Source organism: Petromyzon marinus, chromosome 42 (assembly GCF_048934315.1).
Source record: "Petromyzon marinus isolate PM22_M1 ecotype Great Lakes invasive population chromosome 42, UKy_Petmar_22M1.pri1.0, whole genome shotgun sequence".
Lineage (NCBI taxonomy): Eukaryota > Metazoa > Chordata > Hyperoartia > Petromyzontiformes > Petromyzontidae > Petromyzon > Petromyzon marinus.
The window spans coordinates 8528746-8774577 of record NC_133708.1 but is presented as its reverse complement, the minus strand read 5'-3'; the positions used below and the strand labels follow the sequence as shown (position 1 = coordinate 8774577).

The following is a 245832-nucleotide window of genomic DNA, read 5'->3' as shown; positions in this document are numbered from 1 at the left end:
AATCATTACCAACTTGACGTTACGCTTAACAAGGCACGGCGCTTGTGGTCTGCGCAAGACGACATAGTGAAAGATCGCCCATTTGGTCGAGGCGTCGCTTATATTAATACACGTGTGCGTGTGTGTGTGTCACTATTATGGCTGTGTCGTTCACGAATGTGTTTAGCAATAATACTTTGTGATTACGACGTAAGTTTTGCTGGCTGGCTGGAGGGAAGGACGAAGGTTGGGGAGATTGCCACGCCCATAGAACATTGTATTTAAATGAATAAACAAAGCAACATTCGTTTACAGTATAGCACTGACAAAAAAATACACAATCTGCGACGTTTTTGCCAATGGCTCTTCCATTAAACATTCAACGTTGGCCCAACGTTGCATGAGGTTGAATCCGCTGGGCCAAAGTTGACCCAACGTTCCACATTTAGTGGGTTCTTCGTTGCACGTTAAACAGATGATTTACTTTTTATTTAAAGCTTTCGTGACTGCAGTGATTCATCTTCTTGGTTCTTTCGGTAAAGTCACGTTGAAGGGAAACAATAAAATAATAAAATATATATAAAACTAAATTCTCACGACGGTCCTCTTGAGGAGCCTTTCAAAACCATCACTTTACCTTACATTGCGGGAATCACAAAAAAGATCTCCAAAATCTTGAATAAACACAAGATCCAGGTCCGTTTCAACACATTACATAACATCCGTGATCTGGTTCCGTCTGTAAAAGATGTGATTCCGGACATACAGTACCCTGGTGTCTACACACTAAGTTGCCTCTGTGGTAGTAGTTACATTGGAGAAACCAAACGACATGTCTCGGACCGTATTCGTGAACACAAAGCAGACCTTAAACACAGTAGGACCAATACCTCGGCCGTGGCAGATCATTGTTATAATTCAGTAGGCTCACATGACATTGACTTCTCCAAGACAGAGGTTCTTTGTAAGCCATCTGGCTACCATGAGAGATACGTTCATGAGGCTATCCACATATACAAACAGAGACAATGTCAACTGAGAAGATGGATTCTGGCTTAGCAATCATTGGAAGGATTTGATAAACCATTTCGGGTCTTAATTGATTGTTCACGCTTACGGTGGCTTTCAGACAGCATACATTAATTTTTCGTCTCCCCCTCCTCTTTTCAGAACATAGATGGACTAGTCCTTCTAAACAAACTGCCAAATCGCTATCCGTGATGCTAATGGTTTAAAAAAACAAACACCTTAAAAAGTAAATAAATAAATAAAGGCAAACCGCCACTTCTTTCAAATGTTTCTTGCCGTTGGTTTTCATACCTGAAGACGACTGTTTGTGTTATGGTCGAAACGTCGTGAGAATTTTATTGTTTTATATATATTTTATTATTTTATTGTTTACCTTCAACGTGACTTTACCGAAAGAACCAAGAAGATGATTTACTCTTGAATTGAAGCTTTCGTGACTGTAGAAATCCATACTCTTTGGTTCTTTCGGTAAAGCCACGTGGGTATTTTATTTTATACCTACGTGGCTTTACCGAAAGAACCAAAGAGTACAGATGATTTACTTCTGTTCAGAATCTGTTGACGTGCAATGAAGAACCCAGTAAACGTGGAACGTTGGTCACAACCTACCCAGATGATTTACGTGCCGCGAAGAAAGGGCCAATTTATACACGGGGCTTCCGTTTCAGGCGGTGTTTATTGACGAGAGTGCTTTGCAAATTATCATTTGCGCTTGCGCGCAGCCAAGCAAGCCAGACGCAGTAGGTGTAACTTCGCCAAAATAACAAAAAAGTTTACGCTTAAAAAATAAATAAAACAATATGCGGGTCGGCTTTGGGGTGGGGGTGGTCGCTCGTGCTGAGGCGTACGTCGCCGTGCCCCCTCGTAACCCCCCACCACGTCATCGCCCCCCCCTCCCATCACGCGTCACCACCCCCGCACCCGCCCCCATCCCGAGTCACCGCCCCCACCCCCGACTCGCGTCACCTCCCCCGCATCACAAGCGAGCACGCACGTCTCCCCCCCCCCCATTTCTCCCCCCACCTCGCGTCCCACCCCTTCACCCCCTCCCACTTTCGTGCCAACCTCTTCCCCCCCCCCTCTCACACCTCCCCGAATAACCCCTCCCCCTCGCGTGCCCCCTCCCCCTCGCGTGCCCCCCTCCCCCTCGCGTGCCCCCCTCGCGTGTCCCCCTCCCCCTCGCTTGTCCCCCTCCCCCTTGCGTGCCTCCCTCCTTTTACCCCCTCCCCCCCCTTAACGCCTCTCCTCCTTCCCCCCCACCTCACCCCTCGCCCCTCCCGCAATCCCTCACCGTCCCCCCCGCGCGCCCCCTCCCACCACCGTCAGCACTCAGCATCATGGCGCCCTTCCCGGAGGAGGTGGACGTCTTCTCGGCGCCTCACTGGCGCATGAAGCAGCTCGTTCAGCTCTACTGCGACAAGGTACGGGGCGCCTCGCCACACCGGCACGCCGTTCGCTTGTCAAGTCGTGCAAATTAAGACGTTCGTACGTCGGCAAACATTTACGTGCGAGGGACGCTTGTGTGTGTGTGTTTTTTTTATTTAACGAGGCCTGGTGAATCGCGTCATCTTTCCAAAGCCTCGGGCCCTGTCCGTCACCTACGTCGCGCGTGTAGTTTTTATTGTATTCGATCGCTAGTTTTTTTTTGTTTTCCCCTCTCCCCGCAACGTTCCTTCTTGAAGTTATTCTTTGAGTGACGGGGAGGGGGGGAGGAGGGGTCGAAGTTGCGCGATTTGTGAGCGTGAAGTTGATGGCTTTTGAAGGTGAAGAGAATGTGTTCGGTTTTTTTTTAGTTGGCTTTTTTGAGGCCTTGCGGAAAGCGGAAGCCTACGGTCTTGTTTAGTCGATGGCCCTGGAATGAGTGGCGTAGGCAGGGCGGGGCGGGTGCGCTGCGGGGCGAGCCCCCGTGGCTGCCGGATTAAGTCGAGTTGGATGTTTTTGTGTGTGTGTGTTATTTTATAGTGTCAATAGAATGTCTATTCGAAGGCTTGCGTCTCCGAATGTGTGTTTGTAAAGGACGTTGCGACCCCTTACTCCACCCACACAAATGGTAAATTTTGGTTTGTAGACACGCAATACGAGCTTACGGCCAAATCGCGCGAAATGCCCTGTATCCCGGGACATTGGAAGTTAAAACAATAACACAACATTGCGTCAACACTGCTTTAAAATACAACTAATTATATACACATTCGGCGACGTTCCGGGCAATGACCCTTCAAAGCGAATAGAGAGCCCAAATATATAGCGTTGATAAGGGTTGAAGATTGCATTTAACACCATGGGGACTTCGAATTCTATTTTAAAATGTTTTCATCAATACCGGTTTTTAAATAGCGTCAACTAATTTGTTTAATTTAGAAGCTGGACAGCATGGAGTCTGGATAGTCATTAAAGAAGCTACCACCTTGGACAAACATGTCAACAGGACTGCCGTTCGTTACGTGGTGCGCAATGCAGACAAAAACATTGTATTTTATGCTCTCACGTCAATGATTCCCACCTTCAACCCGCACTGACTAGTGTGTTTATAGCTAATCGGATTCCTCCAGTATCAATAAATATTCTCATTCTGAAAAAAAGTACGTATGCTTCAAAAACGTTGAATACTTACGGTGTGTCCCGAGCTCTCTGGCACGAGTTTTAATTTTCGTTCATGTCATTAAAACTCACCGTCAGGAGGTAGTGATCTCATGACCTCACAGTAAACATTAAAATGAATAATGCTACAGTGACGTCGCTTTACAGAAGAAAAACAAACACGAACTTAAATTTAAAACCGTTTTCGTGCTTAAATAAGCCTCAATCGTGCCCGAGAGTCTGACGTACACATCCTGGATACCCGTCGACAACGTACACGTTATTTGTGTTCTCTTGCTTGTTTATCTCGCTCCTGTCATGGTATCGTGGAGTATCCACCGCCGACTCACGGTTTTGGGCAGACGATGAGCACCGCATCACTGGGTTTATTTAGAAAACACTTTCATTTATGTTGAGCTATTTTCACCTTCAGGAAAATAAACCAGATTAGTGCAAACAATCTAGATTTCAAGTTTTCGTGACTGCAAGGATCCATACTCTGGTTCTTTCGGTAAGTCAAGTAGGTATAAAATTAAATACATTATTCATTATTTCTTTATACCTACGTGACTTTACCGAAAGAACCAAAGGGTTTAGTGCGACCAATTTAAGAGAAGTAAACAATGTCGAAGACTGTCCCTGCAGATGTGGGACAAGAAAATCATACTTCAGCACTTGTCTATAAACTCACCCCTAATGAAATATCCTAACCCCTAAAGCATAACACTCAAAATGCATTTCCCCAGGTCCTAACCCCAAAATCATAACCCTAAAACCGAAGCTTATACTTATCCCAAACCACAACCCCTTGTATGTATGTTGATCTTATTTCGAACCGTACGTAGCAAATCGTACTAATCCTGCATGAAAGCGAAAGTGGCATTCTATATTTCAACTGAACCCTTAGGAATATCTTTGATTAGATGAAAAACCTCTTTTGTGATTGTATATAAAAAAGTTACTCAGTAGTGCCAGAGACTGTTTCTTTCTCAGCACCTGCATTGACAATAGTCGCCTTGAAGTAAAGCGTCAACGATATAACATAAATTTGGATATCAGCATATGGGCCTTGTGGACTGATGTTTTCCAGCAAACTGGTGCTGGTTTTAACTTTGATATGTTAAGAAAATTATCTTGAATTGTCTGATGTCTTAGGCAACAGCCCTCGACAGAAACTGTGGGTGACTGATGAGACCCTTCGTCAATGTCTATACAAAACGGTGTTGGTTTATAAATCACCTATAGATTAAATAATTTACAGCCCTTTGTCAATCCACTGCTTAATGAAGATCTCCGCACACCATGTTGATCATGTGCCTTTGACCATAATTCACACTGGTCAATGTATCTTGGTGGTGTTGCCTATGCAATTCCATCTCAAGACACATTGTTGGGGTGGGGGGAATATGTACAGGTACTACAAGGGCAGAGAGAAAGGAGATCAAAGTATAAGGTATATTCATATTCTTAGCTCTTTCGGTAAAGTCACGTTGAAGGGAAACAATAAAATAATAAAATATATAAAACAATAAAAATTCTCACGAGGTTTCGACCATAACGCAAACGGTCGTCATCAGGTGTTATGGTCGAAACGTCGTGACAATTTTTATTGTTTTATATATATATTTTATTCTTTTATTGTTTCCCTTCAACGTGACTTTACCGAAAGAGCTAAGAATATGAATTACTGCAGTCACGAAAGCTTTAAATCAAAAGTATAAGGTGTTGATGAACCCAATAGAAAAGACGGCAAGTCGTATGAAGAGGAGAGAGAGTCTTGAGCTTGCATTTTACAACCCATTCCTCAGTCTAAAGTCATATTAAACCAGTATTCAAATACTGTCCCGAAAATGATAATTCACTTAAAAGTTAGTTCCACATTTGTACTTTTTGGTCGAGTTCGTTTAAAAGTGTTATATTAGCGCACATGGCGCACGTCAAAAGGCCTTGGTGGCATAACGAGAGCTGCATGTTTTGATGTTTAGCCTCATGCCAAGAACTCCACTGTTCTTGTTGCGCAACTCTGCTTGTGCTTGGTCATGGCAGTGTAGTGCAGTGCGCAACGCTTGAGATAAAATGCAGTTCTGTATTTACAGAATGCTCCGTGTGTTCTGATGGAAAGTGGCGAATTCAATTGCTGTTGCAACCTTATTGTTTTAAACTTCGATTCAAAGCTTTCGTGACTGCAGGGATTCATATTCTTGTGGAAAAAAAAACGCCACTTTTTTCACATTTTCTTGCTGTGGTTTTCACACCTGATGATGATTGCTTGTGTTGCAATCGAAACGTCGTGAAAATGTTATTGTTTTTATTTGTATTATTGTATTACTTCCCTTCTACGTGACTTATTGTTTTAGTTTTCATTTTCACCAGAGCAGTTTGACATGGTTCAAATCAACCTAAAGAAAAGTGGACCACCAGCTATATCCCCCGAAGAACATTATACAGCATCTCATGCACTTTAATTAGTAATTCCTTTGCACAATGCACATACAACTTTAGAAAACATGAAGTGAAATCTGGTTATGAGGTACATCAGATACTTTTGGCATGAGATTTTTTTTAAATAAAAACCTCGAAGATTTCCGAGAAAATTTAAACTTCCAAAAGCGTTAATATTCGCGTTGACATAAAATGTACATAATCCAAAAATGTTTGCTTATTTTGCTTAATGCTACAACATATAACCCACGTTGGGCACTGGAATGTAATGGGTCAATGGAGTGTGGTATCTTCTTTATGATTGGCTATGACAATGCCATCCAAACTGCGTCAGACAAGCCAGCATACACAACATTGTGTGCTGGCGATAAGGAATATTAGTATTTGTTTGCTTGTGTTGTATGTGCACGTTTTCCTGGAGAATTGGCATGCCTTAGTGGACTCTGTAATGTGCTGCAGGTGAGAGGTATTGGGAGTGACTGTATTATGTTTACATTGTATGTTGTTGGGAGCGTTTGCACAGTGGTTAGCATCCTGCGTGACGAACCCAGCAACCCAAGTTCGATTCCCTCTCATGGTCAAACTAGTGACGAAAATGGGTCTCGACTCGGCCTCATTCAAGTACCTTTTGCGATGTGTAAACATCAGCAAAGGAGAGACAAAGGTGGTTGGGCGTGGTACTGGCCACCTACCTCCTCGTTTGTCGCGGCAGCCTGCATAGGTGCTCGCTATCAGCACGTGCTGACGGTATGTTGAAGGCTATATGTAGGATGATGGTTAATTGTATATATTTAGTGATGTATACTGATATGTTTCAGTATGTATCTTATATGTATGTGTATGTTTATAATTTGTTTTAATATTAAAATTGGAAAATACAGGTTTCCTGCATATATGTTGCAACTATATTTCACGAAATTGACACGCTCTTGTTTAGCCTCTTAGACTTGAGAAATTCCTGTTAGCCAACACCTCTTGAGGCTGGCACTGCACACAAATGAGGTGATGCGTTTATCATCACACGCAGCTGCATTTTTCATCTGTGCTCTTGACCAGGCATTAGACATTTGTTTTGCGGCTGAGTGAAGTTTGGAGGTTTAGAACATGTTTTTATATATTTTGGCATGGCCACCATTCACCATTATGCCTTATAATCATATTTTAGCCTTAGACTGCTGGGAAATCTGCTGTGAATGAGCATGTATTAAGACGAGAATGGCAAATTGTCTCCGTACTCATTCAAGTCTTACTCATTTAAGGCTTAGTTGACCTCGAAAGTCCAGGCCAGTTCAGATATAGTTGTTTCATACTGCGCTATATGTAGTGGGTTCCCCTTGCGGGGTTTTTTTCCATTCACAAAACATTCCTGCATTGAATTGGATGAACATCTTTAAATACGGGAAGGCATTTTAGGATGATTAAAATACAATAGTTTTAATTAAAAATGTAAACATGTTATACTGTTATGGCCAGGAATCGTACCCAGGATGGTGGGTGGGTTCTTAGAATGGCACTAAATATGGCCCCACTACTCCTCATAATTGCCTTTACAGACTTGGCTACCACCTATAAATGCCGGGATGGCGCACGCAGTAATGTGGCCAGAACCACGACTGGCCATTTTCGTCTCCCAGTGCTGGTGTTTAAGATAATCAACATGGGTGAGGTTCAACACTGGTTCAGATATTCGTCACTCATGTTGGTCATTATTGATAAGCAAACCCAGATCACTGGGTTTGTAGGCTAGTATGAGAACCACAATGCCACCACTCTGCCATGCATGTACAAAAATATCAATGCCACTGCGGGCTAAAGCTGTCGATGCCAACACACCTCGCCAATACTTTGTATCTAGCCAAATATCACAGCTGTACAGTAGATATGCAACTTCTATGATCTACACTATATACATGCGAAAGATAAAGATCCCCTGTATCGCCATACCGACTGTTGGGGTAAGTGCTGTTGGCGAGCACCTATTAAGGCCGGCATGGCACACGAGGGGGTGGGTGGCCAGGACCACACCTGCCTGCCTTCGTATCGCTAATGCATCATCTATGGTGGTCATATGCGGAAATCGAACTGCGATGCCGGATTTGCAACGCAGTTTGTTAACCACTAGATTACTGCTGCTGTGAGCTATGTACACACACACACACATGCTCAATGTTCGTTTTGTGTCCATTGTCCCCTGCAGTTGTCAACAACCAACTTCTCCAATGACAATGACTTCCAAACGCTCCTCCGCTCGCTGTGCGCGACCTTCCGCGAATTCAAGACGCACGAGCAGATTGAAAACGAGTGCATCATGGCCCAGCTGAAGTACCGCCTCGAGCGGTGTGCTGTCACCAACAACCTCGTTTATAAAGTGCACTCGGACAACAAGCTCACGGAGATGCTGACCCTCTTCGAGAAGGGGCTGAGGAATGCCAAGGTACCAGCCTGAAGTATTTTTTGCCTTTTAAGCACCATTTTATGTATGTATGTATGTTGAACTTCTTTCGCTCTCTATGTAGCCAACAGTGCTAATCGGAGATAGTGGGGAGGGGGAGGGAGACGACGATACTATCCGACCATCAACATCCGACCATCAACATTGCCATGGCCAGTTGTAACTGCCTGCACTTGGTGCAGTGTTTGTGAATGGTGTTGCTCGTTTTCTGTAGATCCTCACAACTCTGAACTTTTCACACACAGTCGTGTATTTTGGTCTCGTGTACACTCACCTTAGGTACATTAAAAACACTTTCCCAGGTTTAAAGCAGTAAGCGCTTACATTTTTCCGAAAACCTATTTTGTGTTGTGCGACTGTAATCTTCTACACAAGTTCACTTGGCTAACATTTTCACATATCCACCTGTACTTCAGTCCCCAGTGAGTTGGATATAGTTCTGAACCAGCTTCATGAAATATTCATCATTGATTTATATATATTACATTTAAAATATTATTTCAATGGCTATTAGTGAGCAGATTTAAAGTTCTTAAATTGGTGCTTATATAATATTGTATTGTTTCATTTGCTAGTATTAGTCTTAGTGTATTTTAAATCTCAACCACTGCATATATTATGTGTGCAAACAACACTTTGCAACTTTAAGATTACAGTGACTTGAGTGCTCAAATTTGCATTATGGCAGTGCTTAGCTCCTGTTTACAGTCGTAACCAGTGGTGGAAACCCCATATTCATAGTATCTTCACAGGACAACCAATTTTGATGTCTGCACAGTAATACTTCTGCATCACCCAAGAGGGCTGGTTGGAATTGAACTGATAATCTTCCCATTGCTAGCCGCTCACTCTGCAGCTTAGCTATTTGTAACTACTTTTCAGTTACTAGTTGGCTAAAAAGTACATTGGACTCTGTACCACATATTGCACGATTATACAATTCCATTGACATAAAGTTGAGAAATATATTATTTTGTTAATAAATAACCACAGTGAAGTGCTTTTTTGGAGCTGCCTCTGGTGTAGTACAAGCCTCCCAGGAATAATGTTAATTTCCTCTTTCTGTGTCTCTGTCACAGGCAAGGGTAGAGCTGCACCAAGTAAATGGCTGCAATCTGTAAATGTGCATTGCTTGAGATTACATTTACTAAGAGCCCCTTATACATCTATAGGATGCCACATTTAATGAACATGTGACTTGATTGTATATTCTATTGCTTCATTGGCTGTCGCCTGATGAAGCTAGTTGTAATTACTGGTGAAACGTCGTACTCGGATTGTAATTGGTGTAGCTTTGCTCTACAACACACCGGTGTGCTGTACTAGTAACGAATTGGCATGATCTGTTTACTTGAGAAACCTTACTAATTGTCTGTGTCGGGTGGTGGTGGGTTTAGCGACACATTTATATATTTACGTGCTCTAACCCAAAAAAAACTGTATTATGGTTGATTATATAGTTTGTTTTTAAAATATAGCTCTGGTTAAGAAGTTTAAGGAAAACAAATGTACTTAATCCATAGTCTGTAGGCTATGAATTATTAATGAAGTAGCCACAGCTAAATGCAGTTATCTTATTAAATATTGTTTTTCGTTATTTGCATCAAATGCCTATGGTAAAGTTGCAATACTATACAGTTGTGCAAGTTTCTGTAATAAAAACTATGCATCCTCTTAAATGTGTAACTGCATTTACATCTAAAGAACATTTATATTGTCATTTTATTACGATATGCTTTTTATGATTTTATTGATTTAAACATGTTCATTAAAATATGGCTGTACAGTAGTTTTGAATATTTCATAGTTAAACAATAAGCAGTGGAAGAGTTGTGTTTACAGACTTTCAACATAATTTCCTGCAAAACAAATTGTCTATCATTGCATCATTGTTTAACCTGGCATTGGCCACTTTCATGGTCATTTCTGGGAAAGTGGAAATTGCCCGCAATGAACACAGCAGTGTTGGGTCTGCGAGAATTTCTTAAGTTTATCTTTAAGAAACTTTTGTAAACCATTCGATTGGCAAGACTTGAAGAATATTTAATTGTGCAGTAAATATAGTGTTGGTAAGAATGTTTTTAAGTGCTGTGTTTATGAACTCATTACTGTGATTTCAGCTCTGGAGCTGTGGCTTCCAGTCTAAAGATAATTGTAATGCACATATCTTAAATGGGTCAAACATGATACTGTTTATTTTTCCATACATACTTTAGTTATCTTGACGATAATGAAAGCTGGTATTGTGTTTTTTTTCTCAGCAGCCATAGGAACCATGTGATGTTTTGCCATTGCCGGTTGGTTTGCCAATTTTCGAAATCTGCCTTGTGCAACGTTTACAAAAATATGTTTTTTTTTCCTTTCAGAATGAATACGAACGAGTCAACTATGGCATGCAGCTCAAGGAACAACTGGAGGAATTCACAAGGGATTTTATTCCTCACATGAAAGAAGAGGAGGAGGTGAATCTCACCAACTTGTATTGAGCCTGCCAGATTCATGCCCCCGTAGACTAAGCCACTTGGACAATCTTTAAAGTACAAGAACTGTACAGGTTGCCCACTTTATTTTTTTATTATAGATTTAGTGGGTGTGCCCAGTGACTGTACCACGTAATGGCCCCGACGCTTAGTAACATGGCCGGATGAGTAAATTATATGGTTGCTGGGCTGAGGTCCAATTGAACACTGGGTAGACACGTTTCGCAGTGTATTAAAGGTTAACCTTCATAGTTATTTACCAATTGAAACTGGCTAGTCCGCCTGTGGAAAGAGTCTGCTGATTGAATCCCATTATCATGAGAAGTGGTGATGAAAAAAAATTGAAAACTAGAGGAAAAAATAACAAGCAGTTGCTTCCTCATATTGCTCATGCTTTGTTGCCAAAGATTGTTACTGAAAACGTAATTTAAACCACATGGCTGACAACATTAAAAGATTAACAAAACTCATATCCGCATTTGAACATTATCTATTGCCTTTGGCGTTTCGAAACAAAATGATTAACTTGGCATTAGTCTCGTAATAGAGCGTATAATCTGCTAATTAATCTATTGAACAATTAATTATGTTAATTACCGCAAGCAGACGTGTGATGCGGTTTCATTATACTTAGTATGTTTTAACTGCTAGTGGCCCGTTTCCATTTTATTGAGAAATGTAGCCAGCGTTCATCTTCATGTAATGGATGCCGCTTGCCCACACTCAATTTTGGCTGTGCCTGATTGGCAGGTTTTTCAGCCGCTGCTCATGGAATACTTCACCTACGAGGAGCTCAAAGTGATCAAGTCGACTGTGATAGCACAGCATTGCTCCAACGGATCGCAGTTTGCGCAGCTGCTGAATGAGCTGAGGCAGGCTCGCGGGCGGGAGAAACTAGAGCTGGACAGCAAGGAGGAAGAAAAGAGCAAGAGTGAGTAGACTAACATGACAGAGCAACCCACCACATTCGTCATTACCCCACCCCCCAATAACACAACATATGCTCAACTTAATAGGCTAGCATTATAGGCAGTGGCTCTTTTTGCTCTGAAGGAAGGCCAATGCCTGTTTGGTTGGCGTGTTCTATATTGGTATATTTTATTTTACATTGTGATTGTCAGGGCTGCATTGACAACACGGGGGCTTTGAGGCTTCAGCCTGGCACCTCACATTTTGGGGGCACCCCAAAAATGGATGTACTTCTTTATAATGGTTAAAATACAATTGCATTTGCAAGATGAAATATCCCCTTGGTAATTTGGTAAAGCATGAATCTTTTTTTATTCTTACCAGTTATGTGCAATATTTGAAATCGTTTCGTTTTAACTTTGACGTAGCTTTACAGTTTTTATATCACAAAAAAAACTAGAACTAACATAACGTAGGTGAATAACAAGGGTGTTTTTGGCATTGGCCATAGGTGGTGGTGAAGCAATAAAGAGGGAATTGAATACAGTAAAACCTTGGATTGCGAGCATAATTCGTTCCGGAAACGTGTTTGTAATCCAAAGCACTTGTATATCAAAGCACTCGTATATCAGTTGTGACGCTCGGCAGACAAAGCTTATACGTACTACTCGTATTGCAAGACCTCGTTCGTTTATCAAATTAATATTTATTTAAAAATTTTGCTCTTCTTGCAAAACACTCGCAGACCAACTTACTCGCAATCCAAGGTTTCACTGTATAAATATAAAGAGGGCCCCCAAAAACTCGACTTCCTTGGGCTCCCTCGGACTTAATCTAGCACAGGTGATTTTGTACCACTGACAATTGTGTAACTGGCAATGCATTCCTTTATTTTCAATTTTTTTTTATCAGAGATACTACTATGGCGTTCTTTGTTGACATACCCTTGCTTTTGTTGAATTTTCATGTGTCTCTTGTTGCTGGTTGCATATGCAAAAGCACTATGAAATTGAGTGCTCTGTTAGCAAGTATTTATTTTTCGCTAAGTGCATTCAAAGAGTCCATACTGCCAGCACTGAGTACTCTTATAATGGGCGTTAGATAAACCACGAGTGGCCATTTGCTCAATCGGGAAACCAGTTGGTGCCTGTGACGGTGGTGGGTTGTCATTCTCAGTGAGAAAAGTCCTACAATGGGCATATTTTGTCTTGTTTCCACCGTTTGAACTAAGGTGGCTTCCCAAATGTTCTGCATTGTAACATATAAATAGACAAAAGCCCGTTTCCATTTAACAATAATCATGCATTAGTCCGTCAGCCTATATGCCTTCTAAACTTAATATTTAACAGCAAAATGTTCTTAATAAGCCAATTGTGGACAACTTTCAGAGTTTTATAAGCAGCCAGCCCTGGTAAATAAATACCACTTGGTTGTTCAATTCTATTGGCATCATACACCCATCTAAGACATGATGTTCATTCAGTACAAATCGGCAACAATGGAAGGACATGTTTATGCCATTGTGGATATATTGTGGGAAACATAAATAAATTGACCAAAGGCTGACTTTTTGTGTAAAAAAAATAAACAAAAAGATGTTACCCATAAGCTGTGGGGGTCTTCCAGACCAATGGTAGTTGTATATTGTACGTTTTTTTGGTAAATTTAACCAAATAAGCTTGGTCATCTGTTAAAAAGATATGTATCTGGCCCCATGGTTACACATTTGTAGGCAAGTAGACCCGCCGCAGTCTAAACATTAATATAATCGTATAGGAAGGGGTGTTAAAGTGGAAACCGTGCTGCATAGTTAAATAAAATAACCCCCCATGATTCAGCCACCACAACCCATGTGTATTGATTTACATTTATTCATAGTCGGAGTATTATTGAAATGCCAATTATTGTTCAAAGTACTTGCAGTGAAAACTGCACCATTTTGTAAATGAGACAGGATGTAAACATCCTCGTAACTGCTTTAAAATAGCCAACATCACATTGCCCACTTGACAAAAGTATACAAAATAATTGAAAACCACTGGTACGTGACAATTTAAACGTATTTGGCATGAAATAGCACCCTCAGGCAGTCTTTTATTGGCAGAGCATATGTAACTTTCCAATTGCAAACTAGTGGGGATTTTTGGTGGAATGGCACTTTTCGCCGATGCTTAGATAATATAACTTTATAACTCGTTACGCAAACACACTTCCTATTATGTTTTTTTTTATCTTGCCGTGACACCCGTGTGTAATACGTTGTTGTTATCCATGTGCTTTCCAAAAGGTGCCTCGGTGTCCAGCTCGCCCATAGGTCTCCTGCCACCAGAGGTTCTGCTGCAGGTGTTTGGTTACCTCGGAGTTCAGGATCTGTGCCGCTGCAGCCAGGTTTGCACCGATTGGGCTCTGGTGTGCAAGGACGGCTCACTGTGGAAACACCTCTACCCGACACGCTGGGCAAATGGTGGGTTTTTTCTCCCTCTCATCTTACTATGCTAGTCATACATTGGTGTTTTGCACGCATGGAATTTACCAAAAATATATATATATCTATTAGATTATAACTCCCCAAAAGTTTGGCTCTGTTTTACATTACAATAATAATGCTCAAAAGGGAATCTTCAGTCTCAAGATTTCTGTTCAGAAGGGTCTTGATTTGGGACATTTCACATTTCAGTTAAGATTGGTTTGTTCGTGGGCGTAAACCAGGGTACCCCCAGAAGAAAGCCTATGCATATGAAGGCAGAGCACTCAATGGTCCTTAACTATGAGTTCACAAACCTACTTGCAATACTGATATCTCTCAGCCACCTCACACTCCATGAAGTTTGGAAGTTTACATAACTGTTGCCTCCAAAGCGCTGCATTACAAGCATGCGCCACTATGGTCAGATTTTATTTGTACCATCATATCCAGTGAAGATGTAAAATTCATAGGAGGTTTTTGGGTTAGATCGCGTAAATATATAAATGTGTCGTTAAAACTCGCCACCACCCGACACAGCCAACTAGTAAGGGTTGTCACGTAAACGGAACATTCCAATTCGTCACGAGTACAGCACACCGTGTGTTGGAGAGCCAAGCCACAACATTTACAATCTGAGTACGACGTTTCGCCAGTAATTACAACTAGCTTCATCAGGCGACAGCCAGATTTGTAGAGGAGTCTTACTGTTTCGTTCCTTACATAGAGGCGTAGATGTGTTGACCACCCTTCTGCGCTCTTGCACAATGTGGGGGAGGGGGGATTACTGAGGCAACGTACATTATGCATGAGTATTATGCAAGCCCTTTGAACTTGTCCTTACTGTCTATTGTGTTTATTAGAATATCCCTACCAATGGCAATCCCTATTGAAGTACGCTGCCCTTTGTAGGCATGCATTTAAATAATGTATTAGTTGATTATTCGCTTCCACGCAGCACTAAGACGGTAGCTATCCGAACGGTTAAAGTTATCTTGATTTCTTTCAATTTCGATAGTCTCTAATTAATCTTGGCCAGTAGTAGCTAGTTTTTCACAAAACTTCAACATCACCAAAATCAAGTGAGTGTCTCGTACAGGTCATTCGTCCTATTTGCCCAACATAACATTTACCACACGTGTAGTTAATCCTGCACACACCTTCTGTTGATAGCTTCGGTAATACATCTTTTGTACCAGATATGAATGTTTCTGTATTTTATGTACCGTGCCAAATCTGACTCGGATGTTTTGTTTTTCCAAACATCTGGCTAGTTTATCAGTTACTCCCGCAATGTACGGTATTTTGATCGTTTTAATCACTTGGGCAGTTTCAATGCTCTTGTTATTTAATTTGGTTTTGGTATTCAATGCCCTGTTGATTTATGCGTCATTTTAACCGTTCGTTTGCAGCGCTTTTTTACATGTTGATGATGTAAAATTGTATGGTGTGGTCACTGTGGAGAGATTACACCTGGACATTGATGCACAATAAAGTTTAACCCAAGAAGGCAGCTCGCTGCCTCGTAGCCATTGACGAAGGGTAGAATGTTGAGAGTGAGGGTGGACATCCTGTGTGGCCATGACGTTGGTTCTCTCGGACACAGGGGACTGGTACACTGGACCTCCTGAGCCGGTTGATGAGCAGGTGTCCGAAGACGAATCGTGCGACAGCGGATGGGGAGGCGAGACCACCATGCCGTACACTTTCCGTGATGAAGATGCAGACATCGATGAGTCCGGTGAGGGTTTGCGCAAAGTGTGTTGTGTGTCATTCGAATAGCCCACAGTGTGACTTTTGTCACATTTCAAACTGTGTACCACAGTACATCACGGCCACCTTAATTATTCCCGTATCAGCATTTCAGATATTCATTAGGCTACTACTGCAGCTGTCCACCGGCTCACCAACCTCAACATGAACATATAAACATTGCTGATCAACTCTCCACTATACCAAAGAATTTAAATTCAGGCATTAATCAATATTTTCTCCTTTTATTATTTTTTCCTATGTATCTCCTGTCCAATGTTCAGAAAACAGCTTCCATCATTGATATGAATAACTTTGTCGAAAGTGTCTCCTCCGACTGCCTTTCTAATATGTAATTTGGTCCTTCATAATTTTAGTGTACCTTTTGGCTTTGCTAATTATTTATATTCTTTATAGAATGCTTTTATACCATTCATAGTCATGTTAAATATATGTAAAAAAATACAGCTGAACTAAATATTTTACGTACAGAGCTGGGGACTGTCTCATGCTGTCTGACTTGAATTTGAAGATAACTACATTGACTTTTTCAGTTATGCCATAAGAATTCATTAAAATATACGCTACATTGATTTTTAAATGTTCCTATTTAAGGAAACCCCACAAACTTGTGTCAGGGAGAGCCTTTGACACAGCTTAGGTATATATCTCAAAGATTAGGAAGATGTTTTTTTGCTAGCTGCTATACCAGCACATGATAGAGAAAGAACATTGTTTAAGAGCATCAGCTTTCAGATGTAATCAAAGTGCTGTCATTATAAACTTTATGACTGTCTTTTCCTCGACTTAGTTTCACTACTTTTTTATTGTTATGTTGACCCAGGAAAACCTTAATGAGTGTCAAGACTTTCGAGATGGTCCTGCCAATGTCGTCAAATGTAATCCCAATCGAGAAAAGTGTATGATATTTGGCCGATACCAGTTACAATGTATGTTTTTTGTAGCTATGAGAGGAAACCAAAGAATCCGGAGGAAACCCGTGCAGAACAGGGGGAGAACGTACAAACTCCACACAAAAAGGCGCCTGAGTCGGGAATCCAACCCAGGCATTTCTTACTGTGAGGCATAAATGTGGTTGCCAAAAAATATATAACAAAGCTGTATGATGTAACACTTTAAAACATTAACAGCTTAAAATTATCGCACCTCAATATGCAAACTAAAGGTTTCAGTTAAGGGGTTTTTGTTTTGTTGAACGTGTTACGTCATAATGTACCAATACATGCACATTGTCTTTAAAGTCTTATGTCTTTGCTCTAAAAGCATTTTAGATCACGTGGGTATTAAAATTCCTGTTTTATCACGAAAAAAATGCTGTGTTTAAAACATTTCATTTTTCAGGGAGTGATTGTGATAAAGATGATGATTTGGAGCAGAACCAGCTTCAGCAGGAGTTGGGCTGTCTGAAAACTCTGGTTCAGTCCATCCTCCCTGTGGCTGGCCCATCCGTGAAGTCTCTCGTGCTGTCAAAGAGCAAGGCCGCCAACAACTCGCTGGTATGTGTCAATTTTATTCCTGTCCTGGGAATCATTTGATTATTATTAAGACCTTTTTAGGCAGGTCTTATGTATAGGGGGGTGTGTGTGTGTGGACAATTTTATATTAATGAGTGTGTGCTTGTCGAAGTAAGCTGGATTACCAAGAAAAAAAAACGATACCACAACCGATTTGCTGTAACTGGCATTGTTTGATAGCCTTGCAGCTCTGCAGCAGGCTTTTTGAATTCACAAACCTTTGCCTCTAAAGTATTTAATTATATGCGAGTGGCAACGCCCAGCTTAATATATTAATGCATTTTGTTTCTCATTGTAGAACTATGGATAGGGTTTTGCCACTTAGTAATACGTAATGACTGAAAATGTTAAAATGTGCAATCTGTAATGTGTTTTGTAGTTTAGGGACACACAAATGCCTCAGAAGCCAAGGGAAACTGCTGGGTTGACATTCGCGGGCACGTTGATCGTTTTTATAGCTTACATGTGAAAGGGGGAAGATAAACTTCTACGCCAAGATAGACTACTATGGTGGGTCACAAAGGATTTCCTTTTTTGTTGGGACATGATGAAAATTGATGGTGCAGAACCAAGCCTTAAATCCAGATGCACACTGATGGTCACAGTTATGGTTCAGGATTTGCATGAACCCGAGTGCGATACAATGCTTTGTTTTTCTTGTTGCAGGTTCAGCGAATTTTAAGCCTCTGCCCAAACCTGGAATATCTGGACCTGACGCATACGAAGATATCGGATTCAGCATTTAAAAGGTTGTTCATTTGCAAAACTTATTGTTTTATTTCTACTGTCGGACTGTTTAAAAAACGATGTTAATTGAGAGTTAAAAACAGCAGGCTAATGTGATGATATAAGCCACACCAGAAAATGCCAACATCACCATCAACTCGATTGTATGGCAATAACTATAAAAGCCCAAAAGGCATTTAGTATAACTGGTCACAATATGCTCACGAGACTCGGAATGTTGAAATCAACTTGTTTGCTCATCCATAATGGAGGTTTTTGGGTTAGATCGCGTAAATATATAGATGTCGTTAAAACCCGACACAGGCAACTAGTAAGGGTTGTCACGTAAACAGAACGTGACAATTCGTCACTAGTACAGCACACCGGTGTGTTGGAGAGCCAAGCCACAACATTTACAATCTGAGTACGACGTTTCGCCAGTAATTACAACTAGCTGCATCAGGTGACAGCCAGATTTGTGGAGGAGTCTTACTGTTTCGTTCCTTATATAGAGGCGTAGATGTGGTGACCACCCTTCTGCGCTCTTGCACAATGTGGGGGGGGGGGGATTACTGAGGCAACGTACATTATGCATGTCCTTTGAGCTTGTCCTTCCTGTCTATTGTGTTTATTAACATAGCCCTACCAACGGTAATCCCTATTGAAGTACGCTGCCCTTTGTAGGCATGCATTGAAGTAATTTATTATTTTATTATTCGTTTCCATGCAGCACTAAGGCGGTAGCTATCCAAACAGTTAAAGTTATTTTGATTTCTTTAAATTACGATATATTATCTAATTAGTCTTGGCCAGTAGTAGCTAGTTTAGCACAAAACTTCAACATGATCAAAATCAATTGAGTCCTTGTTGGCACGCGTGTACTGCTACTGCTGACAGTTGCATTTGGGAGAATTTAATATTTCTCTGTTGTTCTTTTAGTCTCGTGCTGGTCATTCGCCCTGTTTGCCCAACATAACATTTACCACATGTGCAGTTAATCCTGTATGCACCTTCTGTTGATAGCTTCGGTAATACATCTTTTGTACCAGATATTAAATTCTGTATTTTATGTACCGTGCCAAATCTGACTCGGATGTTTTGTTTTTCCAAACATCTGGCTAGGTTATCAGTTACTCCCGCAATGTACGGTATTTTTATCATTTTAATTACTTGGGCAGTTTCAATGCTCTTGTTATTTGATTTGGTTTTGGTATTCAATGCTCTGTTGATTTGTGCACCATTGTAACTATTAATTTGCAGCGCTTTAACATGTTGAATATCACTTCTCAGACTGTCACCATCTGACATTTTCTTAGCTCGATGAATGAGCGTCTTGATAAGAGCAGATTTCTGCGTGGGGTGATGGTGTGACTGCATTCAGATAGGCGTCAGTATGCGTTTTCTTTCAGTAAACACTGCGTGTTATTTTGCCATATATACCCCGTCCGAGCAGAATATCCAGAAATGGTAGCGTTCTGTCAGCTTCCACTTCCATGGTGAACTGGATGGATGGGTTTTGCGAGTTGAGATTATTTAGAAATGCGTTTAGTGTATCTTTGCCGTGTGGCCAGACCACCAATGTGTCATCCACATATCTAAACCAAGCAGAGGGTTTTAGTGTGCTTGAAGCTATTGCTTTTGTTTCAAAATCTTCCATGTACAAATTCGCTATCACAGGAGACAAAGGAGAGGCCATTGCTGCTCCTTCCTTTTGTTTATAGAAGTTACCTTGCCACCAGAAGTAGGTGTTCTTTAGACAGTGTTCAGCTAGTCTTGGGATGTCTTTGGCTTAACCTTTGTTCGTTACCAGAGTGTGGAGTAATTTAATTGACTCGTTGACCGGAACCCTGGTGAACAGGGAGGTCACATCAAAACTTACGAGAATATTATTAGGATTAAGCTTAATATCTTTAATCATTTACGAGAGTTTTTGATGAACGAAGAGGTCCTACCGATGTAAGGCTGTATTTGTTTCGTTACGTATTGTGCTAATTTGTACGTGGTAGAGCATATTGTACTAATTATGGGTCTTAAGGGGACATCAGGTTTGTTCATTTTTTGTAGCCCATAAAGTCTTGGTGGTTTAGATGCCCTTGGTTTGATCAGGTATTGCTCTTCCTTGGGAATTGATGACTTGGCAATGATTGCCGTTGTTTTACGTTCCAAGGTGCTGTTTGGGTCTCATTTAATTTTAAGGTAGGTACCTTCGAGTAAATCTTTGATTTTATTATCATAGTCCTCACGGGGCATCACAACAGTTTGAACATCTCTACGCCTCTAAGGAACGAAACAGTAAGACTCCTCCACATATCTGGCTGTCGCCTGATGAAGCTAGTTGTAATTACTGGTGAAACGTCGTACTCAGTTTGTAAATGTTGTGGCTTGGCTCTCCAACACACCGGTGTGCTGTACTAGTGACGAATTGGCCACGTTCTGTTTACGTGACAACCCTTACTAGTTCGCTGTGTCGGGTGGTGGCGGGCTTTAACGACACATTTATATATTTAGGCGATCTAACCCAAAAACCTCTTATGGATATTGGTTGCGAAAGCCTACGTGTTAAATTGTTTGCTCGTTATCAAATGCTATTGAATGGATAACAATAGGTTAGAAGGCCTAGTGGTTGATGATTTTTTTATATATAATAGGTGAAAATCACTTGCCAATATTTTTGTTCGATTGGATAACACTGCAAATTTGTGTTATCTCTACCTTGGTGTCTAGTTAAAAGAAAAGCTAACATTACATTTTCTCAGTGCAGTTTTATTACGGATGGAGCCATGGTGCAGTGGTTTAGACGTATTGGCCAACAAATATGATGACCTTAGTTCAATTCCTGGCCACGGTTAGCTTCAGTGGGGAGTGATATCTGAACCAGTCCTGGGCATTCTCCATTCCATGCACATCAGTGTGGTGCAGCATGGTCATACAATCCACATGGCTGACAAGGTGTGGGAAGGCCTTCATCCAGCAGTGGATTGACAAAGGGGGGCAACAATGGATTTAATGACATTTTTTGTTGGGATTCTGCCAGCAGTCTGACCGCTGGTGCCACACTGAAGCACCTGAAGCACCTGGACCTGTCGGGCTGCGACATGATAACGGATGTGGCCCTGCACCGCATCTCGATGGCCATGGGCACCCTGAGTCCCTCCAAGCCGTTCGGCAGCGACCCTGGGCCCCGCAAGGTCATGGTGGAGCTGGAGGAGGTCAACAACAGCTGCCCTCTCCCACCCAACAACGAGGGGGAGAAGGAGATCAGCAACTGCACGTCCTTCACCAGCCAAAGCTCCACCTTACCACTGTGGGCATTGACGGCCGTCAATCTACTGGACATTGAGGAGATGGCCATGGGGATGAAGGGCATGCCACTCGGATGCGTGCAGCTGTGCACTTTGTGTGACCAAAGGACAGAGCAGTGCCCGCTGAGGCCTGCTGGACAATCTTCGGGACATTGTGGTCACGTTACGTGCAAAGCCTCAAAAATCTGCCGCTCCGCAACAGTGGTGCAGTCCCTCGCAGGCCTTGTGCTGAAAGCCACCTCGGGGGAAACTAAGGACATTTTCACGAGTGACGCCGAGACATCTGGCAGGGTTCTCGAGTTCCTGAGCTTGTCTGGATGTCGCCGCGTAACGGATGAAGGGCTAAGGTCCGTACCATTTATGGATGTAATGTATCCCCACTCGTGAGCAGTGATTCGATTGACACAATTTAGGGTCGCGATTTAATTCCCGATTTAAATTTTGGCTTGTATTTATGGTCTCGTTTGTATTTACAGTAAAACCTTGGATTGCGAGTAACTTGGTCTGCGAGTGTTTTGCAAGACGAGCAAAAATTTTAAATAATTATTAATTTGATAAACGAGCGAGGTCTTGCAATGCGAGTAGTACGTATATACGCTTTGCCGAGCGTCACGTGATCACAACTGATATACGAGTGCTTTGGATTACAAACACGTTTCCGGAACGAATTATGCACGCAATCCAAGCTTTTACTGTATAGTTTTCCCCATCATAATTGCATAATAATAGACTCCGTACAATGTACTTGCTTCATTGGTTACCCATGTGTATGGTTACAAAAAACGGTTAGGTCTATCTCTTAAGTGTAGTCTTGTTTGAGGTGCAGCTTTTCTCCATTTGCCTAAATGACGTTTGCATACAAGTAATTTGAGGTTTTGCAATGGTTAGCGTAATACACTATTTACCCAGTAACCTGAATTTGATGCCTGGTCACAGCTCAACATCGGTGATTAATGTTATCTGAACTGGTTCTGGATGACCCCCTTTTTTTGGATCAACTTTGAACTGACCAGTGTGGTTAAGTTTGGTCAAACAACCAAAATGGCATATTCATGCATGTATCGTGAACATATGAATCGGATTGTAATGCGAACCGATTCAAGCATTGCTTTAAAAGCGTTCCTCATTCATGTTTGTGTGCGCCTCTGTATGGGGACAATAACCAGACACGTTTAATTCCCAGTGTGACCAGCATCAAACCCTCTAGCCTTCATCAGGAGTATGGCCTCAGAAATGCCCAGATACCCTAAGAAACAATATTTTAAAGGTTCTGCTGCTGTCAGAGGAGCTTACCACACTTTGTGCTAAGCTACCCAAACCTGTAACAACCAGCCCGAAGGAAAACAAATAATTTTCCATTGGCGAAGCGATGCATCCGTTACACACACACCTCTAGTCTCTTTGCTCTTGGCAATCGTCGTATTTGCCGTTGCCCGGTACCTACAAAAGCGGTGTGCACGCCCCGCAGGTCGCTGGCGATGCGTGGGGGACTGCCGCTGTTGGAGCACCTGGACCTATCTGGGTGCCGCCACCTGACAGGCCCAGGGCTGCAGGAGCTCGTTTCCATGTGTCCCATGCTTAATGATGAGCACTTCTACTACTGTGACTTCATCACAGGTGAGGATTATAAGTTTGCATACCCATGTCGTGCAGAGAGAGGGGGGTGTGGAGGGCAGGGGGCAGGGCAGCATTAGCTATAACCCCAGTTTGAGATGGAGAACAGGAACATTGACAATGTGTTTACAAATTAGTGCAAGTATTATCTTTTGTTTAAATAAAGAGGCTTTTTTATAGTCATCAGAAGGGAGATCTGCTGACTGGCCTTCAGGAAAGAGTTAAGTATGTAAGCTAATCATGTATGTATACTTTATATACTTTAAAAGATGGGCAAACTTTGAGTGACATCAATTACTATGTTTTACCACAAGAATGTGTGGTTAATGCAGGCGTGATGCCTTCTAAAAGGTGTCTGGAGTTTGAACATCTTTACACCTGTATTTTTGCCAGATAGGGTAAAGCCATTGAAAATTATATTAATACTGCCGAATATAGTTAACGGGTGTTGTGCACTCCCCCTCTCCATTCACAACACCTTTCCACATGAGTACAACATGCAAACCACCTTGTAAAGATGCATTGCAGATCAAAGTAATAACATTGCAAAATAATAGGATTAACATAGGAACTCGTGAAAAAAACTGCCTTTTCGTAATCGTTCGCCTTAATCATTGGGCTTCCTTTAGCAATGCTTACTTTTGCATAGCATTGCACTGATGCAATGGTTGGGGCATTTCCCAGCTTAGTGCATCTGTGAAATGCAAACTCCACGGATGCTGGGAAATGGCACCAAGTTGCCAGCGTCTGTGGTCAAGCTCAAAGGGAGACCGAGAGCTGTTTGGTTTTCAACTTAACAGCAATGTGGAGCATTCCCAACTTGCGTAACGCTTAATAATTTAATAATCTAAGCTCGTGCGGTTGATGTTAAACATCTGTACTCCAGAGTATGACTTGCGTTTATTTGAACAGATCTGCAGTGACCTCATAATTTGTGCTTGTTTAAACGTACGAGTGTTTTGAAACTCGGGTCTTATTCTGCAATTCTGTTGGTGTGGTGCTTTTTGACCCCATTAGTCTACAAAGGGTTTCACTAAACTTATGTTTTATTTCAGGGTTGTGCAGAAACAAATTGCGTTGGCAGCGCTGGAAGTGCTCAAGTCAATAATGACAAGCTCTGTCGATACTTTTAAAACGCGACTGCATTATTACTGTGCTACGGAAACCATCTCAATAATATTCGTCTGGAGAAGTGCGCGTGGATACATATTCTCTCTCGTAAATGTTGGGAGGGGTTTTTTTTATTTCTAATGTTTTTTTGTTTTCTAGGCCCGCGAGCAGAGACGGCCAACGGATGTCAGAACCTGCAGTGCAGCACTCGCTCTTGCTGCCGCTCCGGGGAGTAGTTGCCTCCCCCCTCTTGTACTTGGCAACTCCCTCCTGCTGCATTCCCCCACCCCCCTGGCTGTGTATCCTTTAAAGGCTCATTTTGGCTTTCTGCACTTTAACGCATTTTGTTGTTTTGGTTGTAGACAAACCACCGTCATCGCAAGAGCTCCGTTGATACTGTACAGTCGGGAGAGAAAGATGTCTTGTGGAAGCGTCGATACTGTAAAATGTAATTGTTTTCTTTATTAGCTGGTTTGAAGTTTTAATTAAAACACCCCGTGTGGGTTTGATCCAAAGGGACATGGCACCTCTAAAGAAAGCAAATAATTTAGCTAGTCAAATTTAATTGCAACCAAGTGTTTTGTCAATCTTCACATGGATGCATTCAGATTTTCTGTATTGTTATTCTTTACTATGATGAATGTTGCTTAAACGAGACAAAATCCAAAGGGATGGGACGCTTATTCATTCGGCCACCTTTTCACTATAAAACCCTTTATTCACTATACAAACTCTTGTTCTGCATTTTTTTATTAGTTAATTGTATTGCTACATAAGAATGCATAATTTGAATGTAGAATCATTGCTGCATTTACCTTCAAATGAAAACATTGCTTTGTAGATAACTTGCTGTGCAACTGTCATTGCTTATGGCATCCAGTAAATAAAGTTCAATGTAATAAAGGCTGAAAGTTGTGCAATACATTTTTTTATTAAACTTTTTCACAATATATTGAACACAAGCACACACACACCATCACATCTTTTCAGCAATTGTGGAAATGAATTAGGTGTACAAGGGCCTGTACAGCTGATAATTTCACATTCGTCTCCCCAAATGTTTAATCTGTGATGGAATAGGGGGGGGGGGGGGAATTATCTTTACACCTTTACACTGCCTATGGCAATCTGGGACAAACAGGTGGGGAAGAGGCCTTCTGAATCACCACGCCAGACCCTTGGAGTGCTTGCTGGCAATGCCTTTACACTTGCCATTTTTTCGAAGCCTCTTTGCCCTTATGCGCTTACACTGCCGTGGGTTCATCCACTTGGGGTATTGTCCATGCTCGTTTAGGTAGGTGGACTTCTTCCTCTTGCTGTCCAAATCCATACTTTGGGTCTCTTCAGCTGCGAAAACAATGTTAACATTGTTAACTTGCAAGTTGCTCCATGTGTACCATCAAGCAGTTTGTCGATTTGTTTTGCAAAACGAAAGTTTTTGTTTTAGCAATGTGTTAACCTCGCACGGCTCCAGTGAAGGCAATATGACCTTGCATGTTCTAGAATTTCTAATTTTAAAACTATGTACAGCCATATTCACATCTTGATAACTGCCATATCATGATGACTTGGAAATTTGCCCATTGTTGGTTATGTAGACATTTAATATCGACCCCCCCCCAAAACATACAACTTTGAACATGCATAGTCACTGGGTTGAGTTTTAGGATATTTTACACAACACATTACCCTCAGTTTAAGTATGGTTTTACTCATTCCTAGTAATCAATACTGTTTCATTGTATGCAACACTAGATTTGGCCACACACCTACTCTAATCATTTAGGAATGTCCTTAACGCTCGTGACGTCACTCCACATCGACCAGCCCGCCTCATTAATATTCAAGAGCAGGTGACATCCTCCAAATGGGATTATAACCTTAAAATTAAATAGGTGTCACCACGCCCTTACAAATTATACACGGATATATGCAACGAATATCACGTCGCGGTCTGCTTTTCGCTTGCAAGTTTCAGATTTACTGCAATACACCCGTCCTTGGACGGGCAAAAGGCTAGTAATAAGATACCAGTGTACAATCATGTACTGATCATAAATATATATAAACACCCAGGTCTGTCATTCTGTCAGTGTGATTAACGCGGCACGGATTGGTTTAAGTACGTCGCGTGACCGCGAGCAAGCAGCCAACCAGGGGTGCGCCCCTCACACACATGTACACCACCCCCAGGTGATGTTGCGCCGTAATACAGCGCTGTGGGTAGCTGATCTGCCACCACGCTCACGGGCCGATGGGTGGGGGCTGAGGGGGACCTCCCCCTCCATAAGACCCCTTAAGGTAAGAGCCTTCCACCCCCCCACCCCCGTGACCGGAGGTTGACACCCCAGAGCCCCCAGGGGAGGGTCCCCACCACTTCCTAAGACCCCTTAAGATAAGACCTTCCAAATAATCCTAACAGTTCTTTCAGTGATTAATAAGTCATAGCTCTTAGAAGTGAATGTAAATATCACAACTAAAGTTTAAATACACTTTCATTCATTCACATTAACGTTACATCGCGGGATCGTCAAAAAAGGTATGTAGAGTGAAAGTTTTAAGTGAAAGCCGCGTAAAGCCGCTCTTATTCGACTTATTGAAAGTCCTCAAGTACAGCAAAGCCGTTCTTCTTTTTACAGTACTATACAATACTTTCAATAATACTTTTGACGGTAAAACACGTGCACTACACACATCTATTACGTACGGACATATACACACGGTTCTAATTACATTAGTACTGTAGTTTTTTAGTGCTTAAATCGACTGCTGTGCGAGTGGATCTTAAGGATTTACTTGACCAGTCTGTTGGGGGCCCACCCCCCACCCAGCCCCATCCTGCAGGTTGCATGGGCCCCAGTCAGACTGGTCAATATTTACGGCAGTGTTCACAGGACTTTAGACGAGCTTTTAGTGAACGTCACATGCCTTATTGCATAAAATGTGTCCATAACACCACAGAGCTTTAAGTTAGTGCCATGTTGTTTCACTTGGGTGTGTGTGTGTGTTCCGAATTAGACCCAAACTAAGCATTGGCCAATTCCAGTTATTGGCACGATCGGAAAATGTAAACCCACACAGGCCAAGAGTTATTTCAGGATATCAAGAATACATTTCTGTATTCGCAAATGGCCACCTCCAGTATCACAAAGGCATATTCATTAAATGTGATATATTTTCCAGGAAAAAAAATTGCCGAGTCTCGGGACATTTCATGAAATTTGGAGTACCCAAATAAAACACTTGCCTAAAAGGATAACTTTTAAAAACGCAGATGGGATTCTGAACACGTGCCATCTACTACCCATATCACACCCCAGCAGGTTTAGAACGTTCACATCTGCATATTCCCCCAAGTACTGCCTTCAAAGCACGAGACAGATTTGATGCATGCACAAGGACACCCAAGCTGATTGTAGAATGGTTATAAAACATTGTAACCTGGCCCAAATATCCCTGTTATCCTTTTTACATGTTATGACTGAATACACATAAATTTAACTAGCCATATAATAATTCAACTTTTCCCAAAGTTATTTGGTCAATGTTTGGGTGCTTGTTTCAGGGACTTATTGGTCCAGTTTTTACCCATCGTATTTGTATTTTCTATTTGTCCGTCCTATTATCCTAAATACAGCAGCATTATCAGTTGTAACAATTTCTTCACGTGATTCAGTGTTTTACCATGGTACGAGTCGTTATTCAAATGAGTACAAAATTTTGTAAAATGTCAGGGTGTAGCGCCCCCAGGCGGCTGCGGGTCATGCGAACCAAATTGGTTCTAACTGAACCCAACGATCCCCGGCAACAAGTGGCTTCCTCACCATTGTCCCCCTTAATCTCCACGTCTGCCTTTGTGGTCGACGCGGTCGACGTGGTCGATGTGGTGGTCGACGTGGTCGTCGCCGCCCTCTTGAGCTTCTCCACGGGCACCATCGTCACCACGTCCTTCACCTCATCCATGCGAGTGTCGCCGCTAGCGTCCGTGCCCAGGATCGCCTTGAGCCGCGCCATCTCCTTGGGGGCGTTCTTCTTGCGTTTTTCGGCACGCATCTTGCGCCTCCACTTGCTGCGGATGCTCTTGGCCATGGTGTGCGTGTGCGGGCCTTGGTGATGGGGGAGGGCGAATAGAATAGGGGTTTTTTTTTTACACACTTTTATTTCAGTTGGCGAAGTCGGAAGGCCTAAAACACCAACAATCTAGTAGACCCCGAGTCCTCAACATGGATGAATCAACGAGTGAAGTTCACGGGAACAGTAACCATGGTCGTAGCAATGTAAAAGTGATAAGCTGAATAGTACGTAATCGTTCAATGCTTGTGATTAAAGCCTTCATCCAGCAGTGGATTATGATTTGGCCAGTAGATGCGGTGGTGAAGAGGCAAGTAACTATCCGTTGATTTATAGGTTCTTTTTTTTTATGGGCTCTGGTGTTTCGACGATGTGCTGTTTGCTCCCTGAGGACATCAGAATCTTTAGAACTGGAAGAGGAATCCAATGAGCTACGAAGCTCTTTCACAGATGTCCAGTAGGGAGAGCTGTTACAACAAACTCACAGAGTAAACTAAACTTGGGGCCATCCATTTAGTACCGACGCAAAAATCTGTCAAAACTTGACCCCCCTGTACGCACGCGGACTTTTCACACCCCCCCCCCTCCCGAATCCTATAGAACGACCGATATTTAATCCACGCAGAAACGATCATGGATTAATAATATTAACGTGTTTAAGCAAACAGATAGTCCACCGCCGGACTAACTCATTTGAAGGCCAATGTAGACAAATTATTATCGAGGCTTCACCCCCCCCCCCCCGTTTCCTATGTGGACATTGTCAGTAGACCCCCCCCCCATGCGCAAGCGTACGCATTTGGGTTAACCCCCCTCCGTGCGTACTAAATGGATGGTCCCCTATTGTATTTACTCGGTAAAGCCTACTAAGCTATTAACTCTTTTTCAGAAGCGACCTGGCCACAAATGATAGCTCTACGAAGTGGCTTATGTGGACATTTACAGCAACCAAAATGAAGATACACAGAGATAGGCACGTGGTTCACAAACAGCTCGTGACTTCATATTTGGTGATCACCTCTGTGTGACCCAACAGTTAAATGTACACGAAATACTCTTTGGTTCTATTCGGTAAAGTCACGTAGGTAAAAAATAAAACAAAAATCACGACGTTTCGGCCACAACACAAGCGGCCTTCATCAGGTGAAGGGATCAGGCTGTCTCGAGGACAGCGCTGGAGTGAAACACAGCCACGCTCAGACCACGGACCTTTAAGCTGTGTGCGAGGAAACAAGGTGCCTTGACAAAGGAATTAGCATAAAAATTAGCATTTGATTGGCCGACTTAGCATAGAGGTGCGGGTGGACTTGCCGTTTGGCGCGGGGGGGGGGGGAAGTTTCCCTATTGATGGTGTGAAAAGGGAATTTTTAAGAGTTTGGGGTACCACTACTTGAAAAATATACTGTACCATTGAAAATTTATGTTTAGTTCGATTTAGAACATCTTTCCAATGGTTGCTTAATTTGAAACCATCTTCTCGGTTGAAATTGTGTCTGTGTTTGTATATCTGAATTGCCTCGTGAACAAATCTCTGATAAAAACCCGTGGGTTTGCAAAGAACCTTGGTATCGGAGAAAATTATATCGTGATCACCCACAGCGTTGTAACATTGATCAGCCACTGTTACAACAGAATGCGTACGTGGGTGATCACGATATAATTTTCTCCGATACCAAGGTTCTTTACAAACCCACGTGTTCACGAGGCAATTCAGATCTACAAACACAATTTCAACCGAGAAGATGGTTTCAAATTAAGCAACCATTGGAAAGATGTTCTAAATCGAACTAAACATTAATTTTCAATGGTACAGTATATTTTTCAAGCAGTGGTGCCCCAAACTCTTAAAAATTCCCTTTTCACACCATCAATAGGGAAACTCCCCCCCCCCCCCGCGCCAAACGGCAAGTCCACCCGCACGTACACCACCTCTATGCTAAGTCGGCCAATCAAATGCTAATTTTTATGCTAATTCCTTTGTCAAGGCACCTTGTTTCCTCGCACACAGCTTAAAGGTCCGCGGTCTGAGCGTGGCTGTGTTTTACTCCAGCGCTGTCCTCTAGACAAGCCTGATCACTTCACCTGATGAAGGCCGCTTGTGTTGTGGCCGAAACGTCGTGATTTTTGTTGTTTTATTTTTTACCTACGTGACTTTACCGAATAGAACCAAAGAGTATGGATCCTTGCAGTCACGAAAGCTTTAAATCTAGAATGTACGCGAAATATTTTAACGACGTGTGCAAAAGATACCATGTATCATGCCGATAACGCAAGAGAACTGTCTATGTACATTACGTTGAACTTCTTTCGCAAAGCACGTAGTCAACCGTGGTAATCGGAGGTGCGAAACTAGAGAAACTTGAGACAGTGAAAATTAAGACAACCGATTCCCGAATCAAATGGCAAACTCAAATCACTGGTTGACTCAATCGTTGCACGCCAACACTTCATACCTGTAAACCCATACGGTTTACATCGCATTCTTGCCCAGGGAAATTTAGTTTTCAGGTCCATACAGCGTACAGCCGTTTCAACACGAGCCACATTTGTTTTGTGTCTATTTGTGTTTCTCCCTTGTGGCGATAGGACTTTGTAAAATGAACGTTGAGATTTATACGGACACGGGGTGACCAATACGGTCTGAATTGGTCCTGTAATAAGGTAGGCACTGATAAGGGGTTGACAGGTATGATACTTGTCGGTCACAATGTACAGGAACATCTTTTTGTCTTAATCCACTGCTGGATGCGGGCCTCGCCGTGCGGGTCGTGTGGGTTATTTGATTATTTACTTCACCACGCCGGCCACCACGTGTCGAAAGGAGTGGGAGCATAGAAACACCGCACGATGAAAGTTTATCCGCTTGCCCGATTCTCCACAACGTAAACCCGCACTACCGGTATATGCTTGCCGTTCGCACGTGCAAGCACTGTCCAGGCTGAAGAATTTTGCTTCGTTTCCGAGATCTTGGCGCATGCCGTGTTGTGTCAGACCGGTATTTAACATTGACCGATTGTCTGGATAGATCCGTACGGCCATCGAGATGCATTCAAGTCGAGCGACGAGATTGTGCGATTGTCGTCATGGAATCCAACAATATGGACCGTACAGTACAGTTAACCACTGTACTGTACAGGGTGGTCCATGTGTCTTGTGACCCCCCCCCTCCCCCAATAAATTGACCGCAAACTTATTGTATTCATTTGCATCTCCATATCTGTTTTAAATAAACCTTACTTTAAACAAATTGTTTTAGATAATTAAAGGGCGGTCACAAGACATCTGGACCGCCGTGCAGTGTGCGCTCCTTCAGCGGAGGAAAACCAAAACTACACGAATTATCTCTACGTAGACAAAACACATCTCTGAACATATTGCCATACGGGAGAATAGAACAGTCCGGTACCAACAATCAAATATATAGTAACTTTGCCAAATAAAGCACACAAATAAAGGTCAGGCCCAAACCCATCCTGAACGTCGCCTAGCACGGGTTGTACCAGCTAAAAGCCACACGGACCGCTCAACGCCAAGGCGAACAAAACGAGAGCTCGACGCATTCTGCGCACATACATACGTGCGAGGAGCAGTTAAGATCGTTTATCCCGGGGGATATCTCTGATTTGTCTTGTTGATGTCAGCGGTAGCTCGCACCTTCAACGCGACGAGCGAAGACGGAGGATGATCCACGTGCAGGTGACGCCACCGGAAATGAGTGTCCCCTCCCCCCCTCCTCCCTCATGCAACCATATGAGCCCACGACTTAAGTTCCGACCAACACAAAAACCGCCCGGCGAACGTCTTAGACGTTAATCATATCACAACCAGAATTGTCATTTGTATTCCCCTAACATTTTATTTGGCGGCACGCACCTGTTACTGACGAATAAATCAAAGTCGGTTTTTACCAAGAACTGGAATGAAAATGCCCGGAACCATTTTTTTTTTTACCCGGACCGGGAAACCGACCGTACATTTGGCTGTGCCGATGGGGCCCTGATAGGCTAGTGTGTGCTACGTTCGCTCACTTTAGTTTTTTTAACTTCTACCACTTTCATCATAATAACGACAACGCTGTTATTGTCACTACACTCGTAACTATTTCGTACACAGTGGCCGAAGCTCGTCATGTTCGCCAAACCCCTAAGAATAAAGTCTAACACGGCCATCAAGGGCTCTGATCGGTGAGTGAATGAATGGGTTTGCGACTTTACGTGGCCTTGCAATTAGGTTAATACTTTTAATTACAACTCCAATGTTTTGTTGCAATGTTGACACTGTTATAATTCGTGAGCCTGCCTCGTCCTGAACTCCCTTGAACGAGTCCTCGCCCCCCCCCCCACCCCACGTGGTTTATTTCTCCAAAGTGATGCACCTAGCCTGGCACAGACACCAAATGTTGGTATTTCTGCAGGGCTGGATACTTCTGCTTGAGCAACCAACAGGGACGGTTCTTAATAACCAACGACACACTCTTTTACAAGAGGGGGCATGACGCGAAAACTCACCGTGTCTACATTGTGTGCAAGTGCACCTAGCTTGGCACGGGATCTATTGTTGGCAGCGTTGGTCGTGAGCCATGACAGGTCAGGGCATCTATTCTTGCAGCGCTGACCAGAGTCAATTTGCGTATTGGGAGAATAGTAAACGTTGCGTAACTTACACACACTGTGATTGAATAAAGTTGAGTTATTTATTTCACTTGCTCCTGGAAACCCAGTGAATTGCAAACGCATATCGTAGAACATTGGCATCCAAAACAGACAATCTGCCCGTTGAGCTTAACCGAAATGGGGAATATTTTTCAGATCCCCAAAAAATAGTTGTCAATTTTAACCTTCATTTTTCTGAAGCTGGTAGTCTTTTTGATTATGTATTGGGAGTCACCCCTGCTCCTGCAAATTCCAACACCCCTGTCCAAACATTAAACGAATTTAGTTTCCAACCAATCCACGAAAGTAATGTTCTGAAACAACTGTCCTACCTCAGAGGGTCCTCCTCTACCGGAGCAGATAGTATTCCCGTCTTTGCTCTACTAACTGTTGGTCACCTAATATACCAACCTATAGCCCATATTTTCAACCTGTCCATCAAATAAGCATCAGTTCCTCTAGAATGGAAACATTCCTATGTCCGTCCACTTCACAAAGGGGGCCCTAAAGATGATCCCAATAACTACCGACCTATCTCAATTTTGTCCCCATTGATGAAAATTTTAGGAAAAAAATTTAACTACCAAATTAGCAGTTTCCTGTCCACCAACAATTTACTACATCTAAAACAATCTGGGTTCCGAATAAAATACAGCACCACATCTGCTGCATTAGACTCTTTGAATCAAATTTACAATAGCCTTGATAATAAGAAGTACTGTGCCTGTCTTTTTCTTGACCTGTCCAAAGCTTTTGATACAGTAGACCACAACACCCTGCTTAGTAAACTAAGTTGCCTCGGTTTTTCCGAAAACAGTACAATGGTTAAAAAAAATACCTCTTTTCTCGCACCATAACTGTATTCACAGATGGTTGGAGGTCAAACAGTGTTAAGATAACAAAAGGGGTTCCACAGGGTTCCATCCTCGGCCCCCTCTTGTTCTCTCTTTATGTCAATGACTTGGGCACTGACCTGGATCATTCCAGGGTAAATCTTTTTGCAGATGACACGATACTGATTACTGCTGGCCGCTCTCTGGATGACGTGATTGCTAAGCTCCAGGGTGATTTCAACAAACTACAACATCAGCTAGTTTCTCTTAAACTAGTCCTGAATACCTCCAAAACCAAGGTGCTATGCTTCTCACCGGGACTAAAGCAGGAAGTTATTTTTCCCCAATTACATTCCTTGAATAATTATCAAATAGAGCAAGTCAAGATCTATAAGTATCTTGGGGTCATCCTGGATTCAAAACTTAATTTTGAAGATCACATTGATTATATTGGTAAAAAGACAAAAATAAAAATTGTTTTTCTGTATCGACACAAGCACTGCTTTCCCCCAATGTTCCGTTTGGAATTGACTACTGTGACATCGTGTATAAATCAGCCCCAAGTACTGTACTGAAGAAGCTTGATTCCATCTATCATTCGGCCTTAAGATTTGCATTGAACTGCCTATATAGGACTCACCACTGTGATCTCTACATTGGGTCAAACTTAACATCTCTTAATGTTCGACGGCTTGTGCACCAGATCTTATTTATTCACGATGTACTTACAAAAAAATCCGCAGACTACCTACTGGATCCCCTCTCTGTTTCAAAGAATAAATTTGACCTCAGGTCTTCGCTCATTTACCAGCTTCACATTCCCTATTGCCGTACAAAAACCGTAGGAAGGGCCTTTGCTATTGATGCCCCCAGGGTCTGGAATGCTATTGCCAATAAACTGCAACTTGAATCACTACCTATGAGATCTTCACTCAAAACTGCTCTAGAGGAGTTGTACACCCCTAGCTGCCACGGCTATTCAGTGGCCTAAAATATGGATCTAGATTTTGGTGTTATAATTTATTTATGTAGTTTATTGTTAAAAATTCGGTCACAGTCCCTATGTTCACTGTTACATTGCATTTATGGCTTTTATTTTGGTGATTTCGAAAATGTTTTTTTTGGTTTTGGCCATGTTTTTTTTATTGTAGTACGGAGTTAGACTGATGGCCTTAATCTTAGTTGTCTTGTGGTTGTTGTTGTTTGACTTGCATCCCACTGGGATTTTTGCATACACCGTTGGTGTACGGTGCTATTTCAGGAATATTTTGATGTTTTTTTTCCTGGATTTTCTGTTTGCACAGTCACATAATCACTTTGAGATGTTTTCTTGTTCATGTTTTTGTTTGTTGCGGTTGCACCCGATTCAAGAGTCGAATGGCTCACAGGGCTATACCAAATAAATGAACTAAATGAACTATTTCATTAAACGTCTTTTAATGCAACCCAGCGGGGTGGAAACGCTAAGTGTGCAGCCCAGAAATTGATTGCTCACGCCCCTGCTAGCGGAACGGCGCCCGAGGGGTGGCTGGGCATCTTTGGAAGATGTGCGAGTACCCACACTTTACCCCACCACCACCACCACGTCGACGGACTGCGGTGTAACGCATTTAAACTGCTGGTTCGACAAAGGCGGCGGTGGCGGGGGGCAAATTCAGGAAACTTGCACCATTATTTAACTACTATACCGAGAGATTTCAGTTTCCATTTATTAGGTATAACCCCGTGAGCCATGTGGCTCTTGACTCGGCTGGAACCGCAACAAAACAAAGACATGAACAAGAAACATCTTAAAGTTAATTTTTCGATTTAAAGCTTTCGTTACTGCAAGGATTCATCTTCTTGGTTCTTTCGGTAAAGTCACGTAGAATGAGAATAAAACAAGGAAGGAACAGAACTGTCGGGACGACAGCGCTTACATTGAAGCACTGTCGTCCCGACAGTTCTGTTCCTTCACCTGAAGAAGGCTACTTGTGTTGTGGCCGAAACGTCGTGAGAATTTTATTGTCTTATTTTGTTTTATTCTCATTCTACGTGACTTTACCGAAAGAACCAAGAAGATCTTAAAGTGACTACACGCAACAGAAAAATCCTGGAGAAAAAAAACAGCAAAAGTCTTCCAGAAAAAAACACCGTATTTCAACGCTGTGTACAAAAATCCTAGTGGGATGCAAGTCAAACAATAACAACCATAAGACAATTTAGGTGAAATTTATCAGGTTAACTCTGTACTACAACAGAGATGGAATCGAACCGGTAACCTCGGGGTTCCAGATCCAATGCGCGAACCATTACGCCACGGCATCATCATTGAATTGGAGAGCGGCGCCTGTAGACTTGGCTGACTTAAGTGTTGGCTAACGGAGCCTTTGCTATGATGAAGCTCCCACGAAATGTTATGAGAGTGAACATATTCCAATGCAGGACCCTCCCGATAAACAAGATTGAACTCACAGATGCTTTCCTAGATTAGTTTGGGATTATTTTACGCAATGTAACATTATTTTAAATTTTCACGTTAAATTGAGGATTGTGTCGGATTGCAAAACGCAATTGTAGTGTAAAATTAAAATGGTATTGGTCATAATGACTTTGGTATTTGCGCCATCTTCATAGGGCAAGGCCATTGCAAAGGCGCTTTGTTCACAGACAATTATAGTCAGCAGTGGTTTCAGAATCGGAGGGGACGTTGTTACGTGGATTTAGCCGGTTAGGTGATTTGCGAGTCATTTAAACATTTGGCAAGGGGGGTCTACAAGCCACTTCCTAGCCTATCATCTGTTTTATGTCCCCTCGTCCTCTTCGTTCACAATCTTCTCTGTCTCTCGCTGTCCCTCCTTCTCCCTCATGCCCCCAAATATTGTGTTCAATCCTTCCTCCTTTCACCCCTCCACTGGAATACACTTTCTCCTGTACATTCAGCAGTCCCCCTCCTTCACCTCTTTTCTTTCCTCTCTCAAAGCCTCACCTCTTCTCCATTTCCTTCCTCTTCCCTCCCCTCGACCCTCTACTCCTTCCCATCCCTCCCGTACCCTTTCGTGACTCCCGTGTGCCCTCTGTTACGGCCACTGATTCCCCGGCCCTTTGCGCGTCCCTACCATCTAAATAACAATGCATTTGTTACCGCTTTTTAAACTACGTAAAGCGCCTTGAGCTAAGGCGCTCTGTAAATATGAAATAATATGTTTGTCTTGACCGTGGAGCCCTCTTTGGTGTGGCGAGCAGGCGAAAGCTGCGTGCCGATGTGGGCCGCGCACTTCCATCGCTGTCGGCCGAGGAGCTAAGTGCTCTCGTGCCACAGAAGGAGGACATGAGTGTGGTGCGGGCGTACGCGCACAAGGGCGACATTGTCACCATCTACCTGCTCAACTCCAACCCCGTCTTCTTTGAATGGGAGAAGCGCCTCATTCCCACGGGTACATGGAGAAGTTTCCATCCGATTGGTCACCGGATAGCTGTGTGTTACTACTTGGCGTGTAACGATGCACCGATCCGGCAATTGAAATGGATTCTGTTAGTCTTATTTTTATGGGGTTTTTTTAGTTTTATTCTAATTGTGCTGGCTGTGTCGTGTCATTAGACAAAGTATCTCTCGCAGAGCAGTGTAACCCTTCGTGTTAGAGAACAACACACAGAAGCGGATATCGCAGAGCTACCTCGTGAGATCCATTCAAGTGACCTCTGGTTTACTTGGTAGAGGGCAGCACAGAGTAATATACATCGCTGATAGTCAAATTGGTATTATACTGGTAGGAACCTCCTGGTTACACCAGCCCACAGGGGATTATTGTGTCCGTCTGTCCGTCGTGCATCCAAAAATACGAGGGGTGGGGCTGGGTGGAGAGGGGAGGGTGGGGAGGGGCTGGGTGGGGAGGGAGAGGCTGGGGAGGGGAGGGTGGGGAGGGGCTGGGTGGGGAGGGGAGAGGGGAGGGTGGGGAGGGTGGGGCTGGGTGGGGAGGGTGGGGAGGGGCTGGGTGGGGAGGGTGGGGAGGGGCTGGGTGGGGAGGGTGGGGCTGGGTGTGGGTGGGAGGGGTGGGGCTGGGTGGGGAGGGGCTGGTCACCCCGTGGTGCCCTTATAAAACTCAACGTTTAACCCTTCTCACGCCGGCTTGTGCCCGCCCTCACAGTCGGGCATATTTGCGGAATGCACCACGTGGTGCCGCCGTGTGACCCTGGCCATTGACCGAGCAACCCAACGTTCTTACCAGCTCCCTCCGCAGGAATGTATTTAATGCTCTGAGCTGGAATTTATAAAAAATTAAGTGCAGAACAAAATTCCACGTGATCTTTTTTCGTGTGAAGTCATTGTTCACCAGGCTGAGACCATCAGCTCGACACACGTGAGAAGCCAATTTAATAAAGGATGGCTGCCCTGGATCCTAACCCATGATCTCAGTCGTGCCAGCACAGCACTCTCATCTCTTTAGCCACCCGGCCACCTTCACTCAATTCAGACGTAAAAGAGTACAGTACTGGGGAGACGAAGGCTGTGTGTTACTGGCCACACCACCAACTTGTGTCCCTTTACGGCCTTGGTAGGTGCTCGCTCACGACAGTTTCTCCAACATTCTACGATGCTAAATGGGGATATTTGCCTTTGCTTGGTGTTTTTACAGTTTACACTCTGTGGAATCTCCCAGACATGATGCCAGTCTTCACTACATGGCCTCCTGTGTTGGAGAGGCTGCTTGGTGGAGCAGGTATGGAACCTTGACCATGCTTACATCAGGATTGTTCATATATTTCTTGGTGCATGACATATGTATTGACATATGTATTAACATATGTGACACTATGTGTCACGCTTCCCAGCGTTATGACTTCTACTCTTTGTTTTGTTCAGTAAAGTCACGTAGGTAAAAAAATATAAAATAAAATTTAAAAAAATAAAAGATATAAAATGAATGAAAAATAATATATATTTTTTTATGTTTTACCTGTGTGACTTTACCGAAAAAACCAAAGAGTATGATTCCTTGCAGTCACGAAAACTTCAAATCTAGAATGTTATGACTTCTCCTTTCCTCTGATATTTTCCTCTAGTCAATATTTCACCTATCTATTATTAATCTCTTGCCGACAGTTCCCTCGTTTCTCTCTGTTATTTACCATCTCTTTCATCTCACTAATCCATGCAACTTTTTGTCTCTGTCAGCCATATCTCTCTGCCGGCCTTTATTCAACGGGCCACTCTCAGAACCTTTGCGGGCCAGATGTGGCCCACCAGCCGCCTCTTGAAGAGTCACGCTTTACGTGACACACAGATGCCAGACATTTAATTAGGATCCACATAATTCAGCAGGGAAATCCTGAGACTCAATAAAGCAACTGCGGAAATTGGAAACAAACCAAAAAAATGTGTTCCGTGCACATCAATAACTCTACCTTGTAAGAAAAAAATACATACATTATGCTGACATTTTAAGCATTGGACCTATAGACGGAGCAGTAAATTGCCATCTTTTCTCTATTTTAAATGCATGTTCCTTAGTTTTCTTGGTAATTATGTTACGGGAGAAGCAGTCCCATAATTTATTCAAATGTTAAACAAATAACATTTAAAACGGGGGATGTACCAGCTCGTACAGTCTGTTTCTCCTTAACTAAGAAGCACTCACTCACATTGAGTCATTAAAAGTGGATCCTCAAAAGGTACTTTAATCACTCAGCCCCCGTATTGCTCCCCTGCACATGTTATAGATCCTAAATATGTTGCGCAAGAGGCGGTGGCTTGGAGAGGCCTACATCCAGCTGTAGATGGTTGGCGATGATGATTCATACAAACGATACACCTTTAATATTAGACTGTTCAAATTTGGGAATCAAATTGTGACCTCAAATAGAAACAATTCATACACTAGTAGCATACCTGTCAACCCCTTATCAGTGCCCTACCTTATTACAGACCAATACAGACCTTAATTGGTCACCCCGTGCCTCTTATAGATCTCAACGTTCATCCTACAAAGTCACATCACAAGGGAGAAACAGAAACAGACAATGTTTTTTTTTCCCGTATTGAAACGGCTGTACGCCGCATGGACCTGGAAACTCAATTTCCCTGTACAAGAATACGGCGAAACCGTATGGGTCGATAGGTATGATAGTAGTGGCGGGTGAGAGTGAATCGTTTCATGTCGTTAACCCCGGCATCGTTTTGTACTTTGCAGTGTTCACATTTCCCACTGGAGGGCGTAAGAGCCTCCTGCTGTACACAGCTCGTTGTGTATGAATGCATTCAATAAATAAAGCAACAGACACGTGATTATCTAAGCACACAATCATGTTACCTGCACAGCCGAGCACATCGCTCCATCGTAAATGTGTTCAATTACATTTCACCTTCCGTTCAGTGCTAATGAGAACATTCTCATTGGACGTATTGTACAAATGCGATTGACCTTCATTGGTGCCCTGTTAAAGGAGTGGCATAGGAAAGTGGCTAGCTGGTAAATATACAGAGGCTGGCGTTGAGTCATGCCCTTTTCCTGTGAGCCATATGCTGCAGTGAAATCTTATTTTGACTCCCCCATGCTGGAGTTTTATGTGGAAACTGGCACCGTGGTATCGTATTTCCCCCCACTGCGTTGTACAATTCACGAAGGCCTGTCTCAACTGGCCGTTGGCTCGCAGAGACGTGAGACGCAGCCGCTGTGCCGTCCCCGTGTCTCGGAGTCGTGCGCTTGCCTCATTAAAACGATGGCCGGCGCGATGGAAGAAGCGTGGCCCAAATAAAACCCAGCGGGCGCCACTGTGCAGAGGCAGCCGGGGCGTGTAAAAGGAGCTGTGAGGACATCGCGCCTATGTGTGCGCTGCTTTGAGGCAAGCGACTGCCGTTTGATTGAGGAGTCATTACACGCCGAGTGTGTCAAAGGGCAAAAAAAACCCCAACAAAACAGACCACTGACTCTCATGCAGGTTTTATGCTATGCACATTCCCCGTTTTTAAATGCAAAATTGTATCCATGTGCTCCCTAGCTTTCATGAATAACCTATAGTGGGCTCTGCACGTTTTCTAGCCCCTTTAGCATGGCATTCCGCCGGAGGCGATTTCCTCCGTTCATTGTTTGTAGGGATCGTATGTGTGTAATCATTTAGCACAGGATTGAAAGAAATGTAGAGGGTTAGGCCAACCCTGCCCTATGAATAAAACCAATCAACCTCCGTGCCATAATTTTTGGGTGCGCCAACTTGATGTTTGTTTTCAGAGAACTCTCTACAAAAGCATTGACTCTTCTATACATATATATAATTTGTGATGTGTTCACGATTGTCGGTTTAATCCAAATAATGTAGCCTAGATGAGACACTGTGGACAATTCTAGATTTGAAGCTTTCGTGACTGCAAGGATCTATACTCTTTGGTTCTATTCGGTAAAGTCACGTAGGTAAAAAATTATAACAACAAAAATCACGACGTTTCGTGATGTATTGTGGCCGAAACGTCGTGATTTTTGTTGTTTAAATTTTTTACCTACGTGACTTTACCGAATAGAACCAAAGAGTACATTGTGGACAATGTGAATGTTATTCTTGTTTCGGGTTGATACAAAAACACGCCACCGGAAGTGATGTCACTTCTATGACATCACTTCACGATGTCACTCATTTCCTTTTCAGGGCAAAACGATGTCACGTGGCGTGGTGTGACGTAGCTGTTAGCACAGAGACTATTTCATGTAGTACATAATGTAAACGATGCGAAAATCCCCAAAAAAAGATCCATAGTTTTTATTAAAAATCTGAAACTTTGGAATCTGATTTTTGTTCTGACACTTATGCCAAATATATTTTAGTAATTTAAAGCTACGAAAAAATGATTGAAATTTTTATCAGAAAGTCGGTCATTATTCTCTATCACGAATAAGCAAAAACTCTTTTTTAGAACTGATTTTTTTTGTTAAGTTTGTTGTCCTTCCCCCACACGTCTGATCAGCACAGTTGGTTACGTACGGTGCGAAAGAACTTCAACATACATGCAAACAACACATTCGTCACCGAATAATGAATATATTGCTTTGTTTAGCTATTGACATCTCACTGCATTGGCATCCCATCATCGGTCCACATGAAGGATAGTGTAAAAATGTAAACTAAAGTGTTACCATTCTATTCCTCACCATTGTCATTGCCATAAAGATAAAAGGTGCCTTAACATGTATTACATTGCGAACATACCCTGCTTTTAGTGCACTTAAAACATTCCTGGAAATATTTGTACACGTGCAGGTCTGTTTTAACAAGGTGTATGATCTCAGTTGGTTGTCACCTTGTTTTAAATTAAGGATGATGTCAATCCATTGGCTTTCTGTGGGATCAACGGCAAGCGCCACCAAACGCATCGTCCGCTCTTGGCACTGGGCAATAGGACACCGGTGTGCGCATTGTGCGACACTGCGAGATGCAAATCCCCAATTAGGCCGTGCATGGGTAAATTTAATCCAAATGCCATTCGGGCTCGTCTATAGTTTCCAAATCTTATTACGCAGCAGGTCGGCGCACACACCGAGGGACGAGCCCGTTTCATTTGCCGTGACTCATAAGCCTGCATTGCATTCATAATCCCATTGCTGCATTTCTGTAGAATAGCCCATAGACCCACACTGTGCACACACTGTGCGCATGCGTTTATAATAACAATGCAATGACTATACACGGCTCGTGTGTAAATAATCATCATTCAGATTTATAATGCGTATTCCATCCTAGGATCCCAATGCGCAATGCATGGAAAGCAGGAAACAAAAACATAATCAGGGGCAGCCTACCAAACTTATGAGGGAAGGCCACTTTAAAGAGATGGGTTTTCAAAGCAGACTTAAATATATCTGCCGACTCTGATTTCCTGATTTCAAGTGGCTAGACGTTCCGAACATAGCTTGGGTGCCACGCTAACAAAAGCATGATCGCCCAACGAGAGCAACCTAGACCTGGGAGAACTGAACAGTTGGAAATCAGGAGATCTTAAGGACTTTGAAGGAATATATAAATGCATTAGTTCCTGCAAGTAATGTGGGCTGAGCGCTCTTAAAACCTTATAGGTTAATAGCAGTATCTTAAAATCCACTCGGAATTTGACCGGTAGCCAATGAAGGGATAAGAGGACTTGGTGTCATGTGCTCACGGAATGGTGCACGTGGTGGTGTAAGCACTCTCGCAGCTGCATTCTGAAGAAGCTGGAGACTGGCCACTACTTTGCTCGGTATCCTAAGAAGTGAGGCGTTGCAGTAGTCGGGATAATACAAAAGCATGGGTCAGTTTGTCCCAAGTCAGCAGGTGACAGGAAGCGATGCATATATGTGCCTCAATGGACAATGACTGGTAAAACTGAACACCAAGGTTTCTGACCTCCCTTGTGAGACTCACATCGTGACCATAAGTCAACAAACGAGGCGAAACCAATTTTATGAAGATGCAGAGGGGAGCCGACGAATATGCCTGTGGCCCCATGGGTGTGCGCCTTTGCTGTGTTCCATTTACTTGAAGAGAGAAAACATTTCAAGGGCAATGGACAATGGAGTTTTCTAGTAAATGTGTGGATTAATATAACGACTACCATCACATTTTTTTATTTAAAGCTTTCGTGACTGCAGGGATTCATATTCTTGGTTCTTTCGGTAAAGTCACATAGAAGGGAAACAATAAAATAGTAAAAATATAAAACAATAAAATTCTCACGACGTTTCGACTGGAACACAAGCAATCATCAGCAGGTGTGAAAACCACCTGATATTTTATTGTTTCCCTTCTACGTGACTTTACCGAAAGAACCAAGAATATGACTACCATCACCTTTGTTTTTAGCCAGTGCTTCATTGTGCCCTTGCGTGAGTCACACCAACGCATGGTCTCGTTCGCATTTGATACAAAAATAGCGGGCCATTTATCGCTCACCCGCGTTGACAATCCCCCTCACCCCTTCGATCTGATGGGAGCTCCCACGCTCGCTCTTGCAACGAAGCAGCAGCAGCAGCAACAACAACAACAACAAAAAAACGAACCTCGCCAATTCGGGCGCCTGAAATCCACGTGCAAAGACGGGCGGGCGGGCGTGCGCGCGGATGGACGGACAGAAGCCGCGATTTCGACGTCTCGATTATTCCTCCTGATGCCGCGGGCGTAAAAATACAATTGCACTTTTTTTTTTACGATGGGGGGGGGGGGCGGTAGGGGAGCGGGTCGGGTGGGTTGGTTTGGGACGTGCATTCGCATCGCCAACACGAGTACCAGCAATTACGGACCACCCCTGTCACCCGCTGCTGTACCGCCTAGGCCCCTCCTGTCAATGCGCGGCATCATAGTAGGTGGAAAGGAATGGGGATTAGCGACTCGGTGGAGCGGCGGGGACGGGCGGGGAGGGTGGTGCAGTTAGGGTTGAGAGTGCCTCTTGTGAAAAGATATGGGGGATTTGACGGGGAGTCGGAGGAGGAGGAGGAGGCGTTTGTGGTGAGCGAGTGGCTTTGTAGTGTTGGTGGGGGGGGGGAGTGGGTAGGAGGCAAGGCAGCGGTCGTGGGGAGGGGAGAGCGAGGAGGTGGGAGGGGGAAGCAGTGCTGATATGTTTCACTGGCTGTGCACCCGGTTGCTCTAGGCATGAACCCGTTTCACCCCGACAGCGAACCCAGTCAACCCACCAAGCACTCGGCCCCGTCCCCCTGGGCGCGCCACCTCGGTGGGTCACGCGGGTTTGCCTTGCCGCCTATCTGTGTCGACGCGGGGTCGAGCGAGGGCGTTGAGGACACGCCTGTGCGATGCAGTCGCCTGCACCCAGGTCTGTTGTTATCAGGCACCCAGTGTGGACACCTATAACGTGCACAAGGGGCAGGCAGGCGGGGAAGGGGGGTAAAGGGGTTTGTGGCTCGTTCATGTAAGGACCCCCGAATATTTAATCCCAGCTTAGTCTGCAAGGAGTTGCTCCCCATAAAGACAGAGACATTTGTTGATTTGTGCGTGGAGACCTGTGTGCGGTGTTGACGTCTTCGCTAAATCCGTCCAGCGATCTAGCTTCAGTTTGCAATTCCCGTCGTTGTTTTTGTCACGACGCAACGAGGATGCAGATTTATTTTTTCGTCCGTCGTTTGGTTGATTTAGCTTTTGTTAGATTCCGTTCGACGCGTTGACAACGCCGCGCTAATTGTTTATTTGTGCCGTCGCCTAACGCTCGGCGTTGCGGTGGTACGTAAGTGCGGCAGAGCAATTGAGGCACCCAGTTCAAATTGACTTGCTCTAAATGTCCAATTTAAATTATATTAGAAACTGATGATAAATTGTAAGCCTGGATGAGCACGTTGCCTGTGCATGCGTGCGTCCCGCATCCAGAGGTTGGCTCCTGGCCCTGCAAGAGCCCCGATTAGCACGGTTGGCTACGTACGGTGCGAAAGAAGTTCAACATACGTACAAGAGGAGGCGCTGATTCCATAGAGGTGCATCTGTCTTAGCTAATACGGCCCACCAGTGCAGCTTTTAACTGTTGGGCAAATCCACACCTTTACTAAAGCTATTGCCTCATTGAGTTAAAATAAATAGCAAATTCCCTTTTTGCACGAATAAATATAACCTTTTACACGTGATAATCAAAACGCTGTCCGCATTGATGTGGGAGATGATTGACGTGGATTCTATTATCCGCGATGTTATCCGTAAATTTACTCCACTCCATGCAATAAAAATATACGGAAAATAGGAAAAAATTTCTGATGAATTCAACATGTCTATGTAAATTTACCCATAACAGGAGTTCAAGTGCATGCCAGAAAAAATTGCTTAGCAAGATCCCCGGATAAACCGCGGATAACAAAATGACTTTGACGTGCGACTTAACCTCAAGGCAATTTTTTTTTTCGCAAATAATAGGAAAGGTGTCCACTGCCCATCCAATAAGAGGCGGTTTTGAAGGGAGGAGTAAATGTCAAGCGTAATGAGTGGACATTTACTCCTCCGTTCACTGCCCGTGCGATGCATATTACCTACTAGGGATGTCCTTGACGTGCGTGACGTCACTCCTCGTTGACCAGCCCCCCTCATTAACAATCATGAACAGTCTTGATTTGAAGCTTTCGTGAATGCAGGAATCCATATACTCTTTGGTTCTTTCGGTAAAGTCAAGTAGGTAGAAATAAAATAAAATAAATCACAACGTTTCGATCGCAACACAAGCAATCTTCATCAGGTGGAACAACCGCAGCAAGAACAAATGCTGTGGTTCCACCTGACAAAGATTACTTGTGTTGCGATCAAAACGTCGTGATTTGTTTTATTTTACGTTAATCATGAACAGGTTACGTCCTCCACATGGACCCGTCCCTCATTAACAAACATGCGCGGGTGACATCACTCCGCATGGAGAACCCCCTCATCAATAATCATGAGCAGGTGACGTCAATCCACTTCGAACAGCCCCGCTCATTATGTTTGAGAAAGCAAGATGAGGTTTAAAGTTTTTATGTTTTTTTACTCATCGTTATTCGTGTTTATGTTGAACTTTTTTCTCGTCTGTTGACCGTGTTGTGTCGCTCAGCACGTTGTGCGCTGTGTATGTGGGGAACGGTAGTGCCGCTGTTAGTGCCCTGCGCTACGAACCGAGTTTAGTTCCTTCTGACGGCCTCCACCGGTGATCATTATCTGAACCGCTCTTGGGCCTCCCCTAGGTCGACAGCCTCAAATGAGTATCAGGCGAGGTTTGTAAACATCGCCAATGGGGGGACAAAGGCGGTCGGCCGTGGTGCTGGCCACCCACCCTCTCGTGTGCCGTGCCGGCCTTCATAGGTGCTGCTAATCGCTAACAGCACTTGTCCCTACAGTCTCTCAAGACTATTGGGGCAAGTCTATATATTTCTTTAAAAGGGAAATTTGTGAATATGTGTGTCTGTTCGAAATGTTTAGCATACATCCCGACATGCAACAAACTTGAAATTTGGCATGTGGGTAGTTTCCAGACTGTAAAAAGTATAAAAATAGACTTTTGTAATTTTTTTTGCAGGGGGGCGCAATAATGGATATATTTTGCGCGGCAAGCGAGTAGTGACGTCACACCTGTGATGTCACCCGCATGCGGCAGCGTTACGCAGTGTGCCTGCAGACGTCACGCCCCCCCCCCAACCCTCTGCGTAGGCCGTGTGTTAATAAAAGACAAGAATCCAAGTCTCGGGCGAAGCCGGGTAGTATAAAGCTAGTCCATTATAAAAGGCCGCTGTTCCGTTTGTCCGTCAACTAGATTAAAGGAGCCTTTCAGAAGGCCTGAAGCTAAAAAGTGTGGACCCCCCCCACCTTCAGATTTGTGGGTAAAAAGTTGACCCAACAGCTTTCCAAAAATTGTCAACCCCCCCCCCGAAAAAAGAAATATATTTTGTAAGCATGAATGCCTACAACAACAACAACCGCCATTCGTCACTAAGTGGAGGTGTCGTCACCACGACGCTTGTGCCAGGCTATGTGCACCTTGAGCCCACGTAAAGTGTTGAACGCCCACTGGCAGGAGGTCACGGGGCAGACCCAGGTGCCACGGGTCGACTGACTGAGATGACCGAGATGACTGGCTGATGCACCACCTGTGCCCCCTACTGTGCCAACTTGCTGTGCGTTAGCCACCCGGCGCTCCGCTCATTGTTGTGAGCGTCGCTCCTCCGCCCTCCGTTGTTGTCGGAGGGCGACTGCCTCCAACTGGCCAGTAGCGTCCTTCACGAGCCTCCTCCACAGAGGCCGATCTTGACACCGCTGATACCAATCATTGGCAAGTCCACTCAGCTCCACATCCTCCTGTACCACATCACTCCATCTCTTCTCCAGCCCGTGCCACGCCCGTTTCTCCCCCTTGATCCGGCCGAACAAAAGCTGTTTCGGCATGCGGTGGCTGGGCATGCGGGCTACATGGCCCAGCCAACGCAGCCTGAATGCCTACACACCCAGTAGTACAGGAATACGTTGCACTTTCGTCTGGTTAGGGACCAGAGCATGGACGAATTTCAAAAATGGACGAATGTCAAAGCAGAGCCTTTATTTAGCTTGCAAATTTATTTTGGACGGCGAAAAACGTACATGCAAATAACTACAGTAACTATATAACACAACCTAAGTAAACAGAAATAAAATAAACATGAGAATACATAAAAATTGTACTAAATCTTGTGCGAGGTACGCCTAGCTTGCTACTTATATCACCATGGGACATGCCTTGCTCATTAAGTTATGTCAAGCTTTTCTTGCAAATTGAGAACCTTATTGGTTATTTTAGCTTTACTATCACCACACTTAGGACCCATTATGAATATATTAAAAGCACAAATATGAGTCTTTTACAGGGACCACAAAAATAAGCACAGTATGAATACTGTACACGTGTTTTATAATCACAAAAATAACTATGAACACTGTAGTATTATACTATTATCACAAACATTACTGAATTGTTTACAGTATAATCACAGAAATAAGTACAGTATACCTACTATAATCACCCACGAATGTCCTTAACGCTCGTGACGTCACTCCACATCGAACAGGCCCCCTCATTAATAATCATGAACAGGTGAAGTCCTCCAATTGGACCCCCCCACCATCATTAATTATAATTAGTGGCTGACGTCACTCCACATGGGGGGGGCGAGGCGCCTCCTCCCCCCTCCTCGGCGTCAACTCACAACCCTCACTACAAAGGCAGAACCCTCACGTCACGTGATCTCCGTCACGCTGTTGTTGAGACATCAAAGTAAAAAGGACGTCATGATGAACAAGGGATTATATCCTTAACATGAAATAAGTCTGTGTCACCGCGCCCTTACTAATTGTACACGAATGGATGCAACGAATATCACGTAGCGGTCTGCATTTCGCTTGCAAGTTTCAGATGTACTGCAATACACCCGTCCTTGGACGGGCAAAAGGCTAGTACACAGAGGCTATGCGTCAGCTACAATATAGCAGTGGTGTCACACGAGCTCTAACGAGATACGATTATAACAACCGTAGCAACGTACTTACGTAAGTGCAACAATGAATCTATCGCACGACCGTGAGCCCAGGTGGGTTCATCGGGAGAGTGAGCGGCTTACAATCAGGATTCGAGTTCAAATCCCGGTTGGGGTTTGAACTCAGCCCATCATCCTTCCCGGGTGTTTGTGAAATTAACACCGAGTTGTGGGGGAAAGTCAACAGTGCTTGTGTAGTGGGTTCGAATTAGGTGCGCACACACACAGCTTGGAGGCAACACTATTAGAACGGTAAGTAATATAACACCGTACATAAGGTGGTGACCACCTTCCTCAACTCACTAACACTCTGGAACACTCTGGAACACTATACAGCGTGACCCAGGCAGGCAACGGGCTGCCTGGCCACGGACAATGACACGGGACTTGAGGACCGATGATGTCGTCTTCACTTGGGGTTGAACAACCTCGCTCTGCCTTCACACCCCGCTTATTACCGCTCCGGCGTGGCCGGCTCTGCCCAGGCCACGCCTCCCTTCCCCCACCTCTGGGAAAGTCCGAGTCCTCCACCACGTGACCCCCCAGGCACCCCCTTGGGGCCCCTAGCCCTCGTACGGGCCGACACAGTAGTGACGTCCTATGTCACTACACTAGTCCTATGGAAAAATTCGATCCTTGTACCGGTAATAAGAACGAGGACATTTTACGCCCGCTTGCTCAGGGTTGTAAACTCGAGATGAGCACCTGCGATTGCCGCGGTTGGCTACACACGGCGCGAAAGATGTTCAGCACACGTATATACCAATTGGCTGTGTCGGGTGGTGGCGGGTTTAACGACACATCTATATTCACGTGATCTAACCCGAAAAACCTCTCGTGGATAATATTGGTCGCGAAAGCCCACGTGTTAAACATGCATACAACGTCTCGATGCTCATTTGCGCAGTATTCACCACAAGCCTACGGAGGGCGAGGTAGGTGTTGGTTCTGGACATCTGTGAAAAAGAGCTTCACAGCTCACCGGATTCCTCCGGTATAAATAAAGATTCTGATTCTGGTTCGTGACATCATCGTCGTCGACACTCAGTCACGCTGGCCCGTGGGCTGCTGTGAGTTTTCCAGGGCATTTGAGGATAGATGCCCCACGTTCGCACATTTAAAATTGTTCCATATTTAAAAAATATACATATATCAATGACAGTACTGTCCCGGATTATAAGACACGCTTGGAAGTAAAACACACCCTCAACTTGAGGCCGAGTGTCGGTACATTTATACTAATCTCGTCACACAGACAAAGATCCCCCGTATAACCTCAACAGAAATTTGGGGTAATTGCTGTTAGCGAGTTGCAGCTATGAAGGTAAGCACGGCACACGAGGGGGTGGGTAACCAATACCACTCCTGGCCGCCTTTGTCTCCCTAGTGGCGATGTTTTACACACCGCACCACGTGCTCATTTGGGACCAAGTCGACCTAGGGGAGCTCCAGGACCGGTTCAGATAATCGCCACCTGTGGTGGCCATGAGTGGGAATCGAACTCGGGAATGTCGGTGCGTAGCGCAGCACTCATGAGTGTTGCACTTGCCGCTCCACCCGCACACAGACGTAGTCATTGGAATGAAGCTGGAAAAACCCTCGGGAATTGTGGAAGCTCTCTTTCACAGGTGTCCAGTCTAAACTAGGGTCAGCAATGATGGAATATTACAGAGGAAATTACATACAACGTACGTATGTTGAAATTATTTCACACCTTACGTAGTCCACTGTGCTAATCGGAGGTGTGGGGGAAGGATAACAAACTAAACACAAAAAGCAGTTCTAAAGAAATTAGTTTTCAATCTAGATTTCAAAAGTGCATAGCTCCAGTGGCTTCCTAATATCGAAAGGAAGAGTGTTCCATGACACGTGCTAAAGCATGCTGTGCACTTTGCAGCTTGGGTAATGTTTTTGCCAGACGTCCCATAGAGTCGTGAGTTGCAATGGTAAAAAATCCTCCGTACATGCAACAGTCGTTCAGAAAATTGGAGAAAGCAGCAAAGTAATACAGGGGGGAAAAACAGCAATAATAAACATTCTACAAAGATAAATTACACTTGCAAATTCACAGTTGTCAAATCACATTTTCAAATCAGAGTTGAAAATGTGGCACGCGCACACACCTGGATTAATTGATAAACCCCCAACTTTTGCTTTAAAACCGCATGTTTATAATGTATTAACGTCTCCAACGCTATCATTACTCCCACTGTTAGTGATCCTTACTGTGGATAAATACATTGGCAGACATCGTGGCCTACTGGCTGGGAATCCAACTTCCCAGCTCACTGGGTGCAACGCTGCATTGCACTAAAACACTGCGTCACCACTCCACCCCTCAAATATTTTGTCGAACATGTATTGCTTTTTTTCACTTCTGTCTGCACACTTGTATTTGTGAATGAAATCTAACATTGTAAAACGTATGAATGGGAGAGCGTAAGTCGCACCCCGATTCCCCTAAACCTGCATGCGCTCGCAAGTGTTTTTCTTCTCATCTTAGAAAACACTGCATCCAGCCACTCTTCCATCATTACCACAGCAAGCAATGTCTGCCGTAGAGAATGAATAAGTCACTATTCCCGGTCTCTTTGCACTGGGCCGAAATGGCGTGCAAGAATGGCCGTAGAGAGAGCGATAAACAGGGGAAGGAGAGAATGCGTTAGTATGCAGCCATATGGTTGTGCGTGACCTTAAAGTGCACGTAGCCTGGCACAAGCGCCGTGGTGGCATCACCGCCACTTCCTGGCAAATGGCGATTGTTGCCATGTGTAAACATCGACCACTCGGGAGACAAAGGCGGCCAGGCGTAGTGCTGGCCACCCACCCCCTCTTGTTTCATACCGGCCTTCATAGGTGCTCGCTAACAGCACTTTCCCCAAAACTATGTTAAAGCTATACGGGGTGGGAGGGGGGGGTCTCTGTGTATGTGTATGTGCGTAGCGTTGGCATAGTGGGAAGTCCTACGCTATGAATCAGGCTACTCCAGTTTAATTCCCCGCCATGGCTAACATCAGTGGAGAGTTTATCTCCATATGGCCTTGGTTCCTCCCCTAGGTTGACTCAGCCTCAAGTTATTCCTGTTGCAGCGTGTAAACAGCACTCTGAGGAGACAAATGCGGCCGGGCGTGGCGATGACCACACCACCGGCTCGTGCGCCGTGCCGCTCTTCATAGGTACTCGCTAACAGCACTTGCCCCATGATCCTGAGTAGGCGGCACGGGGGCTCTTAGTCTTAGGGCATGCGGATTCGTGTAGTTGTCTGTGCGGAATGCTGCCATTCTGGATGGAATGTAAAATTGGCCAAAGTGGACAGGCTCGGTCCGTTAATCTCAGTTTATATCTTCCTGGCAGCACACAGCCGGACGCATTTGAATGATTTCTCGAAAAAACATTCTCCTTGACAGTTGAAATGGCCACCCCCAACTCCGCGGGGGCCCCCTTTACCCGTAAGAGTTTCGCTCATTTTAAGTTTGTTTTATTCTCACGGATGAAAACAATAAGTATGATTTGGCATTACTGTAAGTTATTTTTGCAAAGGGGGAAGTCGAGAGTAAGGTTCTCCCGCAGTGAAACGGATAAATCCACAGCAAGGTGCATGTGTGTGTGTGTGTATATATACTCTGCTCATAATCATCATCATCATCAGTCATGATCTATCCACTGCTAGCTGCCCTTAACAGTATATGTATAAAGGAAAAGCTGCTGGACCCGATGATATAACTGGATATCGTCAAAGAAGCGGGGACCATGTGATGTGCCTCATGTGCAAGTCTATGCATAGTTATTAAATGTTGATATGTTTATTTGCTCATACATGTGTTTGGTAGGTTATGATTGTCTGAATTCACTTTTTTTTATCACATTACATGGCATAGCAAGAAAGAAAAGGCATACATATGCCTGGATTCTGTCACGCTTTCACCACTACCCTGTGATGCTCAAAGCAGTCTGAGCAAAAACGTCACATATTGATGGGTAATTCAGTCATAGAAAATTCTTAAGCCATCAGTGAAGTCACGTAGAAGGGAAACAATAAAATAATAAAAACGTATATCATCATGATGATTGCTTGTGTTGCAGTCGAAACATCGTGAGAATTTTATTGTTTTATATTTCCCTGCAGTCACGAAAGCTTTAAATCAAAATATAAATATATTCTTTGTAAGCGTGGCAATCTTGTCGGGTGGTGGAGGGTTATTACGATCATTTTTGCAACAACAAAAAAACCTACAACGTGACCTAACTCAAAAACATATATAGATCCTAGTATTAGCTCCAAAAGCTTACGTTTTACGTTGTACAAAATTGCAGATCTTACAGATAGATGGACAGAGCTGACGCATTAATTATTTTAACTTTGGGTAAAAACGTAACATTTTGAAGAGCTAATTTAAAAACTCATGGTCGGTGTTTGCTGACATGATCGAAACGCACGTTTATAATGCACAAAATCAGCTTTGATGTGGCCGTGTGAGAAAATTATACAAGGATTTACTCGTATAGACAATTCATTTTGTGACCCTCTGAAAAAAAACATCCGCTTGAAGCTAGTTTCTACAGAATAGCAGAGAGAAATGCAGCAAATGCACAGCGAAGTCGTAGGCATACAATAAAGCAGACATGATGTATGTGTACGTGGGTAGGCATAAAATAAAGCAGACATGATGTATGTGTACGTGGGTAGCGTTGGCATTGTGGGAAGCAGCTACGCTGTGAACCCGGCTACTCGAGTTCGATCCCCCGCCATGGCTAGCGTCAGTGGAGAGTTTATCTCCATTTGGCATTGGACCTCCCCTAGGTTGAGTCAGCCTCAAATGATCCCTCTTGCAGCGTGTCAACGGCACTGAGGAGACGAAAGGCTGACCCGGCATGGTGTTGACCACGCCACCCGCCCACGCGCCGTGCCGCTCTTCGTAGGTGCACGCTAACAGCACTTGCCCCATCAGCCTGAGTAGATGTGACCTGGCCACACATGACAGCTCAACGAAGTGGCGTATTGCGTGGAAAGTTATAGCAGCCAAATACTGTGAACGCACGTCTCTACCTGTGGAGGGAAAAACCGGAGGACCCGGAGAAAAAATCCACATGTCCACAGGGAGAGAGACGCGCAAACTCCAAATAAACAGGCAGCGTCAGGGTCGGGATCCAACCCACGACCTCCTGTATACCAGGCGAGGTAGTTCGCATCTCGACACTGTGGCACCCCTTGAATAATGACCGATATCTGCGTGCTGTGGCCACCCTTCCCTTGTGTTGAAGAAGCACCGCCCAAAGCGTTGTGTTGGAGTTTTTTCTCCCCCCACCCCCCTGTCCCCCAACAGCCGGGCTGTCATTTTGCTCGAGATCTTTTTCCACATCAGGCACTGCTTAGCAAAAACTCTCGTCCGTTTTTTTTTTAACGTAGGAAGTTAAAAAGCCCGCAGGGTGGAATGCCGGGGATATCACGTTTCAAAATCATTTTCGACGCTCCCTTCGTTTTGGGTGCGGTGTATTTTTTTTTCGTTCGCCTGTGCGTCCACGTATTTCCTTTAAAGTTTTTTTTCCACGCAACTGTGTTTTGCTTTGCGCGCGCAACCGGCTTCATCCTCCCGAACGGGAGATACACACGCACGGCGCGGTCGCGCGCGCGCGTCCCCATCGCCGACACCGGCGACGTGCAGCGAGCAGCGAGCGCTGTGCCCTGAGCGACGGCGGATGGTTGCGGCGGGCTAACCGGTTTCTCGTCTGTTCACCGCCGACGAAACGTCCGCTCGGCAAAGCGGTGCGCGAAACGCGCCGGGGATTGCGTCTGAATCGCGGTGGCCGCATTGCGACTTGCACCGCTCGGCACGCCGCGCACTAGAACGCCCGTTTCGGGCAGGAAGATCGCCGTCTAATGGCGCGACTGTGGCTGCTTCTGTGCAGCGAGTGCACACGGCTCTGTGGCCCCCATTGAACCGTCGAAAATGGTTCCCGAAAGCGTCCATCGGTTCGCTTTAAAAGACGAAGGTGTGAACGTAATCATACGTCAGTTTAACACGTAGGCTTTCGCGACCACTATTATTCATAATAAAGGTTTTTTTGGGTTAGATCGCGTTATTTATAAATGCTTCGTAACCCTCCACCACCCGACACGGCCAAACAGTAAAAAAATGTGTCACGTTTACAAAGGACAAATAGTTCACTACTTTAGCCCACCGGTGTGTTGAAGAGCGAATCAGCATCATTTAAAATTTGAGTACGACGTTTCGCTGGTAATTACATCCGGCATCATCGGGCAATTCGCCAGAATTATTATGAGTAATCATACGTGTCGAACAAAATTCTGGCGAGAAAAAAACCCAGCAGTGACGAGCTGAATACATGAACGGTCACAATTTTTTCTCAAACGCAGCAGTGGGGAACGGTGCACGCGTTAATATGTCTGCGTGATCTCGCCACATCTCAGAAGCTAGCCTGGTTCAATACTCGGATGGGTGACCACTGGATCTTTGCCAGACATTGTCGACATGAGGGCTGGGTTGCCCAGGCAGTGGACTGTTCTCCAATGCGCGTGCTGGGTTTTTCTCTGGTCACTCCGGCTTCCTATCCACATGATACGAAACACACCCATTGACGGGCATTGGCCTAAACATCCCAATGCAAGAGCCTACGGAGACTGAGTTAAGAATCGGCGAGGCTTTTCTTGGCTAAACGATGGGGGATTTACGTAATATCGTCATCGTGCACACACAAACAACATTTCGTTTTTACGTGGATGCTGCAGGTCTTATCGCGAGTAACGGCACGCCTGTGCGGACGCTTGGTGAAGAGCCAATGTGTGTACACAATTTTCAGATAAATATCTAGAATGCAAATGCTTTCGTGAACGTTTTCGAGTTGCTTGTACGGTACTTGAAATCATTCCTCAAGCATGTCCTTCGAATAAATATCTAGGCAGCTGTTATCGTGAAACGAAATTTAATTCTGTCTTGTCTCGTCTGGCTTTTTTTTTGTTATTGAGGCCATGGCGCGGGCTCGTCGCATCACGCTGTGACAAAGATCAAAGATCCCCCATATAGCCTTAACAGACTGTAGGGGCAAGTGCTGTTTGCGAGCACCTATGAAGGCCGGAACGGTACACGAGGGGGTGGGTGGCCAGCACCACGCCCGACCGCCTTTGTCTCCCCAGTGGCGATGGTTACTACACACCGCACCAGGTACTCATTTGAGGCCGAGTCGACCTAGGGGAGGCCCAGGACCGGTTCAGATAATCGTCACTGGTGTTGGCCGTGAGCGGGAATCGAACCCGGGTCGTTGGGTTCGTAGCTCAGTGTAGCGCTAACCGCTACACCACCGCTCCCCACGCTGTGACGTGCACGTCGCATCGCGCTGTGACGTGCACGTCACAGCGCCGTCAACATAAATTAAACCGGTTATAAAAAGGCGGGGGGATATAAAGATGGGGAAAGAACCCGCTGCCCCGCATCATGTTATAGGTTTTAAAGCACACATAACTGTCAAGTGTCATTTCAGTGTGAAGCTAGTATGGCTCTGGAATTGTGCCTGTGTGAATGGAAATGGGCTGCTTTGTGCATTTAGTGATTATTTAGAAATACGTTGGTTCTAAAGCATGGGTTTGTGACCAAATACACCTGCATTTGTGTACACGGGATAATCATTCATCGTCGAGAATGTGAATAACAAAATAAATAACACCCCCTTCCTATATTTGTCTCTCCACATAATAAGTAACGGATGTTTTTTTTCACAGATCTTGCATTATTAGCTCCAAGGCCTTCTGTGAGCAGCATTGGTTCAATATTGGCTTTCTTAAACCAATACCGGCAAACTACCTTGCCTGCGGAGATCGGGCAAGTTCACCAGCAATGTTTCAAGCGAGCCTAACTCTGCTAATGAGGCACTGAATGTCGAAACCGGTAAAAGCCATCTGCTTGTAATGAACCAACGCTGCTGATGGCTTTTATGTGCGTACGTTGAACTTCTGTATGATGGCTTTTATGTGCGAACGTTCAACTTCTGTCGCACCGTACGTGGCCAAACGTGCTCATCGGCGGTGTGTGTGTACCCACACTATTTATGTTGTACGTGCAGCGACAAATGTGGGAAGGAGGCGCCTTTATCCTTTGTGTGGACAGGGGGGAATGTGCTTTGTCTAGTTCAGGGGTCGGCAACCTGCGGTTCCGTAGCTGCACGCGGCTCTTTAAAGACCACCGTCTCCTATTCTCAGCACGAGCATTGCGGATCTTGATGGGTTTGAGTTGTTACGGAATTTGAAAAAAGAATGGCGCTCCTCTTGTTGTTTTGGTTTGCCCGACCCCTGCTCTGGTTTCTTCCCTGCTTCGTTCACAGACCTCATGCTGCCAGGCCTGGTGGCGCCCCCTGACGGCCTGCCGGACCTACGGGAGAGACAAATGTGCGCCATCAACCTGACCAACAGCAGGTAGAGAGAGCGGCACCCGTGGCCCCTTACTCTGGGCCGTGCACCTCACGACGCCTCTGGGTGGAGTTGCAAGGTGGTGGGGGGCGGGGGGGGGGGGGCGAAACCAGCGGGACATTTAAACAGATGCCTAACTAGCACCAAACTCGCTAATACACAACATGGAACAGATGCCTTGCTAACAGAAATCGTGCGACTACACAACGCGAAACACGATACCTTACTAACAAAAAAACGTGCGAATACACAACGTGAAAGAGATGCTTTACTAACACCAACCACACTTATACGCAATATGAAACATATGCCTTACGAAGAGAAAACATGCTAATAGACAAAACAAAGTAAAAGCCTCACCATAACCGCGTTGACTAGAGGAGTGGACCTCTCTGTGTATCGTGACCTTAGTAATCTGGACCTGGGGGGGGGATAGTCCCAAGGGGAGTGGATGGTGGGGGGGGGCAGGGGAGCCGGGGGGGAGGGTTGGGGGAGGGGGGAGTCAGGGGTGGTACAAGTGGTCTTGAATGGGGTGGCCGCCAATTCAGAAAGGTTGAGATTCACCGGCCTATACCGTGACCGTGTTCATTTGGTGAATGAAATCGGTGACGAAAATGTGAATCGACAAAGCGATTTTTCCTTTCTCTCGACTCGAGTGAACGATGTGAATGAAAAAGCACGACAGCGACATTGGCGATGTCTACCCACCGTTGGCCGACAATAATGTGACGAAATTAACGAGTCCGAACGAATATGAACACGTGATAATTTAGTGATGTTGTTTAGCGGGCTGCTCCCTGCATTCAAACCCAGACTCTGAGCGCTGCTAGCTCAGCACGATGATCTGTGCCATCGCAGGACGCCCATGAAACAGAATCATCAGAATATTTATACTGGAGGAATCCGGTGAGCTATAAAGCTCTTTTTCACAGATGTCCAGTAGTTGCACGGGGTCAGAACGTTACAACAACAAACGATACAAAAACACAATCGAAGTGCAAAGTACAAGAAAAGTTAACAAATCGCCCAAACACATACAAATACAAAACTAAACCATCCCCATCCGACCGGACAAAGCCCACACTGAGGTATTACTTTATTTTTCAGAAGCGACTTGGCAACAAATGATAGCTCACAAAAAGTGGCTTATCACTTGGACATTTATCGCAGCAAAATAAACTAAAAACGCTTATTGCATGTTTCTAAATGTGGGGGGGAAACCCGGAGGTAGCCCTGAGCAGCACAATGGACCCTTCCTGCTGAAATAAATCAAATCTGTTCACTTGCAGGCAACTCGCCCAGCTACCCCCTATGATAGACACAAATGTAAGGGATGAGACGGAGGTGGTTGCGTTGATGGAATCGCCAAATTATCATCACCATCATGAACAAACGCTGCTTCGTAACTGCAGAACATGCACGCCTCCGAAACTGAATTCTCACTGGAACAGAGAGCGTCAGTGAACGCACACGCAGGCGAACTGTGGTGGCTCCGGAGAACTGAAGCTTGGGAAAAGGTTTTTCGACGCCAGCGTTCTTCATTGCCAAGGCCCCCGCGGGCCACTGGCGGCCCCTGGTGGCCTACAGTGCGGCCCCCGACAAAACACAAAGAGTGACAACACCCCCCACCATCATCATCATCATCACCGTGCTGCTGTCAAACCCCCAATGGTTTCAAATGTGTGGCGGCCCTAACACACACTGATGATGTATTTTCTGCGAAAGTGCCCCAACCCCCCTCCCCTCTGGAAATGTTTGAAGGACACAAAACTTTTACCGCCACCGCCACCCCTACCAGAGACAACGACAGCGATGCAGCGCCGCCTTTGATTCTGAAGCTGACCTTGCCCCACCGTTTGCTTGTGCGCGCGTGTGTGTGTGGTGCGTGGTGCGTGCACGGTGCGTGCATGTGTGCTGTGTGTGCACATGCGTGTGTGATGTGTGTGCTGTGTGTGTGATGTGTGTGCTGTGTATGTGTGTGTGTGTGCTGTGTATGTGCTGTGTGTGCTGTGTGTGTGTGTGCTGTGTGTGTGTGCTGTGTATGTGCTGTGTGTGCGCACACGCAGGGCTCCCATCGGGGTTGGCGTGACGGCGATGTCCACCGCTCAGATGGTCGCCGCGGCAATGAAGGGCCGAGGGATCATCGTGCTTCACACCTACCTCGACCACCTCTGGTGACGGACCGCACGCGCCCAGCGTCACGCGCCCAGCGTCACGCGCCCAGCGTCACGCGCCCAGCGTCACGCGCCCAGCGTCACGCGCCCAGCGTCACGCACGCTGTTAAGAATACCCAGTTAGTGCTGTCGTGTGTGTGTGTGTGTATATACTTTTATTTAACCAGGTAAGGCCAACTAAAGCTGTGTAGCTCTCACAAGCGACCTTGGCCACAAGTGGTAGCTCGACAAGGTGGCTTATCGTCACGTGGAAGTTTATAGCGGCCAACGCGTGGTGTGTTCAGTCTAAAATGTGGACGGGAAAACCGGAGGACCTAGAGAAAAATCCACGCGACCATGGGGAGAGATACATGCAAATTCTAAATATATAAATATATAAGCACCGTAAAGTGATTAAGAGAAAGTAATTAAAGTGTGGCCTCATATTCACGCGTAATATGTACAGAATATTGCAATTGCGTGAGCGAGTGACTGAATTCAAATGATGTTCTAGAATGGCAAGGAAGCCAACATTTGCATGTCTGTTGAACGTCTTTCACAGCGTACGTAGATGACCGTGCAAATCGGAGATGCCGGGGGTGGCGGGGGGGGGGGTACTTCTGATAGCGTGGTGTTTCTGTGAACACTTCACCCTCTTCAAGAAAGGTTTAAAAATACTTTCTCTCAGAATGACAATCCTAAATGTTTGACACACTACGCCCAAGTAAACAAAAAGCCATTACACGATTACACTAACGATCACCCACGTTTAGCGCGAATGAAACGTGCATCCAAAACACGTGGGACTGTCCAAATGTGCCCAGTCGTGTTGAACTTCTGCTTCTGGCTCAGCGATTGACCGAGCGGCTCACGGTCGGAGTTTCCACTCCTGGTTTGGGGGGGGTCTACTCGGCCCATAATCATCCAGGGTTGATTACATCTGTTCCACTTTTGTGGGGAAGTCAACCATGGATTTTTCTACGTAGAAACTCGCCCCCGCTGCAGGAATGTGGACTTTCCACTACTGGTGCAGTGCCGTAAACAAGTTTCAGTTTTGATTATTAGGTATAGCCATGTGAGCCATGCGGCTCTTGAGTCGGGTGCAACCACAACAAACAAAACATGAACAGAGAAACATCTTAAAGCGACGGCGCGCAACAGAAACATCCTGGATAAACCAGCAAATCTTCCAAAAAAAACCCCACCGTATTACAACACTGTGTACCAAAAATCCCAGTGTGATGCAAGTCAAACAACAACAATCATAAGACAACTTAGATTCAAGCTATCAGGCCAACTCCGCACTTCCGCAAGAAACATGGCTTAACCATATGTAAGAGTTGAACGCCGCCTCCATGCTCAATTGAACAGGAAATCACGCTTTAACTTTCGAATTTATCTTCCGCTGCAGGGCATTCGGAGACAAATCCCATCCTCCGCTCATCCCGCACCGCTGCGCCCTCGACCCCGACGAACGGCAGCGGGGAGGGCCAGCTTCGGCGGAATCCGAAAGCCGAGCCGATGGGTCGGAGGTCGGAGCGTCGGAGCCTGCAGCCGAGGCCCCCGAGGCCGGGGGCGACGGAGACGCGGTGCCGCTGACGGGCTCGCCGCCCGGCATGGGCGACGTGCAGCGGCTGAGCCTGGAGGACGAGGAGCCGTCGCCAGGAGCCCAGGCGGGGGACGGCGATGCCGCCCCCGAGGCCGACGACGGAGCGGTCGCGAAAATTTCTCCAGGTGCAGCGCCGGTAGCGGCGCAGCCCTGCGATGTCTCCTTTCTCGCGCCGGAAGAGCCTCCCGCTCGAGCGAGCTCCAGAGAGCCCCTCTGCAGAGATGTTTGGCCTACTCTTCCATGCTGAGCAGACTTATGGGAAGAGTTTGCAGTACCCACGCTATGCCACGACTTTACCGTGGTGCACCGATTTAGTTTATGTTTGGCCTACTCTTCCATGCTGAGCAGACTTATGGGAAGAGTTTGCAGTACCCACGCTATGCCACGACTTTACCGTGGTGCACCGATTTAGTTTATGTTTGGCCTACTCTTCCATGCTGAGCAGACTTATGGGAAGAGTTTGCAGTGCCCACACTATGCCACGCCACACAGGACCTGCCGACCGACTTTACCGTGGTGCACCGATTTAGTTTATGCTGCTGGGTTGACAGTGACGGGGGGTGTAATTTTAATAAGGTTGTATCATTGTTGCAACTGCCATGTCCAGGCCCTGTGGGATGCCATACTATCCCTGTTCATGGTTGTGACACATTGCTTACCGCAGTACGTACGAAATACGTCAACTGCGTATGATTTATCTGTATTTAAAACATCAACACATTAGTCAGTTAATTTATCGATGCAGCATGGGTACTTGCACCTCTTCCGGAAGAGTGGGCCAAATACCCTCTAGAGAGGCTCTCCAGATCTCCCTTCAGTGGAGACACTTTTACCAGCAGTGGATTGGGCAAGTCATTGCAGGGCTGCACCATTACCTTTTTATTTATTTATATACATTTATATTATAATAAATAGCGCTGAATTTTTACCTGGAAATTCCTCGCTGAGTTGTGAGACTTCTACAGGCGCGGCATCCCGCATATTGGGTTGTTTGGCCAATTACATGAATTACAACTCACCGCACATACGTTGAAATGACACTCAAAGGTTTGCAAAGGCGGCTTATGTACCCACTTTCTAGCCTGCCATCTCCTGGCCCAGTATGCCTTCAAAGTCTCACAGCACATGGCAAAGTCAGCATGCTCCGCCAAACCCCCTGCCTCTGAAGTGCTGCACAACGGACGTTGAGTGCCATTATGGCTGTATAATAATCACTTTCCGGTCAATTTTGGAGTCATGTGATTCTTTGTGTAATCGTTTATTACTCACAGAATGAACGATCGCACGACATGGCAATCACGTGACGTGGTGGTGAATGGCCGAGTGCTAACGTGTTCACTGCTGGGTGCAGAGGTCCGCGGTTCTAATCCAGCAGGCCCATCCTGGTTATTACCGCGGGAATATTAACCGCAAAATACGAGGCTGTCTGCTTCACCGCAGACGATGAAGGTCCCCGGACGTCCTTCGAAACGTTCCGACACCGCGGTGGCGAGATGTTAACTAGCTCGCCTGGTATACAGGAGGTTGTGGGTTGTATCCTGACCCTGACTCCTATATATATTTGGAGTTTGCACCTTCTCCCCGTGGTCGCGTGGATTTTTCTCTGGGTCCTCTGGTTTTTCCCTCCACACTTAGAATCAACGTCGGTTTAAAATATTCGGCTGCTATAAATTTTCACGTGATAAGCCACTTCGTTGAGCTATCATTTGTGGCCAGGTCGCTTCTGAAAAAGAGCTACATAGCTCAGTGGTCTTACCCGCTAACATAAAAATAGCAGTAAAACAAAAGTAGTTTATTGTTCGCCGACGTCATTGTCCGAATTTTTTGCCGAATTTGAAAAGTCGCCTTGCAAATCGCTCAATCGTGCCAGGTGCTCATTTGAGGCTGAGTCTACCCAGGGGGGAGCCAGGGGGGGTGACAGGGGGGGTGACATTCCGCGTGTAAGTGTACGACACTCGGTCTGGCAGACTCCGTGCAACTGCATTGTCAGAACGTGTCCGCCAAACCGATGGCGTCTAGTTCAACAGCCTGACTCTCTAATCATTCTTGAAATTAAAATTCGTTGAATGTCACCCCGGCCTGAAATCCTGGCTCCGCCCCCTGAGTCTACCAATGGGAGGCCCAGAAGCGGTGTAGATAATCGTCAGCGGTGTCCACGATGAGCGGGGATCGAACTCGGGCCGCCGTACAGCGTTGCGCGACTCTGAATCTTGCTGCAGGCTCGTGCCTGCGAAACACAGCGGTGGCCATCGCGATAGCCCTCCGCGTGCCGCACGCGTGGCGAGAATGCCAAACATGCTCGGCTGTTGTTACCCGTTGTTGTCGTCCTGCAGCGGAGATGGACGAGCTTCTGCTGCAGTGCTGCCTCCGAGCGATCAAATGCCGCCTTAAGAAGTCCGACTTGCCTTTGCTCACGAGCACCTTCTTCAGCGTCCACCTCATCCCCTGCTGGTAACCGCGTCGGCACCGACACGGCTCGAGACGTCGTGATTCCAGTGAGCGTTCTACCCAGGCAACGCTGGAGTGTGTGTTTTCTTTTTGTTCCATTTGTCCGTCAACATTTTTTTATCTCGTTTTTTCCTTTTTGTGCTTCACACCCAGTCCCAACGGAAAGAGGATAGACATGAAGAAATCCAGCTATAAGAAGGTATGTTAAATATTTAAACAAACCCTATCAAGGTCATCGTACTACTATTGAAAATAATCTAAATCTATGCCTCGAGTTTCCTGGATGGCTGCTGCCTGGGCTTCTCTCCATTGCTACGGATCTAGCTGGGTAACTGGCTAAACAGGAAATAGACATTTGAATTTAATTGAAATTGCGGAAGAAGTTCAGAAGACGTTGAATAATAGCGGCTCCTTTTAAACTTTTTTTCCACCAGAATATTCTTTAAATCCTAGATTTTTAAAATGTTAATGCACAATACATGTTATTTGGCCATTATATTACATACAAAATCAGAATAATTTAGTGCAGGAGGCTTGTGAAAAGAGAATTAAAATTACAGCTGTCTCTTATTTCCAGTTGCCGTTGCAGAGCAACTGGTTTTCTACTCTTATTAATGTAAATGAAAGCTCCCATTAAGTCAGTTGAATTATTGCAATACGAATATTGTGCTATTCATAACCGGGACTCAATTCCCTTATTCACAAAACTCGAAAAACAATAACGTTGAGCAGTATACTCAAAATCTAAAATTAACTTCCCCTTTTCGAAATGGCACGTTCGTCTTGCTGAGATGGCTCGACCTGAGCTGGAGAGAGAGTGAGAAACCGCATGTTCCCGTCGTCGCCGTTATTGGCGACGTGAGCTGGAGAGAGCGAGAAACCGCACGTTCTCATCGTCGCCGTTATTGGCGACCTGAGCTGGAGAGAGTGAGAAACCGCATGTTCCCATCGTCGTCGTTATTGGCGACCTGAGCTGGAGAGAGCGAGAAACCGCACGTTCACATCGCCATCGTTATTGGCGACGTGAGCTGGAGAGAGTGAGAAACCGCACGTTCTCATCGTCGTCGTTATTGGCGACCTGAGCTGGAGAGAGTGAGAAACCGCACGTTCCCGTCGCCGTTGTTATTGGCGACCTGAGCTGGAGAGAGAGCGAGAAACCGCACGTTCCCATCGCCGTCGTTATTGGCGACCTGAGCTGGAGAGAGTGAGAAACCGCACGTTCCCGTCGCCGTTGTTATTGGCGACCTGAGCTGGAGAGAGCGAGAAACCGCACGTTCCCATCGCCGCCGTTATTGGCGACCTGAGCTGGAGAGAGTGAGAAACCGCACGTTCCCGTCGCCGTTGTTATTGGCGACCTGAGCTGGAGAGAGTGAGAAACCGCACGTTCCCGTCGCTGTCGTTATTGGCGACCTGAGCTGGAGAGAGTGAGAAACCGCACGTTCCCATCGCCGTCGTTATTGGCGACCTGAGCTGGAGAGAGTGAGAAACCGCACGTTCCCGTCACCTTCGTTATTGGCGACCTGAGCTGGAGAGAGTGAGAAACCGCACGTTTCCATCGCCGTCGTTATTGGCAACCTGAGCTGGAGAGAGAGTGAGAAACCGCACGTTCCCGTCGTCGTTATTGGCAACCTGAGCTGGAGAGAGAGTGAGAAACCGCACGTTCCCGTCGTCGTTATTGGCAACCTGAGCTGGAGAGAGAGTGAGAAACCGCACGTTCCCGTCGTCGTTATTGGCAACCTGAGCTGGAGAGAGAGTGAGAAACCGCACGTTCCCGTCGTCGTTATTGGCAACCTGAGCTGGAGAGAGAGTGAGAAACCGCACGTTCCCGTCGTCGTTATTGGCAACCTGAGCTGGAGAGAGAGTGAGAAACCGCACGTTCCCGTCGTCGTTATTGGCAACCTGAGCTGGAGAGAGAGTGAGAAACCGCACGTTCCCGTCGTCGTTATTGGCAACCTGAGCTGGAGAGAGAGTGAGAAACCGCACGTTCCCGTCGCCGTTATTGGCAACCTGAGCTGGAGAGAGAGCGAGAAACCGCACGTTCCCGTCGTTATTGGCGACCTGAGCTGGAGAGAGAGCGAGAAACCGCACGTTCCCATCGCCGTCGCTATTGGCGACCTGAGCTGGAGAGAGCGAGAAACCGCACGTTCCCGTCACCGTCGCTATTGGCGACCTGAGCTGGAGAGAGCGAGAAACCGCACGTTCCCATCGCCGTTATTGGCGACCTGAGCTGGAGACAGCGAGAAACCGCACGTTCCCATTGCCGTCGTTATTGGCGACCTGAGCTGGAGAGAGTGAGAAACCGCACGTTCCCGTCGTCGTCGTTATTGGCGACCGCCATTGCGCGAGAATTCACCGTTTTGTCGCCAGTAGGTGTCATCAGTAAGTCTCGCCCACAAAGCGGCATCGTCCTTCCGCTTCTAACTCGATAATCAAAAACGGCACAAGGGTGAACTCCTGTGTAAATGGCTGTGGTGGTGGTGGTGGTGATGATGGTGGTGATGAGACAGCACCGAGGATGCCAGCCATCAATGCAGTGCCTACAGGTCAAAATCGTTTGCACGTTTCGGATTCGCACCATTCTTATGGCGCAAGGCCATCACGGAGACGCCTCTGGATGGTGACACAGGTGTCACCGCCAGTTGCTTCGCAGGCGGGTGGGGGAGGGTGGAGATGTTGCGGTGTGTGTTTCCCGATTGAGTTATCTGCGGGTCGCATTATTTCTTTCAAATTTGGCAAATTTTTGGATCATTACGTGGCACACAATGGCCTACTCTTTTTCAAGTAAATCTTTAACGTCCACTGGGAAGCAGACGACACATGTGCGGTTCATACACCCCAGTGTTCACCGGGGAGGCCATGGGGATTTAATCAATAATACAATAATTTCAGCGGCGAGAATAACATTTTGCTCTCGATCCTTTTCCCGTAAAATTCTGACGGCTGATACCTGGCCTGGTGACTGTGCGCCCTGGCAGCTGTCTAAGTTCTTGCAGAGCATGCAGCAGAGGGGTCTCCTGCAGGTGAAGGAGTCCTCCAAGGGAGTGGAGAACATCGTGAACATCGACTGGAAGCACCAGGAGTGAGTTCGATGCAGCGCTGGTGGTGGTGCTGATGGGGAGACAAAGGTGGTCGGGCGTGGTGCTGGCCACCCACCCTCTCGTGTACCGTGCCAGCCTTCATAGGTGCTCGCTAACAGCACTTGCACCAACAGTCTGTTCAGGCTATACAGGGGATCTTTGTCTTTGGTGCTGATGGGGAGCGGTAGGGTAGCTTCCCAGTCGACAGCAGTGACGATTATCTAAACTGGCCCTGGGCCTCCCTTAGGTCGACTCAGCCTCAAATGAGTACCTGGTGCGGTGTGTAAATATCGCCCCTCGGGAAACAAAGGTGGCCGGGTATGGTGCTGGCCACACACCCCCTCGTGTGCCGTGCCAGCCTTGATAGGCGCTCGCAAACAGCACTTGCCCCAACAGGCTTTACGTGGGAACTTTGTTTGCTGATGGCGGTGGTGGGGATATTGATAATTGTATTGGTCGTGGTAATGATGTTGATGATGGTATTTTGATGGCGTTTGACAACGTTAACGGTGCGGTTATGACGTTGACAATGTTGACGTGGTAATTACGTTGAGAATGGTGTTGCGTGTGTGGGAATTCTCGAGTTCAAATAACTCGCAACTCGCAAACACCACCTCGTGAAAGACCCAATGCAGAAGATCCCTGGGTTTGATCTTCCACGAAGTTCATGGTCCACCCTACACCGCAACCACTGCAGAAACCATGGCAGCAGATGCGGAAACCTGATGCACAGTGTGCGACCGTGGTCATCCTGAACAGACCGTACAACCTATAACGACGCAATGCTCTGATCCACAAATACGAAGGAGACATCACGGCGGTACACTCCACTTTGCTTCCGACACGGTTATCTGGGCCAAACCACCTGACTGTAAAATCGCAGTTGTTGCTCTGCATCTACATCAGCAGCCGTACGGAATAATAATAATAATAATGTCGGGCACAAGATTTTTTTTTTTACGGTGGCCGCTGACAGAGCGCCGCGTCTCCCCGCAGGCTGCGATCGCTCCCCAACTCGGAGGACCCCCCGGACGGCGCCGTGGCGGAGGAGGAGAGGGTGGGGGTGTGCGGGGAGACGCTGTACCGCGCGCCCGACATCACCGCCCTGTACGGGGTGTCCACGCGCGTCCTGGGACTCTTCCAGCCGGCGGGCCACAAGTAAGGGTCATGCCCCCCTCTCGGTGAAACCATTTCCGCCGGGCACGCCATGGAACCGGCCAAGCGCAAGTCTGCGTTGCCTCTGAACCTGCCCAGCGCTGCCTCTACCGTTGTGTGCATGCACGCGCCGCACCTGTCTGTTTGTATGGGTCCTCGTGCAAAGAATGATAATGCCCTCACCCACCCACCCCCATTTAGATCGCCATGGTGGAGAAATGTTAACTCCCTCGCCTGGTATGCAGGTGGTTGTGGGTTCGATCCCAGGAGGTTGTTCCGGAGGTGTGGCGCTGCAAGTTGGCGCGTTAAACTAAAATCGTCTCGCATCCTGTCCCCTCGGCCACAGTTCTTCCACACGGAAGACGCCGCTTTATGAATGCTCAACACGGGCCCTGTCCACTGTCACCCGCTCCTCCCACACCTCTTCCACGTCCCCACATCTGCGAGCGATCCGTCCACTGTGAATGGAAGGCACTCGGTGGCACTGCGTGGTTGGCATGGGCCCTGGTACAAGGAATGATAATGCCCCCCCACCCTTCCCCCAGACGGCCGCAGAAAACGTTTGATACAGTGACCATCTTTGTTCAGTGGCCAGCTCAACAGCCGCTGTGAGGGTGGCACACGAGGGTCTCGCTCACATGCACCTATGAAAAATAATACACCGACAAGGGTCCACCTGTCCGATATGTTTTTGGGGAATGCGCCACTTGTTGTCGGACACAGTGTCTGACATTTCGCTGCACGTGCCGGGAGCTTCTTTACAAACTTGTTCAGTTCTTATTCAGTTGAGGCAGGGTTCTTGTAATTGTGGTTTTGGAGGGCCGCCTTTTGTGTCCAGGTCTCTCGCGTCCCTGGTGTTTTGTCTCCGTTCCGTCACGGTCATCCATAACTCTCACCAATAGCTCTCTCATCTCTCTCCCATTTTTGTCTCCAATCTCACAAGCCCGTATCTCCGCGTGTGTCCTGGCGAGCCAAATATCTTGGTGGGCCATCAGCGGGGCCACTCCAGGAGCCTGTGTGGGCCACATTTGGCCCCGCAAGGCCACCTGCCGGTTTTAGAAATAACTTGCACGAAAATAAATCAGGACGAGAACTCAAACAACCGTTTTAGTAGCCGCATTTTCAGATTGTGCTAAGTGGTTACGTGATTCTTTGGTACATTTCCGTTCAGTAATCGCTTGCGTTTTTCCCGTTTTCTTTTTCCTTCTGTTCAGGAAAGGAGACATCCTCGGCGCAAACGACGTACGAAATGTCCTCACGAACTACGTCAGGGAAAACGACCTCGCCGACAAGCAGGAGGGGTGGGTGGAGGGCCGAGGTGCCGTCGGATTATTTCGGTCATCACCTTGCGAGGCCAAACATTCGCAGCAACCACCACGGCCCGCCAGCCTTACTGGAGACGGTCGCCAGGTGGCAGCTGCCTACAAGTGAACAACGGTCGTCCTTCAAATGTAACGTGTTCGCGGTTTCAGCCGAGTTACCACCGTTGACTACGAACAACGCCATCGTGTGAAAAAATTACATTTTGACTCGATTTGGACGCGCGACGTCATCTTTGGGGATCGCGATCGCCGTTCGGTGCGATTGCCGTGCGATGCACGACGGCTCTGTAGCATGGCACCTCCGACAATTAGCACGGTTGGCTGTGTCCGGCGTGACAGAAGTTCAACGTACGTACACACGTAAGATGGTGCAGCACCACCAGTGGTGGATTAAAGGTCACTTGAAGGGATCTCAGAAAGTGGTTCTGTAGAATAACCGTCCGCGGGCCGTTCTAAAACAAGTTGCTTGGCACTTCTGCGAACGTTCTGAATGAAAATTCAACATATTATGACGTGACGCTGGCGGTACAATTGGAAAATAATTGGGGAGGGGGGGAAAGACAAAAATCCGCCCTCACTGGACAGCACGTGTGCTGTTCTCATTGCTGATTGCGGTGGGTGGCATTACCATGCCCTCTGACCTCACAGGCAAAACTGTCCTCCTCGTAAGTCACCTCACTGATCACCGCTAGGGATATTCATCCCCTTCATGATTCTCAAAGGCCATGCTTTTATGTTTGCCCTTGTGGTGAATATAGAATCTGCAATGGCTGCAGAGAGAGAGGACCAGAAAGACAACACCCCACCAGAGTGTGGACAGTTCCATTTAAAAGAAGACTAAATTCATTATTGTGATACAATCCACGCATTGAGAATAAGGATACATTGTAAGAGTTGAATAATTATAGCTCTCCAACGGCCGCTCACTCGCTTGATGCCTGCAGGGTGGTGACCGTGAACCCTCTGCTGTGTGACTCTCTGCTGGACAAGCAAGAGCAGTACACCGTCAGCAGCATCCGCTGGGACGACCTGATGAACAGGTAAGCAAAGACACAAGTAACAGTGGTCTCCCGTATAGCCTTAAGAGACTGTTGGGGCAAGTGCTCATAGCGAGCACCTATAAAAGCCGGCATGGCACACGAGGGGGCGGGTGAGCAGCACCACGCCCGATCGACTTTGTCTCACTGCACCAGGCACTCATTTGAGGCCGAGGCGACCTAGGGGAGGCCCAGGACCAGTTCAGGTATTCGTCACTGGTGTTGGCCGTGAGCGGGAATCGAACTCGGCTCGCCGGGTTCGTAGCGCAGCATCGGCAGCCTCCGTTGGGACTAGCTGATGAAGAGGTGAGCGCTCGCACACCGAGCGCAGGCTGCACGGACATCACCGTCTGTGCAACACCTTGCCGACCTCGTCAAGCAGCATAAACCACCACCACGCGAACCCCGGTCATCCTTGCAGCAGCAGCAGCAACTTTTGGCTAACCGTCGAGCAAAAACGTCCACCGCATCGCGAGCTTTCAGATGCGCTTCTCCGGCCGTCTGGAACGCTCTTCTTTCTGATATTCGGAAGCCACTGGGAGGTGTGGCACTTTGAAATCTAGATTGAAAACTCATTTCTGTAGAACCACTTTATGTGTTTAGTTTGTTGTCATTCCCCCGCACCTCCGATCAGCACGGTTGGCTACGTACGGTGCAAAAAAAGCTTAAAGAAACATGCATACCTATGCAGGAAACTGTTTGGACATTGAAATAATCGAAATACCGGTTTTGTATTTTTTGCACACTCTGGCAGCCACCATTAATGCAAAGTAATTCTGTATAATACGTTCCCCTGTGTCCTGTTTCATGGCTAAAATACCCACAATGTTAAAATGTATCCAGTTCTGATCAATGGCGGAGCCAGGATATTCAGGTAGAGGGGGCAACCCCTCCAGAAATGAAAAATGATAGGAGTTAGTAAGTAAGGACTTGTCCCTTGCTTTTTAGTTGACGCGTGTGCGGCGATGGAGCAGCCATCAATCGAGGGTCGAATTCGAACCGCGTTGTGTAATCGGCATCACGCTCGCTGAAGGTGTTTGCCTTCAGGCAAGTCGTGTACTGTATACGCAACTGTGCACAATTACGTGAGTCACTTATAACTGTTATGCCGTTACTTATTGCCAATTATGGACTCAGACTATTGTTCTATCATCTCATAGAGTCCCTGGCACATAATAATATGCTACACAGTGGCAGTGGGGGTCACAAAATGCCGATTTATTACTAATAAAACCCAATGATCCGATCAAAATTAGGGATTTCGATCGGATCATTGGGGGGGCACGTGCCACCCCCCCCCCCCGGCTCCGCCAGTGGTTCTGGTATATAAGGTTCTAGAATGAAACTGCTGCAGGCATCAACAAGTTTAATTATACGATACGTGTGGAAACAACACATTTTAATTCTGGACGGTAAACACATTACAGCAAATGACTTCTTGCTGTGACTATCCCACCTGATGACGGAGGCTTGTGTTGATTCCGAAACGTCGTGATTTGATTAACTTTTTTTATGTTTTACCTACGTGACTTTACCGAAAGAACCAAAGAGTCCATTCTACGTTTGTGTTTTAAATATCCCCGCTCGTAATGTTTTGTTTTCTCATAAATTATTGTTATTTGACAGGTCGCCCACCCCCCGCCCCCCCCCTCCCCCCCCAGACAAAACTGTTTTATTTCAATCTCCCTTTAGTTTTACACTCAACTACTAACACCACGATTATCTTTCTGAAATCTAAAACACCATTAAGCCTCTGCCATGTGTGTTCTAAGAAGCAAAATGTGTTTACATATAAAGATATAAGGTTTGCAGTTAAACATCCACTTCCAACCATTTTACAGTCAAGTGATTTCCTGCTCAAGCGAGCAATTAGGTTGTTTCTTGATTTTAAGCTTTCGTGACTGCAGGAATCCATACTCTTTGGTTCTTTCGGTAAAGTCACGTTGGTAGAAAAAATAATTGATCACGACGGTTCGATCGCCACACAAGCAATCGTCTTCAGGTGACGATTGCTTGTGTTGCGATCGAAATGTCGTGATCTGTTATTTTTTCTACCTATGCGACTTTACCGAAAGAACCAAAGAATTAGGTTGCTGCTCATCTCCTGCTTTCAAAGCCCTGAACCGGCAGTGCAAATTCCACATTCCTAATTGCAGGGTCCAGTCCCTCCGCTGGACCGCAAACGTTGTGACTTCCGCACAAGCAAACGCCACTTTCAGCGACCGCAGAGGGGGAATTGTGGGCCCTAGTCGAATGCCGCGCCCACGATTGCAACCCCTCGCAACATTGCGATTGCGAGCCGCTCGCTCTGCCACTGAGGAGCCACCCCGGCTGGTGTTTGAATGCGAACAGAATGAAGCGAGCGCACCAATCGTGTGCGTGGAATGTACCATCGGTATCGAAGTTGATTTTAATAAGAACAAAAAACCTACCATATTATTCCTGAGAATACAGAGGGACATTGTATGTCGGTCGAGTGGTCAAACGTGCTTGTTACATTCGCTCATCCGGGGGCATAGGAACACATTCACAATGGAGCCTTATTCATATAAATGGAGCTACTGCTTGCGACAGATATTACAATCTTCATGATGGCGGTGACGAGGATCTCACATTACAGTATGTTTTTGTCATCCGCTCGCTTTCAGACGCGCTTCTGCGGCCGTCTGGAATGCTCTTCTTTCCGATGTTAGGAAGCCACTGGAGCTATGCACTTTTAAATCTATATTGAAAACTAATTTCTTTAGAACTGCTTTTTGTGTTTAGTTTGTTGTCCTTCCCCCGCACCTCCGATTAGCACGGTTGGCTACGTACGGTGCGAAAGAAGTTCTACATACACATACGTACTGCCTCGTGGCCCCGACGTACGGGCTTAGAGTCGTCCTTAGAGTCGTCTTTTGTTAGATGTGGCTGCGTTCCTCAGAGGTCAGAGTGCTGAGCTGGCACCGCTGAGTCCTGGGTTTCGTGTCCAGGCAACTGCTTGTGTTTAAACCAGTGAGTTGATCGTCTCATTCAGGCAACCAATGGCTGCACACAAAAAAAAATCCACGATGCTAAATTTGTCTTTGCATTTGGCCAAATTGCAGCTTTGCGAATAAAAAAAAATCGCCGTCAGTGGCAGAGCGAGCGGGAAAGTTCTGCTCCCCTACTTTGCGGGCTAGAGATCAATTGAAGGGATCTCCGAGGGTAGCTGTGCAGTATTATCTTCCGCGGGCCACCCTCTAGCACACAAAGCGTTGCACTTCGCTGCGAGCGATCTCAAAACGGATTATTCGTCTCGTGACGCCACCGCCGATAACACCATCGGGGTAAAACTGGGAAAAATTACAACAACAAAAGTCTCCCCATCTCACCACCCCCACCCCCCCCCCCCCGTTGTTTCCCTCGCCCTGCATCCAAGGTGCCTGGAGAGAATGCAGCCCTGCCACCAGCTGCTCTTCCCAGGGCGGCCACCGGTCGTTCGCAAGGGAAACGTCGAGCCCATCGACATCCACGTGGCACAGAGAGGCGGCAACAAGAAGGTGTGCAAGCCACCACCCCCCACCCCACCCCACCCCCGGCAGCGCACGTGAGCAAAGGACCGAGCGTGCGAGCGAAAACGATAAACGCGCGATGTTTCGGCTCCCCCCTCGCCCGCCGTGAATCCGGGTGGTGCACCGCAGAGTTGTTTATCCAGGACGAGTATAAAGATTTTGAACGAAGATTCTGATGCTGAAAATAAAGAGTGCAATGCGTTTCGTAACTTGAGCTAGGTTAGAAGAGCGGCTTTTGGCCGCTGGCCATCGAACAGAGACGGAGGTCACCGCAGCGCGCGCTATCAGACGCGCTTCTGCGGCCGTCTGGAACGCTCTTTCGGTATTAGGAAGCCGCTGGAGCTATGCAGTTTGAAATCTCATTTCTTTAGAACTGCCTCTTGTGTTTAGTTTGTTCTTCCCCCGCATCTCCGATTGTAGCGCCGTTGGCCTACGTACAGTATAAACGAAGGCCACATTCCTACATGGAGGTCTTTCATCACTGAGCTCATGCCTGGTTATAAAGGTCACCTGTCTCTGTCCACCCTTCACAGAGTTCACATCTTCGTTTTAGTGTCGGCTTCAAATTCTGGTTGGGGGTTGACTCAGCCCATAATTTCTCCTGGGGGGGGGGGCAGGTCGATAAAATGAGTACCACTTTGATGGGAAGTCAACAGCGGGTGTCCTCTGTATAGATGCGCCTCTACCATAGCTTCAGGAAAGCACTTTAACTTGACCTTGGTCAGCGCGCGTTCGCGGTAAAACGTGAAATGCGTGCGCACGGAGCCGTCGCGTGTGCTCTCTGCGCCTGTGCCGCTGGAGCAGGTGACGACCATCAAGAACGTGGAGGCGTTTGGGCTGGACCCGCAGGTCCTGGCACACACGCTGCAGATCCGCGTCCAGGCGAGCGTGACCCTCTCCCCGCTGCCCGGCTCCAAGGACAAGGTGATCGTGCAGGTGCAGGGCAACCAGGTGTCCCACCTCGCCCGTCTGCTCGTAGGTCAGTGCTGGCCTAGCTTGCCTACTGCGCAGACACCCATAACAAAGATTCCCCCGTGTAGCCTGTGAGTTTTCCAGGGCATTGGAGGGCAGATGAACCGCGTCCGCGTGTTTAAAATTGTTTGCTAATTTTTTTGTTTTAATCAATAACAGTACTGCTTGACAGTAAAACGCACCCTAAACTTGAGGCCGAGTGTCGGTACATGTATCACTAATCTGGTCACACACAGACAAAGATCCCCCCGTATAGCCTCAATGGAATTTTGGGGCAAGTGCTGTTAGCGAGTGGCACCTATGAAGGTCGGCACGGCACACGAGGGGTTGGATGGCCACCACCACCCCGCCCAGTTGCCTTTGTCTTCCCAGTACTGATGTTTACACACCGCAACCCTGGGGATCGAACTCGGTTTTCCAGGCTAAGAGCACAGTGCACTCACCACTGCGCCACCATATTCATCCGCAGATGAGTCCCCTGAAAGTGGTGTTATCCGCGTATTTTTGCAGATAAATGGAGTCACGTATAAGTGGGAGAAGATGTATTATATCCGTACGTAGGGTTGCCACTTTTCCTATTTTTACCAGGATCGTCCTGTCAAGGTAGCTTGTCTCGGTAAATTTACAGTACGTTTACATTTAGCTCTCCCCTCTTCCGGTATTGTGAGATATTTCTCTTCCAGTGATATGTCCTGGTTTATTTTTTACGTACCTCAGAGGTGGCAACCCTATTCACGTCGTTCAGACAATACTTGCTCGTCTTCGAACTGATATACTGACACATATATATGCAGTTTGTGACAAAATGGTCGCAGTTTGTGACAAAATGGTCGCAGTTTGTGACAAAATGGTCGCAGTTTGTGACAAAATGGTCGCAGTTTGTGACAAAATGGTCGCAGTTTGTTCTGCAAAGTGATCTGCAAAGTCAATTCCACGTGTCCTGCGTTTGTTTCAGATGAATTCAGCATCCCTCGACGGTTCATTTGTGGTCTGGAAAAGGCTCCAAAAACAGGAAAGAAGAAGTGAATGAACGAATGGATAAACGACTGCATGACAGAGAAATAAAATGAATTGACAAATGAATGAAACTTGTTGGCTTCTCAGTGGTTCATTAGCAATTTACAAAAACTAAGAGTGAATTCAATAAAAATAGCCAAATGACCGAGCATTTAGGACTGCAGTGTATGGGATCATGTGCATACATTGCATGCAAACATATGGACATCAAAACATCGATTCTTACACACGTGTATCGTGATCGTGGGAAAGCGATATTTATTGACGAATTGATACGTTGTGTCGAACCTCCGCGCGACCTCAGTGTGTAAAGGTGAAACTATTAAAGTGTTCGCCGTTGATCGACGTATGCATCTCGCGTCTCTATCCGAAGTCGACTCGTGACATTCTGAGTCCACTGCAGGCGCAGGACCACAAGCTGCTACGCGCCTCTAGCGCACACCAATCCTGACCCACTGATGTAAGTTCGAAACAGTCTGTGTAGCGCAGCGTTCTTCATCGCAAGGCCCGCGGGCCACTGGTGGCCCCTGGTGGCCTTCAGTGCGCCCCCCCCGACAACGCACTAATATTAACCCCCCCCCCCATCATTGTCATCATCGTGCTGCTGTCAAACCCCCAATGGTTTTAAAAGCGTGACGCCCATCACACGCTTGAACTTTAAAGTCCCACCACCCTCTTCCCCCCCCCACCTCTGAAAATTAGTGAGGAACACTGATGTAGCTTGAATCTTGATTGCTTTAATGGGCACAAGTCTAAATGTATATTTCGGCCCAAAAATGACAGCATGCATACTGATGGTTTCACACACAAGGGAACCTCTCCGGACATTTCCACATTTCTTTAGTCTCATGCTAAACACTTAAAATATTAAATTCCCATCATCAGTGAAACAGGTCATTCACCTCCTATAGAGCGTTATGCTACTACACATTAACGCATACATGTAGAAACGTTAACCTACACACGTGTTCACACAGGCGTTTTGTGTGCGCGCGTGTGTAATACAGCTCTGTGTACACACCACACGCACGTGGCCTTGTCATGCACAGGTAGGAAACCCGCAAGACCGAACCAGGTGAGCTCTCTCAAGGCCTAATTTAAAGTTCAATGGTCGACAGACGGGAGGTTACGAAGATTATGGGAAGCTCCCCAGACAAGAGTATCTGCATACCCGATTAGATTGTGGGCTCTGGTGTCTCCGGGATGGGTGCAGGTAAAGGTGATGCATGCCGGTGACGTATAGTACAGTCGGCTACCATGCACAGCCACTGAGATGGGAGAATTGCATAAATACGTGCGGTGGATAGCGGCATGCAGTTAAATATACGGACACAACCAGGTCCGCAGCTCTCGGCATATAATGCCTGGAGACCCTGCAGTCTAGAGACCCTGCACCTGCAGTCTGGAGACCCTGCAGTCTGGAGACTCTGCACCTGCAGTCTGGAGACCCTGCACCTGTAGCCTGGAGACTCTGCCCCTGTAGCCTGTAGACTCTGCACCTGTAGCCTGGAGACCCTGCACCTGCAGTCTGGAGACTCTGCACCTGCAGCCTGGAAAGATACACAATTGGATAAATTTAATTAGTTTGGTAATGTTTTACTCTGTTTTAACCTGTTTCCTGATTGATGTATTTTTATCAGTCGCCTCCTGTCAGAATGGCCTTACTTGTTTGCAAGTCATTGGGGGTTACTTGACTGGATAGTTTTTTTTATGAGGTTTAAATGTTGTAAACGCAAAGATTAACTGGTTTGGGGATATTTCGTAAAAAAAAGTATTGATTAATCATTTATTGGTAAAGAATATAGCTTTCTCTGAAAACAGGCATTTAAATGTCAAACTTCAGCAAAGAAACGCTGCCCTGGTGGCTTGTTTACAGGTGTTAGGCATGCAGTCACGGTGCTTTTGCATACTAACAACCAATAATTTAGGAAAAACAGTTTAAATGCAATTATTTGCAAGAAAATCACACCTCTAATGGATATTACAATGGAACAGCGCCCCCTAGTGTAAATTCGCTAACGTGTTTCCTGGAATTTTAACCCAGAGAGCATCGGGTTCAACGGCAGAAATTCAACCCGCTACGCGGTACCAATCTTCCGGTTATTGAGTCTGCGTCGTTTATGACATCGGTTTACATTTTTTTATACGCATTGTTTCTGCAAAACATTTAAAATATATATGTCGTTCGAGTTTACTTTGTTTTGATTCAAATTAGCAAAAACAAATTGCGTCGAAAAGTTAGACTTGAACTCGTGACTCACAGGCCCGCGTAAGCCCCCCTTCTAAACCACCGTGAACAGTGACGATGCTAAGGCAGTCGTGGTTCTGCTTAACCTGGGGTGCACGCTGAACCCCCTAAAATACGAGATGCCATTTGTGGGAGTGCGAGACATGGCCAGATTTTTTCGAAAGGTAAATCATCGACAACACAAATGAATCACGGCGCACGCAAGCACAGCTACTTTGCTTCATCAAACCCTGTGTACGCTTTACGATTGAGAGCCAAAAGGCCGCTGTAAAAAAAAGATTAATAATCGTTGTGCTAATGGCTCCCACGTGGTGCAGTGACTGCACCGTGCGCGCGTGGATGTGTAACTCAATAATGACGTCACATAGAACAAACACGTCATTGCGGTTGTGACGCATGTACGGCAATCGCGCGTGTTAACATTGCGTTGAAAGGACATTATTGTAATGCAGAGCACTGCATTAAAATGATAATTTTACTGAGTTAAAGATTAAGATTGGGATTCGAACCCAGGTCAACCATTATCACAGGCAGACATTCCATCCGCTACGCTACCAAGGTTTTGTGGAGAGAGCAAATGGCCTGCTTGTAAAGTTATTGTTATTATGTCGTTGTATTATCAACATTGATATATATACTCGTGCGTCATGTAACCCTGAGCTTTTGATCTACATGCGTTATTGAACTGAATAATAAAAGAGGTGTATTTCTAATTTAATACTGCGGATTTGAGCCAAGAGTCCTGGAACTCACAGTCACACGCCCCCCTCCCCCCTCCCGCCTGGCCACTATTGTGTTTCTTCGTGTGGATGTACACGGAGACCCTTGAATATCGCTGTTTTGGCTTTCGCGGAACTTTCCAAGAACGTAACCCCCGCGATACTCAAGGCTCCTGTGTATTGACAAATTTTCGACTCTTGCTAAACACCCAACAAAAAACAGCAGATGCCACCGTTGTCAGTTTTAATCCGTGATCATCAGATCTTGCCCAACGCCACCGCTATGCAATAACTGGCACGGATCGGGGTGCCTCCTTCCTAAAGTCAACGGCTACATTCCTCGAATTGCTTGGTCATGTTGCTTGTGGGCACGCAACCCCAATCGATGGACCACGTCGTCCACCACTGCAGTTTGTACTCCTTCAACACGGGCGGAGAAGGGAGGAGGAACTTCAAACCGACACGAACCGTTCTGCCGAAGCCCCCTCGTCTTGGCAACAAGACCTCGACATTCGCGTTCAGCTCCTGAAAGGGCCCCCCCATTGCTGCCACCAAGACGAGAGTGTAAAATATTATTTGAAACCTATCTGCGTGACTTCACCGAAAGACTCAAAGAATATGAAATCCCGCAGGACACGACAACTTTTAAGTTGAGAATGTAAATGTCACCTGCGACATTGGCAACGAGACAAAGCCCGGCTGTACGCCAACGCAAGTGATGATAACTATGGTCGGTAAGGAAGGTCCACGCGGTCTAGTAACATACAGCAGCAGCACTGGCAAACTTGCACGGCTGAGCAAGCAGATAAGTGAACTTGACAAGCCAACGAACGCATGCCTTCCCCTTTCAAGGGTTCATGGTTCATTCTTGATTTGAAGCTTTCGTGACTGCAGGAATACATACTCTTTGGTTTATTTCGGTAAAGTCACGTAGGTAGAAAATAAAAAAAAATAATCACGACGTTTCGATCGCAACACAAGCGGTCGTCATCAGGCGGAAAAATATATATAATCCAGGAGTGGAACTGCAGTAGAACTGCTGGATTATATTCTCCGGATTGTAAGACGCTCCGGGAAGAAGGGCGCATCCCAAATAGGTGCCTGGGAGTCTGGAAGTCGATGCAAATCTGGTCACTTACCGACCGGATTATAAGACGCACCCCCCCAATGTGTAATACTTATTTTTACTACGGGTCCAGGTGTATGTGTCTTTATAGCCTCGGTTTGTGGGCTCATTGTCCCGAGTCTCCTCTGCGTGCAGTGTTCATGGCGCGGCGCGCTTTTTGACGGTGTGTTTAAGTGCACCGTGGAACACCATCTGATAAGGGTTTTTTTATAGTAATGGGTTTTACCCTTTTGACTGGCACAAAAAACTGACACCTTTATTCAAGGCATTATGTTTGCAATAACCACAACACAAGCAGTCAAAATGCAAACAAAAGAGACAACTCTGATAATAATATGCACTGTCCTTGAAATTGATTGGTCCACACCCGAGACGGCTTTTCTTAGAGCCTAGTCTCCACTGGTGTTGGACCAGAAGACGCCAAAAGGCGTACAACTCAAAAACAGCGCACTATCAGAGTATTGAGGGCTCGGGGTGAGCATTTACATTATGAGACCTCCTTTGCCAGTAACAAGATATAGTAATAGGTTTTACCCTTTTAACTGGCACAACAAAAACTGACACCTTTATTCAATGCATCATGTTTGCAATAACCACAACACAAAGCAGTCAAAATGCCTTTTGGCGTCTTCTGGTCCAACACCAGTGGAGACTAGGCTCTAAGAAAAGCCGTCTCGGGTGTGGACCAATCGAATTCAAGGACAGTGCATATTATTATCAGAGTTGTCTCTTTTGTTTGCATTTTGACTGCTTGTGTTGTGGTTATTGCAAACATGATGCCTTGAATAAAGGTGTCAGTTTTTTTGTGCCAGTTAAAAGGGTAAAACCTATTACTATATCTTGTTACTGGCAAAGGAGGTCTCATAATGTAAAAGGGGTTTTTTCTTCATTTTAAATCAGGCTACGTAAGTATTTTTTGAATCCCCTTTATATAATTAGAGCTACAGTCTGGTCTCCTATAACACGGTCATTGCTTCCCTGAAGAACACCGCGTTATGTAAAAATCGCGTTATAATAAATAATATGTAACGTAGGGGGTGAAGCACAGTCCGCGATAACGCGTGAGACGCATAACGCAGGGCTGAACAAAGACCCGAGGCGCGTGGGTGGCATCTCGAAGCATCCAGCAGCATCCCAGTGCCTCGTGCGATGCTACGCCGAGGCAGCCGTACGACCGCTTACTCCGACTCGCGCGACGCAGTTCCGTTCGCTCGATCGCGTTATATCCAATTCGCATCCGCGTTATAAAAACACGTGCTCCCTAATTACATTCATCATCGTGTCCCCTAATTACATTCATCATCGTGTCATATCCAATTGGCGTTATAGGAGAACAGACTTATTATATTGTGTAACTTAGATTATATCGATGTAATAATGTTATTTGTGAAGCGCTCCGTGTCGACTGTGTTAAACAATTATGCGAGTTCACCCAGGAAGGCGTCTCGCGACTTTCTCGGAACTCCTGCCAAGGTTTTGCAGTAGGCGGTGTGGCGGGGAAGCGATGATTCATAATCGAGGTTTTTTGGGTTGGATCCCGTAAATATATAAATGTGTCATTAAACCCGACACAGACAATCTGTAAGGTTTGTTACGTAAACAAAACATGCCAATTAGTTACTAGTTCAGCGCACCGGGGTGTTGGAGAGCAAACCCACAACATTTACAATTCGAGTGCGACGTTTCGCCGATAATTGATGCAGTTTGCCGACGGTACAGAAAGGCGGATTCTAGCGGGTGACGTCACTGGAGTCCACCGTGACGCAGACGGGCGCGTGGTAATGTTTACTGCACGCGCAGTATTAACCAGGGCTGCCGCTTTTTGGCTTGAGCCGTGAACCTCCGCAACACGTGGCGAACCCGCCGCCGCGACGTCACTCGCTCCACGCGCCATCGTCCTGGATGATACAGAGAGAGGGGTTGCGCTGAGTTTTATCATCCGGAGAATATTGTAATAGTTTACCAAGACCCCAACCACGGCAGGAGTAAAGAGGTGTGTGGTTGGTTGGTTGGTGTGTGCATCTCGAGTAACGTCTCTTGAACGTTCCTTCCCGCGGTAAGTGTACGGGCGAGGAGCGTGGGAAGGATGCAACACGAGGGCATGGGGGGGGGAGGGCAGTGGCTTGCGTCTCCGAGGGAGAAAGTTTCTGAAATGGGGGAAATGTTTCAGCACGGTCAAGGGTAGAATCCGGAATAATTGGCATTGGCGTGGTGGTTACCTCCTCCTCCGCGTTGTGGAATGTCTTCAATGCCTTCCTTTCATGCGAGACGTTAAACAAAAAACCTTTTGAGCCCGTAAACAAATCGCCATGCGCGCAAATTCCGCTGATGCGGGTGCTCGACTGTGGCGCAATTTTTCTTCACGCGACGAGGAGAAGCACCGCGTGATGAGGATGATGAACCGGCCGGGGAGGGCAACAGGAGGTTGGGTTGGTAAATAAATATTTTGTTTAAACTCATTTTTTTTAAACCACAAACCCCCGCTGGAGGTTGACGTTGGCGTGCCGAACGTTTCGCTGTGATGACAACACCGACCAGCAGCGGGACGCGATTTGGGGCAGATGGAGAAATTTCGACTGCATTCGCGTTAACTGCTCCAACAGGTTCGAGAGTTGGAGCGAAGTTGTGTGTGTCTGTGTGGTGAGTGTTGGGGTCTGCGTGTGGTGAGTGTTGGGGTGGGTGTGTGGTGAGTGTTGGGGTCTGTGTGTGGTGAGTGTTGGGGTGTATGTGTGGTGAGTGTTGGGGTGTATGTGTGGTGAGTGTTGGGGTGGGTGGGTGGTGAGTGTTTGGGTGTGTGTGGTGAGTGTTGGGGTGTGTGTGGTGAGTGTTGGGGTGTGTGTGGTGAGTGTTGGGGTGGGTGGGTGGGGAGTGTTGGGGTGTGTGTGGTGAGTGTTGGGGTGTATGTGTGGTGAGTGTTGGATGGGTGTGTGGTGAGTGTTGGGGCGTGTGTGGTGAGTGTTTGGGTGTGTGTGGTGAGTGTTGGGGTGTATGTGTGGTGAGTGTTGGGGTGTGTGTGGTGAGTGTTGGGGTGGGTGGGTGGTGAGTGTTGGGGTGGGTGTGGTGAGTGTTGGGTGGGTGGTGAGTGTTGGGGTGTGTGTGGTGAGTGTTGGGGTGGGTGGGTGGTGAGTGTTGGGGTGTGTGTGGTGAGTGTTGGGGTGTGTGGTGAGTGTTGAGGTGTGTGTGGTGAGTGTTGGGGTGTGTGTGGTGAGTGTTGGGGTGTGTGTGGTGAGTGTTGGGGTGTGTGTGGTGAGTGTTGAGGTGTGTGTGGTGAGTGTTGGGGTGTGTGTGGTGAGTGTTGGGGTGTGTGTGGTGAGTGTTGGGGTGTGTGTGGCGAGTGTTGGGGTGTGTGTGGTGAGTGTTGGGGTGGGTGGGTGGTGAGTCTTGGGGTGGGTGGTGAGTGTTGGGGTGTGTGTGGTGAGTGTTGGGGTGGGTGGGTGGTGAATGTTGGGGTGGGTGGTGAGTGTTGGGGTGTGTGTGGTGAGTGTTGGGGTGGGTGGGTGGTGAGTGTTGGGGGGTGTGTGTGGTGAGTGTTGGGGTGTGTGTGGTGAGTGTTGGGGTGTGTGGTGAGTGTTGGGGTGTGTGTGGTGGGTGGTCAGTGTTTGGGTGTGTGTGGTGAGTGTTGGAGTGGGTGGGTGTGCTGAGTATTGGGGTGTGTGGCGAGTGTTAAAGTGGGTGGGTGTTGAGTGTTGGGGTGTGTGTGGTGAGTGTTGGAGTGGGTGGTGAGTGTTGGGGTGGGTGGTGAGTGTTGTAGTGGGTGGGTGGTGAGTGTTGGGGTGTGTGTGGTGAGTGTTGGGGTGGGTGGTGAGTGTTGTAGTGGGTGGGTGGTGAGTGTTGGGGTGTGTGTGGTGAGTGTTGGGGTGGGTGGGTGGTGAGTGTTGGGGTGGGTGGGTGGTGAGTGTTGGGGTGTGGGTGGTGAGTGTTGGGGTGTGTGTGGTGAGTGTTGGGGTGGGTGGTGAGTGTTGGGGTGGGTGGGTAGTGAGTGTTGGGGTTTGTGTGGTGAGTGTTGGGGTGTTGGGGTGGGTGGGTGATGAGTGTTGGGGGTGGGTGGTGAGTGTTGGGGTGGGTGGGTGGTGAGTGTTGGGGTGTGTGTGGTGAGTGTTGGGGTGGGTGGGTGGTGAGTGATGGGGTGGGTGGGTGGTGAGTGATGGGGTGGGTGGTGAGTGTTGGGGTGGGTGGGTGATGAGTGTTGGGGGTGGGTGGTGAGTGTTGGGGTGGGTGGTGAGTGTTGGGGTGGGTGGGTGGTGAGTGTTGAGGTGGGTGGGTGGTAAGTGTTGGGGTGGGTGGGTGGTGAGTGATGGGGTGGGTGGTGAGTGTTGGGGTGGGTGGGTGGTGAGTGTTGGGGTGGGTGGTGAGTGTTGGAGTGGGTGGGTGTGCTGAGTGTTGGGGTGTGTGGCGAGTGTTAAAGTGGGTGGGTGGTGAGTGTTTGGGTGTGTGTGGTGAGTGTTGGAGTGGGTGGGTGTGATGAGTATTGGGGTGGGTGTGCTGAGTATTGGGGTGTGTGGCGAGTGTTAAAGTGGGTGGGTGGTGAGTGTTTGGGTGTGTGTGGTGAGTGTTGGGGTGGGTGGGTGTTGAGTGTTGGGGTGTGTGTGGTGAATGTTGGGGTGTGTGTGTGGTGAGTGTTGGGGTGGGTGTGTGGTGAGTGTTGGGGTGGGTGTGTGGTGAGTGTTGGGGTGGGTGTGTGGTGAGTGTTGGGGTGGGTGTGTGGTGAGTGTTGGAGTGTGTGTGGTGAGTGTTGGGGTGTGTGTGATGAGTGTTTGGGTGTGTGTGGTGAGTGTTGGGGTGGGTGTGTGGTGAGTGTTGGGGTGTGTGTGGTGAGTGTTGGGGTGTATGTGGTGAGTGTTTGGGTGTGTGTGGTGAGTGTTGGAGTGGGTGGGATTACGTCCGGCTCCGGTTGATGGGCGGGGGCAAGCAAAAACCCCCTTCGGTTGGAATTGACACGGGCACCCAGGACGCATCATCCGGTCCCTCGACAGAGGGGAGCTCTCTGCAACTTGCTACCCAGCCGCCGACTTGGCAAGGGACGGAATTCTCACGGAGCGCCGCTGTGAGACGCCACGAGCGATGTCCGTGACGCCTCAAGAGAAACTATCGGCGTCTTCTCTGGAGGAGAGTCACATCGTGAACTTTGATAACCATCGCCTGTACTGCCGCTACTACAGCCCGGCAAACCAGCAGCAGCCCAGGTGAGTGTGGATTGCAAATTACACATGGCAGTGATGGTTAAAAGCGTTCTTGGATGTCTGTGCTGTATTCTCCGGATTATAAGTTGCGTGCCCTCCCACAGAAGTTGAGGCTGCGTCTTATAATCCGGAGAACGCGGTCATTCCTATCTGTGCCGTTGTGTTGCTCTTGTTGACACAAACTAAATTATACCCCAATTTACCGATTAAACTACCGCCCTAAGTGGCCTATTCTGGCATGTGGTACGTTACCTTATGAAAGCTACACTTTGAAAGATAATGTACGGCCCATTATGTTGGACCTGTTGGTGGCTTGGTCGTTTAAGAACGCGTCGGGCAGGCTGATCGATGCGAGACCGTCGGCTGTCCTTCACCACTGATGGCCCTGCGTCGTTCGGTTTGTATGCACGTTTGTTGAACTTCTAGCGCACCGTACGTAGCCAGCCGTGCACATCGGAGGCGCTGGGGAAAGGACAACAAACTAAACACAAGAAGAAGAAGCGGTTTTAAAGAAATGGGCTTTCAATCTAAGAAATGAGTTTTCACTCGAGGTTCGCAGTGCGAGAAGCACTGAGTACACGGTTCTTTGGTCGTCTTCGAAGCGAGTCACTCGACTCAAGTTGTGTCATCACCGCACAGCTACAGCCTGTAACGGCAACCACGCTTTCAGAAACATTCTAAAGGTGCTGTAATTTGACACGCGGTCAATTACTCCCGCTCACTCTTTTTTGTTTTACAAAGCAATACTTTTCAGGTTTTTTATTTATTCATTAGGTATTAGCCCCTGTGAGCCATGAGGCTCTTGACTCGGGTGCAACCGCAACAACCAAAAAACATGAACAACGAAACATTTAAAGTGACGACGCCCAACAGAAACATCCAGGAAAAACCAGCAAGATCTTCCAGAAAAAAAAAACACCGCATATAACAACGCTGCGTGCAGACATCCCAGTGGGATGCAAGTCAATTTTGGAATGGGCAATAGCTGCATTTGAAATGCGTACTTTCTCTTCTTGTGAACTTTAGATATTATCATTACTTGCCAGTACTGAATGAACGTCATTGTGTTCGCATTGTGTTTGCGTCAGCTCCCAGAGATGTTCCATTGACTCGCAACGCGATCGCTTTCCGCTTAGTAACACGCGAAAGTGGCCTCACTCCGTCATTCTGTATTCTGCCCACTCATTCGGCTCCCACGCGCGTTGTGCGTCGTCTTGCACGTAATAACAATAATTTAGATTTCACAGAGCGCGCTTAAACTAATCGTTCTCATGGCAACTCAGTTGCTGAATTAATTCGACGCGGCAAATGCGGACAGCGCAGCCAAAGCAGCGGCGAGCGTCTACGCAGTGGCATTATTTTCTCTTGGAAATAAAATAAACAATAATAATTCGGTGTTGGACGCAGTGATGATGAGATGCGAGAGCTTTGACAGCCGAGACTGGTTAGAGCGGTGATTCTTCTTCTTCTTAATCTGGGGGTGCACGCTGCAGCCCCTCGGGGTGCGAGACACGGCCAGACTTTTTTTTCTGGAAGGCAAATCATCTGAAACACAAATTAAGCATGGCCACATAAGTACCTCTGCTATCCTCTTTGGTTCTTTCGGTAAAGTCACGTAGTTATAAATGAAATAAAACAAATAACGACGTTTCGATTGCAACCTTCAGCGGGTGGGAACATCCACAGCAAGAACAAATTGCTGAAGTGGTTGTTCCCACCTGATGAAGATTGCGTGTGTTGCAATCGAAACGTCGTGATTTGTTTTATTTTATTTTATTTCTACCCACGTGACTTTACCGAAAGAAGCAAAGAGTGTGGATTCCTGTAGTCACGAAAGCTTCAAATCAAGATTGTACCACTAGTTTGTTTCATCAAACCTTTTCCATTTATGAACAGTAAATGTTAAGAACCACTGAAGTAGCACCTTCGTCAAAGGAATGAAACCATTGTCGAGTCCGTACCTGTGCCGTACACGTGTCATGTTAGGAAAGTTTCACTTGCTAGTGTTTTTTTATTGCAAGTTTTTGGAGGGTCACTCGGAATGTCTCGCGCCTTCACCAGGGCTGTGGGAGTTTTGACAACATTGGCAACGCAGTAGAACACCGGTGTTGTTTCTGTCTTTTTTGTTGTTAAATTCCTTCGCCTTTTATCAGACGACGCAGTTCCGTAAACCGGAATAACCACCTCTGAATTCCTCAAGGACTTAAGCCCTGGTTAATGGCACACGATCCCTTCATGCGACTTGGGAATTCTCCGCACATCAACAGCTGTTTGGCCACTCTGTGAGTGGCAAACCATTTGAGACGGTGTGTTTCCTAGCCCAACGGTAAGTGATAGAGGAAATTAATTAAGCCCATCATTGGCCACCCTTTACATGCAGGCATCCGTGAATATTTTTCTTAAGATATCGCGAGCGAGAGCTGCTCGATGGCCCCTGTAGCCGAATGCGTTACCCTCCAGCATCATCACCATCGGCAACGGGATGATCAACAACACTGCCTTGTGGACAAATACATATATACACACACTTGGCAACAACACTGTGGAGCGTCTTCGTTAAAAACCAAGAGATAGAGACAAGGGTGGGAAGAAGCCTACGACATATACAATAGAGGGTTGCCTTCCACCTGTCCTGATTTTCAAAGAATCGTCCTCTTATTGAGGGCAGCTGCTGTCCTGGGAAACCTGAAAGTCTCCTGTGCTTGTCCAGGTGTCCCGTGTACTCTCGTTAGCGGTGCCTTTAGCCATTTATCTCTGCTCCAAGGCACCAGAGCAGCTTTCTTTCTGTAAAAAAAAAAACCCAACACCAAGTGAGAAATTAGGCTCCGCTTGAAGCACAATGTGCTTGCCACAAATGAACCACACCATACTTCGATGATTTCGTCAAGAAGCATAAACCATCACGCGAACTCCGATCATCCTCACAGCGACTTTGTTCGATGGTTTGCTATGGGTAGCCATCGCGCGCTTTCAGATGCGCTTCTGCGGCCGTCTGGAACGCTCTTCCTTCCGAAATTAGGAATCCACTGGAGCTGCGCACGTTTCTTTAAAAAAAAAATAGAATATTTTTTATTCCACATCCCTCCCTCACATCGTAGCATTGCAACATCCTTTACATTCTGGACGGCATTACCAGTTGCATCGACGGTTTCAGGCAGGCACACCAGACTCATCAGAGCAGGCGGGGGTAGGAATTTTTTTGGGGGGCGGGTGGGGGGGTTGGCCAGGTCATTGCCATTCTGGCTTCAGGTATTTAAGACTGTTCTAAGGTAAATTGGGATATAATTTAGTTTGTGTCAACAAGAGCAACACAACGGCACAGATCAGAATGACCGCGTTCTCCAGTTCTCAGAGGGAGGGATCTGACCCCTTGGGAGTTGTGATTCCAAATCTGGGTCCATGTTTTGTTCGGGATTGGCCGATTCACTATTTGCTCCCATATCGCTAGGGTCTGAGGTCGTCCACTATTCGTCCTTGAGAGTAGAAGCCGGTACGCCTCAGATAGTTTGTGTCACGTCCCGAATCTGGAGGTATTTATAAAGCTGAGAATTTGGGAGGTTGTACCTGGGTCTAATAGATTGGAATGTGTCAATGTGGCCATTATCTGCCAGGAGGTTCCCCTACTCTATGAACCTGGGCCGCGTTCCAATCGGACCATCTGATTCGCTTGCGTTTCAACTCGCAGTGCCGGATTGGAGCTGCTATGTGATTGTAAATCATCTCGATTTAAAACGAATTTCTTCATAACTGTTTCATTGCGTTTAGTTTGCTGTCCTCCCGCATCCTCAATTAGCACGGTTGGCTACGTACGGTGCGAAACAAGTTCAACATGCATCCACACTTACAAGCCGTACGACTATTCCATGGTGGTGGTGGTGGTGGTGATGTTTTTTTGTGTACGTGGCAGGGCACTGGTGTTCGTGAGTCACGGGCTGGGCGAGCACTGTGGCCGCTATGACGAGGTGGCCCGGATGCTGGTGCAACACGGCGTGCTCGTGTTTGCCCACGACCACGGTGAGTTCCATGCGGGTGCCGTAGCTGCCCGGGCGTGTCGCTCGCCAGCGCAACCGCACCGGCGCCCATCACGGGCCGGAAGGGGCGCAAGCACCGGGCCCCAAAGGGGTTAGGATGCTGCAAGATATGGGGGAGGGGAGGGGTGGTGGTGGGGGGGGGGCATTATAATTTCTTGCACCAGGACCCGTGCCAACCACGCAGTGCCACCGAGTGCCTCCCATTCACAGTGGACGGATCGCTCGCGGAAGACGTGGAAGAGGTGTGGGAGGGGCGGGTGCCAGTGGACAGGGCCTCGTGTTCAGCGTTCATAAAGCGGCGTCTTCCGTGCCGAGGAGCTGTGGCCGAGGGGACAGGATGCGAGACGACTTTTAGTTTAACGCGCTAACTTGCGGCGCCGCACTTCTGGAAGAACCTCCCCCGAGGCATTGCGCGCGATCGGCTCCACCACTGCATTCAAAGTCAAAACACATCTCTTTGCACTTGCATGCATCAACTAACTCACAGCCACAACTTGCCGTTGTTATATTTCTGTACGTCTCAAACACCTATAAGCGGTATAGATTCGTCGCTCTCGGCCGTAAACGATCGTCTATTTTTTACGCTCACGAGTATTCACGTGACGGCGCCTTTGGGTGGCAGATTCATGCCACAAAATATGCGCCACGTGAAAATAACATTAACTTGACTAGTGACTGATACATTACATTGCGATTGTGTGTGGACTAACCCTCTCGGCTACAGCGTCCCCACTGAGCGACACCGGCTTAATGTCAACTGCACATTTAATGTACGATCGATGTAAACGTAATGATAATAATTATAATTTACAGCGGCCATCTGTCTAAGCACCGCCGGATGAAGGCCTGTCCATGCCACATCGACTGTGCTGTGTGGGGGGGGGGGGGAGTCGTTTGACCATACTTCACCACTCTGGTCAGTGCAGGACGGTGAATGGGGTGGCGAGGCCAGGGCCGGATCAGAGATCATTCGCCACCGCTGATGTTAACCTTGGCAAGGATTTGCACTTGGGTGAAACTAATCTGACCTCTTTTTTTTTTTACCAGGTAAGACCCACTGAGCTACGTAGCTCAACGAAGTTGGCTTATCACGTGAAAATTTATCGCAGCCAAATCATCTAAGACACATGGTAGTCGGGTTCGAGAGAGCAGTGTGCGAATCACTGCCCCACCACCACTCGACCAAGAAGTATGTATTACAAGGGAGTCTTGAGTGTCTCAAAGTAAGTCAATTGGCTTCCATCCTCCCTGTCTAACATTTAACTCTTGCCATCAGCCTTTCCCTTCCATGATCGGGCTCATCAGGGCATGTGGCACCAGTCCCTGATTTGTGGGAGTGCCTTTCTTGGCAGTGTGTGTGTAGAAGATTACAGTGTGGGATTGAAGATTATCTAAACATAGCAATGCCACGCACCATGCCAACTCTTACCCAACAGATCTTGTTCTGCAGTATTCCCTCACTGTCCAAAAGCCAACATGCAATGCACCCAAAGATATGGATGCTGACTTGAGTGATAATGCCTTGAAGTCATTGGGCACGACAACTCAACACGATCCTCAACAAGACAGCTCTGAAAGGGACATCAACTTCATTGTGGCCTTGTGCGAGGTTAAAAGGCAGTGCCTATGTGTGTCCATTTGCGCATTTGTCCATAATTTGCTTGCTCCTCCTGGGAACACTGGGACAGAGACCAAGAGACAGGCTTAGAAATGTGTACACGGCTTAATTACTCACTCTATTTTCGAGAACGCTACTTGGCTGGCTTGAAGTAGGGATTGTTAGCCTAAGGCACCACCACCAGAGTGTAAAGTAGGGCTTTCCATCAAAAACCCTATATTATTGTACCTTCTATTCCTATAATCCTCTGAACAGGTTTACGGAAATATTGGACGTAAACAATGTCGTGATGGATGTGGCGTGCCAAAGTAATTCCCGTAACAGTGTTCTCGACTGTTCCAGCTGGCATTGGAGGTTTTGTTGTTGTTGTTGCGCTGTGTCATTCTCCGATGCGATTTCGGGTCGCACCGCGTGTTGTTCCGCACGATGCCCGACGTTTCGCTCCACGTGCCGGGAACTTTCTGAGGAAGACGGGGCTTCCTTCCTTGATAACAGAGAAGTGCTTAAGAATCGCCACAGTGCCGGCCTGCAAGTGGGGTATTAGTTTGCCAGTAAGGGGTAATGATTGCTGGCAAATTTGGACCATGCCACCGGAACACAATGGCCTACTGGTTTCGATTGATGTCAGGGCCCCTTTAACGTCACCAGAAGCAAATGGCGCGTAGTATTTTGTCCTTTCCCCGCACCTCCGATGAGCACGGTTGGCTACGTGCGGTGCGAAAGAAGTTCAACGTTAATACATTTGTACGCTTAAGTACACGCGCGGTAAAAAAAAAAACCACGGTGGCTTTCTCGATTCGTAACTCGAACGTTTGTGACAAGCGACGAGCGCTCTCTGGCTGGGCCATCTCAGAGTCTGCATCTACTATATGTGTGTGTCTGATCGGGCGTATGCCTGTATAACAAGCAAATAAGACTCCAACATCCTCGTTGCCCCAAGATAGAATTATTTGTGGTTGTGGGCGAAGCTATGGCAGAAAATGCTGGCATTGGCTCAGTATACAGTGAGGGAAAAAAAGTATTTGATCCCCTGCTGATTTTGTACGTTTGCCCACTGACGAAGAAATGATCAGTCTATAATTTTAATGGTAGGTTTATTTGAACAGTGAGAGACAGAATAACAACAAAATCCAGAAAAACGCATGTCAAAAATGTTATAAATTGATTTGCATTTTAATGAGGGAAATAAGTATTTGACCCCTCTGCAAAACATGACTTAGTACTTGGTGGCAAAACCCTTGTTGGCAATCACAGAGGTCAGACGTTTTTTGTAGTTGGCCACCAGGTTTGCACACATCTCAGGAGGGATTTTGTCCCACTCCTCTTTGCAGATCTTCTCCAAGTCATTAAGGTTTCGAGGCTGACGTTTGGCAACTCGAACCTTCAGCTCCCTCCACAGATTTTCTATGGGATTAAGGTCTGGAGACTGGCTAGGCCACTCCAGGACCTTAATGTGCTTCTTCTTGAGCCACTCCTTTGTTGCCTTGGCCGTGTGTTTTGGGTCATTGTCATGTTGGAATACCCATCCACGACCCATTTTCAATGCCCTGGCTGAGGGAAGGAGGTTCTCACTCAAGATTTGACGGTGCATGGCCCCGTCCATCGTCCCTTTGATGCGGTGAAGTTGCCCTGTCCCCTTAGCAGAAAAACATCCCCAAAGCATAATGTTTCCACCTCCATTTTTGACGGTGGGGATGGTGTTCTTGGGGTCCTAGGCAGCATTCCTCCTCCTCCAAACACGGCGAGTTGAGTTGATACCAAAGAGCTTCATTTTGGTCTCATCTGACCGCAACACTTTCACCCAGTTGTCCTCTGAATCATTCAGATGTTCATTTGCAAACTTCAGACGGGCAGGGGGACCTTGCGGGCACTGCAGGATTTCAGCCCTTCACGGCGTAGTGTGTTACCAATTGTTTTCTTGGTGACTATGGTCTCAGCTGCCTTGATATCATTGACCAGATCCTCCCGTGTAGTTCTGGGCTGATTCCTCACCGTTCTCATGATCATTGCAACTCCACGAGATGAGATCTTGCATGGAGCCCCAGGCCGAGGGAGATTGACAGTTCTTTTGTGTTTCTTCCATTTGCGAATAATCGCACCAACTGTTGTCACCTTCTCACCAAGCTGCTTGGCAATGGTCTTGTAGCCCATTCCAGCCTTGTGTAGGTCTACAATCTTGTCCCTGACATCCTTGGAGAGCTCTTTGGTCTTGGCCATGGTGGAGAGTTTGGAATCTGATTGATTGCTTCTGTGGACAGGTGTCTTTTATACAGGTAACAAGCTGAAATTAGGAGCACTCCTTTTAAGAGTGTGCTCCTAATCTCAGCTCGTTACCTGTATAAAAGATACCTGGGAGCCAGAAATCTTTCTGATTTAGAGGGGGTAAAATACTTATTTCCCTCATTAAAATGCAAATCAATTTATAGCATTTTTGACATGCGTTTTTCTGGATTTTTGTTGTTGTTATTCTGTCTCTCACTGTTCAAATAAACCTACCATTAAAATTATAGACTGATCATTTATTTGTCAGTGGGCAAACGTACAAAATCAGCAGGGGATCAAATTATTTTTTCCCTCACTGTACTTCATTGCCAAGTTCACATGTCACCACAGTAGCAAGCGAGGTGTGCGGTCTGAACCTTTAGTAACCCCCTCCAAAAAAAAATCGAATTACCATAAAACGGATAATGAAGCTGGCTGGGTGGCTCGCTCTTGGGTGCAAACAGAATGGACGTGAACAGGCCTCATGAAATCAGAATATGTATAGGTTAATCCAACCCCCCCCCCCCCCCTTGCACGTCAAGGGCTCACAAGTGACGTCCTCTATTTAAGGAACGAAACAAAAGGATTTCTCCACAAATCTGGCTGTCCGCCTGATGAAGCTAGTTGTAATTACTGGTGAAACGTCGTACTCAGATTATAAAGGTTGTGGATTTTCTCTCCCAACACACCGGTGTGCTGTAATGGTGACGAATTGGCAACGTTCTGTTTACGTGACAAACCTTACTAATTTGGCTGTGTCGGTTGGTGGCGGGTTTAACGACACATTTGTGTATATATTTACACAATCTAACCCCCCAAAAAACTATATTATGGAGAATATTTGTACCTGGAGGAATCCGATGAGCTGTAAAGCTCTTTTTTTTCGCAGTGTGTCCAGTACGACGTAAACCGGACGTGAGTCCCACCTCAATGCTCATTTGAGCAGGAAAATTACTTCAATTTTCTTTTTACAAAGAGGTTGCCAATCACAAGTAAAGCGCACGGAGGTGGCCGCAGGTGGTTAAGGCATCCGTCCAGGACATCCCCTTACCCACAATTCCGTGTGGTGGCTCCAGGTAACTTAAACTCCCCCCTGCCCCCCCCCCCCCCCCCCCATCTGGGAGCCTCGACTGGGCAATCCACCCGGGTTTATTTTGGAACTCTGGAGACAAAGTTGGCCGGGGTGGGGGGGGGAGACACTCCTCCCGGCTCGTGTTTCCGTGACGGCTGTGCGTGGTGCTCGCCTGCAGCACCTGCCCCGTGTCAGCCAGTGCGGACGTCTCGAGGAGTCTTTGATGTGCAAGTTTCCCTCGCTCTGTGCGGCAGTGGTAGCGGATGCGTTCAAGAGAAATCAGGCGCGCTAAGCGAGACTGCACGAGGCAACTGTCGGCCGAGTAGCGTGCACAGCACACACACACACAATGTTGTATCACTGTATCTTTATGTGTATGTCATTCGGTGTATCTCTTGATGTATCTCTGTATGTATCTGTATGCATGTGCGTATCTTTGTATCTGTGTATCTCTCTATGTATCTCTGTATGTGTGCGTCTCTGTATCTTTACGTGTGTGAATCTGTATCTATGTATCTGTGTATGTATCTCGCTGTGTATCTGCGTGCATCTCTGTGTGAGACAGCTGCCCGCAGAGTAGAGCATGCAGTACACACACAATGTTGTATCTCGACATGTGTCTTTGTATCTCTGTGTCTATGTTTGTATCTCTGTATCTGTACCGAGTGCATTCCACACAACGTTGCTCCACGTCTGACAGCATCGCCGCGCATGAGTGAATTAAACCCGCATAGAGCGAATGTTTTGCTAGACATAGGCTTAACTGTGTATACGTGAAATCGCATAAAACTGAACCCGCGTAAAGTGAGGGACACCTGCATTTGTTTTGTGGGCCACTCTTAGGTAGACCCAGCCTTTAATGAGTATATTGTGCAGTGTGTAAACATCAGCACTCGGGAGATGAAGGAGATCAAGGTGCGTGCCACTCCTCAACACACACCACGCAAGAACGTTGCTCCCAGTCTAAATGATAAACACGTCAATCACGGAGAAATGAATCTGTTTTTTTTTGTACACACATTTTGTCGTGTTATCCTGCATTGGCAGTGTATGCGCGAGCACAAATCACTTAAACTGAACACATTCATCAACAAAACCGCACTAACATTAAAACATATATATACCAATAAAATGCATGACGTTTCAGGCAATGGCCCTTCATCATAGCAGTCTGCATGTGCCTGCTACGAAGAACCATCGTCTAAAACGTCTGCATCTGCTATAAAGTGGGGCCAATGCCCGAAACGTCGCCTGTCAAATATTTTTTTTTGTTCGACGAGTGCAGCGCTGCTATTGTTATCATCGCGACTCATTCGGTTTGTTTTAGGTTTTCTGTCCCGTTCGCGTGCGCCGCCTCTGACCGCGGTCTCGGTCCTCGCGTGTCGCTCCGCAGTTGGGCACGGGAGGAGCGAGGGCGAGCGAGTGTCCGAGGCTCGGCTCGGCGTCTACGTCCGCGACTGCCTTCAGCACGCGAGGCTCGCGAGGACGCGGCACCCGGAGCTGCCCTGCTTTCTGCTCGGCCACTCGATGGCAAGTCCCCACCACCCACCCGTATAGCCTGGACAGGCTTTTTGGGGGGCTGTTAGAGAGAGCAACGCGTCGGAAATCTGGCACGGCGGCACACGAGCAGAACCGCGACAACCTACGCCGTCGAACATCGTGGCAACGGGCGCTGGGTGGATCATTACGTCATCGCGCGGCTCCTTGGGAATTCCTGCATCCGGCAGCGGATGGATCGTGGGTTATGTTGACGATGACGATGGCGGTGATGATGAGCCGTGCTGTGTGGCGGTGGCGGCCGTGGTGAGCGGGGCGACCCGCTTGGCCATTCGTTCATCCAGCGGTGGATGGACCATGGCTGATATTAATCACGGTGGTGGCGGTGCTGATGAGCCGTGCTGTGTGGCGGCGAGCAGGGTGGCGCCGTGGCCGTCGCGGTTGCGAGCGAATGCCCAGACGACTTTGCGGGAGTCATCCTCATCTCCCCGCTCGTCACCCTGAGCCCGTCCGTCACGTCGCCCACGTTGGTGAGGGCTGGCGACTCTCGGCCGACCGCCACCTGGGGGCGGCCGCGGTGGCGAGACGTGAACTCCATAGGTGTTTTTTTGGGGGGGTTAGATCGCGTAAATATATAAATGTTGTGTCGTTAAACCCGCCGCCGCCCGACACAGCCAACTAGTAAGGTTTTTTCACGTAAACAGAACGTGCCAATGTGTTACTAGTACAGCAAAGCCCCACAACATTTTCAATCTGACTACGACGTTTTGCCAGTAATTACAACTAGCTTCAGGCGAAAGCCAGATTTGGCGGGTTTAACGATATTTACATATTTACGCCATCTAACCCAAAAAAACTTGTATTGTGGATGATATTGGTCGCAAAAGCCTACGTGTTAAACTGAGATGTTAACTACCTCGCCTGATATACAGGAGGTCGCGAGTTCAATCCCGACCCCGATGCGTTTATATTTGGAATTTGCGGATTCTCTCTTTCCCTGTGGTCACGTGGATTTTCCCACATTTATAATCGACACGCGTTCAAGAGTATTTGCCGTGTATAAATTTCCACGTGATTAGCCACTTTGTTGAGCTATAATTTGTGGCCAGGTTCGCTTCTGAAAAATATCTACGTAGCTCGGCGAGACTTAGCTGGTAAAATATAGATTTAAAAACATCGTTTTTCACGTGAACAACGTCTCTTTGGTCAATCCCTTGTTGTTACCCAAGCCAATGTCAAGTCTCTGTGTTGTCCTTCTATCTCATCTTCTCTTCCTCCAGTCTCCGTGTTCACACGCACAAAAAAAACCACAACTCTCCATATGATGTCTCCCCTCCTAACTCCGCACCACAAGGCCATAACCTACCTCCGTAATTATTTAGTCGAACTTTTTTTGTCTTAGCTGCACCGATCTCTAGTCATCGCTGGACAGGTATCTCTCGGTTTACGAAAAGGGATGCGTTCTACAATAAAAACGCGTGAAACAACATTTGCGTGAATCGGAATTGGCTTTTCCCATGGAATTTAATACTAAAAAAAAAATTCGGACAGTCATTCCAACTCCACTCATAACCTCAAAATATACACCACCTATATCACTTTTTTTACAATACAAAAAAAAATATTCAAACGATTGAACGATATCTTTTTTTAATATATACAAAAAATAATTAACCTGTTCAGGGAAGTCACAAAAAAATCTGCTGCTTTATCGGAATGCCCGGCGAGGCGATGTGGAGGTGTCGCTGCTGACACTGCACCGACGCCATTCTTAAAATCGGGTTTCATCAACAACAAAAAAAAACCGACACCGCCGCTTACTCCGACATACGCAGCAAAGTCACATTAAAATCAATCAAATAACAGAAATTAAAAAAAATATAGCGAGCAAAATCATAATCGCAATAACAAACTTTTTGTTTTCAAACAACGCTGTCCCGGTTGGATGGTAACGAGGTGGGCTCCGTGGTGGCTTCTCCGTTTGATGATTTCGTGGCGCGTGGCCGTGGCGAAATTCCGTTAACGCACAAATTCGATTTCGTTCATCGAAAAGCGTGCGCGATTTGCCACGTTCGTAAATTGAGGGGTACCTGCACTTTTCGACGTCATTGAATGTTATTTGTCGCCACGGTGACCCACGTCACTGCACCTCGCTTCGAGGTCTCACGTGGTCAAATAAAAATAAACTCGAGACTTGCCGACAACACTACTTCGTTCCCCACAGTTGTCTGGGAAATAAAATACGATTAAGTCTATTAAGTCCCACGTGTTTCACGTGGGTTTGTCCCAGCGAGCTTGCAGTAAACACTTGCCGCAGACATTCCTGGCCACTTTAGTTTATTTTTTTCCGCTCATACTTGCTCTTCGTTGAAAGCTCATACAGATATACGCTATATATTCGTCACTAATAACACTGCTCTGTAGAGGAAAAAAATATGTATACGTTAACACGCGACGTTTCAGGCAGTGGTCCTGTTTACGTAATCATGTGGTGACCGATGACGTGGATTGTATTATAATTCTGTGCAATTATCTTTGCTGTGTTTTTTTTTGTCCCAAGATGTATATGGCCCGAATTATGAATTACATGTGGCCTAGATGTCCTGTTGGCTCTGTGAACACAGCCTGGTTGAGCAGAGATTCCAACGAGGTAAGACGATTACTCTTTAAAACACATCCAACCCTTTTTTAATGCACTTTTATTGAACTTGTCCTATTGTCCGTTTGTATTCTTCCAGTCGGCCGAGGGCCACCGCCCAGCCATGCGGATTGTGGGAGTTTATCTGTCAAATACCTCAAACAAAACACGCCTGGCAGACGCGAGTACGGACTAACCCACCGGACTCCTTCCCCTGCACCCCCACCACAGGTGCAGGCGTACGAATACGACCCGCTCGTCCATCACGGCCGCCTGAGCGTGGCCATGGGGCTGGGCCTCTCGGAGACGTCGGCGCGCGTCCGTTGGCTCGTCCCGTCGGCCCGCTGGCCGTTCCTGCTGCTGCAGGGCGGTGCCGACCTCCTGTGCGACCCCGAGGGAGCCCGGCTCTTCTATGACCTCGCGCCCAGCCAGGACAAGACGCTCCGGGTACGACGGCCAGCGCGGGATACCTCGGCTCGGGCGAAATGCGGCTTTCTTAAAAGCGAAGTGTCCAAAGGTTTTTTTGGACGTCTTGTTGTTGACGATGGCATTTCACGTCCGCAGAACCTCATCCCCTCTCGTCCGCGCTCTCTCTCTCCCGTTCGCCGTCTCTTCTCCCGAACTGCTGCCGTAACCCCCGAATCCTCCATGCACGCATTACATCATTGTCCAATGCAGCGCGCTCCTCTACGAACCACCTCCACCAAATCCCTCCTCTCCAAACTCCAGACCATCCAAAAAATGCGACGGCTAGACGTCTCGGCGGCACCTGTAAACAAGACCACATCACCCCAATGTATTCCGGGTCTCTCCACTGGGACAGCTCGCTCAGAAAGACGACGATCCTGGAAAAAAACAAGTCAGGTGGCTACTCTGTTCCGGTGTGGGGTGCTACGTTTGCGTAATTGCCTATTTCCCTTTTCTTTGTTGCGATGTCACGTGCTAGTGGTACCAGGACGCCTATCACGTCCTCCACAAAGAGCTACCGGAGGTGAAGGAGGCCGTCCTGAAGGAAATTGAAAGCTGGGTGCTCGCTCGTCTGCCTTCCCTGCCTTCCTAGCTCGCTGCTGTGTGAGTGTACGTATGTATAATTTAACTCGCACCGTACGTAACCAACCACGCTAATCGGGAGGTTCTGGGGAAGGACAAACTAAAGACATAACGCAGTTCTAAAGACATTAGTTTTCATCCAGGTGATTTAAAAGTGCATAGCTCCAGTGGCTTATTAATATCGGAAGAAAAACGTTCCAGACGGCCGCAGAAGCACACCCATGCAGTGACCGTCTTCGTTCGATGGCCAGCCAAACATGGCGAGGGTGAACACAGCCCTTCTCTGTACAGCCGTTTGTAAGCAGGCCTGAGCCATGATGGATCAATTCTAAGAAACTCCACTTGGCTCATTTCTTGTCCTCGCATTGAAGGGACTCAGCCCCTCTACCCCCCACTCCCCAGCCCCATCCACTCCCCTCCTACAACCCATAACTGGTGGGAAACTAAATTGGGTTTTGCATACAATACTTAAAATTTACAATACTAGAGTTAGCTTATACAACCCTGAACTAACATGTATTATTTTAAGTTAATAAAGAAAAGATGGCAATGATCACTCAACTCCGTTTCTGGGTTGACTCTGCTGTGTCTGAACGCGGCCAACATGGGATAAAGGCCTTAACGGGTCCGTGTGGTAACCCCGACTCAGGCGGCTGCTTTGGGAATGCGGGCAGAGCCTCACACTTCAGCGCAGGAGGAAAGGCACAATGGCAAAGTTGCACTGCAGTGGGAAAAAAATACTACTGCCGTCACCTCCGATTGTAGCACGGTTGGCTACGTACGGTTGCGAAAGAAGTTCAACGTGCATACGTACATTAAGATTTGATTTTTCTTGGGGCCCGGATAGTGCAAGCAATGGGATTTGTTAGCAGCACAACAAAACAATGGATGGGAAACATGGGATTGAGGGGGACGGGGAGGTTTTTCGGGCTGCCGATGCAAGAACCACATTTTTTCAGGGCAGAGGAATTTCACAACACATCACAGCAACGTCGACATCACGGCACAGTACTTATGTAAGTTCTGGGGAGTTTACCGGTGGGTTTAAATGATACGTGCCACCCGAAGCCAATTAAGGGATAGTGATTATCGTATTACTCTGCCAGTGTCAACTACACCCACCAGTCTTCCCACATCCAAGCCCCGTGTGCCTGGCTTGCTCAACGCAGAAAATAAAAACTTGGCACATTTCCTCAATAAGGCATCTCTAAAAGGAAACAAATTTTTAACAGTGACGTCACAGTCACGTGTTAATGACGAATGTGCCGAGTTTACAAGGTAGTGCCTTTTCACCATTGCTGATAAATGTTTGTTACAATTAGAAAAGGACTGCGGTTTTAGTTTTAAATGTCCCATCTATGCCTACAATTCAGTAAATCGGCAATTAAACATAAACACTAAAACATGTTTTTTTGGGTCATTTTAATGACACATCTTATACGTATACATTACTCAATGTACTGAGTTTAAAATCGCTGGCGACTGTACAATAATAATGCTGGCTAGCACCGATGCTTTCAGTCAGTGAAAGTTAAATAAAATTAGACAAACTGCAGTACACACGTGCTTAGAGGTTGTGGAAAATTAGCGTGTGCTTAGCGAAGTGGTAGTAGTTATCACCAGAGTAACAAAATACTGCGTCACTTTAGTAATTCAGAGGAATTATTAATGTATCACTACACAAAATATTTGTATATCTCCATACAAAGACATAAATCACAGTGCCCCCGTGTTCAATCATTTAACATGCAGACGAGACAATTCACGCTCTCCACTGGGTTACTACCAGGGTCAACATCTCTCAGACCAACATATGAATGCACTTCTAAATCCATTCTAAATGCTGCTATAAACCCAAAACGCCTCAAAAATGATTTTGTTTCACATTCAAGGGTTTGGCTTGTAGTTATTGCTTATAAATCCCAAGTCGATTGTAAATAATTGGAATATTAGTACTGTATTAACTTGACCGTATATGATGTATACATAATACATTCACTTAGAAATGTACAAATTGGAAGGAAGATTTCATTGTGCTGGGCTTCCCCTCCAATGCTTTAAAAGGGGTTCCAATTTGTTAAGGAAATAAAATATGCTTGCAAACCAACCCCTTCGAAAGTCGTGTTCACAAAAAGCCACACAACTGAAATGGTATGTGAATGCTACGGTGTAGTATGTGTAGCATGTCAACTGCCCTTACTGATTTGAACATGTGAAACATATCGGCACCACTATTTCATTGAAGGGCAACATCTGGAAATGATAATACATTCATATGGCATGCAAATTATATTTAAGTACAAGAATTCTTGCCATGTATTTAAGTATTACAGCTTTTAACTGACATTTCACAATGGGTTACCATTGCTGTTATTCTGTAGATAGTTTTTCTCCAGGTAGATTTTTCTGACAAAGGTATGCACTTTATACAACTGCATTGCAATAGCAAACTGCATCTAAAATACACCACAATCCACTGAAAATGGCACCTCTTATAAATAAGTAGGAATCCATTCATCAAATATCCATATATAAAAGTGCTCGCCTCTTGAAGTCCATCTGGCCCGTCTCAAGACAGACATACAAAAGAAAACTATCGAGATAACCAGATGACTTCGGTACATTCAAATGCCCAATATACTCAATCCATGGCAGTTTATACCGAACGACATGCACAGGCTTTCAAATGATACCTTCTTAAATATAAATTGAAACGCCGGTTTTTTGCTCTGTTTTTCATTTCATGAAAAATATTCAGATCGACGCTATAACGGCAGTGGCGTGGGACAGCACCCAGCACTCAGAGGGCCGTTATAATAATACATGAAATTAAGCTGCTCCATACAATACAGTTGGAATTCGGTGCCAATGAAGTGAGGGACGCCCGTGCCCATCACACGAACAAAGCCGGGCCGACTGCAATCGAAAACCACAATCGGGACAACACCAAGCACTAAAAACCCATTAGAATGCCCAGGCCCCATGAACACGAGCTGCTTTCAATGCAGCGGCAATGAGCCGTTAAAGCCGAGGCTGCACCTTTCGTCCAGAGTTTGAGAGTTACTGCAATGGCGTAGAGCCATCTCCGCTCATCTTCTGAGCATTTTTCCCCGTGGGAGTGTTAAGTTCACGGGCAGCGTTTTTGGTTGATGCTTGCACAATGCCTGGGCTGTCGACCAGACAGATATTGGTCGCTCTCACCTGCACATTTTGCCTGTACCAATTAAATGTTTTTTTTGGTCAATAAAAATACACTAGGCGACACCCTTTGCCCATCAGCAGGTCACAAATAGAATTCATTTTTATTGGCCATGTAAAGAAACTGATACCAATAATATTTTTCCACCTCGGGTGGTATGCGATTTTTTTTTTCGGCCTATGGACGAGCAATTCAAAATCGGCATTACGTAAAGGACGGGACCGTGAGCCGTCAGGTGAATTGAATAGCGATTCAAAATGAACAGTGACAGAGAAAACGTGAGGTTGAAGCAGGTGGCCTGGTTAACAGGTAACAGGATCCTGCCTACAGACGCATCGTCCTCCGCACGATCACAAGGTGACACAACAACACGGCAGACGTCTACGGAAGTATTTAGACGCGTCGTCACCTACACCTGTACGGTCCTGAAAATTTACCGGCGGATAAAGGGCTCGGGTCTCATGTATCTGACGTGTCCTGCCCGACGGCTGCCCTACGCATTCAAACGACGTGAGGTACCGCGTGTGCCGTTATGATAAGCTGTGCGGGGGGAACACGTGAAGCGCATGCAAACGGCAAGGTGACGGTGCCCTAAAGCTGCAGGGCAAATGGTGCAACTTTTCTGTAATGATGTCACTCGCAACAATGTTGGTTCTGCATCGTCTCCGCTTAATACTGGGAAAATACAAGTCGCCACTTTGCACTCCAAAAAAGTTTAGTTAATATGTTTATAAGCATTTATAAGCAAAACTCCCGTTGTGTGTCCACATGAATCTAAATACAGGGCGCTTAAAAAAAAAGTTAAAACTTATATGGGACTATCGTTTTTAAATGAAAAAGGAATAATACACTGTAATACGATAACGAATGTATGTTAATAGCTTCAGAAAGTCAAAGTCTACACTTGTTCGCCAACATTGCCAACACAATGCCTCGAATCTTCTCCAGTTGGTCTCCAGAGCCTGGAGGCACATTTCTAGTGGTAATGTTGAAAATTTTCGGAAGTGTTAACATTTTTTTGAAGCAGCCTGCATATATTTAATCCATTGGCCGATTGGCTTTCCAGACGAATATTTTCCAGAAGCATTTGTTTAAGCAAGATAACTCCGGGCTGGTTATGACCTTCAGGGTTTCATCCGCACAGTCAGGCACTTTAAACAGATGCAACTGAATGACCAGATATTATTGGCAAGAGTGCCTGTATGCAAAATTTTGTTTAGTCGTTAAATGTGTGTTCAACTGCACTTGAATGAGATCACATGGGTAACTAAAGCAATATGAAGACACGTGAACTTAGGGATTTCGTTTTCAGCGTGAAGGCATGGAGATGTCTAATAAAGAACACTTGATTAATCTGTTTTCAGGAAGGTGATCCACACCCTCAACTTGATTATATTAAACATAATCTTTTGCCTATACTTATTTCACCAAGATAACTTTTTGTTAACAAACCACTAATCTCAGGTTATAAGATGTTCTCAAAGGATGCACACCCACGTTTGCTTTAACAGAGGGAAAAGGTGTGTTTTACAATCTGGAAAATACAGGCATCGATAGGTTCCAGCAGACATTTCCTTGCCTCGATTCCTGCCCAGCTCGAGTGAACTCCTTAGGCAGGGAAATCCAGGCAAGAGTGTTGGGCAAGGGGAGTTGTGCCCGTCGCCTTGCTAGCCTCTACCGTATCACCGATGTAAAGACACGGACCTGCGATCGACCGCAATGCCTCTCGGTCACACGCTCCTGCATTTCCAACAACAAGCGATGATTAGGGTGCGGTGGGGCACTCGACACGGCATGCTACGCAACCATGAAGAGGCGCGACAAAAATAAGTTACATGCAGGAAAGTTGCGGCCCTTTAGCTTTAGCAGGAGGCCAGTTTCTGCTCTGCACAAGAGCCGAGCGTCATCCGTTCAGCCTTTAACCTTTGCCGACACGAGGTGGGGCCCCTTCCTCCTTCTCGTCCTCCTCATCCTCCCTCCTTGACATCTCGGCGAGTGGGGGGCGTCTTAGCACTCGATGCCGAGCCGTGCGAGTAGCGCGTCGAGCGCCGCCAGCTTCTGGTTGGCCTCCTCCATGGCGCTGAAGGTCTGCACGCTGGACGTCACGTGGAAGCGGATGTCGTCCACCAGGGGGATCGAGTCCGTCTCCTGCCGCTCCTCCACCGCCTCGGCGTCCACCTTCACCGTCTCGGCAAACTCCTCCGACTCCACGAGCTGCAGGGGAATGGGTGGGTTCGTAGACAACGCGCTAAGACCTCACTTGGCATATCATCATCAACGTCATCAACTAAACTTTTTTTTTTATTTTGCCAGGTAAGGCCCAACGAGCTGTATAGCCATTTTTTTCCAGAAGCGACCTGGCCACAAATGATCGCTCAACTTGGTGGCTTATCACGTGGAAATTTATAGCAACCAAATACTCTAGGAGGCGTATTTCTCAATGTGGAGGGGAAAAATTGGAGCACCCAGAGAAAAATCCAAACGACCAAAGGGAGAACATGCAAATTCCAAATATACAGCAGGCGCCGGTCGCGATCGAACCCACGAGTTCCTGCATACCAGGTGAGGGAATTAACATCTCGCCACTGTGGCATCTACATCATCAACAGCAACCATGATCCATCCACTGCTATATGAATGTCAGAGCGTGCGGCCAAACAGCATTAATAGCCAATGTGCCAACACTGAACCTGACATCCATTATCAGGGGCAGCCATGATCTATCCACTGCTCCATGAATGCCAAAAGGTGAATGGCAGCGAGTCAACGTTACAACGCTGTACCCGGCATCAAATGGCGGTGGTAATCACCCGCAGTTAAAAATCAAGAAATCGGTCACACAGTAAGAAATCAGTCACACAGTAACACGCAGTCAAAAACACACATTAGGCACACATAGGCAGGCTACAGTCAACTCCACAAAGACACACACAAAGTACAGTCACTCATACAATCACATACAAAGATAACCAGTGCCACAATCTACCAACAATCACAGCTGCCAAGCGAGGTGCACTCATAGGCCATGGAAAATGCCAAAGGCTCGCAGGCAGGTCATGGAACAGACCCAGGAGAAATGGGTTCACTACGGCGGCTGGCAGAGACACCACCTCTGTCAACGTGCCACCTTTAGCCTCATGGTGCTCTGCTCACATTTACAACAACAAAAAATACAAAGGTCTCCTGTATAGCCTTAAGAGACTGTTGGGGCAAGTGCTGTTAGCGAGCACCTTTGAAGGTCGTCATGGCACACGAGGGGGTGGGTGGCCAGCAATACGCCCACCCACCCCCTAGTGGCGGTGTTTACACACTGCACTAGGTACTCATTTGAGGCCGAGTCGACCTAGGGGAGGCCCAAAACCGGTTCCAATAATCGTCACTGGTGTTGGCCGTGAGCAGGAAACGAACCCGGGTCGCCGGGTTTGCAGTGCAGTGCGCTAACCGCTACACTACCACTCCCCGCACTGACAACCACACACACACAGCCCACAGTGGCAAATGGCAGCTTGCCTTGTCCAGGATCCTGGCCATGAACTTTGTGCACTGGTCCTCGAGGCGTGGTAATGAGAACAGCTTTGCCATCCTCCACATGACCAGGACATTGTCCTCTCCCAGACTGTGAGCAAGCACCTTGCCACACAGCCGCTTGAGACCCGGCAGCAGGTACATGTCGGCCACGGGCAGCATCTCGCATGCCTCCTCGCTCGACAGCTGCAGTGCGTGTGTGCGATTGCAAACGTGCGTGTGCGTGTGGTTGCATGGGTACGGGGAACAGTGGCGCAGTGGTTAGTGCACAGACAATGTCTGGGTTTGATTGCTCGTCATGCACAGCATAAACAATGCCACGCGGTATCAAAATCTGTTCTGGGTTTCCTCTCGGTGGACTCAGGTCAGAAAGAGTATCGATACTTGCGAGTGTAGTTTTTATTTTTACGTACAGTGCCATGGTGGTGAGATGTTCACTACCTCGCCTGGTATACTGGAGGTCGTGGGTTCAATCCCGACCCTGACGCCTCTATATTTGGAGTATGCATGTCTCTCCCCGTGGTCGTGTGGATTTTTCTCCGGGTCCTCCGGTTTTTCCCTCCACATTTAGAAACATGCGTTTAGAGTGTTTGGCTGCTGTAAATTTACACAGAAGCCACTTCGTTGAGCTATTATTTATGCCTAGGTCGCTTCTGAAAAAGCTATATAGCTCAGTGGGCCTTACCTGGTAAAATAAGAATAGTTTAGTTTGATAAAATAACAGATCATTGCTATTATCTGGCATGGTGTTTTATCTGGCCAAAATAAAACTTGAGAGCAGAAATGCTCAACAACGAAGCCCATGCTGGGAACCGCACTTGGCTCATCTGCTATTGCTGTCGTTTTCCTCTGTAGATTGTAAATGTTGTGGATTTGCTCTACAACACACAACCGGTGTGCTGTACTAGAAACCAATTTGCATGTTCTGTTTACGTGATAAACCTTACTAATTGGCTGTGTCGGGTGGTGGCGGGTTTAACGACACATTGATATATTTACGCGATCTAACCCAAAAAATCCTTGATTATGAATATTGGTCGCGAAAGACAACTACTTCAGCAGAAGAGCCGACTTAGCCCTGAATGTTGTTTATGGCCCAGATCCCCTTGAAACAATTTACCAGAGCACGCTCATGGACACTAAAGAGTGTGTAAGTATTATTAGTAATAATAGTAACATCACGAACCCCATTATTACACTTATTAGCTATGAACACATAACTAATAAAGATGCAAAAGTCTGTCTCTCCACATACTAATAAAACAACAAGCCCATCTGCCTATGGGCCCTCTGGACCAGCTACTCGTTGAAGTAGGCAAACTCTGGACCAGTTTGACTTTCAGAGTCTCATCGACAGTCTGGCCTGTCAAACACCGCTGGGTTGGCAGATATTACAGGCAAGGGCACTTTATGGAAACTTTGTGGGACCGTTCAACAACACAAAAAAGACTCAACAATCATTTTGTGCTGCAGTGGAGTATTGTGGGTAGCAAATACGCAAAAGTATGTGTCTGTAAAAATAAAACGCGTCCAGTTTCGGTGCAATCATTACTGAAAAGCCACCTGCCTGCATCATACAACACCAAAGTAAACCAATGCGTTTGGCGACATCTGGTGGAAGAGATCCTCAACAGTATTATTGGACATTGGCTATTTAGAGTTCAGGCTCTGTTGTCGTTTTCAGCCGTTAAGCTTCACTTCTAGGAAAAGGCATATCGCACTGTTCTTTGATTCCTCAAAAAGGACCTCTCTATAAAACAATTGGCTTATTCATTATTCCTCCACACTGGCCAGACGTCTTGCGACTGTGATGTACCCGTTGGGTGGACAAAGGTGTGGGGGAGAATTTAATAACTTTCAGCATGGTTTCAACTTCTGTGTCGAGAGATGGAATCGAACCTCTGGATTTCCAGTTCAGTGTGCTGACCGTTTACACCGCTGGATCTGGCGAGTGAATCCTATCACTGCAAAGGCTTGGTTAATACGATTAATTATCCACGCTTTTCCAGAGCACTTCTCTCATCTGCACGGAGGCCTGACTACTGCCACACCAGGAGACAACTGAACCCGTATTGCAAGTCCAGGGTGCTCATCCGATGCACTACGCTAGCGTCCCTTAAGATGCTCTAGCGGTTTAAATCGCATCGTACCGTACTGGATCATTGGGGGGGGGAGGGGGCAGGAGAGGAGGGAACAAGATCACGGAGGTCACCTCGGCCATGTCACTGTAGATATAGTAGAGGATGGTGCTGAACATTTCAAGGGAGATGTTGTGCAGCTTCACCACGCACACGCTCGGCTCTGTCTGCAGCTCGCTCGCCTCACTGAAGTGGTCTTCCAGCAGCGCCTTGAAGTAGTCGCTCCGGCCACAGAAGAACAACTAGTGGTCGAATAATCGTGTAAAGGGGGGGGAATTCTGTAATCATTCATGTGCATTCAATGTTCACCATCGTCATTCACGATTTTGTCCGAGACCCTGAGAGTTAAGGTTTGATTGTCAGCAATCTCTTGCCTACAGGATATAACGTACTACCTTCTGTGACACAGGGTGGTGACATGACCTGGTGGGAGTGCACAATGCTGCCTGTTCCAGAGGATCACGGTTTGATTCTAGCGGCCACTCCGATTAATATTACCGCGTATAAACCCAAAAAAAGCCCTACACGCTATACACTTCAGAGCGGACATCAAAGATCAAGTAACATCATTCGCAAAGGTAGGCCATTGTGCGTCGGTGTCATGGTCCGAATTTGCCAAAAAAAACAATCTGCCACTTACGCCATTCGATTATACATAGCATTCATCACGAACTACTGTGAAAACTTTCCAGGACCCTCCTGCAAAAGTCATGAGACTCATTGTGGCTTTCCTGGGTAAACAAGCATCAAAATAAAAAACATATATTTACTGTTTTATATTTTTATTATTTGATTGTTTCCCTTCTAATGTGACTTTACCGAAAGAACCAAGAATACGCATATAAAAATACATATAGTTAACATGCATATTCATTTATGAAAAGTATAAAACATAATCTGAAAATGCACAAAGGAGCGTGGAGACGTGCACACTTCAGAGAGACAGACCGGGGAACGTACGGATTTGAGAACAGGTGTCGGGACAGCAGGATCTCACCTTGTGACATAGAAACCGGTTGCCACCCACTTCAAAGCAGACATCAGGGTAGGATGGAAAGGTATCTGCACAGTCGAAGGGCAGCTCTCCAAAGCCAACCTTGAGGATAACATTAAAAACAGCACTTTCACATCGTGGTCATGATAAAGTATATTAAGTCATGGACTACTGAAACGTCATTGTTATAAAACACTCATCAAATGTTAGCTTAAATCCCTCTAAAGGTTCCATTTTTGCCCGAAGTTGTCCATGTTTTTCTAAATTTAACATCCCTATTCACAAATATGAACTCGAGGAAAAAAATGTGAGAAATGAGAAAAGATTAATTATTTCGGAAGCCCTATAATTATTTCACGGTAAAACATTTCGTGTTTATTTACATTTAACTTTGTTATAAACAAAAAAATCACAGGGTGTTACATTGCTCACCATCATTACAATAAAAGCCCGATTCCTTCTCAGTCATTTTTAAACCCTTACTTAACCGACATCACTCAATTACGCCCTGTGACTGACACAGTGACGCACACGCGGACAAACGAGGTTTCTTATTATGCAAGACGGGGCGATAGTGACTTTTACACTTAAGAAACCCCATCCGGAGTACACTGCAGGCATGCCTCATTACCTCCGATCAGCACGGTTGGCTACGTACGGTGCGAAAGAAGTTCAATATACATAAGTTACATTCCATCGTGTTAGATTTTGATGCGTCCGATACATTGCCTCTCGTAGTGCAATGCGCTGCAAGATCACCTCACCCTCAACTCCGGTGGGAAGGCACAATCAGCCAGCAATTCCATGTCCTCTCGTAGTCGACAGGCATCGATAGCCTCCACTGTGATCACCTTGACGCAGGTGCCAGGTTTTGTCGACACTGAAAAAATAGTCATCACGCAACACAGCTAAATGAATGTTTGACTAGCCCACACATGTTAATATCACAGTCTTTATTATTAAAACCTGGACCTTTGTCCATACTTACCATTGTTAGCAAGCAATACGCATGGTCGTATCTAACGACGTGTGTGTGTGTGTGTATATACTAACGCATTCCACATCTGCTAATACGGCTTCATTCATTACAGGAGGTATACATATTCCAAACTTGAAAATGTCCTCGCACAAGCTGGTTTGTGTAAAGTAGTCCTCGTTACCTATAACGGCATGGGGCTTTACTAGTTTATAAATCAGCAGGGTGGCGCAGTGGTAACATTTGTGCCTCACAGCAAGAATGGCCTGGGTTCAATTCCTGACTCGGGCACCTTTTCTGTGTGGAGTTTGTAATTGTCTCCCCCTGTTCTGTTCCTCCGAGTGAGTTCTCCGATGCCCTCCCATAGCTAATAGAACATACAATGCAACTGGTATTGGCCAAAACATCCCAACGCTCAACATTTATCTGCAAAATTACTCAATTGGGATTACACACACACACACAGCAGCATCATCATCATCGCCCCCTACGACAAAAACTTGGCAGGAACCTCCTGAAAAAGGGTCATGAGACTCGGTGAGGCTTTCCATGAGTAAACAAGCAGAATACCAATATACAAATTAAGCCATTACACATTGAACGAACCTGATTATTGACAAACACAAAAACGGTGCGGCGTGGTGCATTGTGGGAAATGGTCTCTGAAATGCCATGGTGCCAACTCGGCCTGAAAGGAGTGCGTTGTGTATGGCAGTATTAAGTATTGAGCCAATAACAATCTTCAAATACAATGTATTAAACCAATTACAATCATGTTGAGGGGGTCAACTGTACAAATCCATGAAGGACACCTTCTGATGCCATGTGAATTGCAAGGCATGATGGTCTTGAATTTGACTAATGGCCACAATCACGCAATTTTCTGTCTAGAAGTCACCTTCTGCACATATTACTATTTTTAGTTGTATTAATTTCGAGCCTGTACTTAACTATCTACATTTTGTAAACCGTCAAAATTTGCGGATACGTTCCTCAAGAATGTCGCGAATATTAAATCCGTGCATGTTAATACTTATGGTTAGGGGGCAAAAACATACATGATGTTTAAACATATACATTGTATGTATATATTAATGAATACATGTATCATGTAGTATTATTGTGTTAACTTACCTTTAATAACGATGAACGTAAACATTTAAAAAGTGCAAATTTCAATTAAGTGTACGGTATTATTTACACTTTAACAACGTCACTTTCTTTTCGCTTAAGTGCCATGGTTAGAGGATGCACGGTAAGTAATTCCAAACAAATTCTAAAGTAAATTACTCGCGTGCAAACAGTGCGACAGAGGCAGACTGGGAGGGAGAAACGAGTCACGTGGCCGACTCTCGCACGATCCACGCCGCTCCCACGCCTCACTACGGTATGCGTGTATGTTGAACTTCTTCCACACCGTACGTAGCCAACCGCGCTAATCGGAGGTTTGAGTACGTAACGTACTTCTTGTTGGGTAGTTGCGTGCCTTGGCTACAAATATTTAAAACACAACCCCGCGAATTCCAAATAGCACAACACTAAATTTGTCGCGAATACGTAAAAAGGGCGATCATAAAGCCCGCGAAAATTAAGGGTTTCGCTGTACTCGTTCTCTGCAATATTGATGCTCTTGTTTTGTTGCTGCCGTACTCATGCACCACGGGCCTCCCTTGTAAGATAGCTGGGAAGCTGGCAACAGGTAAATATTAAACTTAAAACTAAACTCTGTACAGCGTCAGTTGAATGCTTAATTTATTTATTGGGTGCAACTGTAAACAACAGCCACGTCAGACACGAGTACATCGAATCGGCATGATCGTCGGTTCAATTTCGACGCCGTGGGTCAACGGGGTAAATGCACAAACCCTGCGCCAGCAACGTCGCCACTCACCAAACTCGTACACCTGCTTGCACTTGGAGTCGAGCTCCTCAATCAACTCCAGCAGCTGGCACTGCTTGGCAAGGCGTCGGCAGTCTTCGATGTTCTCCACGTCCGTGTCCATACGACCTTACGCACAGACACGCGCCGTCAATGTGAGGTGGGCTTTGTGACGAAAGAGATGATGCCATGGAGACTAACGTCTCTTTTTCAAAGTCAAGACTCTCCGTGCGTGCAAACGGATAAAGAAACAAAAGTGGCTTTCCGCTCTTTTGAGAATTTTCTGCGGTGCCAATTTCCCGTTTACAGCCCCGCAAACAGTGATGGTAATTCCACATTCCCATGGTAGGGAACAGTCTTTCTGCAGCACAACCACTGTTGACTTCCCCCACAAAGCAATACTTGTTTCACATAGCCTGGAGTTTGAAGGCATTACGTATCCAGGTTTCCCCTCGCTTCACGCGGGTTCGGTTTGTGCGATTTCTCATATAAACAGCTAATCCAAAAATTCGCCGCATGCGGTTTGAATTCACTCATACGCAGCTATGCGGTCGGACACGGGGCAACGTTGCTTGCCTGTACTGTGTGTGCTGCTCGGCAGGCTGCTGTCTCGTGCGGTGCATTGTGGCTCGGGTGACTGTACAGTCGGGTCTATGCTTTCACGATTATGCTTTGTGCGCGATTCATTTTTTGGGAACGCATCTACCGCACAAGGCCAGGAAAACCGGAATATATTGTTTCTATATCTGCACACATGAAATACTGTCGTAAAGGTGCGAAGGTTAAGTGACATTCGTTTATCCACCGCACGATTTATTTTAGAATAATCTCTTTAACACTACAAATTCACCTTGTAAGGAAATTCATTATTTTACGTATGATAACACTCACCTGTATAAAGATACTGCAAAATTGAGCCAAAGGCAGCAGGATTGACCTGGAAAGAACAAGTTGTTGAATCAGTCATTTTTTTGAAGTGAGACACGTGTAGTGGGTTCTATTGAGACGCACTCTCGAGTATGGAGGCAACACGTTTTATTTACTAACACAGCAGGAAAGTCTACACTCAACGGGATAACGACTAAGGGTGGTGACCACCACAGATAACTACATAACCACACGGGAACTCTATATTAGTCGGCCGACTAAGACCTGGCTGGCGGATTCCATTCCCTGGGACAGCAACAACGACGACCCTGCCTGCTTCTCCGCACCGGCTTTTATCCACCCCGGCGTGGCCGGGCCACGCCCCATTCCAGATTCTTCTCGAGGGTTCTGGTTCCCCATCACGTGTCCCTCTCACCCCCTTTGGGGGGGTAGCCCCTTCCACATCGTCTGGTCACGTGTCCTCCCGGGTTCACCCACAGGCCATGTCCTCACGTGCCCTCTCTCTCACCGTTGCCAGGGCTATGCCCCTGCAGTTTCCTTCGTCACTTGGTACTGTGGCTGCCCTCTAGTGACATCTAGTATGTCACTACACATGTACAAATATGCATATAACCTAATCACCCTGAATGTGCCTAATGTCGTCACATCTCAGAAGCTAAGGAGTGTTTCAGCCTAGTTAATGCTTGGATGGGAGACTGTCTTCGAATGCCAGGTGTTACAGGCTTGTGCTGCGAGGTGGCCAGGAGATGGCAGTTCGGCTTGGTAAAGATAAATTGCTGCAAGGAATGATGGGCGATGGTCAAGGATAATAACGAAGTGGAACGTGTCTGAGAGGATGTCCACCCAGGACATGGAGCGATGAGATCAGCTGGCGTGCAGGTACTAGGTTTAATTATTAGATAGCAGGTGGGGTTAATGCAGACCTGATGTCTTGCAACAGGTGTCTCTTTAGTGTTTGAACATCTTACCACCTCCTGTATTATTGCCAGAAAGGTTAAAGGGCTATTCCTTTGTCATGATCTTGACGCCAATAAAAAGGGTCCCATAGATCATGGATTCGTGAGAGGCAGCGAAGACTTGGGGAGGTCTTAATTGAGTGGTGTATTGATCATGGCCGATGGCAATGGTGGCGATGAAAGTCATGCCGTTCACCTACCAGGGGGTGCATCAGAGAAATGATGGTCTTGCCCTTCCACTTTGACTGGAACTTCTCAGCAAAGTAGGGCGAGCGGGCGCAGAGGACGCAGCGATGCGTGCGGAATGACTGCCCGTGCACAATGAAGCACACGTCGCTGTAGAAGCCCTGCTCTAGCAGCCTGCACGCGACCACAGCGGCACGTGTCAACGCAAACTGAACGCCGCCGCCAAAAAAAAAAACACGGGCGGGAGGAATTTTTTTGCAGCGCAAATAGAAGCCCTTGAAAGAGTTTGGTCGGTAAAATAAATACAAGTGTTGTATACAAGTGGATTTTTTATCAACGCTTGTTTTCCCATTAATAATTGCAAGCACACACACACACAACTGCAGGAGGTGGCCAGGTGGCTCAAGAGGCCAATGGCTATGTAGGTTGCAAAAAAAAGTTAAATATACAAACATACAACATCATGTTAGAGCACTTGGCTGGCACCCGTGATTCAACTAAATATTCAACTGTAGCGAGTTCATCATCTCAGCCTGGTTACATATGACTTGCACTGACAATTTTATATAATGGTTTTAATTGTATGAGATAAACAATGTTGGAAGAGGCTGATCGCCCGATGTTTAAATGTGTTATTGGCAGTCATTAGATGAAGACATTCGAATTTTTAACTCTCACAGCTAGCACGGCAACATCCTACGTTAGAGAATGATGAACTATTTTTCACATTACTTCAATAAGAATCTTTGTCCACATTAGGGGCATTCCCTTTACATACATTGCACAGAATATTGCATGTAGAAAGAGTATTGCGGGTACAAATAGTATTGCACGTCAAACACATTGTTTTAATAACAAGAGCTGGTAAGAAATGAATTAAGTAAAACTCAACATTAATATAACAGGGTTGGTTTTTCCCATGAAGTAATTGGAGAGAGGAGGCTGTGACCATCAACTCACTGTGTAAAAAGCCAGCCTAATCATCGAGTACTTCTGATAACAAAATCAGACCAAGTCCGTCTGGTGCTCAGTGACCTCCATTGGTGTCCGGTTGCCAAATGAATACGTCATGAGGTCGCACTCATTACATACAAAGTGCTTGCCACAAACGAACCATACTATACGTTGCAAACCTCGTCAAGGAGCATAAAACCATCATCGCGCAAACTCTGGTTATTCTCGCAGCGGGCTTTAGGCTAACCTTTCAACAAAGACGACCGCCGCATCGTGCACTTTCAGATGCACTTCTGTGGCCGTTTGGAATGCTCTTCCTTCCGATATTAGGAAGCCTCCTCTGAGCTATGCACTTTTAAATCTAGATTGAAAACTAATTTCTTCCGAACTGCTTTTGTGTTTTTTTGTTTGTCGTCCTTCCCCCCCGCCCCCGCCCGCCCCCGCCACGCCCCCGCACCTCCGATTAGTACGTACCGTACGAAACAAGATTAAGCATACGTACACACACACACACGCACGCCCGAGCAAATTTCATCTGGTGCTCACCTCTCCAGGAAATCATCGTAGAACTCGCGCACCATCCGCCGGGACGTGATCTGCTTGTAGTCGCGCAGCAGGCGCCGGATGCGGTCGCTGAGAGCGCCGTACAGGCAGCGCTCGCCGTCAAAAGTGTTTGCTTCACACTTGGCACCTGCAAGGTGGCGAGATGTCAACTACCTCGTCAGGTACGCGGGAGATCGTGGGCTAGATCCGTCGTGGGTTCCAAACCCGACCCCGACGCCTGCGTATTGGGAGTCGGCGTGCCTCTCCTCCCGTCGTGGCGTGGATTTTTCTCCGGGTCCTCCTGGTTTTCCCCCCCCCCCACCACATTTTAGAAAGATGCGTTTTGAGTATTTGGCTGTTATACATTTACACGTTGAAAGCCACTTCGTTGGGCTATCATTTGTGGCCAGGTCGCTTCTGAACAAAGAACTACATAGCTCAGTGGGCCTTGTCTGGTTAAATAAAATAAATAATAAATAAATATGGACTGACAATTGCCCAAGCTTAAGATCTTCTTCTTTTGTATTGCTCACGTAGATGCAGAGCAACTAAAAATTCACATTCAAGGTGGTCTGGCCAGCGGCAGCGGAATGCATCGCTGCGATGTCTCCTTCGTATTTGTGGATCAGGAATTGCGTCGTAATGCGCTGTACGGTCTGTTCTGGATGACCACAGATGAAGACGAGTTCGGCCAAGGGATGAGTGTTTAGGCATGTGGGAAGAAGCCGAAGCACGTGGAGGAAAGCCACGCGTTGAGAGGAACACTCTATCCCAAACAGAAGGGAGCACATGATTTAAATCTGCAATCTGCTGTACCGTGTTCTCATAGAAAGCCATGGCAAGGAGGCACCTCAACGTCCATGGGAAGTTTTGCAACATTGTGCGGATCCACCCACCAACACCTCCACAGTGCTAGGAATGTCAACGCCGCCTGGCTGTAGTTTTAGCTATTGGTGACTGGGCTGAAACCATTAAGTCACTGTACTTGAAAAACCTGTTAGAATCAACGGCAGCTGCCTGGATTTGAACCCAGGCACTCGGCATTGCCGGCTGAGCTACATGGCCACCCCAAGAGCTTTTATCTTACAGGTAAGTCCATGAGGCTGTGTGTTCCGTGAGGTGTTCATCTGGAGTTTTAAGCATTACAAAGAGGAAAAAAACACATTAAAATCACAAGTCAGGATCTGTGTCAGTGCTGCAGAGATGTCACAGCACTGACATGTTACAGCATATTATGACACTAATGATGTCATGAGTGTCATAATGGCATATTTGAGTCATACCTGTCAACCCCTTATCATTGCCTACCTTATTACAGTCCAATTCAGACCTTATTGGTCACCCCGTGCCCTTATAAATCTCAAAGGTCATCCGACAAAGTCCCATCACAAGGGAGAACCACAAACAAAGACACATTTTTTTTAAAGAATACGGGTAAACCGTATGGGTTGACAGGAATGTTGACCGCAACTTTAAACTGTCCCGTTCCTAATAAATGAAGCTTCAAAATCACGCGAGGCATCCCACAGCCTTGTTTTTTCTGTTTACATCTCTGTATAAAAAGTTAGAAAAGTCTAATTAAAACACAAGACAAATACATCAATGCCACATAAAGATTAGAACTAAAATCAAAAGCTATAACACATTTCTAAATATTAAAACACCATAACACGGCTTGTGTGAATTATTAACAATCTCAACCATTGCAGAAATGGCAAATAGATTTAATGAGCATTTTTTATTCGGTTCCGACGCCTTTATTGCAAGGCCGCACAGGCTGTGCACATAACGGTAACGTTTGAGTGCAACCTCCAACAAATTAATTCTGGAGCCATAATTAATTAATAAAAAATTGCTGCCCTATCAGCTGTGCATAAGTCACCCTATGTTCCTTTCCCCTTCCCCTACCGTTGACGTTATTAAACTTTTGTAAGCTTCTTACCATTTTCCAAAAGGTATTCCACGAGCTCCTCATGGCCGCATAAGCAAGCGTAATACCTGAGAATACACAGCATGCTCATTAACATATTATTACACACTTTCGTTTTCCTGTGTATTATACACATTCGACAAACTTTCCTTTTTGGCTCGAACTAAATAACTCGATTAACGCTCTTGTAATGTACCATGAAGATGACCTCAGCACAAACTGATAATGGAATGGTATAGCTCTAGCAACATCAATTAACAAAAATCCTCTTCTTTGCGACAGTATGGAGGACTAATATCGGCTGTGCCATTAATCGTGGTGCTGGCCACGAATTTACACCGCTTATCCACAGGAAAAAAATGCAGATAATTGGCAGTAAATGCCACTCATCTCCTCTTATTCACGAAAAATATGCAATGGTTAGCAAGCTGCAACTTGCAACCAAAATATTACTGCCAGCCCAATCTCTCGACAGAGCAGTTGAGCCAATGGGGACGTTTTCCTCACCCCTTGTTTTTATCTCAAGTTTTCCTCCACCAATCAGTACGAATGGGTGCACAACAGTTAAGGCAATCGGTAGGTCGCATGTGCTGGGGTAAAGTGTGGGGCACTTCCATCTCTTCTGTGCCATATAGCCAGTGTGGAAGAGTAGGCCAAAATGCAATACAGAGGGGCTCTTGAGCTTCCCCCAGAGGAGACCCTTCATCAAGCAGTGGCATAAGCAAGTGATAACAGGGCTGCACTTTTACCTTTTATAAAAAAATATATATGTTTAGCTGTTTAAAATCTCATTCTGAGTGTCTGTCCATACCAAAGACAAAAAATATGCACTGTAAAAACAAGTCACCATGTGCCAATACCGTAAGAAACATCGCCAAAATATTTTGTGTTGTGTGTGTGCATGTGCCTGTGCACGAACTCGGTTTGACTCCTGCTCACAACCAACACGAGTGACAATTATCTGAAACGGTTTTGGGCCACGTCTAAGTTGACTCGGCCTTAAGTGAGTACCTGGTGCAGTGTGTAAACACCATCACTGTGGAGACAAAGGTGGCCGGGCATGGTGCTGGTCACAGCACACCGTTGTACGCTGTCCTGGGCTTAATAGGCGCTCGCCAACAGCACTTGCCTCATCCTCAGCATATGTAGGCTATACAGGGGACCTTCGCGTATCTGTGTGGGGAGCCATGGCGCAGTAGTTAACACACTGCATTATGGACCCGGAAACCTGACCAACTCCTGGCCATCGCTAATATCAGTGGCGAGCGATAAGTAATCAGTTCGATTTAAAGCTTTCGTGACTGCAAGGATTCATCTTCTTTGGTTCTTTCGGTAAAGTCACGTAGAATGAGAATAAAATAATAAATTGATAAAATAAAATAACACAATAATATTCTCACGACGTTTCGGCCACAACACAAGCGGCCTTCATCAGGTGAAGGGACGAGACTGTCTGGTAGGACAGCGATGGAGTGAAAAAAGCCACGTTCAGATCCTTTGTAAAGGCGCTTTGTTTCTTCTGACACAGCTTAAAGGTCGTGATCTGAACGTGGCTTTTTTCACTCCAGCGCTGTCCTACCAGACAGTCTCGTCCCTTCACCTGATGAAGGCCGCTTGTGTTGTGGCCGAAACGTCGTGAGAATATTATTGTGTTATTTTATTTTATCAATTTATTATTTTATTCTCATTCTACGTGACTTTACCGAAAGAACCAAAGAAGATAAGTAATCAGTTCTAGGCTTGCCTCGGTAAAATCCGCTTCGAATGAGTACCTGCTGCGGTTTGTAAACAGCACTGAGGGGAGCCAAAAGGTGTCCAGGCATGGTGCTGGCCACACCACCCACCAGAGAGCAGTTTACAGCTATGATCGATGCTACAGAGGGATGTTTGTATCTGCACGTGTATCTGTGTCTGCATGGCGAGTGGTATATTACACTGTGAACCAGGTAACTTGAGTTCGATTCCCAGCCACGGCTAATAATAACGAAGAGTGGTCACATAATTTGTCATGGGCCCCCTTGAGGTCCACACTTAACCTTCTACGAGTACCAGGTGAGGTGTGTAAATATCAACACTGGGATAATAATGGAAAACAGGCACGGTGCTGACCATGCTGCCCCCCTTCACACGCCGCCGACCATAATAGGCGCTCGCTAACAGCAGCTGTCCCAACAGACTAATAGTATTAAACGGGGCATTTGTCTTGTTTTGTATATGTCTGCGTGCATCGCTGTGTTTGTGCGCGCGCGCGCGTGTGGTTTACGTACAATGGAGTACTGTCCCATTTATCTCTCACATTCAGTTCCAAGTCCCTCTCTTCCACAATGTCCCTGGAAGGAAGCAGTGGTGGAAATCATGGCAGAGTTGTACTATTGTACACAGCGTTAGCGCGAGACGTTAAACGAGATCACACATTCACAAAGGGGACGGATGGTCAGTTGAGTCTGGGTGGAGTGGCACTCTCGTGACCTGGGAGGTTCACTTAAAGAGTGGGACCAGTCTTATAATGCCGTACTCAGAATCATTTGCAGGCCTCTGTGAATCCACCGGCGGACATGGGCGCCTCCGTACCTTCAATTAGCACGGTGGGGCTACAGACGGTGCGCAAAAAAGTTCAACATACATGCATGCATATGTGTAAGTCACGGGGGTTGTTTAGCCACACTTCATGAAGCTGGTCAGTGCGGATTGATGAGTGGGATTGTGGGGTGGGGGGGGGTGGGTTAGGAGAACCAGTTCAGGTATCAATGGCCACTTACGATAGCCATAACCAGAACTGAGGCCATACATTCACAGCAGGGTACAAGGACCCGCTGCATCACCACTCCCTCCCCGTGGGACCACTTTTACGTCTCCATTAACGTAAGCTCTGGAAACAAATTGTATTCTGCGCTTTGCATAGTGATTATAGTCCATATATTGCATACGTGCGGAAACTCTAGGGACTGGATTGAACTATTTATTATCCTGGGTTGAGAAGGTGTTCCTTCATTCATTACGCGGGTCAAATTCATAGAGCCACGTATTTTATCGAGACACGCAAAATCAATGAATTCACGTATATTTAAAAGCCACATTTCCAGTCCGTGAAGAGAATGAGTCGAGTAACAACAGCAATTATGAGTGGTATGGAGGCACAACTCATTCAGTTGACACTGCTTTAGGATAGGAAGCTGGCTGAAGTTTTCGGCAGACGCATTTTACTTTGGAGCAGAGCGAAGGCAGAGAGACCGACGGTGGCACTGTGAGGCTTTGATAAAACTGGGATCTTTTGGTCTTTTATAATTTTGTTTACACTGAGCTATCCGTGTCATAGCATAAGACAAATCCAAGTCGTATCTCTCGCACACCGGTGTGACCCTTCTTGTTAGAGAACAGCCCACAGAAGCGGACACCAGAGAGCTACTTCTGAGATCCCTTCAATTGATCTCTGGTCAACAGAGTATTGGGTAACACTTTCCCAACTGTCCCAACCACTGCAAGTAATGTACTGTATGTCACAATAGTCAAATCGATATATTGGACTCTCTCAAAGTTGGAATTTAAAGTGATGGTCATTTGCGTGCAGTCATTACTGACAGACCTGAGACTATCAACTCGCTACACTTGAGAAGTTGATTTAATCACAGGCCTGTATTCGAACCCCATTACCTGTGATGCGAGCTCAGCACGCCCAACCTAGGAGCCACCCCAACAAACTCAATACAACCGGGAATCTCTAATAATATTAAGCGCTGGTTTGGCCTCAAACCCCGACGAATATGCTTTTGTTTAGCGAAATCTCTTTCCTAAAGCGTGTAACAGTTCTCTCTCTCTCTCTTTATTTTCAAGTTACTAGAGCCAATAACACGTGGAAGTACAAAGTAAATGTTTGTTATGTAACCAAACGAGTCCTCAAATACCACAATGCTTAGGCTAACAAGTGCAGACACAGCTTTGCTGTTATTTGTCAACGCTACTTTATGTAGATATTTAACTCGGATGGATTAACAAGCACAGCCCCAAAAGACAAAGATCCCACCCCGTATAGCCTTAACAGACTGTTAGCGAGCACCTATTAAGCACAGCAACAACATACACGACAACACATCACATTTACTGCTATAATGAGCCAAGAATGTCAGTCTGTCCCGCGCGTGACATTACTCCACGCCGACCAGCCCCCCTCATTAATAATCATGAACAGGTTACGTCCTCCACATGGACCCCCCCCTCATTCATAATCATAAGCAGGTGACGTCACTCCACATCAAACAGCCCCCCTCATTAATAATAATGAACAGGTGACGTCCTCCAAACTGACACCCCCCCTCCGTTAATCATAATTAGCAGGTGACGTCACTCCACATGGGGGGGGCGAGGCGCCTCCTCCCCCCTCCTCGGCGTCAACTTACAACCCTCACTACAAAGGCAGAACCCTCTCGTCACGTGATCTCCGTGACGCTGTTGAGACATCAAAGTAAAAAGGACGTCATGATGAACAAGGGATTATAACCTTTAAATGAAATAAGTCTGTGTTACCGCGGCCTTAAAAATTGTACATGAATGGATGCAATTAATATCACATCGGGGTCTGCATTTCGAATGCAAGTTTCAGATTTACCGCAATACACCCGTCCTTGGACGGGCAAAAGTCTAGTAACATGATATCGGTGTTAAAAGCACCGAGGTCCAACATGCCGTGTTGGGGGGGGGATGTTTAATTAAATTGACCAAGAGGCCTGCTCGTTCTTTACGTTCTATCACGTCAATGTTGGATAGAGTGTAGTATCTTCGCGAGACATTCATCTCATTAGGCTAGGGTTCAATAAGGGGGGCAAACGACAGATTATGAAAACTGAGTGCTTACATTGTTGATGTACGTATGTTGAACTTCTTTCGCACCGTACGTAGCCAACCGTGCTAATCGTAGGTGCGGAAGGCACCTCCAGAGTAGTTGAAGCAGCAATGGAGCAAGTATAGAATGTTTAGGGTTTTCCTCGTTTGATTATTTACTGGAACTCCTGTTTCCTCCCGAACGAAAACAAAATCTCAAATATAAGGAAACCGGCCAATAAAACCAAGAAAAACACTACTGAAAATGAGTTATAAGGCTCAGTGGGGAATTCTTTGGTTCAAGATGCTATCAAACACAAGTCAAAGGGATTTCCTGCTCAGATAAGCATTCAAGCTGTGCTCGTCACCTGTTTACAGGCCTGAGTCAATGGGCGCTGCGGTAGCGAGATGTTAACTACCTCGCCTGGTATGCAGAAGGTCGTGGGTTCGATCCCAACCCTGGCGCCTGTATATTTGGAGTTTGCGTGTCTCTCTCTCCGTGGTCGTGTGGTTTTTCCTCCGGGTCCTCCGGTTTTTCCCCTCCACATTTAGAATCAACATCACCAGGCATTTGGAGTATTTGGCTGCTGCTGTCAATGTCCACGTGATGATAAGCCGCTTTGTTGAGCTGTCATTTGTGGTTCAGTGGGCCATTACCTGGTAAAGTAAAAGTTTAGTTTGTGTAAATTCCACATTCCTATGGATGGGGGCGAGTGTATCCATAGGACGACCACTGTTGACTTCCATCACGAAGGGGTGCGACATATTGACAGCTGAGAGATGATGGGATGGGTCAACCCCCCCCCACCCACCCGAATCAGTATTTGACCATACAACCTTCCTTTTGTCAGCCACTCACTCTACCGTCCAGTTGCCAACACGTTGAAGCGATATTTAAACTTCACCGGCACGTGGTGCAAAGAAAATGGGCTGAAAAACAAAAGTTCCGTGCTCTCGATGAATATCCATTTGGACAACTTATCCAAGTTGAGTTTGAGGTCCTGGGAATTCCCAACTCCAGCTTGCTCTGGATGCAGCTGCGAGGAGTAATTGACGCGCACGCACCGTTCCGGCGAGCACATCGCACCCGTTGTCTTTGCACTGGCTACCAGTCAAGTTCTCGAGTTCACTGTAAGATTCTGCTGCTGACCTAAGATGCTCTTCTTAAATGGGTTAGTCCCACAATACCCAGCAGGGACTGGTTCCAATGGTATAGTCTCCAACGAGGTTCCCGAGATACTCGGATCGCCTTCTTCTAAGGACTCCGGGGGTGATCGCGCTTTCGCCAGAGAAGCTCCCAGACTATGGGACGATGCTTTGCATTTGGCAGCCAGGCAATCACAGTCACCAGAGATATTCGAATCTCTCGAAAACTCAAACTCTTTCAATTGCTCTTCATCCCCTAGTTCTGGCCGTTTGCCCCGATTCTGTTGTTTCCTGCTTCCTATACACGGCACATTGGGATCTACGGATGAAATGCACCTTACACATTGGAATTGCTACCGTATCTGATGATGACATCTGCTGTTGCTGCCGTTCGCATAACTTGAATGTTTAGTTTTTCTGTTTAGAATGTGTTTGTGGCAGTCTCTCCCTCCTGAATAAAAATACTCAAGTACCCTCCTACAAATTACACTCTCAAAGTGTCAGTTCAAAATAGGGACACTGCAGTATTAAAGTACCGTGCATGTGGCACAACGTGGGTATTTAGACAGCAAAAAGCTCAGATATTTAATGCCGAGTTCTGTGGTTCAACTCGAATTTTGGACTAACTTCTGCGGTTGACATTTGAGACGCGGTGGTACTCATGAGAACGACTCATTTCTCCGACATGTCCCTTGCCAATCCACCGCTGGTTCAATGTCGATGTGGGTGGGTTTATTTAACCATACTTCACCACGTCGGTATTGATTAAGTTGTGGCCGAAAACATCGAACCGAGGTTGGGGGCCAGGTTTGCAGCTCGCCACGTGAACGGGCTGCGTCACCTTTCCAGCCCAACGTCCTGCAAGGATTAATCTTCTTTGGTTCTTTCGGTAAAGTCACGTAGAATGAGAATAAAATAATAAAATAAAATAAGACAATGAAATTCTCACGACGTTTCGGCCACAACACAAGTAGCCTTCATCAGGTGAAAGAACAGAACTGTCGGGGCGACAGTGCTTCAGTGAGCGTTGCTGAGATTCGTAGCGTCTTTTAAGCTCGGTGAGAGGCGTGAAACGTCTTGCTTTGATACGTAAACTCCTTTGTCAAGACGTTTCACGCCTCTCACCGAGCTTAAAAGACGCTACGAATCTCAGCAACGCTCACTGAAGCAATGTCGTCCCGACAGTTCTGCTCTTTCACCTGATGAAGGCCGCTTGCGTTGTGGCCGAAACGTCGTGAGAATTTTATAGTCTTATTTTATTATTTTATTCTCATTCTACGTGACTTCACCGAAAGAACCAAAGAAGATGAAAACGGTACCTATTTTACCGACCACGATTGCTTCCAGTCAAACTGAACTCGGAGAAGGGATTTAAAACAAGTAACAGGTCTCTTTCCCTGCTCAAGACGGGCGCGGGTGGCCACGATGCGGTTGTGGAAATTCCACATTCATGCGGCGGGCACTCCCAACAGAGCACAGTGCCCCGTACGGAGCGATTGCCGCACAATCGATCACAGTAACGGAAACTCACACCGATGATTCCGATCTAGATTTGAAGCTTTCGTGTCTGCAGGGATCCACTTCAGCAATGTGCTTCTTGCCGTGGTCGTACCACCTGATGAAGGACGCTGGTGTTGCGCCCGAAACGTCGCGAATTAAATGTATTTCATTGGATTTGCTCTCCAACACTCAACCGGTGCGTGCTTCACCGGTAACGAATTGGGCACGTGTCTGTTTACGTGACACAACCCTTTACCAATTTGGCTGTGTCGGGTGGTGGTGGTGGTGGCGGGTTTAACGACACATATTTACGCGATCCGACTACCCCCCTCCCCACCCCACCCCACAAAAAAACACCCCTGTCTTATATACTGTACGTTATAGTTCATGACGAAATAACCCGCTGCGATGTGTAAAGGCACTCGCTACGACGTCAACAACAACAACACGTAACAAACACAGCACACACACACACCTGACTCTGCACAAGTCGCCTCGCCTGCAACTCACGAACAGCTCGTTAATCTCCATGCCCGCTGCCGTATCTTGCCCTCTCGTCTCAGTGCCTGGCAGCGGCAGTCGTAGTGGTATTATTATTATTGAAGTTAGTATCTCCTGCTGTTGTTGATGATGATGATGTTGTTGTTGTTACAGTATTTCGTGATCGCCGTTCTGAGTGGCGACCGATCAGCTGTTCCCCTTGGCCCCCAACGTAAACACCCACCGCGCGCTACTGCGCATGCGCCGATTTAAGCGTGCGGGAGGGGGCGGGCGGTGGGGGGGGGACGTCATCGGAAATCTAGCGACGAGAGAGCGCTCTCTCTCTACCCCTCCCACTCTGTCTAGCCCCCTACCCCCACAGCACAATTAGAATGATAGCTTATATTTCTAGATTTGAAGCTTTCGTGACTGCAAGGATTCATACTCTTTGGGTTTTTCCGGTAAAGTCACGTAGGTAAAATAAAATAAAGCAACTAAATTAAATCACGACGTTTCGGAGGCAACACAAGCTTCCGTCTTCAGGTGGAACAATCACAGCAGATATTCTGATATTCTGAAGAATATCTGCTGTGATTGTTCTGAAGAATATCTGCTGTGATTGTTCCACCTGAAGACGGAAGCTTGTGTTGCCTCCGAAACGTCGTGATTTAATTTAGTTGTTTTTCTTTAATTTTATTTTACCTACGTGTCTTTACCGAAAAAAAAACAAAGAGTATAACTTTTATTCTTTGGTTCTTTCGGTAAAGTCACATAGATAGAAAATAAAATTTAAAAAATAAAATAAAAAAATAAAACAAAACTTTAAAATAAAATAAAAGCAAAAAACCCACGACGTTTCGATCGCAACACAAGCGGTCTTCATCATGCACCTGCAACACAAGCGGTCTTCATCATCCACCTGATGAAGACCGCTTGTGTTGCGATCGAAACGTCGTGGGTTTTTTGCTTTTATTTTTCTAATTTTTTTTCTATCAACGTGACTTTACCGAAAGAACTAAGAATATTAATTCCTGCAGTCACGAAAGTTTTAAGTCAGAATGATGAATCTTGCTTTAAAGCTTTCGCGGCTGCAGGAATTCACACTCGTTGGTTCTTTCGGTCAAGTCACGTAAATAAAATAATAATAATAGATCACGACGTTTCGATCGCAACACAAGACGATTGCTTGACGGTTGCTTGTGTTGCGATCGAAACGTCATTATCTATTTTTTTTTATTTACGTGACTTGCCCGAAAGACCCAAGAGTTAGAATGATGACTTGATAAATAAGACCGGGATGAATGAAGCTACATGGCCACCTCAAGAGCTTTCATCTTACAGGTAAGTCCATGAGGCTGTGTGTTCCGCGAGGCGTTCATCGGGAGTTTTAAGTATTACAAAAAGGAAAAAAGCACTTTAAAATCACAATTCAGGCTCTGTGTCAAAGTGCTGCAGAGATGTCACTGCATTGACACATTGCAGCATATGGAAGTGACATCACAGTGATGTCATGGGTGTCATAATAGGTATTTGAATCATACCTGTCAACCCCTTATCAGTGCCGACCTTATTACAGTCAAATTGAGACCTCATTGGTCACCACGTGCCCTTATAAATCTCAACGTTCATCTTACAAAGTCCCATCACAAGGGAGAAACGAAAATTAAAAAAAAAATCGATTTAAAGCTTTCGTGACTGCAAGGAAGGATTCATCTTCTTTGGTTCTTTCGGTAAGGTCACGTAGAATTAGAATAAAATAATAAAATAGCACAACAAAATTCTCACGTTTCGGGCACAACGCAAGCGGCCGTTGTGGCCGAAACGTCGTCAGAATTTTATTGTGTTATTTTATTATTTTATTCTCATTCTACGTGACCTTACCGAAAGAACCAAAGAAGATAAATAAAAATTGCTCGTATTGAAACGGCTGTACGCCGTATGGACCTGAACACTCCCTTGTACAAGAATACGGGTAAACCGTATGGGTTAAAAGGTATGATGGTTCTTTCGATAAAGTCACGTAGATAGAAAAATAAAACTTAAAATAAAAGTAAAAAAAACCCACGACGTTTCGATCGCAACACAAGCGGTCTTCATCAGGCGGAGAGAAAAGAGGGGGCAAGCCTCCAAATGCAACTGCTCCTAAGGCGCTTTCAGAGTGAGCAAAGCTGTACGACGTGAACAGCATGGGCGGGGCAGCCAGCGCCAATGTAGGAGCAAAGCACCACAAGTAGAAGTAGTGCAGGTACAGCGAGTGTGTTAGACAATGGGGGGAGGGAGGGGGTAGAGATAGGGTGAGAGAGAGGGGGGTAGAGATAGGGGGAGAGAAAGGGGGGGGGAGAGAGAAAGGGGGGGTAGAGAAAGGGGGGGGCGGGTAGAGAAAGGGGGGGAGAGAAAGGGGGGGGAGAGAAAGGGGGGGGGAGAGAAAGGGGGGGGGGGTAGAGATAGGGGTGGAGTTGAAGGCGAGGTCGCAGTCCAAGTGTGTTAGACAATGGGGGGAGGGAGGGGGGAGAGATAGGGGGAGAGAGAGGTGGGGTGGAGAGAGGAGGGTAGAGATGGGGGGGGCATTGCACCTCGCTACACCCATCCACACTACTGACGGTAGAGGTTGACAAGAAAACACAAATCAAGTCGTGACCTAAAGTGGTTGATGACATCTTTCCAATGATTGCTGAATTTAAAACCGTCGTCTCGGTTGAAATTGTGTCTGTGTCTATATATATGGATGGCTTCGTGAACGAATCTTTGTTGATAGGTATGATGATCTTTGAATTTGGTGATGATGCTGCTGCTGCTGCGGCGTTATCAGTGGCGCACCAAGGCAAAAAATAAAGTTTCGCAAACAAATATTATTTATAATAAAGGTTTGTTTGGGGTGGTTAGATGGCGTAAATGTCGTCAGGCGATGAGCCAGAATTGGTCGCGAAAGCCTACGTGTTACACTGTCTTCTCATTTTGTTTGTATGTAATCCGTAGAACCTGTAGTCCACAACGTAGCATCGATGCAACTTGGTAAACATATTTACAGCGAGGGAAAAAAGTATTTGATCCCCTGCTGATTTTGTACGTTTGCCCACTGACAGAGAAATGATCAGTCTATAATTTTAATGGTAGGTTTATTTGAACAGTGAGAGACAGAATAACAACAACAAAATAACAGAAAAACGCATGTCAAAAATGTTATAAATTGATATGCATTTTTAATGAGGGAAATAAGTATTTGACTCCTCTGCAAAACCTGACTTAGTACTTGGTGGCAAAACCCTTGTTGGCAATCACAGAGGTCAGACGTTTCTTGTAGTTGTCTACCAGGTTTGCACACATCTCAGGAGGCATTTTGTCCCATTCCTCTTTGCAGATCTTCTCCAAGTCATTAAGGTTTCCAGGCTGACGTTTGGCAACTCGAACCTTCAGCTCCCTCCACAGATGTTCTATGGGATTAAGGTCTGGAGACTGGCTAGGCCACTCCAGGACCTTAATGTGCTTCTTCTTGAGCCACTCCTTTGTTGCCTTGGTCGTGTGTTTTGGGTCATTGTCATGCTGGAATGCCCATCCACGACCCATTTTCAATGCCCTGGCTGAGGGAAGGAGGTTCTCACCCAAGATTTGACCGTAGATGGCCCCGTCCATCGTCCCTTTGATGCAGTGAAGTTGTCCTGTCCCATTAGCAGAAAAACACCCCCAGAGCATGTTTCCACCTCCATGTTTGACGGTGGGAATGGTGTTCTTGGGGTCATAGGCAGCATTCCTCCTCCTCCAAACACGGCGAGTTGAGTTGATGCCAAAGAGCTCCATTTTGGTCTCATCTGACCACAACACTTTCACCCAGTTGTCCTCTGAATCATTCAGATGTTCATTGGCAAACTTCAGACGGGCATGTATATGTGCTTTCTTGAGCAGGGGGACCTTGCAGGCGCTGCAGGATTTCAGTCCTTCACGGCGTAGTGTGTTACCAATTGTTTTCTTGGTGACTATGGTCCCAGCTGCCTTGAGATCATTGACAAGATCCTCCCGTGTACTTCTGGGCTGATTCCTCATCGTTTCCATGATCATTGCAACTCCACGAGGTGAGATCTTGCATGGAGCCCCAGGCCGAGGGAGATGACAGTTCTTTTGTGTTTCTTCCATTTGCGAATAATCGCACCAACTGTTGTCACCTTCTCACCAAGCTGCTTGGCAATAGTCTTGTAGCCCATTCCAGCCTTGTGTAGGTCTACAATCTTGTCCCTGACATCCTTGGAGAGCTCTTTGGTCTTGGCCATGGTGGAGAGTTTGGAATCTGATTGAATGATTGCTTCTGTGAACATGTGTCTTTTATACAGGTTAACAAGCTGAGATTAGGAGCACTCCCTTTAAGAGTGTGCTCCTAATCTCAGCTCGTTACCTGTATAAAAGACACCTGGGAGCCAGACATCTTTCAGATTGAGAGGGGGTCAAATACTTATTTCCTTCATTAAAATGCAAATCAATTTATAAAATTTTTGACATGCATTTTTCTGGATTTTTTTGTTGTTATTCTGTCTCTCACTGTTCAAATAAACCTACCATTCAAATTATAGACTGATCATTTCTTTGTCAGTGGGCAAACGTACAAAATCAGCAGGGGATCAAATACTTTTTTCCCTCACTGTACGTATTTGGGAATATAAGGAGGCGTTTGTGTGTGAGAGCAGTTATAAATAATACTGGGCGAAACGTCTGCATTTAAATTCTTTATTTTATCTAAGTTGAGCACGTCAATTAATACTCCATTGTAGCGTTTGCAATCCACGTCTTTGGATTCTTTGGCAATCATTGAATTATAGTAGGTGGTCAGGATTTTAGTTTTTATAGAACATTCACAATTTCGATTTAAAGCTTTCGTGACTGCAGGTATTCATATTCTTGGTTCTTTCGGTAAAGTCACGTAGAAGGGATAAAGTTAAGTTTCAAATTTTATTGATGTGGTTTTCACACCTGATGATGATTGCTTGTGTTGCAATCGAAACGTCGTGAGAATTTTATTTTTTATTTCCCTTCTACGTGACTTTACTGAAAGAATCAATAATAAAAATTCACAATGCTATGAACATAAAGCATGTCTTATATACACCCCAAATTATCAACTGCTCACACTCAGTGCGTGATTGGTGCATAGAGTAACTCTCATTTGCCAGGGATGTTCACAAATCCCACCGTTTCATTCAGTTCAGCAATTTTAATCTCACATACATCCGCTTAATTATAAAGCACAGTAAAGCACTTTCTGCTGTTTGCACTTAATTTAAATCCAGTAACCTGTTTGAGCATGCATGGTATCTGAAAGATGTTCACGTATCTGACCTTTTCACCCATTTGCCTTTCTCAGCCATCCTCCTCACCCACCCTCCCCCTGCAAGTTAGATATGCGAGCACGTTCTGTACAATCACGAGACAAACATCCTATTTTTCACGCTCGACAGTTAAAAACGTCAATAATTACAGTCCAGTTTTTTTAGACATCACATTTTGCTATGGGCTACTGAAAAGGTTTACAAACTTATGCAATCACAAGCTACATTTAGGCAATAGCTCACGTGAGCTGCGCTCACACAAGTACAGTGGTTGTCATCTTCTGCACCCCAATTGTAGTGGAGATAACAGCCCTTTGGTCAACCCACTGCTAAATGAGGGCTTCCCTATGCTGTAGGGGTCACGGGGGTTATTTGGCCACACTTCAACATACTGGTTGGTGAGGTCAGAGATCACAGATTCGCCAGCACAGGAGTATAGCACAACGGATTTCACTGCCTCGCTACGCAAGTTCCAATCACATCACGCTGTTTCCAAAACTGTAAATGATGCCATGCAGAATTGTCTGGATTTTAAACATTTCGCACCACTAAGACATATTGCAGTTTAGTGTATATACAAATGTAGACAGAGACGATGCGATATTCAAAATGTTTAAATGTTATGCAAATTACAGCGAATAAGCATACAGTAGTTTTCACTGGTGATAAGAGCACAAGCCAGGGCTGGATTGACCCCATAGGCAAATATGTGGTTCGGCCCTCATGCTTTGTAGGCTTTCCTTTCAGGTCCTTCATTTCACACTGAAGTAACAGCTGAGCGACGGTGGCAGCAAGGCCATCGGAAGTGTTTTGTCTTTGAATACCGATGACGGAATTCGTGACTTTGCCACAGCTAAATCCAGGGGGGGTAAAAATGTTTGAAGAAATTAGTGTCGTGATTCATGTCTGATGAATTTACCTTGAGTGGAATACATGTCAATTTTACACGGGTAAATACATATTTGACGACTTCATACACCTTTGCAATATGTAATACATAATTCGACTCTTTCCCCTCCTATTAACCTGAGGACCCTCATAACCTTAATCCAGCCCTGACAAGAGCAGCTTACTTTATATAAGTCATTACACCCATTAGATATTAAAGTGCTAATGTTATCAGAAAGTACACAATTGGTTTCCTGTAAACAACAGCGGTGATGGTAATGGCCGGGGGTCGGCAACCTGCGGCGCCGCGTGCGGCTCTTTAAGGGGCCGCTTTGTGACGCGTTGTTCATTAAGGACGACCGTCTCGTATTCACTGCGTGCATTGCGGCCCTTGAAATATTGAGTTATTTTTTACCGAATTATAAAAAAAAACGGCTCTTATTATTATATTGGTTTCCGACCCCTGGCGATGGCCAATCGACAAAAGCTTCCATTGTTTTGTTCTCTTCCTGGCATCATTGGACTCTTGCACACGATGTAAAGATTATAGTGCTTCACCAGCAGGATTAACGAGTGAACTGTTTAATTTACACACTGAAAAAATTTAATATACACTTTACACGAAATTTATCTTTATTACGTGCTCACATACAACGCAAATATTACTGCACATTAGTTTTCTAAAACCTCTTTTTCACTGTACAACTCAGCCACGCCAGAGTCGTGCAGAGCCAGCTCAGCATGGCTCAGGAGGCGTCAGGTTGTTTTTTCCACTGCACAACCCGAGCTGTGCCGCTGATATCACATGCAATGAGCAAGTGGAGACAACATGTTTGAGTTGTACCGACTGATGTCACACACAATAAATGTGTCATTAACATCACCCCTGGCCCTGCTTGGCCCCAAGCCAGATTAAGTTTTCTTGTGAGGACAGTTTAGTTCTGGCTCAGGATGGAAAATAGCCAGTGGAAAACCACCTGTACGGATCATTTGGGCCCTGTGCTGGTGTGGCTCTGATGTGCCCATGGAAAATAAATATATTCCAAGTTACTCTTAGAGATAACAAAGAGATGTTGCTATAAAGTGCAGAAAGTCCCATAGGTTAAGAGAGCTGGCATCTGCTGCTGTGGCTTTAGCTGGGTTTGCTCTGCATTGGAAACTGAGAGACATCTTCAGCAAGCATGGGTGACGACAGGTAGGTCTCCACCTCCCTTTGCTTCATCAGCAAGCCCTGTCGGTGAAGCAGAGTGGAAAATTACATTAGTAATTTATAACTCAGAAATTATAATGCACACCGTTTCATTCACTCTCACAGGGACAGAATTATTAGCAGTAGCAGAAAACCACAAGACTGGCTGGGATGCGGCCAGAACTGGCACCAACAATTACCCAAGCTCTGTGGTCCTATATTGGGATGTTGGCCAAAGTCGACCAAAAAGTGTTCGTACATGTGGGAGGAAACCAGAGATTGAAATAAACACATTTATTTCAAGTTTGTTAATCCACTACTCAATGAGGGCTTCCCCATGCCATGCATGTTATTGGAGCAAACTGGACCACGCCGGAGAGCATAGATGTGGAAGCATAAAAGTACAGTGCAACAATGGGTTTTGCTGTACTGCCTTTTATTGCCCTTACTAAAGAAATGTAAGAATTAGATGTTGATAGCAGTATCATTGAAATACATTGTATGCTTTAATGCCATATTGTACCTGTCTGAGTTGGGAGAGCCCCTCAAGAATAGCCTTTTGCCTGTCCTTAGACTTCAGCAGCTCCGGGTTGAGAAGAGGATCGCGTGACTGCTCTGAACTATGCCTCCGCTGCTCCAAATATCCTGTCCACAGAAACAACAAAATCAAATTTTTAATGAGACTGGCAGCTGTTGAGTTTTCAACGAGAGGCATGTCCCAAGCCAACCTTTCACGCGACTTGTAAGGATACAATCGCACAGCACACACACGCTAATATAGTTGGTAAAACGTGTTATTGATAAATACAAGAGTGTTCTTTGCATGTCAAACTGTAACATGTATGTCTCGGAGGTGAAAATAAATGAACTAAAAGGCAACCTTCATATAATCCGTTTTTATTTTCCTGGTGCAGTAATTGGAGAGCAATTCCACCACTGGTTCTGGGCTGTAAAATGGCGATGAGCAATGTCTCAATGCTCATTCGAGCAGGAATTCACTTAAGACTTCGTGGTCATTTGAGCCATTGGTCCGAAAATTATTTTTTGAGTTCCAACTACGGTGGCATACGCTAACAGCGATTTTCGAGCTTTCGTCTCTCCATCACAAAAATGTATCACAGCAAGTTCACTGTGATAGTTTTTTACGAAAAACTAAAATCATTAAAAGACGGGTTATGCGGCAATTTTGGAAGAAAAAAACAAATGGGACATGAGAAATCGTCAGAATATGAAAATTATTTGGAAGTATCCACATAAAACACAGTATCTAGGGTAAGCGCTCTGCTCCATGATCGACTCTCCATGGTGGATACTAGTCGCATTTGCCATCCCAAGTGGTACAGACCAACCCCCTTGGCTTATGGGCGAGATGTGAACTATTTTGCCTGGTATACAGGAGGTCATGAGTTCGATCCCAACCATGACGCCTATATATTTAGAGTTTGCATATCCTTCACGTGATCGCGTGGGTTTTTCTCCGGGTCCTCCGGTTTTCCCCTCCACATTTAGAAACATGCGTTTCGAGTGTTTGGCTGCTTTAAATTTACACACGATAAGCCACTTCGTTGAGCTATCATTTTATGGTCAAGCCGCCTCTGAAAAAGGGCTACGTAAGCTCAGTGGAGCCTTGCTTGGTAAAATAAAAAAAATAGTTTGGTTTAACAGTTTAGTTTAAATTGACGCCGAGCGAGTTCATCGCGGAGGTGCAGAGGCATCTCAACGTACCACGGCCGTATCTGTACTGCGACTCGTTGGTTGGTGGGCGTGACATGGGCGCGTCGGGGTCCAGGTAGAGGACATCATCGCTGCGCAGGTACGGCACAAACGCCGCGTTGGGAGGGGAGGTCTGCCCGGCCCTGCTCGCTGGGGCTTGCCGGCCGCGTTGGCCTCCGGCTTCCCCGACATCGTGCAGCGGAGCCAAGCGGTGGGAGGCGATGTGAACCGCCTCTGGAGCGTGGCCGGCACCCCTCTCTGCGTGGTCGCCACCTGCGCCCGCCTCCTCCTCCTTCTGCTGCTGCTGCTGCTGCAATCTGTGTCTGAGCGCCGGAACTGCCGGTGAGTCCAGTCTAATTTTCACAGTGTTCAACAACATAGGATCGATACGTAACAGTGAGCGTCAGCCCTCCCTGGAGACACTATGGAGTGTCAAAACTTAATATAACCAGCACTGTAATATCGAGACTTAATTTCAAATGCCCCGAGCACCTTTACAGATTATACATATGAAATATTCCTGTCACTTTGCAAATTGTGACGAGAGAAGTCTGCGTCAGATGAATTAGTTTCGTAGCAATTCAAAAGTACCTGTTTGAAAACTCGACATTGCCTTGTTGAGTTCTCTGGGTTGTATTGTTGTGTTCCGTCAATGGTTTCTGTAAGAAAAAAACATGTTTAGCTAAGCAAATGATGGAAAGGAGGTGTTTTGTCCGAAAATAATTTGTTTACATTGTACAAGTATTAAGATTTGCTGGGGGGAAAAGAAAAAAAACAAAAAACTCGCTCGCCTTTTTCTGCACATCCCCTGCCTGGAGTTCCGTCTTGTCCGCGAGTGACGGCAGTGCCCGCGAGGCCTTCTGCTTGTGCGCGGCCTCCCTGGCGTCTTCCTGGCGGGCGGCGTCGCTGGCGGGGGCCTGTCCCTTGCTCACGACATTCCTGTTGACCATCGCCAGCAGCTGCTCCTGCCGCCTCTGCTTGCGTGCCTCCCGCTCCAACTCCCTTTTCTTCAGAGCCTTGGGGTACTTATCGGAGGCTCGGGTAGCGCCGCCTCTGCTCGGGAGAGAAAACCAGCGTGTCTTCTCGGGCTCACAGCTAAGGTGCTCGTTATGGTCTTGAACTGCTCGGGAAATGTTACGGTAATCGTTGCAAGCAACCATCACCAGCAATGCATCAACCATTTTCGACTTTTGTAAGCTGGCAGCCTACGAAATGTTAATTAACAGTCACCTGGTCACGCAGCACAATGGCGTTACAAGATAAGCTTTTCTTATGGGAAAATAATAAATGAGTAGGCTTTCTCTTTCATCACCTCTGATAAGAACTGTTGGCTACGTACGGTGCGAAAGAAGTTCAACATTTTGGCTAGCCATCGAAAAAAGATGGTCACCACATCACGCGCTTTCAGATGCGCTTCTGTGGCCGTCTGGAACGCTCTTTCTTCCGATATTAGGAAGCCACTGGAGCTATGCAGTTTGAAATCTACATTGAAAACTCATTTATTTAAAACTGCTTGATGTGTTTAGTTTGTTGTCCTTTCCCCGGCACCTCCGATTAGCACGGCTGACTATGAACGGTGCGAAAGAAGTTCAACATACATACCTACGTACGCACCTAACCTTTAACCTCATCACACGTGATCGACTGCAATTCCAGGAACCCGACGAAGAAAACAGTGAAGGTAATCGTTACTGACCCCGCTGGATTAACGCACCCCACAACAGGTTTGGTGGTCATATTCCACGCCGGCTTCGTTTCAGCATTATCTCTCGGGCTCTTGCGTTTGGCGGTATCGCTCTGGCCCGGCGTCTTGGAAGACGCCTCCTCATCGTGGCCGCTCTGCTTGTCCGCTCCATTTCCTCCGGGCCTCTCCCTGTCGATGCGACTCCTGCACGTGACTCCGGTGTTGCTGTACTCTGCGGGGACGTGCGGCGTGGCGGGAGGCCGTGTGGAGTCCGCAAAGACGCGGCCCGTTCCGTCGCCGCCCCTTGCCGGTCTTCCAGTGTCCGCATCTTTAAAGAAACCAGCCAAAGGTAAGAAAAGTAAATATATATATGTACGTAACAAAACTCTGGGCAACAAACGTGAAAAAAGGTGTTCCTATATGAAGCGCAAGCTGCAAGTTCACGTGGCAGACAGCAGAGGGCAGTGCAGCAATCCATTGCTGTACAATCTGGGCGGGCCGAGAAATCATGAAAAACTGCGCACGTTTCAAGTTGAAACACATTCTTGCATTGCGGGCAACTACTACCTAACCATACCAGTGAGTCTGGAGACCCAACATCCCGGATATAGGAAGGTGGAATCGAGGGAAGATTGTGATCAAAGGGGACCAATTACTTAAAAAGGATGGGGGTCAAATAAAGACATGTTCACATTGGGCTGGGCTAACCTGTCTGCATGCCGATATATTGCAACTCCACTGTCAGAAACAAATGCACAACAATGTTATATAAATGCAACATAAACAGTAGATTAGAGCAACAAATCAACAATGTGTATTATGCAGCACCAGGCCACCAGCCATTAGTATAAATAACAACACAAATAAAACACACTTTAAAAACATTGCATATTTTGTTTATGGCATCTTAAATTGTTTAAAATTCACTTGCAGCTCCCTGGGTTCACACTCAGGATCTCAGCGGTTCCAGCCCAGCGCTCAGGCATCTGAGTCAGCTGGTCATTTAAGATTGATTAATAATTATACTAATTATCAAAAAAACATTTAACGAAAAATTTCAAGGAATCTTTAAAAAATGCCAATCCATCCCTTTTTCAGCCATAAAATGAAGATAATTAATTGCTCATGCCACTGATGGTGGAAGAGCGTCCGCTGGAGGGGGCTGCAGATAGCCCTTCTCAGGGGTATTTTGCCTACTCTTCCAGGCTGGCCAGATATCTTGGAAGAGGGAGTGCCCACAAACACACACACAGCCTGCCGATCGACTTTCGCGTACCAATTGATACCACTGGGTGGACAGAGGAAGAAGGGGAGTTTAAGAAACATGCCGATCATTTCAACTGCCATGCCGAGAGAGGACCCAGGGCAGTCCCTGGACTGTAAGCCCGGTGTGCGAACTATTACACCAACACAGGCTATGTAGTGGGTCCAACTGAGTCGCAGACGTTGTTCCTTTTAGAGGCAATACTTTTATTTGTAACACCGTAACACAACGGGGTAACTGTCCCTTTACCAGACTACACCCTAAGGTGGTGACCACCCAGCTAACTACACTGTACAGGGGAGTTACTGCTACTCGGGTCAGCTCCGCCCTCGGCCCCGCCCGCCTTTGCAAACATTCTCGTTCCCTCTCGATCCTTCTCAAGAGCTCTCTCCGGACACGTGACCACCCATTAGTCCCCCCCTACCCGGGGCTCCCCTGTGTGGACATTCCAGATCACGTGTCTACGGGGTCAACCAGAGTGCCACGGCCCGGGGAAAACCCTGCCCCTGGGCTGACACTCACCCCCTCCGCCTCGGGGGAGCCCGCACCACACGCTGTGCGTGGTGCCCGCACTATCCCAGTGCTCGTCTAGCCCCGCTAGGGCTGGTGTCGCACACAGCCACCCACACGGTGCTGTCCACGCCAGGGCTGGTGTTACACACAGCCACCCACACGGTGCTGTCCACGCTAGGGCTGGTACTACACACAGCCACCCACACGGTACTGTCCACGCTAGGGCTGGTGTTACACACAGCCACCCACACGGTGCTGTCCACGATGTAGGAACATCGAACGGCACGACCCTTCCGGGCCGGCACCATACAGTGACATCCCCGATGTCACTACAGATATACACAGCACAGCTTTCCAGACTACAAACATGTGAAGTAATAATCTGGTCAAACCTGTCTGCACACCCGTGTCCTTCATGGACGACTCTGGTTCGTGGACACGCAGAGTTGAGCGAGAGTGACCATCCCTCTGGCGAACCGTTTCTTCCTCCACGGCCACGTAAACTGGGCCGTCACGAGTCGGCATCCCTTGAAATTGAGGGTACAGCAAGGGTTATATGTCGACTAGAAGTGTTCACATGAATGATACAAACTACAAGGCGTATTTTGCGACTTACATACATTTTACTTTTAAATGTACATTAAAGAAACATCAAGCTGTGTACATACGATGCATGTATGCCATTTTTATGGTGGGTGTTAACTTGTGTTCACATTACAGAATTCTTCTGGTAATATGGAGGTTGATGTACGATTCAGGAAATTTCAAGACAATATGAAATTACTTTCTGCATTTTATTCTGATTTCTTGGATTTTTTAGTGAAATGTCACATCTAATTGTTCAAGTCAGTTGTGAGAATTGTTCTTCAACTTACTGGTGAGCTGAAACAATAAATAACTGGCTGAAAGAATGCATAATCAGCGAGTTAAACACATATTGTTTTTTGGCTATGTTTGGTGTTGGAGTATCTTAAACGACACAAATTTGGCAACATCAATGTGACCGTAACCCAAAAATCTATTATGGATCATCAACATTAAATGCTTTGTCTTGCGTCCTCCTTCTCTGGCCAGTGTCCTTCCTTGAATTAACATACCAATATTCAACCACTGACCTTCCCTGCTGCGACGGAGGTTGGAGACGTCATGACCCTTGCGAGCCAGCTCCCTCATTCTCTGCTCCTGCTTATCACGGAGGGCCTCCTCCTGAGCCCTCTGAACACTCTGGTACAGGTTCTCCGTCTTCCTGGTCCGATTCTCCTGCACGGGAACAACAGGAGGCCCACAAATGAGTAAGGCCCAGACATGCTTTACGTTTGTATGTATGTTGAACTTCTTTCGCACCGTACGTAGCCAACCGTGCTAATCGGAGGTGGGGGGTAAGGACAACAGGCTAAACGCAAAAAGCAGTTTTAAACGAGTTTTCAATTTAGATTTAAAAGTGCATAGCTCCATTGGCTTCCTAATATGGCGAAGGAAGAGCATTCCAGATGGCTGCAAAAGTGCATCTGGCTCACCGCCGAACAAAGACAGTGACGGTCTTTGTTCGATGGTTAGCCAAAATCCACTGCTGTGAGGATGACCGGAGTAAGCATGTGTGGTTAATTTAGACTTGGTGCCTTGTGATGAGTGTCTATTTGGAGTTTGAACATCTAAAAACCTCGATTATCATATTCTTGGTTCTTTCGGTAAAGTCACGTCTGAAGGGAAACAATAAAATAATAAAATATGTAAAACAATACAAATTCTCACGACGTTTCTACTGCAACACAAGCAATCATCATCATCAGGTGTAAAAACCACAGCAAGAACATTTTCGATTCAACGGGAAACAGAAGCTGACAGCTGCTGCTGTGCAATTTGAAATTGAAGTCCAATGTCAAGGACGGGTGGCTAATAGACTGCATTAGCAAAGTACAACCATGACCTTCACTCGGAAACCTGGGAAATGGGAACACATGGCAAGTCTCTGTTCGGGGAGGTACAACAATTCGCTGTAATTGAGACGATAGATTTATATGCTCACATCTTATGACATGATAAAAACTGATCCTTTAATGACTGACATGCTTAGTATTGTCAGAGGTCACAATTGATATCGGGGTTATAGTTCAATATAATTGATTAGTTGTTTATCATCTCATTCATATTTTTCTCAGTTGTTTGGTCTCTTTTACAGTTTTTCTCACTCCACTAGCCTCCTAGTAACATTACCATATTGTGTGTATACGACACAAACTATTAGAGGATTTACAGCCCTTTTTCAATCCACTGTTGTATAACGTGTAAGTCATTAGGGTTTTTAAACTATACATCACCACTGATCATTACAGGTTCAGTGGCCAGAACCGGTTCAGATATTACTCGCCACTGATGTTGGCCATAGCTGGGTATTCAACTGAGGTCTCTGGGTTAGTCATACACCGTGTTAGCCACTGCAACATTGCTCTACTCCATTTGCATTAAAATCTTCATAAATCATGAATAATTGCTTCTCACGTGCACAATTCCATGCATGTTTTGTGAGCAAAAAAAATTATTTAATCGATGCATCCTTTAATTCATAGACAATTCCACACATTGGGGTGGTGTCATAGTCAAGCGGGCGCGCATTTGCTGCACGGTACAGAGGGGATCATGGTTCAAACCCGGCAGCCGCCCTGGTTCTGACCATGTGTGGTATTAACCATAAAAGTGTGCCGTCTGCTTTATGGTAAATATTAAATATCCCACGGAAATAAAATAGTCGGCCATGTGTGCTGGTGTCACCCATCCAAATTTGGAATCACTCACAAATTACTTGATTGGGTAAAACGACATAGCAACATCACCCCCCATTAGTAGACTATACAAATTTGTAAAACATAGTGCGCCGTTGTAAAGGCCTTTTGCTCGAATAGTATATTGAATGTTGCTGTAATTAATCAACAGATTTTAGCATGCTGTGATCCATAATAGAGTTTTTTTGGGGTTAGATCGCATAAATATAAATGTGTCGTTAAACCCTCTACCACCTGACACGGCCAATTAGTTGGTTTGCCACGTGAACAGAACGTGCCAATTCATTACTAGTGTTGGAGAGCAAATCCACAACATTTACAACACACCGGTGTGCTGTACAAGTAACGAATTGGTATGTTCTGTTTACATGACAAAACCTTACTAACGGCTGTGTCCGGTGGTGCCGGGTTTAATGACACATTTACATTTACACGATTTAACCCAAAAAACCCAAATTGTGGATATTGGTCACGAAAGCATACATGTTAGACTGTGATCATCCGGCAACAGAATCAACGCTCTAGAACCGATCGGCATTTGTTCATATACCACATGCATATTCAGGGCCTAGAAAACTCAACAACACCAAGGCTGTTTAAGCCATTCACTGAAACACAAATGCAGCACGTATTTTTCATTCTCCGCCAACGTGTGAAAAATCGCCGCACCTCTTTTTGCCGCAGCTTGGCTTGCTCCTCCAAAAACTGTCTGTTAAGGCGATGCCGTTCCTCGGTAATCTTCCTCTCCGCCTCCTCCTCCTCGTACCTCCGTCGCTCGTCCTCCAGGAGCTTATGACGACGTCGCTCCTCCATCTGGCTGGCTATCGCTTTCTGAAAACAACGCGCGACGTTGCACGCTCAACTGCAGTAACCCATTTAACAACAACAGGTTAATGGGCTCTCTGACTGTGCCTTTTACCACGTGCTGTTCGACATGATGTCCACACATCGTGCAACCCGAAAACACATCACAGAGCTATGCAGCACAACTGTGAAACTGTGAAAACCTACACTTTAAATGCCCCTTAATATCATGTGTCCTTTCATTGAAGTGGTTAATTGTGATAGCTGCTTAACTGTAAGTTGTCCTTTTAATTTCTTATTTATTGTTTATTTCCTAACCAGCAAGGACTGGTGGTGCAGTGGTAAGCCTGAAGAACCCGGAGACCTCGGTTTGATACCCGGCCATGGCTGACTCCAGCGGTGAGTGACATCGGAACGGGTCCTGGGCGCTTCCTTTCACCAACTCGCAGCAAATCAGGGTGCCGAATTATGATCAGACAAACCCCAAGACTGACAAGACATGGGGCAGTCTTCATCGAGCAGTGGATTGAAAAAGGGCTATACATGTTACATTACTTTAAGCAACTTCTCACTGCTCCATCCCCACCCATTATACTATAATCGCACGCATTTGTGCCCATCAGTACTATACATGTGTAGTGACTTGACTCGGAGACACTAAGAGTAGGAGGCACTCTGGTTTATTAACACGGCCTGAAAGTTCACACTTGGTACCTACGGTCCCCAGTCAGTACAGCTGGTAGTAGACTGCCTGACTGGCGACGCCGAGATGGTGAAGACGGAGACGGCGGCGAAGACTCCAGCAGCACGACGGAGATCCCACTCCAAACGACAGCCCCGAGGTCCCCTCCAGGGGCCCCTCCTTTACTGTCAGCGTGGCCTGGCTCCGCCCCCGGCCACGCCCCCTTCTGGAACCTACTAGCGGGTTCTCGATGAGCCCCTTCCGTGACCCTTCCTCTAGATCCCTCTCTGGTCTATCACGTGGCCTGCTGTCAGTCAGGGCTGCTGTAAGCTGCAGATCCCCTTCCCTTCCAGCAGCCAGCGCTATGCTGCTACTGACCGATTCTATGTCACTATACATGAACCAAACATAATAATAATACCACAGTATTTTAAATAAGCAATAAGTTGAGCTATTCGTGCAAGCATGTAAAAAATCAATTGTGACTAATACCTGATGCTCCAGCTGTTTTAGCCTTTGTCTTTCCCTCTCATCAAGCTGAGCTGGATCCAGAAGGGCTGTCATTGTTCTCAAGTGGCTGAAAGTCAAAACAGTAAAACCAAGGTGATAATAACTAAAAAAAACAATCTGAATGTCATCTGCGGTTCACGTGTGTCTAGGACTCTGCGGGTTTCACACACTCGTTATGCACGTGTCGTTGAACAATTGGGGCTCCTTCCATGGTGTAATAGCACAGTGGCCTTGTTATCCAGAGGTCGCCGGTTCGATTTGATCTTTCGGCGTGGCAGTTGAAACAATGGTGCAGGTTCCTTAAATCTCTCTGTGGTGGCGAGATGTTAACTACCTTGCCTGATACACAGGAGGTCGTGGGTTGGATCCCGACCCTGACGCCTGTATATTTGGCATTTGCATCTTCTCCCCGTGGTCATGTGGATTTTTCTCCGGGTCCTCCGGTTTTTCCCTCCACATGTGTTTAAGAGTATTTTGCTGCTGTAAATTTCCAGGTGGTAAGCCACTTGGTTGAGCTATCATTTGTGGCCAAGTCACTTCTGAAAAAGAGCTGTATAGCTGTGTGTCTTACCTGATCAAATATTTTTTTTTTTTTTTTTATAAATCGGTGCACCACAGTTTGTCGATTGGCAGGTGGCATGTGGTGGGGTCAAGTGTGGGTACACCTACCTCACCCAAGTTGTCTGGCCAGTGTGGAAGTGTAGGCCAACTACCCTCTACAGTGACTCTCGAGTGAAGACGCTGCCGCCAGTAGTAGCTTGAGAATTGTAGGGCTGCACCTTTCACCCTTGAAGCACAATTAGCGTGGCTCCGTCAATGTCAACATTCTTATTTACCTGTTTATCGGAGAAGGAAGCTTTGAAGCATCGGTCAAGGGCACATGAGGACTGTGGAGTGGATCCTGGGGATGAAAAGTCCTCCCCGCATCGAGGCGGACAGAAGTTACCGCACCGTGGGTTTCAGCCTGCGCAACATTGGGCTTCTGGCTGAACGAATCAAAGTGTGCCTCCCATTTTCCTTGATCCGCTTCCTGTGGATAAAGAAGGCATTCTGCATAAGCCCGCATGAGCTTGCATAAGCCACAATTAAGTGCACCAAATCGATTCCGTCCCTTAATCATCAAAGCGGGTATACATATGTTCCAACGATAACACGGCAATGGCAAGTAACTCGGAAATGACATACAGCAAGATGACATAACTCGCCAGAGGCAACTTTATTATGGGAGAGGGTAAAAAGGATCAAGAAATTAGAAAGTCAGAATTAAATAAATTGCCCGCAGTTTTTGGCAAAAACACAACAGTCGTATGTCGTGTGCTATCAGCCCGATGTGAATGCGCAATAACCTCAAGTTATTGGTTTGCGCAAAACTACATATATTGAGACTCACGCAAGTATAAATAGGTACACGCATTGTCCAGGTATACACATTGTCCAGGTGGTAATGCTGACTGTGCACTAGCAATAGGCTCAGGTGTCACAGCCACTGTGGGTGTACGGACACCCCCCAACATATTTAAATATGGCTAAGAGACACCCAAAACATCTTGGTCAAAATTCATGGGATTCTTCAGTCTGAATTTTCCTGATCCTTCAATGAGGAGATGTAAATGCTGAACGTGCCGATGACGGAGGGATTAAACAAACAGAAATGCATGCACAGTAGGCTCAGGACTGAGCCAGTCACCGGTAGATGAGTAGATCACAATGCAGTAGAACTCTTATCTGTGACAAAGTGCGGGGGCAGAATACCATCTGTAATCTGGCCAATAAACAGGAATCCCCCAAATCCCATACTATGGGTGTCTCCCCACATGGGGTTGGGAAGCTCATAATGACCATGTTAGTGCTCCGATTAAGCACACGTAAGCCCTAGGACAGGGTGTACTTAATGCCTATATTAGAGCACTGATTCAACACTACCAATATCCTACGTTAAAGCCTTGGGGCTGGGTGTCAGAGGATTCAGAAATGTGATGTCAGCACCGGTGCGCTGAGATTATTATCGTGTTATATCATGGAAAGATTGCATCATACCATATGGCGATTGCACAGTCAGAATGACAATTGATTAGGACCATGTGATGCAGAGCAACATCACATGGGAGTAAAATGTTGGGTGTCGTGCTGAGAAACGCGCGGTACAACGTGGAAACACATCGGAGAGCTACACAGCACAACCGCAAAAACCTAAGCGGTCGTCAAGCTAGAATTTAGGGTAATGCTAGATTTCTTGCAGCCTATGAAGTGCATCGGTGGCTGAGATGATTAAAAGCATGTCAAAGCACCGAGTTGGCACAGCTGACATTTTGGAATAAAATCCATGCAACCAACCATGAATAAAACTGTTCATCAAGTAGAGTGAGCGATGGACGTAGGCTGGACATCAAAGGCAGAACAAAAAAAAATAATTGAAGTACATTTTGTTCACTTAATTCGGCATATATATTCAGCTGCGTGGGCAAAAAAATAAAAATATAATTATTCCGATAGCCACAAAACTCGCTCCACCCCAACAAGTCACATGAGAGGCACACCACCGCGTGTGGATAACGGGCAAATGAAGGGATCTCATAAGTAGTTCAGTGATGTCACATCCATAGCCATACTCTAATGCACTGCTGGCAAGACTGATATATAGTGCATGACTGATAGAGCAACTGTAATATGATTTGGACAAAAACAACAACATTTTAAATAAACAATGTCTATAGCTCAAACGATGAACTCTGGAGAGTGTGTGTGTGTGTCTTTGTGTGGTAATGCAGTGATTAGCGCACTGCACTATGAAGCTGGCGACTCAAAGTTAAATTCCCACTCATAACCAATAACAGCGTTCAATATTTGCAACCAGGACCGGGCCTCCCCTATATTGACTCAGCCTCAAATGAGCACCTGGATGTGGTGTGCCAACATCAACATTGGGGAGACAAAGACGGCCGCGCACGGTACTAGCAACCCACACCCTCATGTGCCGTGCCCGGCTTAATAGGCGCTCAGTAGCAGCACGTGCCCGAATAGTCTGTTGGAGGCTATACGGGGGGGATCTTTGTCTTCGTGTGTTTGTGTGGAAGAGAATACGCACCCCCTTGAGCCAGATTTTCTCTTGCTGCCTGCGCATGCGCTGCGCTTCCCGCTGCTGCTCCAGCTCCTCTCGCCAGCGCTGCTGCTTCTCCCTATTGGAGGCGCTGAAAGGTTTATCCCTGGGGGCTGCCTCCTGTTAATCCCAAAGAGAGACGTTCAATATTATTTGGCTCTTTCGGTAAAGTCACGTAGATAGGTTCAAAGAAAATAACAAAATAACAAAGAAACTGCGACATTTCGATCGTAACACGAGCGTTCATCATCAGATGTTAAATGCCTGTAAATATATATTCACTAACGAAACAAATGCATTCACGCAGAGTACATGCAACACAACGCTGGTTGGATCCATTCTCAGTGGTGAAAGGTTAAATAAGCAAGTCCTGGATGCAAGGCTGCTGGGAGAGATGCCAAGAGACAAGAGAAGAAAAATTCTGGCTGATGACGTGAAATTAAGAAGCAAAAGAAAGCCCAACATCAGACAGATTGGAGGGAGTTTGAGCAAAAGTTCCCGGCCATTGGGCCGAGGGTTAAGCAACAGAAGGTGGAATAGAACATGTACAAGTTACGGCCATTTTTGACACTCCACTGCTTCCTGAGGACCTACCCACACCGTGCGGGTCATGGGAGTCATTTAACCATGCCTCGCCACTCTGATCAGTGCAGGGTGGCTAAGACGGCAAGCATATAAGTGGAAGCATATCAAAAATACAGTGCAACAATGGATTTTGCTATACTGCTTTCTGCTGCCAATAACATTGCCCTGTGATATCTACGACAACCTGTTTGATAGGCGCTGGTCACCTATCCAAGGACTTTGCAGGCTCGACACTGCTTAGTTTCTGATCATTTGGTAATATACTTTCATATGTATGCAAGGTATAAAGTATGCATCTTGAAAGTACTTACCCCAATGACAAAGGAAGAGCGAATTGCTGCGGGAAGATCACTGGAAGCAAAGCTCTGTGTCTGCCCCATTGCCACGTAGTCCTGGGCAGTGTTCCTGGCACCACTTGCTGTTCCCTGGGCAGATGTTGCAGGCACTGTCAAGTAGCCAGATTCTGGCTGATGTGCTGGAAGGTTCAAAGTGGCCTGCAGCTGCAGACACAGGCGGATAAAAAGTATGAAAAAGATTCTTATTTTTTATTGGCCAGACGACAGCAGGGCAATTGGAATTGTGCTATGAGTTGCTGAGCCATTTAAAAATGCACATCCTGATCCTGAAATTAAATGTAAAATTAACTTTATAATCACAAGCTAGGCCGTCAATAGCAATAACAAGTCAAGTTTGAACTTTGCAATTAAAGCATACATTTGCGCTTTTAAAAAAAAATTATGATTAGTACCAACGTCCAACCGTATGGCACAACGTCAGAACGAGCGGCTCGCAATCGGAAGGTTGCGAGTTCAATTCCTGATCGGGCTTGACTCATCCCATCATCCATGCAGGGTCGATAAAATGAGTGCCACTTTGTGGGGAAGTCAACAGTGTTGACCTATGAATCGACTCGCCTCCGCCAAAGGAATGTGGAATTTTCACCATTGGCTCATGGCTATAAAAAGGAGATGCTCAATTGAGCAGGAATTCACAAAATATGTTTTTTAGAGGAGATATAATAAAACAAATCACTTACACAATGTTTAAAATTTGAAGTCTGGTCACGACTACTACATGGCTTCATGAAATAATTAATTTACATCATATTTTTTGATTTAAAGCTTTCGTGACTGCAGTAATTCATATTCTTAGTTTTTTCGGTAAAGTCACGTTGAAGAGAAACAACAAAATAACAAAATATATATAAAACAATAAAAAATTCCCACGACGTTTCGACCATAACTCAAACGGTCATCATCAGGTGTGTCGGTTTGCATAAATTTATTTTGAAAACGGCATATTTATTTATATATATATTTAAAAAATAACGTTTGCGTCACGCGCAACGATTGGCAGTTTGCCCAGGACTAGTCCATCTATTTTTTGAAAAGAGGAGGGGGGAGACGAAATTTGTTTTTATGTATGCTGTCTGAAAGCCACTGTAAGCGTGAACAATCAATCAAGAACTGAAATGATTTATCAAATCTTTCCAATGATTGCTAAGATAGAATCCATCTTCTCGGTTGAAATTGTCTCTGTGCTTGTATATGTGAATAGCCTCATGAACGAATCTCTCATGGAAGCCAGATGGCTTACAAAGAACCTCCGTCTTGGAAAAGTCAATGGCATGTGAGCCTACTGAATTAGAACAATGATCTGCTACGGCCGAGGTGTTGGTCCTACCGTGTTTAAGGTCTGCTTTATGTTCACGAATGCGGTCCGAGATATGGCGTTTGGTTTCTCCAATGTAACTACTACCACAGAGGCAACTTAGTTTGTAGACACCAGGGTATTGTATGTCCGGAATCACATCTTTTACAGACGGAACCAGATCACGGATTTTATGTAATGTGTTGAAACGGACCTGGATCTTGTGTTTATTCAAGATTTTGGAGATCTTTTTTGTGATCCCAGCAATGTAGGGTAAAGTGATGGTTTTGAAAGGCTCCTCAAGAGGGTTCTTCTTCATGGTTTGAGTGATAGCTTTGCGGATTGTATAGTCGGAGTAACCATTAGCCCTAAGAGCTTGGTGTACGTGCTTGAGTTCACTGCTTATGTGTTCCTGGTCGGATATGCATTGGGCTCTATGATACAGAGTCTTGATGAGAGAATTCTTCTGTGATGGATGGTGGTGGGAATCCGGTTTCAGATAAGCATCCGTATGGGTAGCTTTCCTGTAGACAGAGTGGCTCATTGAACCATCAGGTCTCTTTTTAATTAGGACATCCAAAAAAGGTATCTTGCCATCTATTTCGACTTCCATGGTAAATCTGATAGCTGGGTGTATGGAATTGATGTGGTCGAAGAATTGGTCTAGAGCAGGCCGGCCATGTGGCCAGATGACAAAAGTGTCATCCACGTACCTCTTCCATAAGGTTGGGCGCAGAGTGGCAGTCTGGATGGCGTCAGTCTCAAATTTCTCCATGAAAATGTTAGCTATAACTGGAGAAAGGGGGGAGCCCATTGGGGTGCCCTCAGTTTGTTTGTAGAAAGTTCCATTGCAATCATTGAAGACTTGGTTCATCAAGGACTAAACACTGAGGTACCCCCCCTGGTGAGACACTGTTTAACCAATACATACTTCACTTGGAATGGAACTTTCTACAAACAAACTGAGGGCACCCCAATGGGCTCCCCCCTTTCTCCAGTTATAGCTAACATTTTCATGGAGAAATTTGAGACTGACGCCATCCAGACTGCCACTCTGCGCCCAACCTTATGGAAGAGGTACGTGGATGACACTTTTGTCATCTGGCCACATGGCCGGCCTGCTCTAGACCAATTCTTCGACCACATCAATTCCATACACCCAGCTATCAGATTTACCATGGAAGTCGAAATAGATGGCAAGATACCTTTTTTGGATGTCCTAATTAAAAAGAGACCTGATGGTTCAATGAGCCACTCTGTCTACAGGAAAGCTACCCATACGGATGCTTATCTGAAACCGGATTCCCACCACCATCCATCACAGAAGAATTCTCTCATCAAGACTCTGTATCATAGAGCCCAATGCATATCCGACCAGGAACACATAAGCAGTGAACTCAAGCACGTACACCAAGCTCTTAGGGCTAATGGTTACTCCGACTATACAATCCGCAAAGCTATCACTCAAACCATGAAGAAGAACCCTCTTGAGGAGCCTTTCAAAACCATCACTTTACCCTACATTGCTGGGATCACAAAAAAGATCTCCAAAATCTTGAATAAACACAAGATCCAGGTCCGTTTCAACACATTACATAAAATCCGTGATCTGGTTCCGTCTGTAAAAGATGTGATTCCGGACATACAATACCCTGGTGTCTACAAACTAAGTTGCCTCTGTGGTAGTAGTTACATTGGAGAAACCAAACGCCATATCTCGGACCGCATTCGTGAACATAAAGCAGACCTTAAACACGGTAGGACCAACACCTCGGCCGTAGCAGATCATTGTTCTAATTCAGTAGGCTCACATGCCATTGACTTTTCCAAGACGGAGGTTCTTTGTAAGCCATCTGGCTTCCATGAGAGATTCGTTCATGAGGCTATTCACATATACAAGCACAGAGACAATTTCAACCGAGAAGATGGATTCTATCTTAGCAATCATTGGAAAGATTTGATAAATCATTTCAGTTCTTGATTGATTGTTCACGCTTACAGTGGCTTTCAGACAGCATACATAAAAACAAATTTCGTCTCCCCCCTCCTCTTTTCAAAAAATAGATGGACTAGTCCTGGGCAAACTGCCAATCGTTGCGCGTGACGCAAACGTTATTTTTTAAATATATATATAAATAAATATGCCGTTTTCAAAATAAATTTATGCAAACCGACACACCTGATGATGACCGTTTGAGTTATGGTCGAAACGTCGTGGGAATTTTTTATTGTTTTATATATATTTTGTTATTTTGTTGTTTCTCTTCAACGTGACTTTACCGAAAAAACTAAGAATATGATTTACATCATATTGTCAACTAAAGTTATTTCATAGTTAGCTTTCAGCAATTATAGATTGACATTCACAACATACCTCACATAATTTGCAGCGTGGACAAGTGTCCATTTTTGCAGCGTGGATAATGGGAAATTGGTGAAAAACTGTGTAAAAGATATCACTTTTGGCACTATTATGCATATGGGGAGAGCTAATAATTGGCACTAATGTGACTGTGAGAAGCATGAAATGGAATGTAATTTGAAACCCAATGATGGCCTTTGAAAACACCGAGGATAAGCAGTCTTTGGCATACCTTGGAGTGATCTTTATAGAAGATTGAAAACTGGATAAGGAGTTTTTTAACAAAAAACATTAAAAAACCATGCAATGAGAAAAGTGTGATTTGAGTAAGATATTTGTTCATATATTGGGTATTTGCCACACAATAAAACAAATCTATTTGTGATTTCCATATACCGAATGCAAAAAGGAGTGACTATCATAACATTCACTTGCAGGCACTACTTCCAAAAAAGTGGTACTTTTAATACCAATTTACATCAAACCATTTTACAAAACGGATGAGAACTCCCTCGAACTAACTTTAAAATCCAACGATAAAGCTCAAGTTTTCAATTGATTCTGATTGACAGCTCAGATGATCCTATTGTATTCCATTGAGCATACCTTCTGATTGAACGTGGTCAGCGGCTGTCCAGTGGCTGATAAGACCGGAGCTCCCGCCCCTGGTTTCCCAAAGGGGTTCCACTCTTCCCAGACCTCCAACTCCTGCTTCTTCCCACTGTTTTTCAGCGCCAGTTGTTGATCTGAAAATGTGCACAGGAAATAAAGAGACACAACCAAGGGATATGTGTGGAATTTTAATACGTGGTACAACACTGCACAAAAGCATTTAGGCTTCCCTTTGAATCTGACTGAGCATTTGCCCTCACTTTGAGTTTCATTGTATTATTGCATTCCATTGACAATGCCAAAATGCAAGTTCACTGTTAGAAAAAATGCACATGTTGTACATATGTATGTTGAACTTCTTTCGCACTATACGTATCCAACCAAGCTAATCGGGGAATGACAACAAACTAAACACAAAATCAGTTAAATTTTGATTTAAAGCTTTCGTGACTGCAGTAATTCATATTCTTAGTTCTTTCGGTAAAGTCACGTTGAAGGGAAACAATTTATTATTTTATTGTTTCCCTTCAACGTGACTTTACCGAAAGAACTAAGAATACAAAATCAGTTAGCAAGTAATTTGTTTTCAATTTACAGTAAAACCTTGGATTGCGAGTAACTTGGTCTGTGAGTGTTTTGCAAAACGAGCACATTTTTAAAATAAATATTAATTTGATAAACGAGCGAGGTCTTGCAATACGAGTAGTACGTATATACGCTTTGTCTGCCGAGCGTCACGTGATCACAACTGATATAGGAGTGCTTTCATATACGAGTGCTTTGGATTACAAGCACGTTTCCGGAACGAATAATGCTCGCAATCCAAGGTTTTACTGTACATTTACAAGTGCATAGCTCCAGTGGCTTCCTAATATCGGAAGGAAGAGCGTTCCAGATGACTGCAGAAGCGCATCTGAAAGCTCGCGATGCAGTGACCGTCTTTGTTCAATGGTTAGCCAAAAGCCGCTGCTGTGAGGATGACCGGAGTGTCACGTGAGTAATCATTGCAATTGTTTGTCAACCTGCTGCTGGATGAAGGCCTCCCCAAACCGTGTCATGATGCTTGTCTGACCATACATACTTCACCACACTGTACGGTGCAGGTGAGTGAAGAGGGGGTGGGGCCTAGTGCTCGTTCAAATATTACTTGCCACTGATGTTAGCCATGGCTGGGAACCTAACTCTGGTCGGTGGATTCACAGTGCAATGCGTTAACCACTGTAGCACCATTCATATTCGGGAAAAACACAAATCTTTTTATTCGTACAGCATAACTTCTTTTATAATAAGTGTAAAATGCTCAATGCAACTAATATTATTCAGTGCACGTGCATGTATGTAGCTGTGTGTGTGTGCGTGAAAATATGAATACATTACCCAGCTCTTTTTTCCACTGCGCTTTCTTTGCCTGAAGTATTTCTCGGTCTTTCTCCCTCTCTCCCAACATACCAAAGACACTGCCCGATATTCCTTGCGTCTTCTCAAATGGAGCAGCCGAGCTTAAAAAGAAACAACTAAATGAAGCACCAGGTTAATTTAAATTATTGTAAGCAAGTCAGGGCCGATTTTCCTTTAAGTAACCCCAGTCAAACGAAAAGCCTCACAAAAATAGCATTTCAAATGCCTTTTCCAAATCGCTAAACATAGGAGGGGTACTTGTGTTGGCATTAAAACTACACTTCAAGACTCCATGGGTACAATGTTTAAAGTGCACACTCAACTCTCAGTATATGTGCACTGATGCATCAGTCATTCGAAGGAGCAGGTAAACTCTGTTCAATCAAAAAAACAATGATAATCAAACCTAATGACATAAACAAATAATCTGTAAAAAAATTGCAAGTTGCATTATTCGAAATTCTCCGCTCTACTGATAGCATATTTTACGTCAACAATTGTACACTCACAAAAGCAGTTCCTAAAGCATCCATAACCACTCAGTTGCTCAGTTGGTTACCTTGAAGCATCTTCAGGCTTGGTTTCATTGTCATACTGAACAATATCCTTTTCCTTGTCCAACTCTGTTTCCAAAGGTGCTGAACCTAAATTGTATACAAAACCATCACCTTATTTATTGTGATATGTTGGATCAGTTTAACTCGTAGGCTTTCGCGACCAATATCATCCGTAATACAGGTTTTTTTTGGTGTGCTATACTAGTAATGAATTGGCATGTTCTGTTTACGTGACGCACCTTACTAATTGGCTGTGTTGGGTGGTGGCCGGTTTAACGACACATTTATATTTACACGATCTAACCCCCACCCCCCCCCCCCAAAAAAAAAGCTGTATTATGGATGTTGGATGCTACGAAAAAAATTAAACTAATCTTTCAACATTTCAAGAAAAAAACAATATCCATTGGGTAACCTGGTTACTCCTCAGCCATAGCCTGTAAAGTAGTTAATTAAAACATAAATCACTATTCATAAATAAACTAATAAATCAAGGTTTTTAATACGGAGTAAATGTTTATATATAAGTGTGTACTTTAAGAGAACATTCAGCTATTGTGTAAGGTTTTAATATGACATACACCAATAGCAGATATACACCATTAACCAACGCCATTCAAGTCTGACTTCTGTGATTTTTCTTCAGGATAAAGCCAAAGAACAAAACGCGTCTGCTACTTATAGGTACCATTGAACCTATCCGGTTTGGTGTCAATTCACTGCTGGACTAGGGCCTCTCCTCTCCGTGCGGGTCATGAGGGTTGTTTGACCACACCTCACCATATTGGTCAGTGCAGGTTGGTGAAAGGCATGGAGCGTAGTCGTTGGAGTAAAGTATAATACAAGCACGGACTTTGGTGCACTACCCAATGCTCCCAATGTGGCCCATCGTTTTAACTGCCGCGCCAGGCGATTGAATCGAACCACTGACCTCTGCATTGCAAGTCCAGTGTGCAAAACCATCACACCCTGCCAGGATCCTCAACTAAACTGTTTTTTTTTATAACCTCACTCAGATCATTTTACATGATCCGTGTTTTTGTTTCATTCTTGCAAATCCCTCCCCACCCATGAATCCAGATATCGACGGTCGTTGACCGTCTTAACTTACGACACACGGCTGGCTGCTCACCATCAGTGTTGCTGCTGTTCACGGATTGCCCGATGGATGCTAGAATCTGCTGCAGCTGTTCTTGGGTGAGGCACACTAAGCCATTGCCGAAGCTCCCCGTCTGGGCGTTATCGACGTGCCCCCGCGCATCTGCCGCCTTCACTGGCTTCCCATTGGCAAGGCCGCGCCTATTGCATGCGACGAAGGAAAAGGACAGATCAGACACAAAAAAACACCAAGTTTATTTTGTTTAAACGGGTGAGAAGAACTCAACACGCAAGAACGGTCACATTTGCGAACGTGACGCAGTCACCAAAGTGACATAAGCAATGATGTAAACGATGAAGCTAAAACTAAATCAAGGCGAAAACCATCAAATATAATTCACAGAAAAATGAACGTAACAGAAAAAAACACAACAGTGAAGTGTGACGATGGGATGGTTTTGCAGGTCGTGTAACAAAGGGCATTCAATAAGTTTTCAACACTATTAGGTGATAAGTATGCTCATAACAAGATCCCACTTGCGATTTTTTTAGACTCATTTTAACCCCTCTGCCAAATTACTCAATTGGAATTTACGTAGCAAATCATCACCCCCTACTGAAACATACAATGCCATATAATTGCTTAAGTTTTCGCGGTTGTGCTGTATAGTTCTCCAGTATTTTCAAGTTACCGCCCATTGTCCGGATTTATGTCTAACATTTGGCTCAGTTCCTGAATCTTCCATTCCTGAAGCTCCAATCATGGGGGAGCAATATGTTGAATATCGTACAGAACCGAAAAGAACATTGGAGATCGAAATGGTGAATTTGTTTTTAGGCGCATTAATGCAAGCTTTAGGCTTTGTTTTAATTTTTCACTGCTGACAATAGTATTTAGGAGTGTCATTTTGTATACATTTATAGATTTCGATAGTTTTCTATGTTCAGTATGCATGCGGCAAATTGCGTAAGAAAGTTTTTTTAATGTGTGTATGTCCCATGCAATGCTTTCACTTGATCTCCTAAGTCACTAAAGTCCTTAACATAAAACCAAAATATTAACATCGAATTGAAGCTTGAGCCTAATCACGATCCTGAACAGTGACAAATCATGAATCGCACAGAGGGAATGATTTGTTCCTGCACGTCTCCTGTAAATTACATCATAAGGGAAGTTACAAAATACAACTCTGATATTGCAACATTTCAAATGCTAGAAGAGAGGACTCGTACATAAACTTGCACATTATGAACAGTAAATAAAATACCGTACCTCTGTTTCACTTCTTGCTGGGCTGTGTTTTTGTCCACCCTGCTTCTATTGTTCTTCCCCATCTGCAGACCATTCTGCTGAAGATTCTGTCCATTTTCGAGGACGATGGTCTGTCCATTTCCAATGGCCCTTTGCTCTTTACTTTGTTGATTCGATTGCAGAAACTTGATTTGTGGGCCATTGGTACTTATATTCTGGTTGAATCTTGCCTTTTGAGTGTGATTGTACTGGACTGGACCGTGGTCTGCCTGTGGGTCACTGAGCTTTTCAGTTGGATTCGAAGTCCTCTGATCGATGTCCGCACGACTCTGTGCAGCTTGACTGTTCCCAAAGGGCGTGGGTTTTGGCCCTCTGCTTGAACTTCCATCACTTGCCGCTCCGAGCCTAACACTGCCATTATGCGCCTCCCTTACGAGCCTCGACCTAAATGGAGATCTCCGTTTCTTCAACTGAGAAGTGCCCTAAAATAAGTGTGTAAATTAGGGCACCATGTATAATACCTATCAGTTTGTCACAGCAGGTAATATACATTGTGAACAAATGGTGTTCTTCAGGCACAATGGTATGCTGCATTTCATATTTAAGTTCAGTTTAGGTTAAAGTTGAAGTTCAGCTATTCGACAAAATAAATTAAGAACAAATAAAATAAAACATAAAAATAACCAATAATAAATAAAAGTGCATACACGTCTGGAGATGTACTCGCTTGAAATTACAATGAGAGAGAAATAGGACTACATGATTAAGAGAAAATATGCAAGTTCGAGAAAATGTATTGACTTGGGCAGAACGCAGGGCGAGAAGAGATTATGACGATGATAGCCAGTGGCTTAGACTAACAACAGTGGTAGCCAAAGTAGAAACACGTCCAACTGAAACGTTTGTCGTGGAGATGGAGAAATTAAGTTAACTCATTTTCAGGCGCAGGATGGACTGTTGCATCGTAGAACTCTGAGGGATGAGCTCAGAAAAAGCCTTATTCCAGCAGTGGATTAATCCTGGCTGATGATAAAATACTGCATTTAATTATTAAACGTAAAATAAGGGATTGCACTGAGAGTGGTGTACAAGCACAAATAATAATAAAAAAACTGTCCAATATTGGAATGTGAACTTAAAATGAGAATGAAACGTTATAGATTTTAAATTCAACAGAATGTAAATGGCAATGCATAAGCCTATGTTGCTGTATAATTACCTTTGCAGTTTTATTTAAGGGTTCATCTGTAAGAGAAAAAAAATCTTCATTCGGTTTTGAAAACAGGATTATATTACCATTTATATTTTACAAACAGCACACTGTACACGTTGTAATGTGCAGGATGACCATATTTCCCAGATTATAAGATGCTCTGGAAAGTGAGACGCACCCAAAAGTTATGCTCGGTGTCAAAAAAGTTACACAATTCACTCACATACACACATATATAAAGTTTCGCTTCAAAATACTGGGGAAAACTGCATTTAAATCTGCAAAATAGGCAGTAAAACATTTCTTACCATGAAATGCTATCACAAGCCTCGTCTTGCCGTCCAATGTCTGGGTTTCTAACTTCAGACCATCCCTGTAAATCAACACACATTTTCAGTGGACTTTACTACATTGCAGGCAAAAACAAACCGCAAATAATAAATAATATATATGTAGAGTCCTTTCTCAGTCTACTGATGGATGCGGGACACTTCGCATGGGACAAGTTGGTGAAGGTTATTGTACCATACTTCACCACGCTGGTCAGTGTGGGTCGTAGATGGGAACCATAGACATGGGAGCATTGAATCAGAGTCCAGCAATTGATTTTGCTACACTGACTTCCTTTGCCCACCAACTATTCCCGAAGCCCACTTTAACAACCAACTGACCGTGGCGGTCACCCATCCAAACACTATCTAGGCTTAAAAGCCTGCTTAGCTTCTGGGAGCTGTCGAGATCAGGCACATTACAGGTGATTTAGTCAATGTCAATTCTTGCTCAAATGAGCTCCTCTGCTGTTTACACCTCCTAACCAGTAGTGCGATTCCACGTCTCTGTGTCTGTGGCGAGTCTATCCATAGGGCAACCAACGCTGACATCCCCATAAAGTGGTACTCAATTTGTCGGCTCGAGAGGAATAATGGGTTGGAGCCAACCCCTAAACCAGGGTTGGAACTCACAACCTTCCGATTTCGAGCCAATAGTTCGAAATCGGAAGGTTGGCCATAGGATAAAATAGAATGAGCTGTAATGCTGCATAAAAATACTGGAGTTCATTTGAACATACTCACTTAGTTTTGGACTGGTGCAGGCACACTTTGGAATTGGTGTTGTACTTGGCCATTCCACACACAGCGGTGGCATTCGTACAAACACGTGAAGCTCTTCAGGGGCCACTTGTGACAGTAACTTACGCACTCGATGAAGCTCCATGAGACGCATGGTCTATGTCATTAGCAAAGTCCACGAGTAACAGTGACTTGCGCTACGAACTCGGGAAATCTGATGGACTTAAACATTTATATTTATACGCGGAGACCCAGAATGTAGTTAATCTCATTTAGTATGTGTCCCCCCCCCCCGTATATTATGCTGCACGCCAAGGCATAACGAGTTTGTGTTGAACAGGATTCCAAAGTTTATATGGAGTGCTCTTGCCAAGAACATCTGGAAATCTAGCAACATTTATCAAACAAGCCTGACTTATCCCCAGAAAGTTGAAACCGCTCCAGAGTTGTGTAGCTGATATATTTTTATTATTATTAATGTAATAAAATGTAGATATGCTTACAATTTCCTTTTTTTCCAACCTCAGGTGGATTTCTGGCCGCGGATAACACGAGGGGCAGATGGTGGTGTCCCAATCACGCTGCCCTGGTGCCCTCTCCCCCAGGTTAACTCAGCCATAAACGAGGATCGCGCTTGATGTGTACACATCACAAAACCCCCGTGTGCTGTGCCAGCATTAATAGGTAGACTCTGCCTGAAATTAGTACGTCGTCCCAACAGCGCTGCACGGTCAATGACTGCATGTGGATCTTTGTTTACATTACTGCACACTACATTATCCGCATTTCTGCTAACGGGAGCGGTGATGCAGCGGTTAGCGCACTACGGCTGTAAACCCGGGCACCCACATTTAGATTCGCGGTTCACGGATAACATCAGTGGCGCCTATCAGAACCGGCTCTGTACATTCTCGTTCACCAACCCGCGCCGCCCAAAAGTGGTGAAGTATGACCAAACAATCGAGACGGCGTGCAGAACTCTCCCTGCGAGCGGTCGACATTCGACAGCTGCAATCGTACTCCACGACAACTCGGAACATTAACAGCAGGCCCACAGTACCGCTCGCTCGACAGCAAGTGCTGTTCGCGAGCACCTATGAAGGTCGGATACGGCACACGACACGAAGATGGGTGGCCGGGACACCCGCCCGACCGGAGATGTTTACACAACGCGCCAGGTACTAATTTTAAGGCCGAGTCGACCTAGGGGTAGACCCAGGACCGGTTCAGATAATCGGCAACGGATGTTGGCCGTGAGCTGGCGTCGAACTCTGCTCGCCGGGTTCGTAGCGCGGGCGCGCTGGCCCGCTACACGACCGCTCCCGTCTAACAAACACACACACAGAGAGAGAGTGACGAGCGTGAATCGCTGACAACAGCAACAGTAATATCCGTACCCGAGGTTCATGGCACGTCGCTTATCAACGACGACTGTCTGCGGCGGGGGTCCTCAATTGGCAACGCGTGCGACATTAACTCGAGTTAAACACGACGAACAGGTGAAACCAATGCGGCTCCCGTGGCCACATGAGCGAAGGCCTTGCTCGCTTGCACAGGCCCCAACAGAGCCTTCAACGCTCGCGTGGTTTCCATGCGAACCCAGCAAGAGCGGCGCTCATTGGCCCCCTGCCCTTCGCCGTCTCCGGCCCAATCGGATGGGCGCCAGGGGGTGACACGTGGGTGGGTTTAGGGTGGATTTGTTGCAGCAAGAAAGTACCCTGGCAGTTCAATTTCACTGGCATTGACTTGGTACCCAATTCGCTTGCTCGCGCCCAAAGTCAGTGAATTTGGCCCCAATTGACTGACTTTGACCTGGTCCCAAATTCACTGATTTTGACCAGGTCCCCAATTCACTGTCTTCCGCCCAAGTCAGTAAATTTGGGCCCCAATTGATTGACTTTGACCTGGTCCCCAATTCACTGACTTTGACATGGTTCCAAATTCACTGACTTTGACCAGGTCTCCAATTCGCTGACTTCCGCCCGAAATCAGTGAATTGGGCCACAATTCAATGACTTTGACCAGGTCCCTAATTCACTGACTTGAAATGGACCCCAATTTAATCAGGCCTCCTATTCACTCACCTTGGCACCAAATTCGCTGACTTTTCCATAGACAGTGATAACGTGATTAGTCTAGCCTTTAACTATTGATACATTGTTTAGCCTCGCGTTTACAGTACTTTAGCAGAGCCATGTAGAGGAAGTGTTGATTTAGGCTTTTCGGAGGCTCTCCAATTACACCTTTTAAAAGTTATAGCCCAGGGGGTTGGCAAGAAAAATAAGCGACGGTTTATTTTTCAAATTCGGTATATATATAAAAAAAACGATTTCAAGAGCCGTTATGCTTGTGAATACGCAAACGATCCTGAATAAATAACGGTCACGAAGCCGTCTTTAAAGAGCCGCATGCTGCTCCTAAGCCGCAGGTTACCGACCCCTGCTCATGGTAAACTGGGCTCCCATGGTAAACTGGACCTCAGTGGTGAACTAGACCCCCATGGTAAACTGGACTCCCATGGTAAACTAGACCCCCATGGTAAACTGGACTCCCATGGTAAACTGGACCTCAGTGGTAAACTAGACCCCATGGTAAACTGAACCTCAGCGGTAAACTAGACCCCCATGGTAAACTGGACTCCCATGGTGAAATGGATTTCCATAGTAAACTTGACTCCCATGGTGAACTGGATTTCCATGTTCTTGGTTCTTTCGGTAAAGTCACATAGAAGGGAAACAATAAAATAACAAATATATAAAACAATTAAATTCTCACGTTTCGACTGCAACACAAGCAACCATCCCTCAGGTGTGGTTTTCACACAGTCGAAATGTGAGAATGTTATTGTTTTATATTTTTATTATTTTATTGTTTCCCTTCTACGTGACTTTACCGAAAGCACCAATAATATGAATCCCTGCAGTTACGAAAGCTTTAAATCAAAATTTGGATTTCCATGGTAAACTGGACTTCCATGGACAGGGGTCGGCAACCAATATGAGCCATTTTTTTTTTTTTCAAATTCGGGAGAGAAAAAAAAACTCTATTTCAGGAGCCGCAATGCACGTGAACACAAGGCGGTGGTCCTTAATAAATACCAGTCACGAAGCAGTCCTTAAAGCCGCCGCCGGCTTTGGAGCCAGAGGTTGCCGACCTCTGCTCTAACCTCATACCCCAACCCTCAACAAGCTTTTCACTTGAGTCTGCAGAGAACCAATTTCATGAGATGGATTTGTCAATCTACAGAAGTCGGCATCAGCAAGCATTATAGTAATATCCAGGCATCTGAATACAACACAAAACCGTAGTCTCCTATTTTGCAATCAGCACAACCGAATCCCCCAATGTCTTGTGCAGGGTGGGATCACAGTAGCCTGCAAACTCTATAATTAAAAATTATATATATTTTAACCCCTCCACATTGCAAAAAGACCACACTCATCTTCGGAATGTGAACATTGTGTATCTCTTGAACTATTACAAAAATCTGCCAGCTTCTTTGAAATGCAGATTCTAGATTTTCCATGTTTAAGTACTTCGCATTAAAGAGACGCGGCCGACTTTCTTGCGTTGTGTAGTTTATGAAGCGTTTGACTAGTTTAGCTGCAGTTTACAGTAATTGAGGAGCTGCAGAAATATAGCTGATATGCCATAGTTTGTTTTCGCATCGGCATAGGCTACTTCTTATTTGATGTCTTTTTGTAGACTTGCATCTCAAGTGTAAAAAAAAAGAAACAGACCCATTTACACCTCATGGATCTTATAAAACCTATATTCTTAGCTCTTTCGGTAAAGTCACGTTGAAGGGAAACAATCAAATAATAAAATATATGTAAAACAATAAAATTCTCACGTTTCGACCATAACACAAACGGTCATCATCAGGTTACAGGTGTAACCTGATGATGACATATATTTTATTATTTTATTGTTTCCCTTCAACGTGACTTTACCGAAAGAGCTAAGAATATGAATTACTGCAGTCACGAAAGCTTTAAATCAAAACTTATAAAACCTGTTAACCTGTGCTCTCACGAATACAAGCCAGAGAAATAGGGACAAGGATGGGCCGGCAATACAATGCCAAAAACAACAGCCTAACAACACGGTTACATCTCCCGCTTTACTATTAAAGGTAAAAGAATGGCTAACCCTGTGATATACCAACAATAGGTGTATGTAATTAAGAACGTGTATGACCTGTAACTTTGGGCAGTATGTTTATTGTTGGGACTGTAGTATGCATCGGAAAACATGATTTTTTTAAAAATAAACAGCAACATGTAACATATTACAGTACCAGACTAAGAAACAACACAGACCAGCACAAACCAAGCAACATACTTATTCACCCATTAACAGTACACTAACACAATCCAGTACACCCTGATGCAGTGTTGTAAATTTCACATTCCTATTGCAGGGGTAACTTTATCCGATTGGATGTCATTTTGATGTCACGTGACATCCCAATGACATCACCAAGGCCTCACTATGACGTCAATGTTGCAACATTTTAAAGAATTACAAATATAACGTTTATTGCACATTGAAATATTGATTAACGTTTGCTAACGCAGGATATTAAATCTAAGTTTTTAAACATGTTTAATCATCAAACATATCCACATATGCTGTATTTAAATGTCGATTAAACATTAATATGCTGCATTGGAATGTTGTCGAATATCATATATAGGTGTCCCTCTCATAACGAGCGACATGCGTTTTTGAAAAACAGCACACAACTCGAATCTCGCTATATGAAGTCTATTTTCCCATAGACATACATGTTACAAGAGGGGATTGCGTTTCGGGAAGAATTTATCTTTCCAATTACTTTAGCCCTGTATTTACAAAAAAACACATTAGTGTAACAAGTTAATATTAACATAACAAATCATAATAAGGATTGAAAAGATTACTACTGACAAAGATTACTTAATAAGGAGTAACTTCAGGGCTTATTGAATGCTTCCGTGGCCAGCAGTTCCAAGCAGCTACGTCCGGCCCGTGACACAGGGCGCTGGCACGACGCGGTGACGCCATCAGCATTTTTATTTTCACTTTGAAACTTTGTCATTGAAAATTATTTGGAATAATGTAAAACATTTTTGACCACATAACTGTGGAAGGCATAGCAGAAACGCGTGAAGTATGTCCCTACAAGATGAATCGCTTAGCTGCGAATTCGCGCTGTTAATTTAAATATCGATTTTTTTTCTCACCTGCTTCTTGCGCCTTATGAATCGATTACACAATTAACTTTTTTTTAAATTTAGTTCTGCTAGGATCGTGCATGGGATGCATTTATGTGCTGTAGCAGCCACAAACCCACCTTCCCTCCACAAATCAGGGCACCATCTTCGGAGAGGCAGTGTGGGTATGGGAAACAAATTCCTTTTTAACAAAAGGATGCATTTGGCCGTGTTAATGCTGACATCACTATCATTTTGTTAACTAAATGAAACAGGTTGACAGTTGCTTGCTTGGCATTGCTTCCTTATATCATGCTCGTGGTACTAATGTAGGCCCACATCTACAAGCCTGTTTGCCCGATTTTACTTTTACCCGGGATTGGAGTGGCTTGCTCGGCTGACTGCAGTCTCCTGTATCTCTCTCGACTCACTATGCTCTAACATTCCTACTGGCTCTTGGCTTCCATAAGTCAATATATAAAAAGATAATCAAAAAGAACACATCAAGAATGTATTTGTTTACAGGAGCACAGGGCTGGTTCAGCCTGGACCAGACAACAGCTCCCAGGGGCATCGCCTAGTTCGTATGAGCCCTGTAGGATCTGCAACGGGGCCTCCTGTCCACCTTTCTTGGTCTTAGTAATCTGGTATCTAGGACTTCTGGTACATGGGCTGTAGGGCAGTCATACTTATCCTGTCTTAATACAGAGATGGAACGATGTTAACAACCTCCATGACAGACTCCCACCTCTCATGTGCACGCCTCCACGAGATATTGGCATGGCCAGAGCACCAACACAGAGCCCCCAAGAGGAACACCATCATCACAGACCCCCATCCTTTCTCTTCCCGCAACATGCCGAGTGTGTGACCCATGTTCGTGACCCTCATTGCACACTCCCGCTCCTGTCCATTACCGATATGAACAAAATCTGACCCCAAATGGAGCCCATTACTCCCTCTGGCGCCATTCCTCGACTCCGTTCCGTCCGTGCTGAAACTGCACCTGGCTAGCTTTTGAAAACGTGTGAAAATTACACGGGATTTTGTTGCAGGAATAACGTCTTTGCTTAAGGAATGAAACCCCAAGTTTACAGTTTCAACTTTCGTGTACATTTAATTTGTTTTAAAAAGATAAATGTTTTATTGCACAGAGGTTACAGTCCTCATGAGCCTTAAGCATGAACAAGCTATTTGTAATTTTCCATCGTCCCCACAAAAGGCAAGACCACTTAACAATGCATTTTGGTACCAAATAATCCTCAGCACCAAATCTTACTCTTTTGGCTAAAATCAAGAATAACACTTACATTTATTTTCTAAAGTGTCATCTAAAGTTGTAAATTACTTATGACAATGGCATATTTGCCACATAGCCTACAAGAGCAACCACGGAGCACATTAACCAGTGAAGGGCGCTTCCACAAGATGTAAATGTCATTGCTTTAGTGTCTTATAACCGCACCACCAATTTAACATACAGCTTTACGTCCCACAAGAGTCCTGCAAGAGGTCGGGTACCCGTGGATGACCCACACAGCGGATTGCAATTCGGGTGCGGGTCGGACATGTGTCGTGAACATAATGTGATCAACATGAACGAACTAGCACCCGAATGGCAAGCTGTAAAAATTGTTGCATTCCGGCTCACCTTTGCGGGTCACCTGTGGTAGCCCATAGGTACTCAACCCATTGCAGTGCTCTTATCTCCAACTACGTTGCTGCCTACAAGTGTTGTGAATTTGCCCATGGAAACCTCTTACTAAGTCAACAACTGTAATGAAACTCTTGAAAGAAAGGATGTTGACAAATTTTTAAATCGACATTTGCAGTGGTATTAACACAGGATTCACCAATGTGGAGTTTAGATAAACAGTACCTTTCTTCTGGATATCATAGTTGTCTCTTAAATGTAACATATCGAAATATAAATTGGGTTCCTTTTCCAAAATTATGGAACCCACTTAAGCCAGATCTCCACAGGCTTTACTTAAAATAAAGCATATTAATGGCTGCAAAGAAAATCAGAGCTACAATTGTTGCCCATGAATATGAGACATTGCTCTTCAGTAGCAAAAAATATATTGCAGCAGTGCATCAACTCACAAACCAAGGTATCCTCAAGCGAAAAGTATTTTGTTGGAGAGCTTTGCATCTCAGCACTGGACAAGCTTTTAGTAGGATGTAACAATAATTATCAGAAAAGTTTAGACTTGATGTTACAATGGGAGATTGGAGTTTGCATTTTCGGTCTCGCTGGTTCCACGCTATCGGTGGGCTTTGCCAACGGGACGTCACACTCGGCAGCCACAGCTGCAGCGCAACTCCTGGGAGAGGGTGAAGAGTGACCCGCCACAGCGCCAAAGTTCACGTGCACAGCCGGTGATTAGGACATCTGTGAACAAGCGCCTATATCCAGGGACACCACCACCCTCGGCGCCTGCCTTTTGAGACAGGCGTTTACCTGCAAAAAAATAAGCATGTCAAATCATAAAATTGTACCTTTGATATTTAACGCTATGGCCAAGTGGGGTAGTGGTTAGGGCAAAGGTGGTCAATACATGGATCAACATTTTTTTGTGGGCTCTCATGACAAATATGAACAAAGGCTACAAGTATAAAACAATATTTCTGCTGATGGCAAAAAAAGTCTCAGAATTGCACAATCATCACATCACGGTCCACGGGCAGATAGCCCGCAGGTGTCCACTGCACATTTCGTCATTTGTTTACACTTTCCACAGTTTTGTGCCAATATGCTCAAGTAGTGCCACATCTTTCCGGCACCAATCTCTTGTCATCATCAAGCCATTCTGTGAGGTCCTTCCATTTTTCCAAAACAATACACTTTTAATATTTCAGAATTCAACAATAAAAACACAATAACTTGTACCAATAGTTGGTGCTTGGTGTATTAGCCACCACTGGGATAGGTGATGTGGTTTGAAATCGAATTGTATGATCAAATCGTGTCACGGATCTACTTGGCCATTCATCTCTCTGAGGGATCTACACAATGAGTGCCACCTTGTGGTAAAGTCGACAACAGTCGTTCTCACAATAGGAATGTGGTACATCCACCACTGGCTGCACAAAGTTCACTTTCCCCACGTGTTTTTTTTTTTCACAGAAACCACATTAACTTTTTATAATCTCGTACTGATAATAAAAAATGGCCGATTTGTTTCTGTGTTTTGATAATTTTTAATAGGGTTCAGATGTATTCTTTGGTTCTTTCGGTAAAGTCACATAGACAGAAAAAAATAGAGAGAATAAAAAAATGTATTCACTTTCTTTTTTATTATAATTTTCTATGCGACTTTACCGAAAGAACCAAAGAATATGAATTCCTGTAGTCACGAAAGTTAAGTCAAGGTTCAGATGTGTCTAATGTTAAATGTGATCTTTAACATTTCTCCACTTAAAAGCACTACGCATTCTTTGCAGCAATTGAATCATTTGGCGGGACCCCGGGGTCCCACAAAAATCAGGTCAATAATGATTATTTTTCAGTCCGCCCACTCGTGATCCCGACAGCAACGCGCCGCCCGCCCAGACTTGCGCCAACAAGCGCCAGCAGGCGGCGATCAACACGATGGGCGCCACCCCACCGGCCAAACGCAAGTCCAGGGGGCGTCCGCCGCAGTCGCGCGCGGCGACGACGCCCTCCGGTCAGCCGTCGATCCTCAGCTTCTTTGCCAAGGCGAGCCCGCCCCCAAGGCAGTGAATTTAACGTGTTTATGTAATTTTTCAACTTTTTACGAAACTTAGTGCCCCGAGTAGCTCTCGACCAGGCCAATCGATTGACCACTAGTTTTGTTGTCGGTAAGGCAAGACTCGTGTCGCTACGCGGGTTTTCCCACCCTGGGGCAGTGATGGGACCCCGGGGTCCCGCCAATTGCTTCAATTCAACAAAGGTTTTTTTTTTTTATATAAGTACAGATGTGTCTAATGTTAAATGTGATCTTCAACATTTCTCCAATTAAAAGCACTCAGCAATCTTTGCAGCAATTCAACAAAGGGATTGTCCACAGATGGTAACATTTGAACGTGCAGTAATTATATCAGCCAACGAGATATCACCTTCCTCATCCACCCCCTGCCATGGGTGGTGCACCGGGTCCGCTACCATGGTTTATCCTGCCCATCCGTCTCTGGGGACCTCCTGGTGGGGGCCTGCAATACAAAACAATTACGTCAGAGTTATCAGTGATAACATAAGGAGACAGTTTGCCGACGGCGACAGGATGTTGTGCCTTTTTTACTCAAGTGGTGCTAGCAAACAAGACTCAAGGTAATATCTTGATAGTGTGGATGTGTACAATACTTAAAAAAAATCAACTAGGCTGTTCTGTGCAAGTTGCTGTATTCTAGTCTACAAAAAAACACTCATCTTTGTGCTTATAAAATGTCAAAAAAATTTTAACACGTGAAACACGTTTAAATATAAATTGTTCACAAAACCTGCTTAAGTGTAATAAACCTTGCTCGACACTTTTAATAGGCTATATCATATCCTTCGTTCTTTCGGTAAAGTCACGTAGAAGGAAAACAATAGAATAATAAAAATAATACAAATATAAAACAATAAAAATCCACCAATTATCAGCTAGACCTGTGCTTCCAGGTGCATTGATTAATAAAGCGAAAATGCGATTATTGCTGTGCCTAAACATTTAATATGCATGCAATCAAGCAAGGACACATCACTATTTTCATTTACAACTAGACACCCCCAAAAAGGAATCCCCCCTAAACTTACCACACAGCTTGCCAATACAATTCTATTGCCATTTTCTATGTATGAGGCACCTTGAATCAAGGAGCTTAAAGGAGGGCGACTGCTTCACGTACAGGGAAGGTTCTTTTCCAGTGGAGGGGTGCAAGGAGGACCGAAATCAGGATTGGGCCACAAAGAGGCGGAACAGAGACAGAGAAGATTGTAAACGAAGAGGGCGAGGGAGTCGATCTAGATTTGAAGCTTTCGTGACTGCAGGAATCCATACTCTTTGGTTCTTTCTGTGAAGTCACGTAGGTAGCAAAATAATAGATCACGACGTTTCGATAGCAACACAAGCCATCGTCCTCAGGTGAAACAATACAGGATGAGGGAGGACACAAAGAAATGAGAGAGGCAAGGTGAGGTGGGGAAAGGTCACGGAGAAATGTAAAGATTGGCGTCGGGTATCTGAAAAGACAGCGGTAGTAAACGGGGTGCCAGTGACGTTGAGAGAGAAGAGAAGTGTGAGCGTTAAAGCGGAGGTGGAAAACAACCCGTGCCAAAACATTTTGAATGTATTAGAGAGGAGTGAGAGCATAGGTAGGGAGACCAAGAAGAAGATAATTACAGTAATCCAGATGGGTAAAGATCAGACCCCTGCACCATATCCAAATAGTTTTTGGGAAATATTTGAAAAAACTACTTTAAAAAGCATCTGTGTTGTTTATGGTGTGGGCTAGGCTTTGGAATATCCATCACTCACTGGTTTGGAATCCAATTGTGGGACACACTACTTGAAACTGACATGGTGGCCCCTTTAAACCTATTTGCCTACATATGGGTAAATTTTCCATGAGAATCAGAAACCATAGAGTTGTGTGGCACATATGAAAATAATGAAGATAAAAAATATATACTTTTAAGGCCTTACAGATACATAATCCCAACTTTATGAATAATGCTATTTGGTTCTTTCGGTAAAGTTACGTAGGTATAAAATAAAATAATCATTAGCATTCCCAAAAGTCTCAAGGTATGGCTTGAGCTGACGGACGGCCAATAATATGAACTCGGGGTTAACCTTACTGATCCTGTGTCAGGGGACCCCAAACAGACCACCAACAACATATTTACGGAGAAATGATTGCACATTGTTTCAAGACTTAATGTGTGCATTCCTGTGCATGCCAATTCATCGCAGAGTTACTTAAACTCACCCTCTCCCATCCTGCGATGGAGTGTAGTTTGATGTGTATCCACGACCTCTTCTTGTCAAATCTGGTTGGAACATTGTCTGAAAGCTGTGTAAAAAGGATGAATATAGATTGATAAAATAATTTGCATGCTGTTTCAACACCAAATAGTCATGAGGTATTTTGCAGTATGCTCCAAGCAATTTAATCGAATATACTTCTCAATTCACTCAAGTCAAAGATCAACCTATGCTGAAAACCATCCTGATTTTTAAAACATCACAGCACTCATTACACCACAGACGATGTGGTGTATAATGGACAGCATACTGAACTTTAAATCCACCAATTTTCAACAACGCATGGCATATATTAAAGTTGTTTTCTTTAGAACACCATAAACGAAAAATGTTTCGCGTTACCATACTGCATTGCGCATTATTCCAAACTTTCTCTTGCAAAAATGAATGTCCATCAAAAGTGCCGTGCAAATACTGGGGTATGAATATGTAATCGCACATCTCAGAGATGCACTACTTGTTGTCACTCACAAAAGCCCTACGAAGTTCACGACGCTCCAAAACAGTTCTGGTATCGCCGACAGCCGCCACAACGACTGCTGCCGACTCTCCATTACGCGTCCTAAGAGAGACAGGGAACAAAGTCTGACAACAATGAGCCGAGCACAACGCACTATTCTGTTAAGAGAGCAATTAACTGATGCGTATTACCACGGTTTTTTTTTTAAATATCATTTAGTCTCATAGTGAAGTCAGAAGGCTATTTAGCGAAACATTGGTTGAGAAAAATAATGACATGGACAAAAACGGATAAGGTATTAATAATTATCACAGAAGAAATAACAGTAAAGTCGTTGTGACAATGGATATATATAAAGCGGGCAGCAGTTTGGCTCAATAAACATAAGCAAACCAAAAGTCATGTACGTGTAAAGTAAATAAATGGTGAAAGGACGAAACTGGAAAACACAACAGAGTTATGTTTATGTACTGCAAACGGTAAGCAATAACCAATCCCGGATATGTAATGCACAGTATGTATGCTTACATTCCTCATTAGCATGGAGGAATGTGCACCTAACAAAGACAAATAACTGCAGTAACAATGTATAAAATTTTGTTAAAAAAGAAAATCACCGACTAAATTAGTGTTGTCAAATATTTAAGAAATAATGTGTGCTGGGACAATGTCTATGTTGATTGATTTAAAAAAAAACATTGTAAAAGAAAATCAACCACTTGTCATTGATTACTCCGGGCTCTTTCAAAAATATTAGCCGCCTCTACATCCTGAACGCTGACAAGGCCAACAGCATCAACAAATATACTTAGCAAACATTTGTTTTCATTAAAATTGGTCATTAACGAAAATAGAAAACTTAAACTTGCGCTAAAAGAGGTGTTCCTACTGGACATCTGTGGACAGATAAAAATAGCTCATCGGATTCCTCCAGTCGGATTCTCAAAATATTCTGAGGTGTTTTAGGATACGCTTGGACTTACATTGAGACATAAGGAGAGGAACATGCGCATCGGAGTCCATGAGGACATCGTTCTGTTAAGCTTTGACAAGAAGTGTTTTAGGATACGCTTGGACTTACATTGAGACATAAGGTGAGGAACACGCGCATCAGAGTCCATGAGGAGATCGTTCTGTTAGGTGAGCTTTGACAAAAAAGTGTTTTAGGATACGCTTGGACTTACATTGAGACATAAGGTAATGAATACACGCATCGGAGTCCATGAGGACATCGTTCTGTTAGGTGGGCTTTGACAAGAAGTGTTTTAGGATACGCTTGGACTTACATTGAGACATAAGGTGAGGAACACGCGCATCGGAGTCCATGAGGACATCGTTCTGTTAAGTGGGCTTTGACAAGAAGTGTTTTAGGATACGCTTGGACTTACATTGAGACATAAGGTGAGGAACACGCGCATCGGAGTCCATGAGGACATCGTTCTGTTAAGTGGGCTTTGACAAGAAGTGTTTTAGGATACGCTTGGACTTACATTGAGACATAAGGTGAGGAACACGCGCATCGGAGTCCATGAGGACATCGTTCTGTTAGGTGGGCTTTGGCAAGACGCGTCGCTTAGAAGGGTCTAAGGCCAATGGTCAAGAATGACAACGGAGTGGCAGCGAACGCATGGAACGCGACCGACCGGGCATCCTTAGAGAGGGAGCGATGAAATTGGCTCTTGTGAAGGTGCTTGCTGGATCATGACACAGCAGACGCGGCAAGAGGCTTGGCGATAACTTCAACTAACAGTGGAATGGCCTCATCTGCCGATGTAGATGATAACAAAGATTGATATTGAAGCACCCCCCACCCCCCCATCGCCGTCGAACCGGCAAACCAACAAGGCCTCGGGCCCCGGGTAAAGAAACAAGGCCAGACCGAGGCCTGAGTGACGCCACCAGGCCGCATCCGTGACAACTTCGGGGAGGGGGTGGTGGTGGTGTGAAACATAATCATTGTCCATAATCGAGGTTTTTAACGATCAAAGGAGCCAGCGCTCGCTCGCTCACGTACTTGCTGTGTGTGTGTGGGGATGAATCGAAACTCGGTGTGGCGAGAAAAAGCCGCAATGTTATGAATTTAAAGCGACACGCAGAGCGCCCACTCACCGTTGACCACGTACGCCATGATCGCGCGACGATGACGTCACCCGAGAGTTCGGAAGGCCACGTGACTCGGAATCAGATTCCTGTATATCGACTTGCAGGAGGAATCCGATGAGCTGTAAAGCTCTTTGTGTGACAGATGCTCTAGTAGGGGGCCACCGGGGCTCAGAACGTTCACAACAACAACAACAAACACAATACAAAAAAACACGATAGGAGTGCAAAGTATAAGAAATGTAAACAAATCACTTACAAATTTTGATTTAAAGCTTTCGTGATCGCAGGGATTCATATTCTTGGTTCTTTCGGTAAAGTCACGTAGAAAGGAAACAATAAAATAAAATAAATATAAAACAATTTATATTTTTATTATTTTCTACCTGACTTTACCGAAAGAACCAAGAATATAAATCACTTACAATAAGAAAATTGAATAAAACTAAAATATTTTTGTTTATCTTAGCAGGTAAATTCCACTGAAGTATTAACTTATTTTCAGAAGCGACCTGGCCACAAATAACAGCTCAACAAAGTGGTCATCCCAACTCGGACCCGCAAATCCATGCATTTTCTTTTAAACAAAAAATAAATCTATGGATTAATTTAATACAGCCTCTTTCATGCAAATAGCATCCAGACAAGCTAGAAGGTTGGTGAATCAGCGCCACCAAAACTCTACATATTGAGGTGCTTTCAGCCAATTTAGTGAGTGCTGTTCGGGGCCGTCCATAAATGACGTCACGCGATTTTGGACGATTTTTGACCCCTCCCCCCCTCTTCGTCACATGGCGTCACAAAAAGTCAGACCCCTCCTCAAATATGACGTCACAAAGCTCTGCCCCCCCCCCCCCCAAAAAAAGAAAACATGCTTAAAATCGCTTTAAAGTATTGTCATTTTAGTGTTGTAGTGCGTATTTAATGTGGCGCTGCACTCTGATGTTGTAGGAGAAAACATTTATTAAAAAGTATATTTAATTAAGTAGAACGTGTTGTCTATATTTATTTAAAGTTGCGCATTTTGATGTGACGCCACATTTCTCACCCCTCCCCCCTCGTCACACATCGTCACAAATGCCTAGGTGCGTGACGTCATTTATGGACGGCCCCTTCATCCTACAATGCGGTCTAGATGTCTTGTGTCCTGCAATTCATTGACCCTTAACATTTGTTTCCTTTCCATGTTAATTTCTGTCTTTAAATAAACTTTACTCTTAAAATAGAAAGTTTTAGATAAATTTCGATTTAAAGCTTTCGTGACTGCAATGATTCATCTTCTTTGGTTCTTTCGGTAAAGTCACGTAGAATGATAATAAAATAATAAATTGATAAAATAAAATAACACAATAATATTCTCACGACGTTTTGGCCACAACACAAGCAGCCTTCATCAGGTGAAGGGGGCGAGACTGTCTGGTAGGACTGTCTGGTAGGACAGCGTTGTCCTACCAGACAGTCTCGCCCCCTTCACCTGATGAAGGCCGCTTGTGTTGTGGCCGAAACGTCGTGAGAATATTATTGTGTTATTTTATTTTATCAATTTATTATTTTATTATCATTCTACGTGACTTTACCGAAAGAACCAAAGAAAAAGTTTTAGATACTTAATTGGGGGTCACAAGACATCTGGACCACCGTGTACAAGTGGGTTGGAAACACGAGTGCCAGGATACAACCCAAGCATCTTAGGGTCCCTAGGAGGCATGGTTCTGATGGCTGGCAGACGGGGGCATCTGAGTACGTAGCAGCCCGGTTGGCTGGCAAGGGCACGTGACAGGACAAGGTAAGGATGTGGGCCAAAGGTGACAGAAGGGACACGTAGTGCATGGCCCAGAATATTCTGGGAAGTTCCAGAAGGGGGCGTGGCCGAGGGCGGAGCTAGGCCACGCTGGGGGGGGGCATAAAAGAGAGGTCCCGAGGTCCCATCGGGGCTGTCTGCTGGAATGGAACCCGCCGTGCTGCGTCTTCTCCTCGGTCTTCAGTCTTCGTGTGCGACATCGTGGGTCAGGCAGTGTGCCGACTGACCTGACCTGTTAATGTAGTTATCCCGTTGTGGTCGTAAAATAAAGTGTTGCCTCCTGAGTTAAGTGTGTCTCTCAAGTGAACCCGCTACAAATGAATGAATGCTAAGGTCACGTCAAGTACACTTTATTTTTGCTTAAACACGTCGCCTTTCTGGCACAAATCTGCCACCCAAAGTACCATCACATTAAAATTCATGAACATAAAAATATAAAATTCAATATAGTGAGAGATAAAAAAAGACTCTTTGAGTTGTTTAAAATCTGAAAATAAAAGCAAGTTGTGGATGTGAGTTGTTTTTTGCAAGTGCAAAGAGACGTGTTATGAGTTGTGACTTATATGTATTTATGTTGAATTTATTTTACACTGTACGTAGCCAACCGTGCTAATCGGAAGTGAGGGGTAAGGACAACAAACTATACACAAAAGCAGTCCTAATGAAAATAGTTTTCAATCTAGATTTAAAAGTGCATTGCTTCAGTGGCTTCCAAACATCAGAAAGAAGAGTGTTCCGGACGGCCGAAAAAGCACATATAAAAGAGCGCTATGCGGTGACTGTTTTTGTCAAAAGCCGCTGTGAGGATGACCGGAGTTTTGCGCGATGATAGTTTATTCTCCTTGACGAGATCTTTGTAGTGATGAAATAAATTGCGCGCCATTGCCTTGGGAAGGTTGCTCCAGCGGTGAGTCCGTGAGTTAGTGCAGTAGCCAAGGCTGAATCATGGACCAGGCCAGTGGGGCCAGTGCCCCGGGGCCTCGGACTGCCAGGGGGCCTCCAAGCCTCAGGCCGCGCGCGGTGCGTGGCCCAAGACTTCGGAAGGAAGTTGAACACCAGGACCCTCAGTGCGCACAGCGCAAGCTGACCACGAGGCCCCTGGGTGCTTATAGCGTGAGCTCACCACTAGGGCCCCCCAGACCCCTCAGCGCTTACAATGTGAGAGCCCCCGGGCCCCTTGGTGTTTAAAATGTGAGCTCACTACTAGGGCCCCCAAAACCCTCGGTGTTTAAAACGTGAGCTGCACACTACTGCCCTCCAGACCCATTGGCGCTTACAATGTGAGGACCCCCAGACCCCTTGGTGTTTAAAACATAAGCTGACCACTAGGGCCCCTAGGCCCCTGGGGCTTAAAGCGTGATCTGACCACTAGGGCCCCCGGGCCCCTGGGTGCTTACAGTGTGAGTTGGCCACTAGGGCTCCCAGGCCCCTCGGTGCACACATCGATCGTAACACCTGGGCCCCTTGGTACATAAAGTGCATGCTGAGAACGAGAGCCTCTCGGAGAGAAAACTGCTTTTGTACAACTGAGCCACTGGTTAGCACGCTACAATATTGCTGTGGCATGATACAATATTCACCAACAAGTCAGTTCATGCTGCATAACAGGACAGTTTGAAGGGCGTCATATTATGGCAAGCCGTTCGTTATTTGACTTACCGTAGCTAGCTATCCCTTTATTTTATCTAGCTGCCCAGTTTCCCTAGCTAGCTGCCCATATGATTCAGCTTGTTAACAGAAATTAGTTAGCTAGCTGCCATTTTTGCCAGCTAGCTTCCCTTACAACCAAATTAGCTGCACTAAAACGCCAGCTAGTAGTTTTTTTTATTTCAAGCAACATAATTATCTCTGTGTCAGATAGGTATATAAGGCATTTCTTGGTAGGAAAAGCCACAGACAGATGCCTGTTTTCTTGCTTGATACGCCACAGTCATATATTAAGATACATTTTCATCTTTTTCTAAAACAACAGCCTTCTTAAAGGCTATTTCAGCAATCCCTCTTAAAGGCTATTTTCTCACAGCCTTTTTAAAGGGTTAGGGTTACTTTATTTTACGTGCTTTTCTATTTTTATTTTATTTTATCTACTCAAAGCTGCCTTTAGGTACAAGTAGACTATAAAATACTACCACTTGAATGTAATTTCCAACAACAGTATTTTAAGTGTGTTGCCATTATGAATATACATTAATTCAATTATTATTTAATAAGTATTGAGATATGTTATTAATATATTCATATAAATAGCATACTAGTTCTGAAATATGGACCACAAACGTTGGAATAGTGGTGCTTCCAAAAGGAAAGCCAAAAAATAAGAGGCAGGAGAGGTAATTTTGCTTCAAAGTGTTCCACTGATTGCCAACTGCTTTCAAAAACCCTTTGATAGTAATAATGATGACAGCAGGAGCACTATTGTCAGCTTTGAGGAAGGAGCTAGCACTAGTTCAGTTTCCAGTAATGTTGTCACTCCCCCAGAGCCATCCTTTGAAGGCGAACCCTCAACAGCTAATGGTATACAAGAACCATCATTTCCACATCAGGAGCAGTTGGGCAGATCACAAGAATCAAATCAGCAACCAAACCATTCCTGGTGCTATGAGGTCACTGACCCTGCATTATGGCAAAGCACTTACAGTGACATTGTTAAGTCAGTGCTTATTGAAAGAGGAGCAGTACCCTTCCAAAACCGCAGTAAAAATACCCAGCTTCAGTCCAAGATAGAGCGCTTGGTGGAAAGACTAGAAGTTTAAACAATTAACTTCTGAACTGTATATTGCCAAATGAGCAGAGGGTTTCTAGACAGTGGCTACTGTACTGTTTTGCATGCAAACTGTTCTCCAGCAAGCTCGGTGGCTTTAGTCAGGGGTTTAGTGACTGGAAGCACTCTGAAAGAATAGGGGAACACAAAAAGAGTGGAGAACACAGATCATACATGCTTGACTTGCACCAGCGGACAAAGGGCAGTGCTATAGATGCAGATCTCATGCAGCAACTTGATGGGGAACGTAAATACTGGAGGGACATTTTGAAAAGAGTTGTAGCAGTGATCAAGTTCTTGGGTGAAAGGGGACTTGCGTTTAGGGGAGATGATAAACGGTTTGGGTCAACCCATAACGGTAATTTCCTTGGCATCCTAGAATTGCTGATGGGTCAGAAAACTCGCCAAACAATAGCAGATGAGATTCGGGATGCCAAATATTTTTCAATAATTGTTGACTCCACCCGAGACTTGTCACATGTTGACCAATTCCGGTTTGTTAACAGCAGCGGGAATGTGGTGGAGCGATTCCTGGGCTATGAGCCAATTGAGAGCCATACTGGCAAGAGTTTAGCAGAGGGCCTTGGGTTGGACCTCTCAAACTGTAGAGGTCAGTCATATGACAATGCAAGCAACATGTCAGGAAAAAAATACAATGGGCTGCTGAAACAAAAAACCCTCTGATAGAGTATGTGTCTTGCGCAATGCATTAGCCCAGAGGCTGATGAGTTTTTTTTAATGTTGCAGTCATATTCTTGGTTCTTTCGGTAAAGTCACGTAGAAGGGAAACAATAAAATAATAAAAATATAAAACAATAAAATTCTCACGATGTTTCGACTGCAACACAAGCAATCATCATCAGGTGTGAAAACCACAGCAAGGAAATTTGAAAAAAGTGGCGGTTATTTTTAACGTTAGCACCACGGAGAGCGATTTGACAGTTTGTTTTATTGTTTCCCTTCTAAGAGACTTTACCGAAAGAACCAAGAATATGAATCCCTGCACTCACGAAAGCTTTAAATAAAAAATGTTGCAGTCACTTTACACATTTTGCTCTTCATCCACACACAGATGGGGGAAAGTCTTTCAGAAAAGCGATGTCAGACTGGCATTAAAATCGTTGTCCAGTACTCGATGGAGTGCTCGGGCAGAGTCAACCAAGGCACTGTGGAGAAATTACTCCCACATTAGAGAGGCCTTCAGTGGTATGTGCAATGATGATAATGAGAAAAGAGATACTCGAATTGAGACCGCCAGACTATGTGCTAAATTGGACACCTTAGAGATGCAGTTCATGGCACATTTCTGGGACGTCATACTTGACCGGTTCCACGCTACAAGCATGCACCTACAGAAAAGTGACATTGACATCTCTGTAGCAGCACAGCTTTTGTCTTCGTTGAGGGATTTTGTGGCAGGACAGCGAGACCAGTTAGAGGCTTTTGAAAAGGCAGCCTCAAATATGACAGGTGTCTCTCAGTCATATAAGCACGATCTTCAGCAAAATAGGAAACACAAAACATTTGCAGATGAGAGCTCAGAGCCAGGTGTGACACTTGAAGGGAGGGAGAAGTTCAAAATAGAAACATTTTATGTGGTCATTGATAGGCTCGTGGCATGCCTTGAACATTGCTTGGACGCTTACAAGCGTTTGACCATTCTCTTTGGAGTTCTGTTATGTCAGATCAGGTGTCTAACAGTGATGTCAAAGTGGAAAAGGTAAATGCACTCTCTGCTGCATATCCATCAGACCTGGACATGAACTTTGCCAATGAACTCATTAAATTCAAGTCTTTCATGTCTGACTCTGAGGGTGAGAAGTGCCCAACTAAATTGCTTGAGACGTTGCAGGCACTTAATCTGCAGTCAGTGTCCCACAATGTTTTCGTGGCACTTCGGATTTATTTAACTTTTCCAGTGACAAACTGCCAGGGCGAGAGGACATTTTCCACTCACCCTGGCAGAATAAAAAATGAGCTGCGAAGTAGCATGTTGCCAAACACGTCTCAGCTCATTGTCACTCAGACACCAATACCAGGGGGGGGGGGGGGGGGCTCCAAAAGACACGTGACCAGGGGCCTCACGGGACCATGATCCGGCCCTCCCAGTAGCATAAAACATATTTTTACTCCCCACCCCCCACCTCCCCCGATGTTTAAAAAATATCGAATGTTCCAACCGGCGCGATTTTCCCACGTAAATGAGACAAAAGTCTCTCTTCCACCCAATTCCCTGTGTTGTCTATCCTACCCCCCCTCCCCCATCATCAACCAAGACGCGTCGAGGATACTCGGTCCTGGCGGATATTCGCGTGGCGCTGTTTTTTTTTTATCATCGCGCAACGTTTTTGCAGCGTGCCCTTTGTTCTTGTGTACAGCAAAAATCTAATAAAAATATTTAAAAAAAACTAAACAAGCAGGCGGTGAAATTAAAAACACATTTCCAGGGCCCTCGTACAAGTCAATATTGTGACAGCATTCGTTTGTACAGTCACACGTACTCCACATTGGAAGCTGTGTTTAATGAGAAACATAAAGTACACGTCCAAAGATCACAGATAGTTGAACACGCAGGCTTTCGCGACCAATATCATCCCTAACAGAGGTTTATTTTTGGGTTAGATCGCGTAAATATATAAATGTGTCGTTAAAACCCGCCACCACCCGACACAGCCAACTAGTAAGGGTTGTCACGTAAACAGAACGTGGCCAATTCGTCACTAGTACAGCACTAACCGGTTGTGTGTTGGAGAGCCAAGCCACAACATTTACAATCTGAGTATGACGTTTCGCCAGTAATTACAACTAGCTTCATCAGGCGACAGCCAGATTTGCAATGAATCTCGATACATTGAGCCAGCACTTAATTCGGAACAGTCCAAGAACCTTGTTCCAGGATTATTTTTTGACACACTACATCCATCTTGCCTTATTTTGTCCTTGTAATTGTTATAATAATAGAGTTTTCCCCTCGTAATTGTTATCAACATCTTTATAGGAGTATAAGATATATGGTAGAATAATACAGGACTGTTTAGGGTTATTATGAATTCGCTGCTATAATAGTGACAGTGGTAGTACCAGCCCACTCCAAGCCAAGCTTAGCAGCGTTTCACAAATTGAACGATAAATTAAGCCCCGTATTTGTCCCACCTGAAAATAAATAAATATTGTGCCACATAACATTTCTGTAGCTCCGCAAACACAACTACTATATATGTTTTGCCTTGTGTTTACAAAATAAACAATTCCAAGTCATTCACGACAGTAATACCTAGGTATATACTTTATATATACAGAGACACAAAATAGATCAAACACTTTGAGGAAAATAGCATCGGCTACTTCTACATATCAATTATGTAACACAATTAAACGTTTATTTTGCAATCACTGGCAGAGATGCCATCACCACTCGCTACATATTGTGAAAGATCATAACAATCTCACAAGCACATGACTATGAAACACTGATTATTAAGTGATCTCAAGCGAAATGAAAAATTTCCCACAACATGCACAAGGCTTGCTCATGAAATGTCCTAAACTGCACAAGAAGGGGTCGTGATAGATGCGTTCGGAGGTGTTCATATTACAGTAGAAATGTCGACGAAAAAAACACACAACTGTTATTTTTCAACATCACCGAGAAAAGTTTTCTTTCTGGCAAAAATCCAAAGCCAATCGCCAAAAAATCTAGACGTCACAAAGACACAATCTCCAATTAGGACGGTTGGCTACGTACGATGCAAAAGAAGTTCAACATGCAAACATCGAATATAAACCATATGATAGTGGCAGTACTTTACAATACTTAGTCTATGGGGAGGAGTGGTGGCGCAGTGATTAGCGCACCGTGCTATGAACCCGCCAAACTGAGTTTGTATCCCTGCCCCTTCATCAGTGGCGAGTGATATCTGAACCCGCCCTGGGTTCCTCCCTCTTCATCAACCCACACTCACAAACACCAAAGGGAGAATATCAGCGGTCACAAGGAGTCATGACTGAGTGAGTTTGGGGGGAGGCATTAATCCGGCAATGGATTGATAAAGAGCAGTGTATATACACTCTGATTCACTCGGTAAAGTCACGTCGATATAAAACAATAATAGAATAATGTTTTATTTTATTCTATCTACGTGACTTTACTGAAAGAACCAGAGGGTATGGATTCCTGCAGTCACGAAAGCTTCAAATCAAGCAGTGTATATCTGAATCTCAGTGTATGCGGGTGTGTTGTTAACGTTAAACCTTGGCTTAAAAGATTTCTTCATCCATTCCGAGTGATCCCGGTGACTTTAAGCGGGCTGTAGCCTCTGCATCGTGTTCTCTTCGGGTTTTATTCTGCTGCTTTGGTTACGATGGTCACAAAATATGCGTGAGATGTGCTCCCGGAACTGAAGCACACAAGAACACAAACACACCCACGTCAATGCTAATAAGGCAGCACTTTAACTAATCATCAATATAACCATTTAAATAAGCTAATCAGCCGCTTATTGTCTGGATTTTAAGATTATTCGGTGAGTCAGATGCACCCCCAAACGTTGGGTAAAAGCAAATATAAATTGAACTTCTATGCCGTCTCTCCTTATATTTATCTAGACCATTGGCCTTTTGACTTTCCAGAACAATATTTCCAAGCAGCAACCTTCTGAGTCTCTTAAGCAGTCAGGCATGTAAAAAATATACAGCAAAAAAACAGGTGTTATCGGCAAGCTCACTCCATGTAAATTATGGGACCTGGTTAAAGGATAAAAAAGTCAACTGTACTCAAACTCATGATGCGTTGCTGTGGAGAATTGTGGGTAAAAGCAAATTTAAGAAAGATTCTATTCTGTCTACAAATATATAAAACGATATTGTACATTCCATTAGCTTCGGGGGTCATTTTGAAAAGCAATATTCTAGAAGATATGTAGTCCTGGGAAAATGAGAAAGGGAAATAATGGTGTGAAATAAAGAATGAGCATGGGGAAAAAAGTGTGTTTTATAATCGGGAGAATAGAGTTCAATGGAGAGCCATGTGTCAAATAATGATGAAGGCGCTGCTTTAAAATGGGTGGGGTCTTCTGGAAGATTATTCTGACCGATCAGGATAAAACATGTTCACGGGAAGATCATTAATTCTCAGGATTACAAGACAGACTCGCAACTTTTTCGATAAAACACAGGTCGCAAACATGCGTCATAGTTGAGACAATACGGTACTTGAAGGAAATATTATGGGGGTCCTCCCACGTCATAGACACATTCTTTCACATGAATTACAGAACCCCTAAACCAATCGCTTTCAGACATATTGGGCATCTTAGCAATATGACAGCGTAAGCAGATTTGTATCGTTATGGGCGACATTGACCACAAAATGCTTACAAGCAAGTTTTTTTTTTTAATTACAAACACGACAGCGCATAATTGGAGCATGCATGTTAAAACATCAGCGCATGAGTGTAGGTGCAGGCGCTTAAGATGTACATCCACTTGAATGGCCGTTGGCATTTTCTCAGCTCGCACATTTCTCTGTGCAGTGACAGACTAAAATATGAAGGCCCCTTCAGTGGAGTGGCTTGTCAGCGTGCCAATATGATTCGTCATCGCTACCTCCGCTGTTTGTGTAACATGTCATTGCAGTGTGCGCTAACAACGGCTCTTTTCGATAATTACATTTTCAAGTTACTACGTGGTTTACCTGTCTGTGCATGAAGATGTATATGATGGGGTTGTAAGCACCACTCGACTTGGCCAAGTAAACCGGAATAGAGGCGGTGACAGGGGATACCTGAATGGTTCACAAAAGACAATCGGAATTAGTAGGATCAGCATCTGATTCAAATTATTAGGCAATTTGTGAATACAATTTTTTCAACTTGCCAAACTTGGGCCATGATGATGGTACACACGGCTAATCTTTTTCGCGTAACGTCACATGACCTCTAACACCCGCTGTGCAACATACAGCTCGTATTTATTTGGTCAAGACACCCACAGTATTAACCAGGGTGGCCACTAGGCTCGTACCACAAACCTCTGCAACAAGAGCCAAACATTATTCTGCTCAGCCGTGTTACTGCCCTGGCAAATCCACTGCTGGATGATGGCCTCCTTATGCCATGTGGTTTGCAGTGGTTATTTTATCATATTTCACCACGAAGTCAGTGTGGGCATCTGACCCCGGGGTGTAAAGAGCAGGTAGCATAGAGCCACATTACAACTACACATTATTCTGCACTGTCCACCCCATACCTTAGCACTACAGCCGCTTATAGCAACCTAGCGTGCATTGTGGTCACCCATCTAAGCATTAGCCAGGCTCAAACCTGCTTACTATCGGAGATCTGACAAGTCCAGGCGCATTCTCACCAATTAGGGCATGTGAGCCCGCTAATACAGCAATCTATTTCATCGCTTGGGGTGGGTGCTGGACTGGAATGCGGCAAGTCAAATGTGAGGAAGAAAGCTGTTGAAGAAGAAAAAGTCCGCAAACCTTCAGGTCCGGCTTGATGACAACAGCAATGGCCAGTGCAGCGTAAGGCAGCCAGCAGAGGAAGAAGGCAAATACCATCACGACCACCATGATTCCGACCTTCCTCTCGGCTGTGTCATTGGCACTCAAGCCAAGCTTTGAGACCTGCGCATGGCCATCGACCAGCAATTATATAATCAGACACTGGGACATTGGCACAATGACATATCACACGCTGCGACATTGGCACAATGACATATCACACACTGGGGCATAGACACAATTATATAATTAGACAATGGGACATTGACACAATTATAAAATCAGACATTGGAACATTCACACTTGCCCGAAATGAAAATTTGTGTTTTATTCGTGAAGATGTCAATCATCATTGTTTTGGTGTGTGCTTTCTTGATGAAAGCCACAAGTAAAATTGATTGTTTTATAATTTAAAAAAAACACGCTTATGTCAGTCTGTCATTTTATTTCAGGTAAGGCCCAATGAGCTAAGACGCTCTTTTGCAAACATGTAACGCTTTCAGCTTTTCCACTAACGTAAAAAAACAACATTTGCATATTTGCATTATAAAGTATACCTTCATGCTCTAGTTCATGTCGCCAAACTCTGGGCAAACGATCAATTTGGCCGGTTTTCAGATGACGGACGGAGCCAACGCATTCAACCTTACTTGAAATCACTTTAACAAGCACAAACACAATGAACCCCCCCCATCCCCCCCAAAACAACGAATCACAACCGCCGGCCGAACGAGCGTCTGCGCGCATTGCATTGCGGGCACAACCTTGTGTATGGCGATCATCAGCTTGGTGTAGCAGAACAATATGATGATCATGGGCAGCGCGAAGCAGAAGATGAAGTACGTGGTCATGTAGCTGCGTCCCGACGGGCTGCTGTCGGCCCAGTCGGGCGCGCAGGACGTGCCCACGCCCTCGTAGTGGTAGCGTCCCCAGCCGAAGAGAGGCGGCGCGCTCCACGCGAGGGCCCAAGTCCACGAGATGGCCACTCCGCATAGGCCGTGCTGCGTGCCGAAGTGCACGCCGCCGAGCGGCTTGCAGACCACCACGTAGCGCTCCACGGCGAGCACGCAAACCGTGATGAGCGCCGTCATGCCTAGCCGGGGGGCGTGGGGACAGAACGCAACAACCGTGGTGTTGGTGGTGGTGGTGGCGGGGTGTTGGAGGGAGGGCCGTGAGGATACTCGCGGATACCTGTGCACGGTCACGCTCGCCGATCCCACGTGCGTACGCGCGTGCGCGTTGAACTTCTTTCGGAACCGTGGGTCGACAACCGTGCGAAATCGGAGGCGAGAATGATTATTGTTGTTGTTGTTGTTTTCATCGTCATCATCAGCCCGCGGGGTCAATCGAGCGCCGGGCGAAGGCTTCCCCGAGTCTCCGAACCTGCAATGTCAATAATCCGCCCCGCACCTGCACATGAACTGATTTCATCGCTCGATCTCCCAAGGGGGCCTTTGACTACGTTAGAGGGGAGAAATTGGACAGGGGGAGCCCCATGTCAACCCGTGCACCTGGGCCCGAGCTAACCAGTTTCCCGCAGGTACACATCAAACGGTTGCACAACGAAGCGCACACGCAAATGCCAGCTTCAACATTGTGCAAGCTGGCATTTTGAACAGAATTTCATAATTCATTATAGAGGTTTTATTTTGGGTGTGAGATCACGTAAATTTACGTGATCTCACACACAAAAAAAACCTCTAATATGGACTAGCTTTGTTTTCCCGCTCTAGGACGGAAGCTGTAATATATACGAAAACATTTTCCAGAGTATATGTGTAAATTTTATGGCAGTGAATCTTGCCCGAAAGTATATCATCAAACACTTCACTGCAGTTCACTGTAGTACTGTATTAATGGCAGTGATTCGTGCACAAAGTGAAGTAATAAAACACTTCACTTCATGTCACTGAGGCACTGTATATAAGTAACCTTCAATTTTGATTTAAAGCTTTCGTGACTGCAGTAATTCATATTCTTAGTTTTTTCGGTAAAGTCACGTTGAAGAGAAACAACAAAATAACAAAATATATATAAAACAATAAAAAATTCTCACGACGTTTCGACCATTATTCACCAAGGTCCCTGTACCTGACACCATTGCAATCATTGAAGACTTGGTTCATCAAGGACTAAACACTGAGGTACCCCCCCTGGTGAGACACTGTTTAACCAATACATACTTCACTTGGAATGGAACTTTCTACAAACAAACTGAGGGCACCCCAATGGGCTCCCCCCTCTCTCCAGTTATAGCTAACATTTTCATGGAGAAATTTGAGACTGACGCCATCCAGACTGCCACTCTGCGCCCAACCTTATGGAAGAGGTACGTGGATGACACTTTTGTCATCTGGCCACATGGCCGGCCTGCTCTAGACCAATTCTTCGACCACATCAATTCCATACACCCAGCCATCAGATTTACCATGGAAGTCGAAATAGATGGCAAGATACCTTTTTTGGATGTCCTAATTAAAAAGAGACCTGATGGTTCAATGAGCCACTCTGTCTACAGGAAAGCTACCCATACGGATGCTTATCTGAAACCGGATTCCCACCACCATCCATCACAGAAGAATTCTCTCATCAAGACTCTGTATCATAGAGCCCAATGCATATCCGACCAGGAACACATAAGCAGTGAACTCAAGCACGTACACCAAGCTCTTAGGGCTAATGGTTACTCCGACTATACAATCCGCAAAGCTATCACTCAAACCATGAAGAAGAACCCTCTTGAGGAGCCTTTCAAAACCATCACTTTACCCTACATTGCTGGGATCACAAAAAAGATCTCCAAAATCTTGAATAAACACAAGATCCAGGTCCGTTTCAACACATTACATAAAATCCGTGATCTGGTTCCGTCTGTAAAAGATGTGATTCCGGACATACAATACCCTGGTGTCTACAAACTAAGTTGCCTCTGTGGTAGTAGTTACATTGGAGAAACCAAACGCCATGTCTCGGACCGCATTCGTGAACATAAAGCAGACCTTAAACACGGTAGGACCAACACCTCGGCCGTAGCAGATCATTGTTCTAATTCACATGCCATTGACTTTTCCAAGACGGAGGTTCTTTGTAAGCCATCTGGCTTCCATGAGAGATTCGTTCATGAGGCTATCCACATATACAAGCACAGAGACAATTTCAACCGAGAAGATGGATTCTATCTTAGCAATCATTGGAAAGATTTGATAAACCATTTCAGTTCTTAATTGATTGTTCACGCTTACAGTGGCTTTCAGACAGCATACATTATAAAAAAATTCGTCTCCCCCCTCCTCTTTTCAAAAAAAAAATAGATGGACTAGTCCTGGGCAAACTGCCAAATCGCTGCGCGTGACGCCAACGTTTTTTTTTATAAATAAATAAATGTGCCGTTTAAAAATAAATTTATGCAAACCAACACACCTGATGATGATCGTTTGAGTTATGGTCGAAACGTCGTGAGAATTTTTTATTGTTTTATATATATTTTGTTATTTTGTTGTTTCTCTTCAACGTGACTTTACCGAAAAAACTAAGAATATAACCTTCAATTTGTTCAAATTCACTGCTCTGATACTTTATTCTCTATTGCTTTCGGTCGCTGGGGTTGAAATAAATTGGAAATCGATACAATATCTGGAAAATCACCGATAAATAAATATTTCAGCCTAATGTAGAAGCATAAATTAGATTTACCGTTTGTCTCAAGTGCTAAAGAAATAAACAGAGACACCAAATCCACTTTGTTGCTGCGTACAATTATGTATTAGATTCACTTTCAAAAAAAGAGACATCAAACTTAAAGCGAATTTGCGAAAATAAAAAATTTCCGCTCGACCTTCTGCCTGAGTGTAAAAAAAAATACACCGGCTCATGAATATTAATGACACGCAAACAGACATTCTTGGCTCATTATAGTAGTACAGCAAAACCTTGGATTGCGAGTAACTTTGTTGCACACTCGAAATGAAGGACATGGGCAAGTGCTCCAAATCGAGGGCAAGCACATTTATTGTGGTTAATCTGTAATCTTGTGAAGAACAGCACCGTCACTCTGTAAAATGCACCAACACGTGTGTCACACACACACAGCATTTATTCCGAGTCGCCTTTAATCATGTGGCGGGTTAACAAAGCGCGGTTAATCATTCACAGTTTTCTCTTTACACCCAATTCTACTACTGATAAACCGTCTTTGTCTTTGACAATCACATTTGCACATCACTATTCGAATATTACTTTAATCCTAAGCTGTATGTCTATCTCTACCATCCACTTATCTCGGTGTCTTACACCCATTATATGTACTGTATGTGTACAGTATACGTACTGTATATCACCATTGTACAGCTTGCTATTTACATGTGCTCTATTCTCAATAGGATTGCAAGTAGTCATACTCTGGGTACATGGGCATGGTTATAGACTAAACAGTATTAGAGTTAAAGAATTACAATGACAGTAGGTAATTAGAGTGCATCATCCCTTTACAATGCACAGTGCTAAAACCCCTCTAAAACCCCTCTAACTGCATATATCTAAAATGCACCAACACGTGTGTCACACACACAGCATTTTTTCCGAGTCGCCATTAACCATGTGGCGGGTTTACAAGCGCGGTTAATCATTAACCCTGCCAGCCACCTACAGGCCCAACTCAGTCATCACATGCTGCTGTACACACGCGCACTAATGCACCGCACAGCACATCAGGACGTTCATAGAACCACACTTTTACTCCCTTGCTGCACAAGGATATAATTAAAAGAGTGGTCCCTTCCTAATGTGCCACAACTTGGTCTGCGAGTGTTTGGCAAGACGAGCAAAATGTTTAAATAATTATTAACTTGATAAACGAGCGAGGTCTTGCAATACGAGTAGTACGTATATACGCTTTGTCTGCCGAGCGTCACGTGATCACAACTGATATACGAGTGCTTTGATATACGAGTGCTTTGGATTACAAACACGTTTCCGGAACGAATTATGCTCGCAATCCAAGGTTTTACTGTAATTCAAAAAGTTTCCTAGTTCGTAAGATATTTCAACTTATTTTTCAGAAATTGGGTTTTTACTGTTATAAAAATTAGTTTTGTTGTACTGCATACTGCTCTGAAACCTCTTTGTCGTCTGTTGCACTTCATATATTTTTGTTATAACTTTAAAAATATATATCTCCTGAAATAATTGATTAATTGCTTTGTCCGCAGACAGGTTCAAGGTAACGAATCTCCCCTCCGTGTTCCTCGGGTTTCCGCTGCTCACTTAACCTGTCCATGCGTTCATAATTTCTGAACATCACTGAGCATGTTGGTTATTTTCCTTTTAGTAATTATAGTTACATGGCAAACAGATTATTTTGTAATAAAAGTTGATGTTGCGTGGGCCCTAGCCAAGGCCGTAGCCATGGAGTGAACATTGGGGGGACCAAATCTTCCAGGTGGTCTGGGGGTCCCAACCCAGAAAAAATATATAAATTTGAAAACTAATTTCCTGCCATTTCCTGCCTAAAATATAAATAAATTCACTAACACATAGGATGGACTTTTTATTTATTTTTTACAATATTGTCTAATAGTGTATTTTTTTTTATTTAAATCTTTCGTGACTGCAGGGATTCATATTATTTTATTGTTTCCCTTCTACGTGACTTTACCGAAAGAACCAATAATATAATAGTGTATTGTATTACATTGCTCTGTTTTAACTTTTTTACCATTTCTTGTTTCATTGTATGTAATGTTTGAGATTAGGGATTAATAAAGTACAACCATAACCACAATCATATAAACAGAAATCTATGCATTGATTTATATGAAGACAAGTCAGATATTGTGGCCAAGGTTTAGCAAATTGTTGTTTTTATTTACATAGCATAGCAATTATTATTACTTTTTATATTTTTATAGCAATGTATTGGGAGGGGACATTTTGAGCATATTTGAATATTAGGGGGGATGTGTCACCCCCAATACTGTGTATATTATAATTGCGGCCTTGGCGCTAGCATCTACTGTATGCACCTGTATGTTTTCTGACGTTATTGTTCACGATACACGCTGTGGTCAGGACACTTGGCCAGAAGGGAAGAGAACCCATAGACGAGACCGATGATTGAATGGTAGCCCACGAAATAGGGCATGCACAACCGTGCAGATGGAGAGATGAGATCGGGAGTGCTATGGATTGCATCAATGCGAGGATCGCAATGGATGCTAATGAAATAGAGGGAGTCCTTCATCTAGCAGTGGATAGATCACGGCTGATGTTGATGACGGTCAACACAGATGGCCACGCACAAAAGACAAAACACTTTTTGAGCTCGGCACAAAAAAGTATGCTTCAAAAAAGTTGACTTTTTCACCTCAATATTTCGACAGGAAATTCCATTTCCCCCCCCCCCCCCAAAACAAAGAAAACAAACCTGAATATATTTCACGTGGAATGGCTTTTGTGCTGGAGACCTGAAAGCAGACTCACTTTTCTCATTCTACAGCATTTGCGAAAATGGCAGTGTGTTCGTTTGTACATTTCTCGTAACTTTCACACATGGGATGATGTATCAGTGACCTACTGTGTGTGGAGCTCGTGATCCAGTGACAACAGCGCGTGCGTCCAGAATAGAGATGTCCCGTTAAAATTTCGCATCAAGGGTCCAGTCTTTGACATCGCTCTCAAAATATATATTTTTTGGCATCTGTGCAGTCAATCATCCAGGCCTGAAATGTGTAACTTGCAGTCAATTGTGTGATCTTATCACTTGCGGTTCACTTAAATGCTCGCAGAGCTTCGCTGCTTTTTTTTTGTCCCACGATTAATTCCGTACCACGATTCTGTCCGGTGAAAGGTGAAGGCTGCAGAGCCGCGATGTCTTGCTCACGCCACTGCTGGCGGAAGGGCCCTTTGCGAGAGGGAGCTCTCGAGAAGCTCCCATCGTCTAGAGGGCATTGTCGGGCACTCCACTTCCACGCTGGCCAGACGCCTTTGAAGAAGAGTTGGGGACACCCACACCGTACCCCAGCGCAGGCGACCTGCTGAGCGACTGTGTTGTATTGTGGGCATATTCTGTGATTCGCAAAAGGATGTTTGAAAGGAGTCGTACTCATATTTTTGCCTTCTTAAGCGAAATCACTGGCACTCCTGTGCAATCATTTTTGGCTTGGTATATAAGGGGGGGGGGGGGGGAAACGGTCAGGTATTTTGTAATTCTACAGCAAAATCCTATGTGTTGTTTTAAAGTATTTAATAAAAAAGACACGTGACCTGCCAATCTATTATCTGGGATGTGACCATTTCTACTGCTGGGTGGACAGAGGCGTGGGGGGGGGGGTCATTGCGTTTAAAAGAGGTTGTTTGTGCCAATAAAGTACAATTTAAACGAACAATTATGGTACTTTTTGGGTCTTTCGGTAAAGTCACGTCGAAATGTGTTCGATATAATTGTCTAATTGCAGGCATACACACACACCGTTTAAAGTAATTAATTTGTTATTGTGCTCTTCTGCCACCTTTTATTATTAATGTTCGAGTATTTATCCAGAAAAGCCTCACTGAGTCTCAAGGCTCTTTTCATAAACCAAACTATTTTTTTTATTTTACTAGGCAAGGCCCACTATATAACTCTTTTTCAGACGCGACCTGGCCACAAATGATAACTCAACCAAGTAGCTTGCCATCACATGGAAATGTATAGCAGCCAAATACTCTAAACACATGTTTCTAAATGTGGAGGGGAAAACCAGAGGACCCGCAGATCACGGGGAGATCATGCAAACTCCAAATATACAGCAGGAGTCAGGATCAGGATCGAACCCACGACCTCCTGCATACCAGGCGAGGGAGTTAACACCTCGCCACCTTTGTGCAAGCATGAGGATTTTTGGCCAGTGTCTATAGTGCGTAGGGGGAAATCGGAGTAATAACAATAATAATTTGCTTTTATAAGACGCATCCTGGAGAAGCAGGTGAAAGTAAGAGGATTGCACAGGTGGGTAAATGACCCACTTGCTGTACTGCCTGCCTCTCGCCACCTCGTAGCCCAGCAGGGTTTGGAGTTTTTCACACGTCTACACGACCCACCACCCCTTCGCCTCCGTGGTGCCGGATCGCAAGTGTACACCGCTGCACTCCTTGTCTTGTCACTGACAACAGAGGCTCCCCATTCTGTGAATTATATTCGTCGTTTGCATTGGAGGAGGCTTGAGGTGGCAAGACAGGCGCGATCGATTTTAAAAGTGCCAGTGTCTCAAACGGATGCTGTGACATGGAGCAATTGTCTGTATACTGGAATTGTATCCAGAGGTCGCCAGCTTGATTCGGGCTCCCGGCGTAATAGTTGAAACAATGATGCAAGATCCTTAAACCCCCTCGACCTCTGGTGTGGTGGAGTCTTTCAGATTGGCTGCTGATGTAGATGCAGAACAATGATCAACGACTACAATTCCACGTTCAGGTGGTCAAGCCCAGATAACGGTGTCAGGAGCAGTGGAGTGTACCGTCATCACTTTGGTGTCTCCTTCGTATTTGTGGATCGGGCGTTGCATCTTTATTCGTTGTGCGGTCTGTTCTGGGTGACCACAGTCGCATACTGGAGTATTTTTTTTACCAGCTTCCATTTGTGCATCATCATCATCAGGTATCCGCACGGTTTGTGTGGATGCGGTTTAGGGCGGATCATGAGCTTCGTGGAAGATCAAACCCAGTGATCTTCCTTGTTGGGTCTTTTATATTTGTGAGTTCCTTTGGACTCCATTCAGCCCTCCAAGCTTCATCGGGATTGAATTGACATTGATGGAGGTTAAACTGATTGGTCCGAAAGGGCTTGCAGCGTGACTTCAAGCGATAAGGAGGGAAGTTATTGAAGTCCCGATGAATGGGAATGCGATTCGCCGATGGGTGGGGGAGAGATTTGTGACAGCACGGGGCAGCCAGGGTGCAGGGCCCGACTTGAGGGTTCCAGCAATACACCGCATCGCTGTGTTCAGTTGAATATCAACGAGTCGAGAGTGCCTCCTGTGATGGAGTCAAGTGTGTGTACTCCCACCTCTTCCAAGATGTCTCGCCAGCAGCGTGCAAGGGGAAAGTAACGTCAAGAGAAGCACTCTCGAGCTCTCTCTACATAAGGCCTCTTCCGCTGGCAGTCACGTGAGCAAATACATTACAGGGCTGCACCTTTACCAACCACGTGACATAACTGGCCAAAGTGAATTTCTACACACCAATCCGCATATCATTTAATACTATCATCCCATACACAATTCCCTCACCCCACAATTCTCAAGTACCAATCATAGGCTGGAATTTTCGTTCACAAGTACAAGAAATAATTCAGCAGTATGAGCGAGTACTGTAATTGCAGGGATGTGCCTTTATACTTAATGTATGTGTGTGTATGTTGAACTTCTTTCGCACCGTACGTAGCCAACCGCGCTAATCGGAGGTGCAGGGAAAGGGCAATAAACTAAAGACACGAAAATCTAAATCAGTTTAACACGTAAGCTTTCACGACCAATATCATCCATAATAAAGTTTTTTTGGGTTAGATCGCGTAAATATGTGTCGTTAAACCCAACACCACCCAACACAGCCAATTAGTAAGGTTTGTCACGTAAACAGAACATGCCAATTCGTTACTAGTACAGCACACCGGTGTGTTGTAGAGCGCATCCACAATATTTACAATCTGAGTACGACGTTTCGCCAGTATTTAGAACTAGCTTCATCAGGCGACAGACAAATCTAAATCAACTGAATCTGCGTAGAAACAAATCACTGAAAATGATTGCTTTGCACCCTGCCCCTGTAATTTACAATCATCAATTGTACGTCTCAGTGTCTGAGACAGGGACACATTGTTCAACTCCTGATGTACGAGTCGGTGCTGGGGATTATTCTGGAGACGAAATAAGTATTTCACCCTGTGAGTGACCCCTTTTTGTTAAATAACAAGACGAACCCAGTTGTGAAGGCCTTGGTGCTCTGGTATCCCGTGGCGATGAGGAATTCGGTATGGGCTAATGCCCGAACATGTGATATTTCTTGACAGTAAAGCCACATTAATTTTTTAAAACAATCTGCACGATTAATTATTTGAAATTCTTTCAAGATTCATTTGCTCGCATGGCAGGAGCTCGATGCCCACACGATACGTATTGTGCTTCACTCAAGCTCACATTTTTATGCATGCATCTGCAGTCCTCGCTAGGGATCAGCATCCGATTTACTAAACCAACCTATTTGCTGAACCAACAGTCTATTAAAATGTATATTACGTGGGGCGTTTAAATGGCTTAAGGTGAGTTTAACCGCCGCTTTGATTCGCGCTATATGAGAAAAGTTTGACGAACCGATTCGCTTTTGGGCAGATAATCTCCCCGTGATAAATCATTACCTCACAATCGGCTCTTATCTGTTTCTCCAAAAAAATGAACGGACAAACAATAATACAAAAAATAAATGCTGGCTTCTTGTATACCCACCTGTAGGGCAACAACTAACTCAGGTGCAACCCTGCAATTGCCGGCGAAAGCGCCTCCACTAGACGACCCCCGGGAGGACTCCTCCAGAGAGAGAGAGACTGTATTTGGCCTACTCTTCCAAGCCTGCCAGACGTCTGGGAACAGTTTGGAGTTATCCACACTTGGCCCCACCACGTGTGACCTATAGATTGAGTAACGCTGATGAACCCGTTTGTTCCGCTGGGTGGATAGAGGCGGGCGTGGGAGTTAAAAAAAAAACCCGCACTGGGAGAAGGGATCGAACGTGCATCTTCCGATTAGAACGGCGCTATGTACGGTGCGAAAGAAGTTCAACATACATAGATACGAACCGGCGACCTCTGGATTACAGCATGCCCTACTACGTATGGCACTAAACGAGACCAAAAAAAAAATCGTAGCTTTGCCACTACATATGACTCTAAAATAACAGCTAGTGTACACGTCACATATGGGCAATGGTAAATATGTACTGCGTTGAGAACGCTACATCGCAAGCCCTTGCCGTTGCAGATCCCAAGCAGTGTACCGACCTTGTTCCCTCCATTAAATTCGTGAATCTTCCTGCAAAAAAAGTATCCTGAAGCGGAGGATTAGTGCTGGATAGAGACACATTTGCCAATGTGAGTTGTAACTTTGATCCTTTCGCGTGTGTATCGGTAGTTCTATTTTAATTGCGCTGTGTTCTGTTAAATTTTGATTTCAAGCTTTCGTGACTGCAGTAATTCATATTCTTAGCTCTTTCGGTAAAGTCACGTTGAAGGGAAACAATAAAATAATAAAATATATATAAAACAATAAAAATTCTCACGACGTTTCGACCATAACACAAACGGTCATCATCAGGTGTGAAAAACCAACGGCAAGAAAAATTTGAAAGAAGTGTCGGTTTGCATTTATTTATTTATAAACGGTGTTTGTGTTTACTTATTTAATTATAAAAAAAACCGTTAGCTCCACGGGCAGCGATTTGGCAGTTTGTTTAGAAGGACGAGTCCATCTGTGTTCTGAAAAGAGGAGGGGGGAGACGAAAATTTAATGTATGCTGTCCGAAAGCCACTGTAAGCGTGAACAATCAATTAAGACCTGAAATGGTTTATCAAATCCTTCCAATGATTGCTAAGCCAGAATTCATCTTCTCGGTTGAAATTGTCTCTGTGCTTGTATATGTGGATAGCCTCATGAGCGAATCTCTCATGGTAGCCAGATGGCTTACAAAGAACCTCTGTCTTGGAGAAGTCAATGTCATGTGAGCCTACTGAATTATAATAATGATCTTCCATGGCCGAGGTGTTGGTCCTACCGTATTTAAGGTCTGCTTTGTGTTTACGAATGCGGTCCGAGACATGGCGTTTGGTTTCTCCAATGTAACTACTACCACAGAGGCAACTTAGTTTGTAGACACCAGGGTATTGTATGTCCGGAATCACATCTTTTACAGACGGAACCAGATCACGGATTTTATGTAATGTGTTGAAACGGACCTGGATCTTGTGTTTATTCAATATTTTTCAGATCTTTTTTGTGATCCCCGCAATGTAGTAGTTGTTGTTTAGCTGCCTTGCCCAAGCTTCCTCCATTAGATTGTTTTAAAAATGGGCAGGAATTTTAATACTGTTTTTAATTTGTGCTGACTGGATATACTTGAATTATATTTATGTATTTTTCGTGACTTGCTTATCTTGCCTATACTTTGCACTCCTGTAGGTTTTACTATTGTTTGTATTTGTTTAGTTTTTGACCAACCCCGACTGGACATCTGCGACAAAAAAGAGCTTTAAAGCTTTTCGGATTCTTATTCCGGTTTTAAATTAAGATCCTGTTTCTGAAAGCGAGTGCCAAAGGGTACCTTTAAAGTACAGGTAATAGTTAGTTAAAGTAAGTGCGTACTAAAAAATTGTTTAATTTTGATTTTTACACCGGTTACCACGTGACTGGTGTAGCTAGCCAGGTGGTGACCACCAGGCTAACTAACCGGTTACCACGTGACTGGTGTAGCTAGCCAGGTCGTGACCACCAGGCTAGCTACACCAGTTACCACGTGACTGGTGTAGCTAGCCAGGTAGTGACCACCAGGCTAACTACACTAGTTACCACGTGACTGGTGTAGCTAGCCAGGTGGTGACCACCAGGCTAGCTACACTAGTTACCACGTGACTGGTGTAACTAGCCAGGTGATGACCACCAGGCTAACTGCACTGGTTACCACGTGACTGGTGTAGCTAGCCAGGTGATGACCACCAGGCTAACTACACTAGTTACCACGTGACTGGTGTAGCTAGCCAGGTGGTGACCACCAGGCTAGCTGCACTAGTTACCACGTGACTGGTGTAGCTAGCCAGGTGGTGACCACCAGGCTAGCTGCACTAGTTACCACGTGACTGGTGTAGCTAGCCAGGTGGTGACCACCAGGCCAGCTACACTGGTTACCACGTGACTGGTGTAGCTAGCCAGGTGGTGACCACCAGGCTAGCTACACTAGTTACCACGTGACTGGTGTAGCTAGCCAGGTGGTGACCACCAGACCAGCTACACTAGTTACCACGTGACTGGTGTAGTTAGCCAGGTGGTGACCACCAGTCACGTGGTAACTAGCTACACCAGTCACGTGGTAACTAGTGTAGCTGGCCTGGTGGTCACCACCTGGCTAGCTACACCAGTCACGTGGTAACTAGTGTAGTAACTAGTGTAGCTAGCCAGGTGGTGACCACCAGGCTAACTACACCAGTTAACACGTGACCGGTGTAGCTAGCCAGGTGGTGACCACCAGGCTAGATACACTAGTTACTACACTAGTAACTACACTAGTCACCAGGCTAGGTACACTAGTTACCACGTGACTGGTGTAGCTAGCCAGATGGTGACCACCAGGCTAGGTGCACTAGTTACTACACTAGTAACTACACTAGTCACCAGGCTAGGTACACTAGTTACCACGTGACTGGTGTAGCTAGCCAGGTGGTGACCACCAGGCCAGCTACACTAGTTACTACACTAGTTACTACACTAGTCACCAGGCTAGGCACACTAGTTACCACGTGACTGGTGTAGCTAGCCAGGTGGTGACCACCAGGCTAGCTACACTAGTTAACACGTGACTGGTGTAGCTAGCCAGGTGGTGACCACCAGGCTAGCTACACTAGTTACTACACTAGTTACTACACTAGTCACCAGGCTAGGTACACTAGTTACCACGTGACTGGTCGGCGCACCTGCAAGTTCACCAGCGCAGCGCAGTTTGAGCGCCTGCCGTGGCAGCCTGGAGCGCAGCGTGACATTTTTTTTTTGCCAGGTAAAACCCACCGAGATATAAGCTGTTTGCTTTTGTTCTTTGGCCACAAATTATTGCGTGACGAAGTGTCTTATCACGTGGACATTCATTCATAGCAGACAAAAAAAAATATCTATAAATAATCTAAAAGCATGACTCTGAATAGTGGAGGAGGAGGAGGGGGGTGGGGGTGAATCAGAGGACCCGGAGGAAAGGGAATCCACCCGACCACGGGGAGAGAGAGAGAGAGACTCCGCAAACCCCTTCTCGGCGACAGAGTTGCGCACGCTTTTGGAAGTCGCGGTCGGAGCAGCCGTGCACGCACGAGTGTCTGCGGTCCCGTAGGCCGTGCGCACTGCGTAACGCCAATCATTATTCTTGCTCACCTGATGACGGACGCTTGTGCTGCGACCGAAACGTCGTGTTTTTATTATTATTATTATTTTCTATCTACGTGACTTTACCGGAAAACAAAAAAAAACAGAGAGTTGTAAATAATTATTATTATCATCATCATCATCAACAACAACGCAAACGACAGACAAACAAACAACAACAACAACCCTCACCGAACACCGCCACCAGAAAGCCATCGGCGACGCACGCCGCTGGCCCCAGGTCAAATCTTCCCCGCGCGTTGCTCGCTGTCGTGATGACACCGCCGCTGAGCGAGATGCCCAGGTCGGCGCACGCCAAGTTCACCAGCGCGTAGTTGAGCGGTCGCCGCAGGAGCCTGGAGCGGAGCGTCACGACGACGACCAGCCCGTTGAGCGCGATGGACAGAGTCGACGTGATGCCCATGAGGGCTGAGAGAGCGACGAAGTTCACCCCGGCCGGAACGTCGTGGCCCGTCGGAGTCGCGGCGCCGCTTACATTGGCGGCGAGCCGCTCCTCGTCCGAGATGTTGAACGGCGGCGTGGACATCGCCGGCGCTACTCTGTGCACGCGTCTCGATATCTACCTGTCTGTCTGTCGCTGTGTGTGTCTCTCTGTCTGTGTGTGTGTGTCTCTCTCTCTGTCTGCTCTGTGTGTGTCTCTGTGTGTGTGTGCGTGTCTCTCTGTCTGTCTGTCTCTGTGCGTGTCTCTCTGTCTGTGTATGTGTGTCTCTCTGTCTGTGTGTGTGTCTGTCTGTCTCTGTGCGTGTCTCTCTGTCTGTCTCTGTGTGTGTCTCTCTGTCTGTGTGTGTGTCTCTCTCTGTCTGCTCTGTGTGTTTGTCTCTCTGTCTGTCTGTCTCTGTGTGTGTCTCTCTGTCTCTGTGTGTGTGTCTCTCTGTCTGTCTGTCTCTGTGCGTGTCTCTCTGTCTGTGTGTGTGTCTCTCTCTCTGTCTGCTCTGTGTGTGTCTCTGTGTGTGTGTGCGTGTCTCTCTGTCTGTCTGTCTCTGTGCGTGTCTCTCTGTCTGTCTCTGTGTGTGTGTCTCTCTGTCTGTCTCTGTGTGTGTGTCTCTCTCTCTCTGTCTACTCTGTGTGTGTCTCTCTGTCTGTCTCTGTGTGTGTGTCTCTCTGTCTGGCTGTCTCTGTGTGTGTCTCTCTGTCTCTATGTGTGTGTGTGTCTCTCTCTCTGTCTGCTCTGTGTGTCTCTCTGTCTGTCTGTGTGTCTCTCTGTCTGTCCGTCTCTGTGCGTGTCTCTCTGTCTGTCTCTGTGTGTGTCTCTCTGTCTCTGTGTGTGTGTGTCTCTCTCTGTCTGCTCTGTGTGTGTCTCTCTGTCTGTCTGCTCTGTGCGTGTCTCTCTGTCTGTCTCTGTGTGTGTGTCTCTCTGTCTGTCTGTCTCTGTGCGTGTCTCTCTGTTCTTCTCTGTGTGTGTCTCTCTGTCTGTCTGTCTCTGTGCGTGTGTCTCTCTGTCTCTGTGCGTGTCTCTCTGTCTCTGTGTGTGTGTCTCTCTGTCTGCTCTGTGCGTGTCTCTCTGTCTGTCTGTGTGTGTGTCTCTCTCTGTCTCTGTGTGTGTGTGTCTCTCTCTCTCTCTGTCTGCTCTGTGTGCGTGTCTCTCTCTCTGTCTGCTCTGTGCGTGTCTCTCTGTCTGTCTGTCTCTGTGCGTGTCTCTCTGTCTGTATCTGTGTGTGTCTCTCTGTCTCTGTGTGTGTCTCTCTGTCTGATCTGTGTGTGTGTCTCTCTCTCTCTGTCTACTCTGTGTGTGTCTCGCTCTTTGTCTGACTGATCTGTGTGTATGTCTCTCTGTCTGTCTGTCTGCTCTGTATGTGTGTCTCTCTCTTTCTGTCTGCTTTGTGTGTGTCTCTGTCTGTGTGTGTGTCTCTCTGTCTGTCTCTGTGTGTGTCTCTCTGACTGATCTGTGTGTGTCTCTCTCTCTGCTCTGTGTGTGTCTCGCTCTTTGTCTGTCTGCTCTGTGTGTGTGTCTCTCTCTCTCTGTCTGCTCTGTGTGTGTCTCGCTCTTTGTCTGACTGATCTGTGTGTGTGTCTCTCTGTCTGTCTGTCTGCTATGTGTGGGTCTCTCTGTCTGTCTGTCTGCTCTGTGTGTGTCTCTCTGTCTGTGTGTCTCTCTGTCTGTCTGCTCTGTGTGTGTGTCTCTCTGTCTGTCTGTCTGCTATGTGTGGGTCTCTCTGTCTGCTCTGTGTGTGTGTCTCTCTGTCTGGCTGGCTGGTCTGTGTGTGTCTCTCTCTCTGTCTGTCTCTGTGTGTGTCTCTCTCTCTGTCTGTCTGCTCTGTGTGTGTCTCTCCCTCTCTCTGTCTGTCTGTCACTGTGTGTGTGTCTCTCTCTCTGTCTGTCTGCTCTGTGTGTGTCTCTCTGTCTGTCTGCTCTGTGTGTCTCTCTCTCTGTCTGTCTGCTCTGTGTCTTTCTCTCTGTCTGTCTGGCTGCTCTGTGTGTGTATCTCTGTCTGTCTGTTCTGTGTGTGTCTGTCTGTCTGCTCTGTGTGTGTGTGTCTCTCTCTCTCTCTGTCTGCTCTGTGTGCGTGTCTCTCTGTCTGTCTCTGTGTGTGTGTCTCTCTGTCTGTCTGCTCTGTGTGTGTGTCGCTCTCTCTCTGTCTGCTCTGTGTGCGTGTCTCTCTGTCTGTCTCTGTGTGTGTGTCTCTCTGTCTGTCTCTGTGTGTGTCTCTCTGTCTGCTCTGTGTGTGTGTCGCTCTCTCTCTCTGTCTACTCTGTGTGCGTGTCTCTCTGTCTGTCTCTGTGTGTGTCTCTCTGTCTGTCTGCTCTGTGTGTGTGTGTGTCTCTCTCTCTGTGTCTGCTCTGTGTGTGTGTGTGTGTTGCTCTCTCTCTGTGTCTGCTCTGTGTGTGTCTCTCTGTCTGTCTGCTCTGTATGTGTGTCGCTCTCTCTGTGTCTGCTCTGTGTGCGTGTCTCTCTGTCTGTCTCTGTGTGTGTGTCTCTCTGTCTGTCTGCTCTGTGTGTGTGTGTCGCTCTCTCTGTGTCTGCTCTGTGTGTCTCTCTGTCTGTCTGTGTGTGTCTCTCTGTCTGTCTGTCTCTGTGTGTGTGTGTCTCTCTGTCTGTCTGCTCTGTGTGTGTGTCTCTCTCTCTGTGTCTGCTCTGTGTGTGTGTCGCTCTCTCCTTGTGAACGGAGCAATGAGAGGTGATGCGTTTCTGCGCTCGTTTTTAAAGTTGAGCGAGCCAGAGCGCGCGTGTGTGTGGGTGTGTGTGTGCGCGTGTGTGTGTGGGTGTGTGTGTGTGTTTGCGTGTGTGTGGGTGCGTGTGTGCGTGGGTGCGTGTGTGTGTGGGTGCGTGCGGAGTGATGGTGTAGCGATTTAACGCGCTGTCGTGTTTACGAATTCGGTGACCCGAGTGTGACCCGAGTGTGGGCCCGTGTGACCCGAGTTCGATTCCCGCTCACGAGGTGGAATTGCCATCTATGTTCGTAATACTATTGCATGTTCACTAGCTCACTCCTTGTTTAAACAATGTTGCTTTGAAGGTCTGGCTCTCAGAATAACTCTCCCAAATAATCAACAGATATTGGTAGTGTGCTGCTATCGACCGCCTAGTGGGAAGGATGTTGAAACTGCATCTGCACTGAGAGAGCTTTTTGGGGGCCTCCCTAAAGGTGAAATAGTTTTAGTGGGTGATCTAAATTGGAATTGGCTAGACCCGCCGGCCGTGGCCACAAATTTTGCAGATGAATTTAATCTGTTTCAATTAATAAATGTCCCCACAAGACCCAACCTAAAAAATCCGGGAAAGTCATCTCTGCTTGACGTTCTATTGACAAATGCCCCTCACAATTTCACACTGACTGGTGTTCTGGGTAATAACCTTAATGATCACTCCTTCATTTTTGGGATGAGATCATCAGCCAGACCCAAAGCCCCCCCTAAATTGGTTGAGAAGCACTCTATGAGACACTTCAGTACTCAGGCATTTACTAATGATGTGCTTCAATCTGATATTGACAAGGTCTGTGATATCCCCAACCTGACTACAGCTTGGGAGACCTTCAGGTACACGTTTCTCCAAATTCTTAACAAACATGCTCCGTTGGTTAGATTTAAAACTAAAGGAAACCGCCCACCATGGTTTGATTCTTTGATTACAAAGCTCATGAAAACTAGGGACAAGGCTTGGGCATGTGCTCAGAAAAGTAATTTGGTCAATGACTGGCTAGAATACAGGATTTTAAGGAATAGATGCATCAAAAAAATACGGCATGCAAAAAATGCCTATTTTTCCTCCACTCTCCTGGAATCACATGGAAATGCCAGGATTTTCTGGAAAACAATCAAATGTATCGAAAAGGCATCCAAAACAGACAATCTGCTCGTAGAGCTTAACCGAAATTGGGAATATTTTTCAGATCCCAAAAAAATAGTTGACAATTTTAACCTTCATTTTTCTGAAGCTGTTAATCACCCCTGCTCATGCAAATTCCTACACCCCTGTCCAAACATTAAACGAATTTAGCTTCCAGCTAATCCACGAAAGTAATGTTCTGAAACAACTGTCCTACCTCAAAGGGTCCTCCTCTAACGGAGCAGATAGTATTCCAGTCTTTGCTCTACTAACTGTTGGTCACCTATTATACAAACCTATAGCCCATATTTTCAACCTGTCCATCAAAGAAGCATCAGTTCCTCTAGAATGGAAACATTCCTATGTCCGTCCATTTCACGAAGGGGGCCCTAAAGATGATCCCAATAACTACCGACCTATCTCAATTTTGTCCCCATTGATGAAAATATTTGAAAAATTATTGACCTACCAAATTAGCAGTTTCCTGTCCACCAACAATCTACTACATCTAAAACAACCTGGGTTCCGAAAAAAATACAGCATCACATCTGCTGCATTAGACTTCTGAATCATATTTACAGTAGCCTTGATAATAAGCAGTACTGTGCCTGTCTTTTTTTAGACCTGTCCAAAACTTTTGATACAGTAGACCACAACACCCTGCTTAGTTGCCTCGGTTTTTCCGAAAACGTAGTAAAATGGTTACAAAATTATTTATTTTCTCGCACCCAAACTGTATTCACAGATGGTTGGAGGACAAACAGTGTTAAGATAACAAAAGGGGTTCCACAGGGTTCCATCCTCGGCCCCCTTTTGTTCTCTCTTCATGTCAATGACTTGGGCACTGAACTGGATCATTCCAGGGTAAATCTTTTTGCAGATGACACGGTACTGATTACTGCTGGCCGCTCTCTGGATGACGTAATTGCTAAGCTACAGGGTGATTTCAACAAACTACAACATCAGCTAGTTGCTCTTAAACTAGTCCTGAATACCTCCAAAACCAGGAAGTTACTTTTCCCCAAATACATTCCTTAAATAATTATCAAATAAAGCAAGTCAATATCTATAAGTATCTTGGGGTCATCCTGGATTCAAAACTGAATTTTGAAGATCACATTGATTATATTGGTAAAAAGACAAAAATACAAATTGGTTTTCTGTATCGACACAAGCACTGCTTCCCCCCAATGTTCCGTTTGGAATTGATAAAAGCTACCATACTGCCTCTACTTGACTACTGTGACATCGTGTAGAAATCACCCCCAAGTACTGTACTGAAGAAGCTTGATTCCATCTATTACTCGGCCTTAAGATTGACATTGAACTGCCCATATAGGACTCACCACTCTGATCTCTAAATTGGGTCAAACTTAACATCTCTTCATGTTCGACGGCTTGTGCACCAGATCTTATTTATTCACGATGTACTTACAAAAAAAAATCCGCAGACTACCTGCTGGATTTCCTCTCTGTTTCAAAGAACAAATTTGACCTCAGGTCTTCGCTCATTTACCAGCTTCACATTCTCTATTGCCGTACAAAAACTGGAGGAAGAGCCTTTGCTATTGATACCCCCAGGGTCTGGAATGCTATTGCCAATAAACTGCAACTTAAATCGCTACCAATGAGATCTTCCCTCAAAACTGCTCTAGAGGAGTTGTACACCCCTAGCTGCCACTGCTATTAATTGGCGTAAAATAAATAAAATGTTTCGCTCCGGATGACGCTGCAAAGTATTATCTGTATTTTGATTTAGCATGCTGATCTTAAAGGTGCATTGAAAAATTTGATACTCCGACTGATTATTCTGTTGTTGTGGAGTAACTCATGCAGCCAGCTATGGCTCTAGGATTTGGTGTTACATGTTATTTATGTAGTTCATTGTAAAAATTCGGTCACAGTCCCTATGATCACTGTTACGTTGCAATTATGGCTTTATTTTTTGGTGAATTCGAAAACGTTTTTTGGTTTGGACATGTTTGTTTTGTTGTAGTACAGAGTTAGACTGATGGCCTTAATCTAAGTTTTCTTGTAGTAGTTGTTGTTGTTGTTTGACTTGCATCCCACTGGGATTTTTTTGCACACAGCGTTGGTGTACGGTGCTTTTTTCATGAATATTTTGCTGGGTTTTTTCATGGATTTTCTGTTTGCACAGTCAACACAGTCACTTTAAGATGCGACCCGGCGATCAACTTAACTGTGGTAAACTCATTTAGAAACGTGCATTGAGATTATTTCGCTGATATCTATTTCCACATGATAGACAACCTTTGTTGAGCTATCATTTGTGGCCAGGTCGCTTCTGAAAGCTAAGTTAATCGCTCAGTGCGCTTTACCTGGTAAGAAAAAAATAAGAATATGAATTACTGCAGTCACGAAAGCTTTAAATCAAAATTTAATCGCCTCTACGGGGAGGGTTTTCACATAACTTTAAGATCTTTCAACAAACTCCGGGATAAGAAAGCTCAGCTGATCGAGTCTCTCACCTTCCTGAAGAGATGCCGCGACTCTGGGGTAATACCAATCGCATTTACACTCACCTCTGCTACTGTAACTTCTTCTAATGCGAAACGAATTCTTTTCAAAACTAGCTTAGCTCTTATCTCAGAAAAAATCAGACTTATACGCACAGAACTAGATCAGTTAGACAAGACACTCTACAAATCACACTTATCATTGACGGCAATAATGTCCACATCGGATTGGGAACATGTAGACAATATGACTGCCTCTTCAGCTGCTACTATGTCGACCAAATGTAAGGAAAACCTGATTTCCAAATTTAACCTCCTCTTAAACAAAAGACCGGACCCACACACCAAAAAGTTAGACGTTAATAAAGTCGTAATTAATCGCAGTAACAGTTCTATTTCCGATGGTCTGAAATCCGTTTTAGCTAAAGGTCTAAACTTTGCAGTCACACCTAAACACATACCAGTTAATGATATAATTGCCCAAGTAGACGTTGCTCTCAGGGGCCTGGGTCACATCGCTGCAGACGTAGCAAGATCTGAAATCGCTGCAACCCTCAAAAACGCTAAGATGCCAGCTAGCAACCTCAGCAAAGATGAGCGTTTTGAATTATATAAATTAAAAAAGAGGAATGATATTGTAGTTCTCTCAGCTGACAAAGGCAATGCTACTGTTATCATGGATAAAATAGAATACAACAACAAAATTAAAGAATTACTCGACGATGGTAGTTATACAAAAATAAAAAGAGATCCCACCAACAGCCTCGTCACACAAACCAACAAAATAATTTCTGATTCAACCGCATTAATTGATCAATCTAAACAGTTTTCGTTGAAACCTTCTGCTGCCAGGCCACCAAGATTATACGGCTTACCAAAAATACATAAAGTTGATACACCTCTTCGTCCCATAGTCTCTACTATCAGCTCCCCCACCTACAAACTAGCTCGTTTTTTGTCTGAAATCCTGCGTCCTTTCACTGGAAAGACCACCTCTGCGGTACAAAATTCTACTCACCTGGTATCAACAATCAAGGGTATTTCCCTGTCCCCAGACGACCTGCTTGTCAGTTTTGATGTAGTTTCCTTATTCACCAAGGTTCCTGTACCTGACACCATTGCAATCATTGAAGACTTGGTTCATCAAGGACTAAACACTGAGGTACCCCCCCTGGTGAGACACTGTTTAACCAATACATACTTCACTTGGAATGGAACTTTCTACAAACAAACTGAGGGCACCCCAATGGGCTCCCCCCTTTCTCCAGTTATAGCTAACATTTTCATGGAGAAATTTGAGACTGACGCCATCCAGACTGCCACTCTGCGCCCAACCTTATGGAAGAGGTACGTGGATGACACTTTTGTCATCTGGCCACATGGCCGGCCTGCTCTAGACAAATTCTTCGACCACATCAATTCCATACACCCAGCCATCAGATTTACCATGGAAGTCGAAATAGATGGCAAGATACCTTTTTTGGATGTCCTAATTAAAAAGAGACCTGATGGTTCAATGAGCCACTCTGTCTACAGGAAAGCTACCCATACGGATGCTTATCTGAAACCGGATTCCCACCACCATCCATCACAGAAGAATTCTCTCATCAAGACTCTGTATCATAGAGCCCAATGCATATCCGACCAGGAACACATAAGCAGTGAACTCAAGCACGTACACCAAGCTCTTAGGGCTAATGGTTACTCCGACTATACAATCCGCAAAGCTATCACTCAAACCATGAAGAAGAACCCTCTTGAGGAGCCTTTCAAAACCATCACTTTACCCTACATTGCTGGGATCACAAAAAAGATCTCCAAAATCTTGAATAAACACAAGATCCAGGTCCGTTTCAACACATTACATAAAATCCGTGATCTGGTTCCGTCTGTAAAAGATGTGATTCCGGACATACAATACCCTGGTGTCTACAAACTAAGTTGCCTCTGTGGTAGTAGTTACATTGGAGAAACCAAACGCCATATCTCGGACCGCATTCGTGAACATAAAGCAGACCTTAAACACGGTAGGACCAACACCTCGGCCGTAGCAGATCATTGTTCTAATTCAGTAGGCTCACATGCCATTGACTTTTCCAAGACGGAGGTTCTTTGTAAGCCATCTGGCTTCCATGAGAGATTCGTTCATGAGGCTATCCACATATACAAACACAGAGACAATTTCAACCGAGAAGATGGATTCTATCTTAGCAATCATTGGAAAGATTTGATAAATCATTTCAGTTCTTGATTGATTGTTCACGCTTACAGTGCCTTTCAGACAGCATACATAAAAACAAATTTCGTCTCCCCCCTCCTCTTTTCAAAAAATAGATGGACTAGTCCTGGCAAACTGCCATCGTTGCGCGTGACGCAAACGTTATTTTTTATATATATAAATAAATATGCCGTTTTCAAAATAAATTTATGCAAACCGACACACCTGATGATGACCGTTTGAGTTATGGTCGAAACGTCGTGAGAATTTTTTATTGTTTTATATATATTTTGTTATTTTGTTGTTTCTCTTCAACGTGACTTTACCGAAAAAACTAAGAATATGAATTACTGCAGTCACGAAAGCTTTAAATCAAAATTTAATCGCCTCTACGGGGAGGGTTTTCACATAACTTTAAGATCTTTCAACAAACTCCGGGATAAGAAAGCTCAGCTGATCGAGTCTCTCACCTTCCTGAAGAGATGCCGCGACTCTGGGGTAATACCAATCGCATTTACACTCACCTCTGCTACTGTAACTTCTTCTAATGCGAAACGAATTCTTTTCAAAACTAGCTTAGCTCTTATCTCAGAAAAAATCAGACTTATACGCACAGAACTAGATCAGTTAGACAAGACACTCTACAAATCACACTTATCATTGACGGCAATAATGTCCACATCGGATTGGGAACATGTAGACAATATGACTGCCTCTTCAGCTGCTACTATGTCGACCAAATGTAAGGAAAACCTGATTTCCAAATTTAACCTCCTCTTAAACAAAAGACCGGACCCACACACCAAAAAGTTAGACGTTAATAAAGTCGTAATTAATCGCAGTAACAGTTCTATTTCCGATGGTCTGAAATCCGTTTTAGCTAAAGGTCTAAACTTTGCAGTCACACCTAAACACATACCAGTTAATGATATAATTGCCCAAGTAGACGTTGCTCTCAGGGGCCTGGGTCACATCGCTGCAGACGTAGCAAGATCTGAAATCGCTGCAACCCTCAAAAACGCTAAGATGCCAGCTAGCAACCTCAGCAAAGATGAGCGTTTTGAATTATATAAATTAAAAAAGAGGAATGATATTGTAGTTCTCTCAGCTGACAAAGGCAATGCTACTGTTATCATGGATAAAATAGAATACAACAACAAAATTAAAGAATTACTCGACGATGGTAGTTATACAAAAATAAAAAGAGATCCCACCAACAGCCTCGTCACACAAACCAACAAAATAATTTCTGATTCAACCGCATTAATTGATCAATCTAAACAGTTTTCGTTGAAACCTTCTGCTGCCAGGCCACCAAGATTATACGGCTTACCAAAAATACATAAAGTTGATACACCTCTTCGTCCCATAGTCTCTACTATCAGCTCCCCCACCTACAAACTAGCTCGTTTTTTGTCTGAAATCCTGCGTCCTTTCACTGGAAAGACCACCTCTGCGGTACAAAATTCTACTCACCTGGTATCAACAATCAAGGGTATTTCCCTGTCCCCAGACGACCTGCTTGTCAGTTTTGATGTAGTTTCCTTATTCACCAAGGTTCCTGTACCTGACACCATTGCAATCATTGAAGACTTGGTTCATCAAGGACTAAACACTGAGGTACCCCCCCTGGTGAGACACTGTTTAACCAATACATACTTCACTTGGAATGGAACTTTCTACAAACAAACTGAGGGCACCCCAATGGGCTCCCCCCTTTCTCCAGTTATAGCTAACATTTTCATGGAGAAATTTGAGACTGACGCCATCCAGACTGCCACTCTGCGCCCAACCTTATGGAAGAGGTACGTGGATGACACTTTTGTCATCTGGCCACATGGCCGGCCTGCTCTAGACAAATTCTTCGACCACATCAATTCCATACACCCAGCCATCAGATTTACCATGGAAGTCGAAATAGATGGCAAGATACCTTTTTTGGATGTCCTAATTAAAAAGAGACCTGATGGTTCAATGAGCCACTCTGTCTACAGGAAAGCTACCCATACGGATGCTTATCTGAAACCGGATTCCCACCACCATCCATCACAGAAGAATTCTCTCATCAAGACTCTGTATCATAGAGCCCAATGCATATCCGACCAGGAACACATAAGCAGTGAACTCAAGCACGTACACCAAGCTCTTAGGGCTAATGGTTACTCCGACTATACAATCCGCAAAGCTATCACTCAAACCATGAAGAAGAACCCTCTTGAGGAGCCTTTCAAAACCATCACTTTACCCTACATTGCTGGGATCACAAAAAAGATCTCCAAAATCTTGAATAAACACAAGATCCAGGTCCGTTTCAACACATTACATAAAATCCGTGATCTGGTTCCGTCTGTAAAAGATGTGATTCCGGACATACAATACCCTGGTGTCTACAAACTAAGTTGCCTCTGTGGTAGTAGTTACATTGGAGAAACCAAACGCCATATCTCGGACCGCATTCGTGAACATAAAGCAGACCTTAAACACGGTAGGACCAACACCTCGGCCGTAGCAGATCATTGTTCTAATTCAGTAGGCTCACATGCCATTGACTTTTCCAAGACGGAGGTTCTTTGTAAGCCATCTGGCTTCCATGAGAGATTCGTTCATGAGGCTATCCACATATACAAACACAGAGACAATTTCAACCGAGAAGATGGATTCTATCTTAGCAATCATTGGAAAGATTTGATAAATCATTTCAGTTCTTGATTGATTGTTCACGCTTACAGTGCCTTTCAGACAGCATACATAAAAACAAATTTCGTCTCCCCCCTCCTCTTTTCAAAAAATAGATGGACTAGTCCTGGCAAACTGCCATCGTTGCGCGTGACGCAAACGTTTTTTTTATATATATAAATAAATATGCCGTTTTCAAAATAAATTTATGCAAACCGACACACCTGATGATGACCGTTTGAGTTATGGTCGAAACGTCGTGAGAATTTTTTATTGTTTTATATATATTTTGTTATTTTGTTGTTTCTCTTCAACGTGACTTTACCGAAAAAACTAAGAATATGAATTACTGCAGTCACGAAAGCTTTAAATCAAAATTTAAGAAAAAAATAGTTGAGTTTTATTTGTGTGTGTATATATATTCTTGATTTTAAGCTTTCGTGACTGCAGGAATCCATACTCTTTGGTTCTTTCGGTAAAGTCACGTGGGTAGAAAAAATAATAGATCACGTCGTTTCGATCGCAACGCAAGCAATCGTGATGACGATTGCTTGCGTGATGACGATTGCTTGCGTGATGACGACTGCTTGCGTGATGACGATTACTTGCGTGATGACGATTGCTTGCGTGATGACGATTGCTCGCGTTGCGATCGAAACGCCGTGATCTATTGTTTTTTCTACCCACGTGACTTTACCGAAAGAACCAAAGAGTATGTGTATATCTTCTTTGGTTCTTTCGGTAAAGTCACGTAGAATGAGAATAAAATAATAAATTGATAAAATAAAATAACACAATAATATTCTCACGACGTTTCGGCCACAACACAAGCGGCCTTCATCAGGTGAAGGGACGAGACTGTCTGGTAGGACAGCGCTGGAGTGAAAAAAGCCACGTTCAGATCACGACCTTTAAGCTGTGTGAGAGGAAACAAAGCGCCTTGACAAAGGAATTAGCATAGAATTTAGCATTGAAATGGCTGAGTGATTAGCTTGTGACTGGTCACAGAAATGGCTATGTTAAAAGTTAAAGCATACACATCCGCAGAGGCACCCCTTGACAAAGGAATTAGCATAGAATTTATTATTTTATTCTCATTCTACGTGACTTTACCGAAAGAACCAAAGAAGATGAATCATTGCAGTCACGAAAGCTTTAAATCGATAAGTATGTGTATACATTCAGTGATTTGTTTAGCTTCCCTATGCTTTGCAGTCCTATCGTGTTTTCTGATTCTGATGCTGCTGGGTGAATAGAGGTTGGAGGAGGGAATTTCCCAACTCACCCCACTCGTGGTGCCGTTTGTTGCTGGCCGCTTGGCCTTTTTTGGGCCTTCAGGTTTGTGTTCAGCAGCTGTGATAACAACAAATAAGGCAGCACTACGTGTCCAGAGTCTCACCGATGCCTCCCTCTTGCTGAGACGCTTGGCCTCTTTAAACGCGCCAAGCTGTTCTGCAAGTTCCTTAAAATGTAGATGATTTACATTCTTTACATAACCATGGAAATGTGTTGCATTACCAAACGTTGAATATCGAAATTGCCTTTTCCCCGTTCTCAATTTTTCGCCGAATAATTTTCTTTGGCGGTTTCATTTTAAAAAAAATGTACACGTGAATGTAAGAATATTTTTTTCAAACATGCAAATAAAGTCAGTTGCTTGTTTGATGCACGTCAGGCATTCTGTAGTATTCTTAACTTTTGTCTTCAGAGGTTTCCCCTCGTGTGCGTCTAATTTGCGTGAAAATAAAACGGGACCCTTTTTTTGTCAGTATCAAAGTATGAAAAAAATAACCAAAGTATGAAAAAAATAACCAAAGTGTTTTACCCTTCCTGGCAATAAAACAGGTGTTATGGTGTTCAAACACCAAAAATAGAAACCTTTTTGCAAGGAATCAAGTTCGCATTACCCACACACAGTGGTTGTGGTGAACATGCAAACAAATATGTGACTGGGCCCTAAAGTAGACTGTCTATGGTGTAGGGCAATCAGTTTCAAATACAATGCTACATATTATATTATCAGAGCATGTTTGTTTGCATGTTCACCGCAAGTAAGTTTGGTTAATGCGAATTTGATTTCTTTCTATTTGGTGTTTGAACTTTTTAAAACAACTCCTGTTTTAATGCCAGAGATGGGAAAAAATCGTATTGTTATTTTTTCACGCGTGAAAATTAATGTCTTGATTGTGAATGGCAATTTTCGGTGGAAAATTGTCGAGGGATAAATGGTCAAGATTAAGAGGAAGTTGTGGGACAGAGATTGGCTAATGCAATACAAATACAAAAAAAAACACGTGAATTATATTTTGATGTTTAATGTAGTTTAATGGAAGTGCACAATGCTTTCTAATAAACCTAACAAAACATTATATTGCTATTCAACAGAAATGTAATCATAATTTACATAGGCGATCATGGACAACACCAGCAACGGAGCTCAAACAACAAAGTGATTCCCTTGCTCAAATTAGCATTGACGCGGTGCTGAGCCAGTAGTGGAACTTCCTATTAGAAATTATTGTTCACTTCCCCACGAAGCGGTGATAAATTTATTCGACCCCAGGTGGATGATGTGCTGGGTCAACCCTCCACCCAGGATTTGAACTCGTAACCCTCCCATTGTGAGCCTCTTCCCTCTGCCGATTAGCACGGATGGCTACGTACTGCGCAAAAGAAACTCAACATACACACAATGGACCACTTTGCTGGTTCATGTTATAATAGTAATTTCCAGCCCTTTACCAATAAAGCGTTGGATGAAGGCCTCTCCACGCCACGCCAGCTATACTTCATGAGGGTATGGTCAGTGCAGGCTGGTGAATGGAGGTGCCGAATACTCATTCAGATATCACGCGCCACTGATGTTAGCCGTATATATATACATACAGCTCACAAAGCAAATTAACCGCAGTGCAAATATTTTACGTAAACTGTATGACTGCTTTGGAAATGCTGCCGATGACCAAAGCACCTGGGATACGCCTGGCCTGGTCAAGTCTTGGCACTATCCAGACACAAGTGTTGAGCCTGGACAGTGCTTGGATGGGAAAAACACCTCGCCAAAAGCAGGTTGCCAGAGCGCCGTGCAGGTAAAATAATAATCTATTGCACTGTACTCCAATGCTTCCATGCCAATGCTCTCCACCTTCACCAACCCGGGCTGACCATCGTATGGCCAAATAATCCACGCGACTTGCACGTGTGCAGAGGCCCTCATCCAGCAGTGGATCGACAAAGGTCTGGAGATAAACATGTAACAATGCTCAGAGGTACTTTTGATTTCCTCTTAAGAATGTTTTTTTTTTCTGAAATAAACGAAAAGTACAAACTTCATCGTGAAAGGTAATAGAGCCAACGAGCATCAATAAGGACATTTTAAATCGGTGCATTCCACCCCCTGCGACGTACGGTTCACATACATTGTCATTAGCAAAAATAATGAAACAAAAAAATGTACACTGTGCAACCAAGCGTGGCGAGACGCACTCTTTAAATTACTCCGAGACGGACGAGAATGGAACAGTTAACGCACGCAAGGGTAAATACACAATGCAAACTGTTAATGCAAGTGAGCGGACCTAGGCAGGACACGTCATGTCTCGAAAGGGTGATGGCTGACGGGAAAATAATTGTGAAACGTGGTTAGCGGGCCAGGAATGGAGTGGGCCCCAGAGGACGTCTATGGAGGAGATGGGGCGATGCAATCAGCTGGTGTGCAGGTCCTCGGTGGATTATTGCATTGTTAGATTGCTGAAGCTTGGAGAAACCTTAATCCAGCAGTGCACTTGGCCATGGCTGATGATAATGGTGATCATCAAGGTTATTTATAATTTGATTATTTAAAAGTTTTATGTTGAGATAAAAAAGACCCAGCAATGGAAATGTTTATTACAATCCTAGCTCAGGAATGTCACGGTAAGATTCAAAAGAAATATTTTTAAAAAAACCACATGGTGCTGTCTGCTTTGCGTGTGCTCTGGAGATACAGCCAGTGGTTAACATCACCCAGAAGTCTGGGACTTTATTTTGGCACGCCACATCCATCTCAATTTATTGTCTTCGTGATATTGCAGTGGTCTGTCTGCAGTGGTGTGCGAAAAGGTGTGTGTGTATATACAGCGTTTGAAGGATTATAGGAATACACGGTATAATGAAACAGGGATGGATAGATATGCATTGTACTCTAGTGGTAGTGCCTTACGCTAATAATCCCTACCCCAAGTCACTCTCACAGCGTTGCAGAAATTATCGAGTGAGAAATTAATGATTGGATTTAAAAGATATTGTGCGTGAGCTTTGGAAAAAAAAAGGTCACTATAAAACATGGTATTCTGGACAGTTACCTTGGATAAATGAAATCACATTGTCGTAACCATTCCTGATAATGTTAAGAGCCTAAAAGCCCTTGTACCGTTCTTGAAATGCTCATGTAATTTTATGCGATGTGGTCCTCTACTTGGCATAAACGATGATTACCTAATGACGTTTACTTTGATGATAATGGATTGCTTGCAAGTGGTAAAGAAAAAGTGATATTTCAAACAATTATACTTCAATGTATGAGTGTATTTACAGGGAAAAAAAACGTTTGCAGTTACTGCTATAGAAATGTAACTCCTTGCACTCTTACCACATCCTCGGGATTATAAGATGCTCTGGGAAGTAAGACGCACTTCAAACTTGTGCCTGAACTTCTTTCGTACTGAATCAGGGGTGTGGGGTAGGAGAACGAACTCAACACGAAAAGTAAAACAATTCTGATCTCTCACATTCAAACACTGCACAGCTGCTGTATTGTAAGATGCACCCTCGACTTTTCCTTCACAAGAAAACAGTGGAAACATGTGCATCTTATAATCCAGGCAAGACGGTATATATTATACAACTCATAACCTTGAAGCAATAACGTTCCTCTAATCCAATAATATTGCAATATTAATACTGTATTGGAAAAGGTAATAGATTGGAACATTCAAACACGTTATCGGCAAATATAACCTTTCATTATATAAATACAATAGTTTAAGTCCCTTGATTTACAAACATAATAGATCACTTTGCACGTAAAAACAAAAACACTTATATTTTGGCGAAAAGACTGTTTAAGCTCTATTTGCTTAGCAACACTTATTAATATAATAATAACTAAAGGAATCTTAGACTAACCTATTGAAATAAAATATCTAATTTTATACTTGCAGGAAGCTGCGGAACACACTGACAACGACGATGGGAACATTCATTAAACCAAAGTCGCGACGTCTTATTTTGTTTTTTTAAGATTCAATGTTGCACGGAAATGATTTTTTTTATTGAAGTCAAAGAGTAAATAGAGCGGACACATCTGACTTATAACTTACCACACATGGACCAACGAATTTTGCACAAAGTTTACGGCTCTGCCAACTGCGGCAGCAACTTAAAATCCATGCATTCATTAAAACGGTGCCGATAAATGTCCGCCCACTCGTGATCCCGACAGCAACGCGCCGCCCGCCCAGACTCGCGCCAACAAGCGCCAGTAGCAGGCGGCGATCAACACGATGGGCGCCACCCCACCGGCCAAACGCAAGCCCCGGGGGGGCGTCCGCCGCAGTCGCGTGCGGCGACGACGCCCTCCGGTCAGCCGTCGATCCTCAGATTCTTTGCCAAGGCGAGCCCGCCCCCCAAGGCAGTGAATTTAACGTGTTTATGTAACTTTAAAACTTTTTACGAAACTTAGTGCCCCGAGTAGCTCTCGACGAGGCCAATCGATTGACCACTAGTTTTGTTGTCGGTAAGGCAAGACTCGTGTCGCTACGTGGTTTTTCCCACCCTGGGGCAGTGATGGGACCCCGGGGTCCCGCCAATTGCTTCAGTTGTCAGTTGGCTATAAGGCGGACTCTCACACGAACACCCCAGTGGGAATGTGGGATAGTTTTTTTTTTACTTGGTTGCAAAACATCCTTTGACAACGACTCTTAAATATTATTTTGTGTTAAGTATTTCATGTATGAGTTTTGCGTGAAACTAGGACCCATTTCTCGCAGAAAGCGGCCTTGTCTATAAATATCAGGCAGTTGACCAGCATTGGTTGAAGCAAGCCCGACTTCTGCTGATGAGACACTAAATGTCAAAACTGGTCCAGACTTTGCTGGTATCAAACCCCAATGCTGCTGATACGATGCACTTCCAGAGGGAAGTATCGCTTTTTTTTGTAAATCTTTATTTTTGTATGTAGAGAGACGCATATGGGAAAGGAGACGTTATTTTTTCCATCGATTCATTTCATGTAATCTTTACACTCGCGACGCGCGCTTTGAGGCGTGCGAGAGAAATCTGATTATGTTCCATGAGTCATCGAGGATACTCCTGGAAACACTTGACGACCCACACATAACACATAGATGTGTTTAAAATAACCCATCCTGGCTTAATTGAAACAAGTGAATATCCGATATTCTATGGTTCTTTCTGTAAAGTCACGTATTATATAAAAAAATTATAACAATAAAGTGAATAAAATGTATACAAATATCACGACGTTTCGATCACAACTCAAACAACCGTCATCAGGAGAACAAAATTGCTTGTGTTGCGATCGAAAGGTCGTGATATTTTTATTATTTTGTATTCACTTTATTTTCATTTTTATTATTTTATTGTTATTATTTTTTCTTCTATCAACGTGACGTTACCGAAAGAACCATAGAATATGAATTCCTGCAGTCACGAATGTTTTAAGTCAAAAATTTTATATCCGATTTTACAATTTGTATTGTATCATCTCTCCGGAGATGGCCGAACAATGAACTTAATAATTGGTTTATTCCATCCACTTAATATACCTACCGTGAAGCACACACTGCTCACTGGAGAATTACCTTGCGTAGGTTATCTAGTGTTTCCAGGACACCTCCTCATATCTTGTATCTAATTGGGTCACGTGGCTACCGCAGCCACTGCAGACCGCTACATTCCCAGCGTGAATCTTCAATGTTATTGCGGTCCTATGTGACAATTCATAGGATGGGAGGAGGTCCAAACGTTAAATGCCTCTGGCCAGGGCTCAATATCAGCCAGGTCCACAAAAATATTTCCGCATTCTGCACACCGCATCCAGTACACCCATCGACGTCGCCACGGTTACTAGTCACGCGACACCCACCCCAATCATTCTTCCAGCAACACGCAAAATATTCCGATACAAATTAAGCCCTGGCTGCGGCCGAGCATCCCAACTGACAGCTGCATCTTCCGGCACCCACGACGAGCCCCTTGCACAACGACAACAAACAGCGGCAGCGACGCCCGCGGCACCGCGGAGTCACGCCGGGGACGGGTTCAGCGGCTCCTTGGCGAACTCCTCGGACGCCTCCTCGGACGCCTCCATCGCGAGCGACTGCCGCTCCCTGGCCTCGTCGCCGCCGCCGCCGCCGCCGCGCACCCTGGACATCATCGCCGCGTACAGGCAGCCGTAGACGGCGGCCACGACCATCATGAGCGACGTGATTCCGCACACGACCCCCGCCACGGCCAGCGTGCCCACCGCGCGGCGGACGTTCACGGGGGGCTGCTTGGGCCGCACGGTGCAGAAGGGCGGGTCGGCGGCGTCGTCGGCGGTGGCGACAAGGGCCCCCGGTTCCTCCCCCTGCTCTGGGTCGCCTGGCGAGGCCGCGACCCCGGGCGAGGCCGCGACCCCGGGCGAGGGCACGACCCCGGGTGAGGCCGCGACCCCGGGCGAGGCCGCGACCCCGGGCGAGCCCGCAATTCCGGGCGAGGGCGCGAGAGCCGGGTTCTCCCGGAGCGGCGCGCACTCCGAGAAGATGTCGGCCGGCAGCGACGCGAGGCTCCGGTCCTTCAGGCTCCTGGGGAAGGAGCACCTGACCTCGTCCACGGCGCCTCCTGGCAACGCAGAGTGGCGCAAGGTGAAGGTTGCGGAGAGGTGCCCGGTGTAGTTGCTGTCACTGCGTAGGTTTTTCACGGATGTGCTTAGATGTGTTATCGGTTTGGACCGCGTGTCGTTTGGCACGAAATCTACTGGGCCACCCATCCGCCCCTGTGCTACCCTGCCACGGTGGCGGTTGGTTTATGATACACTTCAGTGCGTACAATGTTATTGGCTGTCTTGGGAACTTTTTTTGTGATTTAAGTTCATGTGCGTTCACTTATATGTCTCCGTGCAGTCTGTCCGCTTGTATTTATAAATTCTGTCTGGTGCCTTGGGACTTATTTTACACTTGGGGGAGGCACGAAATCAATAAATAATAGTAATTTTAATAAACGAAAGGTATAAATGTTAGCAGTAGGGGGTAAAAAATCTTGGATCTGGGCATAGTGCCTTGATGGATAGTAATTTGAGATCTGACTAACTTTGATAAATAAATTACATCCGTTCACATAAGAGTATATTTATATATGTATTATTAGTAATAACATGAGCCGAATAAGTATGGGGTAGAATTAATTTACATTGGTAGCCCTGGGCCAGTGAACAGGAAACAGCATTGCTTTGCCAGGAGGCAATAAATCCACAGTATTCGTGACGAGCTGAATTGACAACGCGAAGATAGTGATGAAACGTTACAAATATGCTGGCAAATGCAATGACATGGATGCTGATTGTGATTTAATACATAATCAAAACTCTCTTTCGTTCTTTCGGGAAAGTCACGTAGGAATAAAATACGATAAATCATATCACTAATTAAATGTATACCTTCGTGACTTTACCGAAAAGAAATTAAATCACGAATTTAATTTATTTTATTGTATACCCACGTGACTTCACCGAAAGGACCAAAGAGTATGGGTCCCTGCAGTCACGAAAACTTCAAATCTACACGATCAAAATATAAAGGTGCCGCCCTGAAACTGCTTGCTCACTCCACTCTTCTCCGGGGTGTTCTGGGAGCGCCCTAGAGGGAATATCCCGACTCGACCACGCTGCCGAGTACCCATACCTTACTCCAGCACACACGGCCTGCCGATCGACTGAACAGGCGCCACGGTGGCTAGGAGATGTTAACTACCTCGCCCGGTATACAGGAGGTCGTAGGTTCGATCCCGATCCCGACCGTGAAGCCTGTATGGTTGCGTGAATTTTTTTCTCCGGGTCCTCCGGGATTTCCCCTCCGCATTTAGAAACACACGTCTCGAGTATTTGGCTGCGATGAATTTCCACGCGACGAGCCACTTCGTTGAGCTGTCATTTGTGGTCAGGTCGCTTCTGAAAAAGAGCTACATAGCTCAGTGGCGCCTTATCTGGTAAAATAAAAATCAGTTTAGTAAATAGCGTTACCAATTTATGTTGCTGGTTGGACAGAGGCGGGGGTGATTTAAGAAACTTGCCTACTGCTTACACCACCGCTCTTGATGATTGAACCGGTAATCTCCTGGATATCGTTTAAGGAAAAAAATTCTAACGGAAAACCCAACAAAAACAAAGCACGTCAAAATTAGTAATTGGTATCGAATCAATGTGGAGGAAACAAAAAAATCACAAATTAAAATGAAAGATAAAAATAAAATAAATTAAATCACCGAAAGGACCTAAGAGTATGGATCCTTGCAGTCACGAAAACTTCAAATCTAGATTAAAATTAAAGAGCATAACAAGTGCAATTCACAACAGATTGATAAAGAAGACCACGATGATGAATGTAACCTTTAAAGAAAATAATGAAAACGGCTGCAATTATTATAACAATTAAGGACAAGAAGGGGCGAATGTGAATAACTGACCGGGACACTGAGCATGTCAATTTGCCTTTCTATGATGAAGATCTGTTAGTAAACTTTAATATTTTTGCGTGGCAACTCAGTTGAGATGGCACATCTCATTGGCACGGACGTCCAAGGGTGTCGGGTGAAGCGTATGCGGCAAACGGTGCATTGACACGTGTACACACATTTCGAAATGTTTAAGACGGAGTAGGCTTTCGCGACCAACATCATCCATAATACAGGGTTTTTTTGGGGGGGTTAGATCGCGTAAATATATAAATGTGTCGTTAAATTGTGAGAAATACAAATATTATTAACCGTTCGGAGAGCTACAGACTTTGTGCTGCTTGGAAGCGAATCGTCAACTAATACATTGCTTAAATGCATGTCTATACATGTCACCATACTTCAGTGGGGATCACTGTTGAACAGACAATAACAGGCTACTGCTATTTTAGTAACGCACACAATCGACAGGAGGTACAAGAACAATGGGCTTCCATAATGCGCATGCATAATGTACGTTCATTGCCGTATAATTAACCCAACCGGAAATGGATTTCCATTTCCATTTATACGCATTAATCCCCCCCCCACCACTTCGCCCAAAAATGGCTCACAAGTGACGTCATCACATCTACGCCTCTATTTAAGGAACGAAACAGGAGGATTTCTCCACAAATCTGGTTGTCGCCTGATGCAGCTAGTTGTAATTAGTGTCGAAACGTCACACTCAGCTTGTAAATGTTGTGGCTTGGCTCTCCAACACACCGGTGTGCTGTACTAGTGACGAATTGGCCACGTTCTGTTTACGTGACAACCCTTACTAGTTGGCTGTGTCGGGTGGTGGCGGGTTTAACGACACATTTATACATTTACGCGATCTAACCTAAAAAAAACCCTGCATTATGGATCCATACTCTTTGGTTCTTTCGGTAAAGTCACGTAGAAATAAAATAAATTAAATCACGACGTTTCGGGCGCAACACAAGCGTCTGTCATCAGGTGGGACAACCACACCATTTCGGTCCATCAGGACCAAAACCTCACGCCATAAAAATAGTTTCTTCCCATCTGCTGCTGGCCTGTTAAACAAGGCCAAGGGCTAACACTGTTTTTAACATTTGATCTACATAACGACACCTTGCCGATATTAACTATGTTACCCTATTTGTATTTTTTATTTTTAAATTATATCTTAAAGCTATTTTATATTCGATATTTATTTAATTTTATATACTTCAGCCCCTTGGTGTTAGACTTTTAACCCTTATTATAGTAAGACTTGTTTAAAACTTATTTAAGATTTTAGATTCCTATATGTTGAATGTATGCACCATCCTGCCAAAGTAAATTCCGTGTCGGTGTGAACTTACATGGCGAATAAAACCCTTTCTGTGACCTCCCTACCCCACCCTCCCTGTCCCTCCTCCCTGGCTCCTCCCCCCCTTTCTCTTGCCCATATGGCCTCTTGTTGCAGCAGCCCCTTTTGCCCACCTCAGCAATGTGTTTCTTGCTGTGGTTGTCCCACCTGATGACGGACGCTTGTGTTGCGCCCGAAACGTCGTGAATTAATTTATTTCATTTTATACTTACGTGGCTTTACCGAAAGAACCAAATAGTATGGATCCCTGCAGTCGAGAAAACTTCAAATCTAGACTGCGTTATGGACTTTGAAAGGTGCAACATATGTACGCAACAGGAACGTGTGTCCAGCTTTTGATTAAAAAAAAAAAAACTGTATTTATGAGTTCTAATGAGGATGAGACCAGTCGAGAGTCGCCTTTTGGTTTCACTGCCGCTGTTTGGGATGGCCACATATTGCAGCTGTTCGAGTTGGTGATCTAAATAACAATAAGGCCATATGTTGAGCTGGTGGTTTAGACAAGGCCGAGAGCATGTGTGTAAATCAACACACATTAATAAATGATACTTGGGTTTGACCACGTTATCAGTGCCCTGATTATCCCAGTAGCAAAAGTAGCTGCACGTGCTACGGGCCCCGCACTTTCAAGGGCACCCGCGCTAAATGCTTTCAAGCTATCAATTCTGGTTCAGTGATTCTGCACTTGCTCTATTACTATAGTACTATACTGCCCTTCAACTTTTATGAACGACTGGGTGTTTAAGGTTGGCGATTTGTCATATTATCTGGTTGTATAGCAAATGAAAAAATACAATTACTTAACTATGCAAGTCAAAATTGTGTGTTTTTTGATATGTACGTTTTTTCTATATAAGGCCTCTTTTTAACATCATGCTACAGGCCCCGCATTAGCTTAATCCGGCACTGCACGTCATGATATGTCCAAATTTATTTCCTGAAACCCTCTGCCACCCAACATAGCCATACAGATTAAATTGTCACGTCAAAAAATATAACGTCTCAATTATGATTGTCTTAGCTCCACGCTAAGTTGATAATGATTGGCACGTTAAACGCTTGTACGAGTGATACTATAATGTAATTGGCTGTGTCGGCTTGTGGAGGGTTTCATAACACGAGTTTGGATAATTGCGTGGCGTGACCCAAACATCAATTTCGAAACCATGACATCGCCTTTAAAAATCCCTACCGCGTGTTGAAACACACAGCTTCGCATCTACGCAACGCATTTGCCAAGAGGCGCGGAGAACGAATTCGCGACGCCGCCGATACCTCGGTGTGAGTAACGCTCGAGCCAACTCCTCATCTCTGACAGGTGGCAGTCGCACTCCCAGGGATTGTCGGCCAGGGAGAGGTCCCGCAGCCCCACGAGAGGATGCACCACGCCGCCCTCAAGGCTGGCGAGGCCGTTCCCGCGAAGGTGCAGGCGGCTGAGGTCGCGCAGACCGTGGAAGAGGCCCAGGGGCAGGGCCATCAGCGCGTTGTGCGTCACGTCGAGGCGGCTCAGCCGCGGAGAGTGACGCAGCGTCTCCCCGTGAAGCTCGCGGATCCTGTTGCGGCTCAGGTTCAGATGGGAGAGCTTGCTCAGCTTGCCGAAGGCGTTCGCGTCGATCGAGTGGATTCTGTTGTCGGAGAGGTCGAGCGCCCGCAATGCTTCGACGCCCGCGAAACTGCCGGCTCGGATTTCCGCGATGTCGTTGCCCTGGAGGCTCAGCGTGACCGTGTCCGCCGGGAGGTTGCCCGGTACGTCGGACAGCCCCAGCGAGCTGCAATTGACGAAGTGCGAGTCCTCTCGGCAGACGCAGTCGTCCGGACAGCCGTGGGCGACGCACGATGTGCCCACCAGCAAGCACGAGAGGAGGGTGCACCAGTCTGCGAGTACAAAATCCCGTCGTCTAAGTCGGCGGTTCCTGTATAGGGGACTGCAGGCTGCAACATTGAAACCGTGCAGGAGAAATGTCGAATGTGCATGCAGAGTGACAGTGCCACCTTGAGCGGCAAACACACACTTAAAATTAAACTAGACTTTAAACTTCAGTATTTGTTTTGTTTGCATTCTGACCGCAAGCATTGTGGTTAATGCAGACATGATTCCTTGTAAAAGGTTTCAGTTTGGTATTTTAACATCTTAACACAGCTGTTTTGTTGCCAGAAAAAAGGGGAAAACCCTAATATCTTAGACTTTAAACTATTTTTATTTGAACAGGTAGAGCCCACTGAGCTATATAGGTCTCGTCCAGAAGCGACATGGCCACAAATTATAGCTCAAGGAAGTGTCTTATCAAGTGGAAATGTATAGCAGCCAAATACTGTAAACGCACGTTTCTAAATGTGGAGGGGGGTGGGGGGGGGGACCCCCAGAGGGCCAGGACAAAATCCACGTGACCAAGGGGATAGAGAGAAAAGCCAAACTACAAATACACAGGCGTGAGGGTCGGGATCGAACCCCCGTCCTCCTGCATACTAGGCGAGGGAGTTAACATCTCGCCACGTAAATACCGCACTGACGCTGCGTTGACTAGAGCCATCGACAAATGGTATCTCTGTATCGTGGCCTTAGTAACAAATGGGGGAGGGGGTGGGAGGTGCATGGACAAGAGGCATTGACCAGGGGTGGTGTGGTCGTGATATGGTGGTGGGGGGGGTGGTGGTGGGGGGTGGTGGTGGGGGGGGGGTCAAACACAAAAGGTCTAGTGCCAGTGATATATTTATCAATCGCTTTGCCGTTTGAACGGCAAAGCGATTCTGCTTTGTAAATTCCTCACCTCCGGTTAGCGCGGTTGGCCGCGTACGATGCGAAATACGTTCAACATACGTGCACACGTGCACACGTAAATGGAATAAGCACACCACACCAATCGAACTTAATAGAATATGTACGTTTTCATCCGCTGTTGGTGAAGATGTAAGGCAATTTAATCGATATATGCATGGTGACTCAGTAGAGGTGTTTGATAGAAAAAACGATGCATTGATTAATATTGATTCTTTAGCTTTCAATACTTCCATAGAATCGTGGGTACGTAAGAATCGTTCCCCCCCCCTAATATTTGTTTCTGTTGTATTGCATTGGGGTTTGTGCGATCCCTGCAGCTACGCTTATCACAACATGTACCACAACAAATCCACCGCTGAGGCAAAAAAAATCGCAAACGTCATTTGTGACAATTTATCGCGTCACCAGGATGCGAATCTAAGCCATTAAAAGCATTACCGTGGTTATGTATAAAGGGTGTTTTAAAAACGATTGACCCGATTTCGAAGCAGTACTACTTTGAAATTGGATCCATCTTTTTTATACATCAATGTATATATCAATATCGGTCCGTTTTTTTTTTTCCAAACTGAATTTGGTCACGGGGTGAGCGACTCCACCAAGGCCCTCTTCCATGCGGCCCTGTCCTCCACCAGCGGCGTCAACTGTGGCTCCCGGATCGCCGGTCTCTCTCCTCGGCCAGGCGCACCACCCCGCTCTACCCAACGCCATCGTCTCTGGATATTTTGCCTCGAGGACGTCCTTTGAGCGTCTCCCGGTGGGGGGCGAGGTGGGGGGAGGGAGTCTTTTTTTCGGAAATCCTTAGCATATACAGGGTGCTTCAAATGGCGTTTTTTTTTTACACTTCTGAGAATTTGCAACAATACCACGAGGAATATGCTGCCTCGGGGGCTCTGGAGAAGATTCCAGACGTGGGTTGACAATGATGACGGACAAGTGGAGACTTTTTCAAGCTATTAACATACAATTGTTATCATGTTACCGTGCATTATCCGTTCCATCTACATGAATAAAAAACGATAGTCCCACGTAAGTGTTAGCATTCTTTTACAGCACATGAGAAAATACGTTTATCATTGCGTGATTTTCTGCTTCAATGAGCATTCTTCTGCATGCACAGTTCTCAGCCAGCGGTGGAAATTCATAGTGCCTATGGCGGAGGCAAGTACACCCATAAGACAACCAACTGTTTATGTATTTACAAAGCGGTGCTCATATGTTTTTTATCGGCCCCTGGCGGGAGGATGTGCTGAGTCAACCCCCCAACCAGGATTTGAACTCACATTCTGCCAATCGTGAGCCGCACACCTTTACCGCTATTATTGACAATGCAGGCACAGTACAACGCTTACATGTTCATTGCCATCTGTAATATTTATTCACATTAAAATTTCTGTCACATTCAGTGGTGCCAAATCCCTCAGCGCAGATGTCCTTGATAAATTGTATTGACCGGGACCGATCACTAGGTCTTACGGATTCAATATACATCTGAAAGAGTGCGAGAAAAGCTCTCTGCCATGCCACAGGGCTCCTGTGATGTCCCGGAGCGATAATTTCTTTTGAAAAAATACCACATTCATTTAAATGAACTTACAGACCTATTCGAACGATGTACAATTCTGTTACAATTAGTCGAATTGTAGCCGAATTAGCTTAACCATGCGGAAACAATAGTTCTTTGTTTACACATCATATGACGTTAAAATAAGGTATTTTAATGCGGTTATATTGAACGTCTGTTACTATTTTAATGGGCATAATGTAGAATAGATTCGATGTCTATTTTCGAAAGGCACGATGTAAATGGTAGAAATGTAACAATTCTCGCTGCAGCGATTCCATTAATTTTCGTAACTTATTGGTGCGATTAATTTCAATAATCACTCGTTCTTCGTTTGTTTTGTTGTTGCTGTGTCATTTGCATTCTTTCTAACAGGGTAGAGTTCCGAGTATGAACACCCACACACAATTAAACGTCAAAAGTGCAGCCCTGAAAGTTCTTGCTCACGATACTGCTGATCACCCAGGGGAGAGCTCCTCCGGAGGGTACTTTGCCTACTCTTCCGTACCGGTAAAATGTCTTGGATGAGGTGGGAGCACCCAGACTTTTCCCTACCGGACATCACCCGCCCACCACCAAGCTGCAGTGAACCCATTTAAGCTGCTGCATGGGTGGACAGAGGCGACCTCTCCGTTGCAAGACCAACTCGCTTAGCATTGCGCAACAGCGGAAGCGTACGTACACTGAAACGTGACTTTAATTAAAAAAAGCACACACACACACACACGAGTTCAGATTAAACACAAATGAGTCGTGCTTCTCGGTCTATTCGTATCATCTCACCGTTATGTCCGCTTGTGATCTTTCTCCTAAAACTCTCTTGTTGCCTGCATTAATGATAATAATAAATAATTTTCCTTTATAAAGCGCCCTTAAACAATTGTCCACGGGGCCGCTATGCGTGGACAAGCGGAAAACAGTTTAACATCGACCAAGGGAAAAAATAAGTGAGAAAGACTTTGGAAAATAAACAAAGAAGATTGATCGTGTCTCAGAAGTCGTGACCTCGAAGGGGCAAGGAGTTCCAGAGTTTAGTTACCGCAATTGCAAAGGCACCGCCACCACCCCCAAGTGTGTACGTACCCTAGACCAGTGAACAATGCACAATCAAGAGGATATTCATGATCTTGATGGAATATATGGCTGAAGCACGTCATGGTAATGGGTATCGTTAGAGCTCATCTTTTTGCCATTGTCCAACGATAACTTACACATTGTCATCAAATCTTACCCTTTGTGCCGTTCTTTCTGCGAGGTGGTCCTTGAAAAACTAAGCCAGGCGTCAGCAGCATTCATGCCCCTTATCCCGCTTCAGTTGTTTGTTGTTGCAAATGATTCCTCAGAGTAAGGGAATCAAAGCCAATGACAGATTGGGAATGGAATGCATCGAGACAGGTGATGATGTGGCTCAGAGGTCTGAGTCAGCATTGTGGAGCTCCTGCGTTCTAGTCCAGGTTTCAGCCAAATGAGATTAAACCCGGATCTCAATGTCAGCGCATACAAAGAAAAGCATTGCATAAAATGTGGTTATGCATGGGTTTTTTTTCTTCTAGAATCTAGCTCTTAGAATTAAAATATTGTGTGACGAACATGACTATCATATACAGAATAAGTGGAAAAGTACATTTTGTTTAGTTTTCTCTGCTGGGTCAACCGGAAGTCACTGAAAGGAATTTCAGAGGTAGCTCTATGATGTATGCTTCCGTGGGCCATTGTCTTACGTGAAGGTTTGCACCGGTTGGATCATCTGTCTTATGACATGAAGCCAATAGCACAATCAGGATAAGATTTTTTGTTTTTTACAAATTCCGTTAAAAAAAGTACTTAGAAAAATAAAAGTGACATGGGTAAATACAACCACTGCATTTATCAAGAGTCAAACACTTACCGCCGATGGTCATGGCTGTTCTCTTTGCCATGCTCGTGTCATTCAGAATGTGAAGCAGACACCTTTACAGGCTGCAGAAAATGTCTCTGACTGCGCGAAATGCGCAGTCAATGGGGCAATGCGCATGCCGTCGAGCCCACCTTCACACCCGCCGCACAATATAAACAACAAAACACGTTCCCAAAATTAACCGAGCCACAGCTGGATGAAGTTCCAAGCCGCCCTCGCCGCCACCGCCATCTCTCACGATCCTGCACGAGCCGACCTCACCTTGCTGTATCACCGGACGCCAACTCTGTCCGTTGTTCGCAAGGGCAGGGACCGTAACTGCACACGGAGCTTTGTCGATTTGTCTCCGCCCAGTGTGGACTTCCTCCGGGGCACGTTCGCTCCTTTTGGTCGCTACTCTGTCGTTAGTCTCGATCGCTGGCAAAATCATCCCACGGTGATAATTGGAGAAATAAAACACTATGCTTTGGTTCTTTCGGTAAAGTCACGTTGATAGAAGAAAAATAATAATGAACAAGTGAATACAAATAGAATAATACAAAACGCCCCACTAATGTAGACTTTAGCCTAGTTTTTATTTGGAGTCAGAGTACTGGCAATCTGTAATCGAGACCAGCGGTCCCCAACCTTTTTGGCACCAGGGACCGGTTTCGTGGAAGACAATTTTTTTCACGGACCGGGGGCGGGGTTCATCATTTGGTCTTTCCCCCTTTTCAAAGAAGCTCTCCAGCGACGTTTGTTTGTTACTCATTGTGGCTACTAGGGAGTTAGAGCTTGTGGGCTTTACCACAACTGTGACTGAGTCAAGTGCGCAGTGCGGGAAAGAGGCGCGGATGGAAGTGGTAAATAATAAAATAATGGAGGCGGGCCACGTGCGGACTCACCGCCCTCACCCCCTGCTGTGCGGCCCGGTTCCTAACAGGCCACGGACCGGTACCGGTCCGCGGCCCGGGGGTTGGGGACCCCTGATCTAGACTGTAGCCTGGTTTGTTAAGTTTGGTGGGTGTACTGGTAGTCTATAATGTAGACTGTAGCAATGGTTATTAAGCTGGGTGAGTGTACTGGTAGTCTATAATGTAGACTGTAGCAATGGTTATTAAGCTCGGTGAGTGTACTGGTAGTCTATAATGTCGACTTATTATTGGTTCTTTCAGTAAAAAAAAAGACCTCACTATTTTATTAATGACTGCGGCAGAGGATGAGTCGACGGTCTGGCAGACATCCCACCTTGATGTTGCTCTTTAAAGGGCCGTCCATAAATGACGTCACGTGATTTTGGACGATTTTTGACCCCCCCCCTCGTCACACGGCGTCACAAAAAGTCAGACGCCCCCTCAAATATGACATCACAAAGCTCTGCCCCCTCCCCCCCCAAAAATATAAAACATGCTTCAAATCGCTTTAAACTATTGTCATTGTAGTGCGTATTTAATGTGGCGCTGCACTCTGATGTTGTAGGATAATTTTTTTAAAGTAAAAAGTCTATTTAATTAAGTAGAACGTGTTGTCTATGTTTATTTAAAGTTGCGCATTTTGATGTGACGTTACATTTCTCACCCCCCCCCCCCTCGTCACACATCGTCACAATGTCTGCCCCTCCCCCCCAGGTGCGTGACGTCATTTATGGACGGCCCCTTACCGATACGGGACATTTTCTTCTTCTCCGAAATAGTTATTCATTTTATACGAAACGATTTGCAAATGTTTCGATTTAAAGCTTTCGTGACTGCAATGATTAATCTTCTTTGGTTCTTTCGGTAAAGTCACGTAGAATGAGAATAAAATAATAAATTGATAAAATAAAATAACACAATAATATTCTCACGACGTTTCGGCCACAACACAAGCGGCCTTCATCAGATGAAGGGACGAGACTGTCTGGTAGGACAGCGCTGGAGTGAAAGAGCCACGTTCAGATCACGGCCTTTAAGCTGTGTGAGAGGAACAAAGCGCCCTCAACTTTAGCACCACGGATAGTTACGGGCCCCGTTCAGACGGACGACCATGGACGAACTCGTCCGTCTGAACGGGGCCCGTAGCTATCCGTGGTGCTAAAGTTGAGGGCGTTTTGTTCCTCTCACACAGCTTAAAGGCCGTGATCTGAACGTGGCTCTTTCACTCCAGCGCTGTCCTACCAGACAGTCTCGTCCCTTCACCTGATGAAGGCCGCTTGTGTTGTGGCCGAAACGTCGTGAGAATATTATTGTGTTATTTTATTTTATCAATTTATTATTTTATTCTCATTCTACGTGACTTTACCGAAAGAACCAAAGAAGATTTGCAAATGTGTCCACGTGTCACCGTTGCTCAGGGGCATGCGAACATTATCTGTATGTACCAATGTGAGTGTATGAACGTGGCTCTTTCACTCCAGCGCTGTCCTACCAGACAGTCTCGTCCCTTCACCTGATGAAGGCCGCTTGTGTTGTGGCCGAAACGTCGTGAGAATATTATTGTGTTATTTTATTTTATCAATTTATTATTTTATTCTCATTCTACGTGACTTTACCGAAAGAACCAAAGAAGATTTGCAAATGTGTCCACGTGTCACCGTTGCTCAGGGGCATGCGAACATTATCTGTATGTACCAATGTGAGTGTATGCACGACCGTAGCCAGTAGACCAAGCTGTATGAAATAAAGACGAGTATTCCACCATGTAGCCTAAACAGGGGCAAGCGCTGTTAGCGAGTATCACCGATATAGTGGCGATGTTTACACACCGCACTAAGTACTCATTTAAGGCTGAGTCGACCGAGGAGAGGCCCAGGACGGGTTCAAATAATCGTCACTAGTGTTCGCAGCGCACTAACCGCTACACTACCGCTAACCACTACACTACCGCTAACCGCTACACGATCGCTAACCGCTATGCACAAAAATGCACAACAGCCACGTTCATGAATAAACACGGTAATAATATATGGTCATAAAACAAAAATACCCCACCTAAAACGCACACTCTTCCCAACATATATAAGTGACGAGGCTTTCGAATCTGAAACGCTCCACAGTTTGAGTGTGCAGAGTTGCCCAGCTAACGAATGGCTTCTTCTCTGCCGGGGTAGGCTATCCAATGGACAGGACGAGACATCGCCCAAGAGAGGCCCTTCGCAGTCAATTTGCAATGCAGTTTAGCAACAACTCATAGAATATGCAAAATAAGTACACGGCGCGCGAATGAACTAACGGGCACACACGCGCACATGCACACACACATATGTTGATACTCGCAATTGCTTGATTTCATCATGGGACCTCCTTTGCCAGTGTCAAAATATAAGAATAGGTAGTCCCCTTTTTTATGGCAACAAAACAGGTGTCAAGATGTTAAAAGACTAAAACTGAAACCTTTTGCAAGGAATCATTGCTGCAGTAACCACAGATACTCGTGGTGAAAATACAAACAAAAAATATTCTCTGACAGTATATGCATTGTCTTTGAAACTGAATGGTCCACACCAGAGACAGCTTTCTTCAGAGCCTCGTCTCAAACAGCGTTAGACCAGAGGACGCGAAAAGTACCTGTGGTTAATGTGGACATGATTCCTTGAAAAAACGTTTCAGTTTGGTGTTAACATCTTAAAACCTCGATTTAAAGCTTTCGTGACTGCAGGGATTCATCTTCTTGGTTCTTTCGGTAAAGTCACGTAGAAGGGAAATAATAAAATAAAACAATAAAATAAAACGATCACGACGTTTCGGCCACAACACAAGCAGCCGTCCTCAGGTGAAGAAACAGAACTGTGGGCTGTCTTTCCAACAGTTCTGTTTCTTCACCTGAGGACGGCTGCTTGTGTTGTGGCCGAAACGTCGTGAGTATTGTATTTTATTACGTTTGATTTTTATTATTTTATTATTTCCCTTCTACGTGACTTTACCGAAAGAACCAAGAAGATCTTTAAACCTGTTTTGCTGCCAGAAAAAAGGGGAAATATCAGCTCTCCGATCTTACATTAACATGCAAATTCCATTTCTAGCCCCGCCCACTTACCCTTTGGCCACGCCCATCTCAAACCTATGCAACAGCCTGCTTCAGCAGCTCTCCCGCTATATTTTTGTTTCACCTGATGCCGATTGCTTGTGTTGCGATCGAAACGTTTTTTTTATTATAATTTGCAATATTATTTTATTACTATATTTTTTTATCAACGTGGCTCTACCGAAAGACCCAAAGAATAGGGGAAAGCCTATTATTATTCTTGATTCACTTAATGACTTCTGGCATAAATACCACGTTGCCCTTTTGTGATTATAAATTGAAATTTCCATGCACACATTTCAGTGACAATGTCAAAGCAAATTCGCAATATACAGGAATTCCAGAGAAGGAAGACCGTTGCATTTTGTCCATATATATGTATAGTATTAACGCAAAACTGTAATAACGCGTGAATGTTTTGATACAGAATGCCGCGTGCGTATGTCTTACGCTTCTCCTAATTGAATATACGGCACAATCAACCAATTAATTAATTAATTGATTGATTAGTTAATTCATTGATTAATGCATCTTGATTTGGTGTCCTTTTATCAAGCCTCTGCGGGTTGAAGGCCAGCTCACGCCGTGTTGGTCATGGGGGGGTTCTTTGGCCAAACTTCCACGAGGGTGGCCACGACCAGGTGAGACATCCCTCGCCACTCATGGTTTCGGTGTGGCCTATGAAGAGCAACTGTTAGAGATTCAGTTCCAAGTGAGTTAGCCATTCAATTGCATTGTCTGAGGGTCGGTGAATTGAAGATACAACACCACCTGCAACATCTATATTCGGTTGGGGAAGTGCCATGGGGTGGTGGACGTGGTCGCAGTCACACGTATTCATATTTTTTTCGTCTTCCGCTCAATCATGCGGCATCCGCATCGTCGCTCGCCACAGATATTAGCTCCGGCGGGAAATCGAATGAGGTTCAATGGGTTCAGTCCACAGTGAACAGATGACTACTCCCTGATTGTGTATACAGAGTGTAACTTAGCATGCCACGTGTAGTACTGCTAAGTATATAAAAATGTAGTTGTTCATGATGTAATGGAAGATCCGTACGCCCATTGTTGAACTGTTCCTGATTGACCTTTACCCTGTCGTGTCCCCGTCTTGCTCCGATTTTTTTTCTTTCTACCACTTTTTTCCCTTCTCTTTCCGACCTCTTCCTGAGCTGAACATTTCTCTCCCTTTTCTGTTTTTTTTTGTATTCTCTCTTTCCCTGGATGATAGCTGGGGGAGCTGCTATTCTTGTACCTGTTTGTCTCATCATCTGGAAGTTGTGCACCATATTTCTTTGACTTTCTATACTTGTTAAAATATGTATTTATATATATAAAAAAAACTACGGTTGTAAACAGAGTCTTCAAATTAGTTACTGTTGTATTTGAAGTGGACATTTTACGAGTGGAACAATCATCCTTCATAAACACAGGGAAACATTTTTTGTTTGCGGACTTCAACATGCTTTGAATAAAGATTCGTTAATCATCAGTGGAATCAGTCTCCTGCCAGCGACTATCGTTCTGACTGCGCACAAGACAATGCAATATTTTGCGGTGCAAAGTTAATGTAACACAACATAACACACCCGATAACAATCAGCAATCCAAACCATTCAGGTCTTAGCGTGGCGCAAACTAATCACGCAGCATTCTCCGTCTCTTGCGTATAGTTTACGTAGAGTGACCAAGAGCGAAATCAGCTGTAAGTGGTTTAACAATCATTTTCTTTGTCGGAGAGCTGGCGAATTGCACCCATCCACCGCTTTCACATATATATTTGGGGCAGTATGAATGTAAGCGGTCCGTGTTCTTTTTTGAGTTTGTAATCCTTTGTTATTTACCCTTGCTTTTGGTGTCACGTGTAGCTTTCGTCATCAGGCAGAATTCGTGCGTTCAGAACTCACCCAAAACTAAGCAATAATGCCACGCTTTGCTATTTGTTTACGTGTTCCAATAAAAATTGGATTCGTCAGCGCATTAGCCTTGGCTGTCTGTCTGGATCAGGATAACCTTTGTAAAGATGATCCAATATACATAAATTGTGATTATAAAGTTGGGTTGCTATTATATTAGACTACAACTGGAAAATGTATTCAAGGATAGTACAAAACTCCGAGATAAAAGGTTGTGATAAATAAAAAATCCAACTTGGTGAACTTATTAATGTCACATGCCACGCGTCCCAGTGATGTCATGATGTGCGACGTCACATTGTGATATCACGTTCCGGATTGTATCACCTCCTCATTGTCCACATCACGCTTCAGCGATGTAACATGTCACGAGCGACTACATCGCTCCATCTCCTCGGCTGTTTACCCTCCTCCCTCGGATGCCAGCCCGGCATCGTTCTCACCCACTGGCCATCATCCCTTCTCGTGGTGACATGTCCTGGACAAACTCGTTTACTTTTCTTCAGCTGTTTTTAGGATAACCTTTACATTATCTATATAAAGGCCTAAAATCTGTATGTTTGTGTAGTGTAATAGCGCCGGCTGGTGGACAGCAGCGGCAACTGCGGTGGACAGACAGCGCACACGCCGGTGACGGTGAGCACGGTGTGTGTGGGCAGAGAGGAAGAACTGGGGCAAGAGTCATGGAGGACCCCGCCTGGAGGCCCCTGGAACCTGCTGGAGGGTTCGAGAAGGGGGGCGTGGTCAGGGCCACGCCGGGAGCATAAAAGGAGCTGAGAGTGGGGGGCTCGAGGCTGCCGGTTCTGGGAGTGGACTCGTCTCGTCGTTGCTGTCGTCTCGTCGCCGTCGTCGCTGAACGTCTCCGCTAGACGTTGCGCTGCGAAGGAGAGGAGTTGGCGATCTCAGCCAGCGTCGTGAGTGTTAGACGGCCGGTGTTGTGTACAGGCGAGGCTAAGCTACTGTGGAGAGTGTGCGGACGAGACCGTGGAAGTTGTTAATAAAGAAAGTACCTCCTAGAAACTCTGAATCGTTGACACTGCACATGTATGTCTCAGAAACCTACAGGATACTTCCCAAAGAGGTAGAAAGCTAAAATTTGGTACATAGGTAGCTTTTAGGACACAAACAACAGGAACAATCAGGAAATCTGCGATTTTTCATTTTAAGGCACCCACATCCTCGTAAAACTGTTTGTGCGTGTCATTCAGAAAACCTTCAATTATATAAGATTGCAAGAACCATTGGTTCTATCTTTAATTGTTCTTGAGATATTTTGGATACAAGCAGTTTTTGAAAAAAACAATACGCAATTTATGTTCAAATTTGAATAATTTGAAAACGGTGAAAGATAGGAGCTTCCACTCATAAAATATTAAGTTCGTTCATTTGTGTTCTTTCTCATAAAAAATGAACGGAATCTTTAAATTGAGCGGTTTCTGATGGGTACGTCATTAAATTTAAGAATTTGAATCAAGTTAACAAAATACACATTTTTGGAGTGGTTGTTAGTGTCTGATCGTAGGGGTTGCACCCGATTCAAGAGCCGAATGGCTCACAGGGCTATACCAAATAAATGAAACTGAAACTGAGGTAAAAATTGTAATAAAAATCATATCAGGTTAATTATTATACTTGTTGAAAAATGTTTCCTGGCGGAGACAGGCTTCTTGAACTAGTTTTGAACAAAGAAAAACTTGACGGGTATGGAAAGCTGCCGTGGCCACTCAGTAAACTCCGATTAGCACGGTCGGTGCTGCTAAAGAAGTTCAACATACATACAATACGATGTCTCTCTAAATGGCCTATGTTCTCGAATCAAATTGTCACTCTTCCTATTTTTCAGTATAACTCCGAGAATGCATAGCTTCATGTTTCTTTGAGAATTCATCAGCTTTCGCCTCTATCATTATTTTTTGCGACAGCACCCATCTTTCTGATCCATATGTCAAAGCAGATAGCACGCATTCATTAAACACGCTTATATTTCTGAGGACAAAGGCTTTTTAAAGCATCACAGAATGCATGCACGTGTGTGAATGGTCTTCCTTGCTCGCACAGTGCGCGAATACGGTGTTAAAAAGCTGACGTGGCATAATGCCACTTGCATACATTATCACCTTTATCATATTTCCACAACCACAAAACAAAATGTCACGTGCTCCGATAAACACATTTGTGACGATCTCCACGTTTTTTCATTTGAAAGTAATTTCGCATAGGAAGAACATTCTATTCCACTAAATAGTACCGACATTTCTGAAGCCATTGTCGTCATTAAGGTTAGCGTACCTCACTAAGTATTTCAAAACAAAGCCATGTTTATTTATTCATTTATCTATTGCAAAACCGTTTTGCCACTGGATAATTTCTGTCTCTCTTCAAGGCCATATGCATAAGATGTCACTTTTTTACACTTGCATTAGGACGGAGTGACATGGGCAGTGGTTAAGATATTCTGCACCAGGAACCTTGCAACTTAAGTTCGATTCCTGGCCACGGTATGAATCAGTGGCCATTATCACAACCGGCCCTGGACCTCCTCTAGGTTTAGTCAGCCGTCAATGAGCGTCAGGTCCTGTGTATAATCATCAATGCCGAGGAGATGAAGGTGGTTTGCGTGATTGAAGGCTCCACCATCCACCCCTTCGTGTGCCATCCTGACCTTTATCAGTGATCGCTAACTACACTTGCCCCCAACAGCCTATGTACGTATGTTGAACGACTTTCACACCGTCTGTAGCCAACCGTGCTAATTGGAGGTTTCAGAGGACGTGGAGTATTTTTGAATTATAGGGAATGACAATTCATAATAAGAGAGTTGTTTTGGGTTAGATCACGTAAATATACATGTGTCATTAAATCAATTAGTAAGGTTTGTCACCTAAACGAAACACGCCAATTAGTTACTAGTTCAGCACACCTGTGTGTATTGCAGAGTAAGCCCACAGCAATAACAATTCGGGTACGACGTTTCACCGGTAATTACAACCAGCCTCGTGAGGCGACAGCCAGAATGACAATAGCGGTCGTTCACTCAATGATTTTAGAAATCCAGTGGCCTCAGTTCAATTTACAATCATGAGTAACATCATTGGCAAGTGACTTCTGAACCTGTCCTGGGTCTTTCCCCTTTGGTTGAATTTGTCTTTGATCGTGGGGTGGCCTGTGTATGAGGTCAAGATTTGAATCTGTTCGCGAATTTGTTTTTGCTCAGCAAGATTGATGTGATTGATGTAAGCCATATCTCATGCTAAGAGCAATCCAGGCAACCGATGGCCAAATCTTCTGTCGAATGAAATTGAAACGCCGACCCACGGCTGAGCCCTGTTTGAAGAACGAACTACTAAAAAAAAGGCCTGACATTTTTGTTGTTGTAGTGGAGAGAGGGCGTACATGTAGAGCGTAATTCCAAACTGTCTGCCGAAGATTAACTCGAACAAATGTTCATTTCATTCATGTGAAAAAGCGAACATGGGCAAGCGATCAAATTATTCGATACGACAAAGGTCGCCCTCCCCCGCACCGCCCGCCTTTACAAAAGCTCACGATGAGTTATTTGTACGAATAATTATTAATCTCAGAATGATATTCAAATATGAACAACGGCTCTGACATTTACCTCGGCTAGCGGTCGCCTCGCAGGGCGGTGCCGGTCTCGCTCAGTGAACCCGTCAATGCAAATGCACGCCCGCTGTTCAGCAGTGATTCACATTGACGGATTTTTTTTTTGGGGGGGGGGGAGGCGGGGGGGGGGGGGTTCGCGAGATGGACGGAAAAAAATAAAGAGGAACACACCGCGGAGTCTAGCGAGCGCCGTGTGTGACAATTGCACGCTCGCAATTCACAACCACGGCAATTCCCGTGGGTGGGCCGAATTTGAGGGATGAAGCTAATGGCTCTTTATTAGTTTCACTTAGTTATCCAACAGAGCCACTCTAAGTCATAGGACTTTATTTTTTTCGTCGGGAGGATCCTGCATTGAGTTTTATTTTAATTTTATTTTTCAGATGAGTGTGCTCTCGTAGAAAACCCACAAGCGTCCAAGGGACTCTATCCCCGTACAGATTGAAACAAACTCCTATTCGTATAAGAATACGTTTTACCCTTTTTGGCATTAAAATAGGTGTTAAGATGTTATAACGTCAAACTGAAACCAAACTGAAAACCTTTCGCAAGTAATCATGTCCGCATTAACCACATTTTTGTGGTGGACATGTTCTGGTAGTATATGATGCATTGTCTTTGAAACCGATTGGTCCACACCAGAGACAGCTTTCTTTAGAACCTAGTCTCAAAGAGTGTTAGACCAGAGCATGATTTTGTGTTTGCACGTTCGCCACGAGTATATGTGCTTATTGCAAGTCTGATTCCTTGCAAATGGTTTCAGTTTGGTGCTTCAACATCTTAACACAACCGTTAAATTGCCTGAAAGCGTAAAACCTATTCTTACATTCCGATACTGGCAAGGGAGGTCCCGTGATGTACGATTCGTCTACTAGAACATGCTTGACGTACACAATCAAAAGGGGGATTCAGAAGATCTGCGTGCGATCCACCAACCCTGACCGTCTCCAGAGTGCCGGATCACCGGCTTGCACCGCCTCCGCACGGCTGCAGATGAAAATCCGACGCACACCTGTCACCTGGGTCGGTGGAGTCGCTGTGAGAAAATTCATCTTGATACCATCACATAAATTAAACACTTCACGCGTAGCTCTTCCTGGAGCGTGATCTTGAAATGTTAATGCATTTGTTAACGCTCTCCCCAATGTGGTACATTTCATAGCGGGTATTTAAAAATGCAGCTATTAGCCCAAACCGTAATCTATGAATTCCTTTTCAAATCTCAATGCAGTTTTTTTTCATGCGATGATCATAAAGGAGTGCCATATTTACACAGGACGATGAATGTCACGTTGTATTTTTCGTGTCGTGGCCGTGAGTTAAATAGTACACTGAACATCTTCTTGGTTCTTTCGGTAAAGTCACGTAGAATGGAAATAAAATAATAAAAATAAAACGTCATATTTTCTTTTATTATGTATAAAACGTGATATTTTATTTTATTATATTTTATTTTTATTATTTTATTTCCATTCTACGTGACTTTACCGAAAGAACCAAGAAGATGAATCCCTGCAGTCACGAAAGCTTTCAATCGAAATTTAGTACACTGTTGGCGCAATGCATTAGCAAACTAAGCAAACGCATCAGTTTGCTAATGCAACGCATTGGGCCCTTGGTTCATGAAAAAAATGTACAGGGGTGAACCAAATACCAGCTCGAATTCAGATCCTAATCAACAGTAAAATGTCAATTAACATAAAGTGTCTTTATTTGTATAATCTGTGTCTCATCTGTAGATATCTTATCTCACTACATCGCTGTTCTCATGTCTTACACCTCTCTCATGTCACTACATCTCTGTATCGTCTAAACAAAACTATAAACGAAACTATTTTTTTTTTACTAGGTAAGGCCTCCTGGGCTACATAGTTCTTTTACAGAAGCTACCTGCTCACAAATGATAGCTTACCAAAGTGGCTTATCACGTGGACATTTATAGCAGAAGCAAAAACGTCTACTTAGGGCCGCCAAAGTGCCAGCACCACCACTAATAAAGCACATATGTGTCATCTGTGCATCACCAGTTAGCATGGTTGGCTACGTACGGTGCGAAAGGAGTTCAACGCAAGTAATAGAGACCAGGAACAAATTAATTTAGCCAGCCTTTTTACCGCTGTCCAAACGAATCGCGGACACATGAAGATCCGTGACACAAGCAACAACATATTCTTGGTTCTTTCGGTAAAGTCACGCAGAAGGGAACAATAAAATAAAAAATATATAAAACAATAAAATTATCATGACGTTTCGACTGCAACACAAGCAATCATCATCAGGTGTCAAAACCACAGCAAGAAAATTTTATTGCTGTGGTACATATTATACACATATTATACACACCTGATGATGATTGCTTGTGTTGCAGTCGAAACGTCGTGAGAATTGTATTGTTTTATGTTTTTATTATTTTATTGTTTCCCTTCTACGTGACTTTACCGAAAGAACCAAGAATATGAATCCCTGCAGTCACGAAAGCTTTAAATCAAAACCAACAACATGTCAATTCAAAACATGTCCTTCATAGTGTTCGAGGATTAAAACAAATAAAAATAGCTGCAGTTAACCAATACGTTTGCACGGATAAATATGGTACGTTTATTAAACAGTAGGTTTGTAAATAGAACAAAAAGCATATATCTCGCTTAGATTTCGTGTTAGCTTCCCGCTTTTTGGAATGTATCATTACAAATACAAACCACGTATAAAACAACAGGCTTGCAAGTAGAAAGCGTGTGGTTTTGTCAAAGGTAAATTTGTTGTATCACCTTACGTTTCTGTTTTAAATCGCTAAAACCGCATTGCAATGAGGAAATAAACAGCACAACGTAAAAAACAAACAACACCACCTTTAGATGACGTTCCACGGACCTGCAACTCGCCACGCGGCACATTCACGTCGCAGCACGAGAGACGGAGACAACTTTCATGCTGGCTTCGCGACGCCACGGTGGAAGGGAGACCCAACATAATCGGTACTCACTGTGCCATTCAGTCAGGCATGGCATTTCCACCTGCGACGGCTTGACATCTGGTACACTGCCACTTTTTCCGGGTGGTGTACCCCCACTGGCCGGCATCATTGAAGTGCTTTGCCCGCGATGCCTTTGAGTCCTCAACATTAGCACATCAATGGCCCTACACTCGGCGCGTCTTGTTCAATTATACATGTCCGGACACATTGTTTGAACTTGCTCTTCACCGCCCGGCAAGCGGGCTGCCATCTCGGCTTCACGGCACCAGATTGGGTTTCTCGAGTGTAACCCTGGCCGCTTAAAAAAAAAAGGGGGGGCATATCATTTGCGGGAACACGCCGTGCGCTGAGCTCCGATACGCGACGAGCTGTGATGCTCGTAACCGTGCATGCACGGGGAACGTACCGAACCAATTTCGAAACAATTCCGTTTCGTGCACACGGCGCTTGTTTTCGAACCGAGACGCACACAAGTGGTGCCGTATTTTTCGGGGAATCTTATTTCGTCGCGCGGTGGAAGATGCCGACAATGGAGCGGTCTTGTTTGTTGATCCGCTCAATGGCTTCCTGAGACGCCAATGGGGGGGGGGGGGGGTGGAAATCGAGTGGCTCCCACAACAGCTATCTCAGTGCGGGGCAGGTTGATGCAATACGTTCCCATACCTGTCAACCCCTTATCGGTGCCCTACCTTATTACAGATTGATTTATAGACCTTGTTGGTCACCCCGTGCCCCTTATAATAATCTCAACGTCCAATCACAAGGGAGAAACACAAACAAATAGACGAAAAAAATTGCCCGTATTGAACCGGTTTTACGCCGTATGGACCTGACAAACTCAATTTCCCTGTACAAGCATACGGGGTAAACTGTGTGGGGTTGACAGCGATGCAGTTCCATGTCTGGGACACAAGGTCACGGTCCCACTCCGGGTCACATCCCCCCTCATCTTCCCCTCGTGGCCACATCGCCTGGAGTGATTTTTGGCACGCCGCCCACAGCCGTCTCATAATTTTGGTTAAGTCGCAAACTTTACCGTAGGATTATAGGCATATCGGGTGCTATTATCGAGGATAGGTAATCTGTTGGCAGTGCCTTGTGCTGATAATGCCTACTCTGATGCCAGCCTTGGGAAAGTAAGCCCACCGCCTCAACTGCGTTATAAGCAAAAAGAAGCAATGTTAAGTCGAACTGACGCTGCTTAACGTGAGTTGACAAATGAAACAGTCACTTCAAGTAAAACATTTAATACAGGCAATTATGTGGATATACAGAGCGGGCGAATATGTCCGAATACATTCTGTTAGGCCGCAATGCTCCACATTGGGAAGTGGTGCGTTTTAAAGTTCGCGGCCCCGGTCTCATCAAATCTCGGAAGCTAAGCAGTCCTTAGCCTGGATGGTGCATTGACGGGTGACCACCACAGATCCACCAGGTCCTATATTGTCAGCGGATGGCAGTGCAACAAAATCGATCGTTCGCACAGTACTGTTCTCCCCGATTTCACAAAACAGCATTGACCAGCTTGGTAAAGTATGGTCAAATAACCTGCATGACCCACACGGCGCGGGGAGGTCCTCATCCAGCAGTGGATTGACATAAACAAGGAACCTGTGTGTGTGTGTGTTACACGTGTACATGTAAACACGTTAACGACGTACGCGGTGATCTCACTGTCACACAGAATATCACTGTCGACAAAGGAGGCCGTTGCTCAGATTGGATGACCGTATCAAGATCATTATGCAACATTTCTGGGGAGATGATGCAATAATACCAATGAAAACTGTCATAAATAATGCATTAACGACTAAATATAAATACTCCTAAATTTGCAATGCAGGTATCAAATTGGAAAAAAAGTGCGGTACAACAAATTGGATCGTCACTTGTTTCACCGAGATCCAGAAAGGGGAACCTGTATAGTGTTGAACACGGAGGCACTCACTTAACTTGGAGACAACACGCTACAAGGTAACTACATAACCGGGTCAGTCAGTAACCTCCTGACTGACCCGCGATGCCGAGCGGAGCCCGCAGATCGGAGAGACTGAGCGCCGAGGGTTGATTCCAGAGTACAGCCAAGAAGGCTCTCGGGACCGCCCCTTTATGCTCCTGGGCGTGGCCTCGCTCCGCCTTCGGCCACGCCCCCTTCGAGACCTTTCCCGAAGGATCTCGACCGGGCGTCACGTGTCCCTCAAGCCCCCCTCGGGCCCCCCTCACTACCCTGTCCCGGTCACGTGCCCTCTCGGGTTCACCCAGACTACCATGTCCTGACTTGCCCTCTCTCAGGCCGTCACCAGGACTATGACCCCTAGGGCCCGCTCGCATGCCGTACTCACTCTGGCCCCAGGGAGAGGGGTACCAGATGCACAGTAGCATTCTTGTGACAGTGCCTGGCGCTCACACCATAGTGACACCCTTAAGGTCACTGCACCTGGATACAATAACATAGTGTCCATCTGTGAAAACGAGCTTCACAGCTCATCGGATGCATCCAGTCTAAAAACAGATTCTGATCCTGATAATATTAACTCTGAGGTTATCCACCAACACACTGTGTGCCCCTTGATAGGAAGCATCCTAGTTTAGAGAATGTATCACTACCCACGATGCTCACCTCACGTGTCGGACACCACCGCATGGACACGGATTAAAACAAAGCCCTCTGATTGGTACTGAACGGGGCCTCAAAGGGGATTGGTTAGAGGCAGGTACTTTGAGTGTGAATTGGAGGTAGAAGTACAGCATGGAAAGAGCGAGAAACTGAGGATGGTTGACAGGGAGGGAGGGACGGCTGCAATCCGTTGGGAAAAGTGATTTGGCCCCAGGGAAAACGGGAAGTCACGGAGCATTCGGGAAAGGGGCTTTGAGGGACATATAAAGGGGGAAGCGAGAGAGTTGGGGACGCTTGGAGTGAAGGGAATCATTGAAGACCCGCGTGCCTCGCGCTGGAAGAAATAAAGACGCCTATTATGGAAGACCTGCTGTGTCGGATATCACTACACTCGCGTGGATCCAAGCGTTCCCAGGTTTACCGCATCTCCTTTGCTGCATATTTTGGGCTCGAATTGTAATTGCGCCCGCTAGAATGACCGCAGCTTATGACTACGCGCATGCGCTGATCGCTCCCACAAAGGCCGTGGATTACATTTTTTTAAACTGTGTCCACGATGAATGCGTTCTCCGGAGACAAAGCGCACAATGGTAAACATTGGCGTAGCCTTTTCCCCGTTAATTATAAATCCGAATTATTCTTTTATGTCAATTTTAGCGCGTCTATTTTCTGTTTTTGGACAAATTGCTCCCCTTTTTTGCATCAAATTAAGTGTAAAGAACTCAGTTTAACACGTAGGCTTTCGCGACCAATATTATTCATAATAAAGGTTTTTGGGTTAGATCGCGTTATTTATAAATGTGTCGTAACCCTCCACCACCCGACACGGCCAATCAGCAAACTGTAAATGTTGTGGATTCACTCTTCAACACACCGGTGGGCTAAAGTAGTGAACTAATTGTCTTTTGTCAACGTGACACTTTTTTTTGCTGATTGGCCGTGTCGGGTGGTGGAGGGTTACGACACATTTATAAATAACGCGATCTAACCCAGAAACCTTTATTATGAGTAAATAACTCAATTGGTAAATAAATAAAGCGACATTTCTCCCCCCCCCCGTTCCAATGGTCGGCCACACAATACAGTGGTCACTTGGGTTTGACTTCCGCAGTGCAACAGTCTTGAGCTCTGGCCGAGTTTTTCTGAAAATTCTCCCTTCCCACCCCACCCCCACCTCGTCTGAGCTGGTGGGTTTAAAGGTGTGGGTAATCGCACCTTTTCCAACCTGTCTGGCCAGCATGGGAAAAGTAGACCAAAAGACCATCGAGTGGAGGCCCACCGCAAGTGGAGTTGTTTGTGAGAAACGACATTTCAGGGCTGCGACGCTATCGTTGCCCAGTTTAATGAAGCCAGAGACGACGGCGGGGTGAATACATACCGAAGTAATGTGTGTGCAGTGGTGATAACAAAACTAAAACTCGTTTAATAGACGTTTTGTCCATGTGGCATGGGTTTTTTTTTAATCCCTTGCCTTCGAACTTAAAGCCCTTCTGAGCGCGATTAAAATGTATTTAAGAGCGTGCAATGAACGAGGAGGCGGCCATGAAAGAAAGAGACATCGACAAAGACTTAAGGCTGCGAGGCTGTGGTGTAATGGTTGGCATCCCAGAAGCATCTGCTTCGATTCGATCTCCCAGGATGGGAGTTGAATCATTGGTGAAAATATCTTCAATTCCACCCCGCCCCCACGCCTCCTCTGTCCACCGAGCAGTATAATTGGGCACGCCACAGTCAGTTGATTGGCAAATCATACGTGGCGAGGTAAAGTGTCGGTCTACCAACCTCTTCTACCTATAGTTGTATGTATGTTGAACTTCTTTCGCACCGTGCGTAGCCAACCGTGCTAATCGGAGGTGCAGGGGGAAGGACAACAACACTCAACAAACAAACTGAACACAAAACGCAGTTCTAAAGAAACGAGTTTTCAATCTAATATTTAAAAGTGTACAGCTACCAGTGGCTTCCCAATATCGGAAGGAAGGAGCGTTCCAGACGGCCGCCGTCTTTGTTGAGGCCCCTTCTGTCCGCAGTGGTGTCAGCGAGGTATTTTCAGGGCTGCGACCTATGCCTCTGAGAGGGACCTTAGTTCTGTGAGTGGGAAGTAGTTCTGACTAATCTGTTAGAACTGCTTTGGGAGCACCCAGCCAGATCATTTTTTGTTTAATTGGCCAGAGGAACTCTGTGGCCCTACGTTTATTATGTGTTCGTCATGAAAATTTCAAAGTTTAGTTGATCATTTATTGTATCACTACAGTGCACAGGTTACAAACAATTGCGGCAATTTCTATATTCAATAATAACATATCATCCTGAAATAAAATCGCTGAATGCACACAGATAATGCAGTTTTGCATGACAATAATGAAATTACTACATGAAAGGGAAATTATTTTCAAAATACATGAACACTTTTGGGTCTTTTCAATGGAGCGTAATTTGACAAATGCGCCTCAATTGCAGAAGACACATTTTCCAAATTATACGCGAATGCTCTCATTAAATAGTCATTAAAGGGTGGCAACCTGCAGGTGTATCCTGTTTAATGGTTTGAATCATTCATGCTCAGCCAACAGACCGGTATTGTACACGGAGCCTATTTTAAGTAGTGCACATTTGGGCTAAAAGCATTCTAAAATGCGTCCAATTTGACGCCGACGACAAACAATATTTTGGAGGCGTCAAGCGTGCGCACCCAGTGCACAGTTGCATGAGAGCAATGTGCGCTATGTGCGTGCGCGGATCGCGAACAGCCCTCGCCTCCACAGCCTGTTGAAGCGATACGAGAGAGAGGGGGGGGGGGAGGATCTGTGTCATTGTCCTTTGCTTATCTAACAAAACAGTTGATGGACGAATGCAGATCGAGAACCAGGTGAGGCTTTCCAGGTTGAGCTGCGTGTTGGAGCATTGTGCCTCGCCCAATTGAATTTGCGATGTTAGGTTACGCACACCTGTCAACCCATACGGGTTACCCCATATTATTGGACGTGGAAATTGAGTTTTCAGGTCCATACAGCGTACAGCCGTTTCAATACGGCCAAATTATTTTTGTCTGTTTCTTTGTGTTTCTCCCTCGTGGTGATGGGACTTTGTAGGATGAACGTTGAGATAAGGTCGGCACTGATAACGGATTGACAGGTATAAGTTACGTGTGATTCAGACAGCGATGGTCAGTTACATTAGTTCAGTTCAGTTCATTTATTAGGTATAGCCCCGTGAGCCATGCGGCTCTTGAATCGGGTGCAACCGCAACAAACTAAACATGAACAAGAAACATCTTAAAGTGACCACGCGCAACAGAAAATCCAGGAAAAAACAGCAAAGTCTTCCAGAAAAAGCACCGTATATTAATGCTGTGTGCAAAAAATCCCAGTGGGATGCAAGTCAAACAATAACAACCATAACACAATTTAGATTAAAGTTATTAGTCTAACTCTGTACTACAACAAATAAATATGGCTAAAGCACAACGTTTTAGAAATCACCAAAATAAATCTATAAAAACAATGTAACAGTGATCATAGAAACTGTGATTCAAATTTAACAAAGTGAATCAGACAACGATGATCAGTTACATGTGAATCAGACAGCGATGATCAGTTACATGTGAATCAGACAGCGATGATCAGTTACCTGAAAATCAGACAACGATGATCAGTTATATGTGAATCAGACAACGATGATCAGTTACATGTGAATCAGACAGCTATGATCAGTTACATGTGAATCAGACAACGATGATCAGTTACATGTGAATCAGACAGCTATGATCAGTTACATGTGAATCAGACAGCGATGATCAGTTACATGTGAATCAGACAGCGATGATCAGTTACATGTGAATCAGACAACGATGATCAGTTACATGTGAATCAGACAGTGATGATCAGTTACATGTGAATCTGACAACGATGATCAGTTACATGTGAATCAGACAACGATGATCAGTTACATGTGAATCAGACAGCGATGATCAGTTACATGTGAATCAGACAGCGATGATCAGTTACATGGGAATCAGACAGCGATGATCAGTTACATGTGAATCAGACAGCGATGATCAGTTACCTGAGAATCAGATAACGATGATCAGTTACATGTGAATCAGACAACGATAATCAGTTACATGTGAATCAGATAGCGATGATCAGTTACATGTGAATCAGACAACGATGATCAGTTACATGTGAATCAGACAGCGATGATCAGTTACATGTGAATCAGACAGCGATGATCAGTTACATGGGAATCAGATAGCGATGATCAGCTACATGTGAATCAGATAGCGATGATCAATTACATGTGAATCAGACAGCGATGATCAGTTACATGTGAATCAGATAGCGATGATCAGTTACATGTGAATCAGATAGCGATGATCAGTTACATGTGAATCAGACAGCGATGATCAGTTACATGTGAGTCAGACAGCGATGATCAGTTACATGTGAATCAGACAGCGATGATCAGTTACATGTGCATCAGACAGCGATGATCAGTTACATGTGCATCAGACAGCGATGATCAGTTACATGTGAATCAGACAGTGATGATCAGTTACATGTAAATCAGACAGCAATGATCAGTTACATGTGAATCAGACAGTGATGATCAGTTACATGTGAATCAGACAGCGATGATCAGTTATATGAGAATCAGACAACGATGATCAGTTACATGTGAATCAGAGAGCGATGATCAGTTACATGTGAATCAGACAACGATGATCAGTTACATGTGAATCAGATAGCGATGATCAGTTACATGTGAGTCAGACAGCGATGATCAGTTACATGTGAATCAGACAGCGATGATCAGTTACATGTGAATCAGACAACGATGATCAGTTACATGTGAATCAGATAGTGATGATCAGTTACATGTGCATCAGACAGCGATGATCAGTTACATGTGAATCAGACAGTGATGATCAGTTACATGTGAATCTGACAACGATGATCAGTTACATGTGAATCAGACAACGATGATCAGTTACATGTGAATCAGATAGCGATGATCAGTTACATGTGAATCAGACAACGATGATCAGTTACATGTGAATCAGATAGCGATGATCAGTTACATGTGAATCAGACAACGATGATCAGTTACATGTGAATCAGACAGTGATGATCAGTTACATGTGAATCTGACAACGATGATCAGTTACATGTGAATCAGACAACGATGATCAGTTACATGTGAATCAGACAGCGATGATCAGTTACATGTGAATCAGACAGCGATGATCAGTTACATGGGAATCAGACAGCGATGATCAGTTACATGTGAATCAGACAGCGATGATCAGTTACCTGAGAATCAGATAACGATGATCAGTTGCATGTGAATCAGATAG

General features: G+C 45.2%; 8 protein-coding genes across 27 annotated transcripts; 3 read left to right on the top strand and 5 right to left on the bottom strand.

Annotated features, from left to right (window-relative positions):
• Positions 1-2287: 2287 nt before the first annotated feature.
• FBXL5 (F-box and leucine rich repeat protein 5) lies at positions 2288-25285 on the top strand. Of its 4 annotated transcripts, none has more exons than XM_076073492.1 (12): positions 2288-2429; positions 8228-8464; positions 10849-10944; positions 11713-11893; positions 14159-14335; positions 15942-16076; positions 17053-17166; positions 17450-17604; positions 18289-18371; positions 21386-21997; positions 23119-23267; positions 24534-25285. In XM_076073492.1, exons 1-12 carry the CDS (start codon positions 2346-2348, stop codon positions 24608-24610), a joined length of 2100 nt encoding a protein of 699 aa, XP_075929607.1. In that variant the 5' UTR covers positions 2288-2345; the 3' UTR covers positions 24611-25285. The 4 variants fall into 4 exon arrangements, with proteins under 4 accessions (XP_075929607.1, XP_075929606.1, XP_032825564.1 ...); XM_076073491.1 differs by having other exon boundaries at positions 21383-21997; XM_032969673.2 differs by lacking the exon at positions 17053-17166 and having other exon boundaries at positions 2291-2429.
• Positions 25281-32202, bottom strand: LOC116951195 (protein LLP homolog). 3 transcript variants are annotated; one of them, XM_032969674.2, is made up of 3 exons: positions 32100-32202; positions 28199-28480; positions 25281-25721 (listed from the first exon to the last, which is right to left on the bottom strand). In XM_032969674.2, exons 1-3 carry the CDS (start codon positions 32185-32187, stop codon positions 25537-25539), a joined length of 555 nt encoding a protein of 184 aa, XP_032825565.2. In that variant the 5' UTR covers positions 32188-32202; the 3' UTR covers positions 25281-25536. The 3 variants fall into 3 exon arrangements, with proteins under 3 accessions (XP_032825565.2, XP_032825566.2, XP_032825567.2); XM_032969675.2 differs by having other exon boundaries at positions 32023-32177; XM_032969676.2 differs by having other exon boundaries at positions 32019-32139.
• Positions 32203-32297: 95 nt separating this feature from the next.
• EIF2D (eukaryotic translation initiation factor 2D) lies at positions 32298-75977 on the top strand. 3 transcript variants are annotated; one of them, XM_076073493.1, is made up of 16 exons: positions 32298-32629; positions 37156-37346; positions 38547-38630; positions 44519-44599; positions 57225-57315; positions 59376-59483; positions 60874-61196; positions 63405-63522; positions 63673-63718; positions 66495-66598; positions 67593-67754; positions 68966-69052; positions 70018-70113; positions 73511-73631; positions 74448-74622; positions 75571-75977. In XM_076073493.1, exons 1-16 carry the CDS (start codon positions 32574-32576, stop codon positions 75639-75641), a joined length of 1914 nt encoding a protein of 637 aa, XP_075929608.1. In that variant the 5' UTR covers positions 32298-32573; the 3' UTR covers positions 75642-75977. The 3 variants fall into 3 exon arrangements, with proteins under 3 accessions (XP_075929608.1, XP_075929610.1, XP_032825569.2); XM_076073495.1 differs by having other exon boundaries at positions 37134-37346; XM_032969678.2 differs by lacking the exon at positions 44519-44599.
• Positions 75978-81550: 5573 nt separating this feature from the next.
• On the top strand, positions 81551-99634 carry LOC116951223 (monoglyceride lipase-like). Of its 4 annotated transcripts, none has more exons than XM_032969713.2 (8): positions 81551-81781; positions 84699-84908; positions 88813-88919; positions 95282-95418; positions 95805-95915; positions 97946-98035; positions 98255-98470; positions 98970-99634. In XM_032969713.2, exons 2-8 carry the CDS (start codon positions 84787-84789, stop codon positions 99081-99083), a joined length of 897 nt encoding a protein of 298 aa, XP_032825604.1. In that variant the 5' UTR covers positions 81551-81781; positions 84699-84786; the 3' UTR covers positions 99084-99634. The 4 variants fall into 4 exon arrangements, with proteins under 4 accessions (XP_032825604.1, XP_075929614.1, XP_032825602.1 ...); XM_076073499.1 differs by having other exon boundaries at positions 84674-84908; XM_032969711.2 differs by lacking the exon at positions 81551-81781 and adding an exon at positions 81870-82328 and having other exon boundaries at positions 84674-84908.
• Positions 99635-102356: 2722 nt separating this feature from the next.
• ABTB1 (ankyrin repeat and BTB domain containing 1) lies at positions 102357-125451 on the bottom strand. 5 transcript variants are annotated; one of them, XM_076073496.1, is made up of 13 exons: positions 125178-125451; positions 119509-119571; positions 118253-118414; positions 117254-117309; positions 115315-115459; positions 113829-113988; positions 112676-112721; positions 111797-111913; positions 109694-109809; positions 108933-109031; positions 108010-108177; positions 105783-105983; positions 102357-104486 (listed from the first exon to the last, which is right to left on the bottom strand). In XM_076073496.1, the coding sequence occupies exons 3-13, from the start codon at positions 118273-118275 to the stop codon at positions 104280-104282; spliced, it is 1338 nt and encodes a 445-aa protein (XP_075929611.1). In that variant the 5' UTR covers positions 118276-118414; positions 119509-119571; positions 125178-125451; the 3' UTR covers positions 102357-104279. The 5 variants fall into 5 exon arrangements, with proteins under 5 accessions (XP_075929611.1, XP_032825600.1, XP_075929612.1 ...); XM_032969709.2 differs by lacking the exon at positions 118253-118414 and having other exon boundaries at positions 125178-125449; XM_076073497.1 differs by lacking the exons at positions 105783-105983; positions 118253-118414.
• Positions 125452-129881: 4430 nt separating this feature from the next.
• Positions 129882-160221, bottom strand: CCDC66 (coiled-coil domain containing 66). Of its 4 annotated transcripts, none has more exons than XM_032969829.2 (22): positions 158813-160221; positions 156654-156718; positions 156352-156377; positions 155154-155614; positions 153915-154081; positions 152785-152869; positions 152205-152326; positions 150822-150961; positions 150448-150477; positions 146515-146703; positions 145607-145738; positions 143358-143551; positions 142504-142588; positions 141195-141356; positions 138861-139005; positions 138138-138272; positions 135981-136296; positions 135076-135337; positions 134876-134943; positions 134297-134607; positions 133095-133216; positions 129882-132613 (listed from the first exon to the last, which is right to left on the bottom strand). In XM_032969829.2, exons 1-22 carry the CDS (start codon positions 158821-158823, stop codon positions 132515-132517), a joined length of 3327 nt encoding a protein of 1108 aa, XP_032825720.1. In that variant the 5' UTR covers positions 158824-160221; the 3' UTR covers positions 129882-132514. The 4 variants fall into 4 exon arrangements, with proteins under 4 accessions (XP_032825720.1, XP_032825716.1, XP_032825718.1 ...); XM_032969825.2 differs by having other exon boundaries at positions 134297-134637; positions 158813-160218; XM_032969827.2 differs by having other exon boundaries at positions 134297-134637; positions 135999-136296; positions 158813-160217.
• An 18014-nt stretch (positions 160222-178235) lies between these two features.
• Positions 178236-197447, bottom strand: LOC116951220 (parapinopsin-like). Its single transcript, XM_032969706.2, has 5 exons — positions 196570-197447; positions 183001-183329; positions 182216-182359; positions 181421-181510; positions 178236-180125 (listed from the first exon to the last, which is right to left on the bottom strand). Exons 1-5 carry the CDS (start codon positions 196922-196924, stop codon positions 180027-180029), a joined length of 1017 nt encoding a protein of 338 aa, XP_032825597.2. The 5' UTR covers positions 196925-197447; the 3' UTR covers positions 178236-180026.
• A 12887-nt stretch (positions 197448-210334) lies between these two features.
• LRTM1 (leucine rich repeat transmembrane protein 1) lies at positions 210335-239058 on the bottom strand. 3 transcript variants are annotated; one of them, XM_032969665.2, is made up of 3 exons: positions 237869-239058; positions 220400-220999; positions 210335-215919 (listed from the first exon to the last, which is right to left on the bottom strand). In XM_032969665.2, exons 1-3 carry the CDS (start codon positions 238005-238007, stop codon positions 215342-215344), a joined length of 1317 nt encoding a protein of 438 aa, XP_032825556.2. In that variant the 5' UTR covers positions 238008-239058; the 3' UTR covers positions 210335-215341. The 3 variants fall into 3 exon arrangements, with proteins under 3 accessions (XP_032825556.2, XP_032825555.2, XP_032825557.2); XM_032969664.2 differs by lacking the exon at positions 237869-239058 and adding an exon at positions 225626-226749; XM_032969666.2 differs by lacking the exon at positions 237869-239058 and adding an exon at positions 225356-225619.
• Positions 239059-245832: the final 6774 nt, after the last annotated feature.

Excerpts from the sequence above, each read along its gene's own strand:
- FBXL5 (XM_076073491.1), top strand. The coding sequence starts at position 2,346 with ATGGCGCCCTTCCCGGAGGAGGTGGACGTCTTCTCGGCGCCTCACTGG. Across the intron at positions 17,605-18,288 it reads AGGCCGCCAACAACTCGCTG|GTTCAGCGAATTTTAAGCCT; the intron begins GTATGTGTCAAT and ends TTCTTGTTGCAG. Across the intron at positions 18,372-21,382 it reads TCGGATTCAGCATTTAAAAG|CAGTCTGACCGCTGGTGCCA; the intron begins GTTGTTCATTTG and ends GGATTCTGCCAG.
- LOC116951195 (XM_032969674.2), bottom strand. The coding sequence starts at position 32,187 with ATGAGGGAGGAGGGGGGGAGGGGACACTCATTTCCGGTGGCGTCACCT. Across the intron at positions 28,481-32,099 it reads CTTCGCTCGTCGCGTTGAAG|GCCCGCACACGCACACCATG; the intron begins GTGCGAGCTACC and ends CCCATCACCAAG. Across the intron at positions 25,722-28,198 it reads GGAGATTAAGGGGGACAATG|CTGAAGAGACCCAAAGTATG; the intron begins GTGAGGAAGCCA and ends TTGTTTTCGCAG.
- EIF2D (XM_076073493.1), top strand. The coding sequence starts at position 32,574 with ATGTTCGCCAAACCCCTAAGAATAAAGTCTAACACGGCCATCAAGGGC. Across the intron at positions 63,719-66,494 it reads AGAAATCCAGCTATAAGAAG|CTGTCTAAGTTCTTGCAGAG; the intron begins GTATGTTAAATA and ends GCGCCCTGGCAG. Across the intron at positions 73,632-74,447 it reads AGAGAGGCGGCAACAAGAAG|GTGACGACCATCAAGAACGT; the intron begins GTGTGCAAGCCA and ends CCGCTGGAGCAG.
- LOC116951223 (XM_032969711.2), top strand. The coding sequence starts at position 82,247 with ATGACAACACCGACCAGCAGCGGGACGCGATTTGGGGCAGATGGAGAA. Across the intron at positions 98,036-98,254 it reads TGAGCAGAGATTCCAACGAG|GTGCAGGCGTACGAATACGA; the intron begins GTAAGACGATTA and ends CCCCCACCACAG. Across the intron at positions 98,471-98,969 it reads GCCAGGACAAGACGCTCCGG|TGGTACCAGGACGCCTATCA; the intron begins GTACGACGGCCA and ends GTCACGTGCTAG.
- ABTB1 (XM_032969709.2), bottom strand. The coding sequence starts at position 125,233 with ATGGAGATTAACGAGCTGTTCGTGAGTTGCAGGCGAGGCGACTTGTGC. Across the intron at positions 115,460-117,253 it reads GGAATACCTTTTGGAAAATG|GTGCCAAGTGTGAAGCAAAC; the intron begins GTAAGAAGCTTA and ends GCCACCTTGCAG. Across the intron at positions 111,914-112,675 it reads TTTGCAGTATCTTTATACAG|GTCGTATGGACACGGACGTG; the intron begins GTGAGTGTTATC and ends TCTGTGCGTAAG.
- CCDC66 (XM_032969825.2), bottom strand. Across the intron at positions 145,739-146,514 it reads GCTCTTCCTTTGTCATTGGG|GAGGCAGCCCCCAGGGATAA; the intron begins GTAAGTACTTTC and ends TGGGATTAACAG. Across the intron at positions 143,552-145,606 it reads AGAAAATCTGGCTCAAGGGG|GAAGCGGATCAAGGAAAATG; the intron begins GTGCGTATTCTC and ends CTTTATCCACAG.
- LOC116951220 (XM_032969706.2), bottom strand. The coding sequence starts at position 196,924 with ATGTCCACGCCGCCGTTCAACATCTCGGACGAGGAGCGGCTCGCCGCC. Across the intron at positions 183,330-196,569 it reads CTTTCTGGTGGCGGTGTTCG|GCATGACGGCGCTCATCACG; the intron begins GTGAGGGTTGTT and ends CCCCCCGGCTAG. Across the intron at positions 182,360-183,000 it reads TGATGATCGCCATACACAAG|GTCTCAAAGCTTGGCTTGAG; the intron begins GTTGTGCCCGCA and ends GGCCATGCGCAG.
- LRTM1 (XM_032969664.2), bottom strand. The coding sequence starts at position 225,794 with ATGATTTTGCCAGCGATCGAGACTAACGACAGAGTAGCGACCAAAAGG. Across the intron at positions 221,000-225,625 it reads GCGTCCGGTGATACAGCAAG|ACTGGTGCACCCTCCTCTCG; the intron begins GTGAGGTCGGCT and ends TTGTACTCGCAG. Across the intron at positions 215,920-220,399 it reads CGAGCGTTACTCACACCGAG|GAGGCGCCGTGGACGAGGTC; the intron begins GTATCGGCGGCG and ends CTGCGTTGCCAG.